Here is a 281,626-nt window from a genome sequence, read left to right as displayed (position 1 = left end):
TACCGACTTCCCAGGGGCATCCATTAGTGATTGCTTAATGCCGTTCCAAAGGCCTGGCTTCTTTGCCTCATTTCAGGACGTCTCTAAAGGACCAGCTCTGCTTCAGAACTGTCTGTGGGGTTGGCTGAAGCCTCTATTGAAACTTCTCCCTTTTCTATCCAAATCTGATTTCCTTACTCCTTTACAGGACTTGTTCCCAGAAGCAACCCCCAGTGATCCACCTGCACACAAATCTCAATCTCAGAGCCATTTCCCAATTCTAAGATGGTGCCCATGATCTCTGCCCTCTAGTGTTCACATCTTTCTATAATTTCCTCCCCTTGAATGTGAGCTGGAACTATGACTGGCTTCTAACCAATAGAATGTGGCAGAAGTGATGAGATATAACTCCCATGATTAGATTATGATGTATATAGGAGATTCCATCTTTCTAGTTTGCTCTAGAGAGACACCCTTGTTGGCTTTTTTTTTTTTGAGACGGAGTCTCACTCTGTTGCCCAGGCTGGAGTGCAGGGACACAATCTCAGCTCACTGCAACCTCCGCCTCCCGGGTTCAAGCAGTTCTCATGCCTCAGCCTCCTGAGTAGCTGGGATTACAGGTGCATGCCACCACACCCAGCTAATTTTTGTATTTTTAGTAGAGACGTAGTTTCACCCTGTTGGCCAGGCTGGTCTCGAACTCCTGACCTCAAATGATCTGCCCGATTCGGCCTCCCAAATTGCTAGGATTACAGGTGTGAGCCACCACACCCAACCCAATGTTATTTCTTTAAACCAATGAGAATTATTGACAAACAACTTTGCAATCACCCCCACTCCTGATTCAGCCTTTTTTCTTAAAAAATTTGAACCTCCCCATTGTTCTCCAGAGTACTCTTCAAGGCAACCTGGAAGTGTGTCCCAGGCTGCAGTTCTCAACCATGGCCCAAATGACCTTTCCATATTTTGCCTACACTTCTTCCTTTTAGGTCGACATGATCTATGGAGAAAAATCAGTTGAAGATATCTGTAATGTTAAATTTGTTAACCATAAAATGCAACTGGGAGACAGATTGCAGGCAATTTTATGAAAAAACTTAATAAGACCATATTGAAAAAAAATACATTTTTCAGAAAAATACCAGTGACATGGTATTAGAGACAGATATAGGTAAGAAACTGATCAAAATATGTGTATGCCCCAAAAAAATCTGCTTGTGGTTATTTTTTTTGGAGGGAGCAGGGAGGGTTGTTTGTTTGCTTGTTTTAAAGACAGGACCTCGCTCTGTCTCCCAGGCTGGAGTGCAGTCCAGCAATCAGCTCACTGCAATCAGGCTCAACCTCCGGGGTTCAAGGGATCCTCCTGCCTCAGTCTCCCAAGTAGCTAGGACTACAGGCATGAGCCACCACGCCCAGCCTCCTTAAACTCCTTAAAGTATCCCAGTTTAGGTGATAAATCATATGGTCTCTCTAAGGCTATAGGATCTTTCTTTTTGTGGCTTTTTCCTATCCTTTAGTTTAGTTATCTATTACCCAGATCCCCTTTTATATATAAGTGTAGTCTTCTGTAAATATAAAAGACCCACTTAAATTGTCTATTCTTTATCACATTCAAGGGAGATATCAAAGGAAGGGAGATAGGAAGTTCAGAGGTATAAACAGGGTCGGGCTTTTGTTCCCTGAGAGGCTTCTTTTTGCCAATTAATTCATTAACAAGCCCCAATAGTTGCCTCAGAAATAGATTGATACCTCCAGGGACATGTGAGTAAAGCAGTGAGAAAAGAAAAAAAAATGCACACATACAGCAACATATACAGAAAAAGAGAAAGAGCATGCAAGAGCTCTAAAAATAGTAAATACAATTCTAATCAAAGAGAATCCCACAAATGTGAAGGTAAGAGGTAGAGCCTATATGAATCCTAGACTCCTCTGCACCAATCCTCTATTGTGAATTCCTGGAGGAAAGTTTATGCCATTATTTACGTTACAATGCCCCAATACCTTCTACATTGGGGTCTTTACCATCAGGTCACCATTGTAACAGAGACCATTTTCCCTTTCTTTACTAATAGAACTCCTAAATTTTAATCAAACACATGGCTCTCCAACAAGAGACTACATTTCTCCATCTTCCTTGTGGCTTGGAGTGACCATGTGAGCAAGTTCTGGGCAACTGATATAAGCCATTTCCACATAGTGACCCTAAAAAGGAAAGTTCATGCTGTCTTTAGGCCCTTTTCTGCCTTCTGCTGACTGGGAGATGGCAGAAGCTGGGGCAGCCACCTTGGCCTCAGTGATGGTAGTGCTTCCTCACCAGCCCTGGACCACTCACCTCTATACTGTTAACATGACAGAGAAATCAACTTCTATCTTGTTTAAACTACTTGTGTACAATCTTTGTTACAGTACCAGTCCCCTCCCTAATAAAACTATGGTGAGCTAACCTTGCAAAATGAAAAAAGCACACATTGAGTCACTGGAACATGAGTAGAAAGACCAATGGGACAGAATAGAAAGTCTATAAATAGAACCAAATGCATGTAGAAAATTAGTACCGAGTCAAATCAGTGGGGTAATAATGGACTTTTATTTTAAATCAATGGTCTTGAGACAACTGCATAGCTATATAGAAAAGATAAAGTTTGATCTCTTCTTCACACATATGGCAGGCAAACTCTGAGTGACACAAAGATCTAATAGATTTACCCTTTGAGCCAGCAGTTCCATTTCTGTGAATCTAATGTAAGGATAGATCTGGACTTTATGTATTTCTGTATGTACATTTTCTCATTTGTCATAGCAAAGGACAGGAAAAATCCCAAGTGTTTGTCAATAAAGGACTAGTTAAACTATGGTACATGAATACAATAGAATACTGTACTATATGAAGCTTAAGAATGAGGGAGCTCATTCCATATCAAGGCTGCAGTAAGCTGTGATGGCGCCACTACACTCTGGTCTGGGTGGCAGAGAGAAACCCTGTCTCCTGTCTCTACAAATATATATATATATATTTGTATGTATATGGCTTCTTGGCTTGTGTTTGCATAACGAAACACTGGCAGGACACAGTGGCTCACGACTGTATCCCAGCCCTTTAGGAGGCCAAAGCCGGATAATCGCTGGAGGCAAGGAGTTCGAGACCACCCTGGGCAACATACAAAGACCCCTGTCTCTACAAAAAAAAAGAAGAAGAAACACTGAAAGGATATATAAGAAATGAATAACATTGTTATTTATGGGAGTAGGAAGTGTAAGTTAGATGGGGACAGGAGTAGGTATGGGGGTTCTAAATGTAAATCTTGTTAGTTTGTTTTTTGAACCATGTTAATGTATTACTTATTCAAAATAAGTAACTTAAAAAGAAATCGGGGTTAGACAAACAAGATCATCCATAAGCTACATTAGGAAAGCCCAAGATTTTCTGAGAGGCCAAAGCTATCAGTAGTCGCTGCTATTTAAACAACTCACGGAATACCAGTGTGCCCCCAGTGAACCTACAGAAAAGGAAATCAAGAAAAATGGCATGTCTTTGGGCTGTAAACTGGCTAGAGAATCCAGATACCATGAAACAACAGTATAAATTCATACAGAAGTTGATGGGTTTAGCATTCTCTATGGTGGTAGATGAGACTTCTTTCTGTCCCTTTTCTTGTCATCAAGTATGGTTTCATGTGCAGTCACTTTAGACCACATAGTAAAATGGCAGAGATCATCAACAATGAGATCACAAAACGCAATGAGCTTTTGTTGAATCACTTAGCCTCTGGGACATGTGCAAAGACAGCTAGATGTGTAGAGAGAATTCATAATGATGGCTAAGTAGCTGCCTTGCTCAGATTTTCTGCACTGAACTACCAAGGATACAAATGTTACCCTTTAAGGCAATGATTGAGTAAAAGGTTGGAATGCTCTGGCTAAATAGTGAATTGGGGAGTTATCATATTAGGCAGTTACCACCCAGTAATACCTTATTATGCATTAACTAGTTAACTAGAGTTCTGAAATGTGAACAATAAGTTATTAGGTTTTCATGCTGAAATAAAGGCTAAAAGGAATAGTGCAATGAATAGTATCAGAAGAGGGCAGGCTTGGGAGAGTAACAGTAATGGGGGTTTAGGGAAGGGGATGAAGCATGAGAGTCTGGGAAATGACAAGGTACAGACCTGGTCATGGAGGAGCCATTACAAAAACAGCCTAGTTCCATGTAGCTTGCCACACAGATGTCCAAGCCCCACCTAGGTTTAGTGTTTTGTTTATTTATTTGTTTTGTTTGTTTTTGTTTTGAGACGGTGTTTTGCTCTTGTTGCCTAGGCTGGAGTGCAATGGCACGATCTTGGCTCACTGCAACCTCCGCCTCCTGGGTTCAAACGATTCTCCTGCCTCAGCCTCCCAAGCAGCTGGGATTACAGGCACCTGCCACCATGCCCAGCTAATTTTTGTATTTTTAGTAGAGACAGGGTATCACCATGTTGGACAGGCTGGTCTCAAACTCCTGACCTCGTGATCCACCCGCCTCAGCCTCCCAAAGTGCTGGGATTACAGGCGTGAGCCACCGCTCCCGGCCTCACCTAGGTTTATTAAATCATATGTCCTGTGAAATTCCAAATGGAACAACAATGTAATGCACTTAAAGGGAAGTTATAAAACTTCTTAAGTACCCCAGGTGAATCTAATGCACAATAAGCCTCGCAAACTGCAACTTTCTGGTATCTACTGGCCATGACAGTTATATTTCTCACTGCAAATAAATTTATTTTTTCTGTCAGGCAGTTTCTCAAGGGATCAACCCTGGGACATGCCTAATTCCCCAATGAGAGTGGGGTAGCCAAATAGCTCATGATCGAAGACTGGAATTAACACAAATGAAAACAGAGAGGGCAAAATAAACATTTTAAGAACAGTTTAAAGTAAGGCAAGTTTGCACAGACACTGGCCTAATCATAAGATGAAGGAATTGAAACTGGCTTTGCAAAAATTATATCAGTGTGTAATAGAGCAGCTGAGCTTCAAACCATGTTTTAAAACTTTTTTTTCTTTTCTTCTTTCCCCCCAGTCTCAAGACATAGCTTTGACATAAACTACAGAAGTGTTTTCTTTTTCCTTGAAATACAGCCTGGGGATGTGCTTTAAAATTCCACTTCCTCCCCTTTCCCACCTTATGCTCCCATGCCTTATGCATATTTATTTACCTGGATGCTTGTTAAGTTCACACTGGCTCACTTACCTGGTCATATATTTCCTGAGAAGCTTCAAGGACTGAATCCTGACAGGAAACAGGCACCTCCAGGATTCTCTCCCCAGCAGAAGATTACTTCAAGACCGGAGTTCCCTCTGGACTGACTGCAAGATTGAATGTGATTGATTTGTAACCTGTCAGGTCCACAATGGTGCCATGGAACAATAATTCAAGATAAGCCATCAGAGCAAGTCACACAATTTGGCACCTCCTAGCCCCCTTCCTCTCTTGCATTCCAAGCCCCTCTTCTTAAACCCTTGCCATCTCTCCAGAAATTGGAAATTGGCAATTTTTGGAAAGGATTCCAGCCACTTTCCCCCTCGCTGGCAACGGATAATAAAATTCACTCTCTTTTTATCATACCTGGCTCCTGTTATTTTAACTTCTTACTGCAACCATCAAGCAGCCAGACCCTCTTTTGGTTATAAGACATACTCACAAATTCCAGCAGAATCTACTATTATGGTTACAAACTAAAGGATAATGTTCACATATGCATAGTATTAAAATAATTAGTGGTCATACACTGAACCATCCACCACATCACATTTCTCTCACTATTAGCCATGTTATCATTAAACATAAAGGACAATAAATTAAATATATGTAATTTAAGTACTTTTACCAATGGAGGTGAGCAATGTTAGATAATTCAAGCTATCAAATAATTCAAAACAAATATCATTTTGGCTGTGGAATATATTTTAAAATGTGCTCTGCTTTAACAAAACCAAATATATATCAAAGCTCAGATGATAAGAGGTAAGTGTTTACTCGAATTACAAAAGATTTTTTGCGTTATAGCAAGTGTGCTTAGAGTATGATTCTGTTTATAATAGTTCCTCTTGTTGCCATCACTTTAAATCTGTTAAATTTATTTTAATTATTTGGGGAGTTGAGGAGCAAGTAATGACTGAAAGGGACACAAGGAGGCTTCTGGGTGCTAACAATGTTCTGTTTGCTGATTGGCTGCCCATTACATGGGTGTTTTCAGTTTCTGGAATTTCATCAGCTTACAATATGTTTGCTTTTATGTATGTATACATCAATCGAAAGGTTAAAAATAAAAGATGGAGGCTGAGTGTGATGGTGCACTTCTGTAGTCCAGTGACTCAGGAACCTGAAGCAGAAGGATTGCTTGATCCCAGGAGTTTGAGGATGCAGCGAGCTATGATCGCACTACTGCACTCCAGCATGGACGAAAGAGTGAGACTTTGTCTCTAAAATAAAATAAAGGATGGACAGAAGTATAGCAGAAAAACAGAAAGAACACACAACAAAACATAAACAATGCTAGGGCATTATATCTAAACAGATGCTATCTCATCTTCTTTTCTTTTCTTTGTTTTTTTGTTTGTTTGTTTTCTTTGGAGACACAGTGTCTCGCCCTGTTGCCCATTCTGGAGTACAGTGGCATCATCATAGTTCACAGCATCCTGGAACCCCTGGGCTCAAGCCATCCTCCAGGCTCAAGCCATTTTCCTGCCTCAGCGTCCCGAGTACCAAGGGCTATAGGCACACACCACCACAGTCAGCTAACTTTTTAATTTTGTAGAGACGGGGTCTCGCACTATTGCCCAGGCTGATCTTGAGCTCCTGGCTGCAAGCAACCCTCTCTCTTCAGCCTCCCAAAGTGCTGGGATTACAGGCATGAGCCACCACACCCAGCCGATGCTGTCTCATTTTCCTGTGAGTTTCATCAAAACCAAACAATCCTGTCCCACTCACCAATCTAGAGATAACTGTGAACTGCATGTGGAAGAAAATTTGGATATGGATGTGAATGACTGAACAAATGGGAATTAAATTTTTGACAGTACTTTCTTTTTATTTATTTTTTTTTTTCAGACAGAGTTTTGCTCTGTTGCCCAGGCTGGAGTGCAGTGGCATGATCTCGGCTCACTCCAACCTTTACCTCCCGGATTCAAGTGATTCTCCTGCCTCTGCCTCCCAAGTAGCTGAGATTACTGGCATGCACCGTCATGCCCTGCTAATATTTGTATTTTTAATAGAGACAGAGTTTCACCATGTTGGCCAGGCTGGTTTCAAACTCATGACCTCAGGTGATCCACCCGCCTCGGCCTCCCAAAGTACTGGGATTACAGGTGTGAGCCACCACGCCCGGCCAACATTACTTTCAAAAACAATAAGACAAAGCTTTTCGGCTATATGTATACTCTCAGATTTTCTAGAAGAAAATTATATTGTTTGCAAACAATGACAGTTTTGTCTCTTTCTTTATAATATTTATACATTTTTCTTTCTCTTTCACATTGACTGGAACCTCCAAGAAAATGTTGACAAGAAGCAGTGTTATTGAACATCTTGCTTTTGTTTTTGACTTTATAGATACTTTCACCATCTACATAAAAGTTTCCAACTTTTTTTTACCATGTCCCACAGCAAAAAACAAACAGAAAACATTTTAGTTTTGCAATCCAGTACACACACACACACACACACACATTTTCAAGAAATAATGCTTACCCTTTCTACATGCAACACACTCTAATATTTTATATTCTAGTACATGTTTTCATGCTGAGTGCATTAAAGACATTTAGAGGCTATTGGGGAAGTATGCATATGACTAGGTTTTAGATGATATTAAGGGATTGCTGTTAATTTAGGTATGATAATAGTATTGTGATTATGTGAGGAAATGTCCTTGTATTTTAGAGATGCATACTGCTGTGGTCTGAACGTCACTTCCAAAACTCATGTTGAAACTTAATCCCCAATGTGGCAGTATTGAGAGGTGAGGCCTTTAAGAGGTGATTGGATCATGTAGGCTCTACCCTCAAGAATGGATTAATCCATTCATGAATTAATAAATTAATGGGTTATGAGTTATCATGGGAGGGGAACTGGTGGCTTTGTAAGAGAAAGAAGAGAGACCTGAGCTAGCATGCTAGCACAGTAAGCCCCCTTGCCACGTGCTGCCCTGTGCCACCTTGGAACTCTTCAGGGAGTTCCTGCCTGCAAGAAGGCCCTCACCAGATGTAGCTTGTCAATCTTGGACTTCTTTGCCTCCATGACTGTAAAATATAAATTCCTTTTCTTGATAAGTCGAGGCAGAGCAAGATGGGGGAAGAGAAAGCTCCACGGGCCATCCCCCCCAGTCTGCAAAAACACAAAATTAACAACTATCTACACAGAAAACAACACCTTCATAAGAACCAAAAATTAGATAAGCACTCCTAGTACCTTGTTTTAACTTCGTATTACTGAAAGACGTACTGAAGAGATAGGAAAAACAGTCCTGGATCTATAACGCCACCCCTCCCCCACCCCGGTAGCAAAAGCATGGTGTGGAGAGCATCTCTGGGAGGTGGGGGAGGCAGAGCACAGCAATTGTGAGGCACTGGACTCAGTGCCATCCTGTTAGAGTAGAAAGGAAACCTGAATCAAACTTAGATGACACCTGCCCACAGAGCGAGCATTTAAACCAACCCTAGCCAGAGGGGAATTGCCAGTCCCAGCGATCCCATCTTGAGTGCTTGCAAACCTTGCCACCGAGGGCTACAGCACTCTGTGTCTCCAAGTAAACTTGAAAGACTGTCTAGGCCATAAGGACTGCAACTCTTAGGCAGCCCTAGTCTTGAACTAGGCCTAAAGGCAGTGGAATGAGGGGGCACGATGTGTCATACCGAAACACCAGCTGGGGCAGCCAAGGGAGTGCTGGGATCACCCCTCCCCTAACCCCAGGCTGCACAGCTTGAGGCTCCAAAAGAGATCTCTTCATTCCACTTAAGGAGAGGAGAGGGAAGAGTAGGGAGGACTTTGTCTTGCATCTAGGAAACCAGCTCAGTCACAGCAGGATAGGGCACCAGTCTGAGTTGTGAGACCTCTGTTTCAGACCCTAGCTCCCAGATGACATTTCTAGAAGGGAACCTACTGCTTTGAAGGAAACGACCCAGTCCTGGCAGCATTTATCACTTGCTAACTGAAGAGCCCCTGGGCCCTGAATAACCAGCAGCAATACCCAGGTACTACATCAAGGGCCTTCAGTGAGCCTCTGAGATTTGCTGGATTCACATGGAACTCAGCACATTACCAGCTGTGGTGGTTACCAGGAAAAATTCCTTCTGCTTGAGAAAAGCAGAAAGAAAAGTAAGGGGGCTTAGGTACCAGAACAGCCACAGGGGGGTAGTAGAGCACCAAGCAGGCACTTGGGGCTCTGATTCCAGGACTTAACTCTTCGATGACATTTCTGGACATGCCCTGGCCCAGAGGGAAAACCACTGCCCTGAAGGGGCAAGCCTGGGCAGTCCCAAGCCAGGCAGCATTCACCACAGGCTGACTTAGACCTTGGGGCTTAAGAGAACATCGGCTACAGCCTGACAATACTCCTCATGGCCTAGGGTGGCAGTAGCTACTGGGTGGGGCTCATCTTCCTTTGCAAAGGGGAGGGAAGAGTGGAAAGGACTGCATCTTGTGGTTTGAGTGCCAGCTCAGCCGCAATACAGTAAAACAACAGGTAGATATCTAAGATATTTGATTGTTGTCCCTGGCCCCTAGACAGCACTTCCAGACCCAACTGGGGCCTGAGGAACCTTGCTGCCCTGAAGGAAAGAATACAGGCCTCACTTGCTTTGCCACCTGCTGATTGTAGAGTCCCAGGGCCTGGAGGGAACATAAGCAGTAGCGACGGAGTGGTCACAGCAGGCCTTGGGGAAGACGCAGTGCTGTGCTGACCTCAGGTCTGACCCAAAGCAGTCAAAGTAGTGTTGGCCACAGGGGTGCTTGTGTCACTCCATCCCCAGCTTTAGGTGGCTCAGAACAGAGAGAGAGACTCAGTATGTTTGGGAGATAGTAAGGGAAGAGAACAAGGGTCTCTGCCTGGCAATCCGGAGAATTCGCTCAGATCTTATGCAAGACCATCAAGGCAGTACCTCTATGAGTTTGCAAAAACCACAGCATTACTGAGCTTGGAGTGCCCCCTAAAGAAGATATAGCTTAGATCACAACACTGAAGTTCTTTCAAATATCTGAAAAGCCTCCCCAAGAAGGACAGCTACAAATAACCCCAGACAGTGAAGACTACAATAAAGACCTAACTCCTTAATGCCCAGACACCAAAGAATATCTACTAGCACCAACAACATTCAGGAAAGCATAGCCTTACCAAATGAACTAAATAAGGCACCAAGAATCAATCCTGGAGGAACATATATGTAATCTTTCAGACAGAGAATTCAAAATATCTGTGTTGAGGAAACTCAAAAAAATTCAAGATAACACAGAGAAGGAATGCAGAATTGTATCAGATATATTTAACAAAGAGATTGAAATAATTAAAAAGAATCAAGCAGAATTGCTGGAGTTGAAAAATGCAATTGGCATACTGAAGAATGCATCAGAGTCCATTAATAGCAGAATTGCTCAAACAGAAGAAAGAATTAGTGATCTTGAAGACAGGCTATTTCAAAATACACACGAGACAAAAGAAAAAATAATAAAAAACAATAAAGCATGCCTATAGGATATAGAAAATAGCCTCAAAAGGGCAAATCTAAGAGTTATTGGCCTTAAAGCAGAGGTAGAGAAAGACATAGGGGTAGAAAGTTTATTCAAAGGGATAATAACAGAGAACTTCGCAAACCTAAAGAAATATATCAATATCCAAAAACAAGGTTATAGAATACCAAGCAGATTTAACTCAAAGAAGATTCCCTCAAAGCATTTACTATCAAACTCCCAAAGATGAAGGATAAAGACAAAATTTTAAAAGCAGCAAGAAAACAGAAACAATTAAAATTAAATGGACCTTCAATACATCAGGCAGCAGACTTTTCAGTGGAAACCTTAAGGCCGAGAGAGTGGCATGACATATTTAAAGTGCTGAAGGAAAAAAAAAATGTTTACCCTAGAATAGTACGTTTGGTGAAAATATCCTTCAAACATGAATGAGAAATAGATTTTCCCAGAAAAACAAAAGCTGAGGGATTTCATTAATATCAGACTTGTCCTATAAGAAATGCTAAAGGGATTACTTCAATCAGAAAAAAAAGGACATTAATGAGATATAAGTAATCATCTGAAGGTACAAAACTCACTGGTAATAGTAAGTACAAAGAAAAACACAGAACATTATAACACTGTAACTGTTTTGTGTAACTACTCTTATCTTAAGTAGAAAGACTAAACAATGAACCAATCCAAAAATAATAACTGCAATGACTTTTCAAGACTCAGACAGTACAATAAAATATATATAGAAACAATAAAATGTTAAAAAGTGGAGGTATAAAATTAAGGCATACAGTATTAGTGGGGTTTTTTTTGCTTGTTTATGCAAACAGTGTTGTCATTAGCTTAAAATAATGGATTATAATATCTCCAAGCCTCATAGCAACCTCAAACCATAAAACATACAACTGATACACAAAAAATAAAAAACAAGAAACTAAATCATATCACTAGAGAAAATTATCTTCACTAACGAATTCAAGAAGGAGAAAAAGAAGCAAGAGAAGACCACAAAACAACCAGAAAACAAATAACAAAATGACAGGAGTAAGTCCTTACTTATCGATAATCACATTGACTGTAAATGGACTAAACTCTCCAAACAAAAGACATAAAATGGAGGCTAGGTGGGGTGGCTCATGCCTGTAATCCCAGCACTTTGGGAGGCTGAGGAGGGCAGATCACTTGAGGTCAGGAGTTTGAGACCAGCCTGGCCAACATGTTGAAGCCCCATCTCTACTAAAAATACAAAAATTAACTGGGTGTGATGGCAGGCACCTGTAATCCCAGCTACTTGGGGGGCTGAGATGGAAGGATCACTTGAACCCAAGAGGTGGGGAGGTTGTAGTGAGCTGAGATTGTGCCACCGCACTCCAGACAGAAAATGGCTGAAGGGATGACAAAACAAAAGCCATTGATCTGTTGGCTACAAGAAACATACTTCACCTATAAAGACACATGTAGACTGAGATTAAAAGGACAGGAAAAAAACATTCCATACCAATGGAAACCAAAAAAGAGCAGGAATAGCTATACTTACAGCAGACAAAAGAGATTTCAAGACAAAAACTATAAGAAGAGAAAAAGAAGGTCACTATATAATGATAAAGGGGTCAATTCAGCAAGAGGATATAACAGTTTTAAATATGTATGCACAAAACACTGTAGCACCCAGATATGTAAAGCAAATATTATTAGAGATAAAGAGAGAGAAAGGTTCCAATACAATACTAGCTGCATACTTCAACACCCCACTTTTAGCATTAGACATATCTTCTGGACAGAAAATCAACAAAAAAAATCAGACTTAATCTATATCATAGATCAAATGGATCTAATAGATTTTACAGAACATTTAATCCACAAGAGCTGCAGAATACACATTTCTTTCCTCCCCACATAGATCATTCTCAAGGATAGACTATATGTTATGTCACAAAACAAGCCTTAAAACATTCAAAAAATTGAAATACTATCAAGCATCTTATCTGACCAAAATGGAATGAAACTAGAAATTAATAAGAGGAATTTCGTTATACAAATACATGGACATTAAACGATATGCTCCTGAATGACCAGCGGGCAATGAAGAAATGAAGAAAGAAATTGAGGCCAGGTGCAGTGGCTCACACCTGTAATCCCATCACTTTGGGAGGCTGAGGCAGGTGGATCATGAGGTCAGGAGATTGAGACCATCCTGACTAACACAGTGAAACCCCATCTCTACTAAAAATACAAAAAATTAGCTGGGCGCGGTGGCACACACCTGTAGTCCCAGCTACTCGGGAGGCTGAGGCAGGAGAATTGCTTGAACCCAGGAGGCAGAGGTTGCAGTGAGCCATGATCGTGCCACTGCACTCCAGCCTAAGCAGCAGAGCAAGACTCCATCTAAAAGAAAAGAAAAAGAAAATTTAAAATTTCTTGAAATGAATAATAATGGAAACACAACATACCAAAGCCTATGGGATACAGCAAAAGCAGTACTAACAGGGAAGGTTACAGCTATAAGTGCCTACATCAAAAAAGAGGAAAAACTTTAAATGAACAATCTAACAATGCATCATAAAGAACTAGAAAAGTAAAAGCAAATCAAACCCAAAATTAGTAGAAGAAAAGAAATAATAAAGATCAGAGCAGAAATAAATCAAATTGAAATGAAAAAATAATACAAAAGGGCAATGAAACAAAAAGTTGGTTTTCCAAAAAGTTAAACAAAATTGACAAACCTTTACCAGACTAAGAAAAAAAGAGAGATGGTTCAAATAAATAAAATCAGAAGTGAAAAAGGACACATTACAACCAATACTGCAGAAATTCAAAGAATCATTAGTGGCTACTGTGAGCAACTATATGCCAATAAATTGGAAAATCTAGAATAAACGGACGAATTCCTAGATACTAGACCCTAGAAATCCAAAACCTGAAGAAAGCAATAACAAGTAATGAGATCGAAGCCATAATAAAAAGTCTCCCAGCCGGGCACAGTGGCTCATGCCTGTAATCCTAGCACTTTGGGAGGTTGAGGTGGGCAGATCACTTGAGGTCAGGAGTTCGAAACCAGGCTCTACTAAAAATACAAAAAAAAATAGCTGGGCATGGTGGTGGGTGCCTGTAATCCCAGCTACTCGGAAGGCTGAGGCAGGAGAATTGCTTGAACCTGGGAGGCAGAGGTTGCAGTGAGCTGAGATCGTGCCACTGCACTCCAGCCTGGGCAACAGAGCAAAACTCCTTCTCAAAAAAAAAAAAAAAAAATCACACACACACACACACACACACACACACACACACACACAAAGCCTGGGAACTGATGGCCTCATGACTGAATTCTACCAAACATTTAAAGGAGAATTAATACCAATCATCCACAAACTATTCTTAAAAATAGAGGAGAAAGGAATACTTCCAAACTCATTCGACACATTCAGTATTACCCTGATCCCCAAACCAGACAAAGACACATCAAAACAAGAAAACTACAGGCCAGTATCTCTGATGAATATTAATGCATAAATCCTCAACAAAATACTAGCAAATCAAATTCAACAGTACATTAAGATGATTCATCATGACCAAGTGGGATTTATGCCTAGGATGCAAGGTGATTCAACATTCACAAATCAATCAATGTGATACATCATATCAACAGAATGAAGGATAAAAACCATATCAGATCATTCAATTGATGCTGAAAAAGAAGTTGATAAAATTCAACATCGCTTCATGATAAAAACTCTCAAAAAACTGGCTATAGAAGGAACATACCTCAACATAATAAAAGCCATATATAGCAAACCCACAGCTAGTATCATACTGAATGCGGAGAAACTGAAAGCCTTTCCTCTAAGGTTGGGAACATGGCAAGGATGCCTACTGTCACCACTGTTATTCAACATAGTACTAGAAGTTCTTGCTAGAGCAATCAGACAAGAGAAAGATATAAAGAGCCTCCAAATTGAAAATGAAGAAGTCAAATTATCCTTGTTTGCAAATGATATCGTCTTATATTTGGAAAAACCTAAAGACTTCACAGGAAAACTATTAGAACTGATAAATAGTTTAGTAAAGTCACAGGAAACAAAATAAACATACAAAAATCAGTAGCATTTCTATATGCCAACAGTGAACAATGTGAAAAAGAAATTTTAAAAGTAATCCCATTTAATGTTATGCCACACATAACACTAAATACCTAGGATTAACCAAAGAAGTGAAAGATCTCTATAATGAAAACTATAAAACACTGATGAAAGAAATGGAAGAGAATGCCAAAAAAGGGAAACATATTCCATGTTCATGGATTGGAAGAATCACTATTGTTAAAATGTCCATACTACCCAAAGCAATCTATAGATTCAATGCAATCCCTATCAAAATATCAGTGACATTCTTCACAAAAATAGAAAATCCTATCCTAAAATGTATATGGAACCGCAAAAGACCCAAACAGCCAAATCTATACTAAGCAAAAAGGACAAAACTGGAGGAATCACATTACCTGACTTCAAATTATATTACAGAGTTATAGTAACCACACATATCAGCTCTAACTAAACTGGAGATAATTATTGAGTACTTAAGATTGAACAAGCATTGTGCAAAATGCTTTACACGTTGTGTTAGTTTTCTCAAGTTGCCGTAACAGCTGGATGGTTTAGACAACAGAAATTTATTTTCTCACAGTTCTGGAGGCTAGAATTCCAAGATCAAGGTGTTGACAAGGTTGATTTTACTCCCAGGCCTCGCTCCTTGGTTTGCAGGTGGTTGACTTCTCACTGTGTCCTCATATGGTCTTTCCTCTGTGCACACACAACCCTGGTGTCTCTTTGTGTGTGCAAATGTTCTCTTCTGATAAGAACACCAGTCAGATTGAATTAAGGCCCACCCTTACAGCCTCATATTAACTTGATTACTTCTTAAAAGCCCTATCTCCACATACAGTCACATTCTGAGATACTGGGGGTTAGAGCTTCATCATATGAATTTTGAAGAGACATAATTCTGCCCATAACACATGTATTATCTGGTTATTCAACAATATTATGAGGTATATTCATTCCTCATTTTACCTCTGAAATTCTCCCTTTCCCATCAATGCTTCCTAACCTTCTACCATCTCCCTTTATTTCCTCTTCACATTCCCGTCCAGACATAGGCCCACAGTAGTCTGCTTATATAAAAATGTTAATATCACAATTATTTATTTCACATATTTGTTCTTGTTTAATATCAGGAAGTGCATGGTTAACTCTATCACTTTTGCTTATTCTGATACATTTCCATCCTTGCCTGGGTGCAAAACCTATGGAAATCAAAGGAAGACCATCTGTTGAAGTGCACAGGACACTGCACACCACAGCTGACAAGAGATGCCTGTCAAGGGCACTGGATATGGGCCTCGAATCTGCAGCTTCACAGAGCTTGAAGAGAGGGTCAACTCTGCCACTTAGGAACTTCTCCATGATTTTCTTCATGTGTGGTAATTTACCTTTATTTAAAAAAAATTAATAGACTTCATTTTTAGAACAATTTTAGCTTTATAGAAAAATTGAGCAGTAAGTACAGAAAGTTCCCATAGACATCCCCCTTTGCCCACACCCTCACATATACATAGATTCCCCTATATTAATATCTTGCATTAGTGTGGTACATTTATTACAAGTGATGAATCTATATTGAACACATTATTATTATTATTATTATTATTATTATTATTAACTAAAGTGTATAGTTTACATTAGGGTTCACTCTTTGTGTTGTATGTTCTGTGGGTTTGACAAATGTATAATGACATATATCCACCATTACAGAATCATAAATAATATTTTCACTGCCCTAAAAATCCTCTTGCTCCACCTACTCATCTCTCCCTCCCTGTTCCCTAACCCCTGCCAACCACTGATCCTTTTACTGTCTCCATAGTTTTGCTTTATCCAGAATGTCATACACTTGGAATCATACAGTGTTTTAGTTCGTTTTCTGTTACTATAGCTGAATGCCTGAGACTGGGTAATTTATAAAGAAAAGGAATTTATTTCTTATAGTTCCGGAGGCTGGGAAGTCTAAGGTTGAGGGGCCACATCTGATGAGGGTCTTCTTACTGCATCATAACATAGCAGAAAGCATCACTTGGCAAGAGGGCAACAGCATGCCAGCTCAGGTCTTTCTTCCTTTTCTTATAAAGCCACCAGTCCCACACTAATGACTTTATCTAACCCTAATTACCTCCCAAGGCTCCACCACCAAATGCCATCAAAATATGAATTTGGGGATTAAGGTTTCAACACATGAAATTTTAACGACACATTCAAACCATAGCATACAGTATGTACCATTTTAAGGTTGGCTTCTTTCACTTAGCAATACATGTTTAAGGTTCCTTCACATCTCTTTGTGCCTTGAGAGGTCATTTCTTTTTATCATTGAATAAATAAATATTCTGTTATCTGGATGTATCACAGTTTATCCATTCGTCTATTGAAGGACATTGTGGTTGCTCCCAAATTTTGGCAATTATGGGTAAAGCAGCTATAAACAAACATTTGTGTGTAAGTTTTTATGTGGTTGATTTATCTTTTATTTAAAAATGAGAGTTTTAGACTGTGTGGTAGATAGAGCTCCCTCTCCCCTCTCCCCTCTCCCCTCTCCCCTCTCCCCTCCCCCCTCCCCCCTCTCCCCTCTCCCCTCCCCCCTCCCCTCTCCCCTCTCCCCTCTCCCCACGGTCTCCCTCTGATGCCGAGCCGAAGCTGGACGGTACTGCTGCCATCTCAGCTCACTGCAACCTCCCTGCCCGATTCTCCTGCCTCAGCCTGCCGAGTGCCTGCGATTGCAGGCGCGCGCCGCCACGCCTGACTGGTTTTCGTATTTTTTTGGTGGAGACGGGGTTTCGATGTGTCGGCTGGGCTGGTCTCCAGCTCCTAACCGCGAGTGATCCGCCAGCCTCGGCCGCCCGAGGTGCCGGGATTGCAGACGGAGTCTCGTTAACTCAGTGCTCAATGGCGCCCAGGCTGGAGTGCAGTGGCGTGATCTCGGCTCGCTACAACCACCTCCCAGCCGCCTGCCTTGGCCTCCCTAAGTGCCGAGATTGCAGCCTCTGCCTGGCAGCCACCCCGTCTGGGAAGTGAGGAGCGTCTCCGCCTGACCGCCCATCGTCTGGGATGTGAGGAGCCCCTCTGCCTGGCTGCCCAGTCTGGAAAGTGAGGAGCGTCTCTGCCCGGCCACCATCCCATCTAGGAAGTGAGGAGCGCCTCTTCCCGGCCGCCATCACATCTGGGAAGTGAGGAGCGTCTCTGCCCGGCCGCCCATCGTCTGAGATGTGGGGAGCACCTCTGCCCTGCCGCCCCGTCTGGGATGTGAGGAGTGTCTCTGCCCTGTCTGAGAAGTGAGGAGACCCTCTGCCTGGCAACCGCCCCATCTGAGAAGTGAGGAGCCCCTCCGCCCGGCAGCCACCCCATCTGAGAAGTGAGGAGCGTCCTCCCTCCTCGTCCGGGAGGGAGGTGGGGGGGTCAGCCCCCCGCCCGGCCAGCCGCCCCGTCCGGGAGGGAGGTGGGGGGATCAGCCCCCCGCCTGGCCAGCCGCCCTGTCCAGGAGGTGGGGGGGCGCCTCTGCCCGGCCGCCCCTACTGGGAAGTGAGGAGCCCCTCTGCCCGCCCAGCCGCTCTGTCTGGGAGGGAGGTGGGGGGGTCAGCCCCCGGCCCGGCCAGCCGCCCCGTCCGGGAGGTGAGGGGCGCCTCTGCCCAGCCGCCCCTTCTGGGAAGTGAGGAGCCCCTCTGCCCGGCCAGCCGCTCTGTCCGGGAGGGAGGTGGGGGGGTCAGCCCCCCGCCCGGCCAGCCGCCCCGTCCGGGAGGGAGGTGGGGGGGTCAGCCCCCCGCCCGGCCAGCCGCCCCGTCCGGGAGGGAGGTGGGGGGGTCAGCCCCCCGCCCGGCCAGCCGCCCCGTCCGGGAGGGAGGTGGGGGGGTCAGCCCCCCGCCCGGCCAGCCGCCCCGTCCGGGAGGGAGGTGGGGGGGTCAGCCCCCCGCCCGGCCAGCCGCCCCATCCGGGAGGGAGGTGGGGGGATCAGCCCCCCGCCCGGCCAGCCGCCCTGTCCGGGAGGTGACGGGTGCCTCTGCCCGGCTGCCCCTACCGGGAAGTGAGGAGCCCCTCTGCCCAGCCAGCCACCCCGTCCAGGAGGGAGGTGGGGGGGTCAGCCCCCCGCCGGGCCAGCCGCCCCGTCGGGGAAGTGAGGGGCGCCTCTGCCCGGCCGCCCCTACTGGGAAGTGAGGAGCCCCTCTGCCCGGCCAGCCGCCCTGTCCGGGAGGGAGGTGGGGGGTCAACCCCCCGCCTGGCCAGCCGCCCCGTCCGGGAGGGAGGTGGGGGGGTCAGCCCCCCGCCCGGCCAGCCGCCCCATCCGGGAGGTGAGGGGCGCTTCTGCCCGGCCGCCCCTACTGGGAAGTGAGGAGCTCCTCTGCCCGGCCACCACCCCATCTGGGAGGTGTACTCAACAGCTCATTGAGAACGGGCCATGAAGACAATGGCGGTTTTGTGGAATAGAAAGGGGGGAAAGGTGGGGAAAAGATTGAGAAATCGGATGGTTGCCGTGTCTGTGTAGAAAGAGGTAGACATGGGAGACTTTTCATTTTGTTCTGTACTAAGAAAAATTCTTCTGCCTTGGGATCCTGTTGATCTGTGACCTTACCCCCAACCCTGTGCTCTCTGAAACATGTGCTGTATCCACTCAGGGTTGAATGGATTAAGGGCGGTGCAAGATGTGCTTTGTTAAACAGATGCTTGAAGGCAGCATGTTCGTTAAGAGTCATCACCACTCCCTAATCTCAAGTACCCAGGGACACAAACACTGCGGAAGGCCGCAGGGTCCTCTGCCTAGGAAAACCAGAGAACTTTGTTCACTTGTTTATCTGCTGACCTTCCCTACACTATTGTCCTGTGACCCTGCCAAATCCCCCTCTGTGAGAAACACCCAAGAATGATCAATAAAAAAGAAAAAAAAAAAAATGAGAGTTTTTCTGAAATACTTTTTTTTTTTTTGAGGTGGAGTCTCACTCTGTTGCCCAGTCTGGAATGCAGTGGCCCAATCTTGGCTCACTGCAACCTCCACCTCCAAGATTCAAGCGATTCTCCTGCCTCACCCTCCTGAGCAGCTGAGATTACAGGCACGCCACCACACCCAGCTAATTTTTTGTGTTTTTAGTAGAGAGGGGGTTTCACTATATCGGCCAGGCTGATCTCAAAGTCCTGACCTCATGACCCGGCCGCCTCGGCCTCCCAAAGTGCTAGGATTACAGGCGTGAGCCACCGTGCCCGGCCTGAAATACATTTTTAATGCTAGTTTTTCATTACAAAATAATACATGCTTGCTGCCACAAATTCAAATGACATGGAAGTAAATAAAGTAAAAAGTGAAAGCTGGTCCCTGATTCTGCTGAGAGATCATTAAAGAAAAAATAATTGGCCGGGCGCGGTGGCTCACACCTGTAATCCCAGCACTTTGGGAGGCCGAGGCGGGTGGATCACGAGGTCAGGAGACCGAGACCATCCTGGCCAACATGGTGAAACCCCGTCTCTACTAAAAATACAAAAATTAGCTGGGTGCAGTAGTGGGCGCTTGTAATCCCAGCTACTCGGGAGCTTGAGACAGGAGAATCGCTTGAACTCGGGAGGCGGAGGTTGCAGTGAGCCGACATCGTGCCACTGCACTCTAGCCTGGCGACAGAGTAAGACTCCGTCTCAAAAAAAAAAAAAAGAAAAGAAAAGAAGAAAAAAATAATAAACGATAATAAAATAAGATGGTCCCTAACATCACTTTCCAATCATTCCTTTTGTAATATAAAATAAGACTGTGCGCACTGGCTCACGCCTGTAATCCCAACACTTTGGGAGGCTGAGGTGAGAGGATTGTTTGAGGTCAGAAGTTCAAGACCAGCCTGGGCAACATAGGGAGACACCATCTCTACAAAAATTTCTAAAAATTAGCTGGGTGTGGCCGCCTGTGCCTGTAGTCCCAGCTATTCAGGAGGCTGAGGTGGAAGGATTGTTTGAGCCCGGGATGTCAAGGCTGCAGTGAGCTGTGATCGCACCACTGCACTCCAGCCTGGGAAACAGAGAAAGACTCTGTCTCCAAAAAATAAATAAATAAAATATAGATATTCATTATAGCAAATTTGGAAGACACAAAAAGTAAAATGAAGAATAGTCCCCCAGTTCCACCTCACAAAGACACCCACTATTACTAATATATTGGTGTATTTCCAGTGCTAAGGGTTTAAACAAATATATATATAATATATAATATAAATAAAATATTTTATATATTAAATAAAATTATATAAATTTTTATATAAAATTTTATATAAAAATTAAATAAAATTTATATATATTAAATTTAAAAATATATATATGTACACACACACACAAACCATACACACAAATAATACAGATTGAAGAAAAATTAGAAAATACAGGTATATTAACAGAAAAATTTTAAACCACCCAAAGTTTCACCATCCAATGATCATCTCTGTTAAAATTCTGGGCTGGGCACGGCTCACGCCTGTAATCCGAACACTATGGGAGGCCAAGGTGGGCAGATCATGAGGTCAGGAGTTCAAGACCAGCCTGGCCAACATGGTGAAACTCCGTCTCTACTAAAAATACAAAAATTAGCCAGGCGTGGTGGCACACCCCTGTAATCCCAGCTTACTCAGGAGGCTGAGGCGGGAGAATCACTTAAACCTGGGAGGCGGAGGTTGCAGTGAGCCGAGATCACGTCACTGCACTTCAGCCTGGGCGATAGAGTGAGACTCCATATCAAAATAAATAAATAAATAAATAAATTCTAGTATGTATCCTTATAGATATGCTCCTTCACATATAGACATATAAATGCATGTACATGAAAGTGAAATCATGCTTGACATACCATTTTTGACTTGCTTTTTTAGTTTACAATATACTGTGACATCTTTCCATTTCAATAAATATATAAATTAATACTGTCATTTATGAAGCCTCTGTCACATTCCATTATATGGACATATAATTTATTTTATCAGTGTCCTGTGGCTGAACATAATTACAGCTTCCAAGTTTTCACCATTGAACAACGCTTCAAGAAATAGCCCTATCTTTAAGTATTTTCCAGTTACTTCCTTACTATAAATTCCTGCATTCAAAATACTAGGTCAAAGAGTATGGGCATTGAAAAAACAATGGAAAACACATACATATATACATAGATTGACTAAAATTCAAACAAAACAAAAGGATAAGCAATGAAAATAAGTCTTCCTCTTACTCCATACCTTCCAAGTGCCTCTTCGTTTTTCACAAAATTACAGGATAATATACACATGGTTTTGCTTTTTTTCACTCAATATGTGTTAGAGAGATGTTCACGGTAGTACACATAGATCTTATTTTTCTTTTTTCATATTAAAAATAAATAATGATCCTTGAATTTATTATGCTAAGTGGAATAATCCAGATACAAAAGGACAAATAGTGTACGATTCTGCTTATATGAGGTACATAGAGTCACCAAATTCATACAGATAGAATGTAGAACAGTGGTTACCAGGGGTTGGGGGAAGGAGGAATGGACACTTATTGTTTAGTGAGTACAGAGTTTCAATTTCAATTTAGGGATAATAAAATGTTCTGGAAATGTAACCGAACACAGGTCCAGTTGCTTGCTGCTTGCAGAGTCCAATCATTACAAGAGCGAGGGCTGGGCACAGTGGCTCACGCCTGTAATCCCAGCACTTTGGGAGGCTGAGGTGGGTGGATCACCTGAGGTCAGGAGCTTGAGACCAGCCTGACCAAGATATAGTGAAACCCCATCTCTACTAAAAATTACAAAAATTAACTGGGCATGGTAGCACACGCCTGTAGTCCCAGCTACTTGGGAAGCTGAGGCAGGAGAATCGCTTGAACCCAGGAGGTGGAGGTTGCAGTGAGCCAAGATAGATTGTGTCACTGCACTGCAGCCTGGGCGACAGCGCAAGACTACATCTCTCAAAAATAAATAAATAAATAAATATAATAACAAGAACAAGGTCTGTTAGGAAAAATAAGTGACTTTATTAGCCAAAACTAGTAAACCCCACCTATACGTCACCATCATCAAAGACCAAAAGTAGATAAAACCACAAAGATGGGGAAAAAACAGAGAGGAAAAACTGAAAATTCTAAAAATCAGAGCACCTCTCCTCCTCCAAAGGAACGCAGCACCTCACCAGCAACGGAACAAAGCTGGACAGAGAATGACTTTGACGAGTTTAGAGAAGGCTTCAGACGATCAAACTTCTCTGAGCTAAAAGAGGAAGTTCGAACCCAACGCAAAGAAGTTAAAAACCTTGAAGAAAGATTAGACAAATGGCTAACTAGAATAACCAATGCAGAGAAGTCCTTAAAGGACCTGATGGAGCTGAAAACCATGGCATGAGAACTACGTGATGAATGCAGACGCCTCAGTAGCCGATTCGATCAACTGGAAGAAAGGGTATCAGTGATGGAAGATGAAATGAATGAAATGAAGCAAGAAGAGAAGTTTAGGGAAAAAAGAATAAAAAGAAACGAACAAAGCCTCCAAGAAATATGGGACTATGTGAAAAGACCAAATCTACGTCTGACTGGCGTACCTGAAAGTGACGGGGAGAATAGAACCAAGTTGGAAAACATTCTGCAGGATATTATCCAGGAGAACTTCCCCAACCAGCAAGGCAGGCCAACATTCAAATTCAGGAAATACAGAGAACGCCACAAAGATACTCCTCAAGAAGAGCAACTCCAAGACATAATTGTCAGATTCACCAATGTTGAAATGAAGGAAAAAATGTTAAGGGCAGCCAGAGAGAAAGGTCGGGTTACCCACAAAGGGAAGCCCATCAGACTAACACGGATCTCTTGGCAGAAACTCTACAAGCCAGAAGAGAGTGGGGACCAATATTCAACATTCTTAAAGAAAAGAATTTTCAACCCAGAATTTCATATCCAGCCAAACTAAGCTTCATAAATGAAGGAGAAATAAAATCTTTTACAGACAAGCAAATGCTGAGAGATTTTGTCACCACCAGGCCTGCCCTAAAAGAGCTCCTGAAGGAAGCGCTAAACATGGAAAGGAACAACTGGTACCAGCTACTGCAAAAATATGCCAAATTGTAAAGACCATTGATGCTATAAAGAAACTGCAACAACTAACAAGTGAAATAACCAGCCAACATCATAATGACAGGATCAAATTCACACATAACAATATTAACCTTAAATGTAAATGGCTAAATGCTCCAATTAAAACACACAGACAGGCAAATTGGATAAAAAGTCAAGACACATCAGTGTGCTGCATTCAGGAAACCCATCTCATGTGCAGAGACACACATATGCTCAAAATAAAAGGATGGAGGAAGATCTACCAAGCAAATGGAAAACAAAAAAAAGCAGGGGTTGCAATCCTAGCCTCTGATAAAGCAGACTTTAAACCAAAAAAGATCAAAAGAGACAAAGAAGGCCATTACATAATGGTGAAGGGATCAATTCAACAAGAAGAGCTAACTATCCTAAATATATATGCACCCAATACAGGAGCACCCAGATTCATAAAGCAAGTCCTTAGAGACATACAAAGAGACTTAGACTTCCACACAATAATAATGGGAGACTTTAACACCCCACTGTCAACATTAGATAGATCAATGAGACAGAAAGTTAACAAGGATATCCAGGAATTGAACTCAGCTCTGCACCAAGCAGACCTAATAGACATCTACAGAACTCTCCACCCCAAATCAACAGAATATACATTCTTCTCAGCACCACATCGCACGTATTCCAAAACTGACCACATCGTTGGAAGTAAAGCACTCCTCAGCAAATGTAAAAGAACAGAAATTATAACAAACTGACTCTCAGACCACACTGCAATCAAACTAGAACTCAGGATTAAGAAACTCACTCAAAACTGCTCAACTACATGGAAATTGAACAACCTGCTCCTGAATGACTACTGGGTACATAACGAAATGAAGGCAGAAATAAAGATGTTCTTTGAAACCAACGAGAACAAAGACACAACATACCAGAATCTCTGGGACACATTTAAAGCAGTGTGTAGAGGGAAATTTATAGCACTAAATGCCCAAAAGAGAAAGCAGGAAAGATCTAAAATTGACACCCTAACATCACAATTAAAAGAACTAGAGAAGCAAGAGCAAACACATTCAAAAGCTAGCAGAAGGCAAGAAATAACAAAGATCAGAGCAGAACTGAAGGAAATAGAGACCAAAAAAACCCTTCAAAAAATCAATGAATCCAGGAGCTGGTTTTTTGAACAGATCAAGAAAATTGATAGGCTGCTAGCAAGACTAATAAAGAAGAAAAGAGAGAAGAATCAAATAGATGCAATAAAAAATGATAAAGGGGATATCACCACCAGTCCCACAGAAATACAAACTACCATCAGAGAGTATTATAAACACCTCTATGCAAATAAACTAGAAAATCTAGAAGAAATGAATAAATTCCTCGTCACATACACCCTCCCAAGACTAAACCAGGAAGAAGTTGAATCTCTGAATAGACCAATAACAGGCTCTGAAATTGAGGCAATAATTAATAGCTTACCAACCAAAAAAAGTCCAGCACCAGATGGATTCAGAGCCGAATTCTACCAGAGGTACAAGGAGGAGCTGGTACCATTCCTTCTGAAACTATTCCAATCGATAGAAAAAGAGGGAATCCTCCCTAACTCATTTTATGAGGCCGGCATCATCCTGATGCCAAAGCCTGGCAGAGGCACAACAAAAAAAGAGAATTTTAGACCAATATCCCTGATGAACATCGATGCAAAAATCCTCAATAAAATACTGGCAAACCAAATCCAGCAGCACATCAAAAAGTTTATCCACCATGATCAAGTGGGCTTCATCCCTGGGATGCAAGGCTGGTTCACCATATGCAAATCAATAAATGTAATCCAGCATATAAACAGAACCAAAGACAAAAACCACATGGTTATCTCAATAGATGCAGAAAAGGCCTTTGACAAAATTCAACAGCACTTCATGCTAAAAACTCTCAAGAAATTAGTTATTGATGGGATGTATCTCAAAATAATAAGAGCTATCTATGACAAAACCACAGCCAAGATCACACTGAATGGGCAAAAACTGGAAGCATTCCCTTTGAAAACTGGCACAAGACAGGGATGCCCTCTCTCACCACTCCTATTCAACATAGTGTTGGAAGTTCTGGTCAGGGTAGTCAGGCAGGAGAAAGAAATAAAGGGTATTCAATTAGGAAAAGAGGAAGTCAAATTGTCCCTGTGTGCAGATGACATGATTATATATTTAGAAAACCGCATCATCTCAGCCCAAAATCTCCTTAAGCTGATAAGCAACTTCAGCAAAGTCTCAGGATACAAAATCAATGTGCAAAAATCACAAGCATTCCTATACACCAATAACAGACAAACAGAGAGCCAAATCATGAGTGAACTCCCATTCACAATTGCTTCAAAGAGAATAAAATACCTAGGAATCCAACTTACAAGGGATGTGAAGGACCTCTTCAAGGAGAACTACAAACCACTGCTCAATGAAATAGAAGAGGACACAAACAAATGGAAGAGCATTCCATGCTGACGGATAGGAAGAATCAATATCATGAAAATGGCCATACTGTCCAAGGTAATTTACAGATTCAGTGCCATCCCCATCAAGCTACCAATGACTTTCTTCACAGAATTGGAAAAAACTACTTTAAACTTCATATGGAACCAAAAAAGACCCCACATTGTCAACTCAATCCTAAGCCAAAAGAACAAAGCTGGAGGCATCACGCTACCTGACTTCAAACTATACTACAAGGCTACAGTAACCAAAACAGCATGGTACTGGTACCAAAACAGAGATATAGAACAATGGAACAGACAGAGCCCTCAAAAATAATACCACACATCTACAACCATCTGATCTTTGACAAACCTGACAAAAACAAGAAATGGGGAAAGGATTCCCTATTTAATAAATGGTGCTGGGAAAACTGGCTAGCCATATGTAGAAAGCTGAAACTGGATCCCTTCATTACACCTTATACAAAAATTAACTCGAGATGGATTAAAGACTTAAATGTTAGACCTAAAATCATAAAATCCCTAGAAGAAAACCTAGGCAATACCATTCAGGACATAGGCATGGGCAAGGACTTCATGACTAAAACACCAAAAGCAAAGGCAACACAAGACAAAATTGACAAATGGGATCTAATTAAACTAAAGAGCTTCTGCACAGTGAAAGAAACTACCATCACAGTGAACAGGCAACCTGCAGAATGGGAGAAAATTTTTACAATCTACCCATCTGGCAAACGGCTAATGTCAAGAATCTACAAAGAACTTAAACAAATTTGTGAGAAAAAAAATCAAACAACCCCATCAAAAAGTGGGCAAAGGATATGAACAGACACTTCTCAAAAGAAGACATTTATGCAGCCAACAGACACATGAAAAAATGCTCATCATCACTGGCCATCAGACACTTGCAAATCAAAATCACAATGAGATACCATCTCACACCAGTTAGAATGGCAATCATTAAAAAGTCAAGAAACAACAGGTGCTGGAGAGGATGTGGAGAAATAGGAATGCTTTTACACTGTTGGTGGGACTGTAAACTACTTCCACCATTGTGAAAGACAGTGTGGCAATTCCTCAAGGATCTAGAACTAGAAATACCATTTGTCCCAGGAATCCCATTACTGGATATATATCCAAAGGATTATAAATCATGCTGCTATAAAGACACATGCACACGAATGTTTATTTTGGCACTATTCACAATAGCAAAGACTTGGAACCAACCCAAATGTCCATCAATGATAGACTGGATTAAGAAAATGTGACACATATACACCGTGAAATACCATGCAGCCATAAAAAATGATGAGTTCATGTCCTTTGTAGGTACCTGGATGAAGCTGGAAACCATCATTCTCAGCAAACTATCGCAAGGATTAAAAACCAAACACTGCATGTTCTCACTCATAGGTGGGAATTGAACAATGAGAACACTTGGACACAGGGTGGGGAACATCACATGCCTGTCATGGGGTAGGGGGAGTGGGGAGGGATAGCATTAGGAGATATACCTAATGTAAATGACAAGTTAACAGATGCAGCACACCAACGTGGCACATGTACACATATGTAACAAACCTGCACGTTGTGCACATGTATCCTAGAACTGAAAGTATAATTTTAAAAAAAATCTATATGTCAGTATGTTCGATTATTTGCCTTCTACTTTTAAACTTAACTTTCTTATAAAGCAACCTTTTTCCATCACCTGCTCTACCCTGACTCACTCTGATTACCTGCTCCACCCTGACTCATTTTGATTACCTCCTCCACCCTGACTCATCCTCCACCCTGACTCATTCTGATTTCCTGCTCTGCCATTACCATTTTCCCACCAAACCACTCACCCCATCACTCTCTTTAAATTAGCCAATCGGAATTAGATTAGCCTGTGTGGTCTAACCCTAGTCAATAGGGGAATGACACAGCAGCAGGGGCCACGTGCATCAGGAATAAGAACTCCTTCCCCTCCCTTGTCCAGGTGTACGCTCACCGTTGTTCCATCTGTGAGAGCACACCCTTCTATAGAAGTAAATTGCCTTGCTGAGAAGAAAAAATGAAAACTTTTTATTCAAGTGCTATTTCTTTTGCAGCACCAAAACTTTATTTATAACACCAAGATAATTGAGGTATTCATAAGAGTATAAATGTTTTAAATGCATGCATTCATTTGTTAATTCACTCCACACACATTTGCTAAGTATGTACTTTGTTTCAGCTACTATGCTAGGTGATGCTCACATCAGCAAAGCATGTGAGGGATGGTCCCTGCCCTGAGCAATAATTTACAGAAAGATGGATTAACATACACTAGTAAGTTATGTTACATGGAAGTAAGCTCTCTGATAAATGAATAAGGAAAACATTATAGGAGTTGAGGTCTCCAAGCCCAGATCAAAAACAATTTAAGATATTAAAAAGACTTCTTAGATATAATTTTGAAAAAAAACTGCTGGTAATCTTTGAGAAATTACAACAACTAAAGATTTTTGTTTAGTGAACCAAACATGTCACAGAATTGCTCAAGCAGCTAATATAACCTTGGATTAAATTAATAATATATTGTTCCCCTGGTCAGAACATACCTAGAATTTTTCTGTTCACCATGTTTTAAATTAAATAAGCTCATTTGGAAGTTTGCCAAAATGAAATGGGTATCTAAAGAAAGGTGACTAGCATGAGGAGGGTTCTGGAAAGGAAGTTATTGTGAGTGACCATTGTGCCCTGATGTATGCCTAATGCTCTGTCATTCCATCCCATTATTACCCCCTTCCCCCTTTTCATTCTCTTTTTTTTTTTTTTTTTGAGGAGTCTTGCTCTGTCTCCCAGGCTGGAGTACAGCGGCATGATCTGGGCTCACTGCAACCTCCGCCTCCCGGGCTCAAGTGATTCTCATGCCTCAGCCTCCTGAGTAGCTGGGATTACAGGTGTGCACCACCACACCTGGCTAATTTTTGTATTTTTAGTAGAGACAGGTTTTCACCATGTTGGCCAGGCTGGTCTTGAACTCCTGATTTCAAGTGATCTGCCTGCCTCAGACTCCCAAAGTGCTGGGATAGCAGGCGTGAGCCACTGTGCCTGGCCTTTTTTTTTTTTTTTTAAGACAGAGTCTTGCTCTGTCTTCCAGGCTGAAGTGCAGTGGCATGATCGGCTCACTGCAACCTCTGCCTCCCAGGTTCAAGCAATTCTTCTGCCTCAGCCTCCCAAGTAGCTGGGGTTATAGTTATATGCCACCACGCTCAGCTAATTTTTGTATTTTTAGTGGAGATGGGGTTTCAGCATGTTCTTCAAGCTGGTCTCAAATTCCAACCTCAGGTGATTCACACGCCTCAGCCTCCCAAAGTGCTGGAATTACAGGCATGAGCCACTGTGCCTGGCCAGTTTGTTTTTAAAGAAGGAAGGGACCCACAAATGTAAAAGTGCATAGGGTCTACAAAAGTTATAATGTGGCCCTGGTAATGAGTGGCTGAACTGGGATCCAAATGCAGAACCTATGCTCTCAACCTCTATATGAAAAGCAAACCAGCTAAGGGGACAAGAGAAAGATAGACTCAGAGCATCATGCTGGCTGTCTTCAGCTAGCCAGAGGGTGGCCATAGAAAGAGAGTACCTCTGTCCTTATTTGTTGTTTCATTTCTGCCTTTCTGCTTCAGCTGTGCTTATTGAAATCTTATCCAACCTTCAAGATACAGCTGTTACTGTCTTTAGGATACTTTACCTAAACCACCTTTGCTGGAATCAGTTTCACTTTCTTCTGTACACCTGCAGCTCACCTTTGTACAGTCAGGCACTGCATAACACCATTTCAGTCAACAACAGATCACATATATTATGGTGGTCCCATAGGACAATAATGAAGCTGAAAATTTCCTATCACCTAGAGATGTCATAACTATCATAACATCATAGTGAGAGGTGAAACCAGCTGAGCTTCTGGGTTGGATGGGGACTTGGAGAACTTTTGTGTCTAGCTAAAGGATTGTAAATGCACCAATCAGCACTCTGGGTCTAGCTAAAGGATTGTAAATGCACCAATCAGCACTCTGTAAAATCACACCAATCAGCACTCTGGGTCTAGCTAAAGGATTGTAAATGCACCAATCGGCGCTCTGTAAGATGGACCAATCAGTGCTCTGTAAAATGGACCAATCAGCAGGGTGTGGGTGGGGCCAAATAAGGGAATAAAAACTGGCCACCTGAGCCAGCAACGGCAACCTGCTTGTGTCCCCTTCCACGCTGTGGAAGCTTTGTTCTTTCACTCATCACAATAAATCTTACTGCTGCTCACTCTTTGGGTCTGCACTACGTTTGTGAGCTGTAACACTCACTTCGAAGGTCTGTGGCTTCACTGCTGAAGTCAGCGAGACCACAAACCCACCAGGAGGAGCAAACAACTCCAGACACACCAACTTTAAGAACTGTAACACTCACTGCGAAGCTCTGCGGCTTCACTCCTGAAGTCAGCAAGACCACGAACCCGCTAGAAGGAAGAAACTCTGGACACATCCAAACATTAAGAACTGTAACATTCACTGTGAGGGTCCGTGGCTTCATTCTTGAAGTCATCAAGACCAAGAACCCACCAGAAGGAACCAATTCTGGACAGAATAGCACAATGCATTACACACGTATTTGTGGTGATGCTGAAGTAAACAAACCTACTGTGCTGCCAGTAGGTTTGCACACACCATTGTATACAGTACATATTACTTGATAATGATGATAAACAACTATGTTACTGGTTCACGTATTTACCGTACTGTCCTTCCCATCATTATTTTAAAGTGTACACCTTCTACTTATATATAAAAAAGTTAACTGTAAAACAGCCACAGGCAGGTCCTTCAGTAGGTATTCCAGAAGAAGGCATTTTTATCATAGTAGGTGACAGCTCCATGCATGTTCTTTTACCCCCAAAGACCTTCCAGTGGGACAAGATATGAAGGCAGAAGATAGTGATATTGATGATCCTGACCCTGTGTAGGCCTAGCCTAATGTGTGTGTGTCTTTTTTTTTTTTTTTTTTTTTTGAGACAGTCTTACTCTGTCGCCCAGGCTGGAGTGCAGTGGCCTGACCTTTGCTCACTGCAACCTCTGACTCCTGGGTTCAAGTGATTCTCCTGCCTCAGCCTCCAGAGTGGCTGGGATTACAGGTGCCCACCACCACACCTGGCTAATTTTTGTATTTTTTTTACTAGAGACAGGGTTTCACCATGTTGGTCAGGCTGGTCTCGAACTCCTGACCTCAAGTGATCCACCTGCCTCGGCCTTGTGTCTTTGTTTTTAACAAAAAAGTTTAAAAAGTAAAAATAAAATATTTTAAAATAGAAAAAAGCTTATAGAATAAAGATACATAGAAAGAAAATATTGCTGGGCACAGTGGCTCACACCTGTAATCCCAGCACTTTGGGAGGCTGAGGCAGGCAGATCACGAGGTCAGAAGTTCAAGACCAGCCTGGCCAACATAGTGAAACCCTATCTCTACTAAAATTACAAAAATTAGCTGGTCATGGTGGTGGGCGCCTGTAGTCCCAGCTACTTGGGAGGCTGAGGAAGGAGAGTCGCTTGAATCCGGGAGGTGGATGTTGCAGTGAGCTGAGATCATGCCATTGCACTCCAGCCTGGGCGACACAGTGAGACTCTGTCTTAAAAAAAAAAAAAAAAAGAAGACAAAAAAAGAAAATATCAAATATTTTGTAGTGCTGTACAAGGTGTTTGTCTTTTAAGCTAAGTGTCAGTACAAAAGGGTCAAAAGTGAAAAATATTTAAAAGTTTATAAAGTAAAAAAGTTACAATAAGCTAAGGTTAATTTATAATTATTATTATGATTATTTAAAAGAGACTTACTCTGTTGCCCATGCTGGAGTGCAATGGCATGATCAGCTCACAGTAAACTAAAAGTCCTGGGCTCAAGCAATCCTCCCACCTCAGCCTCCCGAGTGGCCTGGACTACAGGCACCCCGCTATTTAAAAAAGTTTTTTTGTAGAGACAGGGTCTCACTATGTTGCCCAGGCTGGTCTTGAACTCCTGACCTCTAGTGATCCTCACGTTTCAGCCTCCCTAAATGCTGAAATTACAAGTGTGAGCCTGTGGCAGGCCAGGTCTCACTAACATAGGCCTCCTTAACAATTGTTTCAGCACTGACTGAGTGGTTAAGTTAAATATTAAAAGCTAAAAGAGCCAGTGCCCTTATACAAAGGCTGGGATGTAACAAAAGTCCACCAAGAGTTTTGCCTAGGCCCTCCTAGGCCTTGAAGCATGACAAAATAATGAAGGAATTCTTAACAGAACCTGTTTAGGATTAAACAAGTTTTATTGGGGGTCTGAAGAAACTCCCCAGACCTCCACAAACAAGTTTATTGGGGGTCTGAAGGAACTCCCCAAATCTCCATGATTTAGCCAGAGACAAGATAAGGGTAATCACTCCAGCACTTGGACCCATTTAGATTGAATAAATTTACTGAGGTTCCAGAGGAAGGTCTTCAGGACTCAGACCTTAGTTATAAATTAAAAGAAGTTAATCACTTATTTCTTTAGATAAATGCACACTTACACGTAGAAATACAGCTTAGAAGGGATATAAGCGCTGGAAAACTTTGTAATTTTGAGTTGATCTGGCAATATTTTCTAGGCCTTCTCTGTAACCGGGTACAGAGATAAAAACTCCCTCCTTTCCCAGTTCATCTGTATCTCGTTAGCCTGTGAGAATAAGCAGCCCGACCCTTGGTTTGGTCCGGGAACAAGCTACCACACCCAGCCTTATTTATTATTGAATAAATAAAATTTTAAAAATAAATTTAGCAAAGCCTAAATGTACAATGTGTATAAAGTCTACAGTAATATACATTACTATGTCCCAGGCCTTCACATTCACTCACCACTCACTGACTCAGCCAGATCAACTTCCAGTCCTGTAGGCTCCATTCAAGGTAAGTGCCCTATACAGGTATACCATTTTTTGTCTTCTATACTATATTTTGACTGTACGTTTTCTATATTTAGGATATGTTTAGATACACAAACACTGACCATGTGTTCCAATTGTCTACAGTATCCAGTACAGTCATATGCTGTAAAGGTTTGTAGCCTAGGAGCAATAGACTATGATATATAGGCTAGGTGTGTGGCAGGCTATACCATTTAGGTTTGTGTAAGTACACTCCATAATGTTCACACAAGGACAAAATCATATAATAATGCATTTTCAGAACATATCCTCATTGTTAAGTGATGCGTGACTGTAGTCACATTATAGCATGTAGCATAGTCTGCCATATATAGTAGCCATTATATGAATGTTTATTTCTCTTAGGAGTCCATAAGGTACAGGGTATATCCTTTTCTTTGTATATACCAAATAGAATGGTTTGAACGTAATACAAGTTCAGCAAACACGAGCTGAGAATATTTTCTTCCCCAGCTTCCCCAGTTTATTGTTAAGTTAAACTTCTTAACAATCAGAGACAATCCATATTGGAATGATCTACTTTTGAGATACCAAGCTCCTGACACTGAAAATTTTCAAGCAGGGCAGGGAGGGCATACAAAGGATTCCTCTATTGGTTGGAAGGTTGGACTAAAAGTCCATTAATTGCCTTTCCAACTCTGAGTCTGTGGTTTTAGAATTCTTCTTGTAGCCTCAAGAAGCAGCACAGTATTATGGCTGAAAGTATGGGGTCTGGAGCTAGACTGCAAAGGTTTAACTCTGGGCTCTGCCACTTATTGACTTTGTAGCCTTGGGTAAACATTTCACCTCTCAGAGCCTCAATATCTTCATCTGTAAAATGGGGATAATAATTGTACCCACTGCATAACATTGTTATGAGGATTAAATGAGTTAATACAGGTAAAATATTTAGAACAGCACCTAGCACAAAGTAAGAACTATGTAAAAGCTTTTCAAATAAATAAATATATTTATGATTGCTTTTCTGCCCCCTTAACTTTGTCCACTTATATTTTGAAATCCAAAGCTGAAGCTTTAAGAAACCTGGACAAAAGTATAGCCCAAAGAAAGCTGAATTCCCTACTCCGGTACCTATTGTCCCTGATAATATGACCCCATATCATTCTTGCTATTTGAACAGCTTTGCAAGGACCTTCTTTTGCCCATCTGAAACGTCAGAATCCTATTTCAGAACCTAAGGAGAAGGGGAGACATGCTAATCCCTTTCTTGTTTTCTTGGTCAGTGTCGGTGTTGCTGCAGCTGAGGAGAGAGGCCATTTCTCCTACTCTCCCCTGTCTCCAAAGAAAAAGGAGGAAGTAAAAACTGAAAAATAATAGACTGATTGGGGCCACTGGCCAGGCCTGTAGGTTAAAGATTAACCCCCACCCTAACCACTTGTGCTATCTATAGATCACAGAAAATGGTATGGAAAAATACTTGCCTTGCTCACAACCCTCACCTAGTCACCTACCCCATGCTTGCTCAATCTATCCCGACCCTTTCACATGGACCCCTTAGAGTTGTAAGCCCTTAAAAGGGCCAGGAACTCTTTCTTTGGGGAGCTCGGTTCTTGAGACGCAAGTCTGCCAATGCTCCCGGCCAAATAAAGCCTCTTCCTTCTTTAGCCCTGTGTCTGAGGGGTTTTGTCTGCGGCTCATTCTGCTACACAGTAAGAAGAGGCTCCCTCATCTTTTGATCTAAGATGTACTTTCTGGTTTGGCAGATGGTCAAGAAAACTAGATTCCAGTCTTAGCTACAGTGAGTTATCTGGAGCAAATCGTTTATTTGCCCTGCATCGATATGTCCATCAGAAGGATCTCACTTCAGCCTGGCTGGCTTTCAAAACCAACAGCATTAATGTGAGGGTCAGGGAAGTGACAACTCTGGTGATCATAGAAGAAGAAAAAGGCCATGCACAGTGGCTCACGCCTGTAATCCCAGCACTTTGGGAGGCCAAGGTGAGTGGATCATCTGAGGTCAGGAGTTGAAGACCAACGTGGCCAACATGGTGAAACCTCGTCTCTACTAAAAATACAAAAATTAGCCAGGTGTAGTGGCTCACACCTGTAATCCCGACCACTTGGGAGGCTGAGGCAGGAGAATCACTTGAAGCCAGGAGGCAGAGGATGCAGTGAGCTGAGATCACGCCATTTCACTCCAGCCTGGGCGACACAGCAAAACTCTGTCAAAAAAAACAAAAAACAAAAAACAAGAAGAAAAGGCCAGGCATGGTGGCTCATGCCTGTAATCCCAGCACTTTGGGAGGCTGAGGCGGGTGGATCACCTGAGGTCAGGAGTTCGAGACCACACTGGCCAACATGGTGAAACCCTGTCTCTACTATAAATACAAAAATCAGCCAGGCTTGGTAGTGCTCACCTGTAGTGCCACCTACATGGGGGGCTGAGGCAGAAGAATAACTCAAACATGGGAGGTGAAGGCTGCAGTGAGCAGAGATCGTGCCACTGCACTCCAGCCTAGGCAACAGAGTTAGACTCTATCTCAAAAAAAAAAAAAAGAAGAAGAAGAAGAAAAGCTCCCTCAAATCATGCATATCCAAGTTCAAATCCTGGTTCTGCCTGACATTGTGTCTCCTTGGGGAAGTCAGATCACATAAAGCTCAGTCTTATCTGTAAAAGGCAATAAGAATCTCACAAGATTTTTGTAAGGATTAAATATGGTGAGATAAGAAATGTAAATATCTAGCACACAGTCCTGCAGTTGATGTTACCATATGTACCTGTATTCAATATACTTTCCGCCAAATGTATATGTACATTACTCAGTGTCTATAGCATACTGTTATTATGACAGGAAGCCAAGAGAAGGAGATATGAAATAACAGATTGGCTTAACTGCAAACACAAGTTTGTATTATCTCACCACTGCTCCAGAATTCAATATTTAAATGAATGAACTAAATTTTGCCCCTGAAAAAACACTATTAAATCACTTTTAAAACAAGTATGATAAAGAGTTGAGACCCCCCCCCACCAACACACACACACACACACACACGCACACACACACACAAATTCACTGTGTAATGGAGATAGTTTTACTGTCTTGTGCATCTTAAACATTGGCAAATGTAGGTAGTCTCCCCTCATTGGTCCTTCCCTCATCCCTGCCTGTCCCCTTAACATTTTGAGTGATAACAGGCATTGTTCCTGTTCTAAAATGTAGAAATGAAAGCAAAAGAAGCCCAAGGTCATATACCACGTGTCTAATGGAGTTGGGCATAATAGGGAGAAGGTGAAAGAACTAAAATAACTAGAGATGCCTAGTTTGAAATAGAGAAGGTTCAGGGGCTAACATAACTATATCTTGGCAACCATCATCCACCATTCACTATTTCTGCAGAACCTCTTCCTCCAGGCCTCTGTACAAAGAAGGCCAACTGCTTCTTCTAGATTTTTATTTATTTTTTATTTTTAATTAATTAATTAATTATTGAGATAGAGCCTCACTCTGTTGCCCAGGCTGGAGTGCAGCAATGCAGTCTCAGCTCACTGCAACCTCCACCTCCCAGGTTCAAGCAATCCTCCTGCCTCAGCCTCCCGAGTAGTTGGGATCACAGATGTGCGCAACCATGCCCAGCTACTTTTTGTATTTTTAGTAGAGACGGGGTTTCACCATGTTGGCCAGGCTGGTCTCCAACTCCTGACCTCAACCAATCCGCCCGCCTTGGCCTCCCAAAATGCTGGGATTACAGGCATGAGCCACCGTGCCTGGCCTTCTAGAGTTTTTTTGTTTTGTTTTGTTTTGCTTTGTTTTGTTTTTTGAGACAGAGTCACACTCTGTCACCCAGGCTGGAGTGCAGCGGTGCAATCTTGGCTCACTGCAACCTCCGCCTCCCAGGTTCAAACGATTCTCCTGCCCCAGCCTCCCGAGTAGCTGGGATTACAGGTGCGTGCCACCATGCCTGGCTAATTTTTGTGTTTTTAGCAGAGACAGGGTTTCACCATATTGGTCAGGCTGGTCTTGAACTCCTGACCTCTTGATCTGTCCACCTTGGCCTCCCAAAGTGCTGAGATTATAGGCATGAGCCACCACACCTGGCCTAGATTTTTAAGGGAGGAGAGAGATGGGGGACCAATAGCCAGACAGACCCTAACTTCTCTATCAAGAAGCACAGCCATCACTTTCTAACTCGGCCTCAATTCCATCACAGAGACAGGCCCTGGGCCAGGAAACTCCATGTAATCCTAAAACTCCAGCCTATAATCCCAACAAGGAGATGAAAGGCCCATGACAAAAACTTCCCATAATCCCAAGTAACTTGCCCCTAAGGAGAGAATGTGCTTGTGGTTCTCCATCCTGCCTGAACATCAGAGTTATCTAGGGATACTGGGCCCCATCCCAGAATTTCTATTTTAAAACAAACAACTTGGGTATGCAGCCCAGGTTGAGAACTAAAGCTCTTAACCCAGTAGTTCTCAAACAATAGCATGAATCAGAATCACCTGGAAGGCTTGTTGAACTGTGAATTGCTGGGCTCCACCATAGAAGCTGTAGATTCACTTGTCTGGAGAGCAGCCCAAGAACTTGAATTTTCATCAATTTCCCAGGTGATGTTGATGTTACTGGTTCCAGAGACCACACTCTGTAAACAACTGGCATAACCTATCAGAGTTTGGCCTTGATATCTTTTTTCTTTTCTTTTCTGTTTTAGACAGAGTCTCACTCTGTCGCCCAGGTTGGAGTGCCACGGCATGATCTTGGTTCACTGAAACCTCCATTTCCCAGGTTCAAGCAAGTCTCATGCCTCAGCTAGTAGCTGGGATTACAGGCATGCACCACCATGCCCAGCTAATTTTTGTATTAGGTTGTTGCAAAAGTAATTGTGGCTTTTGCCATTAAAAGTAATATTTTTAGTAGAGACGAGTTTTCACTATGTTGGCCAGGCTGGTCTCGAACTCCTGGCCTCAAGTGATCTGCCTGCCTTGGCCTCCCAGAGTGCTAGGATTGCAGGCATGAGCCACCGTGCCTGGCCCGGCCTTGATTTCTAACAATTCCCATGGCTTCCTCCTCAGTTTGCCCCTGCACCAAATCATTGCTGAGGATATTAGAACTAACCCCAACCCTCAGTTATCAAGTCAGTCTCTACCTTGTGTATCACTACAGAAAATAATCAGCTCACAACCCTCCCAAGGTCACCACAGCTTAAGCAGAGGGACACACAAACACACACAACCCTCAAGCTAAATTTTCCCCTCAACACTGAAACCGTCACAACTGGCTTCTGAAGAGAAGGGCTGACCCATCAGGGAATAGCAGTCTTTGACCTCACTCTTTCACTGGAGCCTACATAATACAGAGTGCACAGATTTGTCAGCAGTCAAATCAAACACTTTTCCAGCAGGAGATAAACTTAACTCTGAGATCAGAAACCTCATCTTGTCACACTTACGAGGTTTATCATACCTCATGAGAACTTCTGAGTTTCTTTCCAAGGCTGATGACCCCATTGCTTTTGCCAGCATCCTTCAAAGGCATTGTGAACTTGTAGACAGGGGCAGAGAATAAGGGTCTGTGGAAAGCTCAAAATGTGTAATGGAGTCATAGTGAGAGTTTTAAAAAAAAACATGACTCATATGGAACTCATGACTCACTCTCATGAGGAGTGTGACATTCCTTCAAATAACGCCTTATACCATCTGTGAAAAGGCACTTTAAGAGTCTCAGTCAAAAGCTCATTATAGGCCAGGCACAGAGGCTCATGCCTGTAATCCCAGCACTTTAGGAGGCAGAGGTGGGTGGATCACCTGAGGTCAGGAGTTCGAGACCAGCCTGGCCAACATGGCAAAACCCCATTTCTACTAAAAATACAAAAAATTAGCTGGGCATGGTGGTGGGTGCCTGTAATCCCAGCTACTTGGGAGTCTGAGGCAAGAGAATCGCTTGAACCCGGGAGGCGGAGGTTGCAGTGAGCCGAAATTGCACCATTGCACTACAGCCTGGGCAACAGAGCAAGACTCTGTCTCAAAAAAAAAGCTTGCTATAAAGTGTAAATAGCTTATTTTTAAAAAAATATTCTAGGCTTTCTCTGTGGAAGTGGAAGGAATGGATACTTCCATTTCCACCCTTGGCAGTTTTTTGACAGGGCTACTATTTAGCATTAGCGTGGGAATGGAAGAAATGAGAAAGGAGGTGACCCAGGGTCCATACTCTAGTCTAAGGGATCTAATGGAACTTGATGCCCAGAAAAAGCACTTCAGAATTGCTTAGCATTGACAATTTTCAGTCTTGTCACACGATTTTCCATGAAGTTTTACAGAAGAGAAAAGGAGGCCCAGAGAAGTAGTGAGACTGGAGGACAGGAGAGTTCCCTGACTCCCTCAAGGGACTTGCAAGGGTGTGGGTGGGGGGACTTATTTTGCTCAAATTGAGCTCAAACCCCTTGAGGGAGGGGGAGCACACAGGTGAGTGGGTGCAGGAGCCAGGTCAAGTGCCTTTAGATGCTGGCAGGAACAAATCCTGTACCAGCTTGCAACAGTGTCTAGCAGTTGCCCGTGACCTCTGGAGCCCCAGAAGATGTGCGTTATAAATAATGCCCTTTTAGCAGTTGCCATCTGTGGACAAATGGCTTCCCTGAAGCCTGGCCTTCTTTCTGCTCCATCCCCCTTTCAGCTCCCCTTCTGCTGAGGGCCACTTCCACTGCTTAATAAAGTCTTCACATTCAACACCCTTCAAGTCCATGTGACCTGATTCTTCCTGGACACTTGACAAGAACCCAGTTACCAAGAGGGTATGTATGACTGAAATTCAAATCCAAGCCTCCTGACCTCAAATCCAGTGCTCTTACCACCTCAGCAGAGGTGGTGCAAAACAGAACTTGATGCCTGTTCCCCAAAGGCTACTGCATAGACTGTGGGTAATTTGAGCCCAGAGTTCTGTCTAGAATTCTACCTGCTCCTTGTAACTGCCTGCTCCTGGCATATCTGAGGTGTGGTGAAACCCAATCAAGAACGACTGCAGTGGTCAAAATGGAAATTAACCCTAAACTTGTATATGCTGTCTTAGAGAGTTTATTAGACTGAGCTTGGAATTACATTTTTAAAGCATTATAATAACTTGTATAGCAGATTTTGCACAGTAGTTACGGCAACACCCATCTTGGGATGTATGTGGGGACCTCAAACTCTTAAGAAATGCTTAAGCTGCTGGGTATGGGCAGAAAGGTATAAGTATCAGGGATCAGAGGCTTATTGGGCAATATTAAAATAAATGCTTGTCTGCCTCTATGTAATGCCAGTGTCTATGGTGGAATTTCTGAAGTGAGTTACTTTGAAGAAAAAATTATTTTTTCTTGATCCCTCGGTCTCTAGCAATGCTATCTATTTCTTGGTACCATTCTGAGAAACCAAGGACTTCTTCCCATAATGTCCTGTATATTGCTGGGATGCAATCAAGAGTCAAGGAAAACAACATACCTGTTAGAAGCTCTTGGTACATGTGATGGTTAATACTGAGTGTCAACTTGATTGGATTGAAGGAGGCAAAGTATTGATCCTGGGTGTGTCTGCGAGGGTGTTGCCAAAGGAAATTAACATTTGAATCAGTGGGCTGTGGAAGGCAGACCCACCCTTAATCTGGTGGACACAATCTAATCAGCTGCGAGTGAATATAAAGCAGGCAGAGAAATGTGAAAAGGCAAGACTGGTCTAGTGTCCCAGCCTACATCTTTCTCCTGTGTTGGATGCTTCCTGCCTTCAAACATTGGACTCCAAGTTCTTCAGTTTTGAGACTCAGACTGGCTCTCCTTTCTCCTCAAGCTTGCAGACAGCCTATTGTGGGACCTTGTGATCACGTAAGTTAATAAACTCAGATATATATATATATCCTATTAGTTCTGTCCCTATAGGGAACCCTGACTAATACAGTACACTTGGTACACGTTCCTGTTGTTCCTCCTTCTGTAGTCAGATTTTTTCTAAAATAAGGACCTTCTCTTGGGAATCTTCAAAGCCTTATGATGGTTGCTCTCACATATCAATCAGCAACCAAGATGATTGCTTCACATATCTCTTCAGACACCTCTTAGGACATGTGGCCAAAAGCAAGAAGCATTCTCTTCCTTTTCAGAGTTCATCTTTTTCTCCAGGCTCTGGGGAGCTTCTTCGCAAGTGTCAAAATCCTGCTTGTCATGTGTTACAAAAGCAAACAGGTTTCTAATGAGATTTCACCTTCTGCCCATTACAAATTCCTCCAGATTTCTTGCTCCCTGGAAGCTCTTGGGGTTGCTCAGCTGGTTCAGGCCCTGTTTTGGGAGCAGTTCCAGCAAATGTGCCTAGAATTGCACAGTTGACTGGTAGAGAGAGGCCTGTCTTCCCCTCTTTCCTTCCTGAAACCAGTGTGCTACTTTTATCTCTAGGTTCCAGCTGTGTTCAAGTCTTGTGACCAGGCTGTCTCACCCTACTCCTTTCCCATCTGACCCTTTAATTCTACCACAAACTTGGCTGCCTATCTGAAGAGATTTTCCATTTTGTCCGCATTTAGTTTGGTTTAGGGTACAGAATTTGTTTTTTCCCCTAAAATTATCCCCAACAGAAGCTTGCGAGGAGACTGAATCCTTAAACTGCCATGCAATCAACAACTGATTTGAGACAACTACTATATAGAGGGAAGAAGAAACACACAAAAACCCAGTTACAGGGCCAGCCCTTGGCAGAACTGAGAAATTTCTAGCCAGGTCTTGGTAGTTTAACCTTCACATATCTCTAGTGTATCAGGGACCAAAATTGCCTTCTACCAGGTATGTCACCCTCCAGAAACTTGGGGATGCACCTCCCTTTGATAGCCCAGTGCTCCTCACATTTTTTTTTTTTTTTTTTTAGACAGAGTCTCGATCTGTCTCCCAGGCTGGAGTGCAGCGGCACAATCTTGGCTCATTGCAACCTCCGCCTCCCGGGTTCAAGTGCTTATCCTGCCTCAGCCTCCTGAGTAGCTGGCATTAAAGGTGCCACCCACCACACCCAGCTATTTTTTTTTTTTTTAAGTAGAGACAGGGTTTCACCATGTTGACCAGGCTGGTCTTGAACTCCTGACCTCAGGTGATCTGCTCGTCTCGGCCTCCCAAAGTGCTGAGATTACAGGCGTGAGGGCACCCGGCCTGGGTTTTTTTGTTTGTTTTGTTTTGTTTTGTTTTGTTTTGTTTTTGTTTTTGTTTTGAGACAGTTTTATTCTTGTTACCCAGGCTGGAGTGCAATGGCACCATCTCGGCTCACTGCAACCTCTGCCTCCCGGGTTCAAGCGATTCTCCTGCCTCAGCCTCCCAAGTAGCTGGGATTACAGGCGCTCACCACGATGCCCGGCTAATTTTTCTATTTTTAGTAGAGACGGGGTTTCACCCTGTAGGCCAAGCTGGTCTCAAACTCCTAACCTCAGGTGATCCACCCGCCTCAGCCTCCCAAAGTGCTGGGATAACAGGTGTGAGCCACTGTGCCCAGCCCACTTTTAAGCACTGGAGCCACAAGGTTTTAGTAAAGGTGTAGTGCAAAAAAAGAGATAAAGATGGAATCATATATTCTGCAATAACTTCATAATGGGGAGGAGGTGAGCTACCCCCAGACAAGGTCTTTTGTTTGTGGATGAGGAGACATTCTCTACCAGGATCCATGAGATTTGTGGCAGTGTCCTCATTAGGGGTGGGAGAGGGACTCTCTTTTAGCTTTTTAACACTCTTGCTCATACTATGTATCCTCTCTTGTTTTCTAATAATTATAATGGCTAATAGTGAAAAGTATAGCACATATATCGTGCCAGACATTGTAATAAGTGCTTTATGTGCATTTACCCAGGTAACAAACAACTCTATGTGGTAAATATTATCATTGTCTCAGTTTTTAGATGAAGAAACTAAGGCGTGGAATGATTAAGTGGCTCAAGGCCACCCAGCCAGTGAGGAGCAGAGCTGTTATGGCATGCCCCATTCGTCCAAGCTCCTATGTGGCTTCTGTTGATCCAATGTACTGTCTGCTGGTGGGTTAGGCTAGTGCATTCTTCTCTTTGGGATCCTGGATCTCTCTTGCTCATGGCACTGCCAGCTTTTCTGAACACTCTGGATATGCTTTGAGGCCTATGCCTTAAAAAAAATTACTTGTTTTGACTGAGACAATTTAGAAAACCGCAAACTTTTTTTAAAACAATTACAGTCACACTAAGTGATACCACTCCTAAACCTGTCTTTTCATTAATTGTTCTGGGAATACTATTCCCTATCAGACTTTCATTCATGAAAAGGTCTTTAGAAGCTTACCAGTAAGATATCCTCCCCTTCTTTGCCACTCAGAGACGACTTCTTTATGAATTTTCTTCTAGAAACCATTTGTGCTTAGTTCTCCCAATTAAGTTACCAAGAAAGGTTAAAGTGAAAGCCAGCCATACTTTAGCCCATTTTGTAAGTAATTTATGAAATAACTTCAAGTGCTAGTGAGTGCTATTTTTTGTAGGTGAATATACCAGAATGCTGAACTGGACACTCTCAGAATTGCACATTCTTCCAACCAAGCACAGCCTATAAACCAATGAAGTCTGATGCCACAAAGAAGAAACATTTCTTTGAATGCACTGTTTTATCTCCCTAAAATAATAAAATGAATTCTATTTTTGTCAGATGCTTAATCAGTACACAACTCCCTCCTCCCTCTCCTGGGTCTGAGATGAGGCCATCTAATTTCCCAGTCTGCCCTACTGGAGAAATACCTGGAGGGAGGAAGAAGAAGGGAAAATGGCACATTGAGGATTGATTTATTTATGGTACTGCGATAACTCTTCCTGGAAACAGAAATGGGTGTGGGAAATGACCTCTTCTTTACTTCTCCCCTATTGAATCCACTGACAATGAAGGTGTCACTGCATGGTCTTTCAAGAACAGGATCAAGGTATGGGATTTCTTGTAGGTAGTACTTTTTTGTTTTATTTCATGAGAAAATAAAGGGAAGACATAAAGAAATTAGATAGGAAGCCCCAGAGAGCATGTCCTCTAGATGGTGAATAATAATTGCATTCTCCTTGCTTGCGATTGGCTTAGGAATAGGTATGTGATGTGATTCTGACCAATAAGACACCAGGTGGATTCTTCTTGGGCTTCTGGGAATGTTTTCTTACCCTTAAAAAGTGGCACAAATAAGATACTGCTACACATCTATTTAAAACATCTTAGTTTGCTGGTAAAGATGTGAAGCAACTAGAACTCTTCTATAGCATTGGTGGAAATGTAAAATGGTACAGCCACCCTGAAAAACAATTTGGCTGTTTCTTATAAACATATACTTTCCATGTGATCTAGCAATTGTACTCCTGGGTATTTACCCAGGGTTTCTCAATCTTGGCACTGCTGACATCTCAGGCCGGCTAATTCATTGTTGTGGGAGGCAGACTGATAAGGTTTGGCTGTGTCCCCACCCAAAATCTTATCTTGAATTGTAATCCCCATAGTCCCTATAATCCCTGCGTGGCAAGGGAGAGGCCAGCTGGAGGTAACTGAATCATGGGGCTGTTTCCCCTGTGAAAGAAAAATATCTTGGGCCCCCAGGATCACTAAGGAAAACTCAAGCTAGAAAATGCTTAGGGGAAACCTGCCTCCCATTCTATTCAAAGTCACTCCTCTGCTCACTGAGATAGATGTATATCTGATTTGCCTCCTTTAGAAAGGCTAATCAGAAACTCAAAAGAATGTAACCATTTGTGTATCACCTACCTGTCACCTGGAAGCTCCCTCCCCTCTTCCAGTCTTCCTACCTCTGCTTCAAGTTGTACCGCCTTTCCAGATGGAATCAATGTACTTCTTACGTATATTGATTGATGTCTCATTTCTCCCTAAATGTATAAAACCAAGCTGTTCCCTGACCACCTTGGGCACATGTCATCAGGACTTCCTGAGGCTGTGTCACAGGTGTGTCCTCAACCTTGGCAAAATAAACTTTCTAAATTAACTGAGACCTGTCTCAAATTTTCAGGGTTCACACCCCCATGCTGTTCTCATGATAGTGAGTTCTCACAATATCTGATGGTTTTATGAGTGCTAGGTATTTCCTCCTGCGGTCCTTTTCCTTCCTACCTACCTTCCTTCACCTTGTGAAGAAGATATCTTGCTTCTCCTTCGCCTTCTGCCATGTAAGACGTACCTGCTTCCCCTTCGCCTTCCACCATGATTGTAAGGTTCCTGAGACCTCCCCAGCCATGCTGGACTGTGAGTCAATTAAACCTCTTTGCTTTATAAATTACCCAGTCTCAGATATTTCCTTATAGCACTGTAAGAACAGACTAATACACAGACCCATGCACTGTAGAATGTTTAGCAGCATCCCTAGCCTCTATCCACTAGAGGCCAGTAGCACTGCCCCCACCCCAAGTCTCTAGATATTGTCAAATATCCCTTGGTGGGGGCAAAATAGTCCCCAGTGAAGAACCACATCCCTAGAAAAATGAAAACTTATCTTCAGAAAAAAAATCTGTACCCAAATGTGTATAGGGGTTCTAATCATAATTGCCAAAAACTGGAAACAACCCAAATGTCCTTCAGTGAGCGAATGGCTAAACAAATGGTGGAAATCTATTCAATGAATTAACACTCAGCAATAAAAAGGAAAGAGCCGTTAATAGGCATAACAAATTTAATGGATGTCAAGAGCATTATGCTGAATTAAATAAGTTAGCCTCAAAACATTACACACACTATATGATTCTATTTATATGACATTCTTGAAATGATAAAACTATAAGGCCAGAAAACAGATCAGTGATTACCAGAGCTTACATATAAAGGAAGGTGTGACAGAGGGATAAAATCAGGGAGTTTTTTGGGGTGATAGAACTATTTGGTATACTCATTCCGGTGTTGTTTACATGTATGAAAGCTAGTAGAACCACATGCTTTCTGTTGTATATTGCATCCCACATCAATCCATTAATTCCCTTGTACTTCCCTGTCAGAGCTCTTACATGGCTACATGCATTGTCAAGAAACAATAATATTTTGAAAGGAATCTATTTTTCTGAGCAGCAGGTCTCAACAGTGGGTTTAAAATATTCAGTGAACCATGCTATAAACAGATGTGCTATCATCCAGGCTTTGTAGTTCTATTGATAGAGCACAGACAGAGTAGATTTAGCATAACTCTTAAGAACCCTAGGATTTCAGAATGGTAAACGAGCATTGGCTTCAGTTTAACATCACCAGCTACATTTTATCACCCAACAATTGAGTCAGACTCTCTTTTTAAAGCTTTAAAGCCAGGGATTGACTTCTCCTCTGTAGCTATGAAAGTCCTAGATGGCATCTTCTTCCAATAGAAGGCTGTTTTGTGTACATTGAAAATCTGTTGTTTAGTGTATTCACTTTCATCATCTTCTGGACAACTTACTGCAGCTTCTTCATCAGCACTTGCTGCCTCACCTTGCACTTTTATGTTATAAAGATGACTTCTTTCCTCAAACCTCATGAATCAACCATGGATAGCTTCCAATTTTTTTTGAGCAGGTTCCTCACCTCTCTCAGCCTTCATGAAATCAAAGTGACTTAGGGTCTTGCTGTGGATTAGGCTTTGGCTTAAGGGGATGTTGTGGCTAGTTTGATCTTCTATCCAGACAACTAAAATATTCAAATTTACTCCATATCAGAAGTAAGGCTCTTTTGCTTTCTGATATGCTTTGGATTTGTGTCCCCACCCAAATCTCATGTCCAGATTGTAATCTCCAGTGTTGGAGGAGGAACATGGTGAGAGGTTATTGGATCATAGGAACGGACCTCCCCCTTGCTGTTCTCGTGATAGTGAGTTCTAATGAGATACAGTTCTTTAAAAGTGTGTAGCGCCTCCCTCTTTACTCTCTTTCTCATGTTCCTACCATGTAAGACATGCTTGCTTTCTCTTCACCTTCCAACATAATTTTAAGTTTCCTGAGGCTTCCCCAACCATGCTTCCTGTACAGCCTGTGGAACTGTGAGTCAATTAAACCTGTCTTCTTTACAAATTACCCAGTCTCAAGTAGTTCTTTATAGCAATGTGAAAACGGACTAATACAAAAAAATTGGTACCCAGGAGTGGGGCATTGCTGTAAAGATACCTGAAAATGTGGAAGTGGTTTTGGAGCTGGGTAATGGGCAGAGGTTGGAACAGTTTGGAGGACTCAGAAGAAGAGAGAATGATGAGGGAAAGTTTGGAACTTCCTAGAGACTTGTTAAATTGTTGTGACCAAACTGCTGATAGTGATATGGATAATGAAGTTCAGGCTGAGTTGGTCTCAGATGGAGAAGAGGAACTTATTGGGAACTGGAATAAAGGTCACTCCTGCTATGCTTTAGCAAAGAGACTGTTGATATTGTGTCCCTGCTCTAGGAATCTGTGGAACTTTGACCTTGAGAGTGATGATTTAAGGTGTCTGGCAGGAGAAACTTCTAAGCAGCAAAATGTTCAAGATGTGTGTATTAGTCCATCCTCATGCTGCTATGAATAAATACCTGAGACTGGGTAACTTATAAAGACAAGAGGTTTAATTGATTCACAGTTTTGCATGGCTAGGGAGCCCTCAGGAAACTTACAATCATAGTGGGAGGCACCTATTCACAAGGCAGCAGGAAAAAGAATGAGTGCCAGCAGGGAAAATGCCAAACATTTATAAAACCATCAGATCTCATGAGAACTCACTCACTATCATGAGAACAGCATGGGGGAAATGCCCCATGATTCAATTACCTCCCACCAGGTCCCTCTCATGACATGTGGGGATTAAGGGGATTATAATTCAAGATGAGATTTGGGTGGGGACACAGCTAAACCATATTAATTTGGCCTGGCTCCTTCTAACAGCATATGGTCATATGCATGACCAAAGAGATAATCTGAAACTGGAACATATTTAAAAAGAAAGCAGAGCATAAATGTTTGGAAAATTTGCAGTCTGACCATGTGGTAGAAAAGAAAAACCCATTTTCTGGGGAGGAATTCAAGCCAGCTGCAGAAATTTGCATAAGTAAAGAGAAGCTGAATGTTAATATCCAAGACAATGGGGAAAACGCCTTGAAGACATTTCAGAGACCTTTGCAGCAGCCCCTCCCCTCACAAACCTGGAGGCCTAGGAGGGAAAAATGGTTTTGTGAGCCAGGCCCAGGGCCTCACTGCACTGTGCATGCAAACTCAGGACATGGCACCCTGCATTGTGGTCATTCTAGCTCCAGCCATAGCTAAAAGGTGCCAAGGTGCAGCTCAGGCCATTGCTTCAGAGGGTACAAGCCTCAAGCCTTAGTCACTTCTATGTGGTGTTATGCTTGCAGATGCATAGTGGGAAAGAGTTGAGGCTTGGCAGCCTCTGACTAGATTTCAGAGGATGTATGGAAATGCCTGGATGTCCAGCCAGAAGTCTGCTCCAGGGGTGGAACCCTCATGGAGAACCTCTACTAGGGCAGTGCAAAGGGGAAATGTGGGGTTGGAGCCCCCACATAGAGTCCCCATTGGGGCACTGCCTAGTGGAACTATGAGAAGAAGGTCACCATCCTCAGACCCTAGAATGGTAGATTCACTGACAGCTTGCACTGTGTACCTCAAAAAGCTGCAGGCACTCAATGCCAGCCTGTGAAAGCAGCTCTGGGGACTGTACCCTAAAGAGCCACAGGGGCAGAGATGCCCAAGGCCTTGGGATCCCACTTGCATCAGTGTTGCCTGGATGTGACACATGGACTCAAAGGAGATTATTTAGGAGCTTTAAGATTTAATGACTGGCCTGCTGAGTTTTGGATTTGCATGGGGCTTGTAGCCTCTTTGTTTTGGCCAATTTCTCCCTTCAGGAACAGATGTATTTACCCAATGCCTGTACCCCCGTTGTATCTTGGAAGTAACTAACTTGGTTTTGATTTTACAGGCTCATAGATGGAAGGGACTTGTCTCAGATGAGACTTTGGACTGTGGACTTTTGAGTTAATGCTGAAATGAATTCAGATTTTGGGAGACTGTGGAGAAGGGATGATTGTATTTTGCAACGTGAGAAGAACATGAGACTTGGGAGGGGGCAAGGGTGGAATGATATGGTTTGGATTTGCATCCCCACCCAAATCTCACATATGAATTGTAATCTCCAATGTTGGAGGAGGTGATTGGATCATGGGGACAGACTTTCCCCTTGCTGTTTTCATGATAGTGTGTTCTCATGAGATCTGGTTGTTTAAAAATGTGTAGCACGTCCCCTTTCACTCTCTTTCACCTGCTCATGCCATGTAAGATGTGCCTGCTTCCTCTTTGCCTTCCATCATGATTGTAAGTTTCCTGAGGCCTCTCCAGCCACACTTCCTGTACAGTCTGCAGAACTGTGAGTCAATTAAACCTCTTTTCTTCACAAATTACCCAGTCTCAGGCAGTTCTTTATAGCAATGGAAGAATGGACTAATACACTTTCTTTTTTTTTTTTTCCTTTTCTTTTTCAGAGATAGTGTCTTGCTCTGCCACCCAGGCTGGAGTGCAGTGGTGCAGTGGTGCAATCATAGCTCACTGCAATCTTGAACTTCTGGGCTCAAGTGATTCTCCCACCTCAGCCTCCCAAGTTGCTAGGAATACAGCATGCACTACCACATGCAGCTAATTTTTTAAATTTTTTATAGAGTCTCACTATGTTTCCCAGGCTGGTCTTGAACTTCTGGCCAGAAGCAATCCTCCCATCTCGGCCCATTTCAGACTTCACCTTCAAAACTGTAAGATAATAAGTTGGTTTTAACACACTACATTTGTTGTAATTTGTTACAATAGCAATAAGAAACTAACATAGTCAGTCACCCAGCTGGTAAGTAGCAGAATTGGTATCTTGCAAATAGGTGTGATGGATTCCAAAATCAGCACTCTTTCCATCACTATGGGGATGTGGTGATTTTAAAGAAACTGTGGATTCAAAAGGGAAGGCAATGAGCTGTAAAAAGCAAGAAGAGCATTGGAGTGCTGATAATGGGGTCTACTTGCCTTCAAATAACTTCTTCCATATGGCCTGATGTTTTTCATTTCAATAATTATGAAGTCATTTGGGTTCAAAAGCACTCTTTTCAAATTATTGCAAATACTACTAGCAAGATCCAAAGGTCAGTGGCACTTTAGGATGTATTGAGTTAATCTCAGTTTTTCTCCTATACTCGGTAATAATAACTTCAATGAAGAAATTGGAGTTTTGATAATAGTCATCCTAACTGGAATGAGATGGTATCTCAATGTCATTTTGATTTGTATTTTCCTGATGATTAGTGATGTTGAGCATTTTTTCATATACCTATTGGCCATTTGTATGTTTTCTTTTGAGAAATGTCTGTTAACATCTTTTGCCCATTTTTAATAGGGTTTTTTTGTGGTTAATTTCTTATATATTCTGAATATTAACCCCTTGTTAGATGTATAGTTTGTGAATATTTTCTACCACTATGTAGGTTGTCACTTCACTCTGTTAATTTAGAATGGCTATTATTAAAAAAACAAGTGTTGGCAAGGATGTGGCAAGAAGGGGAAATGCTTACGCACTGCTGGTGGGAATATAATACAGCCACTACAGAAAACAGTACAGATGTCCCTGAAAAAATTAAAAATAGAACTACCATATGATCCAGAAGCCCCACTACTCTGTGTATTTCCAAAGGAAACAAAATCAGTACATCACAGATATCTGCACTTCCATGTTTACTACAGCACTATTCACAATAGCCAAGACTTGAAATCAACCTAAATGCCTGACAACAGTTGAATGGTTGAAGAAAAAGTGGTATATCTACACAATGGAATACTATTCGCAATAAAAAGAATGACATCCTGTCATTTGAGAAAGATGGATGATCCTGGAGGATGTCATTAAGTGAAATAAGCCAGACACAGAAAGACAAATACTACATGATCTCACTCATTTGCAGAAGCTAAAAAAAAGTTGATCTCATAGAAGCAGAAAGTAAAACAGTGGTTACCAGAGGTTGGGTAGGGGTGAAAAGAGGGGATGATGGAGAGAGGCTGGTCAACAGGTACAAAGATACAATTAGATAGGAGGAATAAGTTCTGGTGTTCTATTGCACAGTAGGGTGACTATGGTTAACAGTAAGGTAATTGTATATTACAAAATAGCTAGAAGGGGGGCTTTTGAATGTTCTCACCACAAAGAAATAATAAATGCATGAGGTGACAGATATGCTAACTGCCCTGATTTGATCATTATGCAATGTATACATGTATCAGAACACTGAATTGTACCCCATAATATGTACAATTAAGATTTTTTTAAAAAGAAATTGGAGTTTTGATTGGGTGAGGTGAAGCAAATAATTTTGAAGTATTGGCAGCACTTCAGTTTATAGGCAGGCCTTAGTGGGCAGAGAAGGTGATGTCAATGGAAAGCTTGGGGCCATTGAGGGCAATAGGTACAGTATGCCAAAGACTACTCAACCTATTTCAAACTTTCCAGAGGGTGACTGACCGTATAGATGTTTTCAGATTTCTTAAACTGCACAAGACCCTCTTTATACTAGCAACTTCACTTAAACCTCACCTTCAAAAGCCTTGCCTTTTATCTCTCACTTCATTTGTACAACCAGGGGTCACATCTAGGATGGTGAAGCTGTTAAAGAAGTAGGGCTGGCTGGCCCTAGTCAAATTTGTGAAAGATGCAGCTCTATTTCCTTTTAATTTGAGCAGGGACTTTGATGCCTTAATCTAGCAAGCATTCTCCAACAGAAAGGTTTTTGTTTTGTTTTATTGATCTGGAAGGTTTTGAAGGTTCACCTGGGAGGTAGCCATCAGTACACATCCTTCTCTGAGGTCAGGATACCAATAAGAAAGGGAGGCTGGCAAGCTGAGTGGATGCCTTGGGGATTTTACTCTTATTTTGCCATTTCCCATCCTATCTCCTCACCCTGAGTAACCCCAAGGATTTGGGGGGAAATGAAAATTAGTTTTTCCTCACAAGTTTACAATGGTTTCCTTAACTCAAAAAGGAGTGTTTGGGTATGGGAATGTAACTTGGGTGGGAACTTCAAACACTCTATATAGGGCTCCCCAATGGCAAGAAAATCTCTTTTCTCTGTTTAGCTCATTTGGAGTAGACATTCTATCAAGAATGTATTAGAGACTACAAAGGAAAGCAGAACAATAATATTCCTTCCTTTATTTCTCATCCTCACTGAATGATATGGCAAGTGTAGTGGAGTCCGAAGGAAAATAGATTTCTTCCCTCCCATCCTAACCGAAAGTGTAGTGATGCCTATAATCCACCTCCATCATAGATGAAAAGTTGAAAAAAAAATCTAAAAACATAACAAAGGTAGTTCAGAACTGCTGATAGAGGGGGTTGGATGATTTAACAAAAGAGACAGACAAAAATATTTTACAACACTATAATTATAAAGTTGAAGGCACATCCTTGGCAGAAATATGATCAATTACATGCTTATGAAAAACAAACTACTGAATATCTTAACTACAGTAGATGGATATTGCACAACATCGTCCACTGCTGTTTTCGGTACCAAACAATCAATGTTCAACAACGTTTAGCTAAACATTTCTTTAACTAAAAACGTAAGGTTGAGACGCCTGGTTTTGGCTACAAAAGGCATTTGTTATCAACATTGTGAAAGAAGCTCTTTTAACTGAAGAACAAGAACTCATGCTTTGTGCTCTATCTGGTTACTCATACCAGATGGAGGGACTGCAGAAAGTTAGTGTAAAAATAGGTAATAATTTGGCATGAATCTGTATTTTTTCTATTTTGTAAAATAATACTTAAAAATGTAGAAAAGAAACAAAACAAACAAAAACCCAAAAGGAGTGATTCCAGGAATGTCTTTATTCTTTTTAAAATAACCAGTAACCAGATGCCTCACCCAGAGAAAAAAACAAAATGGAGTAAAATAAATATCAAGAAAAATCATTTTAAAGCGTGATCCATAATAGAAAAAATTCTCTTAACACACATTTTTGATTTTAAGCTGTATACAGAAAAGATATGCGCACTTAAAGTTTTGGAAACATCTTGTCTACAGTGCTATTTTAAGCATTCTATACATATGAATACAGAATACTTTTTAAAAAATTAAAGCACAATATAAAATTACTTGTTCACAAGGCATCAAATTTGACATTCTAAAATGTTGATACTAAACTAGGAAAAATAACGTTTCTATTTTCACAAATGACACACCATACATCTTGAGACTACAATACTACTACTCTAGTTGTGTTTTAATCTTTGAAATTCAAAAGGCATCTTTGGATATTCAAGTTTAAGGTGCCACATAGGTGAGTATGAACCGGCTCTGGATATTAAAGTATCCTTGTTATCTTCAGACTAAGGGCATGGTTGCTGAGTGAATACAGAAGAGTGATAAATGAAATATAAATAGAGAACTTCAAATATTCAAATATCAAATTCAAATATAAATCCATTTCCCTTCAGTATGGTAATATGTATGTATGTGTATGTACATATATATGTGTGTATATATATATGTATGTGAATACACAGAAATACACATTTATAAAATTTCTCATTACTAACTCCTGACTTAAAGCTAGCTACTAACTGAAAGCAGTATTTTTGATTCCCTCCATAATCACCTCTTTCTCCTGTAAATACAGCTTCTCTTTGAAGCTAATGAAAGTTCAAGATTGCAAAAAAGACTTGTGGTAGAGGATTCAAATATGGCTACATATTACTTAAAGCAGGACTCTTTCTAATTAGCATGTTTTCTGTTCTTGTTGTAAGAGCTGAAATTATCTCTTTGATTATTTCAATACTACAAGCTGCTATTCCCACTGTCCCACAATATGAATACAAGACCAAGAGGATGACTCCAAGGTACACATAATAATGGAAGAATAACTGGCTGTGTTCAACTGCTTGAGGTGGGTGGGAGGGAGAAGGAGGCATGCTTCTTTTTTCAACATTTACCCTATCAGCTGTGTCTTCTAGAAGAAACAAGTTGTATTATAAGATGGGCCACTGGAATTAAAATAATAAATAATAAAACTCAAACTGAAAGCATGGAGGATGGCATAGGCATTGGTCTAAAAAAAGGGCCTAGATATGCAAACCCATTGATATTTCAGTGAAATGGGTTTGCCTTTCTAGATTAATAGCACCTTCATCAAAAGCTTCAGTTCTCTCTTTAAGACAGCTGAGACAGAAATTAGATCTTTTCTAAATCTGAAAGACAGCATGGAATAAGGTTGTAAACTTTGCGTGTGTATATATGAAAGGATAAAAGAGAAAAGGGGTAGGAAAGGAAGAACTCCATCCCCTACCCCCACCTGATTTTAAGACTCTGCTCTAGAAAAATGATTTTTTTGTATTTATTACTGACCTCAAGGGGAGAAAAGAACTAACATTTACCGAGTACAAATCCTATGTGCCAGATGTTGGGTTAGCAGCAGCTTTGCTTCTGGTAATGGGAACAAAATGTTAGGAATTTACTTATGAGTCCTCTTCATTTACATATTCTGCATATGAAATCCATCTTGCAACTAACAAAGAAATTTAAATAGTCTTACAAGTACCAGATCTCTGACCAGTGTATTAGCTACCAGGCACTCACAAGGGAATTTCTAAATCCATTTGGCAATGGGAACAAGCTCCTAAATTTGCCAACCACACTAACTAGGCAAGTTCAAATGTTTTAAACTAGAGAAAAGTATATATTTAGCTAAAAAGCGTCATAACCTAGGGAAATTTTAGTTTCTGTATTATGATTTTACTGTATTTTTTGGTAAATGCAGCTTTGTGTAATAGCATTATTTTAAAGTCTTTTTGAGAGGTTATCTGAAACACTAAAAGATAAATAAAATCTATTAAATTATATATACTAGCAAAGTGATTATACTCAATTCAAAAAATACAAATTTAGGCTGGGCATGGAGGCTCACACCTGTAATCCCAGCACTTTGGGAGGCCAAGGCGGGTGGATCACCTGAGGTCAGGAGTTTAAGACCAGGCTAGCCAACATGGCGAAACCCCGTCTCTACTGAAAAATATGAAAATTAGCCGGGTGTGGTGGCAGGCACCTGTAATCCTAGCTACTCAGGAGGCTGAGGCAGGGAGAATTCCTTGAATCCGGTAGGCAGAGGTTGCAGTGAGCCAAGATGGTGCCACTGCACTCCAGCCTGGGCTGCAGAACGAGACTCTGTCTCAACAACAACAACAACAACAACAACAACAAACAAATTTAGTGAATCCAGGTAATTTTATATGACCTGTATATGTATAATAGTTTTAATCTTTGAAAATCTTTTGAGCAGAAAAGGCTCATAATGTTAAGTTTCCGGACTGAGATCAGCAGACTACATGAAGAACAACTTAGAGTCCAACTTGGCAGGAGTGAACTGAAACTGAGCACAGAGCTAGGAAACTTGAAGGAATAATTTGATATACTTTTTACAACAGTGGAAAGATGGGAGGCAGGGAACCCTACAGACCTTTAAGGTCTTTTGAGCTACAAAATTTAAAAAGGAGCAAAATATTAGAACAGTTGTCAGTTATTTTTAATCAATGAAAAACCACCTAAACTTGGTTAGCTCGAAAGAAAATAACAAAAGAAGACATATTGGAGCATCTAAAAAAGCACCTGCAAGGACAAGGATGCAGGGAGAATGGGGGAAAGAAAGCCTGAAATAAATAAGGCACATCTATTTTTAAACAGTTTCAACTGTTTCCCTTCTAAAACTAGATGTTTTATACACAGTGCTTTGAAAGTCATTGCTCCCCAGTGGGGCAGGGATACAGGCTTGAGAGTATCTTCAATATTTTGAGTTCAAAAGCATGAATATCTTCATGCTCTCAAATCTTCAAATTTTTCATTTTCTTCTTCTTGGGCCTTTTTTTTTTTTTTGGTCAAATAAAAAAAATCACTTTAGCAGCAGTTCAGCAATCTCTAATTGTAGGGCTTGTTGTAAACCTCACTGCTCTACCTTATCTGTTGTTAGTGAAAACAAAAATATACTGGAAATTCAGTTTAAATAAAGCTAGGTTCAGAGCTGATGCCTTGAAAAAGATATTTTTGCCAATAGATAAACGCAACTCAAATAGAATCCCTAATATAAGAGCATAAGAAAAATCCTTCTACAATATTTTGAAAAGTGAAGGTAACATCATGAATGCTGTGTCAGTGCATGACAAGTTAAACTGGCAGCACTCTCCATGGCCTTTTATAATGCAGTGTCATCATCTTCCCTGAAGTCTCCCACCAGGAGTGAGTGCTTGTCAGGTTCACTGGTAACAACACTGTTTAGGGAGCGTTTATCAGACAGTAGTGAGTTTATAGAGGCTCTGCTATAATTAACAATCCGGTCCAGCAAACCCAGTTTAGGAGAATTCCTTGAGGTATCATCTATTCCAACATGAACGCTGATTTCTGAAGGACTCTTCTGTCCTATCTGGCTCCGGGCAGGCAGTTCATAACTCTCGTAAGTTGGTTTCCTGTAACTGGACATATGCAAAAGTATGCTAGTTTCAAATAACCAAAAGTAAATGAGATGCTCGCTACATGCAGAAAAGAAAGAAGATTTGCTCATCCACACTTAGTTTTGGTATGAAATGTATAAAGGTGATCACTGGTAGGAAAATAGCTTGAAACGAATTGTGTGGAGTCATATCATCAGAAATCCTACTTCTCAGAATTAGTGCACTATATTTTATCCCACTCAGTGCTTGTGGTTGCTATGCATAAAGTACACGAAGTAATAATTACATAGCTAATTATTACTGTTAGCTAATAATAATTCTTTTCTTTTTTTGAGATGGAATCTCACTCTGTTGCCTAGGCTGGAGTGCAGTGGCACGATCTCAGCTCACTGCAACCTCCACCTCCCAGGTTCAAGTGATTCTCCTGCCTCAGCCTCCCGAGTAGCTGAGATTACAGGTGTCTACCACCATGCCCAGCTAATTTTTGTATTTCTAGTAGAGATAGGGTTTCACCATATTGGCCAGACTGGTCTCAAATTACTGACCTCAGGTGATCTGCCCACCTCGGCCTCCCAAAGTGCTGGGATTACAGGTGTGAGCCACCACGCCCGGCCGCTAATAATAATTCTCATTAAGAATGGTTTGGGCTTATTATTGATCAATACAAGAATAAAACCTACCAAGAATGACTAGATGATAACAGGAATACAAAATACAAATGTGAGCAAGCTATCATACTTACAGTTTAAGGAAGAGAGAAGAAAGTACTACAGAAACAGATGAAGCAGCCATTGCTGCAGATCCCATCCAGGGCTGCAAAACCAAACCAATGGGCATAAAAACTCCTAAGAAACAAGTATGGATTAGTTAGAGTAGATAATACTAAACAGATTATTAATGTGTTTCTAACATACATACAAATCATTTCTTTGTTTGATACTTCTTCAGCATTTATCCTCTTGGTGGTAGAGATTTTTGTTGTTGCCATTTTTTCACTAACAGAGTGTTGCTGTTAACATTCTTGTACATGTCTCCCCGTGTCCATGTTTGAGAGTTTCTGTGGGGTATATACCTAGGGGTGAAACTACTGGGTCATAACATGGGCACATCTTCAACTTTACGTAGATATTCCTCAGCTGTTCTCCAAAGTGGCTGTAGTGATTCAAAATCCAACCAATAGCGTATGGGAGTTCATGTTCTACAAACTCATCCACACTTGGTTTTCACAGACATAAGAATGTTTGCTCATATGATGAGGATGAAATAGACTCATACTTTTAACTTTTTATGTGCTTCTTTATATTTTTCTACTTTTTCTATGGTGATCATATATTACTTGTATAATTATTTAAAAATCACTTGCTCCATGAATTAATCTTACTGGACTTAGATTGTTCTTTTGCTCTTTGTTCTCTCAGTATTTGTGTGTCCTTGCTGATAAACAGTTTTGTAATTGTTCTCATGTCATTTCTTGTCTTTCCTTGGCCCTCAAACCAGAGAGAACAAGAAGAAAACAATGCTTATTTCTTTTATGTCATCATTACTAACTCCTACCAGGTCCCTAAGTTTAGGAGATTCTCAGATGCTTATTAAATAACTCTAAATTCTTTTTTCTCAGTTATATTGCTTTGTTCACTCTCTCTGTCATCTGGTCTCTCAACCTAAAAAAAATACCAGCTGACTATAATAGAATATTAAGTGAAGAGCAGAAAATTCTCCATAAGCTACAATCACAACTATGTAACAAGACAAAAACTGATGTAGAGTAAAAAAAAAGACTAGAGGAAAATACTTGTATAATTCTTTAAAAATCATTTGCTCCATGAATTAATCTTGCTAACAGTGTTGTGTTTGGGTAGTCAGATTAAAGGTAAATCTATTTAGAAAAAAATTAGTAAGCAAACAAATACATATCTCTGTGCAAATATATGCAGAAAGAGATGAAGCAATGTGGCAAAATACCATCAGTTGGTGAGTTTAGGTGAAAGGCATACAGATTTTTATTGTACCATTTTTTTCAATGTTTTTGGAGGTATGAATTTTTTTTTTTTTTTTTTGGAGACGGAGTTTCACTCTTGTTGCCCAGGCTGAAGTGCAATGGCGTGATCTTGGCTCACCACAACCTCCACCTCTTGGGTTCAAGCGAGTCTACTGCCTCCGTCTCCCGAGTAGCTGGGATTACACGCATGTGCCACCACGCCCGGCTAATTTTGTATTTTTAGTAGAGACGGGGTTTCTCCATGTTGGTCAGGCTGGTCTTGAACTCCCAACCTCAGGTGATCCGCCCACCTCAGCCTCCCAAAGTGCTGGGATTACAGGTGTCAAGTTTGAAATTTTTCAAAATACAAAGTTGAAGGCTGGGAGTGGTGGCTCACAGCTGTAATCCCAACACTTTGGGAGGCCGAGGTGGGTGGATTACCTGAAGTCAGGAGTTCGAGACCAGCCTGGCCAACATAGTGAAACCCCGTCTATACTAAAAATACAAAAATTAGTTGGGCATTGTGGCGGGCACCTATAGTCCCAGTTACTCGGGAGGCTGAGGCAGGAGAACTGCTTGAACCCAGGAGATGGAGGCTGCAGTGAGCCGAGATTGTATGACTGCACTCCAGCCTGGGCAACAGAGTGAGACTCTGTCTCAAAAAAAAAAAAAAAAAAAGTTGGAGAGAAAAAAATAAATCTGTCAGAATGCTTATATATTCTTAAGCTATAACAAACATTACTGAAAATTAAAATGATTGATTTTAACATTACCTCTCACCATACCAGTAGGCTACAAACAAAAACTAAGCTCAAAACTAATAGTAAGAAGACAGGCTTCCAATATGTTAGGTCTCTAATAACTTTAGTGGAAAAAGCAGTACTAGTTAAGAGTCACATACCAGCAGCTATGGGAATTCCAACCAGATTATAAATTAGAGCAAAGACAAAATTTATCCGAATCCTCTTGACTGTCTTTCTTGATAAGTCAATACTTGCCACTACATCCAGAAGATCATTCTAAGAACAGAAATATTTGTGATATTAGTAAGAGACTCTAACTTAACCAGTAACTTTTACATTTGATACTGTGTATGTTGAAGATTACGTCTACCTTAGGGTAATATGTGAATTAATTACAAATCTCAGATAATGCTAAAACTTAGACTCAGCTTCCGAAGGTGTTTTTCAAAAATTTTCCTCAGGGTTCTGAAAACACTTTTAGGGGTGTATGCTGGTACTATGATTAAATCTATTTAAAATAATCTCAGCAACTATTTGTTGAAGATCATTTTATTCCAAATCCATTCTTAAATCTTCTTCTTCACTTCAGAAACTTATAATTCTCACTTGCTTATGAGCTGGGTTGAGAAAGTCAGGGGGTAAATTAGCATGACTTCCCATAATCCCACTCCATATTCTTAAACTCTTAATGGCTGATAGCATGGAACTTAAGACAGAATTGTTATGCTCAATATACTTTATGACATTATCATTGACCACGTAGGGCAGTCTCATACTTCTCAAAGGTCAAGCCATGGCACTTACCCTTATCAAAACCACATCAGCTGCTTCAATGGCTACATCTGTGCCTGTGCCAATGGCAATTCCCACATTAGCCATTGCCAGAGCTGGGGAGTCATTGATTCCATCTCCCACCATTGCTACCCGTTTCCCCTCCTCTTGAAGTTGCTTCACTTTAGCAACCTTGTGAGAAGGTAGAACTTCAGCAAACACCTTAGTAATGCCAACCTATGTGATGAAAATAAACTCAATTCATTTAAAAAATAATGAGTACGTGAAACATAACTGAGCAATAACAAGCCATCAGTTTTCACCCACAAGATGTCCACATTTTAAAAAGACTGATAATATCTAGTGATAGCAAGGATGTGGAGAAATGAGCTCTCTTATACACCGGTGGCTGGTGTGTAAATTGTAACTCTTTTTGGAGGGCATCTGGCAGCATCTATCAAAATGTGAGCATCATTTGGTCTAGCAATTCCATGTCTAGCTCTATCTTGGACAGGCTTGCACATGTACAGAAAGATACATGTCCAAAGATGTTTATTATTGCCTTGTTTGCAAAAAGAAAATTTTCAAAACCACCCAAATGTCCATCATTAGGGAAATGGTTAAATAAATTATGATACATCCATACCATGGAATTCAGTATAGAAAGAATAAAGTAACTTTGTAACTTTTTTTTTTTTTTTGAGACAGAGTCTTGCTCTGTCACCCAGGCTGGAGTGCAATGGTACCATCTCAGCTCACTGCAACCTCCGCCTCCTGGTTCAAGCAATTCTCCTGCCTCAGCCTCCTGAGTAGCTGGGATTACAGGCATGCGCCACCACACCCGGCTAATTTTTGTATTTTTAGTAGAGACAAGGTTTCACCATGCTGGCCAGGCTGGTCTCAAACTCCCGACCTCATGTGATCTGCCCGCTTCAGCCTCCCAAAGTGCTGGGATTACAGGCGTGAACCAACAAACCCGGCCGAAATAACTTTATGTTCAGATATAGATGAAGCTCCAAAGTATACTGTTAAGTAAAAAAAGCAAACTACTGAACAATCTGTTCAAAATGATCTCATGTTGAAAAGACCAGAATTATACTGTATATGTACTCTGCATATGCACATATATGCATATGAAAAAGTGGCAGTGTGGGGGGCAGTAGGACTGGATGGGGAGCATGGGGAAAAGAGGACATTTTTACTTTATATCCTTCTGTATTTTTTACATAAGAAGGTGTTAATAGGCCGGGTGCGGTAGCTCACACGTGTAATCCCAGCACTTTGGGAGGCCGAGGCGGGCGGATCACCTGAGGTCCGAAGTTCACGACCAGCTTGACCAACATGGAGAAACCCTGTCTCTACTAAAAATACAAAATTAGCCAGGCGTGGTGGCGTATGCATGTAATCCTAGCCACTCGGGAGGCTGAGGCAAGAGAATCGCTTGAACCCAGGAGGTGGAGGTTGCGATGAGCCGAGATCGCACCACTGCACTTCAGCCTGGGCAACAAGAGCGAAACTCCGTCTCAAGAAAAAAAAAAAAGAAACAAAAGAATGTATTAAAAGATTACTTGCATTATTTATTAGAAGAGGGGAGAAGGCATTCCAAAGTTAAAAAGGTTGAAAAATTTTAGAGATAAGGCAGATGTGGGAGTCAGGAGCAGAAAAATGGTATGTCAAAGTGGTGCATTAGGAAAATAGTTCCATTGGTGGTGGTATTTAGGATGGACTAGAGAGGGATGTGTGTGGAGCTATTGCCGTGTTTCAGGCATGAGATCAGGAGAGCCCAGCTTAGGTTGGCAGCACTGGTAAAGAATATGAGCAACATTTCAAAGGACACATCAACAGAAATTGGTGTACAGTGTCACGCAAGCATCCCATGAACTAAGCAAATACCTTTTTACTTATAACAGCAACACACAAAGCCCAAAGTCTTTCCAGCAAAGCATGGTCAATTTTCTTGAAGGAACCAGATAGGACTACTCAGTGATAATGAAAATAGTAGGTAATGTAAATTTCTTAGCATTTGAAGGCAAGATATAAAATGTATATCAATAATTAGAAGTTATCACATACCCCTATCAATTACCTGAGAAGCAATAGATCTAGCTGTTTTACTGTTGTCTCCAGTCATCAGAACTACTTCTAAGCCCATAGATTTCAGAATATGGATAGCCAGTTCTGCTTCAGGCTTCACTGTGTCTGCAATGGCTATCAAGCCACACAGCTCATCTAATATAGGGGCAGCACAAAATAAAAGAACTTGGAATATAGTGAAAGGAGAATAACATTTTGACTTGAAATTTCAGAATGAAATGAATTTTCTCAAGTAAAGTTGTTCAGGGCATGGCTTAACTTAAAATATCTCTAAGCCCACACAGACTTTATACTACAAACTCTGTAACAAGCCTCCATATTTGGTTATGAAAATTTCAGAGTGAGGTAGGGGTTACTAATAAAGTAATCACAGGAAAATAAAAAGAGAGACCTTACTGGATATTAGAAGACCCTTTTTGTTCCTCAGAAAGGTATTTGCCAACAGCCTCAAACACTTTATCTAATTTATAGGCAAATGAAACTGAAGATTAATACTTTTTTTCTTTTTAAGGTAAGGGGGGGGCAGAGAGAGACAAAATGGGCACTTTATAGTGGGAAAAATATTACCATAAATCTTATTATTTTATTCTATTTACAAAACAAAAGTAAAATGGCATTCTCTGCTTCTTCCCAGACCTAAAAAGGCCATAGTAAAAGACTGCCTTCATACTTAGCAGACATTATAAATGTAGAGTGGAATTAATCTCACAACTAGAAATTTACCCTAAGAAATAACAAAATAAAGCACATACAACCTCAAAGATATTTATTGTAGTGTCATTTACAATAGTGAAATATTAGGAATAGCCTAAATTTCCAACAAGAGGGGAATGATTATAGTGTGTAAGATTGATAAATTATGCAGTATTATACTAAAATTATATAGCAACATTAGAAAGCATTAAGTAAAATAAAGCATAATAAAATAGTATGTGTACAAGTGATTTTAACTTTATTGAGGTAAAATTTACTTACGATAAAATGTACCCAGTAAAAAATGGTATATGTACTAATACTGTAATTCTGCAAACACACACACATTTCAAGAAAACTAGGAATGGAATATACAAAATTAAAACTGACGTTGTGGGCTGGGCATGGTGGCTCACGCCTGTAATCCCAGCACTTTGGGAGGCCGAAGTGGGTGGATCACCTGAGGTCAGGAGTTCAAGACCAGCCTGGCCAACATGGTGAAACCCCATTTCCACTAAAAATACAAACAATTAGCCGGGCATGGTGGCGCGCACCTGTAATCCCAGCTACTTGGGAGGCTGAGGCAGGAGAATCGCTTGAACCCAGGAGGCGGAGGTTGCAGTGAGCCGAATCACATCATTGCACTCCAGTTTGGGCAACAAGAGCGAAACTCCGTCTCAAAAAAAACAAAAATAAGAACAAAAACAAAACAAAGAAACAAACAAAAAAAACCTGACATTGTGTTAGGATGATGGGATTACGAATATTATTTTACTTTGCTATTATTTTACTGTTGCTATTTTTAGGTTTTAAAAAATCCTTGATTAGCCTTCATTTAAAACATAGGCTAGGGAAGAAAGTAACAAAGGCAGGCAAATGCGAGAGAATTTTAAATTAATCAGTAATAATCATGTGTTGTTGACATTTTCATTTTGCATTCAAGATGCTTTTGAATAACCCTCATAGTTCAGAGGTCTCTCAAAAATAAATAAATTAATAAAACAATAACAAAACATTGAGTTATAGCATACTTATGGAAAACCTTACCATCAACTGCTACTAATACAGCAGTCCGACCTTTTCTCTCATGTTCAGTCATGAAATCATTTACATCGTTATTAATGACAAGACCATTTCTAATCATCCACTCCCGGTTACCAATGAGGACTTTATACTGCTGAGCATTAAGAGCATCTGAAAGTAGGCACAGAAATAACATTTAGTAAGTTCAATTAATCTTTATAAAACCCCATGAAGCAAGTTCTTCCTGTCTAACCTTGCACAGTCACTACATTGTATTGTTCCTGGAACATAGCCTCCAACAGTGATGTTCAAATTTTCTAAGAACATACTCTGTTCTTCCATGCCTCTGGGCCTTTGCACACATTGCTGCCTTCATCTGAAATGTCCTTATCCCTCCTCTCCAGACAGCAAACTCAATCACATTCTTCAAGAGCCAGTTCAAATATTACTTTCTTGGTGAGGCTTTCCCTTTGACCTTCCATAAAAATTCAATCAAATTTAAAAATACTTACTGTGCATCAGTAGCTGAATGTGGCTAGATGAACATGTACAATCATGCTGACATCTCATTTTCTTTAAGTGGGCTCTTAGTGCTATCTGGCAACTTAACTATATTTCCCTAGTCATTCATTCTCCATTTCTTCTAGGTGGCTATTTCATACCTTCTCATCTCCCTTCAAATCTCCAACTTCTCCTGCCCCATCCTAATACCATATGATGACTCTGCTTCCTACTTCAGAAAGAAAATAGAAGCAATCAGAAAAGAACTTCCACAGCTCTCATTGCCACATCCACTCAACTACCTGTGCCTCCTGTGTCTGTGTATCTAGCTTCCCTTCTGTTATTATAAACTGATTCTGCTCCTAATTTAAGGCCAACCTTTCTACTTGTGCACTAGACACCCCCCCTCCTTTGCCTATTCTAGAACATCTCTCCAACCCAACAAGTCTCCCCGCCCACTCCTGCACAACTTTTCTCTGCTGTACATTGTCCTATCTTAAAAAAAAAAAAAAAAAAAAAAAACCTTTCTTGATCTCACCCACCTCTCTAGCTACCACATTTATCTGCTTCTGTACATAGCAAAACTTTCCAAAAGTATCTCTATTGGCTGTCTCCAATTCATATCTTCACATGTTCTTGTGAACCTACCCCATTTATTGGGGTAGTCAAAAGCTTTATGCTTTTGACTCTAATACTCCAGTGAATTATTACAGCCAGTGACCTTTACTTTAATAATCCTAATAGTTAATTCTCATTCCTCATCTTACTTGTCCTATTAGCAGAATTTAACACAGCTGTTCACTCCCTCCTGGAAATACGTTCTTCATTTGGCTTCTAGGATACCACATTCTTAGGGGTTACCTCCTAATTGGCCACTTCTTGGCCTTCTTGGCCCATCCCTCCTCATCTCCCTAACTTCTTAATTTATAGTGCTGCAGGATTCAGTACTTAACTCTCTCTTTCCCTTTATCTACTCTCACTCCTTGGGGTTCTTATCCAGTCTCATGGCTTTAAATACCATCTATACCACTGCAGTCCAAGAGAACTTTCTGTGATATTAGAAATGTTCTATATCTGCTATGTTTAATACAATAGCCACTAACACATAGATGTGGCTATTGAGCACTGAAATGTGGCTAGTATGACTGAAAGATGAATTTTAAATTAAATTAAATGTAAATTAACTAATTTAAAGAGTCACATATAATTAGTGGCTATTTTCCTAGACACCACAGATCTATAAGCAGAGGACTCCCAAATCCATCTCTCTGATTCAGTCTGTTTCCTGGAATTCCAAACTTATGTAGCCAACTGCTTACTTCATATTTCCATTTATATGATATCTCCACTTGGGATATCTCTAATAGGTACTCAAACTTAACATGTACAAAACTGAACTCCTGATCTTTTTCCCAATACCGTCCCTCCTGTGGGATCCCCCATCTTATTTAAATGATAACTCCATCCTTCTAACTGCTTAGGCCACAAACCTTGGCATAATTCTTGACTCCTGTTTGTCTCATACGCCATATATATCCAACCCATGAGAAAAATCTGTGACTCTCCTTTTAAGACACATCTAGAATTCTATCATTTCTTACAACCTCTGCTATACTGGTCCAAGCTACCATTATGTTTCACCTCGATTATGACAATGTCCACCAACTCATCTCCCTGCTTCTGCCCTTGCCCCCAATCCCCGCAAGATTCTCTCCTGCCTCAGCCTCCCGAGTAGCTGGGATTACAGGTGCCTGCTACCACACCCGACTAATTTCTGTATTTTTAGTAGACACAGGGTTTCACCATGTTGGCCAGGCTGGTCTCGAACTCCTGACCTGAAGTGATCCGCCCGCCTCAGCCTCCCAAAGTGCTGGGATTACAGGCGTGAGTCACCGCGCCCGGTTTACTTTTAAAATGTTAAGTCAGATTTTGTCCCTCCTCTACTCAAAACTGTCATATTGGTTTTGTCCTTACATATCTAGTCCCAAACCACCTCTCTGACCTTGTCTTATACCCCTTGCCCATCCATTTACTCTGCGCTTGCCACACTGTTCTCCTTGCCATTCCTCAAACAAGTCAAGCACACTCCTGACTAAAGGCTTTGGTACTTACTATTTCTCCTGCCTAGAACGTTTTTGCCACAGAAATCCACATAGCTTTTTCTCTCATCCCCTCAGATCTTCATTCAAACACTACCTTCTCAGTGAGGCCTACCCTGATCACCCTATATGAAACAGAACCCACTACTCCCAGCACCCCTATGCCCCTTGCCCCACTTAATTTTCCTCCACAGCACTATCTCCATTGGAATTACTGTATTTTCTTATTTATTTGCTCACTCTCTTGTGTTCTTCCACCAAGAATGTAAGCTCCATGAAATAAGAACTTGGTTTATCTTGTTTACTGCCAATTCTTTAGTGCCTTGAACAGTGCATGACACACAGTAGGTGCTCAATAAAAGCTGTCAAATGAATTTCCTATTTGTCACTGTGCTTGATACTAGAAGTTCATAGACAAATAATAAAGAAGTCACAGACTAGTAGAAACAGGCAGGTAAATATATAATTATCATACACTGTCCTAGTACAGTAACAGAGATTAAGTACAGTTATGATTCAGGAAGAAGAGCAAATACCTCTGTCAATATATGTCAGTCAATGAGGGTGTCACTGAAGAGAGAGATATAAGCTGGGTCTTGAAAGATAAGCGTAAGTTCACGAGATAGATGCCATTTGTGAACAAGAACATTACATAGAGAAAATGGTAAATGAAATGATCTAATAAGGAAATGACACACCGTAAGGAAGAACTGTAAGTAGTTAGGTAGGGATGGAACATGGAGTACATATGCGGTAGTGGAAAAAGACAAGATGAGTGATGCAGGGAGGCAGGAGACATATCATGGGGAACAGATCTAAAACAAAGTCCAGAGAGACTGGACTTTGTCCCATAGGAGAGAGAGACCCATTAAAGCTGGGATCCTTAACAGAGACCCGTGGATGGGTTTCAGGATACATGTGCATCTCTTGAAACAAAAATTTTCTGAGGGGTGGGCCCATAGCTTTCATCATATTCCTCCAAAGGTCTATGGCTCAAAAACAGCTTATAAAACACTGTAATAAAAGGTATTGGTCAGAGAGTGACACGACTAGATTTCCATGTTAGCAAAATCACTCAGGCACAAATCGGGAGGGAGGTGTTGGAACACTTAGGTGGGTAGATCATGTTTTGGGGGCAGATGGATAGATCGGCATGGAGCCAAGGAAACAGGACTTGGCTAAAGATATGGATTTTGGAGTGGTAGTGGAAGTCTGTGGGTGGTAGAATAAGTGATGAGCATGAATAAGATTGTACAGAGAGAGTATGTATTATAAAATGAGAAAAAGACAAAGAACAAAACTCTGACGACATACGACATTTGAAAGCAAGAGAAATGAGGAACCAAAGGACAATTAAAAGGAACAGCCAGGGGTGCAGTGGCTCACACCTGTAATCCCAGCACTTTGAGAGGCTGAGGTGGGTGGATCACCTGAGGTCAGGAGTTTGAGACCATCCTGGCTAACATGGTGAAACCCCATCTCTACTAAAAATACAAAAAATTAGCCAGGCATGGCTGCACACACCTGTAATCCCAGCTTCCTGGGGGCTGAGGCAGGAGAATTGCTTGAACCTAGGAGGCGGAGGTTGCAGTGAGCTGAGATCGCACCACTGCACTCCAGCCTGGGTGACAGAGCAAGACTCCTTCTCAAAAAAAAAAAAAAAAAAAAAAAGGAACAGCCAGGGAGGTGAGAGGAGAATCTAGACAAAGCAGGGTCATGGAATCATCCTTTAGGAAGGAAGGGATGGTCAACATTGTCAAATATCTTAATGAGGTCTTGCAGGATGAGGACTGAAAAGTGACCACTGGAGAGAGCAGTGAGGTCAATGGTCATCAGTTAACTTAGAAAGAACGGATTCAGTAGTATGGATGGGGGAGAAGCCAGACTGCAATGAACTGAGGCATGACTGTGGAGTAAGTGAATTCAACAAACCTAGATTACCATTTCTAGAACTTGGATATAAAAGAAAAAGACAGAATCTATATGGGAATATAGATGGGAAAGGACAAAATCTAGATGGGAATATAGTGATTTTGATGGAAGAAATGTTTATATGTTTAAGAAAAGAAGCTAAAACAGAAAGAGATGAAAAATAAAGCAGCAAGGGGACCTAACAGAAAGAGGGAGGTCCCTGATGAATCAAGAGAGGGTGGGATCTAGATGAAGGGATTCATTAGGCAAGATGAAGGATACTGCTTTCCCTGAAAAAAGGAATGATTCTGGGCAAAAATATGTAAGAACACATGCCCAAGAACCATAATTTTCTATATAAAAAATAAGATAATTTGCAGAGGGACAAAGGAGAGGGTCACAGGATCTTGTGAAAGATAGAAAAGGTTTGGAGTAGTTGTAGTGACAAAAGAATGATCATGGATGATCAGCTAAGGCTAGACCTCATCACCCTATGGTGGTGTCAATGACCACAGTTGGGAAATATTCTTGACTAATTTAAATGATCAGAAGGCATAGGGTATTGACTTGAGGAAATGAAATTATGATGCCAATTTTTGTTTCTTCTATAACAGTTCAGGGTTATAAAGTTAGCCATCTGTTCATAACTGCCCCATAATTGGTACTACAAAGAAAATTAGCTTACTTGAGATCTGGGCATCAATAATCATGGAAGACGAAGTTGATGACTGTTCATTACTGGCATCAATTTGAACCAGGGATGCATTTTTAATATTATTGTCCTCTATATTCCAGTTATTCTTATGTAGCAAGCCTTCAATATTGGTGACTTTACAGCTAATACCACAGCCTGGCACAACCTGGAAATCTATGCAGGTACCCAAGGTTTCAGTGTCCAGCTCCTAACAAACAGAAACAAAAGGATTTCCTCTACTGTTCTGATAATGCAAGGTCATTCATTAGCAAGATAAAAACCCCTAGTTAATTCTAAATGTTTATAATAAAATTGTCACATATTGCCTACTTGACAGTGGATTTTGATAAGGACAAAGGAATAGAGCATCAAACATAACATTCAAAGTTACAGAAGAGCCTCAAAGTCTTTGTTTTGACCAGGCACAGTGGCTCATGCCTGTAATCCCAGCTGAAGAAGCCGGCTGGGAAGCCGAGGTGGGCAGAGGGACCAGGCTGGCCAAAATGGTGAAACCCTGTCTCTACTAAAAGTGCAAAAAAATTTAGCCAGGTGTGGTGGTGCACACCTGTAATCTCAGCTACTAGGGAGGCTGAGGTAGGAGAATCACTTGAACTCAGGAGACGGAAGTTGCAGTGAGTTGAGATTGCACTATTGCACTCCAGCCTGGGCGACAGAGTGAGACTCTGTCTCAAAAACAATAATAAAAAAAAATCTTTGTTTTAATCCCACTCTCTAAAATTTATAGAAAACATGGAAAGCTTATCAGTATTCTCTGCTCTTTCCAGTAGATAATTACAAATTAAATTTTTAATTCCATAGTCAAGTCAGGTTTTCTACTCAGTACAGGGCAAAGGGTAACAAAGTATAGGGCCTTTAGTTACCAGAGGCTCTCCATCTGCTCTCTAGTCTACAACTTTAGCAAGCCGAAAAGTTCTGGGGGCCCTCATTGTTTCCTAGCTTTTTATAGCTTCATCCTCTCTGCTGTTTGATTTGGGTGTAAGGAAGCCAGGTCAGTAATAGGTAATAGGTAAAAGAGAAAGAACAAATAAATAAATGGCAACACCAATGGTAGAAACTGCCACGTTTTAAGTGTAAAATTAATGTGAGACAATTCATAAAGAACTCATGCAAATGAATAAGAAAAAGACAAACAACTCTGTGGAAAAATAGGTCATAGATACAAACAGGTTAGAGGAAAAGAAATTCAAATGGTCAATACATATATAAAAAGATGCTCAACCTTATTCATAATTAAGGAAATGCAAAGCAAACCATCAAGTAAATATTTTTTCACCTATTAAATTGAGAAAATAAAAATAAAGCGTTGGTAAGAATGTGGGGAAATGAGCACTCATAACTTTTGGTGCAGGTATAAATTGGTATAACCCCTCATGTATATTGGTAATATTCATCATATGGGTATTGGTAGCATTCATCAAAATTTAACTGCATGCATCCTTTGACTTAGCAATTGCATTGATAGGCATTTAATGTAGAGACAGACTTGCAAAAACTGATAAGGATGTTGAGTATATACTGTAAAAGTCAAAAAAAACAAACACTCACACTATAGAGTATAATACAGCCATTAAAAACAATGAGGCAGATCTGCATTTCCTGACAGGAAAATTCACTTAATAAAATAAAAAAGCAAGGTAACAAAGATTGATCATTGTATGACCTTTCTGTATAAAGTTTAAAAGATGATAAATACGTATATGTGGCTATATGCATTAAAAACGGTTAACAGATGCACACCTTTATGACTATACTAAAATTATTGAATTGTACACTTTAAAAAGGTGAACTTTATAGTATATGAATTATATCTCAATAAAGCTGTCATTTTAAAAGACTGTTAATAGGTTAACAGTTGTTAAACTTTGGAGAGAGGAATTATGGAAGGGGGCAGGGAATGAGGTTTACAATTTTCATTATGTAATTCTCTGAACTATCTGAATTGTCCTACCACAAATATGTATAACTTCTATTTTAATTTTTTATGTCAACAGGAGTTATCTGTGTGATAGGATTATAGTTCATTTGTTTTCATCTGTATACTTGTCTGTATGAAGAAATAAGTTACATACAATTAAATGAGAAAATACAAGTCTTTTTAGCCTCATACCAACTATATATGCAAATCACAGTCAAACACCAGTCTGGATTTGATCCAGGGAATTCCTACAGGAGATGACTACACTAATAAACAAGAGGAAAAAAATGTACCTGTTTGCAATATTTGGTTATGGCTGTTCCTAGAGGGTGTTCACTGTTACTTTCAGCAGTTCCCACAATGGCCAAGATTTTATGGTGTGATATTCTGTTACTTTCAGTTAGAACCTTTACTTGATTCACCACTGGGGTTCCATGAGTAATGGTTCCAGTCTTATCAAATACCACTACCTTTACCTGTAAAAAAATTAAGATACAATGACTTGATGATCCTCCACATCACCTTTCCAGAAATAAGAAAAAGGTCTGTTTTGACAAAGAGATGACTATTTAGTTTCTTAGTAAACTGACCTTTGACTTAATTTGACTTAAAAAACTGATGGTCTTCAGGAAAATAAAAGAAGAAATACTCTTAGTTATACACAACAGCTCTCCTCTGCCAATGCTGAACTGTTTGTTCATGCTAAATAACTGTGAATATATGTTAAACAACTAGAGCTAATTTTTAAGGGTTGACTGTTAATAGGTAATTAAGAGACGCCTCTAGTGCCTCAAGGTAAAAAAGAAAAGCTTTCAATATAATGAATTATAGATCTGATGAGGAAATCTAAGCAGTAGGGAAATGATTATAAGAATAAAGGTAAATGGCCAGGTGCGGTGGCTCAAGCCTATAATCCCAGCACTTTCGGAGACTGAGGTGTGTGGATCACCTGAGGTCAGGAGATCGAGACCAGCCTGGCCAACATGGTGAAACCCCGTCTCTACTAATAATAAAAAGTTAGCTGGGCATGGTGGTGCATGCCTGTAATCCCAGCTACTCGGGAGGCTGAGGCAGGAGAATCGCTGGAACTTGGTGGGTGGAGGTTGCAGTGAGCCGAGATCGCACCACGGCACTCCAGCCTGGGCCATAGAGCGAGACCTCATCTCAAAAAAAAAAAAAGAAAGAAAGAAAGAAAGAAAAGAAAAATAAACCAACAAAGTATGATTCTGGACAGGGGAAAAATAGCTATAAAGCACATTATTGAGACAACTGAGGAAACTGGAACATGGACTACAGATCAGATAACAACATATCAATATTAATTTATTGATTTTGATAGTTGTACTATGGTTTACATAAGAGAATGTCCTTATTCTTAGGAAAAGAGCCCAACGACTGCAGTAAAGGGCATATAGGAGTTCTTTGTACTAGTCTTGCAACATTTTTTTTTTTTTTTGAGATGGAGTCTTGCTCAGTCGCCCAAGCTGGAGTACAGTGGCGCGATCCCAGCTCACTGCAACCCCTGCCCTCCGGGTTCAAGCAATTCTCCTGCCTCAGTCTCCTGAGTAGTTGGGATTACAGGTGTGCCAACTCGCCCAGCTAATTTTTGTATTTTTAGTAGAGACGGGGTTTCACCATGTTGGTCAGGCTGGTCTCAAACTCCTGACCTCGTGGTCCGCCTGCCTCAGCCTCCCAAAGTGCTGGGATTACAGGCGTGAGCCACTGTGCCAGGCTAGTCTTGCAACTTTTAAGTTTGAAATTATATCAAAGTTTAAAATGTCTATAAAAATTACTAGCCTGTATTCTCTGGCGAGGTGAGTTTCCAGATTTGTTCTAAGATATGTTCTATGTTTACTACATACCTCTGTATATAGCTTACATCCTCATAATAAGAACATACTAGTAGAAACATGGTTTTAGTTGAAGTCAAGTAGCTTTGAGATGATTATGGAAATCCTAATATGAGATCAGAGATAGGATTATATTCCTAAAGTCATAGCTGCAAACTGTCGGCTGGTGGCAGCAAAGGCAAAGAAATGGCACTGTAATTGAAGGTCCCAGTGAAGAAAACAAGTCACACACAAATAGGTTAGAAGGCTGCTGGAGTTTGGCAAATTTTCCTGGGCAAACACCTATTCTGTCTTTCTGCCACAAAGACTAGTCTAGTCTGAGCTAGGATAGGAGTCCAGGTTTTCCACATTAGGGTCTGCTCTAATAAATAGGCCTGGAGTAGTTTTAGGAATCTTAGGTAACTAAGGCCAATCTGAAGCAGAACCAAAATAACACCTTTCCTACCTCAAATCTCTGGATAGTCCTAGAAGCAGCTCAGCTCATGGACCACAGAGAAATAATTTAGGAGTATGTGTTTCTCACATGTGAGGGGTGCTATTGATAGTTTGGTGGTACAGGTTTTAGTTCTGGGGACTGTCTTACCTTATGAGCCATCTCCAATGGCTCTCCACCTTTTATTAGTATGCCATTTTGAGCACCTACTCCTGTACCCACCATCACAGCAGTTGGAGTGGCCAGTCCCAGTGAACAGGGACATGCAATACACAGAACTGTGATAGAGGCTTGGAAAGCAAATCGTATTATCATTTCTGTTCGGGAGATACTTCTATTGTAGCCCTTTAGAAGAAAGGCATAAATTTTGGTTATTGATTTAGAGCTGTACAAAACAAAAGAAACAAAACTTAACACTATTTAAATAAAACCACAATTTAAAAAGTGACATATCCTACCTAGCTACCTACATATATTTTTTAGTTACAGGTAAGAAAACACTTTCTTTCTTTTATGAATATAAGAAATTGGGACATACTGAGATTCCAGAATTACAAACTATGGACTGAATATAAGTGCTCCATATTGAGAATGAATGTTTTTATTAGAAATTTTCAGAAATAGCTGCAAATGTGAGACATAATTTTCAAAAAATTTGATACTGAATAAACAGAATTCTCAATCTCTGTAGAGTAAAACCATAATTCTGCCTTTCACACTATTCTTGAAAGACAATGAAAAAGAATCACATGGCATGCAAAGGGACCTTAGTCATATTTCAACAAAATCCTTTTGGACATAACAATGTGAACCAAGTATATCTGCTAATTAAGCTCTTAGTGACGTTCAGTGTTTGCTCATGTGGGAAAAATATAATTGGTAGTTTTAGAAGAAATCTAAGATATCCTGAACTCATGAGAAAAATTCCTGAAGGAAACACATTCCAAGCTACTTGCTGGTCTGTGCACGGGCTCACATCTGTAATCCCAGTACTTTTGGAGGCTAAGGCAGGAGGATCATTTGAGGCCAGGAGTTTGAGACCACCCTGGGCAACATGGTAAGACATCATCTCTACAAAAAAAAATTTGTGAAAAATTAGCCAGGTATGGCCGGGCACAGTGGCTCACGCCTGTAATCCCAGCACTTTGGGAGGCCAAGGCAGGTGGATCACCTGAGGTCAGGAGTCCGAGACCTGCCTGGCCAACATGGTGAAACCCCGTCTCTATTAAAAATGCAAAAATTAGCTGGGCATGGTGGCACATGCCTGTAATCCCAGCTACTTGGGAGGCTGAGGCACAAGAATTGCTTGAACCTGGAAGGCAGAGGTTGCAGTGAGCCGAGATCATGCCATTGCACTCCAGCCTGGGTGACAAGAGCGAAACTCGGTCTCAAAAAAAAAAAAAAAATTAGCCAGGGATGGTGGTGCATGCCTGCAGTTGCAGCTACTCGGGAGGCTAAGGTAAGAGAATCGCTTAAGCCCAGAAGTTTGAGGCTGCAGTGAGCCATGATTGCACCACTGCATTCCTGCCTGGGCAACAGAGCGAGACCATGTCTCAAAAATAAATAAATAAATAAATAAATAAATAAATAAATACCAAAAAAACTTCCCAACAATCCTTTTGTTCAGTGTGTACTAAACAGACATGAATCACTTAAAGAAACTTTGTAATATTACAGTAGTGGGCTGGACACAGTGGCTCATGTCTGTAATCCCATATAATAATATCATATATTGAATAGAGTGTCCTTTCCCCATTGCTTGTTTTGGTCAACTTTGTTGAAGATCAGTTGGTTGTAGGTGTGTGGTTTTATTTCTGGGTTCTCTATTTTGTTCAATTGATCTACATGTCTATTTTTGTATCAATACCATGCTTTTGATTACTATAGCCTTGCAGTATAATTTGAAGTCAGGTAATGTGATGCCTCTAGTTTTATTCTTTTTGCTTAGGATGGCTTCGGCTATTTAGGTTTTTTCCATATGAATTTTAGGATTGCTTTTTTAATTCTGTGACAGAGGACATTAGTTTTATAGGAATTGTGTTGAATCTATAGATTGCTTTGGACAGTATGGTAGTTTTAATAATATTAATGCTTCCAATCCATGGGCATGGAATGTTTTTCCATTTGTTTGTGTCTTCTTCAGTTTCTTTCATCAGTGTTTTATGCTTCTCTCTGTAGAGATCTTTCACCTCCTTGGTTAAATGTATTCCTAGGTATGTTTTGTGTGTGATTATTGTAAATGGGATTGAGTTCTTGATTTAGTTCTCGAGTTGGACGTTGCTGGTGTATAGAAATGCTAATAATTTTTGCATGTTGATTTTATACCCTGAAACTTTACTGAAGTAGTTTATCTGGTCTGGGAGTCTTTTGGAGAAATCTTTATGGTTTTCTAGGTATAGAATCATGTCATCAGGAACAGAGATTTTTTTTTTTTTTTTGAGACGGAGTTTTGTTCTTGTTGCCCAGGCTGCAGTTCAATGGCGTGATCTAGGCTCAGTGAAACCTACACCTCCTGGGTTCAAGCAATTCTCTTGCCTCAGCCTCGCAAGTAGCTGGGATTACAGGTGCGTGCCACCATGCCTGGCTAATTTTTGTATTTTTTAGTAGAGACAGGGTTTCACCATGTTGGCCAGGCTGGTCTTGAACTCCCAACCTCAGGGGATCCACCCGCCTCGGCCTCCCAAAGTGCTGGGATTACAGGCATGAGCCACCGCGCCCGGCCGAAATGCATTAACTTCACTGTTTACCCAAAAGTTATTCGGGAGTTGGTTGTTTAGTCTCCCTGTACTTGTGTGGCTTTTAGAGTTCCTCTTGGTATTGATTTCTAATTTTATTCCACTGGAGTCTAGGAAGACGCTTGATCTGATCTAGTTGTTTTTTAATTTATTGAGACTTGCTTTATGATCAAGCCGATGATCAATGTTAGGGAATGTACCATGTTCATATGAGAAGAATATATACTCTGTGGTTATTGAGTGGAGTATTCCGTAGATATCTATTAGGGCCATTTGGTTGAGAATCCAATTTAAGTGCAGAGTTTCTTTGCTAATTTTTGTCCTTGATGATCTCTCTAGTGCTGTCAGTGGGGTACTGAAGTCCTCCACTATTATTGTATGGCAGTCTACCTCTTTTTGTAGGTCTAGCAGTATTTGTTTTATAAATCTGGATGCTCCAATGTTGGGTGCATATGTATTTAAGATAGTTAAATCTTCTTGTTGAATTGAGATCTTTATCATTTTGTAGTGCCCTTCTTTGCCTTTTTTTAAAACTATTGTTGATTTAAACTCTGTTTTATCTAATACAAGAATAGCAACCCCTGCTCTTTGTTTTCCATTTGCATGATAGATCTTTCTCCATCCCTTCACCTTCAGCCTATGAGTTATTACCTTTGAGATGGGTCTCTTGATGACAGCAAAAGGATGGATCTTGTTTTTTTATTCCAATTTGCCACTCTATGTCTTTTAAGTGGAGTATTTAGGCCATTTACATTCAAGTTTAATATTGATATATGAGTTTTTGTTCCTTACGGTAGTGTTTGCTAGTTTCTTTGTAGTCTCAATTGTGTAATTGCTTTATAGGGTCTGTGAGCTTTGTATTTATATATGTTTTTGTGGTAGCAAGTATCATTCTTTTGTTTCCATGTTCAGAACTTCTCTGAACATTTCTTATAGCTCTGGTCTGGTGGTGATGAATTTCCTTACTGTTTGCTTGTCTGGGGAAGACTTTGTTTCTACTTCATGTATGAAGCTTAATTTGGCAGGATATGAAATTCCTGGTTGTCAGTTTTTTTTTTTCTTTAGGGAAACTAAAAATAGGCTCCCAATCACTTCCAGCTTGTAACATTTCCACTGAGAAGTCTGCTGTTAGCCTGATGGGTTTTGCTCTGTAGGTAATTTGGCCCTTTTCTGTAGCTGCCTTTAAGATATTTTTCTTTTGCATTGACTTTGGATATTCTAATGCCTGTGTGCCCTGAGGATGGTCATCTTGTATAGTGTCTTGCAGGAGTTCTCTGGATTTGAAATTTCTTTACTGAATTTTTCAGTTCCAGCAGTTCCATTTGTTTTTTTTCTTAATATGGCTACCTCGTCTTGCATATCCTGAATCGTTTTTCTGGTTTCTTTACATTGGATTTCAACTTTCATTTGGATCTCATTGAGGTTTCCTTGCAATCCATATTTTAAATTACTTATCTGTCTGCTTAGGATCCGTTGCTAGAGAGCTATTACAATCCTTTGGCGGTGTGAAAACACTTTTTGTACTGCTAGAGTTCTTGCACTGATTCTTTCTCATCCAAGGGAACTTTTGCTTCCTATTTTTGAATTTGCTATCATTTCCATGGGACTTTTTCTTTCCTTCTTTTTTTTCCCTTGGGTGCTTTACTGTGGTGCATGTTGTGTGTGATCATTTAGCTTTGTTTTTGGTGCTTTCAGGGGGCCAAGGTGCTGTACAGATTACTTGGTAGTGGATAGCTTCTATGCCATAGCTTTCTCAGATGCTGCTTTTTGTAGTGAGGTATTAGCCATTAGAGCTAACAATCTCCTATAGGGTTTAGGGTGCAGAGGTCCCTGTGGACTTATCTTAAGGGCTAGAACTAAGCCCTTCTGTTAGCAGATTTTAAATTTTATGATGCAGTTCAGGATACACACCAGTAGATGGCACTCAAGAGTAAGAGACAGCAGGTACGTTGGTGCCAGGTAGAAGCACCTGCCCTGATGCAGGGGTGGTGGGAAGAGATTATATTAGGGTGCACTCGCACTCCTGATCCTGTGCCGGCAAGAACATGATCAGCTTCTCTTTTGTGCCCTTGTTATAGGGCTCCTGACCTTCATTTCATAAGGACTTTGTCCTTTGGTTCCCATGAGTATGCCCCTCTGATAGCTACCACTAAAATGGGTTTGGGTTAGTCTTTTCCCCCAGACCAAAGCAGGCAACTCAGTGATTTGTCTGTCCCTCCTTGCCGGGACAGTGCCACTCTGTCGGGAGAGGGAGTTGAGCCTCGCCCTTGGAAAAAACCCAAGCGGCACGTGACTCACTTGCAGTAGGGGTGGAGCCACCATGAAAAGCATGAAATATGCTTTGTCCAAGTGTGCGCTAGCTGGCCCCTGGTGGGAAATAGCACTGCTGCATCCGCAGCACTGTAGGTGTGGGGGAAGGGTGTGGCAGGAGATGATCTCTCCATGTCTAACCCTAATCCTATCTACCATACTGTCCAAAGCAATCTATAGATTCAACACAATTCCTATAAAACTACTAATGTTCTCTGTCACAGAATTTAAAAAGCAATCCTAAATTTCATATGGAAAAAGAACCTAAATAGCCGAAGCAATCCTAAGCAAAAAGAATAAAACTAGAGGCATCACATTACCCGACTTCAAATTATACTAAAAGACTATAGTAATCAAAACAGCGTGGTATTGATACAAAAATAGACACGTAGATCAATTGAACAAAATAGAGAACCCAGAAATAAAGCCCACACCTACAACCAACTGGTCTTCAACAAAGTTGACAAAAACAAACAATGGGGAAAGGACACCCTATTCAATATATGGTGCTGGGAAAACTAGCTAGCCATATGCAGAAGAATGAAACTGGACTCATATCTCTCACCATATAAAAAAATTAACTCAGGATAGATTGAAGACTTAGATGTAAAACCTCAAACTATAAAAACCCCAAGAAAACCTGGGAAAAACTCTTCTAGACATTATCCTAGGGAAAGAATTTATGACTAAGACCTCAAAAACAACTGCAACAAAACCAAAAATTAATAAAGGAGATTTAATTAAATGAAAGAGCTTCTGCACAACAAAAGAAACAATCAACAGAATAAACACAGAACCTACAGAATGGGAGAAAATATTTGCAAAGTATGCATCCAACAAAGGACTAATATCTAGACTCTATATGAAACTTAAATCAACAAGGATAAAACAACCCTATTTAAAAGTGGGCAAAGGGCATAAATAGACACCTCTCAAAAGAAGACATACAAGTGATAAAAAAACACATGAAAAAATACTCAACATCACTAATCATCAGGGAAATGCAACTTAAAACCACAATGAAATACCCCTTCACACCAGTCAGAATGGCTATAATTAAAAAATCAAAAAATAACAGATGTTGGCAATGATGCAGAGAAAAGGGAACACTTATATATTGTTGGTGGGAATGTAAATCAGTTCAACCTCTACGGAAAACAGTCTGGAGATTTCTCCAAGAACTTAAAATATAACTACCATTTAACCCAGCAATCCCACTACTGGATATCTACCCAAAGGATTTTCTTATATTTATTTTAAATTGTTTTATCAAAAGACAACTGCATGTGTGTGTTTATCACAGCACTCTTCACAATAGCAAAGACATGGAATCACCCAGGTGCCCATCAATGGTGGACTGGATAAAGGAAATGTAGTACATATACACCATGGAATACTATGCAGCCATAAAAAAGAAAGAAATCGTGTCCTTTGAGTAGCATAGGTGAAGCTGGAGGCCATTATCCTAAGTGAGTTAACGTAGGGACAGAAAATCAAATACTACATGTTCTCACTTATAAGCAGGAGCTAAACAATGGCTACACATGGACATAAAGATGAAATCAATGAGCAGTGGGGCCTCCAAAAGGTGAGAAGAAGGGAGGGGGGCAAGGGATGAAAAACTACTTATTGAGTACTATGTTCACTGTTTGGGAGATGGGGTCACCATAAGCCTAAACCCCAGCATCACACAATATACCCATGTAATAAACAATATATCCATGGGCCGGGCACAGTGGCTCATGCCTGTTATCCCAGCACTTTGGGAGGCCAAGGCAGGTGGATCACCTGAGGTCAGGAATTTGAGACCAGCCTGACCAACATGGCGAAACCCCATCTCTACTAAAAATACAAAAATTAGCCGGGCATGGTGACATAAGCCTGTAATCCCCGCTACTCAGGAGGCTGAGGCATGAGAATCACTTGAACCTGGGAGGTGGAAGTTGCAGTGAGCCGAGATCGTGCCACTGCACTCCAGCCTGGGCAACAGAGCAAGACTCTGTCGCAAAAAATAAATAAATAAATAAATAAACATGCACATGTACCTCCTGAATAAAAAATAAAATAAATAAATACAACAAAGTAAGACTTTATTTACTTTGAGTAGGAGTCTCGCTCTGTTGCCCAGGCTGGAGTACATTAGTGCAATCATGGCTCACTGCAGCTCTTATCAGTAACAGTTTTACAGTGTTAGGTTAAGTTCTCAAATACTTAAATATTCATCCAAGAATTATAGATCTATATAGAAACACAGCTGGAAGGGGCTTTCATAGATTTCTAGGCTTATGCTTCCATAAACTTCACATATGTATACATGTTGTTATAGAAAAAGAACAGATTCTTGTCACACGACCAGGAAAAGATTAGGTCTGCAGACACTTTGAAGGGTGAGGGGAAAGGAATTTATTGGCCAAAAAGGAAAAAGGAAAAACAACTCAGCAAAATGAGATTGAGTCCTGTTAATAGGCTCTCCACCTCACCGATTGAACCCCAGGTACCACCCAGGAACAGGTCAGTCCAGACTCCTTCCCTATACAAACGGGGTGAACTTCCCGGGGCCCCACCCCATCCTCCCAGTGCGTAGGTGGACATTATTTAGAAAGAATCAGTCGGGGGTAGGGGAGTAGGGCAGGCTTCATCTGGGACCAGCAGTCCGGTTTTTCAACCTTCAGGATGTTTTAGGCTTGAAGGTTTTCAACCTTCAGGGGTTTCGCAGGGGGACCCTTGGCTGTCACCCGCATCTGTCAATATGTTAGATGCTTTCACCTATACTAATTCCAATCCTGTATCTTAGGTACTATTTTCCCTATTTTACAGATAAGAGAACTGAGGATAGTAAAACTTACATGACTTAAAGTTTATATATCTAATTTGAGGCACAGTCCAGTTCTGCTTTACCACTTTACAACACCATAGACAGCATCAGAGAACTAGATGAGTAGACACTAACAATATCTTATATTTGTAAAGCATTTAATAAGTTACAAATTATTTCTAATATATTATTTAACCTTCACAACAACCTTAAGTTACACAAAATGGGTATTATTAAAACCTCACTTTATAGTTGAGGAAACTGAAGCTCAGAGAGCAATTAAGTAGTCTAAGATCATATTGACAGTAAATGACAGAGCTGAAATCCTGAGGTTTTCCTCAATATATCTATAGTCCTCTGTGAAAGCAAAACCATGTCAGAAATGAGACTAAGCATAACATGTAAAAGTTTGGTATTTGCTTTTGGAAAATCACCAGTCATAATAAAATTTTTTTTCCAAAAGGAAATTTTTTATATTTATAAAAATGCAAATATTATTCTTATCACTCTCCCACTCCAAACCTTTAAAGATCCTGGTAATTATTAAAGTTATTTCCAATGAATTACTAATGCAAAAGACTCACAAATTGTTCTGCATATAGTAAAGAGTTATTACAAGTCACTTACAGGAAAGTAGGTTTCCACAATTTCAAAATTCAGAAATCCAATTACAATCCATACCAAGAGGGTGGCAATGGAAACAAAAACAATAAAAGGAACAAAATAGCCACTGAGTTTGTCTGCAAACTGCTGGATAGGAGCCTAGAATTAAAAATAACAACAATAATAATAAGAAGAAGCATATCAAAGTCTTTTCTGATACTGAATGCAGAGTATATTTAGTAGTTAGCACAAATAGAAATATTTTAACAAACTTCATGTTAATGGCCAGGTGTGGTGGCTCACACCTGTAATCCCAACACTTTGAGAGACTAAGGCAGGATGATAGCTTGAGTCCAGGAGTTCGAGACCATCCTGGGCAACTTAGGGAGACCCTGTTTCTATAAAAAAAAATTTTTTTAATTAGCTGGGTGTGGTGGATGTGCCCACACACAGTCCCAGCTACTCGGGAGGCTGAGGCAGAAGGATCGCTTGAACTTAGGAGGTCAAGGGTGCAGTGAGCCATGATGGTGCCACTGCACTCCAGCCTGGGCAACAGAGTGAGACCCTATCTCAAAACAAAAACAAACGAACTCCATATTAATGCAACTAAAATTTTTATTGGAAAACGTAAAAACTAGGTGAAGATTTATACTGAGAAGGCTTTAAAGAAAATAGTTTGTGTTTCTCCTAGGGAGTTAAGTTACCTTTGATGTTTGTGCCTCTTCCACAAGTTTGACAATTTGAGAAAGGGTTGTGTCTGCTCCAACATGTGTTGCGCAGATAAGCAGTGACCCGTTCTGGTTAATGGAACCAGCAATCACTGTGCTGCCAGGTTTCTTAGCCACAGGCATTGCCTCCCCTGTATGGAGAGTAAAGATAGATTTAAGGAGCATAAATGATCACTATCATGAAACATATCATTATTTGTTACTTGTCAAAAATATCTAGATATAAAATAGAATCTGAACAAATGCCTAGGTGAAAGTTGCTTTCCCTTTTTCCTTATATCAGTTCTAGGCCAATGCCAGGAATATAAACCTTGAACTGGAAGAACCTGTATGGTAGCTCTTGTTGGCAGATACTTTTAGAGTTTCACCCTAGTCCTAGAACATTGGTTCTTAACCTGTTCTCAAGGAACATTTAGAAATGTGGGAGGGAGTTTTCGTTTGTAATAATGACTGCACGGGATGGGGAAGGGGGTGCTACTACTTCGATTTAGTGTGCCAGTGCCAGGGTCAGGGGCACTGAATTGTACTACAGTATGTAAGAGAGTCCCCGAGAACTAAGAATTGCCCCATCCAAACTGGCAATAGCACCCCTATTGAGAAACACACAGTCTTGTTGGGCACAGCGGCTCATGCCTGTAATCCTAGCACTTTGGGAGGCTGAGGCAGACAGATGGCTTGAGCTCAGGAGTTCGAGACTGGGCAACATGGCAAAACTCGATCTCTACAAAAAAATACAAAAGTTAGCCAGGCATGGTGGCATGCGCCTGTAGTCCCAGGTACGTGGGAGGCTGAAGTGGGAGGATTGTTTGAGCCTGGGAGGCAGAGGCTGCCATGAGTCAAGATTGTGCCATTGCACTCCAGCTTGGGTGACAGGGTAAGACCTTGTCTCAACAACAACAACAAAAAAAAAAAAACAAAAAAGAAAGAAAGAAACACACAGTCCTAAATTATTTCCACATGGTTCATAAACTGAGCTTCTTCTAGGACCATCAGAGAGTTGAGATTGGAAAGGTATCATTTTGATTCTGCTTCAGATTGGCCTTAGTTACCTAAAATTTCTAAAACTATGCCAGGCCTATTCCCTTAGAGTAGACCCTGATGTGGAAAACCTGGACTCGCGTCATAGCTCAGATTAGACCAGTCTTTACAGCAGGAAGGGCAGAATAGGTATTTGCCCAGGAAAATTTGCCAAAGTCCATCAAGTCTACAGGAAACTGAGACAACTTCCTTTGGTTATGCATTCTAGCAGCTAATAATCTCCAGTGATAAAAGTCTTCAATAGTTGATACGGTTTGGCTCTGTGTCCCCACCCAAGTTTCATCTCTAATTGTAATCCCCACATGTTGAGGGAGGGACCTATAATCCCCACATGCCAAGGGAGGGAGGTGATTGAGTCATGTGGGGGCATTTCCCCTATGCTGTTCTTGTGATGAGTGAGTTTTCACGAGATCTGATGGTTTTATAAGTGTCTGGCATTTCCCCTGCTGGCACTTCTCTCTACTGTTGCCTTATGAAGAAGGTCCTTGCCCCCTTCACCTTCTGCCAAGATTTTAAGTTTCCTGAGGCCTTCCCAGTCATGCAGAACTGTGAATCAATTAAATCTCCTTCCTTCATAAATTACCCAGCGTTGGGTATGTCTTTAGAGCAGTGTGAAAACTGACTAATGTAGTAAATTGAGTAAGTTGTTACCACAGGGAGTAGGACACTGCTATAAAGATACTTGAAAATGCGGAAGCGACTTTGGAACTGGGTAATGGGCAGAGGCTGGAACAGTTTGGAGGGCTCAGAAAAAGACAGGAAAATGTGGGAAAGTTTGGAACTTCATAGAAATCTGTTGAATGGTGTTAGGTTTTTTTGTTTTTGTAACAGAGTTTCGCACTTCTTGCCCAGGCTGGAATGCAATGGTGCAATCTCGGCTCACTGCAACCTCTGCTTCTTGAGTTCAAGTGATTCTTCTGCCTCAGCCTCCCAAGTAGCTAGGATTACAGGCATGCTCCACCACACCCGGCTAATTTTATATTTTTAGTAGAGACGGGGTTTCACCATGTTGGTCAGGCTGGTCTCAAACTCCAGACCTTAAGCGATCCACCAGCCTCAGCCTCCCAAAGTGCTGGGATTACAGGCATGAGCCACTGCGCCCAGCCAAACTTGTTGAATGGTTTTGATCAAAATGCTGACAGTGATGTGAACAATGAAGTCCAAGCTGAGGTGGTCTCAGATGGAGATGAGGAACTTATGGGGAACTGGAGTAAAGGTCCCTCATGCTATGCTTTAGAAAAGAGATGGGTGGTGGCCGGGCGCGGTGGCTCACGCCTGTAATCACAGCACTTTGGGAGGCCGAGGCCAGCTGATCACGAGGTCAGGAGATTGAGACCATCCTGGCTAACATGGTGAAACCCCGTCTCTACTAAAAAATACAAAAAATTAGCCGGGCGTGGTGGCGGGTGCCTGTAGTCCCAGCTACTCCAGCGGCTGAGGCAGGAGAATGGGGTGAACTGGGAGGCAGAGCTTGCAGTGAGCCGAGATTGTGCCACTGCACTCCAGCCTGGGCGACAGAGCGAGGCTCCGTCTCAAAAAAAAAAAAAAAAAAAAAAAGAAACAAGAAAAGAGACGGATGGCATTTTCCCCCCACCCCAGAGATCTGTGGAATAGTGAGCTTGAGAGAGATGATTTATGATACCTGGCAGAAGAAATTTTTTAAGCAGCAAAGCATTCAAGACATGACCTGCATTATTCTGAAAGCATTCAGTTTTATGTGTTCACAAAGAGATGGTTTGAAATTGGAACTTATGTTTAAAAAGGAAGCAGAGCATAAAGGCTTGGAAAATTCACAGCCTGACAATGCAATAGAAAAGAAAAACCCATTTTCTGGGGAGAAATTCAAGCGGGCTGCAGAAATTTGCATAAGTAACGAGGAGCCAAATGTTAATCGCCAAGACAATGGGGAAAACATCTCCAGGACATGTCAGAGATCTTGGCAGCAGCCCCTCCCATCAAAGGCCCTGAGGCCTAGGAGAAAAAATGATTCTGTGGGCTGGGAACCAGGGCCTCTGATGCTCTTTGCAGCCTCAGTGGCATCGTATCCTGCATCCCAGCAGCTTCAGCTCCAGTCATGGCTAAAAGGGGTCAAGGTACAACTCAGGCCATTGCTTCAGAGGGTGCAAGCCCCAAGCCTTGGCAGCTTCCATGTGGTGTTGGGCCTGCAGGTGCACAGAAGTCAAGAACGGAGGTTTGGGAACCTCTGCCTAGATTTCAGAGGATGTATGGAAATGCCTGGATGCCCAGGCAGAAGTCTGCTGCAGGGGAGAAGCCATCATGGAAAACCTCTGCTAGGGCAGTGCAGAAGGGAAATATAAGTTTAGAGCCCCCACACAGAGTCCCCAATGGGGCACTGCCTAGTGGAGCTGTGAGAAGAGGGCCACTATCCTCCAGACCACAGAATGGTAGAGATCCACCAACAGCTTGTACTGTATACCTAGAAAAGCCACAGACACTCAACACCAGCCAGTGAAAGCCGCCAGTGGCAGGGGCTGTACCCTGCAAAGCCACAGGGGTGGATCTGCCCAAGACCTTGGGAGCCCACTTCTTGCATCAGCATGACCTGGATGTGAGACATGAAGTCAAAGGAAATCATTTTGGAGCTTTAAGATTTAATGACTGCCCCAACGGATTTTGGACTTGCATGGGGCCTGTAGTCCCTTTGTTTTGGCCAATTTCTCCCATTTGGAATGGGAGCATTTATCCAATGCCTGTACCCCCACTGTATCTTGGAAGGAACTCGTTTTTGATTTTACAGCCTCATAGGTGGAAGGGACTTGTCTTGTCTCAGATGAGACTTTAGATTGTGGACTTCTGAGTTAATGCTGAAATAAGACTTTGGGGGACTGTTGGGAAGGCATGATTGGTTTTGAAATGTGAAAAGACATGACATTTGGGAGGGGTCAAGGGTGGGATGATATGGTTTGGCTCTGTGTCCCCACCCAAATCTCATCTCAAATTGTAATCCCCGCATGTCGAGGAGGGGAGGTGATTGAATCATGGGGGCGGTTTCCCCTATGCTGTTGTCATGATAGTGAGTGAGTTCTCATGAGACCTTATGGTTTTATAAGCATCTGGTATTTCCCCTGCTAGCACTTCTCTCTCCTGCTGCCTTGTGAAGAAGGTCCTTGCTTCCCCTTCTCCTCCACCATGATTACAAGTTTCCTGAGGCCTCCCCAGACATGCGGAACTGTGAGTCAATTAAATCTCTTGGCTTTATAAATTACCCAGTTTCAGGTATTTCTTTATAGCAATGTGAAAATGGACTAATAGCATAACTAAAGCCACAAAGTAAATCTGAGGAAATTGATTTAATACAGTCTTAAAAGAACTTATTCTCTCTGTTCATAATTTAGTTATTCATAGCTTCTACAAAAAGTGCTTCATCTTTCATGTCTATTTTTCTTAACATTTTGGTCATGATCCTTTGAAAGAACATACCTGTGATGAGGGACTCATCTACCATAGAATGTCCTTCAATAACACGACCATCCACTGGAAATTTGCCTCCTGGAACTACTTTAATGATATCTCCACGTTGTACAAGTTCCACATCCACTTGTTCTTCACTGGATATAAGTTAACATAAAAAGCACCATGATAATATGCTTCCTACCCTGACCTCTCCATGTAAGCTCTTTAGTTCACGTCAAGCTTGTGGCTCCATAATTACTGCCAATGGAAGCTAGAACCAACATTTAAACTAGGAACTAGTATGTCAGTCTTGCTTACTGTTAGTGAACAGCACAGTAGCTAGCACAAAGTAGGCACTCTATTTTTTTGAACAGTCATTAAATTAAAAATGAAAGTTTTAAAAAATAATGTAATGGGTTTCATTTAACTAAAAATTTCTTTATTATGTAACTTTGCCTAAACAATTTTATTAGTATAAAAATGAGAAATACAAAAGAATGAAATATAATCAAGTCTTTAGCTTTATCTTCCAATTTACAAGTAACATAGGAGTTATAGAACAAGTTAAATGAAACCAAAAGGAAACAAAGGATAAATTCACATTGTGGGATATTCTACAGAACAATTGATGGCTATTTCTTCAAGTCAATTGTTTTGTGGGGAGGAGGGAAGGAAGGACAATGAGGAGAAGGAAGGGAGGCGCTGTTTTAGATTAAAAGAACATAAGCCATATGATAGTCAAATGCTATGATGCATGGATCTTGTTTGAATTCTATTTCAGGCAAAGAGACTTAAAACATTTTGGAGACAACAGGAGAAATGTGAATATGAATTGGGTCTTAGGTGACATTAAGGAATTAATGTTCATTTTGTTAGGTACAATACGGTAGTATAGTTATATCAGAATATATCCTTTTTTAGAGATAACACAGAATATGTAGCCGTAAAACAATATGACTGAAATTTGGTTTAATACTACTGCAACAAGAAAGACAGACAAAATGGATAGATGAAGTATGGCAAAATGTGGATAATTTTTATATCTGGGAGACAGATTATGTGAATTCATGATAGTCCTTTTTCTACTTCTGTATATATTTGAAATTTTTCTTAAGAAGTTAAAAAAAGAGAAGAGGGAAGAGTGAAGATAAATACCTGAGGAGGATATTATCAGAATCAAGAGTTACAATAGTTGCTTCTGTAGCTTGTAGTGAAATTAACTTTGCAAGAGCCTCTGATGTTTTGCCCTATAAATTAAAACAAACACATTGAAAATGCTAAGGAAGAAAAAGTTCAGGTCTTAACTAAAATAAAAATACAATCTTTAGCATTTACCCAAAAGACAGCTTTAGGAATATTAATTTGTTTAAAAATTAATATGAAAATGTTTCACTTCAAAATGTTTGAATGTTTCACTTCAAAATGTTTCACTAGAAAATGTTTCACTTCAGAAAGAGGAAGTACACAAAATATTTTATTATTTATTTATTTATTTATTTATTTTGAGACAGAGTCTCACTCTGTTACCCAGGCTGGAGTGCAGTAGCATGATCTCGGCTCACTGCAACCCCTGCCTCCTGGGTTCAAGCAATTCTCCTGCCTCAGCCTCCCGAGTAGCTGGGATTACAGACGCGCGCCACCATGCCTGGCTAATTTTTGTATTTTTAGTAGAGATGGGGTTCACCATGTTGGCCAGGCCGGTCTCAAACTCCTGACCTCGTGATCCACCCACCTCGGCCTCCCAAAGTGCTGGGATTACAGGCATGAGCCACCGCGCCCAGCCTAAAAGTACACAAAATATTTTTAAAAGTATTATTAGGTATAATTTATGAAGAAATTATATAAATTAATAAGAAAAACATGAACCCAATAAACACACAGGCAAAGGACATATATAGGCAAATCATTCAAAAGGAAATATAAACATCCGATGATGAAAAAATGTTTATCCCCACCATTAATGGAAGAAACACAAACTAAAGTTACCCTGTAATACCATTTAATGTCTATTAACTTAGAAAGAATTTGGGGGGGGATGCAATGCTGGTGAAGTTGTAGTAAAAATACTTCACTGACATACCCCTGCTGGCAAAAACTGTTACAACTTGTACCATGAACCAGAGAAATATTTATGCCCTTTAACCCAGTAAACACATCCTTTGTAATGTCTTCTAAGATATTAGCTCAATGGAAATGACTATTAGACATGAGTATGTTCAATGCAGGATTATCTAAAAATAAAAAGTTAGAAACAATCTAATGGTGAAAAACACCTGAATGGTTTATTAAATTAAAGCAAACTGATGTGACAGACTTAGTCAGAAATATTAGATAATAATCTAGACTGCAAAAATGGTGAAAAACTTTATAGTGTTAAGGGTACAAAGTAGTATGAATACTACATTTGCAACTCTGTTAAGTAGAAAGGTATGTAGAATGGAATTAGAAAATGATTTACATTATAGCAAGGGAATATGGGTGAATTTTTTCTATCATTATTTTAAACCATGTGGTCATGTCAATTTTTCAATTAATAATGTAAGTAAATAAGTGATAAGTATTTCTCATTTGTCTCTCTTAAAATAAACAGACATACTGTACTATCTACAGTATTAATTCCATATTTGGTAAATCTTCTAAACTGATATTTAACTTAAAATATTGCCAAAATGAAAATACGTCTTTCAGTAAATGGTTAACTACATAAAAGCATGTATTTCCAATGATTGGCCTAAAAAATACTAAGGTCATTTATCCACCCAACATTTTAACAAATGTCACCCTTTCTTACTTTACCTTTGCTATATGTTCCAGCCATCGGCCTAGTGCAATAAACACAAACAGCATAGGGGGTGTGTCAAAGAAAGTAATAGGGTTCACTTTGGCTCTCTCATACATTGCAACTAGAAGAATAATCAAAGAGTAGGCAAATGCAATGGTGGTTGCCAGCACAATCAGTACGTCCATATTTGCTGTCTTATGCTTCAGTGCTTTATAAGCCTGAATGTAGAAGTACCAGCCTCCGAAAAACTGCAATATAGGAATGATAATCATTGAATTTTTAAAAATGCTGAAATTCACATATATATCTCAATAACTTAAAGTATCAATAGTCACTTTCTTTGGCTTTTAGCTAATCCATAAACACTAAAGGGAGATTAAGCCAAAACAATCGTGTTTGTATTTCAATAGATGTACATGCAGAGGGAGGTATTCAAATTGCTGCACAAGCCTGTGGGGCTATCATCTATGATCCAATGGATATTCCATAATACAAGGAAAATCAGATATTTCTTCCTTTTTTTTTTTTTTTTTTAAGAGACAGTCTTGATATGTTGCCCAGGCTGGTCTCAAACTCCTGGCCTCAAGCAATCCTCCTGCCTCAGCCTCCCAAGTAGCTGGGATTACAGGCATGAGCCATCACACCAAGCAGATTTTTCTTTCTGAGGCTAGCAAAAACAAGAACTAAGAAAGGAATTACATTTTCTCAAGGATTTTTTTGTATAAAACTCACCCATCTTTCCAAAACTCAAACTAACTGGTATATCACAAGCTACGAAATCTGCTGGCCGTTTTTGTTGGTAAATATAACTGGAAAGCTTATTTCATTAAAACAGAGAAACTAAGATGTTTTTTAAAATCATTATTGCCTTTTATAAGGATCAGATAAAGGAAAAGATTTATTTGATAGAAGTATTCTATTCCAAAGTAAAAGTTTATCTCGAAAAAAGAGTTTAAAACATACAGAAAGTAATGAACTGAAGTGCCAGGAAGAAATAACAAAAATAAAGTCATTGAGCTGGGTGCAGTGGCTAGTGCCTGGAAGTCCCAGCTACTCAGAATGCTGAGGCAGAAGGAATGCTTGAGCCCAGGAGTTCAAGACCACAGTGAGCTGTGCTTACACCACTGCATTCCAGCCTGGGTGACAGAGCAAAACCCCATCTCTAAAAAAAAAAAAAATAGATAAATAAAAGTTTAAAAATAAAATAAAGTTATATACAGTAGCAGATATAAATACCAAACCCAAAAAACTTGAACTCTTTCTTAGGGGTTAAATGGCAACTATTATCTACTTAAATAACTACCCAGTTGAAGATTATTTTTGTAAAGCATATGGCATAAAATGATCAGACTTCTAGCTAACATCAGTTTTGTAGCTGAAAATAAACCTTGCCTGCCAAATTTTGCTTATTTTTTATTATTAACAAATATATTTGCTAACAATTCACTTGCCTGTACAGGTACACACAATAAAAAGGACAGCAAATTCATAACAGACAATCCTGGAAGAATCTGGCGCTCCAGGAACATAGAAGAATGAAGGTTGATCATTTCTTCTTTACTCATGTTTTGATTATGGTGAAGAGTTGCAAAGTGGTGGTCCATAACCATCATATATATCATCAGCCCCATTACAGGAATACAGAAAAACAGACTCACAAGAAAAGACCGTCTCCATCTTATATGGAAAAAATAAAAAAAGAAAAATCATGGTCATAAATAGCTAATGGGTAAAGATTCTACGTACTACAGAGAGATATACATTGTGACCATTTCATCCAGTATAAGGATGATATTATAAAAACTGACATGCAAAAAAAAATTTGTAATAAGGAGTCAAAATCTGTTTTTTACTGACACTCCAAAGTACTTACTGTCTTATTTCTCGTTTATGATCTAAGTGACTTGCTGACCGATCCTTCTTGACCAAAGAAGCTTCAAAACCTAAGCTCTAAGGAAATTCATGAGAAAAAAATTATTTCACTGAACATATAAATATTGTATAGAGAAATTCTAAGCCATGGTATTGTCATTAAGAACAGTTCAATTACTGAGGGCAAGTCACTCTGGGGAATACAAAGATGAAGATGTGCTTCCTGCTCTTGATTGCATTTGTTTCCAATCTTTCATCAAACAAATAAATATTTCCTTAATGCTAGTTAATATGTATCCTATATATAAGAGTTTAACTCAAGTACAACTGTCCTCAATAGAGGTTCTCATTAATAGGCCATAAAAGCTAGCACCAGGCCGGGCACGGTGGCTCATGCCTGTAATCCCAGCACTTTGGGAGGCCAAGGCGGGCAAATCACAAAGTCAGGAGTTCGAGAGCGGTCTGGCCAACACGGTGAAACCCCATCTCTACTAAAAATACAAAAAAGTAGCTGGAAATAGTGGCAGGTGCCTGTAATCCCAGCTGCTCGGGAAGCTGAGACAGGAGAATCGCTTGAACCCAGGAGGCGGAGGTTGCAGTGAGCTGAGATCGCACCACTGCACTCCAGCCCAGGCGACAGAGTGAGACTCTGTCTCAAAAAAAAAAAAAAAAAAAGCTAGCACCATACTAAACATATTATTCAAGGCCTTGCATATGCAGTATTTAGTCTTGTTTTATCAGAAAAAGAACATGAACAAAAATCATTTTCCCCAATAAAACAAAGTATAAAAAGGAAACTACCCCTAAGCAAGACTTATCTGACCATAGATAGTAATACACATTACATTTCCAACTGCTAGGGGAAATGCTGCCATCTTACATTTGTTGGCAGTGCACAGTGAATAGAACAAGCATGAGCTTTTGGAGTCAGAGTAATTAGGCTCAAATCCCAGTTATGACAGTTATTAGCTATGTGACTTTGGATAAGTAACTTAACTTCTCTTAACCTGGGTTTCCTCACCTCCAAAATGAATATGACCACATTGCTGTGGGAATTAAGGGTTGAAGCTTTGCAATCTTGGTAACTGGCACATAGCAGGTACTCAGTAAAACTAGTTTCACAAAAATGGTAATGATAATGTCATCTATACTAATAGGATCTTAACTGAACTAATAAAATGCTTTAAATCACTTGAACACCAATTCTACAGCATACTGAAACTTTTAAAATACATTCACATGTATTACCACTTAAGATTTATTGAAGAACACAGGATGAATCTGTCACAAAGAAAGGATTGTGTTTGTTTGTTTGTTTGTTTTAGAGACAAGGTCTCTCTCACGGTAACCTTCAACTCCTGGACTTAAGCAATCCTCCTACCTCTGCTTCTCGTGTGATTAATACTATGGGTGCGTGGCGCCACACCTGGCTAATTATTTTAATTTTTGTTGCAGAGACAGGGTCTCGCTACATTGCCCAGGATGGTCTTGAACTCCTGGCCTCAAGTGATTGTGCCCTCTAGGCCTCTCAAAATGCTGAGATTATAGGCATGAGCCACTATGTCCAGCTGGGTTTAGTCTTTTAAATTTCTTACTTTAACTTAAAAATAGGTCTTTTGTTTTGACCTAACAAACAAAAAGCCATTAAGCAGGATCCTTCACTTTCTTAGTAACTAATATGAATCTTATTTATAACAAATTATACTTTATTTCCATTTTCTAAATATTTTAAGTGTTTTGTGGTTCTAACTTGTTTGCTCCTGATTAATAGTGTAAATGTACCTTTGCCTAACTTTTCCTGAAAAAGACCAAAAAAAAAATGCAGACACGTTTACATTAAATTTTGAGACAGATCTTGTTTGAAGTGTTCAAAGGAGTTAGATTTTTTTTTCATTGCCTCTATCTGATGCAAACCAGAAATGATTCACGGGAGTGCTGATTAAATAGGTAAGAACACAGAAACATAAATTCTTGGCACTTACTTCAATTGTATGGATAATATCTCTAGGACCAATAATTTCTGGGTCATATTTAATATGTGCTTTGTTGGTTGCCAGGGCCACGGAGCAGTATAGGATCCCTCTGTGTTTTGTGAGACTAGACTCTATTTTATGTACGCAGGAGGCACACGTCATTCCCCTCACCTGTTAAAGACAAAGCATTTGTTCTTCAGGAATATACTTTTTCCACCATTAAACATGAGTTATCACTTTTTTTTTTTTTTTTTGAGACAGAGTCTCTCGCTCTGTCGCCCAGGCTGGAATGCAGTGGTGCGATCTCGGCTCACTGCAACCTCCGCCTTCCAGGTTCAAGTGATTCTTCTGCCTCAGCCTCTCAAGTAGCTGGGGTTACAGGCATGTTCTACCATGCCTGGCTAATTTTTTGTCTTTTTTGTAGAGACAGGGGGTTTCACCATGTTGGCCAGGCTGGTCTCGAACTCCTGACCTCAAGTGATCCACCATGCCCAGCCCGAGTTACCACTTTTTACTAAAAGGACTCATGGGATTGCCACACAAGATCTTAATTGCACTACTAGTATGCTTTAGATATGATCATTAGGATACCATTTTTATACCACATTGAACAAATATATGGTCCCAGATAGAAGAGGATCTCATTAAAAGTCTCCAAATTCCTGTCACTACTACTCAGTGATAGAGGATTTGACATTTATTATTGTTTCTTGTATCCAGTCTTGCTTCCCGCTGGATTTTTTTTTCATCCTGCTGAAGTATATAATCACTAGTATAGCTTTCAGTGAAATTAATGGATGGCAAAAGTGTTTTGACTTTGTATGTCTAAAAATGTATCTTTCCCTATATCTTGAGTGGGGTTATAGTTTAGCTGGGCGTTAAATTATAAAATGGATGGGCATGACTTCTAGAATGACTGCGTGAGGAGCTCAGCAAATCCTTTCCTCAAAAAGCAATGATAAAACTGACAAAAGTATCAAAAAACAGCCATTGAAATACTCTGGAAATTGACCAAAGGGCATACCACAAATTAAGAAGGATTTATTCAAGAACATCTGCTGAAGGTATATCAGTGCAAATGGTGCAGTAAGACCTCTAAAATTCTCTCCTCTGTAAAAGCAATGAGAAAACTGGCAGAAATTGTAAGAACCATCTTTTTCCAGAAATCTGGAAATCAAACAAAAGCTTGCAGCAATCTAGGAAGCATTTATTCAAGAAAACAAGATGAAGTACAAAAAATAGAATGAATAAGACATAGTATTTCATAGCAGAACAGGATGACTATAGTCAATAATAACTTAATCATACATTTAAAAATAACTAAAAGAGTATAAATGGATTATCTGTAACACAAAGTATAAATGCTTGAGGGGATGGATACCCTATGTTATATGATGTGTTTGTTACTCATTGCATGCCTGTATCAAAACGTCTCATATACCTCATAAATACAGGCACATGCACCTATGCTGTACCCAGAAAACTTCTGTGCTCTAAACAACACCGCCAAGGAAGAGGCAATACCAGAATGGGAGAAAATATTTGAAAATCATATATCAGATAAGGGACTTGTATCTAGAATATATAAAGAATTCTTACAACTCAGTAATAAAAAGACAAACAATCCAATTTAAAATGGGCAAAAATGGTCGGGCGCGGTGGCTCACGCCTGTAATCCCAGCACTTTGGGAGGCCGAGGTGGGCGGATCACGAGGTCAGGAGATCGAGACCATCCTGGCTAACACAGTAAAACCCCATCTCTACTACAAATACAAAAAATTAGCCGGGCGTGGTGGCGGGCGCCTGTAGTCCCAGCTACTCGGTAGGCTGAGGCAGGAGAATGGTGTGAACCCGGGAGGCGGGGCTTGCAGTGAGCCAAGATCGCGCCACTGCGCTCCAGCCTGGGTGACAGAGCGAGACTCCGTCTCAAAAAAAAAAAAAGGTAAAAATTCGAATTGTTTCTCCAAAGAACATTTGTGAAAGGCCAATAAGCACAAGAAAAGATACTCAACATTATTAGTCATCAGGGAAATGCAAATCAAAACCAAAATGAGATACCAGTTCACTTCCACTGGGATAGCTATAATAAAAAGGTAATAGCAAGTGTTGACATGCATATGGAACAATTGGAACATCAATACAATGTTGGTGGGGATATGAAATGGTACAGCTGCTTTAGAAAACAGTCTGGCAGTCCCTTAAAAGGTTAAATATAGAGTTACTAGATGACTTAGTAATTCCACTTCTAGGTATATCCCCAAGGGAATTAAAAACATAAGTTCACACAAAAACTTGTATATGAATGTTCATAGCAGCATTATTTATAATAGCAGCAATATTAATAAAGTGGAAACAACCCAATTTTCCATCAACTGATGACTAAATCAACAAAATGTAGTATATTCATACATTGGAATATTATTTGGCAATAAAAAGGAATGCAGTAATGATACATGCTACAACATGGATCAACCATGAATACACTATGGTAAATAAAAGAAGCCGGTTACAAAGGACCACATATTATATTATTCCATTTATATGAAATGTCCAGAATAGGCAAATCTATACAAATACAAAGTAGATTAGTGGTTGCCTAGGGTAGAGAGAGTAGAACCAGTACAGGTAAGAGATTAGGACTAAAGAATGACTACTAATGAGTTTTATTTTAATGGGGATGAAAATGTTTTGAAATCAGATAGTGGTGATAGTTGCACAAGTCTGTGAATATACTAAAAACCACTGGGTTGTACACTTTAAAAAGGTGAGTTTTATGGTATTTCAAAAAAGCTATTATTTTTTAATCCTTAAAAACATATAAAAACCTACTCATTCTTTTTCATTGTTTTTAATAGCTACTCAGTATCCCATGATATGAATGTATCATAATTTTAGTCCCTAATGACTGAAATTTAGTTTTTCCTCATATTTTGCTATTGTAAACAATACTATAATGAACATCTTTGCATACATGTCATTTCATACATATGCAAAAATGTCTGTTGGATAAATTCCTACAAGTGGAACTTCTGAGGCAAAGGCTATGTGCAATTTCACCTTTGACAGATATTGCCAAATTCCTCTGTTGGCATCTTGTATCAATGTACACACCACCAGCAATACATGAGAGATCAGAAACATAGTGTTAACAAAATTGTTAACTTTACCAATCCAATAAGTGAAAATGGTATTTCAGTGCCATTTTAATTTGCTTTACTCATTACGAATGAAGTTGAACATCTTTTCATGTTTAAGAGGTATTGTTTTTGCTTTTCTGTGAACTGTCAGTTCATATCCTTTATCATAGAAAAGAAATTTTGGGGTGCTGACGCTTGTCTTATTGAGGTATAAAAGTTCTTTGTATATGAAAAAATTAACCTTCATCTATGATATGAATTATGATTATTTTAATTGCCTTTTGACTTTCCATTTGGTGTTTTCCTACCAAGAAGAAATGTTTAGGTATCTGAATTCATCAATCTATTAATCTTTTCTTTTATTGGTTTTGTATCATATTTTAGAAAAACGCTTCCTACTCCAATATTGTTTTTTTCTTCTTTTTTTTTCTTTTTCTTTTTCTTTTTTTTTTTTGAGATGGAGTTTCACTGTTGTTGCCCAGGTTGGAGTGCAATGGCGTGATCTTGGCTCACTGCAACCTCCACCTCCCGGGTTCAAGCGATTCTCCTGCCTCAGCTTCCCGAGTATCTGGGATTACAGGCGCGTGCCACCACGCCCGGCTAATTTTTTGTATTTTTAGTAGAGACGGGGTTTCACCATGTTGGCGAGGGTGGTCTTGAACTCCTGACTTCAGGTGATCCACCCACCTCAGCCTCCCAAAGTGCTGGGATTACAGGCATGAGCCACCGCACCCAGCCTCCAATATTATTTTATAAATGAATTAGATGTTATCATTGGGAAAAGCTAGATGAAGGCTACATGGAAATTTTCTGTACTTTTTTTTACTTCCTTGTGAGTCTAAAATTATTTCAGTGATGTATTGATGGATTGATGTATGATAAAGCAAATATAGTAAAGTATTAATTGTAGAATCTAGCTGGTGTATATAGGATATCTACTGTACAATTCTTCTGACTTTTCTGTATGTCCGGAAGTTTCATAATATTGAAAAAAAATGCTCCAAATATTTCTTCTAGTAATTTCATGGTTTCATTGTTTACATTCAATTTTGGGAGGCAGGCAAGGTCTCACTCTGTCACCTAGGCTGGAATGCAGTGGCATGAACACAGCTCACTGCAGCCTCAACCTCCCAGGCTCAAGCAATCCTCCCACCTCAGCCTCCCAAGTAGCTGGGACTACAGATGCACGCCACCACACCTGGCTAAATATTTACTTTTTAAATTTTTTATTTTTATTTTTATTTTTTTATTTTTTGAGATGGAATCTCACTGTGTCGCCCAGGCTAGAGTGCAGTGGCGCAATCTTGGCTCAGTGCAACCTCTGCCTCCCAGGTTCAAACAATTCTCATGCCTCAGCCTCCCGAGTAGCTGGGATTACAGGTGCATGCCACCACACCCAGCTAATTTTTGTATTTTTAGTAGACACGGGGTTTCACCATGTTGGTCAGGCTGGTCTTGAACTCCTGACCTCAAGTGATCTACCCACCTTGGCCTCCCAAAGTGCTGGGATTACAGGCGTGAGCCACGATGACTGGCCTAAATTTTTACTTTTTGTAGAGGCAGGGTTTCACCTGTTGCCTGGGCTGGTCGTGAACTCCTGGGCTCAAGTGATCCTCCCACCTCGGCCTCCCAAAATGCTGAGATTACAGGCGTGAGCCACCACACCCAGCCTACATTTGAATTTTTGCTTAAACTGGAACTTATTTTGGTACAAGATTAATTTTTTGTTTTAATTTTTTAAGTTATACAAATAAATTTAAATACATTCTAGCTGTAAAAATTTCAATGTTGAAAAGATGCAAGTTTCTCTTTGATCTTCTCCCTCAATCCCGCTCTCTTCCTGAGATAAACACTGTTAATCATGTGTATATACTAGTCCTTTCTCTAGGTGTTTATATACATATGTAAGTACACATACATGTAGTTTTGCATTTTTTACTAAATGAGATTATGCCATAAGTATTACACTGCAACTTGTTTTGCTTAAGTAAATAATACGTCCTGGAAATCTTTACTTGTCAGTTAATATTGATCTATTTTACTCTTTTAACACCTGTATTGTATTCTATAATATGTCTATACAAAATTTATTTAAACATTCCCTATTAAAGGACATTTAATATAGATTTGTTCTAAATTTTTGCTCTTAAAATTATATAATAAATATAATCTTATGAATGTTCACATTCCTTTTTTTAAAAAAACAAAGTCTCATTCTGTCACCCAGGCTGGAGTGCAGTGGTGTGATCTCAGCTCACTGCAACCTCCGCCGCCTGGGTTTAAGTGATTCTCATGCCTCAGCCTCCCAAGTAGCTGGGACTACAGGAGCACACCATCACACCTGGCTAATTTTTGCATTTTTCATAGAGATGGGGTTTCACCATGTTGGCTGGGCTGGTCTCGAACTCCTGACCTCAAGTAATCCACCCACCTCAGCCTCCCAAAGTGCTGGGATATACAGGTGTGAGCCACCATGCCCAGCCCTATATGATCATATTCCCACAGGAAAGAATCCTAGCAGCTGATTTGCTGGGTTGGAGAAAGTGATCACTTTAAATCAATATGCCTTACACAGGTTTTATGACTTTATAAAATTTGAGTCTTTAATGCACTGGAATTTATTCAATTACATGCTACTAGATAGGAATCATATTATATTTTAAATGTTAATTTTCATTTACTCATTCATACCCAATTCTTTTTTGGTTAATAGAGATACGACAATTATCTTTTTAAATTCCATGCTTGAAGAGTACCATTAGATCATACCTTATCCTTCCATTTTCCAGTTTCCTTAATTTTCATCATATTTTCCCCACCTTTAATTATCTTCACAACTCTTCTCTGAACCTTACCAAGTTTTTTTTCTGGAAGTTTTATTAATCACACAAAAAATCTTACTTACAACAAGTTCCAAAACACCATCTCCTTCATCAGCATTTTCTATCACAGTGGCTCCAAATCCAAGTTCTCGGATGAACTCTGCTATCATTGGGGGTTGTATAACAGCAGGATTATACCTTACTTCTGCCTTGCCAGCCATCAGGGCCACAAGTATAGAATATATTCCTAAGAGCATTGATAAGAAAAACAATACAGATAACATTCTTTTTGAAAAGAGTAATGTTATAATTACTTTTTAGTATTATCAAGTATGAAAGGATTTCTCTTAAGTATGAAAGGATTTGAATCTGGAGAAATTTAACTTTTATACCAGTCTTGACCCCAAACAATTAGAACTATTCCAAAACATAGCCTGATTTTTCTTAAACTTTTTATTATGGAAATTTTCAATTATGTGTGTGTGTGTGTGTGTGTGTGTGTGTGTGTGTGTATAAGAACATAATAAACCTGACGTACCTATCACCTTGCTTCATAATACTTGGCTAATCTTATTTCATATACATTCCTACACCCTCCACTCGCTGCTCTCTACCTGGATTATGCTGAAGCAAGTCCCAGACATCACATCATTTCGTGTGTAAATATTTAAATATGTATCTCTAAAAAATAGACTCTTTTTTAAAAACCATAATACCATTTTCACACCTAAAATAATTCTTCAATATCATCAAATATCCAGGCAGTATTCACATTTTTACAATTGTCTTATAACTGTTTACTAGTTCAACAGTTTTTTGTTTGACTTGGATGCAAATTAGGCCTATGAATTGAAATTGCTTGAGACTGTATCTTGTAAATATAAAGCATTTTTAGAAATTAATAAGACAGAGTACTAGAGAAAGGGACTCGGCTGGGCATGACGGCTCATGCCTGCAATCCCAGAACTTCGGGAGGCCGAGGAGGGCGGATCGCTTGAGTCCAGGAGTTCGACACCAGCCTGGGCAATATGGCAAAACCCTGTCTCTACAAAAAAAAAAAAAAATACAAAAATTAGCTGGGCATGGTGGTGCATGCCTGTGGTCTCAGTTACTCAGGAAGCTGAGGTGGGAAGATCACTTGAGCCTGGGAGGTGGAGGCTGCAGTAAGCAGTGTTCATGCCACTGCAATGCACCATGTGTGACAGAGTAGGATCCTGTCTCAAAAAAAAAAAAATAGAGAAAGGAACTCATGCACTTATGAAATCATAATTGTAGCAAAGAATCCAATAATATACCAACATACACATTATAATATTATCAAATAATAGTCATTTATTTAAATTATCAGGTTTTAGTGTCTGGCACACAGTAATCTAAAAAGCTCTTATTCCTAGAAAAAAAGTCCCACGCAACTTGTTAACCAAAAAAAGGAGTTCATTTTATGGCAGTCATGCTGTTCACTAGTGCAGACCTTTTTTTTTTTAACAACCATTCCACTTTTCTAGGCCAGCTATTGCCGTCATTGCCAGGAAGAAAATTAATTCTACATAGCAAAAATAGAAGCTCTTTCTAGGATTCTGTGGCATTTGATGGCTACCTGACAGGGAATGGGGATCAACAGTCCATAGGTCAAGTCTGAGGTTTGATAAAAAAAGAAAAAATGATTAAATATTAATTTAATAGCTTTAAATAAGTAAACAGGATAGTGGGGGTTGTAAGGGGAAGTGGGGATGGTTAATGGGTACAAATAAAAAGAATGAATAGGACCTAGTATTTGATGGCACAACAGTGTGACTATAGTCAATCATAATTTAATTGTACATTTAAAAGTAACAGAATATAATTGAATTGTTTATAACACAAAGGATAAATGCTTGAAGAGATGGATACCCCATTTTCCATGATGTGATTATTATGCATTGCATGTTTGTATCAAAACATCTCATGTAACCTATAAATATATATACCTATTATATACTCACAAAAATTAAAAATTAAAAAAGTAGATAAACGTATACACAGTGAAAAAAAGAAAAAATACCTAATATAATCTAATTTTTCTATATAAAGTGCTTACATTTTGGGCTTTGTTGGTATCAAACAATTCAGGTGATCAGTTAATGGGAAAGTGTCAGTAATATGGGAAAGGTATAGAGAAAGTAGGAAAAAATCTTTTTGCTTCAGCTGAATGTAATCTATGGGCAAACAGAAATAGAAGGGAAAATTTGATTTTTCAAATGTCAAAAACATAAGTTCAATACTTATGTAAATTGCAGATAATTTAAAAAAACTCTTCAAACTATAATAAGAACTCTTTCTGTTCATTTTTTAAAAATATAATGCAGGGCCAGGTGTGGTGGCCCATGCCTGTAATCCTAGCACTTTGGGAGGCTCAGGTGGGTGGATCACTTGAGGTCAGGAGTTCAAGACCAGCCTGGCCAACATGGTGAAACTCTGTCTCTACTAAAAATACAAAAATTAGCCAGGCATGGTGGCACACACCTGTAGTCCCAGCTACTAGGGAGGCTAAGGCAGGAAAATCGCTTGAACCCAGGAGGTAGACGCTGCAGTGAGCTGAGATGGTCCTACTGCACTCCAGCCTGGGCAACAGAGTGCGATTTGTCTCAAAATATAAATTACATATATATTTATATATTATATTAATATACATTTATATATTTATATATAACATATATTATAAAATATATATAAATATATATGTATGTTGCAGACTAAATTGAGAGAAGACCAATGCTACTTAGTTAAAAACAAAATGAATGTAGTGACTCCAGCTAGGCTAAAGTTATTTCTAACTGGGCTAAGAGGTTGTAAAGGGGATAATATGGAAGTAATTGGAAAAATCAGCTTAACAGACTTAAAAAAAATTGTAACTGGCATAGGCATTGCTTGTCTCATGAAGAAAGCTATTTCTGAATTGCCCCAAAATAGTTGGTTCTTAAATTAAATAGAAACCTTGAATGCTTCTTTTCATTTTCATTTGCTTGGCAACCTCCCTCCTTTTCTTTTTTAATTAATCTAAAAAAGAATAATAGAAGCTTTAGCCTTGAGTGCATTCCAGTTAGAAATAATGGAGGCTAAACTGAAGCAGAAATCATAGAATGCAGACAAGGTAATATTGAACTGAAGATGACTCCGTATACCATACATTTTATTATAATAATGTTCTGCCCTTAATATATGAGGTGAGGTGATTACTACATACATTTTGAGTAATTTTCTCAATGGTGGGGATAAGCTTATACTAGTCCATACTTCTTTATTTAGCTCTGTGACTAACCATATGTATCATTAAGACACCTAGGGCTAGGGCAGCCAAAGTACCAAATCTGTGACTTTGATCTCATGAAACCTCATCACATATCTTTTTTTTTTTTTTTTGAGATGGAGTCTTGCCCTGTTGCACAGGCTGGAGTGCAGTGGCTGGCACGATCTCAGCTCACTGCAACCTCCGCCTTTCAGGTTCAAGAGATTCTCCTGCCTCAGCCTCCCAAGTAGCTGGGACTCCAGGCATGCGCCACTACACCCAGCTAATTTTTGTATTTTTAGTAGAGATGGGGTTTCACCATGTTGGCCCAGCTGGTCTTGAACTCCTGACCTCAGGCGATCCGCCCACCTCGGCCTCCCAAAGTGCTGGGATTACAGGTGTGAGTCACCGTGCCTGGCCATCATCACATATCTTTATGGTTAACAAATCTACTGTGCTATACTGGGAAGTGTATAAATATGAGTGCAAATTAATAAGCTAAAACATCTGAGTGTGACTGAATTTAAAAAACTGTGGTATACATTTTCTAAGATTTTGTAACCTAAAATTAACACTTGTATACAATATTAAGTAACTTGTGAACATTTTTACCACAAGCAAAGAGAACAATATAATTCTAAACAAACTTGTTTTTGGTCTGGTGCTTGGTCTGGGTATAGTAATAATGAAATTCTTAAATATTCTATTTGTCAGTTTTAGGCATAGCTTTAGAAGAAAATTTATGGGCCGTGTGTGGTGGCTCACGCCTGTAATCCTGGCACTTTGGGAGGCCAAGGTGGGTGGATCACCTGATGCCAGGAGTTTGAGATCAGCCTGGCCAACATGGTGAAACCCCATCTCTACTAAAAATACAAAAATTAGCTGGGCGTGGTGGTGCACGCCTGTAGTCCCATCTACTTGGGAGGCTGAGGCAGAAGGATCGCTTGAACCCAGGAGGCAGAGGTTGCAGTGAGGCGAGATCGCGCCACTCCACTCCAGCCTGGGCGACAGAGCAAGACTTGGTCTCAAAAAAAAAAAAATTATGTTCCTTAAAATCCAACACAACCATGATTGATCTATAAAAAATAGTAATCTCGTGTATTTCTTTCTGCTATTTTTTTTAACGAATTTCATAGATATACAAATGTGATCATGAGGTAAACAAGAGAGGAACTTTATCTAAGGCAACAAAACACTAAGGCTTCCAGGACATCGGGGTTGTCCCACACATTACTGAAAATCTTTATGAGGCCTTACCAAGAATCATAAACATAGTTACAAAACATGTAAGAGAACAAAAAAGATGGAGCTCCCAAACTAGCACATAAAATAACAAGCTTCAAGAGTGTCTCACCTTCTTCCCGCCTTAAATTCCGTTCAATGTTTGCTACACAGGAAGCGCAAGTCATGCCAGTGACCTGTATGTAACACTTAGATGAATTCTTTCCTTCCTCCTTGTCTTGAACTGGTGTCATCCCTTTAGTATAAAATTCATTAGTTGAAGTCAAAAGCGGCATTTCCGATGAAGGCTGAGCTATTACTACCAACGGCTCATTCGTGTCTGGTAGAAAGGGAAAGATTCTTTTCATTTGCAGTATTGATCATTCAACTGCATCCTTGCCTCGCATCACAATCCATACCTCCAGGCACTGACAATCTATTCCTTTAAAACGAGCAAGTTCCTACTATCCGTTAGCATTAAGTTATCTCTACACTTTCCTCCGCAGTGACTTCCAATTTCAATACTTCCCATCCCAATTCCCAGGAAAATCTGAGCTACCTGAATAAACAAAACTTTTTTTCTTCTAGCCATTATCTCTACTCCCAATCTGAGAGACAGAGTAGTTTGTTAATGGATAGTTCTTATTTTTATAATGAAATTTTACCATCATGTTGATGATTGGCATACTGGCATCAAAGCAATTCACAGTATATTAAGTGGAACAAAAAGCAATTTGCAAAACAGCATTGCAGTGTGCTGATTTTTTTTTTTTAATTTTAGTGTATGCATAGATGAGAACATGCATAAGAAAGCTGGGGGGGGCGGGGGGTTACATACCAAACTATTAACAGTGGCTACTTCTGGGGAATAGGGTTAAGGCAGGAATAGAATGACAGACAGATGAATAAATTTCCTCTATCTATACTTCTATATTGTTTGAATTTTTAACATACATATATAATATTTTTAAATTTTAATATGTCTGTGGACAGTGGAAGAAGAGGCAAGGAATAAGTCAGCAAAAAGTCTATTTTGCACAATGGAGTATTCAGAGAATCTTTATGGACTGTGGAAGCTCATATCATCCCAGAAGCTCCCCTGAAGTCTCTGAAATTCTGCTATTTTGTTTTAGTTTATCCACTGCAGTATTAGTTACCTCCCAAGAAAGGAGAAATTATTCTAACACATCCCTGCACCTGAAAAAAAAAAGCCAAAGATTTTCTCCTCCCCTGTAGAGAAAAGGAAGAAAAGAGCAAATTTCCACTAGCCTATCTAATTTGTTCATTCTTGTCCTTGGACAAAATACCAGCTCATGTCTATTTAGCTAGCAGACAAAGGAACCCCTGCACAGAAGAGCTGGTTTTCAGGATGTTGAAGATGAGCAAGTTTGGAAGAAACTTTAACAAAAGCCTGACCACTTCCCTACAGAATAATGTAGACTTCTCAAATAAGTATATTAATGCCTCTTAAATCTGAATGCATACACAATCACCTGGGGGAGCTTGTTAAAATGCAGGTTCTGACTCAATACATCTAAGGTAGGGTCTGAGATTCTGCATTTCCACCAAGCACTGAGTTGATGGCAGTGCTGCCAGCCTAGGTCTGAGTATAGCAAAGGACACTTTAAAAAAATAATTTCAACTTTTATTTTAGATTCAGGAGGTATGTGTACAAGTCTGTCACATGAGAACACCACATGACACTGAGGTTTGGGTTTTGGATGATTCCAGCAAAGGACACTTTGAATAGTAAAGTGTTCCTTAATTAGCCTGTCTCTGGTCTTAATTGAATCACTTCAGAAAGATACTGATTCAGATTGTGAGAACATTATTTAGAACACAGACTGTGAAATTTACCAAATAGTACTGCTGTTATGCTTTTTTAAAAACCAAAGAAAAACAAAAAGGAGGCTGAGTAGCCAAAAAAAAAATCGCTTTGGTTTTGAATAAAACCACCATTTTAATCCAACCAGAAGGTTCCTTCATTCTCTCATAATTACTATTGAGACTTAATTATGAGCTTGGACAATGAAAAAAAAGTTTTTTCTGTTCATCACTTTACCTGTTGTTCCAGAGCAATTTTGTTATTTTAGGTACCAGAGGTAACCTGGAATACCATCTGTAATTTTCACACTCTGGAAATACAGTATTATATTAAAATAAGTCATAAGAGGTAGTCCCTTTTAGCTACCTTAGCATGACCTCTAAACAAAGATCCATAAAATTGTATCCTTTAGCTCTGTGAGTGTGGCAAGCAAAAGAGCAAAGCCTTCTTCATCCTCCACAGAGACAGTAAGGGTGTAAAAGGTCACAATGAATTTTAATTTTTTAATTTTAATTTTAATTTTTCTACAGGCTGTAACAACACTACTTAAACTTTTAAATAAATTCAAAGGAAAGTTGATTTTCCTGCACTTGAGGCAACAACTACAAATGATTCCAAATATTTCAAGAAAGAATTTCCAGTCTGATACTCAAAACCGATGTGAAGTTCAGCCTCTGGTGTAGTGTGAAGAATACATAAATAATCTAAAAATGGCTTTAAAATAATCATAAACATCATGTCTGCAGCTTACTCTCAAATAGCTCAGAAAAAAAATGTATGTATGTGTGTGTGTATATACATATATATAAATGTATATCTATCTATTAAGAGAGAATGATAAACGATGTAAAATATTAACTGTGGAACCTGCATGAAATTGGTAAACAGGAATTCTCTACTATTTCTTGCAGTTTTTTTGTAAGCTTGAAATTAGTTAAAAATAAAAAGTCACGGCTGGGCGCGGTGGCTCACGCCTGTAATCCCAGCACTTGGGGAGGCCGAGGCGGGTGGATCACAAGGTCAGGAGATGGAGACCAGCCTGGCCAACATGATGAAACCCCGTCTCTACTAAAAAAATACAAAAATTAGCCGGGCATGGTGGTGTGAGCCTGTTATCCCAGCTACTTGGGAGGCTGAGACAGGAGAATCGCTTGAACCCGGGAGGGGGAGGTTGCAGTGAGCCAAGATTGTGCCACTGCACTCCAGCCTGGGCGACAGAGCAAGACTCCTTCGCAAAACAAACAAACAAAAATAAAAAGTCACAAAAAGGAAGGAATTTAATCAAGTATTTAGATTGCTTTAATTGGTTAGTGATTACTTCATATATCATGCCTTTTTACTTTAAGGAAATGATAATACAGATAGTCAGGATAAAAGGCATCTCCCATTTTTCTCACTACCTCTTTTTTTTTTTTTTTTTTTTTGAGATGGAGTCTCGCTCTTGTCACCCAGCTGCAGTGCGGTGGCGCAATCTTGGCTCACTGCAACCTTCGCCTCCCACGTTCAAGCGTTTCTCCTGCCTCAGCCTTCCGAGTAGCTGGGATTACAGGCGCCCACCACCACGCCCGGCTAATTTTTGTATTTTTAGTAGAGACAGGGTTTCACCATGTTGGCCAGGCTGGTCTCGAACTCCTGACCTCAGGTGATCCACCTGCCTCGGCCTCCCAAAGTCGTGGGATTACAGGCGTAAGCCACTGCGTCTGGCTTCTCACTACCTCTTTTAAGATTTATAGCTCACCTAGGACTAGTATGATACAAAGGCAAAATGTGTCAATCCTTCTGTCTGAGAATGGGTGGCAGAGGTAGGCTGTGAGACCTGGATCAGCACTGACACTTACACTTAAAAAATGGGTAGTTACAATTCTGGTGAAATCTTAAACTCTAATCTCTAGCAGAATCACAGAATGCAGTCACTTCATGTCCCGATAATATGGGTCACTGTAGTTAAGCTCTATCAATTCTTTTACAGTGACATTCACTATGCCAAGGTTTTTTACCTACCCATCATGGCCATTAGTATGTATGTTATAAGCCCTAACAGATGCAGGGCATATAACTGGCTCCTGATAATCATTTGTTGAATAATTGATTCCCGGGGCCCTTAACAATAGTAGGTTGAGGTAAAAGACATTGTTAAAAGTTACTGAGGCCAGGCATGGTGGCTCAAACATGTAATCCCAGCACTTTGGGAGGCCAAGGTGGGTGGACTGCTTGAGCCCAGGAGTTTGAGACCAGCCTAGGCAACAAACTGAGACTCCATCTCTACAAAAAATAGAAAGAAATTAGCCGGGTGTGGTGGTACACGCCTATAGTCCCAGCCACTCAGGAGGCTGAGGTAGGAAGATCGCTTAAGCCCCGGAAATTAAGGCTGCAGTGAGCTGTGATCGTGCCACTGCACTCCGGCCTGGGCAACAGAGCGAGATTGTGTCTCAAAAAAAAAAAAACAAAACAAAACAAGTTACTGAACTTGCTGCAGTCATAGTTCCTAAGGACTAGGTAGATGCTATACATGGTGCCAGAGACTGATCAAGTACTCTTGAATTCCATTTACTAGTTTGATCACCTAAGGTAATTGAAAAGTTGCTTTTACTCTGCTCACATTTGTTATATAAACCTTCATAAAATGCTAGCTTTTTTGGCTGGGCACGGTGGCTCACACCTGTAATCCTAGCATTTTGGAAGGCCGAGGCAGGCAGATCACCTGAGGTCAGGAGTTCAAGACCAGCCTGGCCAACAAGGCGAAACCCTGTCTCTACTAAAAATACAAAAATTAGCCGGGCATGGTGGCATGCGCCTGTAATCCTAGCAACTCAGGAGGCTGATGCAGGAGAATTGCTTGAATCCGGGAGGCAGAGGTTACAGTGAGCCGAGATTGCGCCATTGCACTCCAGCCTGGGCAACAGAGTGCAACTCTGTCTCCAATAATAACAATAATAATAAAATGCTAGCTATTTTAGCTATCCATATCGTGCTAAATCTAAGCACAAAAATGGGCAGTTTCTCCTGTATCTTTGGGTCTTCATTCTGAAGGCTCCCATGTCATATAAAACTATGATCAAATAAATTTATATGGCTTTTCTCCTAAAAAAATGCTAGCTATTTTAAATTATAATATTTAATATTATACAGTCATGAGTCACTTAAACGATGGAAATATGTTCTGAAAAATGCTTTAGGCAATTTCATCATTGTGTGAACATCATAGAGTGTACTTACACAAAACTAGATGCTCTTTATATTTGTATTTATATATATTTTTTCAGATGGAACACCAAATGTCCTAGCACCATTAATGAATATCAATCATTTCTCCTACTTGATCTGCTATGCCAATATCAAATGCCTTATATGAGGTTTCTATATATGCTCCATTATAATCTTACGGGACCACCATCATCTATGTGGTCCATTGTTGATCGAAATGTTGTTATGACTGATATTATTGCCTTCAATCAAATTTCTGGACTTGTTTATGTAAACAAAGTTAATGTGGATTTAATTTAGAATTTAAAGGTCAATGCATCACATTATGTAGATCAGTGTTCTCAAACTTTAATGTGCAAATGGATTACCTGGAGAGCTCATTAAAATTAAAATGTAGAATTTGATTTACTGGGTCTGCAGTGGGCCAGAGTCTGATTTCTAACAAGGTCCTAGGTGCTGCTGGTCTGTGAACCACACTTGCAAAAATGTTGAGTTGCAAAAATATAAACCCAAGTGAATAGAAAAAAATTCTGTTTTTGAATCCAATCTGAAAGTTTATGATGCCCTTGCTTACTGTAATGACAGATACCACATTTGAACATGAAAAATATTTCAGTTTTATACCATATGTGATGTAAGATGATTATAATTGTGTTCCTATATGTAAGAGGCATAGGAATATTATAATGTAAGTAACTTGTTTTGGTGATACTGATATAACTAATTTATGTGGTGCTCATTATTGACAACATAATCCATTATGCATATCAAAGTATTTTAATTTAATAGACGCTCTGAGAAATAATCCAACATTATGAAGTAGTGAAATGTGAATCAATATAATTTCAAACACTGTCATTTTCAAAAATTTAAAAAAATGTAAGTGGGCCAGGTGCAGTGGCTCACGCCTGTAATCCCAGCATTCTGGGAGGCCGAGGCGGGCAGATCACCTGAGGTCAGGAGTTCGAGACCAGCGTGACCAACATGGTGAAACCCTGTCTCTACTAAAAATACAAAAAAATTAGCTGGGCATGGTGGCGCGCACCTGTAATCCCAGCTACTCAGGAGGCTGAGGCAGGAGAATTGCTTGAACCCGGGGCACAGAGGTTGCAGTGAGCCGAGATCATGCCATTGCACTTCAGCCTGGGTGACAGAGCAAGACTCCATCTCAAAAAGAAAAAAAAAATTAAGTGGTGATAGGTAAAATGAAATTTTGCTGAAACCAATTTTAGTCATTTTTATGGCTCCCTGATATAACTGCACTTATTTCCAACTTAAATTTTTCTTCTGGTTTCATAATTATTTCCTTCAGCAATTATGGATTTCCTACACTTTGTTCAGACTTTTGGTACTAGAGTCTCTTTAACATTTTAGTGTTCTGTATGAATTTTCTAATAGAGAACTATGTATCTCTTTTTTAGAGCAAAAGAATCTAAAGGCCAGGCATGGTGGCTCACGCCTGTAATCCCAACACTTTGGGAAGCAAAGGCTGGTGGATCACGAGGTCAGGAGTTCAAGACCAGCCTGACCAAAATGGTGAAACCCCATCTCTACTAAAAATACAAAAATTAGCCAGGCATGGTGTCAGGCGCCTGTAATCCCAGCTACTCAGGAGGCTGAGGCAGGAGAACTGTCTGAACCTGGGAGGCCAAGGTTGCAGTGAGCTGAGATCATGCCACTGCACTCTAGCCTGGGTGACAGAACAAGATTCCGTCTCAAAAAAAAAAAAGAATCTAATTTTTTAGATTAGATTCTAATCTAAAATCTATTTTTTTAAAGACAAGGTCTTGTTCTGTCACCCAGGCTGGAGTACAGTGACACGATCACGGCTCACTGCAGCCTTGACTTCCGGGCTTAAGCAATCCTCCCACCTTAGCCTCCTGAGTAGCTGGGACTACAGGTGTGTGTCACCATGCCCAGCTGATGTTTTGTATTTTTTGTAGGGACGGGGTTTCATCATGTTACCAAGGCTGGTCTCGAACTTCTGGGGTCAAGTGGTCTGCCTGCCTCAGCCTCCAAAAGTGCTAGGATTACAGTTGTGAGCTACCGTACCAGGCCAGATTCTAATTTAAAAATCTCAAAAAATTGAGATTTTCTACATTAGAGTGAGAATTTGAGATGGTAATGTAAAATGGAACAGCTACTTTGAAAAACAGTCTAGCAGTCCCTCAAAAAGTTTAGCTGCCATGTGACCCAGCAATTCCACTCCTAGATATATACCTAGGAGAAATAAAAACATATGTTCATACAAAAATTTGAACTCAAATTGTTCATAGCAGTGTTATACATAATAGGCAAGAGAGTGGAGACAATCCAAATTCCCATCAACTGGTGAATGAAAAAACAAAAATGTGATATATCCATACAATGGAATAATATTCAGCAATAAAAAGGAATGATGTTCTAATACATACTACAACATGGATGGACCTTGAAAACATTATGCTAAATAAAATAATTCAGGCACAAAAGGACAAATGTTGTATGATTCCACTTAAATGATATCCCTAGAATAGTCAAATTCAGAGACAGAAAGTAGAACAGTTGTTATCAGGAGCTTGGGGAGGGGAAGGAGAAATGGGCAATGACTGCTAATGGATATGTGATTTCTTTTGGGAGTGATAAAAAGTTCTAAAATTATATAGTGATGATGGCTGGAAAACTCTGTAAGTATACTAACAACCACTGGGTTGTGTACCTTAAATGGGCAAATTTTATGGTATGTGAACTATGTGTCAATTTTAAAAAGTGAGAATTCTATAATTTCTACCATTTGTCATCAACAGAAAAATTAAGAACTAAAAATTAATAATGGTATGTCTCTAAGTCCTCTCTCACTGACATTAATCTACCATAACAATTTAGACATGTGTTTAGTAAAATTTTTTACTCAGATTTAGTGAGCCTAAAAAGGGAATACTGCTATTTGATATCTTTCATTCTAATCAGGATAGCAAAGATTAATTATATTGTCCAGAAATTGGTTGTAAAACGTTTCAATTGTTATTTCAAGCAAAAAATTTCATTTGGGCATTTTCCAGTTTAATTCAAGGCCAGGTTCAATTCTGGTTCAAAAGAACAATTTCACATAATTAAATTCCATTGAATATACATTTTTTGTTTCAGTTCAAAGGTAAGAGCTGTCAGGAAATACGAAAACTTTGGGACAGCTCTGGAGTCAGTTTAATTTGAATGCCTAAATATAAAATTATAGTTAAAATCCTATTATTTATTTCAACTACTTTTGTTTTTAAAAGAGCACTGGCTTCCCCCATTATATAAATACATAGCTACATACATACATTCTTATTGTAAAAACAACTTATAAAACCAGGAAACACAATGGAAACAAAAATCACATTTATCCTACCACCCAAAGATAATCACTGTTAAAATTTTGGTTCATGTCCTACCAGGAATCTTATTCATATACATAAACAATATATACATGGCGTAAATTCAGATACATTTCTTTATAAAATTTTGATCACATTGCATATATAGCTTTTCAGCTTTTTTTCATTTAACAAAATATCTCAGACACCTTCCTGTGGCATTAATTATCTTTAATACCATAATGTTTTATGACTTCATAGCATTTCATCATGAGTTATTTATTGTTGTACCACGAGTTATTGTTTCCAGTTTTTAAATATCATAAGCAATTATACAAACATCCTTATGCATCTTTGTATATACTGCTGGCTACCTCCATAGGACATATTTGCAAAAGTGGAATTACAGTGCCTATGAATCATTTCTCATTGATAAATGCCAAAAGAAGCAGCAAAATGGAAGTAAAAGAACATTAGGGTAATCAAAGAAAAAATGATAATTACCTGACAAGGTAGCATCAAATCCCATGTCTTCTATTGCTCCTCTCAAGGTTTCTGGAGAGGTTAGTAGAGGATCATACTCAACAGTCCCATTGCTATTTGCAAGGGAGACTCGTATGGATTTTACACCTGGCTTTTTTGATATGACACCCTCAATAGACTGCACACAGGAATTACAAGTCATGCCATCAATGTTTATCACAGTTTCTTGTGTCAGAGGCTGGCTAACTACATTCAAAGGAATCTTCTGAAGAGATGAGCTGGAGGGAGAGTTTGAGGTACTCTCAACTTCACTTGTGATACTAACTCTATATAGCCCCGGTGATACAGCCTCTATTGCTTTTCTCAGGGATTCTGGAGTGACTGAGCTTGCATTATACTTCACAATGGCAGACCTATTCTCTAAAGAAACTACTATGCTGCTTACATATTGGAGTGCAGATAAAGTACTTTCAATATTTGACACACATGATTTACAATGCATGCCATCAATGATGAAAGTGGCTGTTGAATCATTGGTATATGATGGACTCCTTTGCTGTGACCCTTCTGAGGATTTAACTGGTGTGTTCTTTAGACGTTCTACATCAATAGCTCCCAATTTGAGGTACTTGGGCTGCTTTTTGACAAATGCTGGAAAGCCCATAGCTTCAATCTGCTTTTTCATTTCCTCTACTGAGATAAGATGAGGTTGATAAACAATAGTAGCTTCTTGATTGTCCAGGGAGACTAGTTAATAAAAAGAAATATAATTAATTCAGTTATTCCTGGGCTACTTCAGAAAACATTCTGTTTTCTAAATCAATAACCACAAATAATTGTTTCTCTCTCATTCTTGTCATCATATTTTCTTAATTTTTTTTCTTTTCAGAAAATGTTATTGGCATAGACTAGAAACAAGTAAGAGATATGACCACTGTAGCTATGGTCTCCAAGTTTCTCCATGCCTAAGTAAAATATATTAGAGGTAAAGAGTACCCTAGTCATGTTGTGTTAAGAACCCTGAATTCCATGAATTGCCAACCCAGCTGCCTTTTCTTCAGTTCAAGGTTTATGTAACCTTTAATTATAATCATTAACTTTTAATCCTGGGAATATGCTGTACCTCAATGATACAGCAAGCACTCTAGTCTCATGGATTCAAAACACATGCTTAAGAAGAAAGCAAAAAGTTAAAAGATCAAAACAGACACCTAAGCCTTACAAAACAATCAACACCAGACACATTACCTTTAATTCGCTGAACACCTTGCAGTTTCCCAATTTTTCCTTCAATAGTGCTAGTACATGAATGGCAGGTCATCCCTTCCACTTTCATCTTCAGCACGACTTCACCAGCTTGAGCCATACTATGATCTTCACAAGCTCCTGACTTTTTCTCCAGTGTCCCAGTATCTAAACTGAGTTCTGGAACCAGCTCTTTTATCTGATTGGCATTCACTATAGAAGGGATTATTGTCACTGCTACAGTTCTTTTCTGAGGGTAAATTTTAATGTCTGTCACACCCTTGGTCTTGAGCAATGTGCTTTGGATATGGTCCCACGGCAAAGTCAGTGACGCCGTAACAGTCAGAAACAAGGTGTCAGTTAAAACAGGGAGAGGGTCAGGATTATGGATAACAGCATCAAAGCCCATGTCATCAATAGCTTCCTGTAGGGTCTTTGGAGTCTGTAGTTTAGGGTCATAAATAATAGTTGCATTTTTTTCTTCCAGTGATACCTTTTGGAAGGAAATTCCAAAAGTCAGTTTAATTAAATTCTATCACACAGGATTTAAAATAATAATCATCACACCACATTCAAGAAGAGTGAGACAACTCAATCTAATGGAGTTTCCCTATTAGTTTTCATTTTTACTCTTCTTGTTAGAAAGAAACATAAAATGTCTTGTGTACCTACAAGAATGGTAAAGTTATATATGCAGACATACGTGACTGTGGTACCTATCAGGCATTTAAAACATGTATATTGACAAACACACCCAAGAATTTCACAACAGAGTACAAACTACTCTTTCCTTCCATTCCTTTCATAAATTACTCCAACACTTCACACTCTACCAACTGAAAAGGTTATACATGAAACAGGATCAGCTACAGAAAAATAAAAGGTAATATGAAGTTTAATCTTTTAAAATGTTCAATTTCCTAAAAATATGTATAACTATTATATGTCAATTTAAAAAAATAAAAATAATGTTCAATTAGGATAACTTTGTTGGCAAGAAAAGTATAAGCCTGCCGGTTTATGAGTGAAGGCAGTATTCATAGGATTTTATAGCATATACTCCTATATCCCCCTAAGTCACTAGAGCATACTATTAATTTTGTTCAAAATAAGAACATCTTTATTGTTTTGCCCAATTAGATTATAAAACAGTGATTATATTCTTGTAGCTTAGTTACTGCATATAATTTAACTACTGTCATGATTGCATCTCTTTGGCTGACATCTTACAAAGATTCATGATGAAGACACACACACACACACACACAAATACTGGGTTGGGAGTCAGAAGATTTAAGTTCCAGCATCAATTCTCCACTTATTAGCTAACCACACCCATTAGTTCTACCATCTGAAAAATGAGAAAATATGCCCTATTATCTTCCAGGGCTATTATAAGGATCATACGAGTAAATAGGAAAGTTCTTCGTAACAGCAGTGAATTACATAAAATTAAACATTGAGCAACTAATATTTATTGAGCACTTATTATGTGCGTCAGGAACTGGGATTCTCAGGATACAAAGCTGAACATGTCACAGGAACAATAGGACAGAGAATACAGAAAAGGGATACCCATTCATCCCTGGGAATATGGGTCAGAAAAGTATTCTTAGGAGAGATAATACCTGAATGTTAAAGGACAAACAGGAATCAGCAAGGATATATGAGGCAGAGAATTCCAGATGAATGGAAACAAAAAAGTAGAGAAAGATAAGAGGCTTGAAAATTAGGCAACTGCTCTATTATGGGGTTCTATATGCCAATAATGGTTGCGATTTATCCTATAGGTAATAGGAAGCCATGGAAAAGTTAAGCAGAGAATTATGTGATTAGATTTTCATTTTAGAGAAGGATCATTCTGGAGGCAGTGTGGAAGATGATAGTGTAGTAGGGTGGAGTGATACAGGAGGGAGGACTATCAGCTGGGAGGCTACTGCAATTGCAAAAGTAGTGCAATAGAGAGTCTGAATTAAGACATGAATACTGGGGGCAAAGATAAAAGAGGCAGCTCCAAGATACATTCAGGAGGGTAGGGCCTCCTAACAAGATGTATAGGATAAAGGAGACGACTAGGATGACTTAAAGGTATCTGGCTTGGGCCAGTGGATAGATAGATGGTGGCGTCATTAACTGATATCAGAAAGAGAGGAGGAAATCAGGAGGAAATTAAGAGGTTAAAGTGGAGGGAAAGGAGAGATGATAAATTCAGTGCTGGACCTATTGATTTTTGAGATGGCTGTAGGATATTAATATTCAAAAAGCAGTTAAATATAGGTGTTATTAGTTTCTAGTGAAAAGCTTTGCTCTATAAAATAAAAACTCAAAATTATAATTAAAAGTAATTCAGCATAGAAAATCTCTCTTTAAATTGTCTACAATAGTTAAATCTTTCACTTATTTTAATGAACATATTTTTATTTCTTCCTTTAGCTTGATAATTGATGACTGTGTATTTGGGTGAAAATGTGAAATGTACCCATGGCATGGAAAGTTTCTAAGAGTCTGATAATTCTAGTTGGCTAGCTGGTTCTTAGGGATGGAGGAAATCACTAGCATAAATGATCCAAAACAGAAGTGGGGAAATAAATTATATTTGGTTTTGGATAATACTATATAACATTTTCCATGAAAAAAAAATGCAGAATAGTCAAACCACATATAGTTGAGACATATAGTATTGAAAGACATGCAATATAACAGTAGCCACCATCAAATGAAGGCTTTTGTGTCCTTGTGTTTTTAAAGAAGGCCTCTTTTAAACTTTAATTTCCCTCCCCTGGGGTGATTTTAGGGTTAAGAAAATGACTGTAAATAATTTAAACTTTCCAACTAAAGGGGAAGATGGAGAACAGAACAGTGGTTTCCAGGGGTTAGAGGTAGGGAAAATGGTAGCAAGAGGGAGTTTTTTAGGGGTAACAGGGCTGCGCTATGTCCTGGTTGTGTTGGTGTTAAACAAATCTATACATGTGTTAACATTCACAAAACTAAAAAAAAATTTCATAGAACTATATACCCAAAAAAAGTCTATTTTACTAGATGATTATTTTTTAAAACAAAAAAAACTATTAAATAAGATTAAAAATTCAGTTCCTTGGTTGCACTAGCCACATTTCAAGTGTTCATTGGCCAATGTGGTTAGCCCTACCAGACAGGGCGGATACACAGTATTTCCATCATCACAGACCATTCTTGGGTGGTATTGCTCTAGGTACTACTATACTTTTTCTGATAAAGTACCAAAGTAAAGGATTCTTGCCCTTTAAATACGTTGTATCTGGTACATCTTAAACAAGACCTGGTTCCCCCGCACCCACCCCCCCCAAAAAATGTCAATTTACCAACATAGCCAATCAGAAATTGTTGTCATTTTAAAAGCAAAAATCACTTCCTCAGGCCAGGTGGCACACGCCTGTAATCCTAGCACTTTGGGATGCCGAGGTGGTTGGGCAGATAGCTTGAGCTCAGGAATTCCAGACCAGTCTGGGCAACATGGTGGAACCCTGTCTCTACAAAAAATACAAAAATTACCCAGGCATGGTGACACACTCCTGTAGTCCCAGCTGCTCAAGGGGCTGAGGTGGGAGGATTGCCTGAGCCTGAAGGTCAAGGCTGCAGTGAGCCAAAGTCGTGCCACTGCACTCCAGCCTGGGTGGCAGAGTGACACTGTCTCAAAAAAAAAAATCACTTTGTCACTGGATGGTTTGCTATACTTTCTAACTGCTTTAGCCTATCTTTTATTTATAAAAGGCATAAGAAAACTATGCATAAAATACTACACAAAAGAGAAGTCAAAGTACCCTACGCTATTTGCATGCTGCAGATGAGAAAACACTTCCTTTAGTAAATTCTATTTCTGTTTTAAAAGCTGACCAACCACACTCGGCACAAACAAAAGTATCCCTCTTTGGGGTAACAGCACTCAACTTTTCCTCTGAATGTTAGATAGCAAAGAGACTTTTCAAACCTAAGGTCTCAAAGGAAACAAATTCACAGTACAGCTCTGGGTGCTAAATCTTTGGGCAGGAAGTCAAAATGGTACTTATTGGCTGGGCGTGGTGGCTCACACCTGTAATCCCAGCACTTTGGGAGGCTGAGGTGTGCGGATCACTTGAGGTCACAGTTTGAGGCCAGCCTAGCCAATGCAGGGAAACCCGTCTCTACCAAAAATACAAAAATTAGCTGGGCGTGGTGGTGGGTGCCTGTAATCCCAGCTACTCGGGAGGCTGAGGCAGGAGAATCACTTGAAGAACCACTTGAAGAATCACTTGAAGAACCTTGGGAGGTGGAGGTTGCAGTGAGCCGACATTGCACCACTGCACTCCAGGCTGGGCGGCAAAACAAGACTTCGCCTCAAAAAAAAAAAAAAAGGTACTTATGTATTCAACAAATATTTACTGAATGTCCATTATGTGCCCGGCACTATGCTAGCTGCTAGAGATACAGTGATGAGCAAAACCAGGCAGACTCCATAGAGCTGGAAACTGCTGGCGGCAGTCTGATTCCGGGTCTGTGCTGCTCTCCTTTCATATGTCCTCTAACCCCAACCCCTGCTCCAAAAATAACCTCCCTTCTCTGCCCTACCCCACCTTCCTCATTCCCCACATTGCTCCAATATTTCGACAGCTTGTCTTTTTCTCTTAATCTTTTATTAGGAACCAATGTTGTTATTTTTATTTTCAGAGGAACTATTTTTCCATTATATCAATCGTTCCTCTGGGCCGGAGTGGGGGCTCATGCCTGTAATCCCAGCACTTTGGGAGGCCGAGGTGGGTGTATCACTTAAGGCCAGGAGTTCGAGACCAGCCTGGCCAACATGGTGAAACCCCGTCTCTACTAAAAATGTAAAAATTATCTGGGCATGGTGGCGGGCGCCTGTAATCCCAGCTACTCAAGAGGCTGAGGCACAAGAATCGCTTGAACCCGGGAGGCGGAGGTCGTGCCACTGCACTCCAGCCTGGACAAGAGAGTGAAACTCCGTCTCGGAAAAAAAAAAAGTTCCTCTGAAAATAAATGTAACAGCCTACAAATTATAAATATAGCTCATAGGAAAGACTGAAGATGGAGGACTATTCACTGTATTTTGATGAAGGCAGTAGTGGGAGAGAAAAAAGGAAAATATACCAAACGTACTCTGTGGCCTTCATAGTATTAATGGTGGTGTGGAGTGCTGACTGTCACAGAGATTGTAAAGATCGATTCTTTTAATTTTTGTGGTGTTCTGTGTCTCTTGAAATGTCAAACATGAAATTCAGGCACAGTATACTTTATTTGCATATGATTTCTGTATAATTTGCATAAACCCACAAAGACTGCATCTTCTATTCTTAGGCAATATGAAAGCTAGAACCTTAAACAAATCACCCTAACTCTGAGGGCTTCAGTTTCCTGAGAGACTAGATAAAATAATCTTTTCAGTTCTAACTTTCTATATAAGCTAAAAAACTATGTTACTACCACTTCTTAGGTTGTCATCAGTACATGTTTTCTCTTCTGTATTCTTTCTTATTTGATAGGGAAAGGTCCCTCAAAAATTCATATGTTGAAATGCTAATTCCCAAGGTGATAATATTGGCAGGGAGCCTTTGAGAGGTGATTAGGTAATGAAGACAGAGTCCTCAAGATTGGGATTTGTGCCCTTATAAAAGAGGTCCCAGAGAGCTACCCTGTCCCTTCCACCATGTGAGGACACAGGGAGAAGGCACAATACATGAACCAGGAAGTCAATCCTCACCAGACATCAAATTTGCCAGCACCTTGATTTTGGACTTCCCAGCTTCCAGAATTGTGAGAAATACATTTCTGTTGTTTATAAGCCACCCACTTTATGGTATTTTCTTATAGCTGCCTGAACAGACTAAGACAAAGGTGATCCAGGTTCCTATATGAAGGCCAGGAAATTGAATAAATTGCCCAAGGAACCCAACAAGAAAATGAAAGAGCTAGGATTCAAATGCAGGTGTATGTAACTCCAAAGTCTACACTCTTTACGTCTATAAATGATTATGCTAAATAATCTACAATTTCCTTGGAAAACTAAAATTCTATGCCTATGATTTGAGCAATTTATGGCTTATAAATAATCTGAAAAGTATACAATATTTCTAGTGTTTGAACCAAATTTTAATTGTTTGTTTTTTCCTCTCACATTTCACATATTCTCCCATGCTAGTTTAAATTTGAAATGATTTTAAAACACATTTGAGTTTTTAACAGAACTGACAATCAGAACATTCTAATATTTCCACATTTTTAAAAGTCACTATGGGAAAATAACTTAGCTCAAGTTTTAGCACATTGAAATTCCTTTTTATCCCCCAGGAATCAATTTATATATGATCATAATAAATTCAGGTTAGCATGCTGCTCAGTGTGGGAATCTTCAGATAGTTTAAAGCTTACTTTCTTACATTTTCATATAACAACTCAACATAAAGGTTATAAGAGATTTTTCACAGCTTGAAAGGATTCTGTTATTTTACAGATGTGGAGACTGAAGTCAGAAAAGTGACATGATTAATCAATTATCCTGAATTTCTAATATGTTTGATTCACCACCCATAATATATTTTTGAATCAACTAAAAATTATTTATAATATACAAAAAGACCATCACTTATAATACATACAGTCTCAATACAAATTCCATTATGGTTTGCTGAAAAATATAATGTATTTACATTAATAGGGTAACACTCTATTTGATGCTTCAATATAGAATATTGAAAATTAAAATATTGTAAGAGGAAGCCATCAAGCTCCATGAACATTTATCCTATTTGAGTAACCTAAATAAAGGTTACCACTTTAAAACTATTATATCAGATTATAAACTAGAAAAAGACAATCCTTAGACACTAAATAATAGTCCAAAATCAATCTAAAAATTCAAAAATCAAATATTTTAAGATGAAAAAGATGCAGACATTCTGTTAGTTTTTATTACATTGTAGCATTGTTTTTCATGAACTAAACTATCTTTAAACTGAGTACTTTGTCAGCATTCTCATTTCTAATATATTCTCATTCTCTCTCTCTCTCTTTCTCTCTTTCTTTTTAAAAGACAAGGTCTTGCTATGTTGCCCAAGCTGTTCTCAAACTCCTGGTCTCAAGCAATCCTCCCACCTTGGCCTCCCAAAGTACTGGGATTACAGCATGAACCACTATGCCTGGCCATTTCTAATGTATTTTCACTTTGCTTCGAACATTATATGACAAATGTATGACTGTTCGCTATAAAAATTTAAACACAAAAATATACAAAAGAAATAGTGAAAGTCCCTCTTTACACCATTCCTTCACTGCTAAATTTTTTATCTTGGATTTGACCTTCCTTTGGTCCTCAGAATAGAGTTCAGCTAAATCAGAAACCTAATCCTCTTTGAAGCTGACTCGACATCTTCATGGATAAATGATTATTACCTACTAATTTATAATAATAAAAATGCCTATGTTACTCTAATATAATATTGGTGACAGAGCACGTTTGAAAAACAGAATATTCAATGCACTGTCATTTGCCAGAAAAAGCTAAGAAGCCAAAAAAAGAGTCCCATATAGAAAGAAAAATATTAGATGGGGCTCTGTATATTGATGTGGAACAATATCTAAGATATATTTGCTAATTTAAAAAAAAGCAAGGTGCAGAATGATGTGCATAGTATGCTTCCATTTTTAGAAAAAGTGGACACACACACATCAAGTATATATACTTATGTACATGTAAATAGCTTTGGCTGGGCACGGTGGCTCATGCCTGTAAGCCCAGCACTTCGGAAGGCCGAGGCAGGCAGATCACCTGAGTTCAGGAGTTCGAGACCAGCCTGGCCAACATGGCAAAACTTGTCTCTACTAAAAGTACAAAAATTAGCCAGGCATGGTGACAGGCACCTGTAATCCCAGCTACTCAGGAGGCTGAGGCAGGAGAATCAGTTGAACCCGGGTGGCGGAGGTTGCAGTGAGCCGAGATCGCACCACTGCACTCCAGCCTGGGTGACAAGAGCGAGACTCCATCTCAAAAAATAATAAAAAAAAAGTTTTATATTAATAGTCTTTCTGGAAGGATACATATACATAGGACAACTGGTTTTCCTTGGGAGAGGAATTTTACTCTGTGTATGTGTTACTTTTTCAATAATAAAAACACCAATTAATTGTAAGGGGAGTAAGGAATGTATTTATTGATCCAAAGGAGGAATTTAGTAACTGCTAGCATTGATGTGGTCATTTTTATTTTATTTTATTTATTTACTTTTTGAGTTGGAGTCTCGCTCTGTTGCCCAGGCTGGAGTGCAGTGGCATGAACTCGGCTCACTGCAACCTCCACCTCCAGGGTTCAAGCAATTCTGCCTTGGCCTCTTGAGTAGCTGGGATTACAGGCGCGCGACACCACGCCCAACTAATTTTTGTATTTCAAGTACAGACAGGGTTTCACCATGTTGGTCAGGCTGGTCTCGAACTCCTGACCTCGTGATCCGTGATGTGGTCATTTTTCTAAAGGATAGTCTATATTAAGAGAATGGACTATAGCCTTTATCTAATTAAAGAGGAAAAGCACTCAAAAAGTTAGTGTTGTAAGTTTCAGGGACAAACTAATTTGTTAATAAGGCATTAACCTTTGGAATCATTCAGTACTTATATCTAATTAAATTTGTTTTTATACTTCCACTTTCAAAAAGGCCAAACAACCCCGGAGAAAGATCTTCACATTATCTGCCTATTTTACTTTTCCTTTGAACAGACCACCAGGGTGATTAAATTAAACTTCAGGTTAATCCCTTTAAAGTCTACAGTCTTAACACTGGCAGGACAAACAAGAAAATTACATTTATTTACTGTATAACTTAGGACACAATTCCCAAAATGCATTTAAATTCTAAAGTTGCAAAGGCAAATAGTCATATTCTATTTATTCCAAAATTAGAGATTTCCTGACTATTCACTCTTTTTGAATTCTGTTAATTAATCTGTTCTGCTGTTGCATTTTCCAATAAAACAACTTTACTCAATTTAATATCACAATTATACTACTTCATTCCAAACACTACCAAGAGCTCCTTGACTTAGTTGAAACACTCTTCTCCCCAAATCTGATTTCTAAATTAACTGCACCTGAGGCTTAATTATAATCCTAGAAGTTATGATTCAGAAATATTATTTTTTGTGTACATTTCTTTTTTAACTTTTCTTTTAAGTTCAGGGGTATATGTGCAGGTTTGTGATATAGGTAAACTTGTGTCATAGGGGTTTGTTGTACAGATTATTCTGTCACCCAGGTATTAAGCCTAGTTCCCATTAATTATTTGCAGAAATTTTAAGCTTTAACATTCTTTAAAAAGTAATCCATATTTATGTATGATCATGTTGAACTACATTCTGACTATAAATTATGTTTGGGCAAAGACAGCTTTCTATATGATGTCTAGAAAGAGGTGAATTCACACTTTGTAGTGTCTGAAACTTAAACAATTTGAAGGGCCTTCTTTAAAAAAAAGAATACAAAACCATAAACACAAAATTTTGTACAAAAGAAAATATTCTGAGCGCATAACAAAAATCATAAGTTATATGGCCAGGTGCAGTGGCTCACACCTGTAATCCCAGCACTTTGGAAGGTGAAGGGGGGCGGATCATCTGAGGTCAGGAGTTTGAAACTAGCCTGGCCAACATGGTGAAACCCTGTCTCTACTAAAAATACAAAAATTAGCTGGGCATGATGCCACGTGCCTGTAATGCCAGCTACTCGGGAGGCTGAGACAGGAGAATCACTTGAACCCAGGAGGCGAAGGTTGCAGTGAGCCGAGATCCCACCATCGCATTCCAGTACAGATGACAGAGCAAGATTCCGTCTCAAAATAAAATTTAAAAAAATTTAAATCACAAGTTATAAATTTTTAAAGCTAACAAATATCATAAAAATCCATAACAATAACATTTTTATTAATAATGCCTGATATACCTCTCTGATAGTTTCTTTTCCTATGTTTTTGGCTGTATATTCTTTAGTGCTTCATTTGACGACTTTATAAAATCACTTGTATATAAAGAAAATAAAAATAGTTCAGTCTTTTCTCTAGATAAAAATTTTTAAAATTAATGATAGTTTAGAAAAGTTCCTTTCAACATAACAACTAGGCATTGATACATTTTTAAAGCTACTGTCAAATTTGAGAAAACTGTTGAGTTTCTTTCATATATGAGCTGTAAGATTTCAGGGCATTTCAAATTTACTTGTGAAGTGACTAATCTTACATATTCTTTGAACTGGTAACATTCATTTACCAGTTTTACACTGAGCCCCGCATCTTCATGTCATGATGCTTAGTGAGTTGGCCCCATGAGTAGTAGGGGTGTTCCAAGAAGCCATCCCTATATCAGAATTCCTAGCAAAAACTCCACTATACACAGAAGTGACAAAGAACCACCTATAGCCAAATAGCCTACTAACCCCAAACTAAACATATCCCCAACTCAACCTCCCCTTAGTCACATCCCCAAAAAGCTCATGGCCATTCCAATATCACACTAACACAAAGGGGAGGTCTAACAGAAGAGTCATTGAAGTAGAAATGGACAATGGCCTTGAAGGGTTGTGGTTAAATTTTTTTTAATTTTTCAAATTGTACAAAAACACATGACCATATAAACACATTGCTGATACTCCTTCCAGAGTCTTAGAAGAAGGTCACTGCAAATGAGGAGCTCTGAAACTTAAGCTTCATTAACTTCACAGAAAATCTGTCTCTGGCCCCAGAACACTTCACACTTAGTAAAATATTTTTTTAAAAAAGAATAAAGGTTACTAACATAAGGGCTTTTGACTGAAAGAGGAGAAGCAGAGCTGAAAAAGGCAGAACAAGTGTGTTTTCTTTTATTTTTAGCAATCAAATTATGAATTTGCCCTGGAAAGTAGTCTTGAGTATCTGTCACTGGAATTTGTATAAATCACTGTTGACAACACAAAGTGCTTTCACATTATATTGCTGCTATTCTTCATTTTCAGTGTAATCAAAATTCAATTGCATTTGTTTGACCTTAAACAGACCTTATTAAGCAGTGGTGAACTTTGGGAAGATGCAGCGGAAATAGCCATCTTACATATGAGTGTGATGCAAACAGGCTGTTTTGGGAAGCAAGAATGTATTTGCAAATATCAAAGCAGAATCTAGTTTTATAGTTATACATGGATATGTTGGCAGAGACAAATATTCACCTACAATAGTTTGCTAGACAGAGAGTTGAGGGTTTTGGAAAATACTTTAGCTGTCAGTGGACAATAAGTACCTAAGTCATTTGGCAAAAAATTACATGAACTAGTTTCCAAATGGTTAAAACAGCTTTACTGCAATTAGCACAGACACTACTATATAATTAGTAAGGTTCAGCTTCTGTTCTGGCCCTCAACACCAGCCCCACCTTAGATCAAGTGGAGGAGGTTTAATTAGTTTCATCTGAGGATAAATCAAATTCATGTGTCATACTTATTACTCAATGAAATTAAGCAACTCATTTTTAAAGCATTAGCATTGAGTTTGCAGAGCTACTTTTACTATTCTCTTTACTAATCAACAAACTGCAAAATATGCCTAACTTTTGCATAGACATGATTAGGGGAAAATATTTTTATATAAATTTGAATATTTTGAAGATAAATACGTAAAATAATTACCTGTCATCTCTCAGCTTTTCCAACTTGGCTCTTTCCCCAAAGATCATTAAAGGCAACCGTATCCCTGTTCGGGGATGTTGCCGGGAAGAAGCAATGTGGGAGCCTCTAAGACTGGAATTACGCCAAGGTAGATGGTGAATACAAGAAAAAAAAATCTACCTTTGGAGCATGTGAAAACGGAAAGTTCATATCTAAGTAGTCACATGGATGTCAACAGTACAGAAAACTTAGGAGAAGGAATATATGCTATGTAAATAAAACTTTTCTAGCCACAGCTATCAACATAGTCTTAGCTAATCAGAGTGTAGAGTCAACAAACGAGAAACTGCTTTTTCCCTCATACAAATAGTAATATGGACCCAAAGTTTACTCTCTGGCCAAGATGACTATAAAACTTAGACATGGAAAAAATCACCTACAGTTTCAGATTAGGAAGAGAAGAATTGTCCACATATTAGCACCACACTTCATAGGACTCTTGAATTAAGGAAATGTATCAGACTTCATAGACAGTAATGATGGGCTAATTAGCCAATTTGGGGTAATAAAAACAAGGCAAACTGAAACCAATCTACTCAAGATCTTATAATAAATCAGAATTTTAGGTAAGAATACTGCAGAGATAAAGTATAAATTCTGTATTTCACTAAAGAGCCAAAACCATTTTGAAACCTCTGAAAAATAAATGGTAAAAGTTAATGTTTAGATCAAGAATAGTTAAAAAGTAGAGCTCTCACAAGTATCTGATCTGGAGACACAAAATATTCTAGTTCCAATGTAATCATTCACGCCCTTAAAAATATGATGAGCTTCTGATAATTAGAAAGAATCCATCTTGTCCCTAATTTTGAATTTTGTGCTAAATCTGATGTCCAGTTGGACAAAGCTTTCATTGTGATATTAACATCTGCTCCTGGTAGTATGTCAAAAAATGTATTGCATGTGGATCTCAACTAGTCATAGGAAAACCATTCTGGTATTGATGCAAGCTGATCAAATTCCAAAGTGGCATTAACTTCCCGCCATTACTGTAATGAACATTGCATAAAAGCAAAATTACAGAGAACCTCCAGCAAATAGAATTACCACCAATATAAAGTTGTTTTAATGATAAAATAACATTAAAATGATAAGTATATTACACAAATGAGAATACAACTCAGCTAAAATGACATATCCATTACTGACTCATTAAGGCCTGGCAGTAAAAATAAACATGTTTAAGGGTAAGCAATTCAGGCTGGGCGTGGTGGCTCATGCCTGTAATCCCAATACTGTGGGAGGCCGAGGCGGGCGGATCACCTGAGGTCAGGAGTTCCAGGCCAGCCTGGCCAACATGGTGAAACCCCGTTTCTACTAAAAGTACAAAAAATTACCCAGGAATGGTGACGTGCACCTGCAGTCCCAGCTACTTGGGAGGCTGAGTCATGATAATTGCTTGAACCCAGGAGCCAGAGGTTGCAGTGAGCTGAGATGGCACCACTGCACTCCAGCCTGGGCGACAGAGTGAGATTCCATCTAAAAAAAAATTTAAAAAAATTAAAAAAAAAGTAAGCATAATATTTAAGCAAAGCTTCTGTATGTTATTGTCAATACAGTAGGAATCCTCAAGCTTTTGGCATGAGATATTGTTAATTCTTTGGATCCTGAGATACAAGTTGGAGAGAAATGAGAAAAAAATATGTTCAAAAACAAACTAAATAAAGCATAGGAAAGAGTACTGAAATTATATACACTACAATTAGTGCTGAGAATTGCGAAGAGTGACAAGGGAAAGGGGCGGGCAGGGGTGGTGGCAGGGGGTGGCCAAAAGGCTTAGAAATGGCAACTGGTATGGAGATATACTAGGAAGTTCCAATCCACTAGTCAGAGACATCTACCTTAACAGAATACAATAGGCAGGAAGGCCTGGACCAACTCTTAGAATCATCAGCAAAACACATTATAAAATTCAACTGATGAGAATGGCATGCAAATAAATAGCAAGGATTTTTCTAGGTGATGGGTATAGGGTAGATTCTTGTACTATTAATAGTTGCTAGATGACGAGTTAGTGGGTGCAGCGCACCAGCACGGCACATGTATACATATGTAACTAACCTGCACAATGTGCACATGTACCCTAAAACTTAAAGTATAATAAAAAAAAATAGTTTCTCCACCTTTGTGTATGTTTGAAATTTTTAATGGAAAGTAAGTCTTCTTTGACCAAGTGAGGCTTACCCTGGGAATGCATGGCTGGCTCAACATTTGAAAATCAATCAGTGTAATTCACCATCTTAACAGACTAAAGGAGAAAAACCATATGATCATCTCTATATGCAGAAAAAGCACTTGACGAAATTCAACATCCATTCATGATGTTTAAAAAAACCCTCAGCAAACTAGTAACAGAAATAACTTAATTAATCTGATAAATAGTATCTACAAAACTCTACAACTAACACAATGCTAACTGTAAATGACTGAATGTTTCCCCCAACCATCGTTCACTCTCACCACTCCCAATCAAAATTGTAATGAAGGTTTGATAATACAAGGGAAAAAAAAAAGATATACAGACTACAAAGGAATAAATAAAACTATGTGGCCAGGTGCAGTGGCTCACACCTGCAATCCCAGCACTTTAAGAGGCCGAGGTGGACGGATCACTCAAGGTCTGGAGTTCAAGACCACCCTGGCCAACACGGCGAAACCCCAACTCTACTAAAAATACAAAAATTAGCCAGGTGTGGTGGCATGTGCCTGTAATCCCAGCTACTTGGGTGACTGAGGCATGAGAATTGCTTGAACCCAGGAGGTGGAGGTTGCAGTGAGCCAACATTGTGCCACTGTACTCCAGCCTGGGTCACAGAGTGAGACTATCTTAAAAAAAAAAAAACTATATACCTTGATGACATAATTACATAGAAAATCCCAAGAAATGTACAAAAAAGCTAATAGGTTTGATAAGTCAAGTTTAGCTACGTTCCAGGATACAAAGTCAACATACAAAAACCTCATAATGAACACCTGAAATTAAACTTAAATTTAAAATTTAAAAACAGTACCATTTATAACAGCATTCAAAAACATAAAGTACTTAAATATAAATCTAACAAAATATGTACAGAAACTGCATGCTGAAAACTATTGATTCCTGATAAAAGAAATCAAAGAATACCAACATAAATAGACATATACTATGTGCATGGATTGGAAAACTCAATATTGGTAAGATGTTACTTCTGTCCAAATGGATCTGTAGAATCAACACAATCTCAACGAAAATCCCAGCAGATATTTTTGTAGAAACTTATAAACTGATTCTAAAATTTATATGGAAAGTAAAAGGGCCTAGACTAACCAAAACAATTTTGAAAAAGAAGAAATTCAATAACAACAAAACAAAAAACCCAACTAAAAATTTGGCCAAAGGGTTTAACACACATTTCACCAAAGAAGGTATACAAATGCCTAATAAACACATGAAAAGATGCTCAATATCATTAGCCATTAAGGAAATGAGAATTAGTGATGTAATATTACACACCCATTAGAATGTCTATAATTTAAAAGACTGACAATACAAATTGTTGGAGGGAATGTGGAGAAAATGGAACACTTTCAAAGTGGAACACAAACACTGCTGGTGGGAAGATAAAATGGTATTTCCACTGTGGTAAATCATTTGGCAGTGTATCACTTACCAATGAGGACACCACGTATGGGCTCTGTCACAACTATTCAACTCTGTTGTAGTGAAAAAAGGGCTGTACACAATACGTAAATGAATGAGTGTGGCTGTGTTCTAATAAAACTGTATATTACTAAAACTTTACTTACAGACACAAAAATTTGAATTTCATGTGCTTTTCATAAGTTCCTAAATATTTTTTTAATTTTTTTCAATGGTGTAAAAATGTAAAAGGCATTCTTAGCTTATGAGCCATATGAAAGCAGTTGGCAAACTGGGTTTGGCCTGCAGATCATCATTTTCCAATCCCTGCCATATATGCATGAAGTTTCTTATGATAACCACAGGTACTTCATGCAGTATTCAGAAGGCTTTTTTATAACCTGAACTACATCTTTAACCACAGTATATCTAGAATGCTGTTGATGCTCAAGTAATGTTAAACAACAATAGAGTCTTCAACTTAAAGCCCTAGAGTCTGAAAAACAAACAAACAAAAAACCAATAATAGAGTCTTCCTTAGGCATATCATACAAGGTGTACTAGTAATTTTGGCTGGGCATGGTGGCTCACACCTGTAATCCCCGCACTCTGGGAGGCGCAGGTGGGAGGATCACTTGAGTCCAGGAGTTTGAGATCAGCCTGGACAACATAGTGAGACCCCCATCGCTACAAAAAATAAATTAAAAAATTAGCTGGCATGCAGCCGGGCACAGTGGCTCATGCCTGTAATCCCAACAGTTTGGAAGGCTGAGGTGGGCAGATCACCTGAGGTCAGGAGTTCAAGACCAGCCTGACCAACATGGAGAAACCCTGTCTCTACTAAAAATACAAAATTAGCTGGGAGTGGTGGCGCATGCCTGTAATCCCAGCTACTTGGAAGGCTGAGGCAGGAGAATTGCTTGAACCGGGAGGTGGAGGTTGTGGTGAGCTGAGATCGTGCCACTGTACTCCAGCCTGGGCAGCAAGAGCAAAACTCCATCTTAAAAAAAAAAAAATTAGCTAGCATGGTGGTGCACGCCTGTGGTCCTAGGTACTTGGGAGGCCGAGATGGGAGGATTGCTTGAGCCTGGGAAATCTAGGCTGCAGTGAGCTGTGATTTTGCCACTGCAATGCAGCCTGGGTGACAGAGCAAGACCCTGTCTGAAAAAAAAATTAAAAATAAAAACCAAAGTATACTAGTAATTCTCTAGACATTTTCCCTTTAAGTTTTAATTGCAAAATAATCACCATGTTATAAAAGAAAAAGAAAACCCTAACCCATCCCCTGAAAACATACATTTTAGTTCAGTATGAGATTCAGAGTAATAAACAGTATATAAATACTCATATACTTATAAAATATAAATCTATAAATATACAACCACAATATCAAGATTCCATGTTCAGATGTTTTTAAATTGAAAATACATCTTTTTTCTTTATGAGAGGAATTAATGGGTCAAAGAAAACTTATTTAGCTTCAAGATGAGAAGTACAATAGTTTTTATTGCCAAATGTGTCAGTGTGTCTGCTTCTATCTCATTGTTAGAAGTAATTTCTAGTAGAATTCTCTTCAATGGCATTTGACTTCAGTTTCCAAAGAGTAACTTACCTTAATGTGATGCACACCATTCACTTTTCCAATCTGCTGCTCAATGGTCCAAACACAGGAATTGCAAGTCATACCCTCAACAGAAATGGTAACAGAATTCACACCCATACTTGGATCCATTTTGATTTCCTCATTACATTCCTGTTAGAAACAATAAATTCATTAATTTCAGCCATGCAAATAATCTTTCCTCAACTTTTCCCCCACCTCCCCAATTAAAAATATGCTACATTTTATATATGCTCAAGTGTCATGTTTAAAAAATTAAAATGTGCTAGTAATAAAATATGGTAAGCATTCTTCCTGCTTAGAAAAAAAATTCTCATCACCTTAGATGAAGTAAAGGAAAGTTGTTTCTATGGATATGCTAACTAAAAATAAAAATTTCAATACTTTAATACAAGTAACTAGCTTTCATAGAGTGCTTTCCTGATTACTAATGTTTCCCATACATAATCTCATTTAACATTTGTAAGTACAAATTAAGAACTAATCAAAAATGCCTCAAATCCTTACAACAGCCAACAAGGTCCCACATGATTTCCCATGCCTGTCCCCCTCAAATTTACCTGGCCTCCTCTTCTACCACTCACCAAACCCTTCTCTGTGCCAGTCATACTGGCCTCCTGGCTGTTACGCATGCAAGGATGACTCCTACTTCAAGGCCTTCGTTTTAGCTATTCTCTTGCTTTGGGACTTTCTTCTTCCAGATAACTGCTTGGCTAACTTCTTTGTCTCCAAGTCTTTGTTCAAATCTAACCTTAATGAGGACTATGCTGACCACCCTATTTAAAACTGCAACCTACATCCCTTCCACACAAACATACTCTGATTCCCCTTACCTCTGCTTTTTCTTTTGTTTTCATAGAACTTACCACCTTCTAACATACTCCATAATTTGCTGATTTATTCTGTTTATTGCTTATTGTCTGCCTTCCTGTGGTGGTTTTAAAATACGCCCACAAATTCTTTGCTACTCCTTCCTTCAAGAGGTGGAATTTAATCCTTTCCCCTTCGGTGTGGCCTGAACTTAATGACTTGTTTCTTGTTTTTTGTTGTTGTTGTTGTTTTGGTTTTTGTTTTTTGTTTTGTTTTTTTTTTTGAGACTCAATTCTGTCTCGCAGGCTGGAGTGCTGTGGCACGATCTCAGTTCACTGCAACTTCCGCCTCCCGGGTTGAAGTGATTCTCCTGCATCAGCCTCCCCAGTACCTGAGATTACGGGCGCATGCCACCACACCCGGCTAATTTTTTGTATTTTAAGTAGAGACAAGGTTTCACCATGTTGACTAGGCTGGTCTCGAACACCTGACCTCAAGTGATCCACCCGCCTCGCCCTCCCAAAGTGCTGGGATTACAGGCATGAGCCACCACACCTGGCCTAATGACTTGTTTCTAATGAATAGACTAAGGTGGAAGTGACAAGGTGTGACTTCCAAGACTAGGTCATAAAAAACATTGCAAGAGGAGAAAAAAGCATTGTGTTTTCCTTGTTGTCCTCTCTCCTGAATCACGCAATCTGGGGGAAGCCACCTACCAAGTATGAAGACATACAAGCAGCCTTATGGAGAGGTTCATATGGTGAGGAACTGAGGCCTCATGTCAAAAACCAGCAAAGACCTAAGGCCTCCCGCCAATAGCCAGGTAAGTGAACCACCTTGGAAACTGCTCCTTCAGACCTAAGTTAAGCCTTTAAACTACTACATCCCCAGACACCATATTGACTACAACTTCATGAGACACCCTGAGCCAGAACTACCCATCTAAGCTGCTCCCAAATTATTGAGTCATAGGAAATGTGAGATAATAAATGTTTGTTGCTTTAAGCCACTAAATTTTGGGGTTATTTGTTACACTGCAATAATTAAGTAATACACTTCCCACTAGAATAAAAACTCCATGAAGATAGGACTCTGTTTTTTCACTGATATTAGGCTGAACCACATGAAATCATCATAGTCAAACACCGGCAATTTCATATAAATCAATCTAATATATCCCATGGAAACAGTGGTTCCTCTGATGAGGGGAAATGAGTGGTTAGGGAATACGGGTGGGAAAAAGAATTTTCAGCGTATAACCTTTTGTACCTTTTACTTCAAATGGTATAAAAAGTATTGCAGCCCACCGCCATGGCCGCCTACAAACTGGTGCTGATCCGGCACGGCGAGAGCACATGGAACCTGGAGAACCGCTTCAGCTGCTGGTACGACGCCGACCTGAGCCCGGCGGGCCACGAGGAGGCGAAGCGCGGCGGGCAGGCGCTACGAGATGCTGGCTATGAGTTTGACATCTGCCTCACCTCAGTGCAGAAGAGAGTGATCCGGACCCTCTGGACAGTGCTAGATGCCATTGATCAGATGTGGCTGCCAGTGGTGAGGACTTGGCGCCTCAATGAGCGGCACTATGGGGGTCTAACCGCTCTCAATAAAGCAGAAACTGCTGCAAAGCATGGTGAGGCCCAGGTGAAGATCTGGAGGCGCTCCTATGATGTCCCACCACCTCCGATGGAGCCCGACCACCCTTTCTACAGCAACATCAGTAAGGATCGCAGGTATGCAGACCTCACAGAAGATCAGCTACCCTCCTATGAGAGTCCAAAGGATACTATTGCCAGAGCTCTGCCCTTCTGGAATGAAGAAATAGTTCCCCAGATCAAGGAGGGGAAACGTGTACTGATTGCAGCCCATGGCAACAGCCTCCAGGGCATTGCCAAGCATGTGGAGGGTCTCTCTGAAGAGGCTATCATGGAGCTGAACCTGCCGACTGGTATTCCCATTGTCTATGAATTGGACAAGAACTTGAAGCCTATCAAGCCCATGCAGTTTCTGGGGGATGAAGAGACGGTGTGCAAAGCCATGGAAGCTGTGGCTGCCCAGGGCAAGGCCAAGAAGTGAAGGCCGGCGGGGAGGATACTGTCCCCAGGAGCACCCTCCCTGCTGGTCTTGTCCCTCTGCCCCTCCCACCTGCACATGTCACACTGACCACATCTGTAGACATCTTGAGTTGTAGCTGCAGATGGGGACCAGTGGCTCCCATTTTCATTTTAGCTATTTTGTCGCCTGCACCCACTCCCTTCATACAATCTAGTCAGAATAGCAGTTCTAGAGCACAGGTTCTCAGTCTAAGCTGTGGAAAAGCTCCCCTTATCCAACAGAGTTTAAAAGTAGTGACTTGGGTTTTTGTGAGTGCTTTGTTTACTAAGGACTTTGGGGAGGAACATGCTAAGCCATGACCAATGAGGAGAAGCAACAGAGCCTGTCTGTCCCCATGAGCAGAGTCTGTCCTCTGCTCTTCTGCAGTCAGGCCACTGCCTGGGGGCTCTAGTCATTCCAGTGGAAGATGAATGTAACCTGCATGGTGATGTGACAACTGTTTCCTCCCTGACCCCAGAGGATCTGGCTCTAGGTTGGGATCAATCCTGAATTTCGTTATGTGTTATATTTACTTTTATTTAAAAAGTATAGTATATATTAATAATACAAAACAATAACCCTTCTGGGGTTTCTTGTGGCGGTTGAAATAGTCCCACATGTGGTCATCAGAAAATAAGCCATTCCTCATACCAATATAGGATCAGCTCCTTGACCTCTGAGGGGCAGCAGTGCTTCCTGGGTGTGTATTAGAATCCCTTCCTGCCTTGTTTCATGGCAGTGAAATGCCTCTTGGTCCTGTCCAAGTGTGTCTTTCACTGATTTCTGAATCATGTTCTAGTTGCTTGACCCTGCCACATGGGCCCAGTGTTCATCTGAGCATAACTGTACTAAATCCTTTTACCAGATCAGTATAATAAAAGAGTGATGTGCAATAAAAAAAAAAGTATTACAACATCATTTTAGTTTTGGTGAGCTCAGAGAAACTTAAGCAGAAAATGCTGAACCATGCCCGCTGCTACTAACAAAGCAAGATGATTAATGGACTCTTGTAACTTCTCCAACTAATTTCTGTGGAGCTTTGAACAATTAGACCACCCAGTCTATGGTATTATGTTATGGAAGCCTGAACTAAGACATATGCATTCTTTTTTAAATTGGGATATAATTCACATGCTATAAAATTCAGCCTTTTAACCTACAGAATGGGAGAAAACATTTTGCAATCTACCCATCTGACAAAGGTCTAATATCCAGAATCTACAAGGAACTTAAACAATTTACAAGAAAAAAACAACCTCATCAAAAAGTGGGCAAAGGATATGAATAGACATTTCTCAAAAGAAGACATTTATGTGGCCAACAAACATATGAAAAAAAGCTCAACATCACAGATCATCAGAGAAATGCAAATCAAAACCACAATGAGATACCATCTCACACCAGTCAGAATAGCAATTATTAAAAAGTCAGGAAACAATAGATGCTGGTGAGGCTGTGGGGAAATAGGAACGCTTTTACACTGTTGGTGGGAATGTGAATTAGTTCAACTATTGTGGAAGACAGTATGGCGATTCCTCGAGGATCTAGAACCAGAAATACCATTTGACCCAGCAACCCCATTACTGGGTATATACCCAGAGGAATATAAATCATTCTACTATAAAGACACATGCACACGTATGTTTACTGCAGCACTATTTACAATAGCAAAGACTTGGAACCAACCCAAATGCCCATCAATGATAGACTGGATAAAGAAAATGTGGTACATATACACCATGGAATACTATGCAGTCATACAAAGGAATGAGATCATGTCCTTTGCAGGGATATGAATGAAGCTGGAAACCATCATCCTCAGCAGACTAACACAGGAACAGAGAACCAAATGCTGCATGTTCTTGTTCATAAATGGGAGTTGAACAATGAGAACACATGGACACAGGGAGGGGAACATCACACACCGGAGCCTGCTGGGGGGTGAGGGGTGAGGGGAGGAAACTTAAAGGATGGGTCAATAGATGCAGCAAACCACCATAGCACACATGTACCTATGTAACAAACCTGCACGTTCTGCACATCTATCCTGTTTTTTTTTAGAAGAAATGAAAAAAATTCAGCCTTTTAAGGTATCCAGTTCAGTACTTTTTAGTACATTCACAAGGATGTGCAACCATAATGACTATGTAGTTGCAAAACATTTTCATTACTCCAAAAAGAAATCCCATGTCCATTAGCAACACTCCCCATTTCCTCTCTACTCACAGCCCCTGGCAAACACTAATTTTATTTCCTATCTCTATGGATTTGCCTATACGGCCATTTCATATAAATTGATTCATTCAATATGTGTCCTTGTGTGTCTGGATTCTTTCACTTAGCGTAATGTTTTCAAGGTACATTGATGTGTAAAATGTATCGGTATTCCATTCTTTTCACTTTCTTGATGGTGTCCATTGAATCACAAAAGCTTTTAATTTGTGAAGTCCAATTTATCTTTTTTCTTTTGTGTTTTTTGTGTCATATCTAAGAAACCATTGCCACATTCAAACTTACGAACATTTACTGCTATGTTTTCTTCTAAGAGTTTTTGTAGTTTTGGCTCTTATATTTAGGTCTTTAATCCATTTTGAGTTAATTGTTGTACATGGTGTATGGTAAGGATCCGACATACATTGTTTTACATGTGGATGTCCTGTTTTCCCAACACCAGTTTTAAAACATTCTTGAGATGTAGTTCACGTATTATATAATTCACACATTTAAAGTGTAGAATTCAATAGTTGTTAGCATATTCACAGACATGTGCAACCATCACCACAGGCAATTTCAGAACATTTTCATCACCTAAAAACAACAACAACAACAAAACATAACCCTTACCTATCAGTCATCACCTCCTAAGCCTTCTGTCCTGGGCAACCACTAATCTACTTTGCTTGTATAGATTTTCCTCTTCTGGACATTTCAGATGAATGAAATCATGTAATATGTGGTCTTTTGTGACTGACTTCTTTCATGTAGCATGTTTTCAGTGTTCATCCATGTTACAGCACATATCAGTACATCATTCCCTTTTATGGCTGAATAATATTCCACTGCATAGATACACCATAATTTATCTATTTGTCAGTTGATGAACATTTGGGTTGTTTCCATCTTTTGGCTATTATGAATAATGCTGCTATAAACATTCATGTACAAACTTTTGTGTTTTCATTTCTCTTTGGTAATACCTAAGAGTAGACTTGCTGGGTCATATAATAACTCTATGTTTAATTGTTTGAGGATCTGCCAGACTGTTTTCCAAAGTGACTGTACCATTTATACTCCCATCAGCAGTATATAAGGGCCCCAATTGTTCCACCTCCAATACCTATTATCTTTTTTATTCTACCCATCCTAGCAGGTGTGAAGTGGTATCTCATTGTGGTTTTGATTCACATTTCTCTGATTACTGATGATGTCAAGCATCTTTTCATGTGCTTATTGGGTATTTGTATATCTTTGAAGAACTGTCTATTCAAGCACTCTACCCAATTTTTAATAAGGTTATTTTGTTGTTGTTGTTGAGTTGTAAGAGTTCTTTATATTCTTGGATATTAATCCCTTATCAGATATATGACTTTCAAATACTTTCTCCTATCCAGTTGGTTGTCTTTCACTCTTTTTTTTTTTTGAAATAAAATTTGCTTTTAATAAAAATTTATTTTGTACATTTTTAAAATTGCAATTTTCAGGACATGTAAGAAAAATATTTTTCCTCATACTGAAATAAGCATATCTTTGGTATAGAAATCACACCCTGTGTGTGATCTTTTAACTTAAAAAAAAAAAGTCCAGTGCTTTTACATTGTTGGCGGGAGTGTAAATTAGTTCAACCATTGTGGAAGACAGTGTGATGATTCCTCAAGGATCTAGAACTAGAAATACCATTTGACCCAGTAATCCCATTACAGGATATATACCCGAAGGATTATAAATCATTCTACTATAAAGACACATGCACATGTATGTTTATTGAGGCACTATTCACAATAGCAAAGACTTGGAACCAACCTAAATGTCCATCAATAACAGACTGGATAAAGAAAATGTGGCACATATACACCATGGAATACTCCGCAGCCATAAAAAAGGATGAGTTCATGTCCTTTGCAGGGACATGGATGAAGCTGGAAACAATAATTCTCAGCAAACTATCACATGAACAGAAAACCAAACACTGCATGTTCTCACTCGTAAGTGGGATTTGAACAATGAGAACACACAGACATAAGGAGGGAAGCATCACACACTGGGGCCTGTCGGGGGGTGGGGATTAGGCGAGGGATAACATTAGGAGAAATACCTAATGTAGGTGATGGGTTGATGGGTGCAGCAAACCACCATGGCACGTGTATACCTATGTAACAAAACTGCACGTTCTGCACATGTACCCCAGAACTTAAAGTATAAAAAAAAAAGTCCAGAACTAGACCTAATATGCGAAACAAAACTATTCTTTGGCCATCCATCTGCAGCCTTTCAATGCACCATTGTGGAGCTTCAGAATATCATTCTGTACACATCACCATATCTACAAAGAGTTAAGATGTCATATCAAAGATATCCAGAAGTTATATATGGTACAGAATTAGTTGGCTTAATCATTCACACATAATACAAACTACCAAAAAGCGACATAAGATACAGAACAAACAAAATAGGACATTGTCACTAAGGTCAAATAATATAAAAACAATCATGTTATTTAAATTTGATGTATTGGAAGCAAAGTAACTTAGTTAGAGTTATGTAAATAACTTGTAAAGCTCCAAAATTCATAGTACAGAGCCATAAATCTGATAAGGCACTTTAAAGGCAGCAATCAAACATATAAAAATACCGAAAACAAAAAATATTAAGTGTAAAAGCAGTAACCATAGAAATAAATAGGAAAAAAAATTCGTTCTTTCTAGACAGTCTTTCATTTTCTGAAATAAAGACTTCTTAGCTGGGTGCAGTGGCTCACGCCTGTAATCCCAGCACTTTGGGAGGCCAAGGCGGGTGGATCACTTGAGGTCAGGAGTTCGAGACCAGCCTGGTCAATATGGTGAAACCTTGTCTCTACTAAAAATACAAAAAATTAGCCGGGTATGGTGGCACACGCCTGTAATCCCAGCTACTAGGGAGGCTGAGGCAGGAGAATCACTTGAACCCAGGAGGCAGAGATTGCAGTGAGCCAAGATCGCACCACTGCACTCCAGCCTGAGAGACAGAATGAGACCCTGTCTCAAAAAAAAAAAAGACTTTTTAAAATAATCATTTGAGGACAAAAGTATTTATCATGTTTTTAAAAGCTATCATCAAAGTTAAAATCTCTGTGAAAAAGATAACATTTTCCTTCAAGTCAACAAAGTCCTGATTCATACATTTTTAGAGAAACAATTATAGTCTTCCTGCTAAATACAGGAAGAAAAAATAGCTTTGTATTATGTTAATCAACTCTTCTTTTCAATAAACATTTAGTGAATGCTATGTGACACTGTTTTAGGTGCTGGGGATATCGAAGTAAGTAAGACAATCATTTGCCTAGAGAACTTAGCCTAATGGAGCTGGAACCTTAAAGTTATCTCCCTTGGTCCATAAGATGAAGCTCAACTTCTAATTCTGCCATGCTTGGCATCTTACTGTAAAACAAATAATGGTCCACTTAGTTTGCTACTGGTAGCACTGTGGCACAATTAATATTAACTATCTACTGATAAAATTAAATTTTGTAAAGGATTTTATGAAAGTTTGAAGGGCAGAAAGTGTAAGAATAAACAAGTACTGATCAACATCAAAAATAGAATCAGTATTCTGCTTTTACAAAGGTCAAGAAAGCCAAGAAAAACTTCATTCTGAAGATATAGAGAACTGTTAGATATTATCCTATATATGTGGCACATGTGAAATGATCATATATGAGGAAGTATGAATTATTACACAGTCACTATCAAAGAGCTAAGTATGCCAAATCAATTGTCAGGTTTCCAAGAATCACAGCATTCTTTCAAGAGGTTCCATCATGTTTTAAGGAAACGTGCATTTTCCGTACATTTGACGGCAAGCTCTTCCACTTGAGCTGATACTGTAGATATGGCTTCAAGAAGTTTGGTTGACGAAAATGCTGTGTCTCTGATCTGCAGCCCCACTTCCTCCAGCAGGTCTACTGTTCCGCTGCTGCTCCTGCTCAAAACGGGCCGGCCTAAACTCACAGCAATGCCCAGGGAAGATGCTGAAGAAGGGTCTGAAAATGAGGGAGAAGAGAGAGGAAGTAGGGCTGTGAAGAAACTCATAACACCTCAGGGTCAGCCACAGGGAAGGGCTGGTGTTAACAGTGGAGGGTGTCCAGGTTCTTGGCGTCTTAAACAAAGAATTGGACAAAACGCACAAACAAAGCAAGGAAGGAATGAAGGGATTTGTTGAAAATGAAAGTACACTCCACAGTATGGGAGCAGGCCTGAGCACAGGGGCTCAAAAGGCCCTCTTACAGAGTTTTTTTGAGTTTAAATACCCTCTACTTGGAGTACACCCTATGTAAAAGGAGAGGATGAAGTAAAGTTACAAAATCATTTACTTGGCCTATGCTCTATGAGAGGATATTTCCTGTCATAGCTGAAGTGTGAATCAGCCTTATGTTCCTGCCTCTAGACCCTATTTTCCAGCCTCACTGGGACGGCAGAATCCGACCAGAGCAGCCAAACCATCTTTCAACCGCTTGTACCCAAATCCTCCATTCTCTTGATAGTGTCCTTTTGTGTACAAGTTTTCAAGTCTGAAGAAGTCCAATTTTACTATTCAGGACCCTCACAAGGTTCACACATTGCATTTGGTTTTATGTCTGTTTTGTCTCATTTAATCTAGAATAGCTCCTTCCATATCTCTTTTCCCCCATGAAGTGACTTTTTGAAGGTCAGTTGTCTTAACATCCAGTGTATCTTCTTTTTAAAATATAAACTCTTTTTTGATAATCAGGGGGATGATAGTTGGAATTATATCTCTTAATACCTACATAAGGTCAGTTACTACAAGAGAACAAAAGCCCAGATAGGACAGGAAAGGCAAGTTTGGGAGCAAAGGACAAATAGGATGAGTTCAGGTGGCGAGTCCAGGATGGAGTACTTAAGGCAAGCATGAAGGTATTAGGAGCCCAGGAGGAGTCAGTGGGAAGCAGTACAAGGGTATAAAAATGGAAGTAGAAGAATGTCTAAAACAAACAGATCCTATCAAAATTTTATCTAAGGATAGTCCTGAGCCTAAAAAAGGAAACTCTTCCTTATTCTTCTTATAGCTTTGGCTGTCTACCTCCAGAAAACAGAACTCAGACTTGCTCCTGTATCTTATGGGTCAAATGGGGCTTTTGAGGGCTGATCTTGCAAGATTACCAAAGTTGACTAAATCGTTTTATGGGAAAACATCAAATTCAACAAACAGAATTGGCAACAAACTTTTAGAATACAATACCTTTGGTAGGTGAAGGCTAGTTTACCTGTTTAGGAATGTAAGACTGAAATACAGTTTTATCATGGGGTATGTCCCAGACCAAAGCACTGGACTAACTCTCAGGCTTACTGAGGAACTGAGAGAGATCAGTCAGGCAGAAAGGCACTGGATAATTCACCCAGGAAGTAAGTATTGAGGAGTCCACAATGTGTGAGCACAAACAAAAATTATACTAATTAAGCCACTTTTCCCACTATATCTTAATTTAAGTCATATCAATTCTGAATACATATTTCTTTCGCTTTCGTAATTCACCTGCATTGTTTTTTTTCAAAACTCTACTTAAATTGGACTTTACACATGAAACCTTGGAGGAATTCCATCTCACTCTCACTAGTTTATTACATATACACACAACTCTAATTGACTTTGTTATATATGTTATGTCCATCGTTTTCATTTTAAATGTCTTAAAGGTAGGTACAAAACCAGGAATATCTTTTGTAACATCCTACTGCATTTAGCAAAATGACTCAGAAAACAGAGTAAGATCATAAACAGTTTCATATAGTATGGAAAAAAAATGTAGGCTTCTGGGAAACGACAGTATCAAAGAGACAAATTTGGCATCCAGCTGTTAGTGATGAGTGACTCTGAGAACAAAAGCATCCAACAACACTGAGGGAAATAACTTCAAGTTATTAATATATTTTGAGCCATTCCCTAAGTAGAGATGGTAATCACCATCAGTAATATCATTTTCTAAGATGAAGAACAATATTATGACTAGATGATCATCTCTGGTTTGGAAATAGAAACTACAGAAATTGAGTAGAAAACATGGCACATATGAAGTCTGATTGTTCAAAACCACTTCTTAAAGCTGGTCACAGAAGCTCAAACATCATTCTAAAATTCCCCTAAAATAATCAGCACTTATAATTTGGGAAAGGCTCCTGTATTCTCAATAATCATGCAGTAAGATTTAATTCTTTTTTGGGGTTTTGTTTTGTTTTGTTTTGCTGTTGCTTTTGTTTTTGTTTCTTGAGACAGAATCTTGCTCTGTCGCTCAGGCGGGAGTGCAGTGGAGCAGTCTCAGCTCACTGCAACCTCCACCTCCCAGGTTCAAGTGATTCTCCTGCCTCAGCCTCCTGAGTAGCTGGGACTAAAAGCACATGCCACCAGGCCCCAGGTAATTTTTGTATTTTTAGTAGATATGGGGTTTCACCATGTTGGCCAGGCTGATCTCGAACTCCTGACCTCAAGTGGTCCACCCGCCTCAACCTCCCAAAGTGCTGGGATTACAGGCATGAGCCACCACGCCCAGCCTTAATCCTTTTTTGGATACAACTCTATCTGCACAATTTGTGATCCTTGTGGTAATCAAGGAATATAATGTACCTCCATCAGGTAGATAAAAATCTCAAAATCTGACAATACCAAGTGTTGGTGAGGATATGGAGAAACAGGATCTCTCTTGTTCCGTTGGTTAGAGTATAAATTAGTACAATTATGGAAACTGCTTCATGATAGCTGGTAGAGTTGAAAATATGCATATATTAAAACTCAACATTTTCTCTCCTAAGCATAGTACCTTAGACAGAGTCTCACACATGTGCACAAGGAAACAAGAACAAAAATGCTCATTGCAACAATGTTGCTAATAGTTAAAACTTTGGAAATAATCTAGATGTCCATCAACAAGGAAATGAAAAAATTGGTTGTGGTATATTTATAATGAAACATAATATAGAAGTTAAAATGAATGAACTAGAAATGTGATTCTCACTGAGAGAAGGGGTGATGTCACCACCAATAGGACATTTCAAAATGTCTGGAGACGCTTTTGGTTGTCACAACTCAGAGTGCAGCAAGGGAGTACTACTGGCATCTAGTGCATAGAGGCCATGGATACTGCCAATTATCCTGTAATGGACAAGAAAGCCCCTCACAACAAAGAATGATCTGGCCCCAAATGTCTATAGCACTGAGAATGAGAAAGCTTGAAGTAGAGCTGCAAGTAGCAACAGGGATAAATCCCATTAACATAGTTTAGAAAAAAAAGTTTCAGAAGAAAGTCAGATTGTCCCTGTTTGCAGGTGGCATGATCTTATATACAGAAAACCCTAAAGAATCTACTAAAAAACAGAACTAAAAAATAAATTCAGTAAGTCACAGGATACAAAATCAACTTATTAAAATCAGTAGTGTTTCTATATGCTAATAGCAAACCACCTGAAAAAAAAATTCCATTTACAATTGCTACACAAAAAAAAGATACTTAGGAATAAACTTAACCAAGGAGGTGAAAGATCTCTACACTAAAAGCTATAAAACACTGGCTGGGTGCGTTGGCTCACACCTGTAATCCCAGCACCTTGGGAGGCCGAGGGGAGCAGATCACCCGAGGTCAGGAGTTCGAGACCAGCCTGGCCAACATGGAGAAACCCTATCACTACTAAAAATACAAAATTAGCTGAGCATGATGGTGCACACCTGTAATCCTAGCTACTTGGGAGGCTGAGGCAGAAGAATCACTTGAACCCTGGAGGCAGAGGTTGCAGTGAGCTGAGATCATGCCATTGCATTCCAGCCTGGGTGACAGAGTGAGACTCTGTCTCCAAAAAAAAAAAAAAAAAAAAAAAACTATAAAACATTGATGAAAGAAATTGAAGAAGACATAAACAAATGAAAAGCTATCCCATGTTCATGGATTGGAAGAATTAATATTGTTAAAATGGCCATACTACCCAAAGCAATCTATAGACTTAATGCAATCCCTATAAAAATATCAATGACAGTCTTCACATAGGAAAAAACTACCCTAAAATTCATATGGAATGACAAAAGTCCCCAGATAGCCAAAGCAATCTGAAGCAAAAAGAACAAGGCTGGAGGCATCACACTACCTGACTTGAAAATATACTACAAGGCTATAGTAATCAAAGCAGCATAGTATTGGTATAAAAACAGGCACATACACAATGGAACAGAATAGAGCCCTAAAATAAATTCATGCACCTACAGCCATCTGATTTTCAAAAAAAGGTGCTAAGAACACTGTTAGTCCATTTTTGCATCACTATAAGGAAATACCTGAGACTGGGCAATTTATAAAGAAAAGAGAATTTATTTGGGCTCATGGTTGTACAGGCTATACAGAAGCATGATGCTGGCATTTGCTTCTTGTGAGGGCCTCAGGAAGCTTACAATTATGGCAGAAAGCGAAGGTATGCCAGCATGTCACATGGCAAGAGAATGAGCAAGAGAGACAGGGGGAGGCACCAGAATCTTTTAAACAACCAGATTTCTCCTTCCTGTAAGAGATGGTGAAAAACAAACTAACAAACAAACAAAAACAAACAAACAAAAACCCCCACCATATCTTGCTTATCACCAAGGAGATGGTGCCAAACCCGTCATGAAGGATCTTCCCCTATGATTCAATCGCCTCCCACAAGTCCCACCTCCAACACTGGGAATCACATTTCAACATGAGATTTGGAAAGGACAAACATCCAAACCATAACAAACACACACTGCTCTCTTCAATAAGTGGTGCTGAGAAAACTGAATAGCCACATGCAGAAAAATGAGACTAGACCCCTACCTCTCACCATATACAAAAATCTACTCAAAATGGATTAAATGCTTAAATATAAAATCTGAAACTATGAAACTACTAAAAAAAACATGCAGGAAATGCTTTACAGCATTGGGCTTAGCAAGGAAGTTTTGAGTGGACCTCAAAAGCACAGACAACAAAAGCAAAAGTAGACAAATGAGATTACATAAAACTGAAAAGCTTTTACACAGCAAAGGAAACAATTAACAAAGTAAAGAGACAATCTACAGAATGGGAGAAAATATTTACAAACTATACATTTATCAAGGGGTTAATATCCAGAATATATAAAGAACTTAACAACCACAAAATAAGACTCGTCATTTGGTCATTTTTTAGTCAGGTTATTTTGTGGTCATTAAGTTCTTTATATATTCTGGATATTAACCCCTTGATAAATGTATAGTTTGTAAATATTTTCTCCCATTCTGTAGATTGTCTCTTTACTTTGTTAATTGTTTCCAATGACGAGTTAATGGGTGCAGCACACCAACATGGCACATGTATACATATGTAACAAACCTGCACGTTGTGCACATGTACCCTAAAACTTAAAGTATAATAATAATAAATTTTTTTAAAAATGACCAAAAGACTTTAATAGACATTTCTCAAAAGAAGACATACAAATACCCAACAAGCACATGAAAAAACACTCAACATCACTAATTGTGTTAGGCTGCTCTTATATTGCTATAAAGAAATACCTGGCCAGGCGCAGTGGCTCACACCTGTAATCCCACCACTTTGGGATGCCAAAGCAGGCAGAATGCTTGAGCCCTGGAGTTTGAGACAAGCCTGGGCAACATGGCAAAACTCAGCCTCTACAAAAAATACAAAAATTAGCCAGGTGTAGTGGCACACACCTGTATTCCCAGCTACCTGGGGGCTGAGGTGGGAGGATCACGTAAGCCCAGGAGGTCAAGGCTGTAGTGAGCTGTGACTGGGCCACTGCACTCCAGACTAGGTGAAAGAGCAAGACCCTGTGTCAGTTAAAAAAAAAAAAGAAAGAAAGAAAGAAAGAAATAACTGAGACTGGGTAATTGATAAAGAAAAAAGGTTTAATTGACTCACAGTTCTGCAGGCTGTACAAGTATGGTGTCAGTATCTGCTCAGCTTCCAGTGAAGCCTCAAGGAGCTTTTGTTCATGGTGGAAGGTGATGTGGGAGCAAGAGAGACAGAATGGGAGGTGCCACACACTTTTAAACAACCAGATCTCATGTGAACTCACTCATCACCAAGGGGATAGTGCAAAGCCATTAATGAGGGATATGCCTCCATGTTCCAAACACTTCCCACTAGGCTCCACCTCCAACACTGGGGATTACATTTCAACATGAGATTTGGCCAGGACACAGATGCAATCCATACCACTGATCACCAGGAAAATGCAAATGAAAACCACAAGGAGATACCAACTCACTCCAGTTATTATCAAAATAACAAAAGAAAAGAGGGGTGGTGACGATATGGAGAAAAGGGAACCCTTATACACAGTTGGTGGGATTGTAAATTAGTATAGCCACTATGGGAAACAGTATGGTGATTCCTCAAAAAATTGAAAATTGAACTACCATATGATCCAGCAATCCCACTACTGGGTATTTATTCAAAGGAAATGAAATTGGTATGTTGAAGAGATTATCTGCATTGCCATGTTTATTGCAGCAGTATTTGCAATAGCCAAAATATGGAATCAATCCATGTCCGACAATGGATAAATGCATAAACAAAATGTGGTGTATATATATACATGGAATACTATTCAGCCATAAAAAAGAATAAAATTCTGCCATCTGTGACAACATGGATGGACCTGGAAGACATCATGTTAAGTGAAATAAGCCAGACACAGAAAGACAAATACCACATGATCTTGCTCATGTGGAATTTCAAAAAAAAAAAAAAATGGTTGATGTCATAGAGTAGAACAGTGGTTACCAGAGACTGGGGAGGGAAGGATGGAAAGAGTCTGGTAAATGGCTACAAGGTCACATTTAGATAGAAGGAATAAGTTCTGGTGTTTTTATTGCACAGTAGGTTGAGGATTGTTAACAGTAAGGTATTGTACATTACAAAATAGCTGGATGAGAGGCTTTTGAATGTTCTCATCACAAAGCACTGATAAATGTATGAGGTGATAGATATGCTAAATACCCTGATTTGATCATTGTACAACATGTAGATGTATCAAAACATCAAATTGTACCCCATAAATATGAATAATTATAATGTGCCACAAAATAATTTTAAAAACGAATGAACTAGAAGTATTTTTATGTATCAATATATGTTGATACATAAATGCATGTTCTAAGAAAACAATGTTCTAAGAAAAATGTTCTAAGAAACATTGTTCTAAGAAAACAATGTTCTAAGAAAAATGCAAATGACAAAGTGATAGTTTGATACCATCTAATACATTTTAAAATATGCAAGACAAAAGAAAACAATGCTTATGAATAAAAAATAAAATAAAATGTTGATGTTATGTCCAAAAAAAGGATACAAAGGTTTAAAAACATAAAACAATGTTATACATTGTTTTTGTATGCACACATATATAGTTGTGATAGTAAAAATATAAAAATGTGCACAGACATGATAAACTCCAAATTCAACAGATTGAGGGGAGAGGGGGAGAGGAGTGACTTGAGAGGAGCACAAAGGGGAAATGCAGCTATATATTTAATGTTTAACTTCTTAGGCTGGGTAGTAAATACACAGGTATGTCATAGGACTACCTATACTCATTGTAGGCCTAAATTATTTCATCTCATAAAGCCAACTCATTTTAATGGGAAATGAAAAAGAAAAAAAAATACGAAGTATGTAGAAATTAAGAGAAAAGTTACTGAAACTGAAATAATTCAATAAGTAAGACCAATGATAAATTCATATATATAAAAAGCCCAAATAACCCATTTTATTATATCAAGGCTATAAAAACGTGCTTATTTTATTAAATAAATAGATGATTTCTAGCTATGCAAATAACAATCAACTAGTTGCCTTCAAGGTCTCTATATAGTATTTCCAGATCAATTAATTTTTTTCCTACCCATTCGCTTTTATTTAAAATTGCTACCACATTCTAAAATGAAAACAAAAGGGGAAAGCATTAGCTTCTCTATTATTTTATATAATTCATCCTTTTCTTTTAAATTGTATAAACCTTTAAAATGAAAATTAATCTTATTACTTAACTTGTTTCCAAAATACTGAGTGTCTAATTTCTTTCATCAAACAACCAGTATTATATAAACAGAGGACTAAGATTCCAGATGAAACAACTGAAGTAGGCAGGTGTATGTTTGCCAGGCACAGTTGCTCACGCCTGTAATCCTAGAACTTTGGGAGGCCAAGGTGGGCAGATAATGAGGTCAGGAGTTCGAGACCAGCCTGGCCAATATGGTGAAATCCCGTCTCTACTAAAAATACAAAAATTAGCAGGGCATGGTGGCACACGCCTGCAATCCAGCTACTCGGAGAGTGAGGCAGAGGCAGAAGAATCGCTTGAACCCGGGAGGCAGAGGTTGCAGTGAGCTGAAATCACACCACTGCACCCCAGCCTGGGCGACAGAGTGAGACTCCATCTCAGGAAAAAAAATAAAATAAATAACAGTTTTTTTTATTTGACCATTCCTAAAAGATTAGGTAGTAATACTTAAACACAGTAATAAGGTCAAAAAAGAACAGAACATTCAAATTAAAAGGCAATGTACTTCACTGGTCATTTTTGTGACTCCTAGAGTAGTCATAGCATCTCTACAAATAAGTTGTCCTATGATAACAATACAGATGCTTCAGATTCCTATAGCACTGCATGCGTCTCACACCAATCCTGCTACGTAAATAGAATCATAACCTCCTTTTAAAATTAAGGAAGCTAAAGCTGAGACTTGTCTATGTTCATACAGCCAATTCAGGCTGGAGTCCAAAGCTAACAATAACCTCAAAAGGATTAACTTAACAGGGCAATGTGTGCAAAAGTCATAAAGTAAAACCAGCCAAAGGTGAGAGTGGTGTGGAGAGAATGCTTGAAAAATACCAATACCCTGCAATAAACACAGGTAGAGACAGGTTCCCCAAAAGTGAGAAATATGCCTCAAGTATATATGTGCCTTTCCAACAGGGGCTAAGCAACTGCTGCCATGTCAATAATAGACAAAAGGTAGAAACATGTTTTTAGTGTGTGTGGAACTTTTCTTGCAAGGCAGCTATCATTATCTCAGGAAGGTAGGGGGAAGTAGAATTCAACTACTTGAAATTACAAATGAGTCAGCTACTTTTCAACAATGTTATGTGTTAAATATGGTCTTGGTGCAGGAATCTTTGAGTCTATGAAGGCTATTTGGTGATTGGAATGCCTCCTCTCCCTCATCAAAACAATCACCTGATTACACATGTAATACCCATGTAACAAACAAGCACATGTACCCCCGAATATAAAAATATTAAGAAAAGAAAATTTATTTTTAAATCACCTGATTCAACTTGTCAGACACAATCTATGTCTAAATCAAGAACTGCCTGTAATGTTATTGCTTTCTTCTAAGACAAATTTACTTCTAAGACAAAATAGTGCCAAAACCAACAAATGCGAAAACATTAAATGCCTATGAAAACGAAAATAACTGTCAGTATTTAACCACTTATGTAGAATAAGTTGAAAAAACAGGCTAGACATGGTGGCTCACACCTGTAATCCCAGCACTTTGGGAGGTCGAGATGGGCGGATTGCTTGAGCCCAGGAGTTCGAGATCAGCCTGGGAAACATAGTGAAACCGTGTCTCCACAAAAAATGCAAAAATTAGCTGAGCACGGTGGCACACTCCTGTAGTCCCAGCTACTCAGGAGGCTTAGGTGGGAGGACGGCTTGAGCCCAGGAGGCAGAGGTTGCAATGAGCCAAGATCATGCCACTGCACTCCAGCCTGGACAACAGAGCAAGACTATCAAAAAAAAAAAAAAAGGAAAAAGAAAAAACACTTATTTTATATTTATCATAACTTGTTAAGAATAAACTACAAGAAAACAATAAAAGTTTGGTGAGGCTGAAAAGGACAACTCAGTTTGGCCAAACATTTCAAGTATACCATTAATTTTATAAAAGTCATTACTAAAAAATAATGATGCTAAATGCTAATTACCCAACCAGACATTAAAGAGTCTTTAAAAGTTTTAATTATTAAAAAGTCTTGTGCTAAGAAAACAACCTGATGTTATGGGCTAAGGACCTTAAAAGACAATTCACCAAAGAAGATATACAGATAATATATAAGCATATGAAAAGATGCCCCACATCATACATCATCAGGGAAATGCAAATTAAAACAATGATGAGACACTACTACATATCTATTATTAGTAGAATGGCCAAAATCCAGAACACTGACAACACCAAATGCTAAAGAGGATGTGGAGCAATAGGAATGCTCATTTAATGCTAGTGGAAATGCAAAATAGTACAGCCACTTTGGAAGACAGTTGGGCAGTTACTTACAAAACTAAATATAATTTACCATACAATCCAGCAATTGCACTCCTTGGTATTTGCCCACAAGAGTTGAAAACTTATGTCTACACCAAAACTGCACACAGATGTTTACAGCAACTTTATTCATAATTGCTGACACTTGGAAGCAACCAAGATACCCTTTAGTAGGTGAATGGATAAATAAACTGTGGTGCAGCAAGGCAATCAAATATTATTCAGCACACACATTAAAGATGAGCTATTCATAAAAAAACTTGGAGGAAACTTATATGTGCATTACTAAGTGAAAGAAGCCAATCTGAAAAGGCTACATACTGTACCTTCTGCTCACTTTTGCTGTGGACCTAAAATTACTCTAAAAAATTGTCTATTAAAAAAAGTATTGGCCAGGCACAGTGGCTCACGCCTATAATCCCAGCACTTCGGGAGGCCAAGGCAGGCGGATCACCTGAGGTCAGGAGTTTGAGACCAGCCTGGCCAACATGGCGAAACCCGTCTCTACTAAAAAAATACAAAAATTAGCTGGGCATGGTGGTGCATGCTTGTAGTCCAAGCTACTTGGAAGGCTGAGGCAGGAGAATCACTTGAACCTGGGAGGCAGAGGGTGCAGTGAGCCAAGATTGCACCATGGCACTCCAGCCTGGGTGACAGAGCGAGACTCCATCTCAAAAAAAAAAAAAAAGGTCTTGTGCCGATGTCAGAATAGAAAGATCCTTGCAACAGAACAGAAAGTTCCAGAAACGTACATATGTGTGTATATAAGAATTCAGTATATAACAAGGGCAGCAATTCAAATCACTGAGAAAATCAGTAAGTAGTGCTGGGATAATACGCTAACCATTTAATAATTGTGAACATTTTTAGAAACCATCTTACAATCTATAAATTAATTCCAAGTTAAAGAACAAGATGTAAAAATAAAAAGTAAAAAATACCAGGAAAATATAAAAATAAGCATTACCTAACAACAACAAAACATTGGGTTGGGAAAGCATTTCTAAGCATAAGCCAAAACAGAAACTGTAAAGGAAAAGAGATTAAAATGTAATTAAATGAAACTTTTAAAATTTTGTGTGGCAAAAACCACCATGTAAACAAACTGCAAAAACATATGCATGGAGTTTCTTTTTGTATTAATAAAAATATTCTGTAATTAGATAGTGATGATAGTTGCACAAGTCTGTGAACATACTAGAAATCGCTGAATTTGACTTTTTAAAATTTTTTTTAATTTTTTTCTTTTTTGAGACAGAATCTCACTCTGTTACCAGGCTGGAGTGCAGTGGCGTGATCTTGGCTCACTGCAACCTCCACAGTTCAAGTGATTCTCCTGCCTCAGCCTCCCAAGTAGCTGGGACTATATGCATGCGCCTCCACACTGGGCTAATTTTTGTATTTTTAGTAGAGACAGGGTTTCACCATGTTGGCCAGGATGGTCTCGATCTCCTGACCTTGTGATCTGCCTGCCTCGGCCTCCCAAAATGCTGGGATTACAGGCGTGAGCCACTGCGCCTGGATGACATTTTTTTATTAATGAATTTATGGTATGTTAAATTATATCTCAAAAAATATATATGCCAGACAATTGACAAACTAAGAAAACCAAAATGCCAATACACATGAAGTTACTCCACCTCACTAATAACTTTTAAAATCTAAATTAAAACAGCTAAAATTAAAAATTAAAATAATTAATTAAAACAGCTAAGATACCTCATTCCCCCAGTAGATTGCTCACATGTGTCCATTACTATGTGGCTTAAAACAGAACAAAACTGGAAACGATCTAAATTTTTTATAATAGGATATTAATTAAATAAACTCTAGTGCATCACAGTGTAACACCTGTCATATTTTTGGCTACCCAGCATTCAAACACACATCCCATGCCAAGAAAATGCCCCCACCGCAAGCGTCTTAGAAATAAACAGTACAACCCTGGCTCCCATTATTAAAGCCAAAGCATGTGTGTTGTGGGAGGAAGGGAGAAGGGAGGAGACAGATATTCCTTTTCCCTGTCCCCTTGAAGCTGAGATGCTTCTAAATGATTCTAGACTTGGCTAGTCAGACACTTCTGCCCAGGATTTTGAATCATGAGAAAGTGACATGAATACACAAGGACAGATGAAGATAATTCTCAGCACAGGCAGCAATACAGTCAAGATGCCAGAAGTGGCCCTGGCAAAAGTCCTGAGAAAGCCAGTGCCAGTGAAGAGGTCCTCACTAGACTTCCTGGGGCATGTCCTTGGCCCGTTTTAGTCTCATTGTGTTCCTACCTATTTTCCAAGCCTGGTTGACTGTGATTGACTTCTGTTGTCTCTATAAACAATCCAAATAGCCTAACCAATAAATTCCGTTTCTGGTTAAGTGAGTCAGAACTGCTTTATGTTGTCTTCAAGTAAGAACCCAGCCTAATGCATGTATAATAAATACCATGTGGCCATTAAAAACAATGATGTAGATCTCTATTTTCATACAAGAAAAATGTTAGGATATATTAAGAAAAAGCAAATTTTACTCTGCAAAAATTTATCTTAACCAACCTCCAATGGGTTAACTGATGGTCTCTCTTCTATCACTAAAATATTCAGATGCCCATAGCATGCTTAGTACTTAGATGCACACTCCTTGTTCCCACCAGTAGAATTGTTGGCATATAGAAATTCAGCTGTGTTTGCCCTCAAGCTGTTTATGTCCACTGAACTTCTCATGGCCAAGTGATTTAATTAAATATTATGTACGCTGATTAAATAACAGCAAAAAGGAGAGTTGTTCTTTCTATGAAAACAAAGTTGAATGCATTAGGAATGTTCAATAAGGTGAGTAGCAAAGTTACTGCTAAAATAGCTGTACATGAAGCGACTTTAAGAGATTGGGGGGTAATAATAAAAACCTAAAAGAACTCTCATCTCTTAAATTTGTTCTCTATTTTAATAAAACCAAACTAGAAGATAGAAATCTGGAATGAAGCAATATGGGTGTGGTTTATACAGGGAAGGAAAGGAAGAATTCCAAAGGACCCACATGCAAAGAAAAGGTTGTGGCCCTACATATAAATATTGGAGAATAAGGCCGGGCGCAGTGGCTCACGCCTGTAATCCTAGCATTTTGGGAGGCCAAGGTGGCAGACTGCCTGAGCTCAGGAGTTCGAAACCAGTCTGGGCAACACGGTGAACCCTGTCTCTATTAAAATACAAACAATGAGCTGAGTGTGGCGGCGTGCGTCTGTGGTCCCAGCTACTCGGGAGGCTGAGGCAGAAGAATTGCTTGAACCCGGGAGGCAGAGGTTGCAGTGAGCCAAGATCACGCCACTGCACTCCAGCCTGGGCGACAAAGCAAGACTCCGTCTCCAGAATAAAAATAAAAATAAAATAAATACAAATAAATATTGGAGAATAAATGAACATGTTTTAGGTTTAAAAAAAATGACTGGGCTATATTTACATAATTTTTATGATTCCCTTCTTCAACTGACCGACCATGGTAGAGAGTTTCTACCATGTTTCCATTGTCTGTGAGGAAAGAGTCTGGACCATATCACAGAACAAAGAAGAAAAAACTACCGACGTCCACTTTGTTCTTCCCATCATTGCATTTTCCCCAGTGTTTGCCCTATAAAGCCATGGCTGCAATGTCCTATTATAAATGGATATGTCCATTAGGTTTTGCTGCTATTCTTTAAGTTGCTGCCATTCAGAATACTCAGTGGAAGTCAGAGATGATTTTCCTCACACACAGTTTTATACATTTGTCTTTTCTCTCAAAATATGTATGGGCTATAGCAAAATGACTATTTTCTGAGAAAGGCAGACACTTTTTTAAAAGACTTTTTAGCCAGGCGCGGTGGCTCACGCCTGTAATCCCAGCACTTTGGGAGGCCAAGGCAGGCGGATCACGAGGTCAGGAGATCGAGACCTTCCTGGCTAACACGGTGAAACCCCGTCTACTAAAAATACAAAAACATTAGCGGGGCGTAGTGATGGGCGCCTGTAGTCCCAGCTATTCCAGGAGGCTGAGGCAGAAGAATGGCATGAACCTGGGAGGTGGAGCTTGCAGTGAGTCGAGATCGTGCAACTGCACTCCAGCCTGGGTGACAGAGCAAGACTCCGTCTTGAATGAATGAATGAATAAATAAATAAATAAATAAATAAATATTTTTAAATTGTGGTAAAATGGCCGGGCATGGTGGCTCATGCCTGTAATCCCAGCACTCTGGGAGGCTGAAGAGGGCGATCACCTGAGGTCAGGAGTTCCAAACCAGCCTGGCTAACATGGTAAAACCCCATTTCTACTAAAAATACAAAAAATTAGCTGGGTGTGGTGGCACACACCTGTAATCCCAGCTACTCAGGAGGCTGAGGCAGGAGAATCGCTTGAACCCAGGAGACAGAGGTTGCAGTGAGCTGAGATCGCACCATTGCACTCCAGCTTGGGCAACAAGAGCGAAACTCTGTCGCAAAAAAAAAAAAAAAATTGGCCAGGCCTGGTGGCTCATGCCTGTAATCCCAGCATTTTGGGAGGCCGAGGTGGGCAGATCACGAGGTCAGGAGTTCGAGACCAGCCTGGCCAACATGGCGAAACCCGTCTCTACTAAAAATACAAAAATTAGCCAGGTGTGGTGATGGGCGCCTGTAATCCCAGCTACTCAGGAGGCTGAGGCAGGAGAATCGCTTGAACCCGGGAGACGGAGGTTGCAGTGAGCCAAGATTGTGCCATTGCCCTCCAGTCTGGGCTACAAGAGCAAGACTCTGTCTCAAAAAAAAAAAAAATGTGGTAAAATACACAATAACATAAAATTTACCATTTTAACCATTTTTATATGTAAAATTTAGTGCAATTAAGTACATGCATATTGTTGTGCAACCATCGCCACCATCTGTCTTCAGAACTTTTTCATCTTCCCAAATTCAAATTTTGTACCTATTAAAAAATAACTCCCTATTCTCCCTCCCCTTCAGACCCTGGTAACCACTGTACTACTTTATATCTCTATGATTTTAACTACTCTAGGTACTCCACATAAGTAAACTCATATAATATTTGTCCTATTGTGGCTGGCTTATTTCATTTAGCATAACACATTCAAAGTTCACCCATGTAGTATCATGTGTCAGAATTTCATTCCTTTTTAAAGCTAATGTTCTATTATATCATATATACATATTCATACCGCATTGTGTTTATTCATTCATCTGTTGATGGACATTTGGGCTGCTGCCACCTTTGGGCTACTATGAATAATGCTGCAATGAACACTGGTATACAAATATCTGTTGAAATCCCTACTTCAAATTGTTTTGGGTATACGTCCAGAAGTGGAGCTGCTAGATCATGTGGTAATTCTATATTTAATATTTTTAGGAACCACCATACTGCTTTCCACCATGACTGGACCATTTTACATTTTATCAACAATGCACAAGAGTTCCAGTTTCTCGCCAACACTTGATATTTTCTGAGGTTTTTTTTTTTTTTTTTAGTAATAGCCATCCTAGTGGATGTGAAGTGGTAATACACTTATTTTTTATATTTCAGAAATTTCAATGAAGAATTGAAGAATCAAAATTAACTATGAATAAATGGAAAGATACATTTCATTGTCAGTCATTTCCTTGTTATTTTATTTCATTTGTAATGTATTTTTATAATTTTTCTTGACTTTCCCCTCTCTTCTGATTTTCTGGCAAGAACTGGTTGTTATATATACTTTAAATGTGAAATAATTGGCTTTGATTTCTATTTCATGAACAATCAGCTTAATAGGTTAGTACAATAACTTGGAATGAGTTCAAAGGGATCAAGATAAAAGGATGTAACAACTGGTCATTAGTGGATGTTCTTGGCTCATCATATGCTTATTTTTAGAATGGATATAAAAAAGGAAATGGAATTTTTTTTTTTTTTTTTTGAGACAGAGTCTCGCCCTGTCGCCCAGGCTGGAGTGCAATGGCGCAATCTCGGCTCACTGCGATCTGCCTCCCGGGTTCAAGTGATTCTCCTGCCTCAGCCTCCTGAGTAGCTGGGATTACAGACACGTGCCACCAACACCTTGCTAAGTTTTGAATTTGTTTGTAGAGATGGGGTCTCACTATGTTGCCCAGGCTGGCATCAAATTCCTGGACTCAAGCAGTCCTCCCACTTAGGTCTCCCAAAGTGCTGTGATTACAGGTGTGAGTCACAGTGTCCAGCCTACCTCATCTTTTTTGACAAATATGTCTGTGATTGAAATGCAAAATCTAATGAAAAAAGCATTACCGCATATGAACACATAAGATGACCTTAGGGGTGGGAACTAGCCATCAAAGATCCTGAGGTTAAAAAATTGTAACTCAATCCATCTTATCCCACCTGTAAATTTATTTTACGTCACACCTTTGGATGAACAGTAAAACTCATAATTAAACACATATTTTTATTCTTGAAAAAAACTTGTAACCTTAGAAATATAACACTATAGAATCTTAATATAGGTCTTAATAAAAGTCAGCAAATAATATTATCCTTTCAGTATTGACCTATTAAAATAATTTGGCAAATTACTATTCTGCTACTATGTAGCTCTGCAATTTTATTGTGTAATTCTGGTCAATTAGTACACGTGTCTACAGGGACTCTGGCCTATAAACACAACATAAAGAGTTATCAAGGCAGATAAACATTAAATAGTAGTGAGCTATATCAGTTATCTAAAATATAAGAAAGATTTATAAAGTCAAAGATAATTGCCAGGCCAGGCATGGTGGCTCACACCTGTAAACCCAGCACTTTGGGAGGCCAAAGTGGGCGGATCGCTTGAGTCTGGGAATTTGAGACCAGCCGGGGCAACATGGCGAAACACCGCCTCTACAAAAAATACAAAAAAGTTAGTTGGGTGTGGTAGTGAATGACTGTGGTCCCAGCTATTCAGGAGGCTGAGGTGGGAGGATCACCTGAGCCAGGCAGGCAGTGGTTGCAGTGAGCCAAAATGTCACCACTGCACTCCAGCCTGGGTGACAGAGTCAGATCTTATCTCAATAAAACAAAACAAAACAAAACAAAACATTAAATAACATCCTCGGCCAGGCGTGGTGGCTTATGCCTGTAGTCCCAGCACTTTGGGAGGCTGAGGCTGAGGCAGGCAGATCACCTGAGGTCAGGAATTCAAGACCAGCCTGGCCAACATGGTGAAACTCCATTTCAATTAAAAATACAAAAATTAGCTGGGTGTGGTGGCAGGCGCCTGTAATCCCAGCTACTTGGGAGGTAGAGGCAAGAGAATTGCTTGAACCTGGGAGGCAGAGGTTGCAGTGAGCCAAGATTGTGCCAGTGCACTCCAGCCTGGGCAACAAGAGCAAGACTCCATCACAAATAAATAAATAAATAAATAAATACACACATACATACATACATACATACCATACTGAGGAATGACACAACTGTCCACAAAGCTAAGTCACTTTCACTGGCAGACTTGAGCCTGTTCAGCCAGACAACAAGTGAGAGAGCAGGGTAGAAAAGAGCCACTTGGGGCCGGGCACAGGAGGATCACTAGAGGATTGGCATTCAAGACCAGCCTGGGCAACACAGAAAGGTCCCGCCTTCAAATAAACTTTTTTAAAAAAATTATCTGAGCGTGGTAGTGCACCTGTAGTCCCAACTACTCCAGAGTCTGAGGAAGGATCACCTGAGCCCAGGAGTTCGAGGTTACGGTGAGCTATGATCATGTCACTGCACTCCAGCCTGAGCTACAGAGACCCTGTCTCTAAAAAAATTTTAAATTAAAAATATCACTTGGCCTATCATCCCAACAGATGCTAAAGTCTACCAGTTGGGAGTTCTTTATAGGCACCTGAAAAGATGATCAGTTCATATATTATGTTACTTTATCCCAAACATATGCAGAAAAAGAGGGATAAACAATTACAAACTTTCTTCTGTGTACACTTTTTTCTTGCTGAAGGTTTATAGCATATGCTCTAATTTACAAACTTTTTTATTTGACATATAATGTAGTTGTTACAAGATGTTCAACTAAACTAGTTAAAAACACAAATTTGAGAAATTTAAATACAAACTAAAACAATGACATCGTGTTTTTTTCTTATAATGTTGGCAAAAATTTAAAAGACTTATGTATCTATTAAGGATGGTCAAGGGTATAGAAAAATATTTTATCATACTGTTAATGAAGTGTAAATCACTACGGCCTTTTTTGAAAGGCAAATTTGCAATACTTATCAACATATGACGTGTACATAACTTGACCCAGCAATTTTACTTAAAAGAATCTAGCTACAAAAATACTTACACAGATGTATAAAGTTATAGGTATAAGCATATCTAAAATAGTTAAAATTTGGAGACTCTCTAAATGCCTATCAATTAGGGAATAGATAAATAAATTATGGTGCATCCATACTATAGAATACTATACAGCAGTTAAGAACAAGAAGCTAAATCTGCATATACTGACATGGAAGCATATCTGTGACTAGTAAAGGGTCTAGAAGAATACAAGCTATTAATAGTGATTACCCTTTGAGGGAGTGACTATCTTTTTACTTTATGTAATTCTATATTACTTTAGTTTCATTAAAACAAGCATGTATTTTTTTATTTTTTTAATTTCTTATTTTTATTTTTTGCATGTATTACTTTATTATTCAGGAAAATAATTAAGAAAATGCTGAAATTAGCCAAACATTTTCTTTGTCTGAATTGGATGCATTTATTGTCTTCTATAGCTTTGGACATTTGTAGATAGCTTTTTCCCAAACCCAAGAGTAAGCAGGTCATATACAGTTCCTGTTTAAAGGCAGAAATGAGCAAAGGTTAAAGATAACAAAGAGGAAACTGCAATTAAGGAAGTGAAGAAAACAACAGTAAGAGAGGGCTGACAGAAAACATACCAAAAAAGGAATTCTTTTAGTGCTGGGCACTAAAATAATTAGCAGAATGTGATTCTTTAATTTTCAAATCTGTAAGATTATTTAATCTTAAATTTATAAGAGAATCAAAAAGAAAATCAGACAGTTTTCTTCAATCATAAAAGGATAATTTTTAAAAAGCAGCACCAACAAGTCTCACTATAATTAGTTTAAAAGCTTAGAAAGGCAGGGCACATTGACTCATGCCTGTAATCCCAGCACTTTGGGAGGCCCCAACACAGGTGGATCACCTGAGGTCAGGAGTTCGAGACCAGCCTGGCCATGGTGAAACCCCGTTGCTACTAAAAAAATACAAAAAGTTGCCAGGTGTGGTGGTGCTTGCCTGTAATCCCAGCTACTCAGGAGACTGAGGCACGAGAATCAAGAATCGCTTGAAACTGGGAGGTGGTGTTTGCAGTCAGCCGAGATCATGCCACTGCTCTCCAGCCTGGGTGACAGAGCAAGACTGTGTCTCAAAAAATAAATAAATAAACAAAAAACAAAAGCTAGAAAAATCCATTTGTGAAAAGAAAATAATACTTTCAGAGAAAGAGGGCTGGATGCGGTGGCTCATGCCTGTAATCCCAACACTTTGGGAGGCCAAGGTGAGAGGACTGCTTGAGCACAGGTGTTCAAGACCAGCCTGGGCAACAAAATGAGACCCTCGTCTCTACAAAAAATAAAAAAAATTAGCCAGTCATAGTGGCACGTGACTGTGGTCCCAGCTACACAGGAGGCTGAGACAGGAGGATCACCTGGGACCCGGTCAAGGCTGCAGTAAGCCATGCTCGCCCCACTGCACTCCAGCCTGGGTAACAGAGCTAGATGCTGTCCGCTCCCCTACCCCCCCGCAAAAAAAAAAGGAGTTCCTAAACTGGTTGAGGAAAACAGCATGTCCTGTTCTGACTTTGGGGATAGATTTAGGACAAAGGAATTTGTAACATTTGAATTAAATCTTCTACTCCAAAACTAGTAATATAGAAAATTTATCAAATTAGGAACAAGACATGGGTAAGTTACATTAAAACCCCATGGATGAACAATTACAGAGGTTAGTATGTTAAATGAAGATTTTGATATTAGAAGATAATATGATGGTTTGGAGTTGAGAAAATATTCTTTTTTAGACTCAATCCAACAACAACAAATACCAATCAATCTGCATTGGGCAAAATAACGTTAGAGGTCAGACTGCCTGGATAACTAAGACAATATGGTCATCTCAATCTGCCTAAAAATAGTAAACCTGAGAGAACATCTTTCTTTTTCTGAGAAAAACCTACTCAAAAGGCTCAAAGATCTGAATCTCTACCCTGGCATATCATTTCCATCTGGGGCCTATGAGTTAACATTGTTCCCACAGAAATAAATTCTGTTAGTGTGATATACTTAATTAATAAGCAAAGGAATGCAGTAATTTTATTCTTATGTTCTCATAAGCTTTAAATTGTCTAATAATTTAAATATATTTTCTATTTGGATTTTATAGCATGTGATGTTAGTTCTCAGATCCACAATCAACAGAGCTTTTAAGATAACTGGGAAAAAAAATTGAAAAGAATTCACTCATGAATTATACTCTAAAGATAAAAATGAAAACTTTATTATTCCCAGTGCATTTTAAAGCCTCTGTAATGCCCATCTTCCCTATTTTTTCTTCTTTACACACATGGGATCATACTATATGTACTATTTTGCACCTTGCATTTTCCATTTAACATATCTTTTACACCTTGTATCAACACATATAAACCTCCTGCCAGGTGCAGTGACTCATGCCTGTAATCGCAGCACTTTGAGAAGCCAAGGATCACTTGAGGCCAGGAGTTCAAGACCAGCCTGGACAACATAGTGAGACCTCATCTCTAATTATTAAAAAGAAAAAAAAAATTTAAGGACATATAGACCTCCACAATAAAAAACAAAACTGAACTATCCCCAAAGAAGATAGATAAACGTACCATTTTATAAAATGGTTGTAATATTCCCTTATGTGGATATGCTATATTTTATTTAATTAGTTCCTTTTTGATTAACATTTAGGTTGTTTTCAGTTCTGTGCTATTATAAGCCCTGCTTCAATGAATATCCTTGTATATACATCTTCATGAGCATATCTTTTAGATAAAATTCCTGGAAGTGTTATTGCTAGGACAAAGGGCATGTACATTCTAAACTTTGATAAATAGTTCCAAACTGCCCTCCAGAAAAACTGTATCAATTTATATACCCACTAACAACATATATAAATAGTACTTATTTATTTTTTATTTTTCCACATGTTCTAAATATAAATAGTACTTCTTAAGGCTTGTGATACATACTGTAAATTACCCTCTGGAAAGATATCATTTCACACTTACACTAGCAGTATAGGAAAGTGTCTAGCCACACTTTTATCAGGTACTATGAAAATTCTTTTTAAGCTTTGTCAATCTGTTATGTGAAAAATGATCATCTGTTTTTTATCTCCAATAACTTTGTGAGATTTTTTGACCATTTGTATTCTTCATTTGTGAACTGCCTGTTTACTTCCATTGTGCATTTTTATTTTGGGTGTTTACCTTTTTTGTTACAGATAGGTAAGAGATCTTTGCATATTAAAGACATTCATCATTTACCTGTCATATATTGTTAGTCTTTTTTAAGTTTCTTGTTTATCTTTTATCTGTTTGTGGGGTTTTTTAATTTTTAAGTACCATGCCTTTGGTGTCAGGCTTTAGAAGGCCTTCCTTACCTCAACTTACACTCTCTTCTAGTACCTTTTGTACTTTACATTTACATCCTTAACTCATTTAGAATTTATTTTAGTTTAAGTATATAACATAAGAAACTAACTTTTTTTCTTCAAAATCATTAACTGATTGTCCCAATGCCATTTGTTAAGTAAGCCACTCTTTCCTCATCTACCTGAAAAGCTACCACTATTAAATATACAGTATACTAAATTTTTATTTGGGGGTCTCTTTCTGGATGTTTTCTTGCATTGATCTGTTATTCTATTTTGGTGCCAGTACTTTTGGAGGGGGGATGAAGAAATTCTTTAAAATTTTATTTATTGGAGTAAAAACACTTACCATGAGAGTTACCCTCTTAACACATATTTAAGTGTACAATATATTAGGTACAATGTTACTTTTTAAAATTGTTGTACATTTTAATGCATTTTTTGTCTAATAAGGCACATCCCCCTTGTCATCCTTCTTTTTCAGAATTTGTCTGTGTGTTTTCAAATATTTACTCTTTCATATGAACCTTAACATCATTGTGTCAGATCCTCCCTCCATCAAAGTCTCTTAAATTTATAGACTAACTTAAATAGAGTTAACCTCTTTTTACAATATTGAATCTTACTGCACATTTCCTAAATTTATTCCTTAGTGTTTTTTTGTTTTTGGGGGGTCTTCCCCAAAAAACAAAAAAAAATACTAAGGAATAAACTTAATAAGAAGATATATACGAATAAGAGCTTTTTTCATTATATTGTCTAGATGATTATTGTTGGTGTATATGTGATATAATTGTATAACTGCATAATTTTGATATATTTAACTGCCAAACTTATTAAACTCTCTAATACCTCTCGATATTAACTCTGTAACCTTAGTAAACTCTGTAATTAGAGTGGATGTTTCAAGAAAACAAATATATCATCTAACATATGAATTTTCTATAGAATGTATAAATTAATGTAAATGTATATCTGTTTATTTTACAGTTCCTCTGAGAGGGGAACTGTTAAGTCAGAGCATTTTCTGTTTACCTTGTACCTTTTTGCACCTTGTGTCTTCTCATTACTATGAGCATATATACTACTTTGATAATAAAAAATAAGTTTTTAAAAAGTGCCACTCTCTGACCCGGCCATACTGCTTTCAGGAATATATCCTAAGGAAATAAATGGAGGGATAATGGAAAGATACTCAAAGATACTAATATAGGAATATTCATCAGAGCAAAAATAAGTGGATATATGTACTTTTTTTTTTTTTGAGACAGTGTCTTGCTCTGTCACCCAGGCTGGAGTGCAGTGGTGCAATCTCAGTTCACTGCAACTTCCGCCTCCCAAGTTCAAGTAATTCTCGTGCCTCAGCCTCCTGAGTAGCTGGGATTACAAGCACACACCACCACACCCAGCTAATTCTTTGTATTTTTAGTAGAGACAGGGTTTTGCCATGTTGGCCAGGCTGATCTCGAACTCCTGGACTGAAGTCGTCCACTTGCCTCGGCCTCCCAAAGTGCTAGGATTACAGGTGTGAGCCACCACGCCCAGCCAAAATAAGTGGATATAAGTTAAAAGACTAATAAAATGGGAATTGGTAAAATAAATAATATTCCATATATTCAGTAGAATACACAACTATTATATTTACATTTTCTCACATACAAAGACAGTCAATAATATATTGAATATTAAAATGAGGGTTTTTGTTGTTTTTAAAAGGAGACATGGACAGACACACATGTATATACCTACGTAGCAAAGTTTGGAAAACTAAATAAACAGTTATCTTAGGAGTAATAATCCTGGTAGTACTCTTATAATCTGTGCTGTGCATTGTGAAGTTTTCTACAATAAACATGCCTTAATTATTTACAGAAATAAACAGGGTGACAACCCTTGTAGTGTTAAACCCATAAATTCTAGGAATTAAAAGGTTCAGCTCACTACCCATGTATATTCCTCAAACAAGTTCAAATCCCACTTTGGTTAGCCCAGTCCTCTAAGAATCCTGAGACATGTCTAGTTCTAGCAGGCTGTTTCACAAGGGTGGTATGGCATCTGATGGTTATGAAGAGATTTAAGTTTGTAAAGAAAAAAAAGGAACTAGAACTGAATGAGGCCTTTTGAAAATTTATGTTAATATCTTGTTCCCTATTACACTTGAAATTTCAGGATACTTATAAAAAGAAAGCATTTACCTTCCATCCCAGGCTGCCTGAACCGCAAGATAAATGCTTTTCTGTAACAGATTCTGAGAAACTTAAGTAGGTGTTATGCTCACGAAATTTATCATTAACTTGCACAATGGTCTACTGAAAGCTCAAGCAGTGGAAAAAGTTTATCTGGTATAACCAGCAAATTCCAGTAAAGTAAGATGCTTATGATAAATAAATGTGCGTGTGTATATCCATACCCATATTTTTAAACTAAAATACACATTCTATGACTTTTCATATGACATATTAGTTAATAAATCATCATTTATTTTCTTTAATGAAATTGTACTATATATGCTACCAAGCTGATAATATAGATTTTGGGAGGGGTGGTAATTAGTACACCAGACCAAATATTAACACTGACAACATGCCCATCAATTTGGTGACAATTGGCAAGAGAGAGAGGGGTAGTGGGGTGTGTGTCTGTGTGTGTGTGTGTGTGTGTGTGTGTGCGTGTGAGAGAGAGAGAGAGAGAGAGAGAGAACCATCCCATCACCTCCAAAATCCCTCATGCCATGCCTTTATTTTATAACCAATACTTCCCTATACCCCCAAACCCTGGCATCCACTGTTTTCCTCCCTATAGTTTTGCTTTTTCAGATTTTTATATAAATGGAATGATTATTCATATAAGTGGATAAATGAAATGATACATAGCCTTTTGTATCTGGTGTCTTCCACCTAGCAAAATGCATTTTAAGATTAATCTGTTATTGCACGAATCAAGGAGTATATTCCATGGTATAAAAATACAACAATCTATTCATCTTTTTCACCAGTTGAAAGAACTGGGTTGTTTCCAATTTTTAGTGACTAATGCTTAACAATGCTACTATAAACATTGATATACAGGTTTTTGTGTAAACACAGGTTTTCATTTCTCTTGGAGAGATATCTAGAAGTAGGATTGCTGAGTCATATTGGAGATACAGGTTTAATTTCATAAGAAACTGCCGGCAAACTGTTTTCCAAAGTGGCAGTATCATTTTGTATTCCCATCAGAAACGTATAAAAGTTCCAGTTGCTCTGCACACTTGCCAACAACTGGTATTTCCGCTTTAAGTGTACAGTGGTATCTCACTTTAATTTTATTTATAGATGATGTTTAGGATCACAACAAAATTGGGCAGAAAGTACAGAGATTTCACAAATACCTCCTACCACCATATACATACAACCTCCCTCGTTAGCAACATCACGTACCAGAGTGGTACATTTGTTGTAATTGTTATTTTGGTTTTAATTTTCATCTGCCTAATCTGCATTTCCTTTATTTGCTATTTTCATATCTTCTAGGTGAAGTGCCTATTCACATCTTTTACCCATTTTGTTATTTGGTTGTTTCCTCATTGTTAAATTTGGAGGCTTTTAAAAGTTTATTATGGATACAAGTCTTTGTCAAAAATATGATTTGCAGCTGGGCACAGTGGCACATACTTGTAGTCCCAGCTATTCAGGAGGCTGTGGTAAGAGGATGGCTTGAGGCCAGGAGTTCAAGTCCAGCCTGGAGAACACAGACTGCATCTCTTAAACAAAAATTTGATTTAAAATATCTTCTCCTAGTTTATGGCTTGTCTTTTCACTTTCTTTCACAGAGCAAAAGCTTTCATTTTAATTAAGTCCAGTATATTCATTTTTTCATTTATGGATTATGCTTTTGGGATAATATAGATTTCTAATCACATTTCTTTTAAAGTCTTTCTTTGTACAAACAGAGTAACATTTCTCCTAACTAGCAGCCTTGGTCACAAAGCTAAGAATAATAAGCAAAAACTGCCACTAGTGTTGTTTAATGGGTATAGAGTTTCAGTTTGGGAAGATGAAGAAAGTTCTGGAGGTGGATGGTAGTGATGGTTGCACGACAATATGGCTATACTTAATGCCATAGAACTGGTATAGTTAAACATGGTTTAAATGGTAAATTTTATGGTATGTGTATTTTACCGTAAGTTTTTAAAACTTGAAAGTGAGCAACAAAAATATGTCAGGAAAGTCTATACTCTAAGTTCATGCACACTATTTGTCAGAAGAATACTTCAGGCACTGATAAAACCAAGGCAATGGAGCCAAAACTTCACTTTGGATTCATGAATGATGAATGAGGGGTCCATTTCCAAGAGAAGAGATGGCTGGCCAAAAGGCACCATGCCTTGCACTTTGTAGAGAGGTTGTCTCATTTAGTCCTCATACTTATCCTATGAGGAAGATACTATATTAGCTTCTTTCACAATTAAGGGAACTAAGACTTGGAGGGCAAGGTTGCCTGTTCAAAATTATATTAATACTTGAATCAGTTAAATCAAGAAGTGAAAATTAGCGTAAGCCACCAGACAATCTGACCCAAGAACTCTCACTCTGGGCCACTGCTCTATACTGTCTCCAAGTCTGTAAAATAAAACTGTCTTCACTCAGCTTTTGTTTTGAGAAATTTAGAAGTTTTAAAAAACTTAAAATTATTTAACAAACATTCCTTGGGGACTGTTAAAATGTAATTTCACTAGATTGGCTTCCCACAGTACCTTGAACAAAGATAAGTCACATGTTATCATTTACTCTGCAGTGGAATGGGTAACAGCTCTACATCTTAAGTCAACTGGCCTGGTGTCAAATCCTGGCTCTGGCTTTGTGCTAAAAAATCTTACGCATCTTAGGTCATATGAACAAAATTGCTAATTTGGGGTGATAAAATCATACAACCCTAGAAGCTTCTTTACTCAAAATGTATTGTTTATGTCCTATCTTGAAGCCTCCAAAATATAGGTAAGCTTCACTGTTACTGTGAAGACCCAGTAATGCTTACAATATTTTAAATCTCTATAAAAGTCAGCTATTTTTTATAAAAAGAATTACCTTGCACATATCACTTCATCAATAAAATGGTTAAGTATTTAACAGCAGTGGTTCTGGAATCAGGCTACCTCTGTTCAAATCCTGGCTCTGCCACTTGCTAAATTTAAAGCCCTGGGCCTGTCACTTGTCTCCTTAAGCTTTAGTTTCCATGACTGAAAAAGAAAAGAATTGTTATAGCATTGCTATGAGCATAAAATGAAACAATCTATATAAATTGCTTAGTATAGTCCCTCATACACAGTAAGACACCAGTGCACATGAACTATTCCTGCTTTTTATTAGTAATATTAAAATGTGTGGGAGTAGCATTATAAATCAAATCATAGAAAGGGCATTTTGCAAATCTGCAGAGACAGCAATACTCTAAGTAATTAATTCTTAAAGAACTCAGCCAAGCGTGGTGGCTCACGCCTGTAATCCCGCATTTGGGAGGCCAACGCAGGGGGATTGCTCAAGCCCAGTAGTTCAAGGCCAGCCTGGGCAACATGGTAAAATGCCATCTTTACAAAAGACACACACACAAAAAAAAGCCAGGTGTGGTGGTGCACACCTGCAGTCCCAGCTACTCTGGGGGCTGACGCTAGATCACACCACTACACTCCAGCCTGTGCAACAGAGTAAGGCTGTTTAAAAAAAAAAATAACTATAACTTATCTCACTTGGTGCTCATAAACATTGACCACCCCAACTAATGCTACCCTCTGCCAGTCCCTCTGTATCACAATCCCTTGTTTTATATGTTATCAGACAGGTTGAGCATTCCTAATTTGAAAATCCAAAACCTCAAATGCTCCAAAATCTGAAACTTTTAGAGTGCTAACATGATGCCACGAGTTGAGAAATTCCACCCCGACCTCATGTGATGGGTTGCAATCAAAATGCAGGCACACAACAGTTTATTCAGCATCCCTAAGGGGGAAAAAAAGGCCCTCCCAGCTCCCTTCAGCTGCAATGTACCTGCGTGCATTCATAACAGAACAAGACATCATATCTGTCCAAAATATCAAAGAGAGACTTCTAAGAAAAAACCATTGTTAATGAGGCAGAAGACTGTAGAGGAAACTTCAGGGTTTTTTTTCGATACAGGGTCTTGCTCTATCACCCAGGCTAGAGTACAGTGGTGTTAACATAGCTCACTGTAGCCTCAAATTTCTGGGCTCAATCAATCCTCCCACCTCAGCATCCCAAGTAGCTGGGACTACAGGTGTGTGCCACCACGCCCAGCTAATTTTTTTTTAAATGTTTAGGAGAGACGAGGTCTTGCTATGTTGCCCAGGCTGGTCTCAACCTCGTGAGCTCAAGCAATCCTCCTGCCTCGGCCTCCCAAAGTGCTGGGACTACAGACATGAGCCATCGCGCCTGGCCTAGAAAAGACATTTTAAAAAGCCATACAGCAGAATGCCTCCTCATCCCTACAGGACCTACTTCTAATGTTTCTTTTCACCTAAAAACATAAAATATAGTATATAGTAATCTTTTAATCAAAACACAGTATCATAAGTAGAGACTGAAAACTTGCTGTTGTTTGTTGCTGTGGTTTAACAGCTAAAAAAGGAACTCTGGTGATGCTACTGTACTGCTTGCTACCCTGAACACCTTGTTTTTTCACTGTATTAATGGTATGTCATGTTTTTTAATTGATTAAAATTTACAGTTATGTGAATAAGTGCAAGAAAATGATTGCTTACCAGTAGCATATAAATTCAGAGTCAGGAACAATGGTTAGGTCGATCACAGATTGTCCACATGGGTGGCTGAGATAGTGACACCTTTGCTTTCTAATGGTATATTGTACACAAACTTTGTTTCATGCACAAAATTATTAAAAATATTAATAAAATTAACTTCAGGCTATGTGTACAAGTTATAGATGAAACATAAATGAATTTCATGTTTAAACCTGAGTCCCATCCCCAAGATATCGCATTACATATATGCTAATATTCCAAAATCCAAAAATTCCGAAATCCGAAACACTTCCGGTCCTAAGCATTTCTGATAAGGGATACTCAATTGGTACCGCCTATTGCTACTTGGTCTCTATTTTCTTTGTTTACTTATTTACTGTCAGTCTCCCACTTCCAGAACATAAGCTCCATGAGAACAGGGAGGCATAATGGTTAAAAACATAGACTCAAGTTCCAGTCCAGCCTGGGTAACACAGCAAGACTCCTGTCTCTACAGTTTTTTTTTTAAACAGACTCAAGAGCAAGACTGTCTGGATTTGATTCCTATCTCTGCTGCTTGCTAGCTGTGTGGCCTTGGCAAGTTATTTAATCTCTGTGCCTCAGTTTCCTTATCTGTAAAACAGAGATCATAACATCATCTGTTTCAGAGGGTTGTTTCGAGAATTCAACAACTTAATACATGTAAAGCACACAGTAAGCATTCAGTAAGTGTTAGCTATTATTACAGACCTGGTTCACTGCTGTCATTCCAGCAGCTTGAGCAGTACTTGCACAGAGTAGGCACCTAATAAACATTTACTGAAAAAATGAACAGTAAGAGTTCAATGCTGCAGTTGGAGACAGTCTTAAGAATGTTCCTAAAAGACAGAGTTAAGAATGAGAGAGAGGAACTGGGGAAAGGTGTCTTCTGTGGGGTCAAAGCCCCTGTTCAGACCCCATGTACCACCTATGTAGAAAAGGCTGCTGGTCACCATTGGGGCATGATCTAAAGTGGAGAGCTGCCTTTGACAGCTAAGGAAGTCCCTGGGTACTTCCTCCTTCCTCAGCTAGTATTTACCAGAGCTTACCATCAGCAGTGCTTTGTTAATTCATTTAACCTTTACAACAATCTTGAGGTAAACATAATTTTCCCCATCCTAAAGATGGGAACACTGAGGAACAAATAGGTTAAGTAACTTGCCCAAGGTCATATAGCTGGTAAGTAGTTAAGTCTGAGTTCAAACTCAGGAAGCCTAACTCTAGAGCCCATGCCTTTAACCACTATGCATTTCAGTATTGAGTGAATGGCAGCTAGCTATCTTTTTCATTGCGGAACCCTATCATGTTACCATCTGGAATTCTTTTCTCTGGGATCATTCATTTTCCAAGAAAAGAATTCTCCAATCTCCTATCTGCAAAGCAAGGTATATTTGCTGCTATATTTGGGAGCAAGGTGTGGGGAAGGGGCTGACCACACAGTATGCAGACTTCCACTGAATTTCCCTGTTCTCAACCCAATGCTTTAGTATCCTCCACTCTACCCCACTGTCCAGGAGCTCAGAGCCTTTCAGATTCACTTAGTACTGAGACTATACTCCTGGTCTCCTGAGAAAAACTAAGAGGTCCAATCCCTTCCTGTTCAGTTTTTAAAACATTTCCCTTATTTTCAGCCCTGGGTCTCTTCTTCACCTTTCAGGATAAACAACTTACCTTCAAATTCTGAGCCTATCATGGGTAATGTGAGATTAAAGAGCTCACTTCTCATTAATATCCTCCTCTGCTGGAAGGTTCTCCCTCTTCATGTGCTTCTTATCTCCCAAAAATATATTAAATTCATCCCTCTGCTGATTTAGCTCTCCTGTTTTCTTTTCCTTGCAGGTGTAACCTTTTAAAAATCTTTTCACTGTCACATTAATGGAGTTTTGTGAAGGATGAGAGCTAAACATATGGCCAGATGGCCACGTTTAACCTCAATATACTACTTTTATAATGTTATTCTTTCAGACGCAGATTTTTAAAATAGAAGATGATTCTGGTAGTGGGTGGAAAATGAGGTGGAGGAGAGGAGAATAAAAGAAATTAAGATTTAGCTGAGCACAGTGGCTCATGCCTGTAATCACAGAAATTTGGGAGGCCAAAGCAGGAGGATTGCTTGAGCCCCGGAGTTCAAGACCAGCCTGGGCAACAAAATGAGACCCTGTCTCAAAAAAAAAAAAAAAAAGAAAGAAAAAGAAAAGAAACAAATTAAAATTTATTTCGTTCCTATCATACTCCAGACATTTTAAACACTTTAATCCTAATAATCACATAAAACTTTTCTCCTTCTAGAGAAGATTCAAGTTCGAAGACATAGTGAGAGCTCCTTTGCCTAATACAAATAAGTTAATGAATGATAGAATCTGACTCTAACTCAGGCCTCTGAGATTCCAAAAAGTAGGCTCTTTTCCCCTACCTTATGTTGTCTGAAAAGAATACAGCCTAAATTAATGAAAAGTAATAGTCATTAGAGTTGAAGTAATGAAGGGGATGGGTTCAAGCAATTCTTTGGGTACATGGCAGCAGCAGTGTGGCACTGTCCTCAAGCAAATACACAACAATGGCAGGTCAGCTTTGTTAAGTTATATGCAAAGACTAATATTCCTACACAAGGCATTTTGATGGCAGAATGTCAGCCTGAATGTCCATCCTCACTCATCTCGAGAAGACAAACAGTACCCTCTTCTCCCCTTAATCTAAAAGAAACACATTAATCTTTCCAACTTTCCCACTTCCTTACCATTTCCTATATGTTTTTCTCTTCTACCTCTTCTGAGCAGCTATTCCTTCAATCCTGGCCTCCAAAGTTCTGCAGAAACCCTTGTACGTGGTCCCCTGCCTAGCAAACACACTCCAGTAATATTTTCTCCCTGGGTTACAATTGCAACTGGTTGTCCTGACCTGACCAAAATGATGACTAGGGGGCAGGGGTACCTTAACATTGCATCATCAAGAAAAGAATTACCCATTGACGGCCTAGCACATTTATCTTCACACATACAATAAGCCCTCAATATATACTTTTTGAATGTGTACCTTCAATTTAAAAATGGGTTTCTTGAACAGTTGTTTCTCAATTTTGAAGATGAAACGTGTTTTCTCATAAGAAGAACTTTATAAATGATGGCTAGGTTCAAAGGTCCATTTCTTAGGAGTTTAGACAATAGCACAGTTGGACTATATATTAATAGTGCTATAACACTGTTTCGTGTGGGGAAACATATAGTAAATTCCAATTAGGAAGTCAAGATGCCAAGGAACATATATCTCTTACTGACATTCTCAGCTCTGGAAAGGACCTCTCTGCCCCATGGAGGCAGTGGTAGAAGGAAGAACACTACTCTCAACTCAAGGACAGTGAGCAATAACAGGTCGAGCACATGTCATGTCATATATATATGAGTGTGTGTGTGTGTATGTGTGTTATAATTAAATCAGGTACAGGTATTCTGCTTAGAAAAGCAATAAAGCACTAAAAATACTTAATGTGTTTTAGAAAGTCTTTTTTTTCAAAATCATTAATATCAAAATAGTTTTGAGTTAACGAACTATGATATACTGCTGATGGTAGTATAAACTAACACCAATCCCTACAGAGTTTCCAAAAGACAAGTTGGCAATATTTATCAAAAGCCTTAAAATAGGCAGCCTGGGCAATATAGTAAGACCCTGTCCCTACAAAAAATTTTTAAATTAGCCGGGTGTGGTGGTGCACACCTGTAGTCCCAGCTACTCGTGAGGCTGAGGTGGGAGGATCACTTGAGGTTGCAGTGAGCCATAATTGCAGCTCTGCACTCCAGTCTGGGTGTCAGAGTGAGACCCCGTCTCAAAAAAAGCCTTAAAATATACATACCTTTTGATGAGTTCATGTCCTTTGCAGGGACATGGATGAAGCTGGAAACCATCATTCTCAGCAAACTATCACAAGGACAAAAAAACCAAACACCGCATGTTCTCACTCATAGGTGGGAATTGAACAATAAGAACACTTGGACCCATGAAGGGGAACATCACACACCGGGGCCTGTTGTGGGGTAGGGGGAGGGATAGCATTAGGAGATATACCTAATGTAAACGACGAGTTAATGGGTGCAGCACACCAACATGGCGCATGTATACGTATGTAACAAACCTGCACATTGTGCACATGTACCCTAGAACTTAAAATATAATTAAAAAAATGCATACCTTTTAACCCAGAAATTCCAGTTCTAAGAATATATTCAAAGGGGAGGAAAGGTACAGACAACTGTACTAAGATGTATGGCTAAGGATGCTTATCACAAGGTTGTTTATGTGATTGAAAAACTGGAACCAACCTAAATATCAATACAGAATTGGTCAAATATATTATCATATCTCCATTAAAAACACATAATTGTTTGCTTAATGACATCATGTCTGTGATGAGTTAAGTGAAAAAAGAGGCTACAAACAATTGACGATAGTCCTATTTCTATTAAAATGTTGTATAAATTTATATATACACATGAGAATGTGTATGTAAGAGAAAAAACTTTTGTTAGAAATCATACCAGATCAGTTAATAGGGTTGCTCTTTAAAAAAGAAAAAAAAGGAAAGAAATGATACCAGAATCTTAACAATGGCTAATCCCTGGATGGTGGAATTAAGAGTGATTTCTACTTTCTTCATTTAGTCAGCACATATTTATTGAAGTCCCATTATGTTTCAGGTACTAATCTATGTGCTGGTGATACAGCAGTGAAGAGGGGCACTGTCTCTTCTTTCATGGGGCTCACATTCTCGTGAGGGAGATGGACAATAAGCAAACAAAGGAATGTATAAAATCAAGTAGTGAGCCAGGCGCAGTGGCTCATGCCTGTAATCCTGGAATTTTGGGAGGCTGAGGCAGGAGGATCACTTGAGGTCAGGAGTTCAAGATCAGCCTGGCCAACATGGTGACACCCCGTCTCTACTGAAAACACAAAAATTAGCTGGGTATGGTGGTGTGCACCTGTAATCCCAGCTACTTGGGGGGCTGAGGCAGGAGAATCACTTGAACTGGGGAGGTGGAGGTTGCAGTGAGCTGAGATTGCGCCACTGCATTCTAGCCTGGGTGACAGAGCAAGACTCCGTCTCAAAAAAAAAAATTGCAAAAGTCAAGTAGTGATAAATGCTGTAAGAAAAAATAAATCTCAGAAAGGAGAGCTATCTAAATATTGACTGGGGCTGGGCGTGGTGGCTCATGCCTATAATCCCAGCACTTTGGGAGGCCAAGGTGGGTGGATGACTTGAGGTCAGGAGATTGAGACCAGCCTGGCCAATGTGGCGAAACCCTGTCTCTACTAAAAATACAAAAATTAGCCGGGTGTGGTGGTGGACGCCTGTTGCCCCAGCTACTCAGGAGGCTGAGGCAGGAGAATCATTTGAACCTGGGAGGCAGAGGTTGCAGTGGGCTGAGATTGCCCCCACTGCCTGGGCGACAGAATGAGACTCTGTCTCAAATAAATAAATAAATAAATATTGACTAGATTTTGTTTTTACATTGACCATTTATCAATGTTCTAATCAGAAATAAAAGTATTTTTATTTTGGAAAAGTAAATGTATTTCAAGGATGTCTTTGTAGGATGCATGCATCAGATCCCTGAATGACAAAAATGTAAAGGGTATACTTCAGTTATTTGGAAATTCACTTCTGCAAAATACCTCATTCTTTAATGATACTCAATGAAAGATACTATAGATTTGTATAGATTACAAACGACTATGAGCCACACTGGAAGCTCAGTTTCATGAGATTCCCAGAGGCTCACCTAAAACTGCTCTACTTAATATAGAAGAGTCTAATAAACCACGAAAGAGTTGTTTAGTTTCAGTTCTGAAACTATAGATTTGTCACTTTGCTGAGATCACTTTATGGCGTTAAAAAAAAAAAGCCTTATTACTTTCTGCAAATGCATATAGTGAGCCAAGTCTTTCCTTAGTTCTCTGAGACCATAAAGTTTTGAGACAAAAGAGTCTGGAGATAAAGGCAAAAAGGGATCTACAGTTGAAACCACAGAAACACTTTATAAGCAGAATATTGCAGAAGTCCAAAGAAATAAATTTCTAAGTGCAGCCTCCACTGATTAATAATAAAAATGTATATGTGAGTTTGAAAGCCTGGACATTAAAGACCCTCCTCCCCCCATCAGGAGGCTAAGGGCATGGGTACTGATGATGGCTTTTTGCTGAGCTATTTTTACTCTGTACTAGCCTCCCTTTCTTAATGAACAAACTGCATTCGGAAAACTGTGGAGCAGAGTTAGTGGCATACCTAATGACTCCAAAGAACAAGTGACTCCCACAGAGATGAAGTCTATAACCCTGGCTTCATTAGCACCATTTAGTCAGCAAAACCAAAAAGGTACCAGGTAGGTTTATACTACCAACCCTATACACGCTAGCATTTGACTCATGTTGGTGAAGACTGTAATACTCAGTATACGTGGTGTATGTTGGTAAACCATCTTGGTGATTATGCAAAGTTATCTTTCCTCTTAGGAAAGAATATAATCAATCTTGCCAATACTTTTTTTTAAAGCAGTTAACATATTGGGAGAAAATTTATTTTGCATTAATTTTTATAGCTGAAATATTTATATGGTATGATTATAAAGTAGTATAGTAATGTATTTTTCAGAATACTTAGACTTTTCATAACATTCTTATTTTTCATATATTTTCTCTTTTCATCCCAAGGTCCAAAGAACAATTTTCAGCACGAAGGAAGCAAACATTCCATAAATATAGTCTAGATCTACATCCCCACCCATACCCAACCCTTCAATTCCTTTCATGTCCTGTTTTAAAGACTTAGGCTGGCTGGGCGTGGTGGCTCATGCCTGTAATTCCAGCACTTTGGGAGGCCGAGGTGGGTGGATCACCTGAGGTCAGGAGTTCGAGACCAGCCTGGCCAACATGGCGAAACCCCGTCTCTACCCAAAATACAAAAATAAGCTGGGCGTGGTGGCGCGTGCCTGCAGTCCCAGCTACTCAGGAGGCTGAGGCAGGAGAATCACTTGAACCCGGGAGGCAGAAGTTGCAGTGAGCCGAGATCATGCCACTGCACTCCAGCCTAGGCGACAGAGCAAGACTCTGTCTCAAAAAATAAACAAAGACTTAGGCCAATAAAGGTGAAACTCTGGTAACATTCTCTCTTATTCAAAGCTGAATCACTGTCAGGACAGATAAGGATGAAAAATTATGTACTGGAAATGTACGGGAGATCAGCTTCTGGAAAGGAGTTTTTAAGAAAGGAAACAGTAATTTAAAATTGTCAAAGACAACTGTTTAGCCAGGTATTTTATACAGATAAAGGGGAATGAATTCACTGAAGGCCCATATCATTTCACACTCTTGAGAATTTTCAACTGGCAGGTTTCAAGTGATTTGTAATCATAAGCAAGCAGAATCCCAAATATCGATGGCTATGAAAAATATACTAAATTGCTAGGAATAAAATACACTGTGTGCTAATTCAAATGTATACTTCTTGAACAGAAATCAAGACAAATAACTATCAACAACAATATTAACTATTTATGGAATTTAAATATTTACTATTTCTGTAAATTCATCATAATTTGCAGGAAGTTTCCCTTTCCAGAATCCATTCCTCGTTTCTGTGGTTGTGCTTTCTTAGTTAGAAATCACTAAGATGAACTTTGTCATCTCACAAAACTGAGACTATAAAAATAGGTTGAAATCTTTAGAAACCAGGTTCTGGTAGAATAAAAAAAAGTGCGGTACTTAAAAGGGAGTTATTTCCCACCCCATTTTAGACAGGCAATTTTCACAAAGTAGATGCTTCCCTTCAGTTAGTTTGCTTTAAAGGGGATTCATCTTTTTAATTCTGAAAAAATTGTAGGGAGTCAAGCTATAATCAAATTCTAAATTTTGGTTTAGTATATTCTGTTGTAGCTGTGATATAAATTATTAAAACACCTCTTGACTATCTGCCTTTTTTCTTTTGATGAAGGCTGCATACACATACACACAAAACATAAACTTAAATGATGAAGGCTGTGCACACATACACACAAAAACATAAACCTAAATAAGACATAGGCTGAACTTATTAACATCCTCTGTCTAAAAACTATTTCTGTCTAATGTTTTATCATTGACAACACCTTCTTTTGAAAGCGGTATGAATATGAATGTAGGAAATTAAATGTGGACATATCAGCACACAAAAAAAGGTAAACAGACTCTGTCTCAAAAAAAAAAAAGAAAGAAAAAAAAAAAAGTAAAAGGTAAACACATTAAACTAGGAATTACCATACTTTGGCATCACTGAAACAAATTGTATCTGGCCAGATACTTTCTAATTAGTTTTCTCAACATGTACACACAACAGTAAATCTGATGGACATGGCTAGATTAATCTGAAAAGCTTAATATCATAATTATGAGTCAGGTTCCTAAAGAGTGGAAAGAGCATGGGCAGTATAAAAAGACAAATGGAGAGCCAAAATTGCCAATTTATACTAACAGAGGGAAAAAATTGTGCATGGGGAGAAGGAAAGCTCATTTGCCTAGTCAGAATCTAGGGTGCAGATGAAAATATAGCAGAAAATAACAACATATCTTTACATTCATATAGCATATTTGTTTACCAATAAGTCTTTCATAAATTATGTCATCTGAGACAGCAGATACATTCATTAGATCATTCAGTCATTCAATATACATTGAAAAGACCACCTTTGGCATCAGACAGACTTGGATTTGAATCCAAATTCTGTTGCTTACTGTTGTATACCTTCAGCAAATTGTTTGGTCTCTTCTGATGCTCAGTTTCCTCATCTGAAAAACACAGATAACTCTTACTCATGGGACTGCTGAGTGCTGTATATGAGATAACATGTGTAAAGTGCTTGCACATAATTCCATTTTCACCTTACTAATATGGCTAAGTTCATGTATCTTTTAGGCTCTGCACTAGTCCCAGTTGGGGATTAAAATGTAAATGAATATAATACAGGCTTTAAGGAGTTCAGGGATGCAAGGTATTCTGGTGCCCTAAAGGACGAAGGAAGGGAAATCAGGGAAGGCTTCACAGAAGAGATGCTTTAACTGTGTCTTTTTTCATGCTCCCCAAATGTAAGAAATAAATGTCAAATGGAGAAAAACAGAAAATATAGATAAGCAAATATAAAAAATAAACAACCAATTGGTCTATCACTGAGAAATAATGAAGGCTAACATGTTGAGGGTTGTGTGTGTGGGGTGGGGTGGGGTGTGTGTATGTAAGTCTAGGAGGGTATTATATGTGTGTCTACATATAAACACACATTTTTTTGAGACAGGATCTCACTCTGTTGCCCAGGCTGGAGTGCAATGGCACAGTAATAGCTCACTGTGGCCTCGACTTCCTAGGCTCAAGCAATCCTCTCACCTCAGCCTCCTGAGTAGCTGGGACTCAAGGCATGCACCACATGCCCAGCTAATTTTTTATTTTTTGTAGAGATGAGGTCTCCCTATATTGCCCAGGCTGGTCTCAAACTCCCAGCCTCAAGCAACCCTCCTGCCTGGTCCTCCCAAAGTGTTGGGATTACAGGCGTGAGCCACCACACCCAAGAACACACACATTTTTAACAAAAATGATATACTATTCTATTTTACAGCATGTTTCTTTTCATTTAACACTATATAATAAACATTTTTCTATGACAGTAAATATTAATATATAACAATAGCTAATACTTTTGGCCGACCACAGTGACTCACGCCTGTAATCCCAGCACTTTGAGAGGCCAAAGCAGGAGGACTTCTTGAGGCCAGGAGTTCAAGATCAGCCTGAGCAACATAGCGAGACCCCATCTCTACAAAAAATTTAAAAACTAACAAATAAATAAAACATAATAGCTAATATTTTTATTTTTATTTTTATTTTTTTGAGGCAGAATCTAGCTCTGTTGCCCAGACTAGAGTGCAGTAGTGTGATCTCAGCTCACCACACCCTCCGCCTCCTGGGTTCAAGTGATTCTCCTGCCTCAGTCTCCCAAGTAGCTAGGATTACAGGTGCCCACCACCAAGCCTGGCTAATTTTTATCTATTTTTTAGTAGAGACAGGGTTTCACCATGTTGGCCAGGCTGGTGTCAAACTCCTGACTTCAAGTGATCCATCCGCCTGGGGCTCCCAAAGTGCTGGGATTACAGGCGTGAGGCACTGCGCCTGGCCTAGCTAATACTTCTAAGTAATTAAATGTTCACAGCAACCTGATGGGATAGATACAATTACTATCCCTGTTTCATAGATGAAAAAATTGAGATACAGAGAGGGTAAGGAACTTTCCCAAGGTCACATAGTTAGTAAGTGACAGATTTGAAATTTGATCCCAGTAAGCCTGGTCCAGAGCCTGTGCTTTTAACCACTAATATATATGCCATAATTTTAAAAGGCTGACTAGAAGTCCACTATATGAACGTATCATAATTTCACCCATCCACTATTGTTAGGGAAACTGGGTCTTGAAGATTGAGTAGGAGTTCTCCAGAAGAATGGAAATAAATTTCAGACAAAAGAGCCATGAATAAAGTTACAGAGTTGTCAAACAGCATGCCATATTTAAGGACCACCACTGGTATGGCTGAGGCATATGGCATGAATGGTAACAACAAGGAGATTGTAAAGGTAAGTAAGGTCAGATCACGAAGGACAAATTTGATAGGGCAAAGCCTGGAGTTAGGAGGACCAGTTAAAACGTTATTACCCAACAATGGAATATTATTCAGCCATAAAAAGGGATGAAATTCTCACATATACTACAACATGGATGAAATTTTGAGACATTATGCTAGGTAAAATAAGCCAGACACAAAAGGGCAAATATTGTATTATTCCATTTATTAAAAGTACCTAGAAATGCTTAGGTACTGTTGGTGGGAATGTAAATTAGTTCAGCCATGGTGGAAAGCAGTACGGAGATTTCTCAAAGAACTTAGAACTCAATTCGACCCAGTAATCCCATTACTGAGTATATATCCAAAAGAAAATAAATTGTCCTACCAAAAAGAGACATGCACTTCTATGTTTAATGCAGCACTATTCACAATAATAAAGACATAGAATCAACCTAGGTGCCCATCAATGGTGAATTGGATAAAGAAAATGTGGTACATATACACCATGGAATACTATGCAGCCATTAAAAAAGACCAAAATCATGTCCTTTGCAGCAACATGGAATCAGCTGGAGGCCATTATCCTAAGCAAACTAACGCAGACCAGAAAACCAAATACCACACGTTCTCACTTATAAGTGGTAGCTAAACAATGGGTACTCAGCCGGGCGCAGTGGCTCACGCCTGTAATCCCAGCACTTTGGGAGGCCGAGGTGGGCGGATCACGAGGTCAGGAGATCGAGACCATCCTGGCTAACATGTTGAAACCCGGTCTCTAATAAAAATACAAAAAAAATTAGCCAGGCGTGGTGGCGGGCACCTGTAGTCCCAGCTACTTGGGAGGCTGAGACAGGAGAATGGCATGAACCCGAGAGGCAGAGCTTGCAGTGAGCCGAGATCACACCACTGCACTCCAGCCTGGGCGACAGAGCGAGATTCCGTCTCAAAAAAAAAAAAATGGGTACTCATAGACATAAAGATGGCAACAATAGATACTGTGGACTACTGGGTGGGGAGGGAGTGGGGCAAGGGTTGAAAAACTATTGTGCACTCTGCTCTGTACCTGATTGCCAGGATCAATTGTACCCCAACCTCAGCATCATGCAATATAGCCAGGTAACAAACCTGCAAATGTACCCTCTGAATCAAAAATAAATGTTGAAATTATTTTTCAAAAAGTACCTAGAATAGGTAAATTCATAGAGACAGAAAGTAGAATGAGGTTACCAAGGGGTGAGAGAAGGCAGAATGAGAAGCTATTATTTAATGGGTACAGAGTTTCAGTTTGGGATGATGAAAAAAATCTGGAAATGCATAACAGTGATGATTGTACAACACTGAGAATGCACTCAATGCCACTGACTTGTACCTTTAAAAATGGTTAAAATGGGGCCGGACACAGTGGCTCACGCCTGTAATCCCAGCACTTTGGGAGGCCAAGGCGGGTGGATCATTTGAGGTCAGGAGCTCGACACCAGCCTGGCCAACATGGTGAAACCCCGTCTCCACTAAAAATACAAAAATTAGCCAGGGGTGGCGTGTGCCTGTAATCTTAGCTACTCAGGGGGCTGAGGCAGGAGAATTGCTTGAGCCTGGGAGGCGGAGGCTGCAGTGAGCAGAGATCACACCATTGCACTGCATCCTGGGTGATAGAGTGAGACTTCATCTCAAAAAAAAGGTTAAAATAGTCAATATTATATTATGCATATTTTACCACAATTTTTTTTAACAGGCTGCTGCCCAAAAGGGAAGTGATTAGGAACTGAATGGAGATAGAGAGGGCAGGACCAACTTAAGAAATTTTAAGAACTAGACAACAAATTTGGTGACTGAATGTGGAGGTGAGGAAAAAGTAGCTCTTAGGTGTCTGGGTAGATAGGAGTGGCATTATTAGTTTCCTCTTATAGGTAAGGAAACAAAGTCCCCAGAGCACAAAGTAATTTGTCCAAAGTCACAGTTTGCTAATAGCAGAAAGAACTGAGATGCCAGACATCTGATTGGAATTCAGTATTCTTTCCACAACATAATATATCTGAAAAGAATATTATATTTGTGTAGTATTCTTTAATTTATGAAGTTTTTGCATACATTATTCCACTTGATACTGATAAAAACCTATGAATTAGACGAGGCAGTTATTATCATTTTCTTGATGAGTATACTTAAATAGAATAAGAAAATTTATGCAACACCTTGAAATCCTTAGACAAAGATGTAAATTTTATCTGTTGGATTAAAGGGGAGCCTTCAAGTGGGAAGCAAAGAGATTCAAATGATAAACGTGTTGGGACTATCACGGCTGCTGGATGTAGTAGGTATTGAAGGGAATACAGGACTAGAAATAGAAGTGGTTTGGGTAGTTTCCAGGGCTGCCACATTGTGTAATTCCATGTCATAATTTTTACAGACTGTGGCTGCTGCCCACTAGATTTGTATAATGCAACAGCCATGGATGAAATAAGGTAGGAGTCTCAAACCTGCAAATCGGGATCTACTGGTAGATCTAGACACCTCACCTCCTATAAAGCTCCATGCTGGCTCCCCATAATGTCTTCTCTCTGCTACATGTCTCAGCTAAGATTCCCAGTGGGAAAGGAAGAACAGCACAGCCAGCAACTACTTCTCAGGAACTACACTGTCAGTATCTGCCCTGATCTCATGACTCTGAGATTAAAAGAAGCTCCTCCTTATAACAAGGTTGGACATCACCATAATAAAAGATTGGGAGGAGACAAAGGTAGTCTGGTATGATCATTTCTACTTTTCTGGTGGAAAAAATTTCTTAAAAGCACCTGAATAAGCAGCTATGCATGATGGCTCTTGCCTGTGTACTCCTAGCACTTTGGGGAGGCTGAGGCAGGAGAATCACTTGAACCCAGGAGTTCAAGACCAGCCTGGGCAACAAAGTAAGATCCCGTCTCTACAAAAAAAAAAATTTAAAAATTAGCCAGGCATGGTGGCACATGCCTGTGGTCCTATCTACTTGGAATGCTGAAGTAGGAGGATTGCTTGAGCCCAGGAGGTTGAGGCTGCAGTGAGCTGTGATCGTGCCACTGCACTCCAGCCTAGGCAATAAAGCCAGACCCTGTCTCAAAAAAAAAAAAAAAAAAAGTGCCTGAACAATACTGTCAAATGTTCTTAGAGCATTATTATACTTACATTAAATCCAAAGGTAACAAGAAAAAATACAGGTCATAACAGGTATTCATTTGGCAATCCATTCATGCTTTAAGCCATGTTAAGAGAGTACTAACACAGGTTACAAACAATACTTACTACATAAGCTTCTGACCAAGTTGAGTTTAGGTAAAATAGAAAACTGGGACACAAGTGGTCTAGCCAGATGCTTCAAATATAGAAGACAATCTAAAACTGACCAGATGCTTCAAATGTAGAACATAACCTAAGCCAACCATTGGTAGCTCTCAGATGCCCACGTCAAGTAGCTGCAGTTTAGTTTCTCTTTCTCATATTTAGACAAGGAAAACACACTACCATTAAACGCAACTAGAAACAAAAGACAGGCAAATGTATTGTTTTGCTTGAAGACATTTCTGATGACATTCTACCAACTATCACAGAATGTATTTATTTCTCTTTCCTTTACTAACCTCCTTTTATTTCTCCCAACCTTTCCTTGGACTTCCTACTGGCACTTCATGTGTACATTGCTTAACTGATACAAGGGTTACTGACCCCAACCACTCTGTAAATATCAGTTTGTTGCCTATAGAGTTGTGTCACTGAGAAAACTTACTATAAAATTCTAAACTTAAACAAATTAGAGTAGAGATGAGATCAAACCAAGGCAGTATGACCCCAAAGCCCCAAACCCTCTCCAGAACAGTGTATCCAAAGGACTTTTAGACAGACTTAAATAGTTCTTCAAAGCATTCAAAAGATGGTCTGCATCTATCACTTGCAGTGCTCCTCCCCAACATAAAATCTCTACTACAATCAAGCAAGTCCCTTCACTGATTGCCATATAGTCCATGCTCTTATCATTTATTTCTATGACTTTGTTTAGAACTGGTCCCCTCACCTAGAATGTTTTCTTGCACATATTTAAGTTCTATTACTTCACTAGTCTGTAAACTCCACAGAAACAGGACCATATCTGCTCTGTTCACTATCATACCACCAGTGAACATGGTGGCTACTCAATAAATCACTGTTGAGTAAGTAAATGAACTGAAGTCCCACCTCCTTCATGAAAAATCATGTCAAATACTCCTAGCCACTTTCTTTTTAAATTCCGAATACCCTGGAATCAGTTTCATAGTTTAGTAGTACCTAATTTCTCTCTGCTTGGTATTAAACTTCTTTCTCTTGCTAGACATTGGAACATATGCCTTATGCTTCTTTGTATAGCTCACAGGAAACACTGAATATGCAATAAGCACACAATAAAAATGTACTAATCAAAGTGCTGACATGCTTTGTAAAAATTCAATTTACACACAACTTTGTAAGAATGCAGCTATTTGCAGAGTAGGTTAGACATACATAAGGCCTTTTCCCTTGCTTACACTGTATCACAACTTATTCAGTACAAGTATGGTTCAGCATTTGACAATTAGGGAATGTGGAAAATCTCGATGGCCTAGAGTCTGTGGCTCACTAATTACAGAAGCAGATTGTTATGAGTTTTCTTGATAGGGAAATAGGATGAGCACATCACAGTGATTTGATTTGCCAGCTGTAATAATGAGCTTTAAGATGCCATGTTAGCATATGTAGGTGTACTGTAGGCTACTGGGGGACCCTCTCAATCTGAGTTTTCCGTTTTCTTTCTCTTTTTTTTTCTTTTTTTTTTTTTTTGAGACAGGGTCTCACTCTGTCACCCAGGCTCGATTGCAGTGGTATGATCTCAGCTCATTGCAGCCTCAACCTCCCAGGCTCAAGCAATTCCCCCACTTCAGCCTCCCCAGTAGCTGGGACTATAGGCGCATGCCACCACAACTGGCTATTTTTTGTAATTTTTGTAGAGATGGGGTTTCACCTTGTTGCCCAGGCTGGTCTGGAACTCCTGAGTTCAAGCAATCTACCCACCTCAGCCTCCGAAAGTGCTGAGATTACAGGCGTGAGCCACCGCACCGGCCAATTTTCTATGGTGTAACTTAGAAATTAAGTATTGTGCCGGGCGTGGTGGCAGGGCCGGGAGCGGTAGCTCAAACCTGTAATCCCAGCACTTTGGGAGGCCAAAGCGGACAGATCACCTGAGGCCAGGAGTTTGAGACCAGGCTGGCCAACATGGCGAAACCCCGTCTCTACTAAAAATAAATAAATTAGCCGGGTGTGGTGGCACACGCCTGTAACCCCAGCTACTCGGGGGGCTGAGGCATGAGAATCGCTTGAACCCTGGAGGCAGAGGTTGCAGTGAGCAGAGATCGTGCCATTGCAACTCCAGCCTGGGCTGCGGAGCAAGACCCTGTCTCCAAAAAAATTTTTTTTAAAGAATTTAAATATTGCTTGCAAGTATTGATTGATTAGTACATTGATCCTATAGTCTACTAAATTTATAGTACAGCAAAACTGTAATTTATAATTTTATTATATAGGATGTTAAAATTACTTTTACAGTAAATAATATATTAAAATATTAAAGGTAACTACATTTTATTGTATGTTTACTATCTGCCAGACACCGTACATGTATTAGATCATTAACAATCCTGTGAGACAGGTACTGTTATTGTCCCCATTTTAGAAATTTGAAGGAACTGAGGCACAGAGGAGTATGAAATCTGCGCAGGGTCATACAAGTAGTAAGTAGAGGGGCTGGGATCCCACCTAGACAGTCTAGCACCTGGACTGAGCCAGACAAGACAGGCTTTTTTTTTTTTTTCGGACAAGACAGGGTCTCACTCTGTCACTCTCTCATCCAGGGTGGAGTGCAGTGGTGTGATCTCAGCTCACTGCAGCCTCAACCTTCCAGGCTCAAGCGATCCTTCCACCTCAGCCTCCTGAGTAGCTGGGACTACAGGCATGTGCCAACACACTCAGCTAATTTTTGTATTTTTTGTACAGACAGGGTTTCCCTATGTTGCCCAGGCTGGTCTCGAACGCCTGGGCTCAAGCAATCCGCCTGCCACGGTCTCCCAAAGTGCTGGGATTACAGGCGTGAGCAACTGTGCCCCACCTAGCCTCCACTCTTAATCCTATATTATACTGTCTCTCCAAAACAATATATCGCAATACAATGGTGAAGTTAAGATACCTTGAAGCATCAAGAGAATAATATCTAATACTCCAGAAAATGTTCAAAGATATTACTGTCAAGATGAAAAAACAAACATAGACCATTTCACTCCAGCCTAGGTGACAGAGCCAGACTCCATCTCAAAAATAAATAAACAAAAATAAACATTAGGTGTTTTAGTATATCTAAATATACATTTAGTATATCTTTTCTTTCTAGGAGAATCTGAGAATACAATTAAGACACCATTTTTAACACTAGGTGTTTTAAGGCCTGGCGCAGTGGCTCATGCCTGTAATCCCAGCACTTTGGGAGGCTGAGGAGGGTGGATCACTTGAGGTCAGTCAGGAGTTCGATACCAGCCTGACCAACATGGCAAAACCCCTTCTCTACCAAAAATACAAAAACTAACCAAGTGTGGTGGCGCGCACCTGTAATCCCCGCTACTTGGGAGACTGAAGCAAAAGAATCACTAGAACCCAGGATGCGGAGGTTGCAGTGAGCCGAGATCGCACCACTGCACAGCACGATGCTGTCTCTACAAAAAATTTAAAAATTAGCTGGGAGTGGTGGCACACACCTATAGTCCCAGCTACTCAGGAGGCTGAGGTAGGAGGATCGCTTGAGCCTGGGAGATCGAGACTGCAGTGAGTTATGATGGCGCCACTGCACTCCAGCCTGGGTGACAGAGCAAGACCCCATCTCTTAAAAATAATATTATTTAAAAAATAATAATTAATTAATTAATAAGTAGCTAGGCATGGTGGCATGCGCCTGTGGTTCCAGCTACTTGAGAGGCCAGAGGATCACTTGAGCCCAGGAGATTAAGGCTGCAGTGAGCTATGATTGTGCCATGGCACCCTAGCCTGGGCCACAGAGCGAGGCCCTGCCTCTAAAAATAAATAAATACATAGATAAATAATAACATCTTTTAAAATAAAAATAAAATAAAATAAGGTTAATGGCCAGTCTAAAACAATATCCCTACAATGTGAAATAACCCATTTATTTCAATTGGTAAATTGTTAAAAATGCACTCCTGATTATAGGTCTGAAAAACTGGACTTCTACACTAGAGATTAATAGTAAAAATAAGTAAAACTCTTTTTTCATCCTTGAGACATAGCTGTATAATTTTAAATGTGAACAGAAAATATGGTACAAAGTACACATAACTGACTCAAAATGGGGTATTTTACCCTCATTTCCTTCAAGGAAAGAAGTATCTGTGAAAACTGATGTAGTCTACCAATATCTCATACATTTGGGCACAAAAAGATTAGGAAATCACTTCAATTTGCAAACAGTGCTGGAAAAAGTAAGAACATTTTATAAAATCAGAAACACAGGACCCTTTTAATGAAACACATTCTAAAGGAATTTTGATATTTTTCCTGCCAAACTATCTCAGCAAGTTAAGTAAGCAAGTAATATCACATTAAATCAACCTGAAGACTGAGATTTAAGAGGGAAAAACATGATTGCTGGGATGGTAGAGTGAACTAAAATACTCTGCCTAACCATTGCCTATCACTCATCTGTCCCCCAGCCTCCCAACACTCTTGCCCCGGCCCCATGTTGAGCTATATCCTAAGAAATATCATTGTCTAAAAACAAAACGCTAAAACCTGAACTGCCCTTTAACAAAGATGAATAGAAGGAATTTTGAGACAAAACTCCCAAATACTATTCTCATCTATGCTAGTGCTTCTATGAGTTCAGACAAAAATCTCTCCTTGCAATTTACTTTCCCAACTGGCAAATGAAGATTATTTTCACTCATCAGGATGTCCAAAGTCTTGATTAATAAAGTTTGCCAAGAGCTTTTAAATATATAGATAAAAGGAGTTATAACAAGGAATTTATTTTTTTAAAATGTATTTCCTTTAGCGCCCTCACAGAAGTGAAGGTTGTAGTGTGTTAGCTGGGGTTATTTTTGCACTCTTTTCTCTCTCTCTCTTGTTTTGTAAGCAAATTTTACTGCTTCTGCAAGCATTTTTCAAAGAAAATCAACCTTCTGCTTTAGAGAACAGAGATGTTAACCTATCCTTTGGAGGGATTAGTGTTTAACCTTATCTTGAGGGCAGGCATCAAGATCTTTCTAAGGCTGTGATCGGAATAGAATAGTTCCTATCAAGTTAAGAAGATCAATAGAGAGAAATCAATTTAGAGGAAAAAAGGAAAAGCAGAGATTCCTTGGGGGAAAACCTGGAACAGTTGCTCACTTCAGAAAATGTTATTCATTCCCAACAATTTTAAAAATGATTCCAAATTATATTTAAGGCACAACACTCAATCAGAATTAAAGTATAGCGAGTTTTACATTTTTTCTCTTTTAGATTTGAGTTTACATCAGAATTAAGCCTCATACATTAACATTGCTTTTGTCATTTCCATGTATTTTTTTTCTCTATATAAGCTTTCTTATTGGCTGGAGGGCAGTTGGATATGTTTGTGAGCTGACTAGTTTTGTATTCTATATTTTTTCTAATTTTAATCAGTGACATCTTGGAAGATGTGGCTGTTAGAAATAGGAATATTGACTTACAGTGTGTTACTGGAGGTCGGGCAACTTTCCAGACCCCCACGGCTTTGCTCACATTATTTCTTCTATCAGTCCAGATAGATGTCTTCCTCTTCCTCCATTCCTGCAAAGCTAAATCCTATCTATTTTTCAAAGCCCAGTTCACATGCTCCCTTCCCTGCACTCTCATAACACCTCCTGTTTCTAATATATGACATTAGTGAGATTTTTTAAATGTTTAGGTAATCGTGTATCTTTCTTTCCTACTACATTGAGACCCTCAAGTACAAAAAAAAACTCTCTCATGTCATGACCTTAGACACCAGAAAATGTTAAATATAATAAAATGCCAGTTCAAAAATAACCATTGAAAAGGATGTGATAAGCAACCTAGTAATTCAGTCAGTGGGGCTGCTAGAAACCATTGTCTTCATAGCTGAATTCAACTGACTCAATTCGGACTCAATTGTATGTAAACTGTTTATTTTTTTTTCTTCTTCTTTTTTGGAGACAGTTTCGCTCTTGTAGCCCAGGCTGGAGTGCAGTGGCACGATCTCGGCTCACTGCAACGTCCGCCTCCCAGGTTCAAGCGATCCTCCTGCCTCAGTCTCCCGAGTAACTGCGATTACAGGCGCCCGCCACCACGCCCAGCTAATTTTTGTATTTTTAGTAAAGACAGGGTTTCGCCATGATGGCCAGGCTGGTCTCGATCTCCTGACCTCAGGTGATCCACCCTCCTCGGCCTCCCAAAGTGTTGGTATTACAGGCGTGTCAGACACCGCGCCCAGCCTACTGTAAGTAAACTCTTTTGAGGCCAGGAACTCTGTCTTATTTCTTGTGCATCACCCCCTCCCTGCTCCCCGCCCCGCACCCGGCAAAAAAAAAAAAAAATTAATAACCTCAGTATCATCTAATTCAATGTTCTGCACATATTCTCAATACAAAGCCATACTATTGTAGATAAAGAGTCTATGATTAAAATAAAGATCAGATCCTGGACAAACGCTGAATTGTGAAACATAAGTGTTTGTGCTTAAGATAATCTCAACGTCTACAACGAAGAAAAGTGTCAAAGATAAGATGCCACAGGGTCGGACAATGGACAGTAACTTTACTGGAAAGGGGGCACAATGAACAAAACTAAGTGGAAACAAGAGTTCTCTCAGTTTACCTTACGCTCCCAGAGCAAGACAAGAAGCCAAATATCTATTTTTCAATTATTATTTCATCAATTATGGTCATTTTAGTAACCTTAGCTTCCAAAGTATAAAGAGGTGTCACTAAGCAAAGACCCCAGTCCATGTGACTTTCAATGCCAAACACAAACTTTCTTGTACCCTCAATTAATTGGGTAACGTAGGCCATGGATGATCAGGACACTCTCTCCAAGAGGGTACAAGAAAGTGACACAGGTCAGGATTTAATTTCCCCTCCTCTATCCCCTGTTAGGGGAGGTAAAACATAAATGTAGTTAATACCTGAATTGTGAATAAGTGAGACTTTCGAGACTGCCCCAGACTAACATGACCTTCTCACCACACTCGTAGTACAAACTGACAGCACAGAAGACCCCCTCCAGGAGAAAGGACGACGGGAAGCCAATGTAGGACTTACCTGGTTTCTCTATCCTATGGTTAAACCTCTGGAGCTACGCAGACCGTGGCAGCGATAAATCCACGTACGCAGGCTCCAACAAAGCTCACACAATCGGAGAAGTCACAGTAGCTGCGGCTGCGGCGGCGGCAGCAACAACTCCTCCCTCTGCTTCTCTTTTCCCACCCCCTGCCGCGGCGGCCTGCCGCGGCGGCCAGCCGCCTTTACCCCTCCCTCCCTCGACTACCCCCACTTCCGGGTGATGCCCCTGCCGGAAGCAGGGCCGCCACGGGAAAGAGAGCGACTGGTCACGTGAAAAGGAACGCGTGGTCTACAGCCAGCTTCTCCTGCCCCCTGCTGCCCCCGGGCCGACACGCAGCCTCGGGTGGGTCTTTGTTAGGGTACGAGTCCACTATCCCACCCCGCCCCCACGACAAAAACGAAACCAGAAAACCCATACTAAAACAGTGCCTTTGTCATCTTTAGTTTCCTAACTTCAGGCCAAGATGTAACATAAAAGATCCTTATAAGTCATCTTCCACATAGTTCATCTTTGCCCAGCATGAAATTCACGTGCATCTGTTAGACTGTGTTAACTGCCAAGATGTAACATAAAAGCTCCTTGTAAGTCATCTTCCACATAGTTCATCTTCGCCCAGCATGAAATTCACGTGCATCTGTTAGACTGTGTTAACTTGCTTCCCGTAGACTGTGTAGCCTAATTCCAGATGTAAGTGCCAGAACTATGAATTTATCCTCTTCCCTCCATTGAAAAATTACATCAAGAGGAAAATGTTTATAAATTCATAATTTTTATATGTGTGTTGAGGGGGTAGGGACGTCACTTCACCACCTTCATAGCGCCATTCCAAGCTCTGAACCACTCCCCCATTTATTCATTCACTCGTCCATCATTTTACACACCTAGAAGATTCCGGTGATGCAAAAGTGTTACAGTCTCTGTTACCATGAGTTCATTTAGAAATGAGATGCATAAAATGTAAACAATGCAATAAATGGTACAGAAAACATTTGAAAAAAGGGTCATTTTATTCTTGCTTTCCAATTTAACATTTTGAAAAGCAGCAAAATTCTAGGATTTTTAAAACTATGAACATTAACAGTAAAAAGAGGGAGAGGCTCCATCTCACTTATTTCAAAGCAAGATGTGGCCTTTTCATATTTCCTTTCATGAAGTATCTGTCATAAGATGTAGAACAAAACTAATCACAGGACTATTTGTATTTTCATCTGGAACCATTTGAACCCAGTTCCCACAGAAGAGTATGAAGCCTAATAATGTTGCAGAAATCAAAATAGTACACAAAATACAAATATCAAGTAAATATTTGTAAAAGACTTAGAACAGCGTCCGGCACAAAGTAAGCATATTTAAGTGTTGAAATAATTTCCATCCTAGCTGTTGTCAAGTCCCTATTAAGCCTTGACAGGCAACATTTAAAATTACCCATAGATCTACATTTTAGGTCTGTGATTAAGTATTTCAGAATTATTCTCCCCCTCCACACTCATCCACATAAATATAAAATTAGCCTCAGGACTCATCTTCCCAGGCATTATTTTGTAGTTGTCAATGTGTGCAGCCTTAATTATTAAGATACAAACTCAGCCCCAAATTTAAACTTAAAAATCACATCATATGAAATGAAGATAGCTTTTAAGTGGGTTTCCAAATATTAGCAAGTTGGTTTGTAACTATATTAACATTGTGTTAAGCATCCAAAAGAAATTCACTAAAAGGCAAAACCAAAAATATATCTTTTTCAGAAGCAGAACATTGAATCTACTAGCTATCTAGTATTTTTATGTAAATATTAAAGTTTATCACTATGAGCTGCAAGATCCTCTGCCAACCATGTACATTCTTAGGCACTCTAATATTTAACATAAAAACCTAGAGAGCTATATATATATTTTGTTGTTGTTGTTTGGTTTTGAGAGTCTTGCTGTCACCCAGGCTGGAGTGCAGAAGTGTGATCATAGGTCCTCGTAACCTTAAACTCCGGGGCTAAAGCGATCCTTGCACCTCAGCCTCCCAAGTAGTTGGATCTATGGGCACACACCACCACACCTGGCTAATTTTTATTTTTTGTGTGTGTGGAGATGGGAGTCTCCCTTTGTTGCCCAGGCTGGTCTCGAACTCTTGGCCTCAAATGATCCTCCCACCTCAGCTGCCCAAAGTGCTGGGATTACAGATATGAGCCACCAGGCCCAGCCTAAAACTCTTGTCTTTAAATGCATCATCCCTAATCCTCCTTACCAATGCACAAGCATAGAAGGGAATGTCTTCAAGAAATAATCAGGTTTGCTGGGGGTTGAGCAGACAGCAGGTGTCCCTAAAATGCTTACGAAGTGTATTAATAACCCCAGTGACATTAAGCCAGGAGGATGGGAACTCAACATCTGTACCTCTACAACTACCACAGTACCCGTGTCTAGGTAAGTTAAAATGAATCTAAAATAACAGAACACAGGTGCTACAATAATTCTGTCCTAGAGTGAAATTAAGAATGGGATTTATGAGGTTGGGCACCGTGGCTCACGACTGTAATCCCAGCACTTTGGGAGGCCGAGGCAGGTGGATCGCCTGAGGTCAGGAGTTCGAGACCAGCCTGGCCAACATGACAAAACCCTGTCTCTACTAAAAATATAAAAATTAACCAGGTGTGATGGTGGGCGCCTGTAATTCCAGCTACTTGGGAGGCCGAGGCAGAATCCCTTGAACCCAGGAGGCGGAGGTTGCAGTAAGCCAAAATCACACCACTGCACTCCAGCCTGGATGACAGAGCAAAACTCGGTCTCAAAAAAAAAAAAAAAGAATGGGATTTATGACATTAATCCTAATGTTAAAATATTTCACAGCCATCCAAATAGAGTTTAAAGGATTGGCAATGATTTTAAGGTAAGTAACTTACCTAAATTCTTCAGACTTACAGATACTTGAGGACAGAGGACTAATTTGACGACTTTCCAACTCTAGGTATGACTGAAACTCAAAGCGATGTTACGGGTAAGTTGAGAAAATTTGTGTGAAAGGATATTTTCATGGCTCTGAGAGCACTAGGAAAGCTCCAAGGTCAGTATATACTGTGATGGCACACACACAAAAAAAACTGCTTCATTTCTAGTAGTGGTCATAATAGTTTTAGAATTACTCATCAGGATAAGATTAACTACAAAATTAAGTTCAAAAAGTGTGTTCAAAGTTACTACCACCACCAGGTTTTATCACACAAAGCAACATATAATTTTGATCACAAATGGACACAGAAAACATTTTAAATTGTCATACAGATGACAACTATCACTTAGCTTAGTACAAACCATACTGAAACTGCTTCCACGTCGTGAGAAATAAGTGTTAATTCAGTGACAAAAAGGTATATAATTGAAGGTTGACACTTCCTTAAATACATGTTTATTTTACTTCAATATCGCTCAGGGTTGTATGTATTTGAATACTTCAGTACTATTTTGAACATTCTAAATATGAAATACCATAAAGTGTTCAAATTTATCAAACAGTGGTACAATATGGTTACTAAACTTGCAACTTAATTTACAATGACGTTCAATTTTTCCTCTTCAAATAAAATCACTGACTTTAGTCCATTTGATGAGAAACTAGGACATATGCCATGACAGCATACTTCTAGCACTCTATGTAATAAGCAAAAAATAATTTAGCTAATATAGACAGGTTACTTGACTGAAATTCTACTTTCTGCTTAATTGATCACGATCAAGAAAACTACAAAAAAAACAAAAAACAAAACAAAACAACTACCACAGACTACAGCTCTCAGCCAAGAAAGTAATGATATATAAGCCGGGCACGGTGTCTCATGCCTGTAAGCCTAGCACTTTGGGAGGCTGAGGTGGGCGGATCGCCTGAGGTCAGGAGTTCGAGACCAGGTTGGCCAACATGGTGAAACCCCATCTCTACTAAAAATACAAAAATTAGCCAGGCATGGTGGCAGGTGCCTGTAATTCCAGTTACTAGGGAGGCTAAGACAGGATAATCACTTGAACCTGGAAGGCAAAGGTTGCAGTGTGTCAAGATCACACCACTGCACTCCAGCCTGGGAAACAGAGTGAGACTTCATCTCAAAAAAGAAAAACAAAGAAATATGTGGTACAGATATTGCTCTTCTTCAGGTAACATACATAAAATCCAATGTTATATACTAAAATAATAATCCACAAATCCAAACATTGTTATAATTATACAACAGGTGACTGATAGTAGATAACTAGGAACAGACTGCATTTGACAAGATTTTCTTTAATAACATCATAAACATCCCTAATATGATGAAAGACCAAGAGCTATAATCAAGATGAATATGCCAAAACAGCCAAGGAGCTAGTAGCTAGTCTTCAGACAGGCTACGAGTTTGTTTTATAGGACCACTCCGCCCTTGGGTCTGGTGACACTTTAAGTTTTCTAGGCAGGAGTGAAAAGGAGTTAATAATGCCAATTCCAGGTATAAATACAAATGAGAGGCACATGGTAGTAGGCATAACCAAAATCCAGGCCAAATTTTTGGCTCAAAGGTGATCTGCAATAGTTCCATGATCAGTTATTTATAATTTCAGCTTACTATAAAGTTGACTTCCAGGTCAAAGGCAAATTTTCCTTTCACATTACCTCATAAAAGCCATTTAAGGGCTGGGTGCCGTGGCTCACGCCTGTAATCCTACCACTTTGGGAGGCCAAGGCAGGCGGATCACCTGAGGTCGTGAGTTTGAAACCAGCCTGACCAATATGGTGAAACCCTGTCTCTACTAAAAATACAAAAATTGCCGGGCACGGTGGCTCACACCTGTAATCCCAGCACTTTGGGAGACCAAGGTGGGTGGATCACAAGATCAGGAGCTCGAGACCAGCCTGACCAACATGGTGAAACCCCGTCTCTACTAAAAATACAAAAATTAGCCGGGCCTCGTGGCGTGCACCTGTAATCCCAGCTACTCGGAAGGCTGAGACAGGAGAATCGCTTGAACCCGGGAGGCGGAGGTTGCAGGAGCCGAGATCACGCCATTGCATTCCAGCCTGGGCAACAGAGTGAGACTCTGTCTCAAAAAAAAAAAAAAATTAGCTGGGCGTCATGGCATGTGCCTGTAGTTCTGGCTACTCGGGAGGCTGAGACAGGAGAATCACTTGAACTCAGGAGGCAGAGGTCGCAGTGAGCTGAGATGGTGCCACTGCACTCCAGCCTGGGGGACAAAGTGAGACTTCGTCCCAAAAAAAAAAAAAAAAAAAAAAACACACAAAACCTATTTAAGAAGCTCCACAGCATTTGACTTTAATATTAACATAAAGGCTAAAGTGATCAAGCTTAGTTTCATTTACAAAGAAACAAAACCTACAATGAAGGTTTCAAATGTACTTTATTTCTTCAATAATGCCATATCTTAATGGGTACACAGTGCTTTAATTTGGCATCAATTATGAGCTGGTTTTTAAACAATTCATTATTACACCAGCTGGGATGATTACTGATTCCTCCATTCCTTTGGGGTAACTCTGCCAACAGGGGACAGGTTCCATTCTATTCCGACTTGTGTTGCTACCTGTAAGAATTAAAATGCTGTCAGTTACGTGTTTAAACCAGAGTACACTCTCTCGGAGACTATTTCTTGAAAATGACAGATATTCTGTTCTATAGGTTAAAAATACACAGAAACTCACCTGGGATCTAATACCCTCCATATAGGCCAAACCTGATTGCTGTCCTAATTTTCTAGAGCAGTCCTGTTGTTCAATAGAACTTCTTGAGCTGAAGGAAATGTTCTAGATCTTCACTGTTCAAAACAGTAGTCACTAGCTACATGTGGCTACTGGCCACCTGGAATATGACTAGTATCACCAAGGAAATGAATTTTTAAATTTTATTTAATTCAAATTTATACTTCACATTTCTATACTACCCACTCAATACACTGATTCCCTCAACCACAACTACCTAAGTAACTGCCAAAGAGTATTTTATATTCTCTGTATCACTAAGGAACATTTCACCTCCAAAAGCTCCTCTGATCAAACATTTGTTCAACATGTTTATCCTTCTAATTAAGCACACTTTAACTTTTTTTTTTGAGACTTTTTTTTTTTTTTTGAGACAGTCTCGCTTTATCGCCCAGGCTAGAGTACAGTGGCACGATCTCAACTCACTGCAACCTCCACCCCCTCCAACTTCAGGCGATTCTCCTGCCTCAGCCTCCCAAGTAGCTGGGACTACAGGTGCCCACCACCACGCCCGGCTAATTTTTGTATTTTTAGTAGAGATGGGGTTTCACCATGCTAGTACCAAACTCCTGACCTCAGGTGATCCACCCGCCAGGGCCTCCCAAAGTGCTGGGACTACAGGTGTGAGCCACCATGCCCAGCCTAGGCACACATCTTAATATTTGATTTCAGGAAGATCAAAACAAAAACTAAAAAGGCCTATTTATTTAAATAAAGTTTATTACAGTAAGGGTTAATTTATATCTTTTTAAACCAACTTATGCATTTATTAAGACTTCGGGCCGGGCGCAGTGGCTCACGCTTGTAATCCCAGCACTTTGGGAGGCTGAGGTGGGTGGATCACGAGGTCAGGAGATCGAGACCATCCTGGCTAACACGGTGAAACCCCATCTCTACTAAAAATACAAAAAATTAGCCGGGCGTGGTGGTGGGCGCCTGTAGTCCCAGCTACTCGGAAGGCTGAGGCAGGAGGATGGCGTGAACCCGGGAGGCGGAGTTTGCAGTGAGCAGAGATCGCGCCACTGCACTCCAGCCTGGGCGACAGAGCAAGATTCCGTCTCAAAAAAAAACAAAACAAAACAAAAAAAAACACAGACTTCAGGACTCCTACTTTTAGCCAGTAAGTAACAGTGACTGAAAGATAGATTGTTAAATGTAAGATGTAAAGAAACTAAAATATAAAAAGATACATTACATCTCATCTGTCACGAATACTGTGCTAAGTTCTGAGTGTAAAATTTTAAAAGAAAAATTGTTAAGTGAAGTTATGTCCAGGAAGGCGATCCAAGATAGTAAAAATCCTGGAAACCATGAACAAAAAAATTACCGATAGAACTAAGGATGTTTAATTTGAAAAAGAAAATTCAGGAGATATGATAGCAATTTTCTATTATCTGATGGCTGTTATATGGAAGTGGATCAGAATTTCTGTGCTGCAATGAACAATGGGTAGCATAGGAAAAAGGCAGATTTTAACTCACCATATGATCCTTTTAACAGCTACACAAGGCTGGGCATGGTGGCTCACACCTGTAATCCTAGCACTTTGGGAAACCGAGGCGGGCGGATCACCTGAGGTCAGGAGTTCAAGACCAGCCTAACTAACATGGTGAAACCCCGTCTCTACTAAAAATACAAAAATCTGCCGGGCGTACTGGAGGGCGACTGTAATCCCGCTACCTGGGAGGCTGAGACAGGAGAATCACTTGAACCCAGGAGGCAGAGGTTGCAGTGAGCTGAGATCGCGCCACTGCACTCCAGCCTGGGCAACAGAGCAAGACTCCGTCTCAAAAAAAAAAAAAAAAAATTAGCCAGGCCTGGTGGCGCACGCCTGTAGTCCCAGCTATTTGGGAGCCTGAGGCAGAAGAAGTGCTTGAACCCAGGAGGCAGAGGTTGCAGTGAGCCAAGATCGCACCACTGCACTCCAGCCTGGGGGACACAGCAAGACTTCTTCTTAAAAAAAAAAAAAAAAAAAAAAACAGCTACACAATATGGAAAGGGCTGCCTTGTGATCCAGTAAGCAATTTATTACTGGGAATGTTAAGAACAGAAGATGGATGAATGCTGGGGGGAAAAAATCCCCTGCACTGTGTGGGTAATTAGATTACACAATCTCTCAAGTCCCTCCTAACTAGATATGTACACTACTATGTTAAGACACTTTGAATGCATAGACTGAGAATGAAAAACATCTGAAATAGAAATTATTAATCAATAGTACTTACGTATGTCCATGTAACAATACAGAAAGTGGCTCCACTAGCTAATACAGCATTACCGTATTTGTCATGAAAATCAGGTGTACGTTTCTGGTGGCTCTGCCTTGCCATTGTTTGCTGAATGCTTCGAACTTACAGGAAAACAAAAAAAGAATACAGAAGCATATTATCAATTGTCAGGTAAAGAAAACATATGTGATTGATACTGCCAATCAGGAAAGCCAAGGAAGTTAATTTTACAGTATTATGTAGTTCAATAAAATGTTAAAACATATTGTAGCTATTAAAGCAGTGTACTTTGAAATGCAACAAAAATAAGATGAATTGACAGATGGACAAATACATGATAAAACAAATAGCAAAATGTTAACTGTAGAATCTTTGTGGTGGGTATATGGGTGTTCATACGATTCTTCCAACTCTTCAGTATGTCTGAGAGTTTTCATAATGGTGTTGGGGGAAAAAAGCAAAGAATGAATGATGTCAGTAACATTCTCTACAAAGTGGTATTTGCATAACCCCTGAAATTTTGGCTCCCATTGATTAATTTGAATACTTATGACTTAAATTTTCATTAAAGTTTACTCAATAGAGCCCAACAACTTACAACATACAAGGGCAAATGAACTCAAATGAACTTCAAATTAAAGCACACTAAATGCTTATGACTGTAAAATTACTACAGTAACAAAAAAACTCGCCACAACTAGAGTAATCTTGATTTTTAAAAACTTAATGGGCCAGGCACAGTGGCTCACATCTGTAATCCTAATACTTTCGGAGGCCAAGGTAGGAGGATCGCTTGAGGCCAGGAGTTTCAGACCAGTCTGTGAAACATAGTGAGACCCTGTCTCTACAAAAAAATTGAAAATTAAAAATTAGCCGGGCATGGTGGTGCATGCACACCTGTAGTCCCAGCTACTCAGGAGGCTGTGGCCGGACGATCACTTGAGTCCAGGAGTTAGAGGATGCAGTGAGCTATGATCACACCACTACACTCCAGCCTGGGTAACAGAGCAATTCTCTGTCCCTAAAAATAAAAAATGAGAAATGGGGTATATAAAAAAGTGTAAGACAGAGATCCTGTCCTCAAGTAACTTCCAGTCTAGAGGATTACACATGTAGATAAAAATCAGTATCGTACAAGGAAGCAGAATTAGCTAAGGACTTAGCTTTTGAGCAGAATGATAAAGTTTGCTGTTAGTATTATACCAGTAGAAAGAGAAGAACAAAAGTTTTCAAACGGCCCCTGGAAGAACTAAAAAGGAGGGCTTGGGAAACAGCCGAGACTGGAAAAAGCTTGTTTCTAGCTGTTTTTTTTTTTTTCTTCCTGTCCAATTTAAGGGGCAGGTTCTTATCGTTTTAAAGAGCCTCCAAAGGTACTTACATATATAATGAAAAGCTAGGGAGCCTGAGGCAGGAGAATCACTTGAACCTAGGAGACAGAGATTGCAGTGAACCAAGATTGAGCCACTGCACTTCAGCCTGGGCAACAAGAGCGAAACTTTGTCTCAAAAAAAAAAAAAAGAAACTGCAATGTTGCCCATTCACTAGCAATGAATATTTCTACATGGTACAATGGGTTACTTCATGATAGTTATTAGACCATTATCGGATCTTCTAACTGTCTTACATAGCTTTCCCTTTTCATCTTTTAGTCACACCGGGATAGGCAAATTTACAAATATTTCATAATATATTCTGCTCCAGAAAAGATAAAAAGTGGGCATGTGAATTCCACGCTGAAAAAAAAACAAAAAACCTTTCCTGAGGTACAAGGTGGCCCTATTTGCTCAAAGAGCAAAGAAATTAAGACTACCAAAAAATTCTGCAACATCTCATAACTTCAACACACTCATGTAACTCTGGTGGATTTCATTAGACCTCTCCTCTGTGACAACTGTTTAATTACCACACATTGGTGATCTCATATAATCCTCAACAACCCCATGAAGTAGGCATTATTTACAAATTACTTATTTTACAAAGAAGGAAACTGAGGTTGAGAGAGGCTAAATCATATGCCCAAAGTAAAAGAGATAATAAATGCTACTTTGGGAATATGAAAATAGTCCAGCTAATATTTTGTGGTTATTTTCAAAGTTGCTTAAGAGTTTAGGACACAATCTAATAATATCCTCCAATGATTCTATTAAGTGAAAATCAAAAGATGGCTAAACAAACTAAATAGTAATTACGGGTCACCTTCATTGTGTAACAACTGCCCACGTTACTCAAGGTCACCTTCGGTGCAAATCAAGTATGAAAATTAATTTGTTCTCCTCAATCTATTGCATTTTCTCTACATAATGCTGGTCTCAAAACTCCCTGTACCTGCCCAACCTTTGGATAAGAAAAAAATGACCACGATTGCCTTCAGGACAGCTAACATTGTTTTGTTTTTGTTTTCGAGACAGAGTCCCGCTCTTGTTGCCCAGGCTGGAGTGCAGTAGCAGTCTTGGCTCACTGCAACCTCCGCCTCCCGGGTACAAGCGATTCTCTTGCCTCAGCCTCCCAAGTAGCTGGGATTACAGGCGCCCACCACCACGCCCGGCTAATTTTTGTATTTTTAGTAGGGACGGCGTTTCACTATGTTGGCCAGGCTGGTCTCGAACTCCTGACCTCAGGGGATCCGCCCGCCTTGGCCTCCCAAAGTGCTGGGATTACAAGTGTGAGCCACCGCGCCTGGCCAGCTAACATTGTTAATCCACAAATAACTTCAAAGCTGCATCGATACCATTTGGGTTGTTTCCCTGCAATTAAACCAGGTGAAGAGCTAGATTTACAGTTTCCGTCTATTACACTAATAGGAATTGGAGAAGATATTCTTCTATACAGGGTTAGGAGTAAACATATCCCCAAAGCTAAAATGTAGGACATCACTTAAGGAACGAGGTGTCTACCAAGAATGTCCTTCCCTGAAATCATAGGTTACTGAAGAATTAAAAAGCAGGGCTAGACTATCACTCCGATAACAGAAAGAGAGCTGGAAACCGAAACAGAAATACTGGGTGATAAAGCCAATGCTAAGGACATCATCCCAATGACTTGGGACGAGATGGGAGACAGACAGCATTCAAGATTAGAAGGCCGAGATGTTCGTAAAAGGAAAGGACACGAGAGGCCGCGAGGACACATTAATATAAGGTTGTTGTAAATGATTTGTCATAATTTTTGCTCACCTTGGAGACGATTTAGTGCGTTTTTGACCAAGGGAAACATCGTGAAGGTGAAGCTAGAACTGCGGCAATACAGCTGCTGCTTTGGTGCCAATTCGCTTCAGGTACCCTTGAAGTGAGCTGAAAAACAAAATGGCTTTCAGCCGGGATCCGTCATGAGATTTGACGAAATCTCGCGAGACCTGTAAAACCTATAGTAATTGCAATCCCTTTTACCGCGTGGAAAAATAAAGGCCTTTTGGGAAATGTAGTTTCCGGCTTTATAAAATGACGTATGGTGGGTGGTATCTAATGAAGAATGAAAGAACTCCTTGAAGCCAGATTTAGAGCTCTATAGAGGGCAGCCGAGAGACAGATCTTCGGCCGAATCGTCTAAGGAACTAGCTTCAAAATGGCGTTCAAGTTCCACAAGCTTCGGTTTGGTATCTCCACACTAGCTCTTTCTTCTTTCTGTTCCCCCAAAACTTCCTTTACTGCTCTCATTTTTTTTGTCTGCTATTACTACTATACTAATTGGCTTAGCTTTTAGTTTTCAAATAACGTCAAGTTTAGAGAAAAGTTGCAAGAACAGTAAAAACTTCTGTAATATGTAGATAAATACGTGATAAAATAACTTTGGAAAGCTATTGGCCGGGCGCGGTGGCTCACGCCTGTAATCCCAGCACTTTGAGAGGCCAAGGTGGGCGGATCACGAGGTCGGAGTTCGAGACCAGCCTGGCCAAGATGGTGAAACCCCGTCTCTACTAAAAATACAAAAATTAGCCGGCGTGGTGGCGCGCGCCTGTCATCCCAGCTACTCAGGAGGCTGAGGCAGAATAATCACTTGAACCCGGGAGGCGGAGGTTGCAGTGAGCCGAGAACGTGCCACTGGACTCCAGCCTGGGCGACAGAGCGAGACTCCGTCTCAAAAAAAAAAAGAAAGAAAGAAAAGAAAGCTGTTAGGCCTGGCGCAGTGGCTCACGCCTGTAATCCCAGCACTTTGGGAGGCCGAGGTGGGCGGATCACGAGGTCAGGAGATCGAGACCATCCTGGCCAACATGGTGAAACCCCGTCTCTACTAAAAATACCAACAATTAGCTGGGCGTGGTGGCGTGTGCCTGTAATCCCAGCTACTCTGTAGGCTGAGGCGGCAGAATCGCTTGAACCAGGGAGTCGGAGGTTGCAGTGAGCCAAGATACCACCACTGCACTCCAGCCTGGCGACAGAGCAAGACTCCGTCTCAAAAAAAAAAAAGAAAAGAAAAGAAAAAAAAGAAAGAAAAGAAATGGCAACACGGCAAAACCCCGTCTCTACTAATATACAAAAAATTAGCTGGGCGTGGTGGCACATGCTTCTAATCCCAGCTACTCGGGAGGCTGAGGCATGAGACTTGCTTGAACCGGGGAGGCGGAGGTTACCGTGAGCCAAGATCGCACCACTGCACTCTAGCCTGAGACCTGTCCCAAAACAAAAAAAATAAAATACATACAGTTCAGTGGCATTAATGGCATTCACATTGTTGTGCAACTATCACCATTATCCATCTCTAAGACTTTTTCATCTTGTAAAACTAAATGCTTTGATTATACATTTTGACTATTGAAAATATTAACATTATTCCAAAAGTCAAAACTAAACAGACTAGTGTACTTAGAGAAGTGTCATTCCCTCCCCTAACTGTTGCATTCCATTTCCACCAATTCCTATAGGTAACCGATTTCATTACTTTCTGGTTTATCTTGTGTGTTTCCTTTTGCAAAAATAGGCAAATACCTGTATGTTTTCTTATTTCTCTATTTTATACAAATGTAGCATAAAAATCCATTATCATTTTACATAAGTCTTCCTCATTCCTTTTTTACAGCTGCAAAATCTGTGGTGTATATGTGCTATAGTATATTTAGTCAATCTCCTATGTTGGAATATTTAGGTAGTTTCAAGAATATTTCAATTTCAATAATGCTGAAATGAATAACTTTGTGCACAGATATTTTCATATTGCTGGATGTATCTCTCCAAGGTAGGTTACTAGAAGTGGGATTGCTGGATTAAAGGATAAATATATGTGTAGTTTTTTTAGATATTGCCAAATTATAGATGTTGTAACATTTTGCCTTCCCACCAGCAACGTATTAATATAAAGGGTGCCTGACTCCCCACAGCCTTGCTAATAGCATGTAGTGTCAAGCTTTTGGATTTTTGCCAATATGATAGGTAAGATATCCCTTTTAAACTTTAAAATTTTTATTTTTAAAACATACACATAGTAAAATTCACTTTTTGGTGTACAGTTCTATGCGTTTTGACAAATGCATACAATTGTGTCACCACCACCACAATTAAGGACAGAATAGTTCTAGCATCATAAAAACACCCTTGTTTGACCTCTTTGTGATCAACCCTTTTCCCTACCCCTAGCCCCTGGCAGCCACTAATCTGTTCTCTGTACCAATGAGTTTGCCTTTTCCAGAATGTCATATATCATATAGATTGAATCATACAGTATGTCTCAGTGTACTTTTATTTTGCATTTTTTCTTTTCTTTTCTTTCCTTTTTTTTTTTTTTTTTGAGATTGAGTTTCGCTCTTGTTGCCCAGGCTGGAGTGTGATAACACGATTTCAGCTCACTGCAAACTCCGCCTCCAGGGTTGAAGCGATTCTTCTGCCTCAGACTCCCATGTAGCTGGGATTACAGGCCTGCGCCACCACACCGGGCTAATTTTTAAATTTTTAGTAGAGACGGGGGTTTTGCCATGTTGGTCAGGCTGGTCTCGAACTCCTGACCTCAGGTGATCCACCCACCTCGACTTCCCAAAGTGCTGGGATTACAGGCATGAGCCATCGCACCCGGCCTGCATTTTCTTAATATAAGTTTCCATAAATGATTTAACTTTTTTTCACATCTCTATTTCACATCTCTTCACTTTGGAACTAGCTATTTTTCTTTCCATCCCATCTCCTTGTCTCTCCAACATACTGAAATTAATTTCCTGGTTTTTTTATCCAGTAGCGCCTAAAATAATAGTCATATAATATTTTCCACACCATCAAAATAAATCCAAATTGTAGGCAGATTGATTTTATCTTGTTGGTGTTTTCCTTCTTTACAACCTTACTTTTGTACCCATCCCCCAAACAAAATAATGAATAAAAAGAAGGAATTTGCTGTCTATAACCTGCAATTAAAGTCCTTGTTGGTGCTTTAAATATTAAGTCAAGGAGTTTAACTGAAAAAACAAACAAACAAAAAAAGCCGGCCGGGCTTGGTGGCTCACGCCTGTAATCCCAGAACTTTGGGAGGCCGAGGCCGGCGGATCACCTGAGGTCAGGAGTTCGAGACCAGCCTGCCCAACATGGCGAAACCCCGTCTCTACTAAAATACAAAAAATTAGCCAGGCGTGATGGCGGGCGCCTGTAATCCCAGCTACTCCGGAGGCTGAGGCAGGAGAATCGCTTGAACCCGGGAGGCGTAGGTTGCAGTGAGCCGAGATGGCGCCACTGCACTCCAGCCTGGGCGACAGAGCGAGACTCCGTCTCAAAAAAAAAAAAAAAAAAAAAAACTTTGATGTCCTCTTTTTTCAGCGCTCCTGGCACAGTTTCTAGGACACAATAGGTATTCAACAAGCTCTTGTTCATATTTACCTTTAAAAATTTCCCTCAGTGGTATTAGGTATATTTTTGCTTTCCTACTTTTATTTTTTCACTTTGAAGTACTTTGGAGGCAGGATAACGGACTAAATAGCTCTTATCTCTCACGCGGCTAGGTCCCATTTTTCTAGAATATTACATGAAGGCGGCGAATTTCAAGGACTTCTAAATGAGTCTTTGAAAGATTCCGTTCTAGCAACTTCAAGCCATTTTGGACTCCGAAAACTCCGCGATATTTCACAACTGCGCATGCGTGCTTGGAAAGCGTCAGCGCGCTAGATGTTTACGCATCGAGAAAGGGGCGGGTCATTATCTTTAGCGGACCAATGAAAACGCTCCAGATTATCTTTTTTCTATTGGCCGACCGGGGCCAATTAGAAATCAACCTTCTTTTAGCGGGCGTGTAGCGCCAGCGCGCTGTGACGTAATGTGAGGGGTCTCCCGGCAGGGCTGAGCTGGACCAATGAGGAAAGGCAAGGGGCCGATTTGCCTGTTCTCACGCCCCACCCTCAGACCTAGCCGGAGCAAAGTTTCGCTTATAGAAGGAAGAGGAGCGAACATGGCAGCGCGTTGGCGGTTTTGGTGTGTCTCTGTGACCATGGCGGTGGCGCTGCTCATCGTTTGCGACGTTCCCTCAGCCTCTGCCCAAAGAAAGAAGGAGGTGAGAACGCGGTTTCCAGCAGCATGGGCTTTCCCCAGTGACTGGGGCTTGAGAGGGTCTGTTCGCCTCTTCCCAGCCCCCTTTCCCTGCCGCTTCTATGCCTTTGGTGGCTTCAGTTACGCGGTTTTCGGAGTTGTGGAATTCGTGAGAGAAGGAACTGTAACTCTTTGTCTTCTGGGGATGTAGAATCTGAGAGTGGAGTAGCGTAGGTGACAGCCCGACTTCTACAGTCTTGTGAATGTGCATAGCTATGAGTTTTGACACTTTTGAGTGTCGGCCCCGTCAGGTGTTGGGGGTGGGGAGTTCGACTTTAGATCCCAGGAGTAGGATATCTGAGACTCTACTGTTGGCCGATGTAACTCCCTGAATGATGTGTAAGAGTTCTCTATTTTCTAGCATTTTCATTTCAGGAGTGTGAGAGTTAGACCAAAGAGTGAAATTATGCCAGATTTATTACTTTGTCCAAATAATTGTTTCAAGGCAATTTACCAGATTGAAAGCTCCTAACCATTTTCAATCATTCCACAAATGTAAGCATGCTAGGCAATGTTCTAGGCACTTGATATACATAAATGAACAAAACTAAGATCTTGTGGAACTCATAGGCTTTAGGAAGTGGAGGAGATACAGTATTCTCACCATTAAGCAATCCAGGTAGAGGAATTTTAACAATGCGTTTTCAAACGTTTGTGATTTGGAGTCCTATACTCTTAGGACTTTAAGACTACTAGCAATTATTTATACCCTCTAATTTTATAGATGAGAAAAAGAGTCTTAAATTTAGAAAATGAACAAGGACTCAAACCCTACGTCAGTCATTCTAACTCTATTTCCTGTACATTCTGTGCTTCCTCTAATAGAGAAAAACTGTACACATACTCTAAAAATACCAGTTAAGCACTTCAGATACTTGTCTACTTGAGCTGAATTAAGAAAGAAAGCTATCTTCTCTATGTTTCTAAGTATTTGAACTATTCCATAAGAAGAAAAACTAAGCTAGGAAGTTAAACTTAATGAGTTGCTTATTAGATTGGCAAAGAGTACAATAAAAATATACAATTGTCAAAAGTATCGTGAAGTGAGCAGGCTCAGACACTGAAACTAGAAATTGATGTCCTTCTTTGGGAGGATCCTAAGCTATGGTTATGTGGAAAACAAGATGCAGAGCAATGCATAATTTTATGTCTTAGAAATTTTTTATGTTAAAAACAACAGCATCCCCTATATATAAGTATATGTGTATGTATAGAGAAATCTCTGTAAGGATACATGACAATACCTTAACAGTGGCTATCTCTAGGCAGTTGGGATTATCGATGAGGGGAACGTTTTCACGTTTTACTTTACATGCTGGTATTGCTGGTATTACCTGAATTTCCACAATGACCACTTTTTTTTTTTTTTTGAAACCGGGTCTCGCTCTGTTGCCCAGGCTGGAGTTCAGTGGTGGGATCATGGCTCACTGCAGCCTCGACTTCCTGGGCTCTAGTGATCCTCTCACCTCCACCTCCACCTCCCGAATATCTGGGACTACCGGCATGTGCCACAATATCCCTGGCTACTTTTTTATCTTTTTGTAGAGACGGAGTCTCTCTGTGTTGACAGGCTAGTCTCAAACTCCTGGGCTCAAGTGTTGCTTCCGCCTTGGCCTCCCAAAGTGTTGGGATTACAGGTGTGAGCCACTGTGCCTAGTCCACTTATTCTTTTTAATTAAAAAGTGAAGGCTTTTTAAAACTTAGCATTTCTACCAGTGAAATTATATTTATTCATTGACTCTCTCACTGAACTGGAAGCACAACAGCCTAGCTGAAAATAGGTTTTGTTTTTTTTTTTAAAGGAATCAGCACTGAATTGTATACTTTAAAATGGTCAATATGGTGAATTTTATGTTAAGGCAATAAATTACATGCCTTCCTTGATCTTTCTGTACTCTCTTGGAAGTACATTCACCCTTTTCATGCATGTACAAGACTTATGCGAGAATATCTTCCTTTTACCCCACCCTTTCATTCACCTGAAGATTCCTACTCTTCAAGTCTTAGCTCAAACAGTATCTTCTTTCTTCCTCGGCTAAAGTTTTCTTGGTGCCTCCAGGTGAACTGAGATGAATTCAGCACAGCATATAGTCATTGTAGGTATGTATGTATTTATTTGGAGACAGGGCCTCTTACACAGGCTGCATGCTGTGCAATGGCACTATCATGACTCACTGCAGCCTCTATTTCCTGGGGTCAAGTGATCCTCCCACCTTGGCCTCCCAAAGTGCTGAGATTACAGGAGCGAGCCTCCGTGCCTGACCTGTATTGTCCTTGTTTATATGCCAGTCTTTGCCCTAACACTGTAAGCATCTTGAATGCAGAAACTTCTTAATTAATTTTTCTTTACCTCACATCCAGCATTTTCTGTCAAAATGTTGTTTTCCTCAACAAACATCAGATTAACTGTGTACTTATATAAAATCAGGAATCTGTTCTTTCTTTTTATAAATATATATATATTTAAAAAAATTTTTTTTCAGACAGGGTCTTACTCTGTTGCCAAGGCTGGAGTGTAGTGGCATAATCATAGCTCAGTACAGCCTTATGACCTCACTGGGCTCAGGTGATCCTCCCACCTAAGACTTCCCAGCTGGGACTACAGGCATGTGCCACCACGCCTAGTTAATTTTTATATTTTTTGTAGAAATGGGGTTTTGCCGTGTTGTCCAGGCTGGCCTTGAACTCCTGGACTCAAGTGATCTACCCACCTTGGCCTCCCAAAGTGCTGGGATTACAGGCATGAGCCACTGTGTTCAGCCGGGAATCTGTTCTTTCAGTTGTAGGTTTTCTTAGATTTCACAACATAAAATTGGATTTTCTCATCAGTAAGCATGGAATTTATATAGGCTGCTAAAGATGATTTAGTTTTTCCTCCTTCCCTCTCTGAGAATGGTTTAGGCTGTCTTTAAAAAGACTACTATGATACTCCTTAGACACAGTTTCAAAATATGGGTGTTCTGTTGCAGAACATTTTTTTGTCAATTTTTGAAAACATTATTTTAAAAAATTCCAGGTCTATCTACTATAATAAATTTAACTTTAAATAATAGGGTAATGTCTGATCTTAAAATCTATTTTTTGCTGGGTGCAGTGGCTCACGCCTGTAATCCCAGCACTTTGGGAGGCCGAGGCGGGTGGATCACTTGAGGTCAGGAGTTCAAGACCAGGCTGGCCAACTTGGGGAAACCCCGTCTCTACTAAAAATACAAAAAACATTAGCCAGCCAGGGTGGCACATGCCTGTAGTCCCAGCTACTCAGGAGTCTGAGGCATGAGAATCGCTTGAACAAGAGAGCGAGACTCTGTCTCAAAAAAAAAAAGTGTGCATATATATATATTCTTTTTAAAAGATACCTCCCCTAAATGAATATGATTAAAAATCACTCAAGTTCCTCATAGTTGTCTATTGCTAAATGGAATGCTACCCTGCTTATTATTTATACCTTTAACAATGTTTTCATTGGAACGTGGACTTATTCTTCTTTTTAAATTTTTAAAAATGTTTTGTGGAGACCGGGTCTCACTATGTTGACCAGGCTGGTTTCAAACTCCTGGCCTCCAGCAATCCTCCTGCTTTGGCCTCCTAAAGTGACAGAATTACAGGCGTGAGCCACTGAGCCCAGCCATTTATTCTCTGATATTTATCGAATGCATTCTACATGCCAGGCACTATAGTTTACACTCATTATCTATAATACACACATTAACATTGCAGAGTAAGTATTAACCCCCTTCGAAAGATAAGGGGACTTTAAAGATGAGGGGACTGGCCAGGCATGGTGGCTCATGCCTATAATCCCAGAACTTTGGGAGGCTGAGGTGGGAGGATCCCTTGAGGTGATGGGAGGATCCCTTGAGGCCAAGAGTTTGAGACCAGCCTGAACAATATAGCCAGACTCATCTCTACCCACCCCATATAGATAGATAGATAGATAGATAGATAGATAGATAGATAGATAGATAAGGGAACTGACAGTAAGCAAGAGGGTGGTTGGGGGCTTGCTCATAGAAGCACAGCTCTAAGAAACTGAGCTGGGATCCCACACTGGTCTGTCTAGTTCCAAAGCCTATGTTTTGTGCTAGGCAACAAAGGCTTGTTTTTGCAGCGACTGGTTTTATTTTATGGTGAATCCTTTCCCCCTGTTGTGGAAGGGAAGTTGTTCATCCTCACATCTGGTGTTATCTTAGAGAGGCAGCATGATAAAAATGAAAAAGCATGGTCTTTGATAAAATTATTCATATTTCTTTACTTCTGGGAATCTATAATAATAAATAAATAATATGAAATGTGGAAAGTGATGAACACGCAATGCATACTGAAACATAATAAAAATGGTCATCATAATGCTAGGATGGCAGATAGATCTCCCTCCCCAGTTTTCCAAAAAAGTCTGTAGTTTTAAAGAGGATATGCTTTAATCCACCCCCAATGATGTTTAACAAGTTACTCTGAGTCTCATTTTCCTCATCAGTAGAATGGAAAAAATGCTGATTTCTTTGGCTATTGTGAAAATTAAATGAGATGAGGGATGTGAAGTACCTAATGCAGTACCTGGCATATAGAAGATGTTAAGTAAATGTTAGAAAATAAAGTGAGATTATATTCCTCTGGGTGGTAAATGTTTTGCAGTTGATCATTTTGGGATGTTTAACAAGGCAGGCTATCATTGGAAAAACTTTGCTTTGAGAAATGACTCATGAAAGTATCACATGTGCAAAAAACCCTGCAGTTCTCTAGAAAATATCTGATTACAGAGAAATAGGCTAGTAGCAGTTGCAGAACAATTAAATGGAGACACCACCAAAAAATTAAAAACTAAGGAAAGGGGACAAGGATAGATTTTAGCTCTATCCAGGAAGTACGTGAACTGATAATGGAGCAGATGGCATTTAAGGATTAAAAATGCTCGCTTCTCTGTTCACTGTCTTCTTCAGTAATTATCTGCCCATTATATTTCCAGATCTGTTCCAGATCTCTTAATTTAAGGAGGGAGTTGGAAATGTATACCTTAACTAAGAATTTGTTTTGTTCTACTTCATACTAACATCTGAAGACTGGTAGATGATTAGGAAAGGTGAAAATATGAAGAATTTTTATGAATAAACCCTGATGGTTAGAACAAAGACACGAATAAGTTTTGGGAGTACTATTCAGCCATAAAAAAGAATGAGATCCTATCATTTGCAACAACATGGATGGAACTGGAAGTCGTTATGTTAAGTGAAATAAGCCGAGCACAGAAAGACAAACATTGCATATCCTCACTTACGTGTGGGAGCTAAAAATCAAAACACTTGAACTCATGGAGATAGTAGAATGATAGCTACCAGAAGCTGGGGGTGGTGGTGGGAGGTGGGGATTCTTTATGAGTACAAACAAAAAACAAAAAACAGAATGATTAAGACCTACTGTTTGATAGCACAACGGAGTGACTATAGTCAATAATAATTTAATTGTAGATTTAAAAAATTAAGAGTATAATAGGATTGTTTGTAACACAAAGGATAAATGCTTGAGGAGATGGATATCTCGTTTTACATGATGTGATGAGTACACATTGCATGCCTGTATCAAAACATCTCATGTACTTCATAAATATATACACCTAAGGCCGGGCACAGTGGCTCACACCTATAATCCTGGCACTTTGGGAGGCCGAGGCAGGCGGATCACGAGTTCAGGAGATCGAGACCATCCTGGCTAACACGGTGAAACCCCGTCTCTACTAAAAATACAAAAAATGAGCCGGGCGTGGTGGCGGGCGCCTGTAGTCCCAGCTACTCAGGAGGCTAAGGCAGGAGAATAGCGTGAACCCGGGAGGCAGAGCTTGCAGTGAGCCGAGATCGCCCCACTGCACTCCAGCCAGCCTGGGCGACAGAGTCATTCCATGTCAAAAAATATATATATATATGTACATATATATATGTACACATACATACACACACACACCTACTATGTACCCACAAAAATTTAAATTTAAATTTAAAAAAGAATGAGGCCAGGCGTGGTGGCTCACACCTGTAAGCCCAGCACTTTGGGAGGCCAAAGTGGGCAGATTGCTTGAGCCTAGGAGTTTGAGATCTGCCTGGGCAACATGGCAAAACCGTGTTCCTAGCAAAAGAAAAAAAAAAAATAACAGAGCATGGTGGTGTGTGCCTGTAGTCCCAGCTACTAGGGAGGCTGAGATGGGAGGATCACCTGAGCCTGGGAGGTACAGGCTGCAGTGAGCCAAGATGTACCATTGCACTCCAGCCTGGGTGACAGAGCCAGACCCTGTCCCAAAATAATAATAATAATAATAATATAATGTAGTTGTATATTTTAAAATAATTAAAAGTATAATTGGATGGTTTGTAACACAAAGGATAAATTCTTGAGGGCATGGACACCTCATTCACCATGATGTGATTATTACGCAATGCATGCCTATATCAAAGTATCTCATGTACCCCATAAATATATACACCTACTGTGTACCCACAGAATTTTTTTTAAGAAATATGCTTTTGGGGAAAGTTGCATTTTAGAGGAATTCAGACTGGTAATACTTAGCTTTCTTGCTTCTGAAATTCAAAAGAAATTTGAATGGCAGGATCAGATTTTAGCTTTAAATCGTAATTAATAGATCCTATATTCCATTTTTGATGAGTGATAGTGACAATAGGACAATTTCTGGTTATTAAAGCTTAAGCTACTTTGGTAGAGCTAATCAAGTTAAATATTATGCAAGCAGGTAAGATGAAATTAAACTGATGTCTCACTGCCCTTTCTTGGTCCTCTTAATCTCTTATAGTCATAGATTTCTATAACACTTGATTATTACAAATAGGATTAGAGACATTGCCTTCTAGTAGTGAGGTGATTTTTTTTGGACATACTAGTTAAAATGTTTCAAGAGAAGAGAAAGACTTTAAACTTACTTTACTTTGTTGGTAAGTATTTCAATTGGGAGTATTATTGCTATTTTTGTTTTATTTGAATGGTAGAAAATAGACTAATGTACGCCAAGGAGAAGGAGGGAAATAAATTGATTGTGAATATCTTGTAAATTCAATGTGTTTTTTCATAGTAAGCCTGTAATTTGTTTTATAAAAAATATATCCGATACAAATTGAAAGCTTTAGATCAGTATATTTTCTTGAATGTTTAACAACTATTAGTGGAGGCCGGGCACAGTCGTTCATGCTTGTAATCACAGCACTTTGGGAGGCCGAGTTGGATGGATCACCTGAGGTCAAGAGTTTGAGACCAGCCTGGCCAACACAGTGAAACCCTGTCTCTACTAAAAGTACAAAATTAGCTGGGCGTGGTGGTGCGCACCTGTAGTAGTCCCAGCTACCCAGGAGGCTGAGGCACGAGAATCACTTGAACCCGGGAAGCAGAAGTTGTGGTGAGCCAAGATCGTGCCACTGCACTCCAGCCTGGGTGGCAGAGCGAGACTCTGTCTCAAAAAAACTATTAGTGGGAAAAGTATTTGCATTAGGAGTTGTTTGCGAATTAATTGCTTTTTTGGAGTTGCTGAGCAGTTCACTTGATAAACCTCTTATCTTTACATGTTATAGTCTTTGGAAGATATGTTTCTTCCTAATAATTTTCAAGTATTATTAGAATGATCTGAAGTGCACAGGTGAAATTTTTAACTTTTCCATTTGAAGGTTGTGACTTTGGAAGATAAAGAAGAATCTGGAAAATGAATAGTGGGATTTAGTGTAGTGGCAATAGAGTAACCAAATTTTTATTTCTCAACCATGCCTTTCCATACCCAAATAATGGGCTCTTGACAAAGAACCAGAGGCACCCTTAGGAAAAAGCTTCTTTAGGAATAGAGATTTACGCTGATCAAGAAAGCTTTCAATTCAAATTTGAAGAAATTCCTGGCCACACATAGTGGCTCCCACTTGTAATCCCAACACTTTGGGAAGGCCAAAGTGGAAGGATTGCTTGAGCCTAGGAGTTTAAGACCAGCCTGCGCAACATAGCAAGACCCCATCTCTGCAAACAAATAAAAGAAAATAACCAAGCATGGTAGCATGCACCTGTGGTCCTAGCTATTCAGGAGGCTGAGGCAGGAGGATCATTTGAGCCCAGGAGTTCGAGGCTGCAGTGAGCTAACAATCATGCCACTGAACTCTAACCTGGGTAACAGAATAAAACCCTGTCTCTAAATTGAAACAAAAGAGAGAGAGAGAAAACAAGAAATTCCCTTATAAATCTATTAACTAAAGAAGACAAAAAAGAGGACCAGTGAAGGAAGTGTCTAGAAAGTATTAAGGCATTATATTTGAGTTAAGTAGAATATCACATTCTTCAACCGTTCCAGGAGGATCACGGGGTGGTTTATTATTAGAAATGGTATGCTTTTTCCTGTTATTCATCATTTGGTTCACTTAATGTTTATTTAATTTCCCTTTGCTATCCATAGAAATTTATATAACATGTAGTCCTAACCCATAAGAATCAGAATGTAGAGCTGTGATTCTCAAACTTCAGTGTATATAAAGAATCACATGTGTAACATGTTAAAATTCAATATTCTTGGAATCTGCCCTGGACTTACTGAATCAAATGTACTGGGGGATGAAATCTAGAAATATGGATTTTGATTTTTGTTTTTTTTTAGAGATGGAATCTAACTATGTTTCTCAGGCTGAAGTGTAGTGGCTATCACCAGGTGCAATCATAGTGCACTACAGCCTCAAATTTCTAGGCTCAAATGATCCTTCTACCTCAGCCTCCTGAGTAGCCGCAACTACAGGCCCATACCACTATGCCTGGCCAGAAGTCTGCATTTTTTTTTAATTTTATAAAATACAGACAGAGTCTCACTATGTTGCCCAGGCTGGTCTTGAACTCCTGGGCTCAAGCGGCCTCCCAAAGTGCTGGGGTTACAGGCATGAGCCACTGTGCCTGGCCAAAGTCTGCATTTTTAACAAGCTCCTTTATACCAACCACACTTTGAGAAACACAGGTTTAAAAAGTTTATTATCCATTATGATAAAGCCTTGCTCTAGGAAGTTTTGGGTTACTTTATCACTAAATCTTTCTTTTATGTTGTATTCTGATCAGTAATGATTTTTAAAGATTTTTGAATACATAAAAATAAGATTGTAAAATTGTACATTCTTTTCAGTTCAAAACAGTTGTCCTTGAGCTAGGCATAGTGGTTTGAGCCTGTAATCCCAGCCACTCAGGAGGATGAGGGAGGAGTGTCTATTGGGGCCAGGAGTTCGAGACCAGCCTGAGCAACATAGCAAAACCCTATCTCTAAAAGAGATTTTTTAATTTTATTTTAGAGATGGAGTCTCGCTCTGTCACCCAAGTTTCAGTGCAGGGGCTCAATCTCGGCTCACTGCAACCTCTGCCTCCCGGGTTCAAGCGATTCTCCTGCCTCAGCCTCCCAAGAAGCTGGGATTACAGGCACGCGCCACCACACCTAGCTAATTTTTGTAATGTTAGTAGAGACAGGGTTTCACCATGTTGGTCAGGCTGGTCTTGAACTCCTGACCTCATGATCCGCCCACCTTGGCATCCCAAAGTGCTGGGATTACAGGCATGAGCTACTGCGCCCAACAAGAGTTTTTAAAAATTAGCTAGGCATGGTGGCGCATACTTGTAGTCCCAGTTATTTGGGAGGCTGAGATGGGAGGATCACTTAAGCCCAGGATTTTGAGGCTGCAGTGAGCTATGATCACGTCACTGCACTCCAGTCTGGGTGACAAAGTGACACCCTGTCTCTCTTTTTTTTTTTTTTGAGACAGAGTCTCGCTCTGTCGCCCAGGCTGGAGTGCAGTGGCATGATCTCAGCTCACTGCAAGCTCTGACTCCCGGGTTCACGCCATTATCCTGCCTCAGCCTCCCAAGAAGCTGGGATTACAGGCGCGCGCCACCACGCCTAGCTAATTTTTGTGTTGTTAGTAGAGACAGGGTTTCACCATGTTGGTCAGGCTGGTCTTGAACTCCTGACCTCATGATCCACCCACCTCGGCATCCCAAAGTGCTGGGATTACAGGCATGAGCCACTGTGCCCAACAACTTTTAAAAATTAGCTAGGCATGGTGGCGCATACTTGTAGTCCCAGTTATTTGGGAGGCTGAGATGGGAGGATCACTTAAGCCCAGGATTTTGAGGCTGCAGTGAGCTATGATCACACCACTGCACTCCAGTCTGGGTGACAAAGTGACACCCTGTCTCTCTTTTTTTTTTTTTTTTTTTTTGAGATGGAGTCTCGCTGTGTCACCCAGGCTGGAGTGCAGTGGCATGATCTCGGCTCTCTGCAAGCTCCGACTCCCGGGTTCACGCCATTCTCCTGCCTCAGCCTCCCGAGTAGCTGGGACTACAGGCACCCGCCACCGCGCCCGGCTAATTTTAGTAGAGACGGGGTTTCACCATGGTCTCGATCTCCTCATCTCGTGATCCGCCCGCCTCGGCCTCCCAGAGTGCTGGGATTACAGGCCTGAGCCACTGCGCCCGGCCTTTTTTTTTTTTTTTAAGAACAATATTGTGGGATTGGGGGTGATTTTGCTCCCCAGGAGATATTTGGCAGTGTGTGGAGATATTTTTGGTTGTTGCAGCTGGGAGAGGAGGGTGCTACTGGCATGTAGTGAGTAGAAGCCAGGGTTGCTATTCAACATCCTACAGTGCACTGACAGGATCACTCCTCACAACAATGATCTGGCCTAAGACGTCAGTAGTGTTGCTTTTGAGAAACCCTGGTTTAGAATTATCATGGCCTGTTTGAGTTTCTACCTCAGTATCTTACTAACTGTGGCATTTTGGGCAAGTTGTTTAACCTCTCCAATCCTGTTTTCTCAACAGATAAGCAAATGTAAAAAGAGTACTTACCTTATAGTGTCGTTTTGAGGATTGAACTTAATTATATATTCTATAAAGCAAGAAGTAACTGCCTGACACCCGCTAGACATTCCAAATAGTAGCTATTATTTTCTCCATAAATCCAAGAGAGGCTTGCTTTAGAATATCTTAAAATATTACGTCATTGTGAATAAGGATTATAGCATCTAATTATAATGTTCCAGGCTATGTTCATGTAATTTTATTGTAAAAGTTTTTGTTTGTTTGTTTGTTTTTTAGACAGAGTCTCACTCAGTCACCCAGGCTGGAGTGCAGTGGTGCAGTCTCAGCTCACTGCAACCTCCACCTCCCAGGTTCAAGTGATTCTCGTGCCTCAGCCTCCTGAGTAGCTGGGACTACAGGCGTGTGCCACCACACCCAACTAATTTTTGTATTTTTAGTAGAGACGGGGTTTCACGATGTTGGCCAGGCTGTTCTCAAACTCCTGACATCAAGTGATCCATCCGACTTGACCTCCCAAAGCGCTGAGATGACAGGTATGAGCCACCACTCCCGGCCTGTAAAAGTTTAAAACTAGTTCATTTGTTGTGATCTGTTTTCAATTCATTTTAAAGAAAATGAACCCAGTCGGGGCAAGGTGGTTCATGCCTGTAATCCCAGCACTTTGGGAGGGCAAGGATCATTTGAGCTCAGGAGTTTGAGACCAGCCTGGGCAACATGGCAAAACCCCATCTCTACAAAAATTAGTGGGGCACGGTGGTGCACACCTGTAGTCCCAGCTATCCAGGAAGCCGAGGTGGGAGAATCACTAGAGCCTGGGAGGTTGAGGCTGCAGTTAGCCAAGTTCACACCACTGCACTCCAGCCTAGGCAACAGAGTGAGACCCTGTCACCAAAAAAAAAAAAAAAAAAAAGAAAATGAATTCAGGAAGTAATCTAATTGCCTCTGCATTAAGCAGCCTTTTGAAGTGATTTTGTTTTATAAGAGCCTGAAAAAAGATAATTCCTTTGAACTAGTTTCTTCTACTTGATAAATTATTTCGAGAAAGAATAGCCAGAAGTCTGGTCTTTCTAGTCTGTTAATAAACAGGAAGAGGAATAACATATATTATAATATATATTACAATAATTATTATACATGGTCTCGATCTCCTGACCTCGTGATCTGCCGGCAGATGGGATGACCCAGCCATCCCATTACTGGATATACACCCAAAGGAATGTAAATCATGCTGCTATAAAGACGCATGCACACGTATGTTTATTGCGGCACTATTCACAATAGCAAAGACTTGGAACCAACCCAAATGTCTAACAATGATAGCCTGGATTAATAATAATATATATTATAATATAATTATATTATTATATTAATATAATACATATTATAATTATATTTTATTATATTAATATAATATAAATTATATAAATAACAAATATATAATTTATATATAAATATATATAAATTATATATATAAATATACATTTATTAGAGACAGGGTATTGCTCTGTTGTCCCCGCTAGAGTTCAGTGACGTGTGATCGTAGCTCACTGCAGCCTCTAACTCCTGGGCTCAAGTGATCCTCCTGCCTCAGCCTCCTGAGTATCTGGGACTACAGGCACATGCCACCACATCCGACCAATTTTATAATATTTTGTAGTAACTGGGTCTCACTATGTTGACCAGGCTGGTCTCGAACTCCAGGGCTCAAGCAGTCCTCACTCCTCAGCCTCCCAAAGTGCAGGGATTACAGGCTTGAACCACCATGCCTGGCCATAAATTTTTTATGTAGACCTGCTTGAAAACGTTTATTCAAGAATTTTTGTGTAGGAAAACTCCACATATTGATAACTAATTCAAAGCACTTATATTTCTTTCGTTGGCATGATTATATATCTATATGGTTGAATAGAGATAGGAGGATGTAAAACTGTGTAAATACCTGTTACTGCTTCACACTTGTTTTTCTCAGCCCCATACAGAATATGTAGTCACCCTGAATAAAATAGTTAAATCATATTTGTATTTGCTGGTAACTGTCAAATTTAACTTGAAAATATGGCAAAATTAGATATACAATCATGTCATCTGCAAACAGGCACAATTTGACTTCCTCTTTTCCTAATTGAATACCCTTTCTTTCTTTCTCCTGCCTGATTGCCCTGGCCAGAACTTCCAACACTATGTTGAATAGGAGTGGTGAGTGAGGGCATCCCTGTCTTGTGCCAGTTTTCAAAGGGAATGCTTCCAGTTTTTGTACATTCAATATGATATTGGCTGTGGGTTTGTCATAAATAGCTCTTATTATTTTTAGATACATCCCATCTATACCTAATGTATTGAGAGTTTTTAGCATGAAGTGCTGTTGAATTTTGTCAAAGGCCTTTTCTGCATCTATTGAGATAATCATGTGGTTTTTGTCTTTGGTTCTGTTTATATGCTGGATTACATTTATTGATTTGCGTATGTTGAAGCAGCCTTGAATCCCAGGGAAGAAGCCCACTTGATCATGGTGGATAAGCTTTTTGATGTGCTGCTGGATTTGGTTTGCCAGTATTTTATTGAGGATTTTTGCATTGATGTTCATCAGAGATATTGGTCTAAAATTGTGGAAGACAGTGTGGCGATTCCTCAGGGTCTAGAACTAGAAATACCATTTGACCCAGCCATCCCATTACTGGTTATGTACCCAAAGGAATATAAATCATGCTGCTATAAAGACACATGCACACGTATGTTTATTGTGGCACTACTCACAATAGCAAAGACTTGGAACCAACCCAAATGTCTAACAATGATAGCCTGGATTAAGAAAATGTGGCACATATACACCATGGAATACTATGCAGCCATAAAAAATGATGAGTTCATGTCCTTTGTAGGGACATGGATGAAGCTGGAAACCATCATTCTCAGCAAACTAACGCAAGGACAAAAAACCTAACACCGCATGTTCTCACTCATAGGTGGGAATTGAACAATGAGAACACTTGGACCCAGGAAGGGGAACATCACACACCGGGGCCTGTTGTGGGGTGGGGGGAGGGGGAGGGATAGCATTAGGTGATATACCTAATGTAAAAGACTAGTTAATGGGTGCAGCACACCACATGGCACATGTATACATATGTAACAAACCTGCACATTGTGCACAAGTACCCTAGAACTTAAAGTATAATAAATATCTATATATAAAAAAAACAAAATATGGCAAAAATTAATGATTCCTTCAAAATATAGATTGCATATTTTAAAATGTGAACCCATATTGTCTGTGCTCTGAGAATCATTAAAACGGTATCAAATAATAGCAATTCATTTTGTTGGGAAAACAATAAATTTGATCTGTGCAGTCTTAATTTAAATCAAATATTCTCTATCTTCCTCCTGGTTCATTCTCTCCCACAGCCTTTACCAACTACTTGTTTCATTGTTCCGCAGTCTTGTTAATTATTTGTTATAACCAATCTTTCCTTCTTTTTTTTTTTTTTTTTTTTTTGAGACAGAGTCTCACTTTGTTGCCCAGGCTGGAGTACAGTGGTGCCATCTTGGCTCACTGCAACCTCGGCCTCCTGGGTTCAAGCAATTCTAGTGCCTCAGCCTCCCCAGTAGCTGGGACTACAGACATGTGCCACCACGCCCAGCTAACTTTTATATTTTTAGTAGAGATGAGGTTTTGCCATGTTAGCCAGGCTGGTCTTGAAGTCCTGACCTCAAGTGATCCACCCACTTCAGCCTACCAAAGTGTTGGGATTACAGGCGTGAGCCACTGCACCTGGCCTGTTAACAACCAATCTTTCAAGAATGTATATCTTTTTCTGTGGGTTTAGAGTGTGTTCGGTTTTTCGTGTGTGGCATATTCTTTTTGTGGCCCTTACCAGAATTTTTTCGTATTTGCTACAAAACTAATGTTTTTTTTGTTTTGTTTTGAGACTGAGTGTCGCTCTGTCACCCAGGCTGGAGTGCAGTGGTGCGGTCTCGGCTCACTGCAACTCCACCTCCCGGGTTCAAGCAATTCTCCTGCCTCAGCCTCCCGAGTAGCTGGGATTACAGGCACCCGCCATCACGCCCAGCTTATTTTTTGTATTTTTAGTAGAGACGGGGTTTCACCCTGTTGGCCAGGCTGGTCTTGAACTCCTGACCTCGTGATCTGCCCGCCTTGGCCTCCCAAAGTGCTGAGATTACAGGCGTGAGCCACCGCGCCTGGCCTACAAAACTAATTTTTATGCAGCTTTTTTCCATCATTCATAGAGATGTACTTGTGACATAAAATTGTGGTCAGTATTAGATGAATTCAGATATGCTTAAAGGCAGACCAGGCTGGGCATGGTGGCTCATGCCTGTAATCCCAGCACTTTGGGAGGCTGAGGCGGGTGGATCATTTGAGGCCAGGAGTTCAAGACCAGCCTGGCCAACATGGTCAAACCCTGTCCCTACTAAAAACACAAAAATTAGCTGGGGGTGGTAGTGCGTTCCTGTAATCCCAGCTACTTTGGAGGCTGAGGCACGAGAATCATTTGAACCTGGGAGTCAGAGGTTGCAGTGAGCCCAGATCATGCCATCGCACTTCAGCCTGGGCATGACAGAGTGAGACTCTGTCTAAAAAAAAAAAAAAAAAAAAAGGCAAATCATGCATTTTTAGAATCCATGTTACTTTCTAAAGTGAAAAAAAAAGTTTTGTTTCTATGTAAGTGTTTACGTGTGCAATTATCATTTCTTTCTTACATGTTAATGTAAGCAAGTCAGTCAATTCCCAGTTAAATTTCACTGATTATAAATTTAGTACACATTTACTGAGTGCCTACTGTATGGTAAAGAATTGTGGGTCTCTGTTCTCTTGTAGCTAATAGTCTAGAAAAGGAATCAAACGTCAAAGTGTCTTAAAATGGTAAGTGCTAGAATATAGGTAATGGGAAATATAACTGGTCAAATGGTTCTGATGATGAACCACTGCATGATTTCCCAGCTTTTTCTATACATATCTCTATAAAGATGAGCAAAATCATAAATTAGCATTAACTCTACATTGAGATTTTTGTTTTCTTTGTTATCCCTTCCTGCCTTCTTACTACTCATGGCAAGGATTAAACATTGAGGGTGGGGCTGGACGCAGTGATTCACGCCTGTAATCCCAGCACTTTGGGAGGCCGAGGCGAGCAGATCATGAGGTCAAGAGTTCCAGACCAGCCTGGCCAACATGGTGAAACCCCATCTCTACTAAGAATTCAAAAATTATCCAGGCGTGGTGGCGTGTGCCTGTAATCCCAGCTACTTGGGAGGCTGAGGCAGGAGAATTGCATGAACCCAGCAGGGGGAGATTGCAGTGAGGTGAGATCGCACCACTGCACTCTAGTCTGGGTGACAGAGCAAGACTCCATCTCTAGAGAAAAAAGAAAAAGAAAACATTGAGAGTGAAGATGAGGGGAATGATAAATATGATGGCATTTAATTTCAAACTTAAATCCTGTCGACTAACCATGCTTCTCTTCCACTGCCTCATGATGATTAGCCAAAAAGGAACAAACTCTAGCTCTTTTTTGTGTGTAGACATAAATTTTCATTTCTATAGGACAAATGCCAAATAATGTGGTTGATGGGTTGTATGGTAAGTGTATCTTTAGTTGCCAGATTTTTTTTTCTTTTTTTTTTTTCTTTCTTTTTTTTTTTTTTTTTGAGATAGAGTTTCACTCTTGTTGCCCAGGCTGGAGTGCAGTGGCACGATCTCGGCTCACTGCAGCCTTCGCCTTCCCAGATTCAAGAGATTCTCCTGCCTCAGCCTCCTGAGTAGCTGGGATTACAGGCGCCCGCCACCACACCCAGCTAATTTTTTGTATTTTTAGTAGAGACGGGATTTTATCATGTTGGCCAGCCTGATCTCAAACTCCTGACCTCAGGTGATCTACCCGTCTTGGCCTCCTAAAGTGCTGGGATTACAGCATGAGCCACTGCGCCTGGCTTTTTTTTTTTTTTCTTTTTTTTGGAGACAGAGTCTCACTCTGCCACCCAAGCTGGAATGCAGTGGCGTGATCTCAACTCACTGCAACCTCTACCTCCTGAATTCAAGTATTTCTCCTGCCTCAGCCTCCCAAGTACCTGGGATTACAGGCGTGCACCACCATGCCCGGCTAAATTTTTTTTTCTTTTTCTTTTTCTTTTTTTTTGCATCAGAGTTTTGCTCTTGTCGCCCAGACGGGAGTGCAATGATGTGATCTTGGCTCACTGCAACCTCCGTCTCCCGGGTTCAAGCGATTGTCATGCCTCAGCCTCCTGAGTACCTGGGATTACAGGCATGTGCCACCATGCCCAGCTAATTTTTGTATTTTTTTTTTTTTTAGTAGAGATGTGGTTTCAACATGCTAGCCAGGCTGGTCTTGAACTCCTGACCTCAAGCGATCCACCCGCCTCGGCCTCCCAAATTGCTGGGATTACAGGTGTGAGCCACTGCACCCACCCAGTTGTTTGATCTTTTAAGACTGCCAAACTGTTTTCCAAAGTGGCTGCACCATAGTACATTCCCACCAGTGATGTATGAGAGATCTAGTTTCTCCACATCCTCACCAGCATTTGATATTGTCAGTATATTTTATTTTATTTTATTTTGAGACAGAGTCTCACTCTGTCTCCCACGTTGGAGCGCAGTGGCGCGATCTTGGCTCACCGCAACCTCCGCCTCCCAGGTTCAAGCGATTCTCCTGCCTCAGCCTCCCGAGTAGCTGGGATTACAGGCACCCACCACCATGCCTGGCTAATTTTTGTATTTTTATTAGAGACAGGGTTTCACCATGTTGGCCAGGCTGTTCTCGAACTCCTGACCTCAAGTGATCCACCCACCTTGGCCTCCCAAAGTGCTGGGATTACAGGTGTGAGCCACCGCACCCGGCCCAGAGAGTAAAATTTTTTATTTTTTATTTTTTTGTTTTTTTGAGACAGTGTCTCGCTGTGTCACCCAAGCTGGAGTGCAGTGGTATGATCTTGGCTCACTGCAATGTCTGCCTCCCAGTCTCAAGCAATTCTCATGCCTCAGCCTTCTGAGCAGCTGTGATTTTAGGCATGTGCCACCACACTCAGCTAATTTTTGTATTTTTAGTAGAGACTGGGTTTTGCCATTTTGGCCAGGCTGGTCTCGAACTCCTAGCCTCAAGTGATCTGCCCACCTTGGCCTCCCAAAGTGCTGGGATTAGAGGCATGAGCCACCACATCCGGCTGAATTTTGATGAGGTCCAGTATATCAATTTTTCTTTTTTTATGGATCCTGCTTTTGTTGTCAGGCCTAAGAAACCTTTGCCTACCCTTAGCTTCTGAATATTTTCTCCTATTTATTTTCATAAAAGTTTTATAGTTTTACAGTTAAGTATATGATCTATTTTGTATTAGTTTCTTTTTTTTTTTTTTTTTTTTTGAGATGGAGTTTCAGTCTTGTTGCCCAGGCTGGAGTGCAATGGCACGATCTCGGCTCACTGCAACTTCTGCCTCCCAGGTTCAAGCGATTCTCCTGCCTCAGCCTCCCAAGTAGCTGGGATTACAGGCATGTGCCACCACCCCTGGCTAATTTTGTATTTTTAGTACAGACGGGGTTTCTCCATCTTGGTTAGGCTGGTTTCGAACTCCCAACCTCAGGTTATCCACCCGCCTCAGCCTCCCAAAGTGCTGGGATTACAGGCGTGAGTCACCATGCCTGGCTGAGTTAGTTTTTATATAAGGTGTGAAGTTCATATTTTTGGCTATGGATGACCAATTGCTTCTGCACCATTTGTTGAAAAGGCTATTCTTCCTCCACTGAGTTGTTTTTGCACCTTTGTGCAAAATCATTTGACTACACTTGTATGGGTCTACTTCTGGGTTGTTTTTTTGTTCTGTTGTTCTGTGATACTATCCCTTCATCTGTACCACACTGTCTTAACTATTGTGGTTAAATAGTAAACCTTAAAATTGAATAGAGTGATTCCTCCCACTTTACTCTTTATTTTCAAGATTTTCACTGTATGTTTTTTGAGAGAAGTAAAATTGTATATAAAACTGGCCATTGGTTTAACTCAACATTCTTTGGAATTTTTGGCAAATGAAAGGTTTTGTTATTTTTATCTTATGTTATTAGTAAATAATAAATAATTCTGTCTGGGTGCAATGGCTTATGACTGTAATGCCAACACTTGGGAGGCTGAGTTGGGAGGATCATGTGAGCCCAGGAGTTCAAGACTAGCCTGGGCAACATAGTAAAACCCCTGTCTCTACAAAAAAAAATAATATATATATATATAAAGGCCAGGTGTGGTGGCTCATGCCTGTAATCCCAGCACTGTCGGAGGCCGAGGCGGGCAGATTGCTTAAGCCCAGGAGTTCAAGACCTGCCTGGGCAACATGGAGAAGCCCCATCGCTACAAAAAATACAAAAATCAGCTGAGCATGGTGGAACACGTGTGTATTCCAAGCACTTGGGAGGCTGAGGTGGGAGGATCCCTTGAGGCCAGGAGGTCAAGGCTACAGTGAGCCCTCATTGTGCCACTGCACTGCAGTCTGGATGACAGAGCGAGACAGTGTCATTCATTCGTTTATTCATTCATTCATTCATTCATAATTAATTACATCAAAAGTGTAATGTCTGACAAAATATTATGAAATAATGTATTTTAAGAATAATTATCATCCAGCCCAACTACCAAATTTTGGCTTTAGGTCTCACATTTTCTGTATACCTCTGCTTGTTAGTATTGGTTTTAAGTAAGCTGCCTCATTAAAAGAACTTTAAATGCCAAGTTGAGTATATTAATAGCACGCTCACTTTGTCTTTTTTAGATGGTGTTATCTGAAAAGGTTAGTCAGCTGATGGAATGGACTAACAAAAGACCTGTAATAAGAATGAATGGAGACAAGTTCCGTCGCCTTGTGAAAGCCCCACCGAGAAATTACTCCGTTATCGTCATGTTCACTGCTCTCCAACTGCATAGACAGTGTGTCGTTTGCAAGTATGAACTCCAACTACACTTTAAAATTAAATAACTCATATAACGTTAACCATTTCTCAATCCCAGAAGAGCCAAGTTAGTGCAGTAGGTACTTAAATAATGTGTATACCTTACTCAGGATGTCTATGGTAGCAATACTACTGCTCTTTTATAGTCAATTCTTGATTATCCGTATTAGTGGGGGAAGCATGGATAAATAATTGTGGTAGCCATCATAAAAGTAACTTAAAGATCAAACAGTCATCTTATAAATTAGTATCAACTTGGCGGGGCATGGGGGCTCATGCCTGTAATCCCAGCACTTTGGGAGGTCGAGGCAGGTGGATCATCTGAGGTCAGGAGTTCAAGACCAGCCCAGCCAACATGGTGAAACCCCATCTCTACTAAAAAAAAAATACAAAAATTAGCTAGGCATTGTGGTGCATGCCTGCAGTCCCAGATATTTGGAAGGCTGAGGCAGAATAATCGTTTGAACCCGGGAGGCAGAGGTTGCAGTGAGCCAAGCTTGCGCCACTGCACTCCAGCCTGAGCGACAGAGCGAGACTGTCTCAAAAAAAAAAAAAAATCAGTATCAACTTATGTAACTGTATGCCAGTAGCAGTGATGTAGTATTTTTTTATTATTTGTAAGTGCTTTCAACTTCATACTCTTGTATTGTCAAAATCCCAAAAGGTAGGTAAAGCAAATATCCTATTATTTTTGGAAGAAACAGGCTCCACAATTTTAACTGGTCTACCCAATGCTTAAGATGTTTACTAATGCAATAATGGTGGCTTCATCCAAGTTTGGAATTCAAGAAAACTGGTAATTTTCTTTTTTTTTTTTTTTGAAACAAAGTCTGGCTCTGTCACCCAGGCTAGAGTGCAGTGGCGTGATCTTGACTCACTGCAGCCTCCACCTCCTGGGTTCAAGTGATTCTTCTGCCTCAGCCTCCCGAGTAGCTGATACTACAAGTGCACACCACCACGCCCAGCTAATTTTTGTATTTTTAGTAGAGACGGAGTTTCACCATGTTGGCCAGGATGGACTTGATCTTTTGACATCGTGATCAACCCACTTAAGCCTCCCAAAGTGCTGGGATTACAGGCGTGAGCCACCACACCCAGCTGGTAATGTTTTTTTTAAAAAAAAAAAAGATGCAGCTGGGTGTGGTAGCTCATGTCTGTGATCTCAGCACTTTGGGAGGCTGAGATGGGAGGATCACTTGGGCCCAGGCATTGGAGACCAGCCTGGGCAACATAGTGAAACTTTGTATCTATAAAAATAAACAAAATTAGCTGGGTGTGGTGATGTGCCTGTAGTCCCAGCTACTCCGGAGGCTGAGGTGGGAGGATCACTTGACCCTGGGAGGTCGAAACTGCAGAAAGCTATAATCATCCCACTGCACTCCAGCCTGAGCGACAGACCAAGACCCTGTCTCAAAAACAAACAACAAAAAAAAGATGCATGGGATCTCATGTGAAATCTAAAAAAGTTGAACTCCTAGAAGCAGAGTAGAATGGTGGTTTTCAGAGTCTTAGGAGAGGATGTGGTGAAAGTGTACAAAGTTTTAGTTAGATGAGGGGAGTAAGTTCTGGTGATCTATTGCACAGTATGGTGACCATAGTTAATGTATTGTAGATTTTGAAATTGCTAAAAACATTTTAAATATTCTCACCACCAAAAAATAATAAATAGGTAAGGTGATGGGTATATTAATTATTATTTTTTTAATCCCAAAGATCCATGATTTAGGGATGTTTCTAATTTCCCAGTTGTTTTATAGTGATTGTAAACCTTGGAGATGGAGACTAATCTTGCTTAAGTTTTCATCAAACAATGGTTTCTTGATTTTATTTTATTGTTTCTTAATGATCTTAGGAGCAAAGATTGCTATTCTGTTAAATAAAAACACCATGAACAATTCAAAATGGTGGATACTAAAAAATAAAATAGCTTTTGCTTTTTAGTGTCTTTTTATTTATGTTTTTAGATCAGTGTATCTGATCTGGTAATTAACTTTAAATAAAATGACAAAGCTACTGTATGAAGAATTAGTTTAGTAAAAACTTGGAGGTTCTCCAGATTCTGACAGCCTGATAGCCATGCAAAGGAATAGACAGCTTGTTTCAGAATGGTGTGTTCTGCCACCCCAAGCCTTGATAACTTTTCTTTAACGATTTTCTCCCTGGAGCTAGGGTATAGTCAAGGTATTTGGTTCCATAGTGCTTATTTTGTGGAGTATGTGCTGAATATAAATTAAAAATAAATAAAAGAAGAAAAAGGAATCGTAAGTAATAACTATGAATAAACTTGAAATGTAGAATTACTTCTAATTCCGTCAGTTCACTCAGTAGCAATCAAGAGTATACAAAAATAGCAGGGAACAAACACAAACTCCTTCATAATTCTCTATTAAATGCAAATTAATGGAATTCTTACTAACCTAAGTTTTTACTGGCATCTTATTTTCTATAAGACCAAATTTAATATTAACTCAAATTTTTCTACACTCATTCAACAAATAAAAATTAAGCAACAGCAACATGAATTATACTGTAGTTGTGGTGCTGTTGGGATGAGAATTGTAAAATAGATAACCTACCCTTATCATCTGGTTAAGGAAATGAGTTACACATATGAAAATATAGATGGCAATATAAGGCAATTTGTGATTAAGTACCAGATCAACTGTACATATAATAAATACTGTAAAATTTCAGGAAAGAAGGTTAATAGGAGTGATTTGGATTGGCCTGATGGAGGAAATAAGACTTGTGCTAGGGCTAGACAAATGGATAAGATGTTGATACAGGCAGGATATTCTGGTTAGAAGCATGATGTACACAAGGGTACAGGGATAGGAGTAAATAAAATATTGGGACTAAAGGTTACTGTTTGAGATTGATTAGTAGTAAGACTAGATAAAAACTAGATGTATTATTTGAAGCTATGTGATAAAGAACCTTCAATAACTAGTGAAAGAGATTAGAGAATGTATTCTGAAGGTAATAAGAAAGCAACAGTGATTTCTGATAAGTGTTTCAGGAAAGTAGTAATTTAGGAAGATGGATGTATATTGCAGTGTAAGGATTGGAGGAGGGCTGGGCACGGTGGCTCACACCTGTAATCCCAGCACTTTGGGAGGCTGAGGCAGGCGGATCACCTGAGGACAGGATTTCAAGACCAGCCTGGCCAACATGGTGAAACCCTCTCTACTAAAAATACAAAAATTAGCTGGGCATGATGGTGGGCACCTATAATCCCAGCTACTTAGGAGGCTGAGGCAGGAGAATTGCTTGAGACTGGGAGGCAGAGGTTGCAGTGAGCCAAGATGGCGCCACTGCACTCCAGCCTGGGCCACAGAGCGAGACTGTCTCAAAAAAAAAAGAAGGATTGAAGGAGGAGAAACCAGAGTCAGTATTTTTAAATATCCTACTATTAGATAAAAATCTGACCTTAGATGATAGCAATAAAAATAGGAGGATATGGAGTGAAACTTTTATCGCAAATGAGAATTGACAGATCATGAGAACTGAAAGCATATGGGAGATATGGAAAAATTCAAAGATGACTTGAGGTTTCAATAATTTTTTTTTTTTTGAGATGGAGTCTTCCTGTGTCGCCCAGGCTGGAGTGCAGTGGTGTGATCTCGGCTCACTGCAATCTCCGCCTCCCGGGTTCAAGCCATTCTCCTGCCTCAGCCTCCCGAGTAGCTGAGACTACAGGTGCCCGCCACCATGCCCGGTTAATTTTTGTATTTTTGGTAGAGATAGGGTTTCACCATATTGGCCAGGCTGGTCTCGAACTCCTGACCTTGTGATCCGCCTGCCTCGGCCTCCCAACGTGCTGGGATTACAGGCATGAGCCACTGCACCTGGCCTAATTTTTGTATTTTTAATAGAGACAGGGTTTTGCCATGTTGGCCAGGCTTGTCTTGAGCTCCTGACCTCAGGTGATCCACCCACCTCAGCCTCCCAAAGTGCTGGGATTACAGGTATGAGCTGGCCTCAATTAATTTCAATTCCTAGACTCTTCTTATCTTTCATCCTAATAATTTATCTGATTGTGTTATTTACCAAATAGCTTTTGCACTTTAGATTTTTAAAAATGAATTAATATTGTATTTCTGCTTTCTTTAGGGAATACACTTCTGTCTTGTCTTTGAACTCTTAGAAGTAATTTAGGGTATGGAAAGTTATTGTAGAGGCGATTAGCTATATATTTCCAATGATTGTTGAAAGAGTTTTGGGATAAGAAACAGGCACAAAGTATGAAGCAGAGTCAGGTAATTACTACTTCTCATGAAACCCCTAACTTGGGATAAGGCTTCTCTTATGCCAAAACAAGATTTGTCTTAACCCTGTCAGCAGAGTCTGACCTACTTGTCAGTGTTTTTTATTATTTCTCCCATTGGAAAACCTGCTATTGCTTGCTTGGACCTGTTTTACTGATGATAAACGAGATTGCTTTCAAAAATTGTTTTATATGTTATCTTTACGAATCTCATTGCATCCAGGCAAGCTGATGAAGAATTCCAGATCCTGGCAAACTCCTGGCGATACTCCAGTGCATTCACCAACAGGATATTTTTTGCCATGGTGGATTTTGATGAAGGCTCTGATGTATTTCAGATGGTAAGATCTTTGGTTTATTCTGCTATATAAAAATAGCTAAAATATAGTGAAAGTGGAATATATTTTTTTCAGTGGCTGTAAGACATTAAATGGGATTGCTCTTATGTAAGATCTAGAGTAGCAAACTAAAAGTTAAACTTGAGCTAACCATAAAATATAGTTATCAATGCTAACCTACTAGAATATGGAAATTGAGTAGTATTTAAATAACATACATTTTTATTGTAGTAAAATATATAAAACAAACTTTATCATTTTAACCATTTTAAGTATATAATTTATTAAGGAATTTTTTAAATCACAGCACGAGTCCCACCATTATGTAATATTGAAGTCTTTAGTATAGCTATCTATACTATAGATATCTTTATCCCCTTACCTCTTTTTTAAAATTTTTATTTTTATTTCAATAGTTTTGGGGCAACAGGTGGTTTTTGGTTACATGGATAAGTTCTTTAGTGGTGATTTCTGGATTTTGGTACACCTATCCCCTGAGCAGCGTACACTGTACCCAAATACGTAGTCTTTAATCCTTCATCCCCCTCTGACCCTTTTTCCCCCAAAGTTCCCAACGTCCATTATATCAATCTTATGCCTTTGCATCCTCATAGTTTAACTCCTACCCATAAGTGAGAACATAACGATATTTGGTTTTCTGTTCCTAAGTTACTTCACTTAGAATAATGACCTCCCGCTCCATCCAAATTGCTGCAAAATACATTATTTCATTCCTTCTTATGACTGAGTAGTATTCCATGATTTATATATACCACATTTTCTTTATCCACTCATTGGCTGATGGACACTTAGGTTGGTTCCATATCTTTGCAATTGTGAATTGTGCTGCTATAAATATGCGTGTGTATGTGTCTTTTTCATATAATGACTTCTTTTCCTTTGGGTAGATACCCAGTAGTGGGATTGCTGGGTCAAATAGTAGTTCTACTTTGAGTTCTTTAAGGAATTTCCATACTGTTTTCCGTAGTGGTTGTACTAGTTTACATTCCCACCAACAGTGTTAAAAGTGTTCCCTTTTCACTACATCCACACCACATCTTTGTTTTTGTTTGTTTTTTGTTTTTTTTGCTTTAATTATGACCATTCTTGCGGGTGTAAAGTAGTATTTCATTGTGGTTTTGATTTCCCTGATAATTAGTGATGTTGGCCATTTGTATATCTTCTTTTGAGAAATGTCTATTCTTGTCCTTTACCCATTTTTTGATGGGATTGTTTGTTTTCCTCTTGCTGATTTGTTTGAGTACTTTGTAGATTCTGGATATTAGTCCTTTGTCAGATGCACAGTTTGCAAATATTTTCTCCCACTCTGTGGGTTGTTGGTTTACTCTGCAGATTATTCCTTTTGCTGTGCAGAAGCTTTTTAGTTAAATTAGGTCCCATTTATTTATTTTTGTTCTTGTTGCATTTGCTTTTGGGGTCTTAGCCATGAATTCTTTGCCTAAGCCAATGTCTGGAAGAGTTTTTCAGCTGGGCATGGTGGATCATGCCTGTAATCCCAGCACTTTGGGAGGCCAAGGTGGTCAGATCACTCGAGGTCAAGAGTTTAATACCAGCCTGGCCAACATGGTGAAGCTCCATCTCTACTAAAATACAAAAATTATCCGGGTGTGGTGGCGGGCGCCCGTAATCCCAACTACTCGGGATGCTGAGGCATGAGAATCACTTGAACCCAGGAGGCGGAGGTTGCAGTGAGCCGAGATTGCCAGCCTGGGTGATAGAGTGAGACTCAGTCTCAAAAAAAGAGTTTTTACAATGTTATCTTCTAGAATTTTTATGGTTTCAGGTCTTAGATTTAAGTTTCTGGTCCATCTTGAGTTGATTTCTTTTGTCCCCTTACCTCTAGTCTTAGTAGAAAAGTAGATCTTTTGTTGTTTGAAACTGAACCTTTTTCCTGGGCCCTGGATCACATACCCACCTGCTCTGTCAATCATGACCTCTCACAACTATTTTTTGTTTTTGAGACAAGAGTCCCGCTCTGTTGCCCAGGCTGGAGTGCAATGGCACAATCTTGGCTCACTGGCAGCCTCTGCCTTTTGGGTTCAAGCAATTTTCCTGCCTCAGCCTCCCAAGTAGCTGGGATTACAGGCACTTGCCACCACGCCTGGTTAATTTTTTAATTTTTCTTTTTAGTTTCAGGTTTTTTGAGATTGAGTCTCGCTCTGTTGCCCAGACTAGAGTGCAGTGGCTTGATCTCGGCTCACTGCAACCTCTGCCTCCTGGATTCAAGTGATTCTTCTGCCTCAGCCTCCTGAATAGCTGGAATTACAGGTGCCCACCACCACGCCTGGCTACTTTTTGTATTTTGAGTACAGATGGGGTTTCGCCATATTGGCCAGGCTGGTCTCAAACTCCTGACCTCAGATGATCCACCCACCTCAGCCTCCCAAAGTGCTGGGATTACAGGCGTGAGCCACCACACCTGGCCCATTTTTAGCTTCAGCATCTCTGCTAGTTCTTTCCCCTTGCATATAAATACTTAAGGACATAGATTCAATTTTGTCTTTGTTTATAAATGTGTCTAATTCATATATTTGAACATATTTTACTCAATTGTGTAAAACATAAAAGGAAAAAGCTGGATATAATGCCTTGCTATACATCTTCATATGAATGACTTCCCAATCTAAAAATTTATTATATCCCAAATTAAACTGTTTTCTCTTCCACTTTCACCCAAGCCTCATCTTATGTTCTGTATCATTAATGACACTTCTTTGTCATCTTCATCTTCTTGTACAACGTGTGTCATAGCCATACCCCCTTTACATTCCAAGGCTCACATTCATCTCTCATTCAAGCTAATGTAGTAACCTTTTAACTGGTCCACTTACCTTCCATTTAGGGCTCTGTCCATATTGCCTGCTCTAACATTTCCCAGAGTTTTTTCTACATGGTATTAATAAGTATTCTTGGAAAAAAATAAACTTGGGAAACCCTGGTTTAAACAAAATTAAGTTTTCTTTTTACTTCAGGGTTCAAAAACTGGGAAGGATCTAAGTTCTTACCCTACTTGCAAGCTAACAAGTTAACCTGCCACAGGTTCATGGATGCTGGCAGAAAATATGACACTCCTGAGTCAGAGTCCAGCAAAGGACTTTTTGCTGTTTGTTTTTGAGATTGGGTCTTGCTATGTTGCCCTGGCTAGTCTTGAACTCCTGGGCTCAAGTAATCCTTGCACCTTAACCTCCTGAGTAGCTGGGATTACAGGCTTGTGCCACCATGCCTGGCTCAAGTTAAAGGACTTTACTACTCACAACAAGTAGCCAAAATGTCATAGGTTCCCCAAACCCCATTTCCCATAGGGCAATCCAAAGAGGGCCAGTGGTCAGCTACTCAGAAGGCTGGATCAGGAGGATTGCTTGAGATCAGTTTGAGGCTGCAGTGAGCTGTGATCGTGCCTCTGCACTCTAGCCTGAGCAGCAGAGCCAGACCCCAACTCTTAAGAAAACAACAATAACAAAGAGGGCCAATGGGCTGCATTATGGGAGAGGAACACCAAGCTCTGGGAACCCACATTTTCTGTAATGGATAGTAAGTGTGCCTCCCCTTTGCTGTGGAGGGAGACTGTGTAACCGCCCAAGGGGTTCACTTTGCTGCTGCCTAAACAGAGCCAATTCGTCAAGACAGAGGAATTGCAATAGAGAAAGTATTTCATGCACAGCCAACTTTGTGGGAGACTGGAGTTTTATTATTACTCAAGTCAGTCTCCCCGAGCATTCGGGGAGCAGAGTTTTTAAGGATAGCTTCGTGGGTAGGGGGAAGCCAGTGAGCCAGGAGTGCTGATTGCTCAGAGATTAAATCATAGGGAGTTAAAGGTGTCTTCATGTGCTGAGTCAGTTCCTGGGAGGGGGCCACAAGATCAGATGAGCCAGTTTATTGATCTGGGTGGTGTCAGCTGATCCATCAAGTGCAGAGTCTGCAAAATATCTCAAGCGCTGATCTTAGGAGCAGTTTAGGGAGGGTCAGAATCTTGTAGCCTCTAGCTACATGACTCCTAAACCATAATTTTTCATCTTGTGGCTAATGTTAGTCCTAAAAAGGCAATCTAGTTCTCAGGCAAGAAGGAGGTCTGCTTTGGGAAAGGGCTGTTACAGTCTTTGTTTAAACTATAAACTAAGTTTCTCCTAAAGTTAGTTCAGCCTATGGCCAGGAATGAACAAGGACAGCTTGGAGGTTAGAACCAAGTCGGAGTCACTTAAGTTAGATCTCTTTCACTGTCTCAGTCATAATTTTGCGAAGGCCATTTCAACTATCTTCCAAAGATATACAAATATCCTTGAGAAGATTGTCCAGAACAAAGGCAGTTAGGGCCCTTGTCCGCAAGATGTGCAGAAACATGAGAAACTCATGAAGAATTGTCTCCCAACACAGCTTTTGAGAGATCAGAGATGTTAACATGCTGATGCTGATATGTGTTATACTTTCCAATGGGGGCTCTAATATACAGAATTTCTCATATTATCGGACCACTTAATGGAGCATTTGGCTAGATTCCATAGAACACACTTTTGAAAGGAGTAGTGTATAGACTGAAGCCAGAATTCCTTAGTCCTAATTTCATGTGCTCTTTACTCCAGTCACACCTTTCCCATAATCATATTCTTTGATGCACTCTTTTTTTTTTTTAATTGAGGCGGAGTCTTGCTGTCACCCAGGCTGGAGTGCGGTGGCGTGATCTCGGCTCACTGCCAACCTCTGCTCAAGCGATTCTCGTGCCTCAGCCTCCAGAGTATCTGGGATTACAGGCACGTGCCACCACACCTGGCTAATTTTTTTTAATTTTTAGTAGAGACAGGGGTTTCGCCATGTTGGCCAGGCTGGTCTCGAACCCCTGACCTCGGGTGATCTGCCCGCCTCGGCCTCCCAAAGTGCTGGGATTACAGGTGTGAGACACCACGCCTGGCCTGATGCACTCTCGTATGTCAGCACTGTTGATTGTTGGTTTACAACAATTTTCTTCCCTGTCTGCTTTCTCTCCACTCTCAAAATTCTGCTTACATTTTAAGCCTTGTTTCAGATACTCCCTGTAAGCTTTCTCAACTTTTCCAGATAAAAAGTGAGTCACTCCTTTTCTTGTATTGTTATATCACTTGCCTTAAATTTCTGTTATACATTTATCCACATTTTGTCTTACAGTAGAGTTAGCTCTGTAGTTGTTTGACAGTCTCCCTTAGAATATAGTTACAGCCAGGTGCGGTGGCTCACGCCTGTAATCCCAGCACTTTGGGAGGCCGAGGCAGGCAGATCACGAGGTCAGGATATCGAGACCATCCTGGCTAACATGGTGAAACCCTGTCTCTACAAAAAAAAAACAACAAAAATTAGACGGGCGTGGTGGTGTGCGCCTGTAGTCCCAACTACTCGGGAGGCTGAGGCAGGAGAATGGCTTGAACCCGGGAGGCGGAGCTTGTAGTGATCCGAGATTGCGCCACTGCACTCCAGCCTGGGTGACAGAGCGAGACTCCATCTCAAAAATAAATAAATAAATAAATAAAAGAATATAGTTACTACTTAGTTAATGGCAGAGCCATATCCTGTAGCTATCAGTGCTAAGCACATAACGGGTATTCGGTAAATGTTGAAAAAAATGGCTTAATGTTTCCATTTTACAGTATATCATTCATTGTGCTATTCATATTCCAGTCTCACTTAGCCATCTCCATAAATCAAAATCAGTGCATTTATAAAATGTTGCAAGCTAAAAGGTTAGTGCATTTAGGATTTATTAGACCAAAGGAAACAATTTCTAGAGTTTAAGAAATTGAGGCCAGGCATGGTGGCTCACACCTGTAATCCCAGCACTTTGGGAGGCCAAGGCGTGGGGATCACTTGAGGTCAGGAGTTCGACACCAGCCTGGCCAACATGGTGAAATCCCATCTCTACTAAAAATACAAAAATTAGCCAGGTGTGGTGTCGGGCACCTGTAATCCCAGCTACTTGGGAGGCTGAGACAGGAGAATCGCTTGAACCCAGGAGGTGGAGGTTGTAGTGAGCCAGGAGGTTGTAGTGAGCCGCTGCATTCCAGCCTGGGTGACAGAGCTAGACTTTGTCTCAAAAAAAAAAATTGCTTTTTAATTCTCTACTATTTAGGCTGCAGTTATTTTTGGAAATTACAATTTTTAATTCCATTTATTTTAACAAGGTAACACATAACTTCTGTTAGTGATTTGTAAAAATAGAAAACCCAATTTTTTTCTACCTTAAATAGTTTTTTTACTGATAACATAATATTTGTACATATTTATGGGGTACATGTGATATTTTGTTAGATTCATAGAATGATCAAGTCAGGATAGTTGGAGTATCCATCACCTTGAGTATTTATCATTTCTATATGTTGGGAACATTTCAAGTCCTCTCTTCTAGCTGTTTTGAAATATGTAATACATTGTTGTTAATTATAGTCACGCTACTCTGCTATGGAACATTAGATCTTACTCCTTCTAACTGTATGAGTGTACCCATTAACTGACCTCTCTTCATTGCCCACTCCCGCACCCCTCCCCCCCACCCCGCCCACCACAACACACGCACATACACTCTTCCCAGCCTCTGGTATCTGCCATTCTACTCTGTACCTCCCTGAGTTCAATTTTTTTAGCTCCCACATATGAGAACATGCCATATTTGTCTTTCTGTGCCTGGCTTATTTCACATAATAACTTCCAGTTCCATCCATATTGCTGCAAGTAACATGATTTCATTCTTTTTTATGGTGGAGTAGTATTCCATTGTGTATACACACCACATTTTTTTTTTCTTTGAGATGGAGTCTTTCTCTGTCGCCCAGGGTAGAGTGCAGTGGCACAATCTTGGCTTACTGCAACCTCCCAGGTTCAAGCCATTCTCCTGCCTCAGCATCTCGAGTAGCTGGGATTACAGGTGTGCGCCACCACGCCTGGCTAATTTTTTTGTATTTTTAGTAGAGATGGGGTTTCACCATGTTGGGCAGGCTGGTCTCCCTCCAACTCCTGAGCTCAACTGATCCACCTGCCGCAGCCTCCCAAAGTGGTAGGATTACAGGCGCAAGCCACTGCGCCTGGCCTAATACCACATTTTCTTGATCTGTTCATCTGTTGATGGATGCTTAGGTTGATTCCATAACTTTGCTTTTGTGCTGCAGTAAACATGGGGGTGCAGGCATCCCTTTGATATACTGATTTCCTTTCCTATGGATACATACCCAGTAGTGGCATTGCTGGATCAAATGCTAGTTCTATTTTTAGTTTCTTGGGAAATCTTTATATTGTTTTTCTTTTTTTTTTTTTTTTGAGACGGAGTCTCCCTCTGTCGCCCAGGCTGGAGTGCAGTGGCGTGATCTCGGCTCACTACAAGCTCCGCCTCCCGGGTTCACGCCATTCTCCTGCCTCAGCCTCCCGAGTAGCTGGGACTACAGGTGCACACCACCACGCCCGGCTAATTTTTGTTGTATTTTTTAGTAGAGACGGGGCTTCACCGTGTTAGCCACGATGGTCTCGATCTCCTGACCTCGTGATCTGCCCACCTCGGCCTCCCAAAGTACTGGGATTACAGGCGTGAGCCACCACACCTGGCCTTATACTGTTTTTCATAGTGGCTATACTAATTTAATTTCCCACCAACAGTGTATGAGTTCCCTTTTTTTTTGAAATGGAGTCTCACTCTGTTGCCCAGGCTGGAGTGCAGATCTCGGCTCACTGCAACCTCCGCTTCCTGGGTTCAAGCGATTCTCCTGCCTCAGTATCCCGAGCAGCTGGGATTACAGGCGCACATCACCACACCCAGCTAATTTTTGTATTTTTAGTAGAGACAGGGTTTCACCATGTTGGCCAGGCTGATCTCGAACTCCTGACCTCAGGTGATGCACCCGCCTCGGCCTCCCAAAGTGTTGGGATTACAGGAATGAGCCACCGTGCCTGGCCGTGAGTTCCCTTTTCTCCATATCCTTGCATCTGTTTTTGTTTGTTTGTTCGTTTAAGGTAAAGAAAGGCAGATTTATTAGAGAAAGTAGGAAAATGCATTGCAAGGAGGCAACAGACAGATGAGCAGAAAAGGAGCTTTTCTAATAATAATAATAATGGCCATTCTAACTGGGAGAAGATGGTATCTCACTGTAGATTTGATTTGCGTTTCCCTGATGATGAGTGATGTTGAGTATTTTTTCATACACCTGTTGGCCATGTGTGTCTTCTTTTGAGAAATGTCTATTCATGTCCTTTGTCCACTTTTTAATGGGATTATTTGCTTTTTTACTGTTGAGTGATTTGAATTTTTTTTGTTTTTGTTTTATTTTCTTTTTAGAGTTGTTTGAATTTTTTGTATATTCTGGACATTAGTTCCTTGTTGAATGAATAGTTTGTAAATATTTTCTCCCATTCAACAGATTGTCTCTTCACTTTGTTGTTTCCTTTGCTTTGCAGAAGCTTTTTAGCTTAATATAGTCCCATTTGTCTATTTTTGTTTTTGTTACGTACACTTTCGTACCTTGAATAGTTTTTAATATTAATTTCCATTACTCTATTTTAGAGCTAGATTTTAGAGCCAAAGGTATAAGGATGGTAGTGTGTCCATCTGTGGAAGAGATTTAAATCTTTCTCTAAGTAACAGTGTCATATGCCACAGTATGCAAAAGCTAAGCATGTGTGAAAACTGATACCTACCAAAAAATAGTGTATCTTATTTTGGTTCGTTAACCTCCAAGGAATTTCAGAGTCTACAAGGGGTTTTGGTGGGGTTGTTTTGTAAATATATATAATATAAAATTTATTATGTTTACCATTTTTTAAATGTACAGGTCAGTAGTGCTAGATACATTCACATTGTTGTACAACCAATCTCCAGAATTCTTTCATCTTCCAAAACTGAAACTTTATAGCCATTAAACAACTTCAGTTCCCCACTCCCCCAGTTCCTGACAACCACCATTCTACTTTCTGTCTCTATGAATTTGACTACTCTAGGTACCTAATATAAGTGGAATTATATAGTATTTGTGTTCTTGTGACTAGCTTATTTCACTTAGCATCGTGTCCTCAATGTTCATCCATGTTATAGCATGTGTCAGAACTTCCTTCCTTTTCAAAGCTGAATAATATTGCATTGTATGTATACACCTTATTTTGTTTACCCATACATCTGTCAGTGGATACTTAGGTTGCTTCCAGCTTTTGGCTATTGTGAATAATACTGCTATGAACACGAGTGTTCAAATAATCTCTTCAAGACCCTGCTTTCAGTTCTTTTGGTTATATACTTAGAAGTAGAATTGCTAGATCATATGGTAATTCTATTTTTAATCTTTTGGGGAACCTCCATGCTGTTTTCCATAGCAGATTCACCATTTTACTTTCCCACCAATGGTGCACAAGGGTTGCAGTTTCTCCACATGCTCGCAACCACTTCTTGTTTTCTGGGGTTTTTTGTTTGTTTGTTTGTTTTGGATAATAGCCATCTTTATGAGTGTGAGGTGGTATCTCATTGTGGTTTTGTTTTTTATTTCCATAATGATAGTAATATTGAACATTTTTTCATGTGTTTTGTTGGCCATTTGTATATCTTCTTTGGAGAAATGTCAAGTTCTTTGCCCATTGTGTGTGTGTGTTGCCTTTTTTTTTTTTGAGATAGAGTTTCGCTCTTGTTGCCCAGGCTGGAGTACAATGGCACGATCTCGGCTCACCACAACCTCCGTTTCCTGGGTTCAAGCGATTCTCCTGCCTCGGCCTCCCGAGTAGCTGGGATTACAGGCATGCATCACCAGGCCCAGCTAATTTTTTTCATATTTTTAGTAGGGGCGGGGTTTCTCCATGTTGGTCAGGCTGGTTGCGGACTCCCGACCTCAGGTGATCCACCTGCCTCGGCCTCCCAAAGTGCTAGGATTACAGGCATGAGCCACTGCACCCACCTGTGTTGCCCATTTTTTAAATCAAGTTTTTTGTTGTTGTTGAGTTGTAGGAGGTCTTTATATATTCCAAATTTTTGTTGTTGTTTTTATTTTGTTTTTGTTTGTTTGTTTCTTGAGACAGTCTCTCACTCTGTCGCCCAGGCTGGAGCGCAGTGGCGCAGTCCTGGATCACTGCAACCTCTGCCTCCCAGGTTCAAGCAATTCTCGTGTCTCAGCCACCCAAATAGCTGGGATTATAGGCATGCGCCACCACACCTGGCTAATTTTTGTATTTTTAGTAGAGACAGGGTTTCGCCATGTTGGCCAGAGTGGTCTCAAACTCCTGGCCTCAAGTGATACACCTGTCTTGGCCTCCCAAAGTGCTGGGATTACAGGCATAAGCCACCATGCCCAGACTATTCTGAATATTAACTCCTTATTAGATAAATGATTTACAGATAATTCCTCCCATTTCACAGGTTTTCTTTCTACTCTGTTGATTGTATCGTTGGGCTACAAGATGTTTTCAGGCCGGGCATGGTGACTCACGCCTGTAATGCCAGCACTTTGGGAGGCTGAGGCAGGCGGATCACTTGAGGTCATGAGTTCGAGACCACCTTGGCCAACATGGCGAAACCTTGTCTCTACTAAAAATACAAAAAAAAAAGTAGCTGGGTGTCATGGCGCATCCCTGTTATCCCAGCTACTTGAGAGGGTAAGACAGGAGGATCGCTTGAACCCAGGAAGCGGAGATTGTGGTGGGCCAAGATTGCGCCAACGCACTCCAGCCTGGACAACAGAGTGAGACTCCTTCTCAAGAAAAAAAAAAAAAAAGATGTTTTCAGATAACTAATTTGTTTTAAAGATGTTTTATTAGTAAACAGGGAAACACAAATTAATAGTATGATAATGATAAAGTACAGTCTTCACCCATCAGATCAACTTTTGGCAAGGATGTAGGGAAATGGATACATTACTGCATTGTTAGGTAGAAGTATATTTTGGCACAGCCACTTTGGAAGACAATTTGGCTATATCCATTTTTTTTTTTTTTTAAAGACAGAGTCTCACTGTGTCACCCAGGCTGAAATGCAGTGGTGCAATCTCGGCTCACTGCAACCTCCGCCTCCCAGGTTCAAGTGATTCTTGTGCCTCAGCCTCCTGAGTAACTGGGATTACAGGCACTCACCACCACACCCAGCTAATTTTTGTATTTTTAGTAGAGATGGGGTTTTACCATGTTGGCCAGGCTGGTCTCGAGCTCCTGACCTCAAGTGATCCACCTGCCTCGGCTTTCCAAAGTGCTGGGATTACAGGCGTGAGCCACCGTGCCTGGGCACTATATCCATTTTAATTAAAAAATATTTCTATCCCATGACCTAACAATCCCATTTCTAGAGAATCACTTTCACATGGGTACAGGGAGATATGTGCAAGGATGTTCACTGCAACATTATTTTTAGTTGCTAAAAAGGAAGACAACCAGGAAAATACCATTAATATGATACCATTTATGTTAAAACAGCAATATTATATGTTTTCTGGTGGTATAAACATTTATATGAATAAATTCAAAAATATCTGTAAATGGTAACTGTGGCTGCCAGAATGTACTAGAATTGGTCCTTATAACCATGTAATGTTTTTAAAAATATTTTTTTACAAGAGAAGTGTATTTATATGTTACTTATTTTTTATTTTTTATTTATTTATTTAGAGACAGAGTCTAGCTCTGTCACCCAGGCTGGAGTACAGTGGCACAATCTCGGCTCACTGCAACCTCCGCCTCCCGGGTTCAAGCGATTCTCCTGCCTCAGCCTCCTGAGTAGCTGGGATTACAGGTGCCCACCATCACGCCCAGCTAATTTTTGTATTTTTAGTAGAGACAGGGTTTCACTGTGTTGGCCAGGCTGGTCTCGAACTCCTGACCTCATTATCTGCCCACCTCGGCCTCCCAAAGTGCTGGGATTACAAGTGTGAGCCACCGCACCTGGCCAGTTTTTATTTTTTATACACATTTTCAAAAATGTAAAGGTGGTGTAACTAAACAAATATTGAATAAAGAGTTTGGCCTAAAATTTGGGCAGCATTTGGTAGACTGAACATTGTATAAGATATGGTTCCTAGCTTTGCAATCACAGAAATTGAATTTTAACAGGATAGCCCGAATTTATCTACCTCTAGGGATTTTGTGCCTACTGACCAAGGCATATAAATCTATGGACATTGGTAACCAAAGGAGTAATCTATTAATTCATTAATTTACCACATTATACAGCCAAAGAGACCAAAATAATGATAAGCAACAGTTAGTACATGCTCTCACCTTATGGGAAAGCTTGAAAACTTACTGTTAGAAGGATTTTAACTAAAGAATCAAAGCATGGGAGTTGGATTATTTTATTGGCTGAGGTTTTAAAATTATAATTGTAAGGCCGGGCACGGTGGCTCGCGCCTGTAAACCCAGCACTTTGGGAGGCTGAGGTAGGGGGATCATTTGCAGTCAGGAGTTCAAGACCAGCCTGGCCAACATGGTGAACCCGTCTCTACTAAAAATACAAAAATTAGCTGGGTGTGGTGGCACATACCTGTAATCCCAGCTCCTTGGGAGGCTGAGGCAGGAGAATCACTTGAACCTGGGAGGCAGAGGTTGCAGTGAACCGAGATCCTGCCACTGTGCTTCAGCCTGGGCAACAGAGTGAGACTCCATCTCAAAAATAAACAAATAAATAAATAAAAATTGATTTGTGCAAGCCAATCTCTATAAGATTGTCACCAGTCTGGGTGACAGAGCGAGACTCCATCTCAAAAAAATAAAAAAAAGATATAATGCAGATGAGATGGTTATGGTTTCTTTACCTTAGTATTTCCGGTGTTGTCTTCTCAAATATATCATGATGTCATGAAAGAGAATAGAGAAATGTGGTGCTCATCAGTAAACATTTATGGACCTTCTTAGAATAGACTATTTCTGCATATAGCCACCATTTTGTATTGCTTTTCACTGCCGTTTTAGAGCATTATTTTATTATCTTGGTTCCTCCAAATTGAGAATGCACTCTATTTGGAGCTTACTCAGCTACATAAGATTATTTTAGTGCTCATAAATGTATTCATTTTGCATAATCTCTGAACAGATTAAAATATCTGTGGTACGGCAAAGTTTCCATTCTAGTGGAGTAAAATACAGGTTTCTTAGCGAGGAATGTGTATTTGGTGAGTAGTATGTAATACTTAAGGTCACAGGCAGCTTTGCTTTTAAAGCCTGCTCCACCACTTACCGCTTTCCTTGGGCAAACCAAATCACTTAACCTACCTAAACCCAGGCCTCCTCATCTTTGTAAAATGCCTAAATTTCAAGATGTTAACTGCAATTAAGATTATTTTCCTGATAATGTATATTTTCATGGCTCGTTTTTATTCAGCTAAACATGAATTCAGCTCCAACTTTCATCAACTTTCCTGCAAAAGGGAAACCCAAACGGGGTGATACATATGAGTTACAGGTGCGGGGTTTTTCAGCTGAGCAGATTGCCCGGTGGATCGCCGACAGAACTGACGTCAATGTAAGTTTCCCAACTATGTAGACTGTTTCTTGGCCATTATCCCCTTTGAATCTTACTGGGAGGCCCTAATTAGTCTTGTCCCCATATCACTGAGGTGGTACTAGTTTGGCAGTCACTTCATAAGTAGCATTAAACAGAATCATCTTGATGAATGAGTGAAATTACAGAACACTCTCTATTACCCTATTGAATTCAGCATGGAAACCACTCTTTCGACCTTAAGTCCATGGATTATCTAGTTGTACTTGGCAAATCCTTCTTAATCTAAAAGATGTTATGTTGTGGTTAAATAGAATATTGTACCTATTCTATCCTATTTTAGGTTATATTATGGACTAGTTTGATTGGGATAACATAAAAAGGATCATTTTTCCGAAAGTAACCACAATAATTTTGATTGCTTTCATTTCAGATTTTATTTTGACCCATGTAATTAGTAAAAAATTTTATACTTTAACATGTTTTTCTCTCCTTTCCATTAGATTAGAGTGATTAGACCCCCAAATTATGCTGGTCCCCTTATGTTGGGATTGCTTTTGGCTGTTATTGGTGGACTTGTGTATCTTCGAAGAAGTAATATGGAATTTCTCTTTAATAAAACTGGATGGGCTTTTGCAGCTTTGGTGAGTGAATTTTAGAAGACAAAAAATTATTTGAATAAAATTCCTAATAGTGTATTTTTAGGTAAGCTTTTATTTATGTGAGAAGTAGCATTTTATTTCTTACCTGAGGAAAATAGTTTTATATATTTTAATTTTCTGTCTTAAAATCAGTTTGTTTCATTCGTTATCTCATAAGGATGGCCAGAACGTCAAGGAACTGATTGTACCTGCCTTTTATTCAACCTAAATGACAGACTGTCATCTCTATGAAAATCTCTAGTTGTTCTGAAAATATTATTCTTTTTTTTTTTTTTTTTGAGGCGGAGTCTTGGTCTGTCACCCAGACTGGAGTGCAGTGGCACCATCTTGGCTCACTGCAACCTCTGCTTCCTGGGCTCAAATGATTCTCCTGCCTCAGCCTCTCGAGTAGCTGGGATTACAGGCGTGTGCCACCACGCCCAACTAATTTTTTTGTATTTTTAGGAGAGACGGGGTTTTACCATGTTGGCCAGGCTGGTCTTGAACTCCTGACCTCAGGTGACCCGCCCACCTCGGCCTCCCAAAGTGCTGGGGTTACAGGCATGAGCCACCATGCCCAGCCTGAAAATATTATTCTAAAAAGCCTTTTCAGTATTCAATTTTGAAACTTGTGTCTGCATAGTTATAATTTTTAAAAAGTGTTTTCCTGGCCAGGCGCAGTGGCTCACACCTATAATCCCATATCTTTGGGAGGCTGAGGTGGGCAGATGACGAGGTCAAGAGACCAAGATCAACCTGGCCAATATGGTGAAACCCTGTCTCTACTAAAAATACAAAATTAGCTGGGCGTGGTTCCATGCTTCTGTAGTCCCAGCTACTCAGGAAGCTGAGGCAGGAGAATTGCTTAAACCTGGGAGGCGGAGGTTGCAGTGAGCCGAGATCGCGCCACTACACTCTAGTCTGGGCAAAGGAGCGACATTCCATGTCAAAAAAAAAAAATAGTGTTTTCCTTTTGAAGTATTATCGAATTGTGATCCTTGGGATGAAATATAAGCCTTAATAAATCATTTATCTGCAAAAAATTCTATGTCTTAACTAAACAGATGCACATTTTCATATTCCTGTTATCTAATCAAGACAAGAACAGTTCGACCATGAATATTTTATTATTTTTTTGTTTCCTAGTGTTTTGTGCTTGCTATGACATCTGGTCAAATGTGGAACCATATAAGAGGACCACCATATGCCCATAAGAATCCCCACACAGGACATGTGGTAAGGGAAGTCTGGGATTTCTTTCCTTTGTAGACCAAAGTTAACTCAATGATTATTACCCTGTGAGAACAGTGCCAGCATATGAAGGAGCTGGATTTAGTCTTCACTTTTCAATCTCTCTGTGTTAACAAGCTTCCATCACTGATAAGACCATGCAGTGCTCTTTTTTTTCTTCTTCTTTTTTTCGAAACGGAGATTTGCTCTTGTTGCCCAGGCTGGAGTGCAATGGCGCGATCTCGGCTCACTGCAACCTCCACCTCCCTGGTTCAAGTGATTCTCCTGCCTCAGCCTCCTGAGTAGCTGGGATTACAGGCATGCGCCACCACGCCCAGCTAATTTTGTATTTTTAGTAGAGACAGGGTTTCTCCATGTTGGTCAGGCTGGTCTCAAACTCCCTACCTCAGGTGATGCGCCTGCCTCAGCCTCCCAGAGTGCTGGGAATACAGGCCTGCAGGCATGAGCCACCGCACCCGGCCGCAGTGCTCTTAAAAGTGGGAAGTTCCTTTTCCCATTTGGTGAATCCTTCTAACCAAGCTAGCTAAGAATGAAAGACAGCCTTCAACTAAATAGAAAAATTGATCAAGTACCTGAGCATCCACTGTTTCTAAGCACTGTGCTAATTATTATTAAATATAGTGATAAGAAAAACATGATCCCTGTCTTCATGGAGCCTACATTATTGTACCTCATGGTCTTGTACACTTAAATACTAGTTTTCTCACCCAGGTGCAGTGTTTTGCATTTGTAGTCCCAGCTACTTGGGAGGCTGAGGCAGGAGGATGACTTGAATCCAGGAGTTCTAGCCCAGCCTGGACAACATAGCAAGATCCATCTCCTTAAAAAAAAAAATGGGGCCAGGTGTGGTGACTAATACCTGTAATCCTGGCACTTTGGGAGGCTGAGGCAGGAGGACCACTTGAGGCCAGGAGTTCAAGACCAACTTGGGCGGCATAGTGAGACGTCATCTCTATGAAAAACAAAAAAGAAAAGAAAAAACAACAACAACTAGTTTTCTGACATATTCTGTTGTTGAAAATATAAGTACAATATCCAAGCATTTGGGAGGCTGAAGTGGGAGGATTGCTTGAGCCCAGGAGTTTGAGACCAGCCTGGCCAACATAGCAATAGCAATATGTCATTTCTAATGAAAATTTAAAAATTAGCTGAGCAGGCATGGTGGTGCATACTTGTAGTCCCATCTACTTGGGATGCTGAGGCAGGAAGATCACCGGAGCCAGGACTTTGGGGTTGCAATGAGCTATGATCATGCCACTGCACTCCAGCCTGGGCAACAGAGCAAGACCCTGTCTCAAAAATAAACATAGTATTAATACAATGAAAAGACAAATCGAGAATAGATAATACAAAAATAGCCTTATAGTAACCAGACTTACTGATGAATGCCACAGACCCGGAGTATGTCACATGGTTTATCAGGTGAATTAATAATTTCATAGTTTAAAATACCCCGTTTTAGGGTTAGCATACCAACATTTAATGTATACTTAAAGATTCCATTTTGTCTTTTTTCCCTCCTAGAATTATATCCATGGAAGCAGTCAAGCCCAGTTTGTAGCTGAAACACACATTGTTCTTCTGTTTAGTATCCTTTTACAATAAGTCTTTCTTGCTGTATTTTGTCTGTTTTCTCACAGTCTAGTATTCTCTCTACAGCATTTGGCTGGGGCTGTTCTCTTAATGCAAGTCACAATATCCTTTGAAAATCATTACCGTGTCATCCTCTCCAGCCCAATAAACCAAAGACTACTAGGGACAAATCTGTAGTCTGATAGGGCCAGGTTTATTGGCTCATTAATACAAGGAAGACTGTACATTAGAAGAACCATGGAACATCTTAACAAAGAAAAGATAGAGTTGTAATAGGATTTGGGAGAATAGTGGAGTTTATGTGAAATTTAAACAAAGCATTGTTTTGATAGGCTAAAAGCAGTGTAAGGCTGTGTAAAGGGGTCAACATCAGGTCTGAACTGTGAATCAGACCCAGGGTTCTGTTTGCTTGGAAACTACAAAGTTAACATAAATGTGGGATTTTTGTCTTCAAAAACTTCTTCTTTGAAGCTCTATACCTTGGTTGTAAATTGAGGCTACTTAGAAATTATACGTGTAAATTAAGTGACTTAGATCTGCCAAGCAAGAATATTTCATTTTTACTCATATAATTGCAAGAAGTCTATTTAAAGACTAATATTCCTCAGTAAGAAAACAGTAATTACTCAAAGATGGGGATATTTTGACATTTTACAGCTGAAGTGTGTGCTAGGGAAAAATACTTCCTGTGGACTTTGCAGCTGCTTTATGTTTGTGTTGTTCCATTCTCTTGAATGACAAGGAATATTTTTACTTTCTTGGCCCAAGCTAATTTTTATTTTCTTATATCTAAAAGTGGATGCCTCTGTAAGCTGCAAAGACAGGTAAAAGCGATGTCAGATAAGTAAGAATCTAAATTTCATAATATTACTAAACATAGTTTACCCACCTGAGTACATAAGCACTGACTCTGGAACAAATCAACAAGGTGAACAAATGTAATGTTCCTGGAATTGTGCTTCTCAGCCAGGGTGTCCTGACATTGATATACAAGAATCAGCTGGGCATGGTGGCTCACACCTGTAATCCTAGCACTTTTGGAGGCTGTGATGGGTAGATTGCTTGAGCCCAGGAGTTTGAGACCAGCCTGGGCAACATGGCAAAACCCCATCTCTACAAAAAAATACACACAAAAAAATTAGCCAAGTATGGTGATGCATGCCTGTGGTCCCAGCTACCAGGGAGGCTGAGGTGGGAGGATCAGTTGAGCCCAGGAGGTCAAGGCAACAGTGAGCCGATATCACACCACTGCACTCCAGCCTGGACGACACAGTGAGACCCTGTCTCTAATAAAAAAGGGGAAAAAAACGAAACTTAAATATATTTTTTTCTGATTGCAAAAGGAATATAAATTAAAGAAAATTTAGAATACAAATAAGTATAAAGAAAAAATTCAAAACCACTGAAAATTCTATCTTTAGTAAATGTTTGTGTATGTCTTTCCCAGTTTTATTATACTATGTTGATGATTAGAGAGATTTTAAGGAAAGCATTCTAAAAAAATATTAAGCTTTTGATTTTAACTGATTTTAATTGAAGGATATTTGGGAAAATGTTCTTATGCACTATGGAAAATATACTTACTGCTTCACATCCAGCCCAAACCTGGGAGAATTAATCTATTCAACCATGAAATGGTGGGCTGAAAGATTAACAATATACACCTAGTCCATATGAGAAGAAAGAAGACTGAGGCCAGGTGTGGTGGCTCATGCCTGTAATCCCAGCACTTTGGGAGGCCAAGGCGGGTAGATCACCTGAGATCAGGAGTTCGAGACCAGCCTGGCCAACATGGTGAAACCCCATCTCTACTAAAAATACAAAAAAAATTAGCTGAGCGTGGTGGCGGGTGCCTGTAATCCCTGCTACTCAGGAGGCTGAGGCAGGAGAATCTCTTGAACCCAGGAGGCAGGGGTTGCAGTGAGCAGAGATCGCGTGATTACTCTCCAGCGTGGGCAATTAGAGCAAAACTCCATCTCAGGGGGCGGGGGGGGGGGAAGACTGAAAGAAAAATATTACTCAAACTTTATTTTTTTTAATCCTAAAATTTTAGTTGAAAATGTTCGTTTATGGGCTGGGCGTGGTGGCTCACACCTGTAATCCCAGCACTCTGGGAGGCAGAGGCAGGTGGATCATTTGAGGTCAGGAGTTCGCGGCCAGCCTGGCCAAGATGGGGAAAGTCTGTCTCTACCAAAAATACAAAACTTAGCCAGACAGCCAGGCGTGCTGCCTCACACCTGTAATCCCAGCACTTTGGGAGGCTGAGGCAGGCGGATCACCTGAGATCAGGAGTTCGAGACCAGCCTGGCCAATATGGTGAAACCCTGTCTCTACTAAAAATACAAAAATTAGCCAGGCATGGTGGTGCACGCCTGTAATCCCAGCTACTGGGGAGGCTGAGGCCGGAGAATTGCTTGAACCTGGGAGGCAGAGGTTGCAGTGAGCCGAGATGGTACCACTGGACTCCATCCTGGGCAACAGAGTGAGACTCTGTCTCAAAAAAAAAACAGCCAGGCATGATGACGGGCGCCTGTAATCCCAGCTACTCTGGAGGCTGAGGCAGGAGAATCGCTTGAACCCAGGAGGTAGAGGTTGCAGTGAGCCAAGATGGTGCCACTGCACTCCAGCCTGGATGACAGGGTGAGACTCTTGTCTCAAAAGAAAAAAAAAGAAAGACAATGTTCATTTATGGTTTGATGGATTCAGCCTGGCCAACATAGCAAAACCTCATCTCAACAAGAAATACAAAAATTAGCCAGGAACGGTAGTGTGCACCTATAATTCCAACTACTCAGGAGGCTGAGGCATGAGAATTGCTTGAACCCAGGAGGTGGAGGTTGCAGTAAGCCGAGACTGCCACTGCACTCCAGCCTGGGCAACAGAGCGAGACTCTGTCTCAAAGAAAAAAAAAAAAGAACAGAAAAGAAAAGTATGGTTTGATGGATTAACAAATTATTATACCTTAGAAAATTTTCAGTATCTTGAATCAGTTCTTCTCACTAGTACTTTGAAATTGAATAATGGAGCAAAAGAGCAATTAAAATTGTAAAGTATTAATTAGTTGATTTGGGGTTTGTTGGTCTTTTAGCTTTGTCTTAAACTTTTAAATATATAAGAAGTTTAAGAAATTAGAAAATTGTCATTTTACCTCTGCTTTAAGACTGAGCATCAGCCTAAGGTTTCGTATACATTTGGAACGGATTACAATCCTGTTGGGATATAGAATGTCTTGTGTTTGGTTATTAGGATGCAAAAAGTGAACTTTTTTCAGAGTCAGACATGTATACAGATTATAAGACAGTGACTTAAGTGCTGTGTACCAGAAATAGTGAGAAAATGAATAATTTTGTCAGAGGTAAGGAATATTAGAAAAGGCCTAACCACTCCCCACCCCCCCCCTTTTTTTTTGAGTGGAGTCTCGCTCTGTCACCCAGACTGGAGTGCAGTGGCACCATCTTGGTTCACTGCAACCTCCACCTCCTGGGTTCAAGCGATCCTCCTGCCTCAGCCTCCTGAGTAGCTGGAATTACAAGTGTGCACCACCTCACCTGGCTAATTTCTTTATTTTTAGTAGAGACAGGGTTTCACCAGGTTGGCCAGGCTGGTCTTGAACTCCTGACCTCAGGTGATCCACCCGTCTCAGTCTCCCAAAGTGCTAGGATTTCAGGCGTGAGCCACCTCACCCGGCCCCCACTTTCTTTTAAAGTAAATATGAAACCTCAAGACTGGTAACATTGTTTACAGCTTCCAGGTTGATAATAATTAATAGACTGAGGCCACCTCTAAGTAGTAGTTATGATTTTGGAAAATATTCACATATTTATTATTAGTTTAATGTACAGTTTATTGCATGATTAATAAAGCAGACTATATAATCAGTTGCCTGATCTAAGCAACCTTTAAAATTACATTTTAAGTGTTGCAGTTATGCAGAAAAGTTTACAAAAGTTTACAGTTTGATGAATTTCCTTTGTTTTTTTTTTGTTTTTTGTTTTTTGTTTTTGAGATGGAGTCTTGCTCTGTTGCCCAGGCTAGAGTTCAATGGTGTGATCCCAGCTCATTGCAACCTCCACCTCCCAGGTTCAGGCGATTCTCTTGCTTCAGCCTCTGGAGTAGCTGGAATTACAGGCACCTGCCACCATGCCTGGCTAAGTTTTTTTGATATTTTTAGTAGAGATGGGGTTTCATCATGTTGGCGAGGCTGGTTTCGAACTCCTGAGCTCAACTGATCCGCCTGCCTCGACCTCCCAAAGTGTAAGGATTACAGGCATGATCCACGGTGCCCAGCCCAGTTTGATGAATTTTCACAGAATTAACACACTTATGTAACCAGAACTCACATCAATAAATAAAATTTTACCCACATCTCAGAGCATTTTCCATCATCATTCCTCCTGATTGCCACCTTCCCACCCAGAAATAACTGCTATCCTGACTGCTAACACTATGGGTTTATTTTACCTATTTTTTTTTTAACTTACATAAATGGAATCCTACAGGGCTGGGTGCGGTGGCTCACGCCTATAATACCAGCACTTTGGGAGGCTGAGGCAGGCAGATCACCTGAGGCCAGGAGTTCGAGACCAGCCTGGCCAACATGACAAAAACCTTTCTCTACTAAAAAAAGTACATAAATTAACTGGGTGTGGTGCTGTGTGCCTGTGGTCCCAGCTACTTGGGAGGCTGAGGCAGGAGGGTGGCTTGAGCCCAGGAGGTAGAGGTTGCAGTGAGCTGAGATCACACCACTGTGCTGCAGCCTGGCTGATAGAGCCAGACTTTGTCTCAAAATAAAAAAAAAAAAAAAAGAAAACACAATAAATGGAATCCCAGAATAAATATATTTGGATTTTTTTATGTTTATTTTTTTAGAGATGAAATCTTGTGTTGCCCAGGCTTGAGTACAGTGGGGTCACCATAGCTCGCTGTAACCTCGACCTCCCAGAATCAAGCAGTCCTCCCACGTCAGCCTCCCGAGTAGCTGGGACTATAGGTGAGCACTACCACACCCAGCTAATTTTTGTATTTTTTTCTAGAGATGGAGTCTCGCCCTGTCGTCCAGGCTGGTCTCAATCTCCTGGGCTCAAACAATCCTCGTACCTTGGCCTCCTGAATTTTTAAAATAAAGTAGCAGTCTGGAAAATGTTCACCTATAACCTGAAACCCTAATAGTATAAACTACGTTTACTTTTGCATATTATCTTGCATTCATTTCTATATGAATGTTTCATGGTAAGGGTGTTCATTTTTTATACTTGTAGACATGTTGTGTATGGAGTTTGCTATCTTAATATAAGCATTTTCTATGTTGTATGGCCTTTATATTTATAAAAATACATAAAAATTACAAAGAAATCTGAAAATACGAAGAAAAAGAAAAGTAGTCAATATTTTTAATGTTTATATAATGGATATATCATATCCATGTTGCCCAGGCTGGTCTCGAACTCCTGACCTTAGGTGATCCACCCGTCTTGGCCACAAGCGTGAGCCACCACGCCTGGCCTTCTACTAGCTTTTAATAGCCTAGTTGTTGTATGTTATGGAATAATGTCTCCTCTATTTCTGCTCAGTTCTCCTGGAGTAACATTTAATCAGGACTGTGTAATTTATGTATTTCATTGTTTGTATTCCTCACTAGAGTGTAATCTTCTTCATGGTAGGATCTTTATTTTGTTCAACTTTTTATTTCCAACAGTTTATAGTGCCTGCCATATAGTAGGCAGTGTTAGTAAAAATTTAAAGATCAGTAAATGAAATAAAACAGTATACAGGGAAGTGCATCATAGCTCTTGACAGCTAAGAAGAGTACACAAAAGACCTTGAGGTATTTAGCAAGAAGGAAAGCTCATTCAAAGCAAAAGCACATAAACCATGATAAAAAGACAAGCTTTCCCCAGAGCAAGTCTCAATCATTAATCAGAGAGTACCCAGAAATCAAAGCCTGTAGAAATGATCAATCTTTGGCCGGGCATGGTGGCTCATGCCTGTAACCCCAGCACTTTGAGAGGCTGAGGTGAGTGAATCACCTGAGGTCAGGAGTTCGAGACCAGCCTAGCCAACATGGGTAAACCCCGTCTCTACTCAAAATATAAAAATTAGCCAGGCGTGGTGGCATGTGCCTGTAATCCCAGCTACTCAGGAGACGGAGGCAGGAGAATTCCTTGAACCTGGGAGGCAGAGGTTGCAGTGAGTCAAGATGGCTCCACTGCACTCCAGCCTGAGTGGCAGAGCAAAACTCCGTCTCAAAAAAAAAAAAAAAGACAGAAAGAAATGATCACATTAACAAAAGACCTTTGTGCAGCCAAGATGGCCTAATAGGAGCAGCTCCAGTCTACAGCTCCCAGCGTGAGCAACACAGAAGACGGGTGATTTCTGCATTTCCAACTGAGGTACTGGGTTCATCTCACTGGGGATTGTCAGACAGTGGGTGCAGGACAGTGGATGCAGCGCACTGAGTGTGAACCGAAGCAGGGCGAGGCATCGCCCCACCCGGGAAGCGCAAGGGGTCAGGGAATTCCCTTTCCTAGCCAAGGAAAGGGGTGACAGATGGCACCTGGAAAATCGGGTCACTCCCACCCTAATACTGTGCTTTTCTGATGGTCTTAGCAAACAGCACGCCAGGAGATTATATCCCGCGCATGGCTCGGAGGGTCACATGCCCACGGAGCCTCGCTCATTGCTAGCAAAGCAGTCTGAGATCAAACTGCAGGGCGGCAGCGAGGCTGGGGGAGGGGCACCTGCCATTGCCGAGGCTTGAGTAGGTAAGCAAAGCGGCCAGGAAGCTCGAACTGGGTGGAGCCCACCGCAGCTCAAGGAGGCCTGCTTGCCTCTGTAGACTCCAGGTCTGGGAGCAGGGCATAGCCAAACAAAAGGCAGCAGAAACCTCTGCAGACTTAAATGTCCCTGTCTGACAGCTTTGAAGAGAGTAGTGGTTCTCCCAGCATGCAGCTTGAGATCTGAGAACGGACAGACTGCCTCCTTAAGTGGGTCCCTGACCCCCGAGTAGCCTAACTGGGAGGCATCCCCCAGTAGGGACAGACTGACACCTCACACAGCCAGGTACTCCTCTGAGACAAAACTTCCAGAGGAACAATCAGGCAGCAACATTTGCTGTTCACCAGTATCTGCTGTTCTGCAACCTCCACTGTTGATACCCAGGCCAACAGGGTCTGGAGGGAACCTCCAGCAAACTCCAACAGACCTGCAGCTGAGGGTGCTGACTGTTAGAAGGAAAACTAACAAACAGAAAGGACATCCATACCAAAACCTCATCTGTATGTCACCATCATCAAAGACCAAAGGTAGATAAAACCACAAAGATGGGGAAAAAACAGAACAGAAAAACTGAAAATTCTAAAAATCAGAGTGCCTCTCCTCCTCCAAAGGAATGCAGCTCCTCACCAGCAAAGAAACAAACCTGGACAGAGAATGACTTTGATGAATTGAGAGAAGAAGGCTTCAGATGATCAAACTTCTCCGAGCTAAAGGAGGAAGTTCGAACCCATGGCAAAGAAGTTAAAAACCTTGAAAAAAGGTTAGACGAATGGCTAACTAGAATAACCAATGCAAAGAAGTCCTTAAAGGACCTGATGGAGCTGAAACCCACGGCACGAGAGCTACGTGATGAATGCAGAAGCCTCAGTAGCCGATTCGATCAGCTGGAAGAAAGGGTATCAGTGATGGAAGATCAAATGAATGAAATGAAGCGAGAAGAGAAGTTTAGAGAAAAAAGAATAAAAAGAAATGAACAAAGCCTCCAAGAAATATGGGACTATGTGAAAAGACCAAATCTACGTCTCATTGGTGTACCTGAAAGTGACGGGGAGAATGGAACCAAGTTGGAAAACACTCTGCAGGATATTATCCAGGAGAACTTCCCCAATCTAGCAAGGCAGGCCAACATTCAAATTCAGGAGACACAGAGAACGCCACAAAGATATTCCTCGAGAAGAGCAACTCCAAGACATAATTGTCAGATTCACCAAAGTTGAAATGAAGGAAAAAATGTTAAGGGCAGCCAGAGAGAAAGGCCGGGTTACCCACAAAGGGAAGCCCATCAGACTAACAGCTGATCTCTCAGCAGAAACTCTACAAGCCAGAAGAGAGTGGGGGCCAAATTCAACATTCTTGAAGAAAAGAATTTCAACCCAGAATTTCATATCCAGCCAAACTAAGCTTCATAAGTTAAGGAGAAGTAAAATCCTTTACAGACAAGCAAATGCTGAGAGATTTTGTCACCACCAGGCCTGCCCGACAAGAGCTCCTGAAGGAAGCGCTACACATGGAAAGGAACAACCGGTACCAGCCACTGCAAAAACATGCCAAATTGTAAAGACCATGGATGCTAGGAAGAAACTGCATCAACTAATGAGCAAAATAACCAGCTAACATCATAATGACAGGATCAAATTCACACATAACAATATTAACCTTAAATGTAAGTGGGCTAAATGCTCCAATTAAAAGACACAGACTGGCAAATTGGATAAAGAGTCAAGACCCATCAGTGTGCTGTGTTCAGGAGACCCATCTCACGTGCAGAGACACACATAGGCTCAAAATAAAGGGATGGAGGAAGATCTACCAAGCAAATGGAAAACAAAGGCAGGGGTTGCAATCCTAGTCTCTGATAAAACAGACTTTAAACCAACAAAGATCAAAAGAGACAAAGAAGGCCATTACATAATGGTAAAGGGATCAATTCAACAAGAAGAGCTAACTATCCTAAATATATATGCACCCAATACAGGAGCACCCAGATTCATAAAGCGAGTCCTTAGAGACATACAAAGAGACTTAGACTCCCACACAATAATAATGGGAGACTTTAACACCCCACTGTCAACATTAGACAGATCCACGAGACAGAAGGTTAACAAGGATATCCAGGAATTGAACTCAGCTCTGCATCAAGCGGACCTAATAGACATCTACAGAACTCTCCACCCCAAATCAACAGAATATACATTCTTTTCAGCACCACACAACACCTATTCCAAAATTGACCACATAGTTGGAAGTAAAGCACTCCTCAGCAAAAGTAAAAGAACAGAAATTATAACAAACTGTCTTTCAGACCACGGTGCAATCAAACTAGAACTCAGGATTAAGAAACTCACTCAGAACCACTCAACTACATGGAAACTGAACAGCCTGCTCCTGAATGACTACTGGGTACATAACAAAATGAAGGCAGAAATAAAGATGTTCTTTGAAACCGAGAACAAAGACACAACATACCAGAATCTCTGGGACACATTTAAAGCAGTGTGTAGAGGGAAATTTATAGCACTAAATGCCCACAAGAGAAAGCAGGAAAGATCTAAAATTGACACCCTAACATCACAATTAAAAGAAATAGAGAAGCAAGAGCAAACACATTCAAAAGCTAGCAGAAGGCAAGAAATAACTAAGATCAGATCAGAACTGAAGGAAATAGAGACACAAAAAACCCTTCAAAAAATCAGTGAATCCTGGAGCTGGTTTTTGAAAAGATCAACAAAATTGATAGACCGCTAGCAAGACTAATAAAGAAGAAAAGAGAGAAGAATCAAATAGATGCAATAAAAAATGATAAAGGGGATATCATCACCGATCCCACAGAAATACAAACTACCATCAGAGAACACTATAAACACCTCTACACAAATAAACTAGAAAATCTAGAAGAAATGGATAAATTCCTGGACACATACACCCTCTCATGTCTAAACCAGGAAGAAGTTGAATCTCTGAATAGACCAATAACAGGCTCTGAAATTGAGGCAATAATTAATAGCTTACCAACCAAAAAAAAGTCCAGGACCAGATGGATTCACAGCCAAATTCTACCAGAGGTACAAGGAGGAGCTGGTACCATTCCTTCTGAAACTATTCCAATCAATAGAAAAAGAGGGAATCCTCCTTGACTCATTTTATGAGGCCAGCATCATCCTGATACCAAAGCCTGGCAGACACACAACAAAAAAGGAGAATTTTAGACCACATATTCCTGATGAACATCGATGCAAAAATCCTCAATAAAATACTGGCAAAAAAATACTGGGGGAGGGATAGCATTAGGAGATATACCTAATGTTAAATGACAAGTTAATGGGTGCAGCACAGCAACATGGGACATGTATACATGTGTAACAAACATGCATGGTGTGCACATGTACCCTAAAACTTAAAGTATAATAAATAAAAATTTTAAAAAACGAAATGATCAATCTTTGCACAAACCTGCAGATAAAGAACTCAGAAAAAATTGCTGGAGAAGAGACTTGGCTGAACAACTGAAAACATGATGAATGGGCATCATCCCTAACAAGAGGCTATTGAAGAAAGAATGCAAGATGGGGCACAGGCACATTGGTTCACGCCTGTAATTCCAGCACTTTGGGAGGCCCAGGCTGGAGAATTGCTTGAGTCCAGGAGTTTGAGACCAGCCTGGGCAACATAGTGAGACCCCGTCTCTACAAAAAAATCAACAAAACGAACGTGGCGTGGTATGCACCTGTAGTCCTAGATACTCAGGAGGCTGAGGCAGGAGGATCTCTTGAGCCTGGGAGGTGGAGGTTGCAGTGAGTTGTGATTGTGCCATTGCACTCCACCCTGGGTGACAGAGTGAGACCCTGTCTCAAATAAATAAATTAAATTAAAAAATTTAAAAAAGAATGCAAGATGGTAATGAAGGGATGACAAGTCAAATTTTAGAGCCAATTATAAATTCAGGCCTCATCTAAACACATATTTTTCCCTTTCCGCTTAATGATACCCACATGCGGTAGCATACAACATGTATGTACATATGTATAATTGGGAGTGTTTTACTGCTGTTAGTATTCACTAAACTGCAGGGTGAATCTGTCTCTCTTTTCTACTAGAACACGTTCTATTTGCTTTAAAATTTGAATTTGCTTATTTTAATATTCAACCATGCCATCTGTTACCTATTTGTATGGGTTGTTGTATTTTGTATTTATGCAGCTCCTATTAAGCTGAATAAAAGTGTGGTCATGGCACATGTGGGATTTTTCTTTTTCTTTTTCTTTTTTTTTGAGATGGAGTCTTGTTCTGTCACCCAGGCTGGAGTGCAGTAGTGCCATCTCGGCTCACTGCAACCTCTGCCTCCCGGGTTCAAGTGATTATCCTGCCTCAGCCTCCCAAGTAGCTGCGATTACAGGCGCCTGCCACCACGCCCGGCTAATTTTTGTATTTTTAGTAGAAACGGGTTTTTGCCATGTTGGCCAGGCTGGTCTTGAACTCCTGACTTAAGGTGATCCGCCTACCTCTGCCTCCCAAAGTGCTGGGAGTACAGGCGTGAGCCACCACGCACGGCCAGGATTTTTCTTTTTTATTAGAATAGGATAAAATTAGATAGGTTAGTAGTAATTTGTGCTTTAAAGGCTAATTATTGATGTACTTTTGGCATCTTGGCATGGGAAAAATTTTAAAAATAAAGTATTATTGAAAATATGGAGAATTTTTTTTTGACACACAGTCTAGTTCTATCATGCAGGCTAGAGTACAGTGGTATGATCACGGCCAACTGCAGCCTCAACCTCCCAGGCTCAAGTGATCCTCCTACTTCAGCCTCCCAAGTAGCTAGGACTACAGGTATGTGCCACCAGCCTGGCCAATTTTTTGTATTTTTTGGTAGAAACAGGGTCTCACCATGTTGCCCAGGCTGGTTTTGAACTCCCAGACTTAAGCAATCGGCCTGCCTTGGCCTCCCAAACTGTTAGGATTACAGGTGTGAACCGCTAAACTAGGCCAGGAGAGATTTTTCAGAAATTAATTTTCAAATAAAAAGTAGTTACTGTTCTCCCTAAATGATATATATTTCAAATGTGTTCTTTAGGGAGGTGGGGTGAAATATTCAAAATGGCTATTTAGGGCTGGGCGTGGTCATTCACACCTGTAATCCCAGCACTTTGGGAGGCCGAGGCAGGTGGATTGCTTGAGGTCAAGAGTTCGAGACCAGCCTGTGCAACGTGGCAAAACCCCATCTCTACAAAAAAAAAAAAAAAATTACAGAATTTAACTGGGCGTGGTGGTGAGCACTTGTAGTTGCAGCTACTCAGGAGGCTGAGGTGGGAGGGTGGCTTGAGCCTGGGAGGTGGAGGTTGTAGTGAGCTGAGATTGCGTCACTGCACTCCAGCCTGGGTGACAGAGCCAGACCCTGTCTCAAAAAAAAAAAAAAAAAAGCCATTTAATATTTTTAAATGTGTTTGAGCTCAGGGCAATAACTGAATGTCCAGACAGGTTATTTCAAAGTACAATTTCGGGAAAACTCATATTTCATCTGTAAGTTATGGTGGGACATTTGTTTAAAATATCAATTTTTCTTTGCACAAATGAAGTAATCTTCCAATTTTAATTTTTTGTATCGTCATAGTAAATAATTGTCATGCCGTATAGATACAAGTTTCCTTATTTTGGTTTTTTATAATGAAGAGTTGAAGGTTTATATATTCATTTTAATTTTCTTCATGAGAAACTGGAAATAGTAAAATGGTATGTCTTTTGTGTCTGTGCGAATTTCTCCTTAAACAATTTTTCTTAGATGGTGGAGTTACCTTAGGAATGGTGCTTTTATGTGAAGCTGCTACCTCTGACATGGATATTGGAAAGCGAAAGAGTAAGTCACCTTACTCAAAATGTAACAGCGCTGCCTGTACTATGGAAAAAGAGTGATCTCTTAATCACTTTTCCTCTTACTTATAGGATAAGTAGGTTATTTTACCCCTTTACTATTTTTTTCTTTAAATGTCATATCTGTTATTAAACTCCTTTACTATTATAAAATTAATATATGCTCATTATAGAAAATGTAAAAAAACAGGAGCATGAAACATTTATTCCACCACTGAAAAACTAATTATTTTTAAATTGTAATATATTTCTTTCCACTTATAAAAACCTTAAAAACTGTATATATAAAATTTTTATACTTCACACCCCCTTTTTAAACTGGAGTTAAATAACTAATAACTTTTTCTATATACGTAATTTTAAACTTATACTCTGTTATTGTTTGTTTTCTTTAAGATAGGGTCTCACTCTGTCACACAGGCTGGAGTGCAGTAGCATAATCATAGCTCACTGCAACCTCCGCCTCTAGGCTCAAGCTGTCCTAACACCTCAACTTCCCTAGTAGCTGGGACTACAGGCATGTGCCACCATGCCCAGCTTATATTTTGTACTTTTTGTAGAGATGGGGTTTTGTCACTTTGCCCAGGCTGGCCTCAAACCCCTGGACTCAAGTGATCTTCCCACCTCAGCCTCCCAAAGTGTTGGGATTACAGGCGTGAGCTGCCGTGCCTGGCTGACTTATACTCTATATTATAATTTAACTATTCCGATTTTTTTCAATGTTTAGTTTTTTCCTAATTTCAACTATTATTATTCTTCAGTAACTATCATGATACATTAAGCATCTTTTTTTTTTTTGAGACAGAGTTTTGCTCTTACTACCCAGGCTGGAGTGCAGTGGTGCAATCTCGGCTCACTGCATCCTCTGCCTTCCAGGTTCAAGTGATTCTCCTGCCTCAGCCTCCTGAGTAGCTGGGATTACAGGCGCCCACCACCACGCCTCGCTAGTTTTTTTGTTTTTTGGGGTTTTTTTTTTTCTTTTTTTTTTTTTGTATTTTTAGTAGAGACGGAGTTTCACCATGTTGGCCAGGCTGGTCTTGAACTCCTGACCTCAGGTGATCCACTCGCCTCGGCCTCCCGAAGTGCTGGGATTACAGGCATGAGCCACCACGCCCAGCCATCATTCTTATTTAATATTGTTTCCTTAAGATAGATTCCTAGAAGAAGAATAACTGTGTGGTCCTCTGTCTGAGTATTTTCAATTCTCTTGATGTTTTAATCATTACAGATTATTTTGGCAAGTTAAAATAATTTAGATTTCTACTACTGGTATTTAAGAATGTTTGTTTTGGCCGGGCGCAGTGGCTTATGCCAGTAATCCTGGCACTTTGGGAGACCGAGGCGGGTGGATCACTTGAGGTCAGGAGTTCGAGGCCATCAAGCCTGATGAACATGGTGAGACCCTGTCTCTACTAAAAGTACAAAAATTTGGCCAGACGCGGTGGCTCACGCCTGTAATCCCAGCACTTTGGGAGGCCAAGGCAGGTGGATCACAAGGTCAGGAGTTTGAGACCAGCCTGGCCAACGTGGTGAAACCCCCGTCTCTACTAAAAATACAAAAATTAGCTGGGCATGGTGGCGTGCATGTGTAATCTCAGCTACTTAGGCGGCTGAGGCAGGAGAATTGCTTGAACCCAGGAGGTAGAGGTTGCAGTGAGCCGAGATCACGCCATTGCACTCCAGCCTGGGTGACAAAGCGAGACTCCATCTCAAAAAAAAAAAAAAATATTAGCCAGGCATTGTGGCGCATGCCTGTTATCCCAGCTAGTTGAGAGGCTGAGGCAGGAGAATCGCTTGAACCTGGGAGGCAGAGGTTGCAGTGAGCCGAGATCGTGCCATTGCATTCCAGCCTGGGCAACAAGAGTGAAACTTCATCTTAAAGAAAAAAAAAAAAGAATGTTTGTTTCATTGGTTTTTTTGTTGTTGTTGTTGTTAAGACAGAGTCTTGCTCTGTCGCCCAGGCTGGAGTGCGGTGGCGCGATCTCAGCTCACTGCAAGCTCTGCCTCCCAGGTTCACCCCATTCTCCTGCCTCAGTCTCCCGAGTAGCTAGGACTACAGGCACCCGCCACCATGCCCGGCTAATTTTTTTGTATTTTTAGTAGAGATGAGGTTTCACTATGTTAGCCAGGATGGTCTTGATCTCCTGACCTCGTGATCCGCCCGCCTCGGCCTCCCAAAGTGCTGGGGTTACAGGCATGAACCACTGTGCCCAGCCATTTCATTGTAATTTTATCAGCATTAATCTCATTAATATGTATCTGTTTTATAGATACATATATATTTGCCAATCAGATAAGGTGGAAATGTATTATTTTGTACTCCTTTTATTTTTATAAGGTCAAATATTTTCCTAAATGTTTATTAGTCATTTGTGTTTATGTTTTTCCTTCTATAAATTGTCCTTTTGTCTTTTGCCGTTTATCTGTTAGAGTCTTAGCCCTTTTATTTGGTTTGCAAGGAATTTTTTTTTTTTTTTTTTTCAAGACGAAGTCTTGCTCTGTCTCCCAGGCTGGAGTGCAGTGGTGCGATCTTGGCTTACTGCAACCTCCGCCTCCTGGGTTTAAGCAATTCTCCTGCCTCAGCCTCCCATGTAGCTGGGATTACAGGTGCACGTCACCACACCCAGCTAATTTTTGTATTTTTAGTAGAGACGGGATTTCACCATGTTGGCCAGGCTGGTCTCGAACTCCTGACCTCATGATGTGCCTGCCTCAGCCTCCTAAAGTTCTGGGATTATAGGCGTGAGCCACCGTGCTCAGCTGGACATTTTTTTTTTTTTTTTAAGGCCATGCCTTACTCTGTTGCCCAGGCTGGAGTGCAGTGCCACAATAATGACTCACTGTAGCCTCGAACTCCTGGGCTCCAGCAGTCCTACTGCCTCAGCTTCCCAGGTAGCTATGACCACAGGCTCATGCCACCACTCCCAGTTAATTTTATTTTATTTTTTGTAGAGATGGGGTCTCACTTTATTGCCGAGGTTGGTCTGTATCTCCTGTGCTCAAGCAACCTTTCCCACTGTGGCCTCCCAAAGTGCTAAGATTACAGGCGTGAGCCACCATGCCCAGCCTGCATGAACTTTTTATATATTAGAATATTCACACATTGTTATCTGTTGCAGAGAGAATCTAACAATGTAATTTGGTTTTGCTTTCATGAAATAAGTCAAGATTTTCCTTTTCTGATTAAAAAGTTAAATGTCAACCAGGCGTGGTGACTCACACCTGTAAATCCCAACACTTGGGAAGCCAAGGCAGGTGGATCACCTGAGGTCAGGAGTTCGAGACTAGCCTGGCCAACATGGCGAAACCCCGTCTCTAAAAAAGCAAAAATTAGCCAGGCATGGTGTCACGTGCCTGTAATCCCAGCTACTCGGGAGTTTGAGGCATGAGAATCACTTGAACCCAGGAGGCGGAAGTTGCAGTGAGCCGAGATCGCGCTACTGCACTCCAGCCTGGGCGACGGAGTTAGATTTCATCTCAAAATAAATAAATAAATAAAAAAGTTAAATGTCATAAAAATTACCCTACCTAAATAAAGTCTAATATTTACTTTAACTTCTAGAAAAAAGATGAAGATACTGAACTTAAAATTTGAGAAATACTTGTTTTGCTCAATTAAAATAGATTTTTTTTAGCTGGATGTGGTACAACGCACTTGTAGTCCCAGCTACTTGTGAGGCTGGGACAGGAGGATGGCTTGAGGCCAGGAGTTAGAGGCTGCAGTGAGCTATGATCACACCACTGCACTTCAGTCTGGGCAGCAGAGCGAGACTCAATCTCTAAAAAAATGAATTTTTACGTGTTAGAAAAATAATTAATGTATCAGTTTTTTAAATTTTTTTAAAAAAATATGGAACACTTCACGAATTTGCATGTCATCCTTGCACAGGGGCCATGCTAATCTTCTCTGTATGATTCCAGTTTTAGTATATTTGCTGCCAAAGTAAGCATTTTACAGTTTTTAATCCAGTCAGTATATGTCCTTTCACTGCCTGACTTTTTACGAGATCAGGCACGTTCAGGGTGCTATGGCTGTAGACTTTGCCTGACTGTTTAAAAATTGCCTATTTCAGTGTTTATTCTTGGGAAAAGGCCATCAAAGTACATTACTGACATGAACTTAAATTATTAAACATTTTGGCAACATATACTGAAATAGTCACAATTTGATCTCCTAAGTTTCTTACCTAACAAAATGATCACAAATTAATAGACGTTTCTTTAGCATGTTCTGGGAACTGCTCTAAGCACTTTTAGATATATGAAAAGAGGAGGATACAAATATATACAGAGTGATGCTGTATATATGTATGTGCACATTTTCTTTTTCTTTTTTTTAAATCTGAGACAGGGTCTCACTCTGTCGCCCAGGCTGGAGTGCTGTGGAGAGATCATAACTCACTGCAGCCTTGACCTCCCTGGCTCAGGTGATCCTCCCACCTCAGCCTTCCTAGTAGGTGGGACTACAGACATGCATTGCCACACCTGGGTAATTTTTTGTAGAGATGGGGCCTCGCTACATTGTCCAGGCTGGTTTTGAACTCCTGGGCTCAAGCAATCCTTCTGCCTTGGCCTCCCCAAATGCTGTGATTTACAGGCGTGAGCCATCACACGCAGTCTATGAGTACATTTTCTTAGAGAATAAAAGGCTAACTTGTCTACACTGAGCATGTGTTAATACTCAGAAAAAGTATTTTATTTTTAATTTTTGTGGGTACATAGTAGGTGTATATATTTATGGGATACATGAGATGTTTTGATATATAGGCATGCAATGTGTAATAGTCACATGACGGAGACTCCAGTATCCATCCTTCAAGTATTTACCCTTTGTGTCATAAACAATCCAATTATACTTTTTTAGTTATTTTAAAATGTACAATTAAATTGTTATTGACTATAGTTATCCTGTTGTGCTATCAAATAGTAGGTCTTATTTATTCTATTTTTTTTTGTACCCATTAGCCATCCGTACTTCCCCCGGCATTCCCCAACTACCGTTCCCAGCCTCTGGTAACCATCCTTCTACTCTCTGTGTCCATGACTTCAATTGTTTTCATTTTTTGATCCCACAAATAAGTGAGAACATGTGATTTTTTTTTTCTGTACCTGAATTGTTTCACTTAATGACTTCCAAGGCTGGGCATGGTGGCTCACTCCTGTAATCCCAGCACTTTGGGAGACCAAGGGGGGCAGATTATTTGAGGTCAGAAGTTCTAGAGTACCCTGGCCAACGTGGTAAAACCCCGTATCTACTAAAATACAAAAATTAGCTGGGCGTAGTGGTGCACACCTGTAATCCCAGCTACTCAGGAGGCTGAGGCAGGAGAATTGTTTGAACCTGGAAGGCAGAGGTTGAAGTGAGCCAAGCTGGTGCCACTGCACTCCAGCCTGGGTGACAGAGCGAGACTCCATCTCAACAATAATAATAATAATGATTTCCAGTTCCATGTTGTTGCAAGTGACAGGATTTTTTTTTTTTTTTCTTTTTTTTTTTTGAGACGGAGTCTCGCTCTGTCACCCAGGCTGGAGTGCAGTGGCGCGATCTCGGCTCACTGCAAGCTCCGCCTCCCGGGTTCACGCCATTCTCCTGCCTCAGCCTCCCGAGTAGCTGGGACTACAGGCGCCCGCTACCACGCCCGGCTAATTTTTTGTATTTTTAGTAGAGACGGGGTTTCACCGTGTTAGCCAGGATGGTCTCGATCTCCTGACCTCGTGATCCGCCTGCCTCGGCCTCCCAAAGTGCTGGGATTACAGGCGTGAGCCACCGCGCCCGGCCAGGATCTTATTTTTTTAATGACTGAATAGTACTCCATTGTATATATGTACCACGTTTTCTTTATCCATTCATCTGTTGATGGACATTTAGGTTGCTTCCAAATGTTGGCTATTGGGAACAGTGCTACAACAAACATGGGAGTACAGATATCTCTTTGGTATACTGATTTATTTTTCTGTGGGTGTATACCCAAGCAGTGGGATTGCTGGATCATATGGTGGTTCAATTTTTAGTTTTTTGAGGAACCTCCAAACTGTTCTCCTTAGTGGTTATACTAACTTACATTCCCCCCAACAGTGTACAACAGTGTACAAGGGTTCCCTTTTTTCCACATCCTCGCCAGCATTTATTATTGCTTGTCTTTTGGATATAAGCCATTTTATCTGGGGTGAGATGATAGATATCTCATTGCAATTTTTATTTGCATTTCTCTGATGATCATTGATGTTGAGTAGTTTTTTTATGCCTACTTGCCATTTGTATGTCTTCTTTTGAGAAACGTCTATTGAAATATTTTCTTTTTTTGTGGTGGCTCACGCCTGTAATCCCAGCACTTTGGGAGGCCGAGGCGGGTGGATCATGAGGTCAGGAGATCGAGACCATCCTGGCTAACACAGTGAAACCCCATCTCTACTGAAAAAAAATACAAAAAAATTAGCTGGGCATGGTGGCAGGCACCTGTAGTCCCAGCTACTTGGGAGGCTGAGGCAGGAGAATGGCGTGAACCCGGGAGGTGGAGCTTGCAGTGAGCTGAGATCACACCACTGCACTCCAGCCTGGGCGACAGAGCAAGACTCCGTCTCAAAAAAAAAAAAAAAAAGATTTTATGTTTTTTCGATCAGATCATTAGTTTTTTTCCTGTAGAGTTGTTTGAGCTCCTTTTATATTCTGGTTATTAACCCTTTGTCACATGGGTACTGTGCAAATATTTTCTCCCATTCTGTGGATTGACTCCTCACTTTGTCGATTGTATCCTTTGCTCTGCAGAAGCTTTTAAACTTGATGTGATCTCATTTGTCTATTTTTGCTTTGGTTGCCTGTGCTTCTGGGGTATTACTCAAGAAATTTTTGCCCAGACTAATGTCCTGGAGAGTTTCCCCAGTGTTTTCTTATAGTTGTTTCATATTAATAGTTTGCAGTCTTAGGCCAGGCACAGTGGCTCACACCTGTAATCCCAATGCTTTGGGAGGCCAAGACGGGCAGATCACTTGAGGCCAGGAGTTCGAGACCAGCCTGGCCAACATGGTGAAACCCTGTCTCTACTAAAAATACAAAAATTAGCCGGGTGTGGTGGTGTGTGCCTGTAGTCCCAGCTACTTGGGAGGCTGAGGCAGGAGGATTGCTTGGCCCAGGAAGTGGAGGTTGCAGTGAGCCAAGATCATGCCACTGCACTCCAGCCTGAGCAACAGAGCAAGACTCTTGTCTTTTATTTATGTGTGTGTGTGTGTGTATATATATATGTGTGTGTGTGTGTATATATACACATATATATATACATATATATATACATATATGCGTATATATATACATATATATATACACATATATGCGTATATATATATATATGGTGTACGGTCTTAGATTTAAGTCTTTAATCCATTTTGACTTGATTTTCCTATATGGCAAGAGATAGGGGTCTAGTTTTGTTCTGCCTATGGATATCCAGTTCTCCTGGCACCTTTTATTGAAGAGACTGTGTTTTCTCCAGTGGATGTTCTTGGCACCTTTGTTGAAAATGAGTTCACTGTAGGTGTATGGGTTTGTTTCTGAGTTGTCTTCTGTCCCACTGGTCTGTATGTCTGTTTTTATGCCAGTACTATGCTGTTTTGGTTACTATAACTCTATAGTATAATTTGAAGTCAAGTAATATGATTCCTCCAGTTTTGTTCTTTTTGCTTAGGATAGCTTTGACTATCATTGGTCTTTTGTGATTTCATATAAATTTTGTTTTTTCTATTTCTGTGAAGTCGTCATTGGTATTTTAATAAGGATTGCATTGAATCTATAGATTGCTTTAGATAGTATGGACATTTTAACAACATCCATTCTTCTAATCCATGAACATGGAACATCTTTCCATTTTTCGATGTCCTCTTCAATTTCTTTCAGCAGTGTTTTATAGTTTTCATCATAGAGTTCTTTCACTTCTTTGGTTAAGTTAACCCTTTTCCCATTTGCCCCGAGAATACTCACTGGCAGTGCTTGTGGCTGCAGTGTTTACCCTGAGATAACTCTGCCACAAAATATCGTGCTTTAATTATTGTTTTCACATCCACTCTAGTATATCAGCTTTGGAAACAAAATTGATATGTTAGATATCACTGGGTTCAAGTGATCCATTACCACTACTGAAAACAGAGTGCTGTAAATAGAATAATATACTAATATACTAGACATCAGTCCATTTGTATTTCCATTATAGTGGTATTTCCATTTACAAAATATAGTAATTCTTGATCACTGAAAATGTCAAATCCTAGAAAATGTAGCATTCCACGTGTAATGTTTACACCATTCTTGAACAGTTGTTGGCCAAAGATTCATTTGATGGATTCAATTTTTCTGAAATAGACTATTCTGATGATTCAGACGATTCTGATGTTAGTTCTGTTTAGTAATAACTCCAACAACAGTTTTTGTTTTATTTTCACATTGAAAATCAGTCAGATTTACTTCAGCCTCAAAGAGCGTGATTATATAAAATTAAATGAGCATTGGCAGCAAGCTGCACTTCTTTTTTGTAAATTAGAAAAGAAAGAGAAATATTGTTTAACATTTACACATTAAGCCCTAGTCATATTGTGTAACAATTAGAAAAGGCAAAAGAATTGTTCCATAAGTAAAACAAAACTGAAAGTTGATTTTCTTTTCTTTTCTTTTCTTTTTTTTTTTTTGAGACAGAGGCTCGCTTTTTCGCCTAGGCTGGAGTGCAGTGGCGCGATCTTGGTTCACTGCAAGCTTTGCCACCTGGGTTCAAGCGATTATCCTGCCTCAGCCTCCCGAGTAGCTGGGATTACAGGTGCCTGCCGCCACGTCTGGCTAATTTTTTTTGTAGTTTTTAGTAGAGATGGGGCTTCATCATCTTGGCCAGGCTGGTCTTGAACTCCTGACCTCGTGATCCACCCGCCTTGGGCTCCCAGAGTGCTGGGGTTACAGGCATGAGCCACAGCGCCCGGCCGAAAATTGATTTTCTTATCAGTCACTAAGTATGTTACCCTAGAACAAACTTGTCCAGTCTGTGGGCCACATGCGGCCCAACACAAATTTGTCAACTTCCTTAAAACATTATGAGGGTTTTTTTCTGCAATTTTTTTTTTTTCAGCTTATCAGCTATCATTAGTGTTAGTGTATTTTATTTGTGGCCCAGGACAGCTCTTCTTCCAGTGCGGCCCTGGGAAGCCAAAAGATTGGACACCCCTGCCCTAGAGCTTCCTTTGCTGTTGGACACATGCTTCCCTACATCCCTATCTCTATAGTTCTTAGCCATTTTTAGTCCGGGGATTGAAAGAGCTTCAAATCATGACAATCCATACTTGGGCATTTGGGGATTAGTATTTGTAGTTCACTTTAATAACTGCTGTGCTAATGTAGGACATGACATGTGGGATTAGTGGAGAGAGCTATGAATCTAGGGCTAGGGATCAGATTTTTTTTCTCATTCAAATAAGAAATCCATGTTTATTGAGTTACATATATAAGGCTGTGTAGTTATCTGTGCATGAATAAAGTACTTTCAAGTGAGGCTATCACAATGAAGTCATCAGATGTCTAAGTTAATGTTTATCAATAATACTACAAGGCCACTTTTAGGGGTTTTAAAGTTCAATAAATAAGTAAGCCGGGCACAGTGGCTCATGCCTGTAATCCCAGCTCTTTGGGAGGCTGAAGCGGGAAGATCACTTGAGCCCAGGAGATCAACACCAGCCTGGGCAATGTAGTGAGACACCGTCTTCTCAAAAAAATTAAAAAATTAGCCAGGCATGGTGGCACACATCTGTAGTCCCAGCTACTCAAGAGGCTGTAGTGGGAGGATTGCTTGAGCCCAGGAGGTTGAGACTGCAGTGAGCTGTGATTGTGCCACTGCACTTCAGCCTGGGCAACAGAGCAAGACCCTGACTCAAAAAAAAAAAAAGAAAACCAAAAAACCAAATGGGTGATTTTCTTGTCGATAGTAACAGTGTTTCTAACAGTAAACCTTTCAGTGTGATGGCTTTAAAGGAATTCATTATTTCATACATTTGAATTGCATAATTATATAAAGGAGTTACTCTATTACATTGCAATGGAGCAAATTAAAGGGGAGGGCAGATTCCTGAAGATTAAGAAATAGGGATGAAAATTGTTGAAAAGTTGAGATTTATCAATAATGTATACCCCTTCCTTTTCACTCTCTGAAAGTATAGACTGCCAGGCCAGGCATGGTGGCTCACGCCTGTAATCCCAGCACTTTGGGAGGCCGAGGTAGGCGGCTCATGAGGTCAGGAGATCGAGACCATCCTGGCCAACAAGGTGAAACCCCGTCTCTACTAAAAATACAAAAAATTAGCTGGGCGCAGTGGCGGGCGCCTGTAGTCCCAACTACCCTGGAGGCTGAGGTGGGAGAATGGCATGAACCCAGGAGGCAGAGCTTGCAGTGAGCCGAGATCGCGCCACTGCACTCCGGCCTGGGCGAAAGAGCGAGACTCCGTCTCAAAAATAAAATAAAATAAAATAAAATAAAAAAAGAAAGTATAGACTGCCATGGTTATTTATTATACTCAACCTGCTCATTTTACTCTCCTTTTATTTTTCTGCAGTAATGTGTGTGGCTGGTATTGGACTTGTTGTATTATTCTTCAGTTGGATGCTCTCTATTTTTAGATCTAAATATCATGGCTACCCATACAGGTATGATTCTTATTTTTTGTTTATACAGTGATTACCAATACCTGGAATGATTAGAGTTGATATTGCTTTATAATATCCTTCTTTTTGCTTTGCTTCCAAACTATTTTAGCTTATAAAGGAAAGACATAGGCTTTATTTTTATTTATTCATCTATTTATTTATTTATTATTTATTTATTTATTTTTGAGATGGAGTTTTGCTCTTGTTGCCCAGACTGGAGTGCAATGGCGCAATCTCGGCTCACTGCAACCTCTGCCTCCCAGGTTCAAGCGATTCTCCTGCCTCAGCCTCCCAAGTAGTTGCGATTACAGGCGTGTGCCAGCATGCCCGGCTAATTTTGTATTTTTAGTAGAAACGGGGTTTCACCATGTTGATCAGGTCTTGGACTCCTGACCTCAAGTGATCCACCCGCCTCATCCTCCCAAAGTGCTGGGATTATAGGCATGAGCCACTGAGCCCGGCCTATTCATTTATTTTCAGAGACAGGGTCTCACTCTGTCACTCAGGCTGAAGTGTAATGGCGTGTTCATAGCTCATTGTAACCTTGAACTCCTGAGCTCAAGCCATCATTTCACCTCAGCTTCCCAAGAGGCTAGGACTACAGCTGCACATGACCACACCCAGCTAATATTTTTATTTTTTGTAAAGACAGGGTCTTGCTATGTTACCCAGGCTGGTCTTGAACTTCTGGCATCAAGCGAGTCTCCTGCTCAGCCTCCCAGAGGGCTGGGATTATAGGCATTAGCCAGCCACCATGCCCAAACAGCTGTAATTCAGATATGTTCCCATATAAAAATTAATTATAGTATAATGGACAATATTAGTATGTGATTTCTCAGGAACATCTTTTAGATTTATTTTGCCATACCTAATTTATTCTAGAAATCTCTATAATACATAATGATTAGAACATTTTATGCCATTATCTATTCACATAGCTCCTTGTCTGCATATTATACTTCCTTTTGAAGAAGAAATGATTTTTTTTAATGTTAAAAACTTCTTCTCGCCTCTACTTTTTTTAAAGAAATAGAGTGCCACTGCACTCCAGTCTGAGTAATAGAGTGAGACCCCATCTCAAAAATAATAATTATAATAATTTATCCTCTACAGAATACTAATTGAGATGTGAGGGTAATTTTGCTGGGACTTCTGTTAATTATTTGATCAGCAGAGTTGATTCAATAGCAATGTCGTGTGCCTGTAGTCCCAGCTACTCAGAAGGCTAAGACAGAATGATCACTTGAGCGTGGGAGTCCCAGACCAGACTGGGCAACACAGTGAGACCCCATCTCTAAAAAAATGAAAAAATAAAATTATTAATTAGTGTCTCTATTCAGGAGATATTTTAACTTGAGGTTATTCTATTTCCTTTTGTCATAAGACTAACGGGTCTCTCAGTGTTTCTCACTTTTTGTTATTGATACCCAAAGATTATCATGTACGTACCAAAATGCTCTTTTATCTGTTAAAACCAACATACTGCTTATTGATTAAAAGTAAAGCCTACTTTTCTTTCAGAGACTAATAGATTGGAATATATTTTTGTTTCAGCTTTCTGATGAGTTAAAAAGGTCCCAGAGATATATAGACACTGGAGTACTGGAAATTGAAAAACGAAAATCGTGTGTGTTTGAAAAGAAGAATGCAACTTGTATATTTTGTATTACCTCTTTTTTTCAAGTGATTTAAATAGTTAATCATTTAACCAAAGAAGATGTGTAGTGCCTTAACAAGCAATCCTCTGTCAAAATCTGAGGTATTTAAAAATGATTATCCTCTTAACCTTCTCTTCCCAGTGAACTTTATGGAACATTTAATTTAGTAGAATTAAGTATATTATAAAAATTGTAAAACTACTACTTTGTTTTAGTTAGAACAAAGCTCAAAACTACTTTAGTTAACTTGGTCATCTGATTTTATATTGCCTTATCCAAAGATGGGGAAAGTAAGTCCTGACTAGGTGTTCCCACATATGCCTGTTACAGATAACTACATTAGGAATTCATTCTTAGCTTCTCCATCTTTGTGTGGATGTGTATACTTTACGCATCTTTCCTTTTGAGTAGAGAAATTATGTGTGTCATGTGGCCTTCTGAAAATGGAACACCATTCTTCAGAGCACACGTCTAGCCCTCAGAAAGACAGTCGTTTCTCCTCCTCCTTGCATATTTCCTACTGAAATACAGTGCTGTCTATGATTGTTTTTGTTTTGTTGTTTTTTTGAGACAGGTTCTCGCTGTGTCACACAGGCTGGAGTGCAGTGGCGTGAGCTCGGCTGACTGCAAACTCTGCCTCCCAGATTTAAGCGATTCTCCTGTCACAGCTTCCCAAGTAGCTGGGATTTACAGGTGTGCACCGCCATGCCAGGCTAATTTTTGTGTTTTTAGTAGAGACAGGGTTTCGCCAAGTTGTCCAGGCTGGTCTTGAACTCCTGGGCTCAAGTGATCCGCCCGCCTCGGTCTCCCAAAGTGCGAGGATGACATGTGTGAGCTACCACACCAGCAATGTCTATGCTTCTCCATAGCTGTGAACATGAAAAGACATCTATTGGGAGGCCGAGGCAGGTGGATTGCTTGAGGCCAGGAGTTAGAGACCAGCCTGGCCAACAAGGCAAAACCCCGTCTCTACTAAAAATATGAAAATTAGCTGGGCTTGGTGGCTCATGCCTATAATCCTAGCTACTTGGGAGGCTGAGGCACGAGACTTGCTTAATACCTGGGAGGCGGAGATTGCAGTGAGCCGAGATCACGCTACTGTGCTCCAGCCTGAGTGATAGAGTGAGACTCTGTCTCAAAAAAAAGTATCTCTAAATACAGGATTATGATTTCTGCTTGAGTATGGTGTTAACTACCTTGTATTTAGAAAGATTTCAGATTCATTCCATCTCCTTAGTTTTCTTTTAAGGTGACCCATCTGTGATAAAAATATAGCTTAGTGCTAAAATCAGTGTAACTTATACATGGCCTAAAATGTTTCTACAAATTAGAGTTTGTCACTTATTCCATTTGTACCTAAGAGAAAAATAGGCTCAGTTAGAAAAGGACTCCCTGGCCAGGCGCAGTGACTTACGCCTGTAATCTCAGCACTTTGGGAGGCCAAGGCAGGCAGATCACGAGGTGAGGAGTTCGAGACCATCCTGGCCAACATGGTGAAACCCCATCTCTACTAAAAATATAAAAATTAGCTGGGTGTGGTGGCAGGAGCCTGTAATCCCAGCTACACAGGAGGCTGAGGCATGAGAATCACTTGAACTCAGGAGATGGAGGTTTCAGTGAGCCAAGATCACACCACTGCACTCCAGCCTGGCAACAGAGCGAGACTCCATCTCAAAAAAAAAAAAAAAAGAAAGAAAGAAAGAAAAGGACTCCCTTAGAATGGGAAAGGGAAATCATAAAATATTGAGCTGATGCCTGTATATAGAAATTAAGCATTTCTCGAAAGCTGTTCTATGTTTTGCTGTTATTTTAGTCTTTATTCTCTTCCTTTAGGTGGAGAAACAAAGTACCAATTTGAAGGGATTTTTTTTATTTTGTCTTTTGTTTTCTGTCAGTAGAAATAACCATATGTGCTAACCAAATTTCTGTGAAGAATGTTTTCATGGTTATCATTATATCTAACTATAACCTCCCCCATAGTTATGAAGAGTAACCTGAAATGCCACTATTGTGGAAATAGGATAATTGTAATTGTGAAAAAATAATTTTAAGGAAATATTACAAGTATTACATTAAAAAGATACTATGACTGCCACCTGCCATTTACCTTCTAATAACCCTGCCATGTGGTTTGCAGAAAGAGATGGATACAGTAGCCTCAGAAGAAATATTTTATGTGGGTTTTTTGTTTTTCGTTACTAGATTTCATGGATGAGGGGATATGATTGACCTTTTACTTTTTAATGGAGCAGCCAGTTTTTGTTAATTACTCACTTGTAAATTGTGAGATTCTGAATTCCTTACCTGCTATTCTTGTACTTGTCTCAGGCCAAATCTATGCTGTGGTTCTTATGAGACTTGTATGAAGATGCCCTGATTTGTACAGATTGACCACGGGAATACTACTGCCATGTAATCTGTATAGTTACAGATAATTTGTCATGAACATTGACAGAATGACAATTTTTTGTATTTGCTTTTTCTCCCTTTAAGAGCACATTCTTCTGTAAGGAGAAAGGCAGCATTCTGGCTAAAATGTGTAGAAGGTAATTTACTACACTTATAAAATAGTGTTACTTTTGTGAAAATTTTGAATTAGCTTTCATATGAAGTGCCTTAAGTAGACTCTTCATTTACTTTTCTGGTAATGGTTTAAATATCATTTGTTATGCATTTTTAAGATACAATTCAGAATGACACATTGTAGTGGCAAAGATAACCAAATGTCTGGCTGTTTGCTTTTTGACCATATCAATAAACTTTTACAATCTAAATTCTGAGTTTTTGATTACCATCTAAAGAGGAGTGAGTTTTAAACACTAAACTAGAATTGTAAAATTAGGATTTTACATTTTGAAGTTATAATTAAATTAATTTAAATTTCATATTGTCCTAAGGACAGTTTGATGGGACAGTTTCTTTAAGTATTTCTGGATTGGGATATATTATTCTAGGAATCTATACATGGTCCCTCATTCTTAATGTTGTTACCCATTAGGTGAGTCAAAACAACCAAGATGAGTAGATAAATGACTGTTTGCAACAATTGATCTACCTTTCGTCCCAGACAGTGAACATTCCTTGACTAGGTAATTTCCTTTTGATAATAAAAACTTGATTTGAAAGTTACCCTGGCAGATTATAAGTTATATGAAACTAGACAGCAGCTCTTCTGCAAACATGGAGTAGAAACACTGCACAGGAAGTAAAGAGATCTGGCTTTTAGCCCTTGCTCTGTTTCTGTCTAACTATATGACCATAGGTGTCACCTGAACCTCTCTGAACATATTTCTTTATACTAAGTAAAGTGTATTAGGCTAAATTACCTTAGTAGTCCTTCCTGCTCTATTGTTCTATTATGCAAAATATTAAAGATGCACTTAAATTTGAATAGATATTATTTTTATATCCAGATTTGGTGCTGAATTAAAATCAATTGAAATGGAGGATATTCTGCAGTCAGATTTCTGAAGAAGCTAGGAAATGCTGGTGGAGGCCATTATAACTACAAATTGCTTAATATGCATTGAAATATTTTTTAGAAAGGATGCACTTGGAACTCTATTAGACCATTATTGCGTTGCTCTAAAGAAATACCTGAGATTGGGTACTTTATAAAGAAAAGAGGTTTAATTGGCTCACAGTTCTGCAGGGTGTACAGGAAACATGATGCTGGCATCTGCTCAGCTTTTGGGGAAGCTTCAGGAAACTTACAGTCATGGTGGAAGGCAAAGGGGGAGCAAGCACATCACATGGCCAGAGCAGGAGCAAAAAGGTGAGGGGAGTTGGCAGACACTTTTCAATGACCAGATCTCGCGATAACTCACTATCACAAGGACAGTACCAAAGGGATGGTACTAAACCATTCATGAGAAACCTGCCCCCCATCCAGTCATTTCCCACCAGGCCCCACCTCCATCATTGGGAATTACAATTGAATGTGAGATTTGGGTGGGGACAAAGATCCAAACCATATCGGAACCCATATGTTAATAAGATTTTTTTTTTTTTTTTTGAGACGCAGTAGTCTCGCATTGTCACCCAGGCTGAAGTGCAGTGGGGCAGTCTCGGCTCCCTGCAGCCTCCACCTCCCGAGTTCAAGCGATTCTCATGTCTCAGCCTCCCGAGTAGCTTGGACTACAGGCAAACACCACCCCACGCCTGGCTAATTCTTGTATTTTTAGTAGAGACGGTTTCACCATGTTGACAAGCCTGGTCTCAAACTCCTGACCTCAGGTGATCCACCTGTCTCGCCCTCCCAAAATGCTGGGATTACAGGAGTGAGCCACCGCGCCCAACCTTGAGGTCTTGATTTACATGGGTTCTGCCCAATTCTGAGCAAGAATGAGATCAGCAACTGTAATAGTATGCTGTTACAACAGAAAGTCAAAGCCAAAAGGATCTTAGATACCATTTAAATCAGCCCCTTCATTTTGACTGCTGAAGAAACCTGCCATAGAAAAGTGAAGCAATTTACTGAAGTTTATTCCAGGGAAGTACCTACAGGTTTCCTCTTTAGCTGCAAATTCCCTATGGATTACATTTCAAGTGTAGATGCAAATTACTCCCTTGACGCTTGGAAACCATACTGTAGTTCAAGCTTATCCAACCCTCAGCCCATGGGCCGCATGCAACCCAGGATGGCTTTGAATGCAGCCCAACACAAATTCATAAACTTAATTAAAACATTATGAGTTTTTTTCTGATTATTTTTTAGCCCATCAGCTATCATTAGTGTTAGGGTACTTTATGGGTAGCCCAAGACAATTCTTCCAATGTGGCCCAGGGAAGCCAGAAGATTGGACACCCCTGCTATAGTTTGTGCTCACTAGGTTTGCTTCCTGACATCTAGATTGCTTGGAGAAGAGTCCTAATGAGAGAGAGATTTCCCTAGAGGAGCTGAGCAGACTTCCTAAAGAGGAAGGAGTTTAATCTACCTTTAATCTGTGAATGTAGAATTTAGGTGGGGAGACTGTATATTAGGGTTCTGTAGAGGAACAGAACTAATAGGATAGATGTATATATGAAGGGGAGTTTAGGCTGGGCACAGTGGCTCACACCTATAATCCCAGCACTTTGGGAGGCCCAAGTGGGTGGATCACTTTGAGGCCAGGAGTTCAACACCAGCCTGGCCAACATGAAACCCTATCTCTACTAAAAATACAAAAATTAGCCGGGCATGGTGGCATGCACCTGTAATCCCAGGATTACAGGAGAGGCTGAGGCAGGAGAAATCGCTTGAACCCAGGGGGCGGAGATTGCAGTGAGCCAAGATTGAGCCATTGCACTCCAGCCTGGGCAGCAGAGCAAGACTCTGTCTCAAAAAAAAAAAAAGAGTGGGGGAGTTTATTAAGGAATATTGACTCACACAATCAAAAGGCAAAGTCCCACAATAGACCATCTGCAAGCTGAGGAGGAGCAAGGAAGTCAGCCCATGTCCCAAAACCTCAAAAGTGGGGAAGCCAACAGTGCAGCCTTCAGTGTGGCCGAAGGCCCAACAGCTCCTGGCAAACCACTGGTGTAAGTCCAAGAGTCTAAAAGCTGAAGAACTTGGAGTCCAATGTTCCAGGGCAGGAAGCATCCAGCACGGGAGAAAGATGAAGGCCAGAAGACTCAGCAAGTGAAGTCTTTCCACGTTCCGCCTGCATTTATCCTAGCCATGCTGAGAGCAGATTAAATGGTGCCCACCCAGATTGAGGGTGGGTCTACCTCTCCCAGTCACTGACTCAAATGTTAATCTCCTTTGGCAACACCCTCACAGACACACTCAGGAACAATATTTTGCATCCTTCAATCCAATCAAGTTGACACTCAGTCATCACAGAGGGAGGTAGCTGGCAAGATGGCCAAATAGGAACAGCTCCGGTCTGCAGCTCCCAGCGAGATCAACGCAGAAGGCAGGTGATTCCTGCATTTCCAACTGAGCCTCCTCTAGTGATACCCAGGCAAGCAGGGTGTGGAGTGGACCTCCAGCAGACTCCAGCAGACCTGCAGCAGAGGGGCCTGACTGTTAGAAGGAAAACTAACAAACAGAAAGGAATAGTATCAACATCACCAACATCAAAGACCAAAGGTAGATAAATCCACAAAGATGGAGAGAAACCAGTGCAAAAAGGCTGAAAACTCCAAAAACCAGAACACCTCTTCTCTTCCAAAGGGTCACAACTCCTCACCAGCAAGGGAACAAAACTGGACGGAGAATGAGTTTGATGAATTGACAGAAGTAGGCTTCAGAAGGCAGGTAAAGACAAACTCTTCCGAGCTAAAGGAGCATGTTGTAACCCAATATAAGGAAGCTACGAACCTGGAAACAAGATTAGACGAATTGCTAACTAGAATAACAAGTTTAGAGAAGAACATAAATGACCTGATGGCGCTGAAAAACACAGCACGAGAACTTCATGAAGCATACACAAGTATCAATAGCCGAATCGATCAAGTGGAAGAAAGGATATCAGAGATTGAAGATCAACTCAATGAAATAAAGCAGGAAGACAAGATTAGAGAAAAAAAGAGTGAAAAGAAATGAACAAAGCCTCCAAGAAATATGGGACTATGTGAAAAGACCAAATCTACATTTGATTGTTGTACCTGAAAGCGATGGGGAGAATGGAACCAAGTTGGAAAACACTCTTCAAGATATTATCCAGGAGAACTTCCCCAACCTAGCAAGGCAGACCAACATTCAAATTCAGGAAATACAGAGAACACCACAAAGATATTCCTCGAGAAGAGCAACCCCAAGAAACATAATTGTCAGATTCACCAAGGTTGAAATGAAAAAAATGTTAAGGGCAGCCAGAGAGAAAGGTCGGGTTACCCACAAAGGGAAGCCCATCAGATTAACAGTGGATCTCTCAGCAGAAACCCTACAAGCCAGAAGAGAGTGGGGGCCAATATTCAACATTCTTAAAGAAATGGCAAAGACTTGGAACTAACCCAAATGCCCATCAATGATAGACTAGATAAGGAAAATGTGGCACATATACACCATGGAATACTATGCAGCCATAAAAAAGGATCAGTTCATGTCCTTTGCAGGGACATGGATGAAGCTGGAAACCATCATTCTCAGCAAACTAACACAGGAACAGAAAACCAAACACTGCATGTTCTCACTGCTAAGTGGGAGTTGAACAATGAGAACACATGGACACAGGGAGGGGAACATCACACACCGGGGCCTGCTGGGGGGTGAGGGGTGGGGGGAGGGATAGCATTGGGAGAAATACCTAATGTAGATGACGGGTTGATGGGTGCAGCAAACCACCATGGCACATGTATACCTATGTAACAAACCTGCGTGTTCTGCACATGTACCCCAGAACTTAAAGTATAATAATAAAAAAAATCATCACAGAGACAGACTTTTATTTAGAAGAGAGGCAGGAACAATCACCTAGAGATTACTGTTCAGAAGTTTGTGTTTGTACATCCCTTAAACTCTGTGTTCTCAACTTGGCCTGTGCATAATAAAGGAGTTAATTATGACTGCCTGTCACTAATAATAAGGGAAATGCAAATCAAAACCAGAATGAGATACCACCTCATACCATTAGGATGGCTACTATCAAAAAACCAGTCACCTGTAGTCCTAGCTACTCAGGAGGCTGAGGCAGGAGGATCGCTTGGCCCAGGAGTTTGAGGTTACAGTGAGCTGTGATCACGCCACTGCACTCCAGCCTGAGCAACAGAGCAATACCTGTCTCTAAAACAAACAAACAAAAAAATGTTGGCAAGGATATAAAGAAATTGTAACCCTTGTGTACCGTTGGTGGAAATGTAAATTGGTGTAGCCACCATAGAAAACAGTCTAGAATTGCCTCAAAAAATTAAAAATCAAATTACCATAGAGTCCACCAATTCCACTTTAGGGTATATGCTCAAAGGAATTGAAAGCAGGGACTTGAAAAGATACTTGTACACTCATGTTCATAGTAGCATTATTCACAATAGCCAAAAAGTAGAAGCAACCCAAGTGTCCATCCACGGATGAACAGATAAACAAAATGTGGTATATACCTACAATGGGACATTATTCAGCCTTAAAGAGGAAGAAAGTTCATTCTGCAACATGGAAGAACCTTGAGGACATGATGCTAAGTGAAATAAGCCAGTCACAAAAAGACAAATACTGTATGATTCCACTTATATTAGGTACCTAGAGTAGTCAAATTCATAGGGACAGAAAGAAGAAAGGTGGTTGCCAGGGGCTGGGGAGAAGGGGGATTGGGGTGTTGTTTAATGGGTATAGAGTTTCAGTTTTGCAAGATGAAAAGAGTTCTGGAAATTGGTTGCACAACAATGTGAATGCACTTAACAATAATGAATATATATTTTTAAATGATTAAGCTGAGCACAGTGGTTTGTATCTTAGTCCCAGCCACTCAGGAGGCTGAGGCAGGAGGATCGTTTGAGCCCAGAAGTTCAAGGCTGCAGTGTGCTATGATCCTGTCTGTGTATAGCTGCTGCACTCCAGTCTGGGCAGTGTAGTGAGATCCTCATCTCTTAAAAAATATATAAATAAATAAAAAGAATGGTAAATTTTATGTGTATTTTACTACAATTATTATTTGTTAATACCAGTGCCTGGGCCCCAAACCTGTATTGGTACATCTCCACCGACACCACCTTGTATTTGTTCTTTCATGTGGGTCCTGAAAATATGAATACAGCTGAATAGAGTATGACTCATAGTGGAAAAGTTGAGAGATGGTCTTCAGCCACTTTTGGGTGATAGTTTAAGCACATTCGGCTAAACCTTGCCTACAGCATCAGTGATGATTTGTATTAATATATTCCAATGAGTGCTTCCTAAATAATGACTTCCAGCTGGGAAAATCTCATTAAGATGTGTTGGCTCCATCCGACATCCAGGCTCAGAAATGATCCATTTGGTCTAAACCTTCCAGCTTATCGTGCCTGCTCCTGGCTTTGTGACCAGTAGATGTGTCAGAGGCGTTTCTGAACTCCTACTAAAGGGAATAGTTCCTAGATTTCGGCTGCCTAAGAGCTTACAGAGCGATAATGGCCCATCTTTCACAGCGACAGTTACCCAAAACATATCTTCAGCCCTAGGAATTCAGTACCGCCTTCACTCGGCATGGAGACCATAGTCTTAGGGAAAGTAGAAAGTGTTAATCAAACCCTAAAAAGGACTCTTTCTAAACTATGCCAAGAAACATCAGAAACCTGGCTGTCTTTATTACCTGCAGCTTTATTACAGGCTAGAATGGCCCCTAAGGGAAATCTGCAGCTCAGCCATTTTGAAATAATGTATGGAAGGCTTTTCATAACTACTGACTTCCTAATAGATATAGATACTTTCAAGCTACAGAATTGTGTGATCAACTTAGGGCAAGTGCAAAAGGCACACCTTGAATATGGAAATCGAAGACTCCCTTCCCCCACTAAGGAAGAGAATTTTGTTAAAACTCAGCCGGGAGATTGGGTCCTATTATAAACTTGGAAGGAAGGATCCCCAGCAGATCAACTTTCCCCAAAATGGAAGGGACCCTATCAAATTCTCCTTAGTGCCCCAACTGCAGTTAAACTTCTGGGAATAAGCAGCTGAGTTCACCTATCTTGAATTAAACCTGTCTCTTATGAAGTCCCATAGGCCGACAGAACACAAGAGACTGATTCTGTTTATTCCTGTGAGCCAATCAGTGACCTCCGACTACTGTTCAGAAGATATGAAAGGGATGGGTAACATAAAGATATGGATTGGCATTCTACTTTTGGGTTTAAGTTGGAATCATGGAGCGAGTAACTTATTTACTGAGTGGGCACAGACTTTATCTTCTCTATATAATCAAACTATTGGCTATGTGGACATTTTAACAGCAGCCCAAGGGGGACTTTGTGCTTTGATCAAAACCAAATGTGTGTATGTTCCAGACTATTC

The 281,626-nt window shown here is 40.0% G+C and overlaps 4 protein-coding genes and 1 non-coding gene across 17 annotated transcripts; 2 read left to right on the top strand and 3 right to left on the bottom strand.

Annotated features, from left to right (window-relative positions):
• Positions 1-52,590: 52,590 nt before the first annotated feature.
• ATP7A (ATPase copper transporting alpha) lies at positions 52,591-190,211 on the bottom strand. 12 transcript variants are annotated; one of them, XM_016943570.2, is made up of 25 exons: positions 189,982-190,199; positions 177,777-177,820; positions 140,093-140,284; positions 131,137-131,277; positions 114,202-114,691; positions 112,975-113,700; positions 104,240-104,446; positions 99,704-99,867; positions 93,671-93,832; positions 91,690-91,766; positions 91,268-91,493; positions 89,831-90,064; positions 88,190-88,281; positions 87,062-87,189; positions 82,559-82,713; positions 81,879-82,013; positions 73,542-73,736; positions 71,402-71,584; positions 69,164-69,380; positions 63,992-64,138; positions 62,244-62,386; positions 60,191-60,394; positions 59,545-59,662; positions 57,408-57,510; positions 52,591-56,686 (listed from the first exon to the last, which is right to left on the bottom strand). In XM_016943570.2, the coding sequence occupies exons 4-25, from the start codon at positions 131,254-131,256 to the stop codon at positions 56,410-56,412; spliced, it is 4,503 nt and encodes a 1,500-aa protein (XP_016799059.1). In that variant the 5' UTR covers positions 131,257-131,277; positions 140,093-140,284; positions 177,777-177,820; positions 189,982-190,199; the 3' UTR covers positions 52,591-56,409. The 12 variants fall into 12 exon arrangements, with proteins under 12 accessions (XP_016799059.1, XP_016799061.1, XP_016799058.1 ...); XM_016943572.4 differs by lacking the exon at positions 140,093-140,284 and having other exon boundaries at positions 189,982-190,211; XM_016943569.3 differs by lacking the exon at positions 177,777-177,820 and having other exon boundaries at positions 189,982-190,205.
• On the top strand, positions 133,267-134,031 carry PGAM4 (phosphoglycerate mutase family member 4). Its single transcript, NM_001009163.1, is given in 1 exon segment — positions 133,267-134,031. A coding segment is annotated over 1 exon segment (765 nt).
• Positions 190,212-195,356: 5,145 nt separating the features above from the next.
• On the bottom strand, positions 195,357-201,280 carry COX7B (cytochrome c oxidase subunit 7B). The gene is made up of 3 exons (XM_003954023.3): positions 201,135-201,280; positions 197,959-198,083; positions 195,357-195,558 (listed from the first exon to the last, which is right to left on the bottom strand). The coding sequence occupies exons 1-3, from the start codon at positions 201,172-201,174 to the stop codon at positions 195,481-195,483; spliced, it is 243 nt and encodes an 80-aa protein (XP_003954072.1). The 5' UTR covers positions 201,175-201,280; the 3' UTR covers positions 195,357-195,480.
• A 3,854-nt stretch (positions 201,281-205,134) lies between these two features.
• Positions 205,135-274,493, top strand: MAGT1 (magnesium transporter 1). Of its 2 annotated transcripts, XM_016943659.3 has the most exons (10): positions 205,135-205,419; positions 225,063-225,232; positions 229,731-229,848; positions 243,152-243,292; positions 243,775-243,915; positions 245,059-245,148; positions 246,688-246,751; positions 259,307-259,381; positions 269,971-270,061; positions 271,616-274,493. In XM_016943659.3, exons 1-10 carry the CDS (start codon positions 205,222-205,224, stop codon positions 271,629-271,631), a joined length of 1,104 nt encoding a protein of 367 aa, XP_016799148.1. In that variant the 5' UTR covers positions 205,135-205,221; the 3' UTR covers positions 271,632-274,493. The 2 variants fall into 2 exon arrangements, 1 of the variants encoding a protein (XP_016799148.1); XR_010154703.1 differs by lacking the exons at positions 246,688-246,751; positions 259,307-259,381 and having other exon boundaries at positions 205,207-205,419.
• Positions 263,240-263,342, bottom strand: LOC112207126 (U6 spliceosomal RNA). The gene has a single exon (XR_002941596.1). It is a non-coding gene; the product is annotated as a U6 spliceosomal RNA (small nuclear RNA).
• Positions 274,494-281,626: the final 7,133 nt, after the last annotated feature.

This window comes from Pan troglodytes, chromosome X (genome assembly GCF_028858775.2).
Source record: "Pan troglodytes isolate AG18354 chromosome X, NHGRI_mPanTro3-v2.0_pri, whole genome shotgun sequence".
Classification (NCBI taxonomy): Eukaryota; Metazoa; Chordata; class Mammalia; order Primates; family Hominidae; genus Pan; species Pan troglodytes.
The sequence above is the reverse complement of the archived record's forward strand: the minus strand, read 5'-3'. Positions and strand labels throughout refer to the sequence as shown.

Coding starts and splice junctions, on each gene's coding strand:
- ATP7A (XM_016943572.4), bottom strand. CDS start 131,256: ATGGATCCAAGTATGGGTGTGAATTCTGTTACCATTTCTGTTGAGGGT. Junction 99,868..104,239: donor GAATTTAAGGCGGGAAGAAG/GTGAGACACTCT, acceptor CAATGCTCTTAG/GAATATATTCTATACTTGTG. Junction 59,663..60,190: donor CTGATGTGGTTTTGATAAGG/GTAAGTGCCATG, acceptor TTCTGTTCTTAG/AATGATCTTCTGGATGTAGT.
- COX7B (XM_003954023.3), bottom strand. CDS start 201,174: ATGTTTCCCTTGGTCAAAAACGCACTAAATCGTCTCCAAG. Junction 198,084..201,134: donor CGCACTAAATCGTCTCCAAG/GTGAGCAAAAAT, acceptor TTTTCCTGTAAG/TTCGAAGCATTCAGCAAACA. Junction 195,559..197,958: donor GTATTGTTACATGGACATAC/GTAAGTACTATT, acceptor TAATTCTTACAG/GTAGCAACACAAGTCGGAAT.
- MAGT1 (XM_016943659.3), top strand. CDS start 205,222: ATGAGGAAAGGCAAGGGGCCGATTTGCCTGTTCTCACGCCCCACCCTC. Junction 205,420..225,062: donor CTGCCCAAAGAAAGAAGGAG/GTGAGAACGCGG, acceptor TGTCTTTTTTAG/ATGGTGTTATCTGAAAAGGT. Junction 243,916..245,058: donor GATGGGCTTTTGCAGCTTTG/GTGAGTGAATTT, acceptor TTTGTTTCCTAG/TGTTTTGTGCTTGCTATGAC.